Genomic DNA, 212,500 nt, shown 5'->3' with positions numbered 1-212,500 from the left:
CCTCATCAACTACAATCCTGAGACAGTGTCGACGGACTACGATGAGTGCGACCGCCTGTACTTTGACGAGGTGTCGGAGGAGACGGTGCTCGACATCCTCACGAAGGAGCGCGTGCGCGGCGTCGTCATTTCGCTGGGCGGCCAGATTGTGCAGAACATGGCCCTGAGCCTCAAGAAGAGTGGGCTGCCGATTCTCGGCACTGACCCGGCGAACATCGACATGGCTGAGGACCGCAACAAGTTCTCGAAGATGTGCGACGAACTCGGCGTGCTGCAGCCGGAGTGGATCTCGGCCACGTCAGTCGAGCAGGTGCACGAGTTCTGCGACACCGTCGGCTACCCTGCCCTGGTGCGTCCGAGCTACGTGCTGAGCGGGTCGGCCATGGCCGTCATTGCTAACAGGGAGGACGTGACGCGCTACCTGAAGGAGGCCTCCTTTGTCTCTGGCGAGCACCCGGTAGTGGTAAGCAAGTACTACGAAGCCGCCACGGAGTACGATGTCGACATCGTCGCCCACCACGGTCGTGTGCTGTGCTACGCCATCTGCGAGCACGTTGAAAACGCCGGCGTGCACTCTGGGGATGCGACGATGTTCTTGCCCCCGCAGAACACCGACAAGGACACAATGAAGCGCATATACGACTCCGTCAACCGCATCGCCGAGAAGCTCGACGTGGTGGGGCCGATGAACGTGCAGTTCCTGCTGACGGCGGAGGGCCAGCTGCGCGTGATTGAGGCGAACGTGCGCAGCTCCCGCTCCGTTCCATTCGTGTCGAAGACGCTCGGCATCTCTTTCCCTTCCGTGATGGTGTCCGCCTTCCTGGCGCGCAAGGACCAGAACCTCGTGCCCATCAAGCGTGCCAAGATGACGCACATTGGGTGCAAGGCCTCCATGTTTAGCTTTAACCGCCTGGCCGGTGCGGACCCGATCCTCGGCGTTGAGATGGCCTCCACTGGTGAGATCGGCGTCTTTGGCCGCGACAAGCACGAGGTGTTCCTCAAGGCAATGCTGTGCCAGAACTTCAAGATCCCGGAGAAGGGCGTCTTCTTTAGCAGTGACGTGGACAGCCAGACGGAGGCACTCTGCCCGTACATTCAGCACCTTGTGCGGCGTGGGCTGAAGATGTACGGCACGGCCAACACGGCGGCGGTGCTACACGAGTACGGCATCCAGTGCGAGGTGCTCCTCCAGCGCAGCGAGCTGCCGCCCGGCGACGTGTCCGAGAGCAACCGTCTCGCGGTGTACGACGAGGAAGTGGCAAAGAAGGGGAAGTTTGATCTTGTGATTCAGCTTCGCGACAAGAGGCGGGACTTTGTGCTGCGCCGTTGCACCCGCGAGACTGCCCCGCCGGACTACTGGGTGCGCCGCCTCGCCGTCGACTACAACATTCCTCTGCTGACGGAGCCCAGCATTGTTAAAATGTTCTGCGAGTGCATGGACCTGCCCGCGTCGTCCATCGAGATTGAGCCGTTCCGCCACTACGTGCCGAAGATCTACCACAAGGTCGAGAACAACAACTGCGCCATGCTGCGCTGCCACAAGGTCGGGCTGATGATTACGAACAACAACGATAGCAAGGTGCTGGCGCTGCGTCTGAGCCAGGAGGGGCTCAACATCACGTGCTTTCACGCCTATCTCGGTGGGTCCGACATCGATCACTTCGAGCAGGCGTTTCAGAGTCTGAACGTGCCGATCGAGGTGGTCGACCTGCGCTCGGAGATCGCGAGCTCGGCGTTCGACCTCATCATGTGCCAGTCCGCCGACGAGCGCCACAACTGGCATCTCTCGAAACTTAGCTGGTACATCTTCGGCAAGTACCTCATCCCGGTGATGCGCCAGCGTCGCATGTCCGTGGTGGCGCAGACGTCGAAGCAGAACAAGAAGGAGGCGGGCTTTGAGAAATACGTGCACAGCAACTGCCCTGAGATGGGCGTCTACAACGCGTGGCGCGACGCGCGGCTGATGGAGGATTTTGAGACGGTGGCCGATCAGATCAGCTTCCTGCGCAAGCACGGCATCAAGGCGACGGTGAAGAACAACGTTCAGGTGCACAGTTCCGTGTGCGGTAGCACGTACTACGGCGACGACATGCGTAGCCTGCCGGCCCCATCGCTAGTGAAGCCGGTGCGTGAGTGCAGCGCGACGCCAGAGTTCGTGTCCCTCACCTTCCGCGGTGCGCGCTGCGTGAACATCAACGGCATCGACGTAACGCCGCTGCTGGCGCTGCAGATGGCAAACGAAATCGCCGGCCGCAACGGCGTCGGCATCACCCGCACGCGCGAGGGCGCCATGTACGAGACACCGGGCATGAATCTGCTCTCCGTCGGCCTGCAGTTCCTTTACGACGTTTCTTTCGACCGCTGTGCCGCGGACCTGTTCCGCATATACTCGCGCCACGTGTCACAAAACATCGGCGCTGGCCAGCTGTCAGAGAAGCACACGCAGTCCGCCATCGAGGCGGTGCGCTTCCTGACGAGCGACGTGAGCGGCGTGGTGGAGCTGGAGCTGCACCAGGGCGAGATCATCTTCCTGAAGTTGTCGCACGTGCAGAACCCGGTTGACCGTCGTGTCGCGCCGCAGCTGGTAACCGAGGAGGAGCTCGAGGAGGTCTTCCAGCCTGGAAACGGCTCCTTCAGCGACGTACAGTGGTAGACACATATACACGCCAACACGCGCGCAAGCACATGTAAACGAGCAGTGGCAATTCAAAGTGTGCGCGTGCCTCTCTAGGCTGCTGTCGCTGCCGCGGTCTCTCCGTTGCAGTTATGGATGCCGCTGCTCGCACGTCTTTCCGCTTGTGTCCGTGCAGCTTGTGTATGTGTATGTGTTTGTGGTGGGAGTCGTGTCTCGAGAGGTCTGCGATGCTGTTGTTGGCCGTGTTTTTCTAAGATCTCTTCGCCTGTATTCCTTGTTTCGTCTTCGACTCCTGCATGTCCCCCCCCCCCTCCCCAACCCCACCCCGCCGCCGTGTGATGCCTCCACCTCTTAGCGTCTGCTGGGTGCACCGCTGCCTTGTGTGTGGGTGTGGGGGCATAGGTGGGATACGTCGAAACTATTCAGCGAAGCAACCGCACGAGGCGGAGGACAAGACGCCGGTGGTGTGTCCGTGTTGTTGTGCGCTTGTCGAGGGGCGCACATGGCAGCCCGCATCCAGACGTGTGCCAGTAGGACTGGGAGAGCAAGACATGCGGGGATGGGGGGAGAATGAGGGGAGGGAGGCCGACGTCTGTCCGCCCCCTTCCCTCTCTCCTCCTGCGGATATATGATGCGCACCGCTTCCGCCATGTGTGTGTGCGCGCTCTTTCTCTCTCTCTCTCTCTCTTTCTTTCGTCGCCACGCTCTCCACCTGTATTGATGTGCGATGATTCGTTTCTACTGGAGCGCTTCGTGCCATTGTTGCTCTTCGCTCCCTCCCCAGCCGCGAGTCGGCGGGGTCGTTCCCTCCCTCCCTCCCTCCCTCCCTCATCTTCCGTGCGTGTGAGCTCACGTCTTTCTCTCGTAGTTCTTGTGGGACTTGTGAGGCAGGTGGGGGGATGGGGGTAGTGGTGGAGTGTGCGTGCGAGGGGCCCGATGCCTACCGTCGTGGGTGTCGAGCGCCCGTTGGGGCGGCCGCAACGGCCACCACCCATCCGTCGGCTCTCCTCCTCTCCTCTGCCCTACCGACGGGGATGGCGAGGAAGGCGAGGGAGGGAGAGAGATACCGGGCGTGGCGAGATGGCAGAGGCTTCGTGTTTGGATGTGCGTATGTGCGTGTCACTGAATTAAGTACATTGAGACCGTAAGAAGTGTATAAGGAAAGCAACACAAGCGGGGGTGGGCCGAAAGAGTGGGGTGGCGTCGCAGGGATGGGTGGTGGCGCCGCTCAAGAGTCTGTGAGGGCAACGAGATGGAGAGAGGACGCAACTTTTTCGTGCTCCTCCGCAGTGTCTCGGGTGCTGCGGTGTTGACGCTGAGCTGACCGGCCGTCGGTATGGCAGCGCGTGCGCGCGCACATACACAGCTCTCACGCAGCTGTGCTCTGGCGTACGCGAGGTACTCTGCGTCCGTGCATGTGTATGACGGAGCTCTCGATGAGTTGTGGGCCTCATCTTGCTGCTGCTCTCACTGTGCCACAGTGCCTTTCACTTTTAGGCGGACACTAATGCGTCACCTCGACGGAACCACGGCACTCCATCCCTTTTCCTCCCCTTTCTCTTTCTCTCTGACTCGCGTGCACGCACTCCGCCGCCGCATGGCACGCTGCGCACATGGCGCACACCCTGCTATTTTCATTGTGGTGTGCCTCTCCCAGCAGCCCACCGAGGTCTTTATACGCCACACTCGCCTTCTTCTCTCCTTAGTTGCTCCCCTTCCTTCTGCTCTCGTTTTCATTCCTGACGAACGAACAGAGAGTGGGAGATGCCCTCGGCTCCTACGTCGGTGACGGCGGTCGTGCAGCTGCCACCTCTTATCGACTGCCACGTGCACTTCCGCGAGCCTGGCCTCGAGCACAAGGCGGACATCGCCAGTGAGAGCACCGCGGCGTACTACGGCGGCATCACTGTTGCCTGCGACATGCCCAACACGAGCCCGCCAACGCAGAGCGTTGCTGCGTTGGCGGACAAGGTGGCGCGCGCCAAGGCCACCGCCCACGCCCACTGCCAGCTCTTTTTCTTCTTTGGCGCGACGGCCGAGGCGCACCTGCAGGAGCTCGAGGAGCTCTGGACGAACCCGGCGCACGCGGAGCTCAAGACTCATTGCTGCGGACTGAAGCTGTACCTCGACAACTCCACCGGCAACATGAAGTCGAGCCTTTCTGTCGTGGAGAAGAGCTTCGAGATGTGCGGGCGTCTTCAGATCGTGCTCGTCGCCCACTGTGAGCAGTCGGAGATCAACGACGCCGCTGCCGCTCAGCACCCCTATGACGGCCCTGCTTCGCACTCGCTGCGGCGCCCCGCAGATTCGGAGGCGGCTTCCGTGCAGAGCGCCATAGCCCTGGCACGCCAGTGCCGCACGCCGCTTCATCTCGCCCACGTCTCGACGGCGCAGAGCCTCGACTTGATCCGCGAGGCCCGCGCGGCCGACCCGACGCTGCAGCTCACCTGCGAGGTGACCCCACATCACCTGTTTCTCACCACCTCCGACTACTCGTGCTGTGGCGCGCGTGTGAAGGTGAACCCGCCGGTCCGACCGCCGCAGCACCATGAGGCGCTCTGGGCCGGGCTCTTGGACGGCACCGTAGACTGCGTCGGCACTGACCACGCGCCGCACACGATCGCCGAGAAGGACCACTGCGACGCCGCCGCTCAGCCGCCAAGTGGGATGCCGGCCATCGAAGTTGTGGTTCCACTGCTGCTAACCGTGGTGGCGGGCCAGTGGCCACACCCGACGGCGGCGAAGCCGTCTGCGCTCGCTGCGGCGGAGCATCAGGGGCGCACGCTGACGCTGGACGACGTTGTGCGCGTGCTGCACACGAATCCGAATCGCATCTTTAACCTGCGACAGCCCGATGCGCCGCACCGCTCCTTCGACCTTGCGTGCGAGTGGACTGTCCGCGGCGAGGAGCTGCACTCCAAATGCCAATGGACCCCCTACGAGGGGTGGCGCCTGCGCGGACGTGTCCTGGCCAATGAGTGAGACGGTGATGCTGCTTGCAGGAACCTTCGCCCCCTTCCGCCACCGCTCCCATTTTCGGGACTAATACGTTGTCGGACGTGCGAAGGGTAAGAGGAGGTGGGTGATGTGTGTTGAAGTGGCCGGTGCGTGTGTGTATGTGTGGGGTGTAAGACCCTCCCCTCCACAGGTGACACCCGTCAGCACCGCCGGCACAAGGCCTATAACTAAGGCACATGCTGACAGAGGAGGCACACCAGCAGGGGCAGCGTGCGCTTCGCCCAAAGACGGTGGTGAAGGGGTCCCGCCCATCATCGGGCGAAGACATCACACGCCAAGTGGCAACCGCGAAAGGCCCGGCGCGGCGACAGCGCAGAGGCGGCAGCATACGCACACACGAAGAGAACTGTGCTGTGCCGATGGTATTCGACAAGGTGCACGCGTGAGCGTCGCGTGAGAGTTTTGCCTTTCAAGGTGAGCCCGTCTGCCTGCCGTGCACCGGGCGAGGCCAAGCACCACACCCTACACCGCCACCTCTGACGCACACACGATTCCTGCCACAGGCCCCCATCATCTGGTGTGAAGCAGCCGTAGGCGCGCGCCTCGCAGCAGTGCGCCAACTCGCTCATCAGGGAGCACGGCCCCCGCCTCAAGCTCTACCCACCAACAGCCGCCTCGCATGTCGCTCCAACGCCACGCAGGCCAGGAGCTGACCACCGACATCTGTAGCGATTCGTTGCTCTGACCTTGCCATGTCGCAGGTGCATGAGCCTGTCACCGTCGGAGGTGGTTCGGCGTTCGGCAGGGATGGGGAAGATCTCCTGGCGTCTTGGCACACGGAGCGGGGTGGGGGTCGCTGGGCCCTGAGATGCCGCGCGTGGAGGCGACAGCCTCTCGTCAAGGTCGCTGTGGAAGAACAAGTAAATGCGCTCACCCACCCCCGCGCGCACAGCGCGGTATCGAAGGCCTCCTACGGGGTGCGCTGACGTGCAACGGGGGTGAGCAGAGAGGATTCGCAGCGCCCTCAAGCAGGCAAGGCATGCAAAGAACTGGCGCAGAAAACGACTTGTGATGACGGTGGTGCTGCCGAAGTGTCGCGAACACATACGCCAACACACACGCTTTCATCGTGCACGACTGCTGTCTTGGTGATGACCGCCGCCAGACACACGCGCAAACGCGTCGTGGCGCCGAGCCTCCCTTTCACGTGCGCACCATCGACCCTCCCTCCCTCCCTCCCAACACTGCCCCGTCTGCCGCTGCGCTCCTGCGCCTCTTCGTGTTGTGCCTCAACACTCTGCGGTGCCTCTGTGATCGAGATCCGACCTGCCCCTTTCCCGCCTCCTCCTCCTCTTCGCCTCTCCTATCACGCACTCTCACACGCATACACGCCCACTCTTCCCTCTTCGTCGCCTGCGCATCTGCAGCTCTGCATCCTCCCTCACTGCCATCGAACACCCCCCCCCTCCCTCCCCTCCCTCCCTCCCCAGCCACACCGCCCACCCCCACCGCACCACCATGTCCCGCACCAAGGAGACCGCCCGCGCGAAGCGCACCATCACGTCGAAGAAGAGCAAGAAGGCGCCGAGCGCGGTGTCCGGCGTGAAGATGTCGCATCGCCGCTGGCGCCCGGGCACGTGCGCGATCCGCGAGATCCGCAAGTTCCAGAAGAGCACGAGCCTGCTGATCCAGTGCGCGCCGTTCCAGCGCCTGGTGCGCGAGGTGTCGAGCGCGCAGAAGGAGGGCCTGCGCTTCCAGAGCAGCGCTATCATGGCGCTGCAGGAGGCGACGGAGGCGTACATTGTGTCGCTGATGGCGGACACGAACCTCGCCTGCATCCACGCGAAGCGCGTGACGATCCAGCCGAAGGACATCCAGCTGGCGCTGCGCCTGCGCGGTGAGCGGCACTAGGGCGGGCCTGCTCTTCCTCCCCCCTCATAGATACCATGTTTTTGTTTCCTTTGTTTTCGCCTTCCTTAAGTCGTGCACGCTGCCCTGCCGCAGCAGCCGAGAGAGTGAGAGGGTCATTGAACCTCGAGAGCCCGCCAAGCAAAACATGAGCACCACTGACCGAGCTGTCCGCCTGTGCGCCGGGGCGCGCTGCCTGCGTTGTGCGTCGCCGCTTCGCGTGTGACTGTGTGCGCGCCTGCGCCCGTTGCTGATGTGGCACGCCCCTCCCTCCTCCTCCTCCTCCTCCTCCTCCCCCGCACGCGTTGCTGCCTCGTACTTTTTTGTCTCCCCACCCTCCGCTTCCCCTCCTCTGTTCTCACCTGCATCTGGTCCAACCACACGCGCACGTACTCCCGCACCGCCTTCACACTCACCCACAGCTCACCGCGCTCTGCATCCTCCCTCACTGCCATCGAACACCCCCCCCCTCCCTCCCCTCCCTCCCTCCCCAGCCACACCGCCCACCCCCACCGCACCACCATGTCCCGCACCAAGGAGACCGCCCGCGCGAAGCGCACCATCACGTCGAAGAAGAGCAAGAAGGCGCCGAGCGCGGTGTCCGGCGTGAAGATGTCGCATCGCCGCTGGCGCCCGGGCACGTGCGCGATCCGCGAGATCCGCAAGTTCCAGAAGAGCACGAGCCTGCTGATCCAGTGCGCGCCGTTCCAGCGCCTGGTGCGCGAGGTGTCGAGCGCGCAGAAGGAGGGCCTGCGCTTCCAGAGCAGCGCTATCATGGCGCTGCAGGAGGCGACGGAGGCGTACATTGTGTCGCTGATGGCGGACACGAACCTCGCCTGCATCCACGCGAAGCGCGTGACGATCCAGCCGAAGGACATCCAGCTGGCGCTGCGCCTGCGCGGTGAGCGGCACTAGAGACGAGGCCAACGCGTGCGCTGCGGCCCTTTTCTTGGTTGCGCGGACGAGGTGAGAGGCTGCGGTGGGGAGCGGAGGGAGGGCGTTGTGTGTTGGCCGCGTCGGCGCTCTGCACTCGCCCCCCCTCCCCTCTCGCTCACCTGCTGCCCCTCAGCGAGTCAGCGTTGCTTGTGTGCGTGTGTGTGTGTACTTGTGTGAGTGGCGCTCTCACGGACTCGCACGGGCTCACCGACACGCACTCCATAGATGCTCTTTATTTTCGACTGTCTATCTCCGGTGCCTCTGTGTCGTTCTCTGATGATGCGTCTCGACGAGAGTAAAGGTGTTTAGGCGCGTGCATCGCAGCAAGCATGGCAAAGCGATGTTTGCTGCGATGCTGTCTCACTGCCTTTCCTGTTTTTGTGGCAGATGCGCATGCAGAGGCGAAAACGATTCGAGTTTCCCCGGTGGCGGCGCGTGTGCGTGTGTGCGTGGCAGATGTATTAGTGATCATCAGTAGACATCGCACCCCCTCCCCCGAGAAAAAAAATAACAGCAACGGAAAGGGAGCGTGGGTGAGGATCATGGCTCATTCAGGACCCCCAGCAAGCTCAGTCGTAGGAGTTGAAGGTGGATGCTGTGCGCCGGCGTGTGTGCTTGTGCTCACCAAGGGACTCCTGAGATGTGCCTAGGGACGCCATGCACCTGCAGCTGAGCCTTTCTACATGACGGCGCATTGCCCCCCCCTCCCCCCGGTCTCTCAATGGACACTTTCGCCTCCTCTTCCACGATCTCTTCCGTCTCTTGCGTGTGATGTGTCTACAAGTGACTGGATACGTTCTGGTGGTTGGTTGGTTGGAGGTGGCAGGCGAAGGAGCGGCCATGGCCGCCCTCGGCAAGCCGCACGTGCGCGCCGTTCGCAGGCATTGCGCCAGAGCCAGCAACCTCTTCTCTCTCTTTTCCTCCGTCGCTACGCGTGTGCATCGCTGTCTCGCCCCCTCCCTTTTCGCCCCGGTTTCTTCCCCTCCGTTCACTCCCCCGATCTCACTTGCGCTGCATCGGTGCCTGCGTCCGGGACACATCCTCCCTTTCCTCGTCTTCTTGCACACGGACGCGGGGCAGGGCTCATTGCGAGAGTCACCGAAAGGAAAGACGTCACCCACTGCGCCTTCACTCGGTTAGCGGACACCTGAGCTTCTAGACGTGCCAACGCACATCGCGTGGCCTTGGTGTAGACGCATCGCCTGGCACAGTAAAAATGGTGAACCCCGCGGACGCCATCAAAGTCGACGTCACTGTCAAGCTGATTGGCATTATCGGGTGCAGTGCCTCCGGCAAGTCCACCGTCGCCCATCAGCTGGCGAGCAGGCTTGACTCGCCGTTGCACCCAATTTGCACAGACAACTTCTTCTTCGATGACGTCTGTGCGCGACTGGGCACCTACGAGGACTACAGGTGCATCGACTATGGCACCGTGGCACGGTGGATGTCGGTGTTGGTGCACGCTGCACCGACGGTGTCTGTGAGCCTACTGGAGGAGAGGTGCACGCCTGCTGCATCGCCCGAGGCGCGAGCCGCAAGCGCAGACGGCAACACCGCCCTGCACCACTCCCCACACGACTTGGAAGGCCGGGTGCATAACGCATGGTGGGAAGAGGTGCTGCTGCACCTACCAGAGCTGAGCAAGTATCGCCGTGCCGCGCCCGATGCCACGTCTGCCACCACGGCACCCACAACTGTCGTTGTTGCTGCTGCTGATACTGCTACTCCTGCTGCCCAGTCCAGCCGCACAGTTGCTGAGGCAGCACCCGCCGGCGCTCATCGACATGACGGGACTAGTGACAGCGATGGAGACGCATCGCTCGGCGCACACGAGGCTGAGGAAGAAGACCGACGGCGGAGAAGTGTTGCCGCGTTCACACAGCGAAGAGAGGGGGGTGGCGGCACCGTCTGCTCGCCTCTTGAGCTTCGGAGTGGCAGCGAGGAGCAGGCGCCTCACACCGCTGCTCCTTTCTCGCACCACGTCATCATCTACGCTGTGTGGGAGGGTTTCACACTCCTTTGCAATCGCTTGGCCAACTCCTACATTGACTACGCGATCGACGTTCGCTGCGACCTGGAGACGGCGTGCTTGCGGCGGTTCTTCCGCACCCCGCGCCGCCATCTTGCTCGATATCTCGCTCACGACTCGGCAGGAGGCTGCCAGAATGGACAAGATGAGTCGCAGCTGAGGCTGCAGCGCGCGCGAGCCGCTGTTGTGGCGTGTGTCATGCGTCAGGTCTACCGTCCGCGCATCGAGAAACTGTGGCGTGTTCGGTCACGGGAGCAACACCGCGCCGATCTCACGAATGCCCTAGTGCAGGAAATGCGACTGGATGGCTTGCAGGTGCTCGCGCGCGGCGACAGCCCCACTGCCACGTCTCCGCCGACGTGCGTTACGGCGCGCGATGCCTTGGATTTACTTTCCCCTTCCTGCTTTGATCCTCCTCGCCCGCGATGCCGGCGCCAACCGGCCCACTCTGGCGCCGCCAAGGGTATGAGCGACGGCGGCAGTGGCACCCGCCGTCAGGGCGAGAGCTGTGGCGCTGAGGCTGCAGCATCCACCATATCAAGCACCAGCGCTTCGCCGGTGGCGGTCGCGGAGGAGGTTGGGCGTTGCTGTTCTGCGTGTTGGTCCGCTGACGGATTGCCCACTGATGCCTTTCAGCTTTTTTGGGAAAGCGAGTTTGATGAATGGCTGACGCGGTCGTCGTCGTCGTCGGCCACCACTGCTGCTGCTGCTGCTGCCCTCGCCTGGGCCTCACTGAAGCACAGAGACGGTGAGGGCGTAGATGCGCACGCCGCGCACCACGTCGACGAACGGCAGCGCGACGTAAATGGCAGCTTCCGCTCGACGTCGCCGCCACGGGTGACACCGCCTAATGAGGAGCCCGGGGTGGCGTATGTGAATCGCATGCTTGCGCAACGCGGACGTCTTGCACTGCTTCAGAGCTTGTCTTGCGGTGAGCGGGCGGTCGCGTCGTCTTCTCCAGAGGCGTCCAGCATAGGCGGCAAGGGCGCTGCCTCAGCTGAGTTCGGCCTCGAACAGCAGCTGGCGGTGGGCGGAATCCACAGCCCAACAGTTCTGTCTGCGGAGACGCTCTCGTCAGCGCTGGCGCCGTTCTACTACGAGTTCCGTTACTGGTACGTTTTCGAAGTTCTCTACTACGAACGAATATTCCGCCCGCTGCAAGTCCACCGTCTGCGGTGGCGCTCCGTTGTGGCGGAGAGTAGTCCCGCATCCACCGACGGGGAAGGCAGGAGTGGTGAGCATGGCGGTTGTGGGGCCACTACTGCTCCATGCGCTGTACCCCGTCGATGGTGGGTGGTGAAGAACGGTCGTGATGTGTACGGGCAGGACGCAGGCGAGCTCCTGACGCAGGTGGATCACATCTGTGCTGCCGTACGTGCCATTCGCTAAGCTCTTTCCACCGCCTCTCTTTTCCGCTGTGCACACAGCCACACACGTGGTGCACCACGTATGTGGCTGTGTGAAGTGTGTCGAAGGAGATCATGGAGGGGTGCGGCGGGACGAGAGGCGATACCATCAGCTGCGCAGCATGAACCCCAAAACGCAACGAGTAGCATGCGCGAACAAGTGACTGCATGACTGAGCATTGCACAGCAACAATCATCCCTACACGTCCGCGTTGTGTGTGTGTGTGTGTGTGTGTGCTACGCTAGCCCGTAGGAGAGGAGTTTGATAGGGGTGCCCTGCGATCGTCTTGTGCATTCTTCAGAGCACCTGCGTCGTCCCTCGCCGTCGCGCACTTCTCTTGCCTCCCCCTTCCCCACTTTCTCGTACGCGCATAGGGATGCACGCGTCAGTGTCTAGAGCGCTGGCTATCGTGGCGGCTTCCCGGCTCACGCAGACGCGTGTTTTCTGCCTGCCGCGCCTGCTGCGAACTAAAAGGCACCGAAGGTATCCTCCACTCCTCCGCATCGCACCTTATCCTCCTCCTCCTCTGCGCCGTCTCACGCACACAGGAACCTACTGTCTTCCTCTCGCTCCCCCACTCGGACACCACCACATCTTCTTATCGCATGTCCTTCTTTGATCTCCTTAACGCCCGCGCCAAGCGCTCGCTGCTCTGCGTCGGACTCGATCCCCGCGCCAAGACGGCAACGGCGGCGGCGGAGGAGTGCAAGCGCTTGATTGAGCAGACGCACGAGTACGCCGCTGCCTACAAGCCGAATGCGGCCTTCTTCGAGTTCTTCGGCGCCGAGGGCTGGGCTGCGCTGTCGGAAGTGATTCGTGCCGTTCCCGCTGGCATCCCCGTGGTGCTGGATGCGAAGCGCGGTGACATCGCTGACACCGCCGACGCGTACGCCACCTCCGCCTTCAAGCACCTGAACGCGCACGCTATCACTGCCTCGCCTTACATGGGTTCTGACAGCCTTCAGCCGTTCATGGGCTACCCCGACAAGGCCGTGTTTGTGCTGTGCAAGACGTCGAACAAGGGCAGCGACGACTTGCAGTGCCTGCGCGTAGGTGACAAGTACCTGTACGAGGCCGTTGCCGAGCGCGCCGAGGGCCCGTGGAACGTGAACGGCAACGTTGGCCTGGTCGTTGGGGCGACGGACCCGGTCGCGCTGGCTCGCGTGCGCGCGCGTGCGCCGACGCTGTGGTTTCTGGTGCCAGGCATTGGTGCCCAGGGCGGCAGCCTCAAGGCAAGCCTCGATGCGGGTCTCCGCGCCGATGGCAGCGGCATGCTCATCAACGTGTCGCGCGGCCTCGCCCGCGCGGCTGACCCACGCGCCGCCGCGAAGGAGCTGTGCGAGGAGATCAACGCGATCCGCTTCGCCAAGGGCGCCTCCGTCGAGCTGGCGAAGGCACTCGTGGACTCACATTGCGTGCGCTTCGGCAATTTCACGCTCAAGTCAGGCAAGTCCTCGCCGATCTACATCGACCTGCGCCGCCTCGTCACTTACCCAGCCATCATGCGGCTCGTGGCTCGCGAATACGCGAAGGTGCTGCGTCATTACAAGTTCGACCGTATCGCCGGCCTGCCGTACGCCGCGCTGCCCATTGCTAGCGCCATCTCCAACGAGATGAACGTTCCGCTCATCTACCCACGCCGGGAGGCGAAGATCTACGGCACCAAGGCGGCCATCGAGGGCGAGTACAAGAAGGGCGACCGCGTTGTCATCATCGACGACCTCGTGTCCACCGGTGAGACCAAGGTCGAGGCGATTGAGAAGCTTAGGTCTGCTGGGCTCGAGGTGGTGTCGATAGTGGTGCTGGTGGACCGCGATATGGGTGCCAAAGCCTTCTTGAGCAAGCTCGGCTACGACTTTGAGGCCGTGGTGGGGCTTCACCAGCTGCTGCCGCTCTGGCGCAAGAGCAACGCTATCACTTCCCAGCAGGAGGCGGACGTACGCGCCTTCCTCGGTCAGTGGAAGCAGAGCAAGCTATAAACACACCTATAAGTAACGCACTACCCCCCCCCCCCCCTCCCCCCTTCCCCTGCACACGCACACACACACACGAACACGCGAGGAGCTGCGAAGGGGAAAGTGGATGCGAGCGTGCCAGTGGTATGTATGCGACCGGCGCAAAGAACGCGTACGGCGAAACGAGACGGCGTGTGTGTGTGTATGTGTGTGTGTGTGTGTGCATGTGTGTGTGTGTGTGTGCGCCTGAAAATGGACGCGGGCGAAGCGCGAGCTCGCGCACCCATGATGATGGGCGGGTCGTATATGTCCCCGTCTGTGCATAGATGCGCGCATAGTCAATGATGTAATGGAAGTCATCTCGCAACCGCACGGTACACACGCCTAGCTGTGTATATCCACGAAAACAACTGCACCTCACACGCCCACACTCGCTCTTGTCTTATTAGTGTTCTCTGTTCTCCTCCGTATCTCTCTCCCGCTCTCTCTCTCTCTCTGTGCACTTGAAGCGTGCGCGTGCGCATGCGTAGCACAACGGGGGCTAGTGCGGAAGAGGGCGCACCCGTTTTTTTGTTAGTTATCTCATAAAAAGGACGACGTAAAGCAACTATTGAAGTGCACGTGTAGTGTGCGTGTGTGCCATGCACGCAAGCATGCTCGTGTACACGAGATGTTCTCGGGAGTGAGAGAAATTAAGGCGACACAGGTAGGACAGCGGTGGCGGTGAATCTTTTCAGCGAAAAGGCGATGGGAGTGAAGGGTCTCCGTTACAGTGCGACAACACTGGCTATGAAGGAGGAGGGGTAGTTGGGTGGTGAAAGAGGGAAGACTGACGGCCGGTGCTGCAGCTGTCAGTCCCTATGCATGTGTCTGCGTGCTTGTGCGGCTGTGCCTGCACTCGCCTACTCCCGAATCCCCCCCCCAAACACACACGGAAGCTTTTTCTCGCCTCTCCGCTCTCACGCTATCGACGTGACGCACTGCTCAGACGCCCCTCTTTTGGTTGAGCTCACCACTTTGGCCTGCATTGCTGCTTTCTCTCTCTCTCTCTATACATATATATGTATATATATCGCACACCCTCCTCTCACGCGCACACCGGCACACACACACACACACACACAGAGGGCGTGGGTTTATGTCTCCCCCCTCTCTCTCTGCTATTCCCCCAAACACCAGTCGTTCGTGTAGCGCGTTTTTCGGTAAGCTCTCCCTCGCCTGTCCTGCTATGGCTCCTCATGCTCTCGTTCTCAGGTCTCTCGATGCGACAATGCCCCCCCCCCTCGCCCGGGGGAGTGCTTGCGTCCTGCACAGCGACGCACGCCCACGCCCTGCGCACACACCTGCGTACGCAATGTTCACCTTCTATCTTGCGTAGGCTAGGATCACATTAGCTCATCGTTCACTTGCTCGCTGCCACTGCTGCCTCTCCGTCGCCCTCCATCCCCTTTCCTTCTCTTCCTTTCCGCATGCTCCGTCGTCGCGTGCCTGTCACAGGCCTCCCCCGTGGTGCGGCAGCGACGGGCACCGGCTCGACCGACCTTCACCTCGAAGGTCTATGAGGCAACGCTGCACGGATATCAGGATGAGCCGTGCATAGGGCGCCTGGAAGCGCCCCCCAGAATTGCGGCCTGCTCAGAACAGCGGCTGTGCCTCCCCCGCTCTCCACAGCGGGCAGCACTACGCGGCAACACCCAGTCGGCCTCTATCTTGTGCATCACTGCCCCACGTGTGGCGTGAAAGCAGCTGATGCCACGCGCTACCGGCACCCCCGCCTCTGCGGCGTAATGACGGCCTGCAGAGTTACCCCGAGTGCAAGCCCGACAGCCATGTGTGCTGCCGCAGCGACGGCGCTTCGGGGCCTGCAGCAGCAGGTAACGCTTCTACGCGCGGACAAGCTCTTGCTGAACACGCAGGTGTCTGTGCCGATCTCGTCCAAGCCGTCACAGGCATCTCTACTGGCGCTCGCTAATCGCGAGAGTCGCGAGGTGAACGTGGTGCCGATGATCGGGTGGCGTCCCTCCAGTCAGGGCACCACTGCGACACGGCTCTACTCGCAGTTGTACACTACTCCGGGGCCAAACTGTGGGGCGTACACGGCGCGGACGGCGTGCGAGGCAGTGCCGCTTGCTGGATGCGCGGCACTCGTGACCTTGCGGCGCCGCGGCGTGCCAGAACCCGTACGGCCATTCCACCTCGCCGCTGGGCATCTTCGCTGGCTCGATGATCGTGGACAACATGGTCGGCGCGCTGTCATGACGACCCGATCGTGGCCGGAGGTTGTGACGCGACTGACTTTCCTCCTGTGCGGGGATCTCCTGCACTGTGCTGCGTACATCATGGGCCACGCGGCCACATGTGTGGGACGACTTCTGGATGCTGATATCGAGTCGTTTTTGCGCTTGGACTGCTTGTTGGTCGTGTGGCAGTGGCGTGCCCGCTGCACGTGCGCGAGAAAGCGAACCCGTCGCACAGGGGAAAGATGATCCCCGTGCTCCGGGTGGCAAACACGCTGGGAGGGGTGGGGGGCGGGGAGGCGCTTCATGGCTGCACTCGTGGTACTCTGTGCTGGTGAGATGCACCAGTGCAACTAAAGGCGTGATCGGCACATCTCTGGCCGCGTGCGGGGACTGGCGGTCATGGAAGCACTCCTGCCCTTGCTGCTGGTCTTCCTGGGCGTGTTGAGCGCGGGGATGAGGGTGAGGTGCAAGAAGGGCGTAGTCGGTGCGCTGAGCCGGAGCGAGTGCAGCTTCCACCGCTGGCGGCACCGCCTGCTAGTGGCTGTGTGATGCGGACACCCACGTTCCGGTTCACCGGCTTCAGCGCCGTGTCCATCGTTGCATCGAAGCTGGTGTCGAACGTCAATGTTGCACCGCTTCTCGGCGCGTACATCATCATTGCAGTGAAGTTCGGAGGTGCGTTCGTGTCGCTGCTGTGCAGGCTGTTCGTGACGCCGCGCAACCTGTTTTTGCTCGGCTGGCGCTTCATCGGCTCCCCTCATCTCCTCTCTGATGACTCATGCACGAACTTGCCACTGCGCATGCACACGGAGCGTCTCCATGCCTCTTCCCTCCCTCTCTGTTCTCTGGCCCGTGAGTCTCCTCTGCTTCAGCGCGAACCGCAACCGCAGTCGAGCGAGAGTACACACCGTGTATGCACACATCTATACACATACGCACTCATCATCCGGCGACCGTTGAGCGAGCACCCTTCGACCGTGTAGCGAGACAGACGCAGAACGCCGTCTTGTTTCTTCTCTCACGTAGGCACGATCATGCCCACCTTCAACCCGGTCGCCTCCCTCAAGGGCCAGAGTGTGGCCTCCGCTGCGCAGTTCTCGCGCGCTGACATCGACGCCCTCATCCAGCTCGCACTCGATATGAAGACACACATCGAGGCAGGGAAAACGATCGACACCCTGCGCGGCCGCGTCATGACGCCGCTGTTCTTCGAGGACAGCTCTCGCACGCTGTCGAGTTTTTGCGCGGCCATGATGCGGCTGGGCGGCAGCGTCGTGAACTTCAAGGTGGAGACGTCGTCTGTGAACAAGGGTGAAACGCTGCAGGACACCATTCGCACGCTGGACTCGTACAGTGACGTGCTCGTGCTCCGCCACGCTAAGGAGGAAGCGCTGGAGCAGGCGATGAGTGTGGCAACGCACCCGATCATGAACGCCGGCAACGGCGCTGGTGAGCACCCGACTCAGGCGTTGCTCGACATCCTCACGATTCACGCCGAGCTCGGCGCCGTGGACGGCATTGCGATCGCGTTGATCGGGGACCTCAAGAAGGGCCGCACGGTGCATTCGCTGCTGAAGCTGCTGGCGCACAACTTCGCGCTGAGGAAGGTGTACCTCATCGCCCCCGCGGGGCTGGAGATGCCGGCGGAGGTGCTGGAGCATGTCGCGACGGACGTGGTGAAGCGCGGGATCGCGATTCAGCAGGCGTCCGGCCTCACTCCTGAGATTGTGGCCGACTGCGACGTGCTCTACGCGACGCGCCTGCAGAAGGAGCGCTTTGTTGCCTCCGCTGCCGGTGACGCCGACGCCCTGACCGCCTTTGAGGCTTCTAAAGCGAGCCTGCTGATCGACAAGGCTCGCCTGGCACACGCGAAGGCGAAGATGGTTGTCATGCACCCGCTGCCTCGCGTGGATGAGCTCAGCACCGACATTGACGACGACCCGCGTGCGGCGTATTTCCGACAGATGCGCTACGGCCTCTTCATGCGCATGGCTATCCTCTTCAGCGTGCTTTCTTGAGTTGCCGGAGGGGAGGGGCGGTGTTCCTACCATCTCTCTCGGAGGGGGGAGGGGCAGCTGCTATTCGAAGCGCTGGAGTTCATGCAGATGGACTGTTACCCAACATGGACTTCATACACCGATTAGCAGCGACCCCCCTCCCCCACGCACTCACGCGTGCAAGCCGCAGGGAACCACGGTGCCACCCTCCGAAAGAGGAGGATAGATAGACGGACTTCACAGGCTGGGGCAGAAGCCAAGTTGATGGCGTCTGTCAACACCGCGGTTTTGTCTTTGGGGCTCGTCCTCTTGGCATCGAAGCTGCCCCCTCCTCCTGAACGGGTGATGATGGTGACAGTGATGCCGGTGCGTGCCCCCCCCCCCCCCCCCACACACACACACACGCACACACACACACAGACACTCCCACAAACATGGTGGCATAGGAGAGAGACAGAGAAATTTCCCCTATGGACGTGCGCAACACAGCGCTGCTGTGTGTCTCGGTGTTCCCGTACGTGTTCGGTGATGCGACAGACATCGTTGCACGCGAGAAGGGTTGCACCCCTCCACAGGACATTGGCAGGCGCACGCACACACGCATCTATTCTCTCTCACGCAAAGTAAATCGCAGCTCACACAGCGACCATAACATCATAAAAACGGAACAAGCGAAAGAGCGAGCGAGCGCAACGGAGCGATAGCAATGCCTGCGCGCATGCCGGCTTGCAACTTCATCTCTCTCTCTCTCTCTCTCGCTCTCGCTCTCTCTTGTGGCGCCGATCACCGACGCAGCGGGCTTGTCTTGTCGCTACGTTACCGTTGTGATGGCCCAGTTGGCACTGTCGAAACGCGAAGACTCACACATGTGGGCACGCGTAGTCGCGCACGATCTGCTGAGCTGGCGCGCGTCCGTCGCGCTCTCCTGGTGTTGTTGTTGCCGCAGCGTATGAAAGGGCTTGGGCAGCGGCTCGGCGATATCAGGCCTAGAGAGCGTGAGGGCCCCGGGTGTCGAGCGCAGCCCTGGCGCGCGTCCGTCGTTCCTCGACCAGCCCGGGCGTCTCTCCCCCCCCCAAAGGCGTCGGGGTGCTTCTACGCTGTCCATCATCACGACAAGTCGAGCAGACTATCGGTGACGGCCACGACGGCGCATGATTCTTCAATGCGCGCTCCGCCCTCTTCCGTTCTCCGCTGGACTTTCACGTGTGTCTCTTCTCCTCGCTCCACCACTGCTGCCGCCCAAACCTACCACCGACCACTCCATCACCCTTCGCAAGGCTTTACCACACCAAGAGGTCGAGGTCGATCAGCCATCCACACACACACACACACACACACACACACACACACACACACACACACACACACACACACACACACACGCCTTTCCTTCAACGTGCGCGGCCCGTGCGAAGAGCATCCACACGCACCTGCCGCGTGTTGCATCCCACTCTTCCTTTGTTGCGACGCTCCTGCCGTGTCCGCTGCTGCAGCCATGAGCCTTCAGGTGAATCTTCTCAACAACACGTTTGCCAACCCGTTCATGAACGCGGCTGGCGTGATGTGCACCACGACGGAAGAGCTGGTGGCCATGACCGAGTCGGCGAGTGGCTCTCTGGTCTCGAAGAGTTGCACCCCCGCTCTCCGCGAGGGCAATCCGACTCCGCGCTACCAGGCCCTGCCACTTGGCAGCATCAACTCGATGGGCCTGCCAAACAACGGGTTCGACTTCTATCTGGCCTACGCCGCGGAGCAGCACGACTACGGCAAGAAGCCGCTCTTTCTCTCCATGTCCGGCTTGTCAATGAGGGAGAATGTTGAGATGTGCAAGCGCCTTGCCGCCGTGGCGACAGAGAAGGGCGTCATCCTGGAGCTGAATCTCTCCTGCCCCAACGTTCCTGGCAAGCCGCAGGTGGCCTACGACTTCGACGCGATGCGGCAGTGCTTGACGGCGGTCTCTGAGGTTTACCCGCACTCGTTTGGTGTGAAGATGCCGCCGTACTTCGACTTTGCCCACTTTGATGCCGCCGCCGAGATCCTCAACGAGTTCCCGAAGGTGCAGTTCATTACCTGCATCAACAGCATCGGTAACGGCCTCGTGATCGACGCGGAGACGGAGTCCGTGGTGATCAAGCCGAAGCAGGGCTTTGGCGGCCTCGGTGGTCGCTACGTCCTCCCCACGGCGCTGGCGAACATCAACGCGTTCTACCGCCGTTGCCCGGGCAAGCTCATCTTTGGCTGCGGTGGCGTGTACACCGGTGAAGACGCCTTCCTGCACGTGCTCGCTGGCGCCTCCATGGTGCAGGTCGGCACGGCTCTGCAGGAGGAGGGACCCTCCATCTTCGAGCGGCTCACGTCGGAGCTGCTGGGCGTGATGGCGAAGAAGCGCTACCAGACGCTGGACGAGTTCCGCGGCAAGGTCAGGACACTGGATGGAACGGCCGAGAGCACGCGCTAAGGGAGAGCAACAGGAAGCACTGAAAAACAGCAGTGTAACCCTTTCACATGCGCACACGCGAGCGGCGGCGGGGGGGGGGCGGAGGTAGACACCACAAGCTCCGGTGGCGTGCACATGTGCGACGCGGGCACTCCATCTGTCGTGGTGTCTTCTTCTCCTCTTCCTCCTCTCCCGCCCCTTCTCCCTGTGTACCGCCTTTGCTGCCTGCTTGCACAGCCCACTTCAGCTTCCAGCTCATGCGCTCGATACAGACGCGCGTGAACGGGATATGTGGAGCGAGGTAGGGCATCTCGCAGCATCGACAACCGCATCGACGAACAACGATACCGAAGCAGCGGCACTGCTTCGGCTGTGGGAGAGGGCGAGAGAAGTGGGGATCGGTCTTGCGCTCGAATGTTTTGAGCTTCGCCGCATATCCTGCTCTTGCTCTGACTACTAAGACCCGGCATCTCATTTGGCGCGCGCCTACGGCTGCTTCGCACCAGATGATGGGGGCCTGTGGCAGGAATGGCCGGAGGTGCGTGCGTGTGCGTCAGAGGTGGCGGTGTAGGGTGTGGTGTTTGGCCTCGCCCGGTGCACGACACACCGTGACGGGCTCGCCCTGAGTAACAAACGCGAGTAAAAGTCGATCAGCGCCAAAGAGGCGGTAAACATAAGCGAAAAGGCGGGATGCGGTGCAGGCGAGCGTGCGATCCACGTACGCTGCGGAGCGGGGTGCGACTCGCGTGTGTGCGCATGCGTGCGAGCGTCGTCTGCCTCCCTCCCCCATGTATGTTGTCTCCCTCTCTTGCATGGACGAAACAGAAGGCATCATCCGCGCTCAAAACACGAACCCCTCCTGCACAGGCGACACACACACACACACGTGGTACCCGCATCCGTAACCGCGTGCCACTCTCTTTCGTTTTCGGCTTGGCGTGGCGTGCACGTGTGCACACCTGCCCATGCGTGTGTGCACACGTGACGTTAACCCTTCACCCCCCCTTTCTCTCAGCCCTTCTCAGCTACGCACGTCCTTCTCTCTCCATTTTGTCTCTCAGCACACCAGTAAGCCCCTTTCATTGGCGCTGTGCCCCGCACCACCGCTTCACAACTCTTCCCATCTCCGGCGATCACCACCAACTCTGACGGCGCTTGCACATCTTCTGCGCATCTCTTACCGTGTCGGTCTCTTCGGTCGCTTTTTCTTTCGTCCTGTCACTGCGGCACATCACGGAGCGCTACGCGCTGCTGGAGTGGGAGTTCGACGTTCAAAGCCTTCGCGCACGCACGCACACAGAGTAAGCATACATTGCAGAGAGGGGGAGGGGTACAGACGCGCGCGGCCATTACTTGCAGCCCCTCATCTTCATTTCTGCGAGAGACCTTGTGGTGGTGGTGCTGTTTCACGATTTGAGCCGCTGCCGTGCTTCCAGCCTCTTCTTACACGCACGCTCCCCACTCACAGCAATCATGCTGCGACGTCATGCCTGCAGCACCGCCGCGTGCGTGACGGCTATCCAGACCACACGCACCGCGCACAGCATTGCCGTGCTGCAGAACTCGGCGCCGACTACCACGGCCAAGAAGCTGGGCAGCGCTGTGTCCAAGGAGGAGGTGGCGGCGGTGAACAAGGTGCCTGCCGCTATTCTGGAGAAGGTGTGCAACCCGCGGCTGGTGGCCTTCACGGAGATGGACCTTGCCCGCACCCGGTTTGCCCCCCTCATTGCCACGATCACGGACGAGGTGGACTACACCAGTATCGAGCAGCGGGTGGCGAGCAGGTTCTTGGAGGACCCGAGCAAGCTGCAGCCCATCCCTGGCGCCCTCAAGAAGTTCCGCGAGACAAACTGGAAGGATGTGAAGTCGCTCATCACTTTCTACGAGGAGACGATGTACCCCATCCGAATGAAGCACAAGGAGTACAAGCATCACGAGCTCACGAGTTTCCACATCAAGGACGTGCTGAAGCGCGGCTTATCGGCCTTCAAGCAGAGCTATCTCGACCAACAACAGGAGGAGCAGGCAATGGTGAAGGCTTACATGCAGAAGTGCGATGACCTCGTGAGCACCGCCGTCAAGGATGCCTTCGACACGGCCATCTGCAACGACCTCGCGAATATCCTCCGCATCGGCGGCGAGCAGCATGCACATGCGCACCGCATGGCGCTGAAGATCTTAGATGACATGAATATGATGAAGGTGCCGTACAACGCGGCCACGATGGAAATCCTGAAGGCCGTCACCTTCAACGATGGCCCGTTCGACAACTCACCGCTTCTCTTTGAAATGATCGAGTGCCCAGAGCGCGGTGAAGTCCACGTCGGTACCGACTCGCTGGAGAAAATCAGCGACGAAATCCTCAAGCTTATTAGCCATCGACACCAGACCCCGTTGGACGACGGCATGCTGATCCGCTCCCCGGACACGCACCCGAACTTGCAGCGTTCCCCTGAGTAAGGGAGGAGACGGCCCTGTGGTAGGGCGCGGCAGACATGCGCCGACTCCGCTGGACTGCTGCGTTTCTTCCGCCCATGTCCTTGAGGAGAGCCAGCTGGTGATGAAGGTGGTGCTGATGGCGCATAGGGAAAAAATAGTCTTCGTTTCGTGTTTGGCGGAGTCGCTGCCCCTTCTCCTCCTCCCTCGAACACTCCCACGCGGGCGTATGCCCGGCACAAGTGTGCGGTTTTGGACCGTTGGTTCCCTTTTCTCCAGTTTCTGTGTGCATCTCTGCTGTGCACTCGTCTGTCTGTCCGTGTCCTCGTTCTCTCGGCACGCTGCCCCCCCTCCCCCGCGCCCCTTCCTGCCCTCCGCTAAACACGGCGAGAGCGGCAGGGGGGGGGGCAACGACCGCCGGATGTGTTTCGGTACTTCTCGGTCTCTCGGTATCCTCACCACCTCGCAGACTGACGAGTTTGTCGACGCTGCTCCGTTCACCTCTCTCTCTTCTCGTTGTGTAGGCGCGTGCACACGCGGATGCGACGGCGAAGCGCAAGAGAGAGAGAGAGAGGGAGAGGAGCCGCGACTGGTGCTGCGTGTAGTGTTCACCGAGGGAGGCCGAGAGAGGATCCGGCCGGCGGGCGCACCAGCGCGATGGACTGGGAGAGACTGCGGGTAGCGGAGTCCTCGAGTCGCAGCAGACAGCAGAATGCCCCATCGTAATGATGGCGCAAGCCCATTGGGCGTAGGAAGGCGGCTTTCACGGCGCGTTGTTAGATTCTCGAGTGTGGTGCGGACAGAGAGAGAGAGAGAGAGAGCAAGCGGCGGTGCAGGGCTAGAGAGGGAAGTCGAAGAAGTCGGAGCGGTCGGCGAAGAGGTCGGGGGATGGGGACGGCGGGTGAGGGTGAGAGTCGGGGTCTGGTAGCATGAAGCTGCCTGCATGCGCGAGCGTGTGCGCATGTGTACAGCCGAGGCGCGGAGCAAGCCCTCCCCCTTCTCCAGCTTCTCTTCTCTCTGCCTCTTTTTCTGGTGCTCCCGTCCACCACGCCTCGTTTCGAGCTGTTGTTCTTGCGTACTCGCAGCGCCTCCCCCCCCCCCCCAGCCATCGCCACACGGGACGTGTCTACCCTTTCTTCCCTCCCCGCCCATCCTTCGTCTTCGCAGGTAATTCGTCGTTCTCCACCAACGGGCACACCTCTGTCGCCCTCGCACATGTCAGTGCGCAATGTCACCGGCTATGATCTTTTCTCTTCCGTTGTGCGATGTTGCTTTCTTCTCCCACTGTCCATCTGTCTGGGCGCTGTTAGTGTATGTTAGTGTGTGTGTGTGTGTGTGTGTGTGTGTGTGTGTGTGTGTGTGGTTGTGTGTGCAACCTTCTCTTCCTGCTTTCTTCTCTCACGCCATTTCGCACGCATGTGATGCACGCGTCGGTCGCCTCTCCATGGGTGTCTTTTCAGCGCTCCCGTACACGCTTGCCCTTCCGGCATCGCAGATGCCCCATGCCACTGTTGTTGTTCTTTCCAGCACGCTGTGGGTGTAGCCTGCTGACCTACCGACGCGCACATGCACCGCATCAGCATTCCATGTAGAATCGGGGCGCAAAACAAGGCAGGGGGTGGAGGCGGGAGAGGGGTTGGCAGTGTGAGAAGACGGCGGCGGCACCGATGTGCCGCAGAGCGAACGACAGGCGCATCCGCCGCAGAAAGCCACCGCAACTCCGAGGGAAAAACGAAACAAATAAGCAACGGCATAACAAAATTTCCGAGAAACGCACATGCGCCCGCTCTGCGCGGTCTGACAGACGTGAGTCGCCACCGAGGAACGGTAGCGACAGTGAAAAGGTCACCTGCGCTTGCAGCCGCGGACGCCCAAAGAACCGATGTGAAGCCTCGGTAGGACGTCGTTGGGCCAACTGGGCAGCCCCCTCTCTCTATTCTTCGCTTCTCTCTGTTAACTGTCATACAGCTCCCCATTTGCCGGCGGCCGCACTGTCGTGCGGTGTTTTGAGAACCGTCCACCGCGCGCGCTGTTCTTGTGTGGCGATGCGCCACCTCCTCTGTTTTCTTCTTGCCCTCGCCATGCTTCGTGTCCATCTCTCCCTCGCTCGCTCCCTCTCTCTGTCCTTCGTTGCGTGCACGCGCGTACACGTCTATGTATGCATGTGTGTCTGTGTGTGTGTGTATTTCGCTGCTCTGCGTCATTACGCGCTTCAGCAGCAGCAGCACGCCGCCTCGCTACCACCTGGATTTGTGCGGCGACCCCGCGACATAGTTGCCCGGCACACGCGCCCCCCTTCCTCCCTCACTGCCGTCACTTTTATTGTTGTTTCACTCTCCTTTCTTCATTTCGTGTTGAAGCTCGCTTGTTTTGCTCGCGCGCGCTCCCTCCCTCCCTCTCCCTCCGTTTTCCCCCGCTCCCCTCGCTCTTTTGCGTGTGTGCGTGTGTGCGTGTGTGTGCGTGTGGGGGGGGGCGCTCTGGCGACGACACACCCACTTCCAGTGAGTACTGGTTTGAGGCACACATCCGTCGACACGGGCTGGAGGGCGACGGCATCTCGCGCGCGCGCGCGCTCGCGGATTTCGATCTCTCCTCTCTTCGATCTGTTTCACGCGTTTCAGATGAACTTTTCCTTTCCGCACTTTACGCGTGCCAGCACGGACAATGTGTACACACAGCCACCGCAGAAGTCCCTGCTCGAGTTGGTCATCGAGGCCAAGGGCCGACTGGGCCTAGTGCCCCAGCGTCATGCGCTGAAGCAGTACCCATCTTCGTCCCCGTTCAGCCACTTCTCCGACAGCGACGAGGAAGGTGAAGGCGTCGATGGCAACGCAAACGAGGCGGAGGCGCGGCAGGATGCTGTGCTCACTACCCGCACATCCTGGGTGCCGCCGGCGTATCTGCTCGACTACTTTTTTTCTGGCGAGTTCCTCTCCGTGTTCTTGACGTTGCACAGCATCAACGCTTCACGTCCGGTGTCGATGCTGGTGCCACCGCTGTTGACGGTGCGTGATGCGCAGCTGCACCCCCTCGTCGAGGCCGGTCTCTGCGCCGTTTTCCAAGATGCGGCGCACAGCAGCTCTCGTCAGCAGCGTGGCGGCGGCGGTGGTGGATGGCGGGACGGTGTACGGGGAGGACGAGGGGGTCGCGATGGTGGTGAGAGGAGCTACATGGAGAGCAACGCCGCTGCCGCCAGCGCCGACGGTCCTTTCATGCCCTACGTGGGAGGCGCACAGCAGCGCCAGCTGCAAGGCGGCGTGCTGGGTGCTGGCGAGGGCAACGACAACGGTGCGGCAGAGCCAAGCGCACCGATTGCGGCGCACACATCTTGCGTCGATGCGCAGCGCAGGGTGTACGAGCCCGCGACGACTCCGCTGGCACAGCGCCTTCTTTTTCGGGGACTGCAGCAAGTCGCACTCCCGGCGCTACTCCTTGGCGACCATGTGCTGCTGAGTGGCCCGCGTGGTATCGGCAAGCGCACGGCGGCGCTGCTCTCTGCTGGCGCCAACGTTTTGGCATTCACTAGCAGCGCTGACCCCGGCGCCTCCGAGGAGGCGGACGCCCCTCCAGCGCCCGTGGAGGGTGAAGGGGAGGCAGCTGCTGATAAACCACCAGCTGCGGCTGAGGGCCCCGCGTCCACCTCTCCCACCGAGGCAGAGGTCAAGCCAGAGGAGGCAATGGAGGACACCAGGGATGCGGCAGACACTCGCCCAGATCCAGCAGAGCCCCCTGCCGCCTCCGATCCTGCATCGCCACCGGCTCCTCGCGCGCTCATTGTCGTCTCGTCCTACCCAGAGGTGCTCTCCGCGGCGCACTGGCTGGGGTCTGTCTTCGGCCCCTCAGCATTCGCCCCATACACGTTTCAGAAGGATGGCGTCGCGCTCCGCCCACTGCTGGAGGCGCAGACGGCTGAGCAGCAACCGGCGGTGCTGGACGGCGGCAGTGGGCCCTACTCGAGCCACGCTCTCGGCCACGGTGGTGTGATGCTCACTTTCCCCACGACCACTAACGGTCGGCGCTTTATCGGGCCGCCGTTGTCGCTCCCCTTCATCACTGACACGACTGGTGCCGCCGGTGCTCCGGCGCTCCCACCAGCGGATCCCACGCAGGTCGAGTCTGCTCCGCGGCATGCACAGGCGACGGTGCCGGCTCTTTCGGAGCTGGCGGCCCTCGTGATGAATGCGTCGCTGCCTGCAGAGGCCGCCGGGACAGCGCAAGGCTCGGTTGGGGAGCGCACAAACGGCGGAGATACAAAACTGAAACGGAGGCGGCACAGGGACGATGAGGAGGTCAGCGATGACGATGTCGACAAGGAGCGTGCCGAGAAGCGGTCCTCCCGCACGCACCGCCGCCACCATCGCCACCGCGGCGAGCGCGACGAGGTCGAGAGCGAAGACGACGAGATCAGGCGAGTGCGTCATCGCGAGGAACGCTCGCCGCGCTCCAGCGGCCGCCATCGCCATCGCAGCCGGCACGGCGACCGCAGCGATCGGGGAGGGGAGACGGAGAGTCGAGGAGAGAGGGCCGCAAGCAGCCATCGCAGCCACCGACGCCACCGCCGTCGCAGTGATGAGGGTTACGGTGGTGAAGGTGGCAAGGACAGGCGGCCTGTGAACCGCGAGGAGCGGCACTCGCAGCCGCACAGCAGCCACCGAAGAAGCAGCCGCCGTCACCACCACCGCAGCCGCAGCGATGAGCGTCCGTCCCGTCACCGGAGTCGCCGTCACCACCACCGTAGCCGTCACCGCGGAGACCGTCACGGCGAGGACCGGCGCGGTGTTTCATCGTCGTCTTCCTCGTCTTCCACAGCCGCCTCGTCCACTTCCTCTGCTGGCTGTCGAAGTGCAGGGCTGCCTCCTTCGATGCCCACTAACGCGGAGGCAGTGCTGCCGATGATTCTGGATAACAGTGTAGCACCGCCGGCAGCTGACGAGCTGCGCTCCCTTGCGCTGGACTCTGTGGTGCCGCCTGCTGTGCCGATGGAGGCAGCGGTAACCCCCTTCTCTGCCGCTGCTGTTGTCGAGGAGCCGTTGGCGGCCTCAGAAACGCAGCAAGAAGCAGCTAACGAGGATAGCACAGCCGAGCTGTCTGAGGTTCTGCGCCAGCGCGTGCCGCTGTTGATCACCACGTATCACGCCCTTGGGATGGCGCTCGGAATGGTGCAGGGGGAGGCGTCCGCCCTGCCACCGTTGGAACACGTGCGTGTGGCGTTGTTCGTCAATTTCGAGAGGGTGCTCATGCCACCGCTGAAGGAGTCTTTCGTCCACTCGTGGTGGCTGTCGTTGGTGAACGCCCTGGATGTGGAGTGCCAGTTCGTGGTGACGGCCGATCGCATGGGCAGTGAGGTGCGCGGCTTCCTCGATAGCACCATCATACCCGATGCGGGGGAGCGGCTGGTGCACTTTGATCAGCGCGATGCGTCGATATGGGCTATGATGAGCGTGCAGGTGTGCGCCGTACCAGTGGAAGTACCGGTGACGGCTTCGCCGCCGAACGGCGGCAGCGAAGGACGCCCTCGCATAACCGGCAGCGACATCGACGCTGCCAAGGTGGCGCATCTCTTCTCCACCATTGTTGAACACATGTTGTCGACCGGCTGCCACGCGACACACCAGAGAGGCGATGCTGCGTTCGAGGCCCACCGTGGTGGACAGGGCGCGCGTGTAGTGGTCGTCTGCTCTGCTCGTCGCGAGCAGTCGCTGGTGGTGACGCAGCTGCAGCGTCTTTTCCATGATCAGGAGCACGACACCCACGCTGCGATGGTGCGGGTGACGGAGAGAGTGGAGCTGTTCCGCGCATTAGAGGCGGAGGTGCTGGTCCTGACGGACGCGCAGCTGACCGATCCTCGCGTGCTTCGTGATGTGCACCAATGTGCCGAAGTGGACCTAATCCTGCACTTCTCCTTGCCACGCACGGTGATGACGCAGCTGGAGAAGAAGGAGATCATCGACTTGCTTGCGCAGCGCGGCCGCGCCATCCTTGGGAGCTCGAGGCACTTCTGTGCGCGCCGCTGGTGGCGCAGTGCGGCCGTAGCGTCTGCTGCCGCGGGGGCGCCGAGCAGTGCCGTCGACTTTGTGCCAGCCAAGGTAAAATGTCAGCTGCTGCTGACGGAGCACAACGTGCACGGACGTGCTGGCTCGTGTGTGATGGAGGCGCTGCGCGAGGTCAGCGACAGCTGAGGACCACAAAAAGAAAATGTTGCACGGCGCAAGCGGGCGGGGGTGGGTGGGTGTTGTGAGGAGAGGCCGGCCGCGCGCATGTGGCCGCCATCCCCCGCAACAGGTGAATGGATAGTAATGACGAAGGTTAGCTTCTCTTGCACGACGCGTTGCGCGGGGTGCGTTTTGCGGGCGCGCGTCTCCGATGAGGTGACATGGGCGGCAGCGTTCGGGCAGCGGGAGATCGCTCGGCACCCACCCCACCCCGTCCGCTGCCTCTGCACTGGACTGTTTGCGAAGGGGCGAGCTGAAAGCTGAGCACGGTAAATACTAAAACGCCCCCAAAAGGCATGCACACTGGCAGACGCGCGCCAGGGAGAATGAAGGCGGTACGAACGCGTAGGGTCGCCGTCGATTGCAGTGCCGTCGTTGATGACCGGGGATGGACGCAGGCACCATCACCGCGGGCTGATCGGACACTCGTGAAGCACGGCACTGCTTGCCGTGCTACGAGGACGAAGGCACGGGCACACACTAACACTGTGCTGCATGAGCGAACAAAGTGTAAACCAGAAGTGGACGAGGCCCTGCGCACGCGGCAGCAGCCTTCGGATAGTTGCGACCCCGCCTCTTTTATCGCTAGGCTTCGCGCTTGGGTACTCTCCCCGTACACTCATGTGACGCGCCACGCTCCTCCCCCCTTAATAGCACACGCGTGGCAGAGAGCCCCGTGCTTCACGCCCCGCATTTTAGCGTCGGTGACATTAGTGCGGCTCTGGGAATGGGGCAACCGTTGTTTGCGCTGGAGTGCGTGTGCATGTGTGTGCGTGTGTGTATGATGACACAACTTGCGTCTTGGGTGACCCGATGTGGGCTGCTGCTTCGCACCGGCTGACTCACGTGAGCACAACGCTGTGCGCGTTCCTCTGGCCGTTTTGTGTGTTTTTTTTTTGTTCGACCACGGCACTCGGATCACCGGGTGGTGCTGCAGCGGCCCTTTCCTCGTCTCGCCACCGCCGCTTCTCACACGCGGCGTTCCTACTTTCTGTTTTCTCTCTGAAGGTGACCTCCCTCCCCCATGTGATGACGCGTGGGGAAGGCAAGGAGGGGGGGGGGGAGTCACCTTCGCACACCTCAGTTGCACATGGGCGCACCCCGCACGAGTCCTTCGCTACCGCTTCGCACGTGGGCGGGTGTGAGCGTGCCCGCTATCCTCCGCTCTGTTTTGCTTTCCGGCTTTGAGGCGGCGGATGGTGGAAAGAGCGAAACACATAAAGCGGGGGAAGCAGGCGCGCCGAGTCATCGGCGTAGTGACAGGGCGACAGAGAAACCCCCCATGGCGGGAGGGAGCACGAGTCCTGACATGCATGATATTGGGCAGCGGAGAGCCACGGGGCGGGAGGCAAGCCTACGGCGCTTTAACACACACACACACACACGTGTGTCGGCTGCTGCTGCTGTTTTCGCACGTGCGCTGTTGCCCTTCTCCACCTGCGACTCCACCACCCTATCGCTCCCCCTCTCTCTCTCTCACACACACACACACACACACACACACACACACCACACACACACCACACACACCACACACACACCACACACACCACACACACACACACACACGCACACGGAGCAAGTTGCGCGTGCATGCGTGTCACCGCCCGCCATCTCCAACCCTCCCTCGCCGCCTTCTCCTCTTTTCCGTTTCAAAGCTTCTGTGTATTTGACATATTTCGAATCGGCCCATTGATCAGCGCCGCGGTCTTTCTCCTGCCCGCCTTCCCCCCTCCCCCCAAGTCGCGCCGTAACTTTGGACGAAATTTCGTTTTCTTTTCTTCGCTCTTTCACTCATCATCTCGCGAGCTCTTCACTCTATCAGCCCCGCGCAGGTTTTTGTGTGGGCTTGTGCTTTACGGGCCCCTCTCCCCCTGTACATCTCTCCTTTTCCATTTACCATTCGGCGCGCGCTCTCTCTCTCTCTCTCTCTCCACGTCTTTGATCGCACACCGCCATGCGCTGCTGTCGCTTTCTCTTGCTAATCCTCATGGTGTTGTTCACCGGATGCATCATTGCCTCGATACTTCTCCCAATATTCCGTAAAGAATCGAATGACACCGCCCAGGCGAAGGTCAACGTATTCTTCTGGCACAACGATTCGGTTGTGACCACCGGCACCCCTCCCGAGTTGTTGATTACGCGCATCTACACACGAAATTTGTTGTGCATGAAGGCGAGAGTGCTCTTCCTTTTGATGTCGGGCTTGTCCGTTATGGCCGCCGCGGTCGCCGTTGTTGCATGCCTCATGCTCGCCTGCTGGACGACGGCCGGATACAGCATCTGCATCAGCGCCACCTCCCTCGTGCTGTCCATTTTCGCCATGTTGTTCTCAATTGCGGTGTTGGCCGCGTCAACGGTCGTCTTCAAACAAGACTTCTGCGTCAACAACACCGGGACCCACCTGCTTGCCCCGCAGAAGAATGGCTACCGTCTTGTGGAGGGCTTCTTCCTCCTGTGCATCGCCGTCGGCGGCTTCTTGTTCATGTTCGTAACGCTGGTGGTGTGTCTCTGCTGCGAATGCCGATCGCAGCCGGGGTCCCGTGGGCAGCATAGCAGCAGAAAACACGACAACAGCAACCTCCCGGATAGCAATCTTACCTAAGCACCACTCGCAGATCGTAGGAGAACATGGTGAAGCGTAACTTGTTCTGCCGTTTCTGAGGGAGGGAGCGTGGAGGCGGTGCCGCGCCTGCTCCCACGCAAGACAGGTATCGACACACGCACACAAGTGACGCAGGCACACACACACACACACACACATTACCACACAGCCGTCGTACAGGCTGGAAGTGCCGCTCCCCCCTCCCCGCTCCCCCTCGTTTCTCTGCAGGTGTTGTTCATTGTAGCAGCCGCATCTCCATTCACCTCTTTCTCTGATTCTCTGCTGTTGGAACGCGTTGCTTTGTTTTTGTTGCCTCCTCTTTGTTCGCCGATGCGTCACGGCTCACACGTTCTCCTGCGCTTCTTCCTTCGGTTCTTGGTGGTGGTTGGGGTTCGGTAGGGGTCGGTGGCATCACTGCACACATGCCCCGCGCCCTCTCCGTCATCTGTTTTTCTCTCTCTCCCTCTCTCTGCCTCTTGCTCCGCCCCGCACCCCACCCCACTCCACACCTCCTTTACAACCGACGGCTCCGATGCGCATGCGCCCAACCACCACTGTCGAACCGGTGACGGCATCTCGCTTCTTTTTGTTGCTACTCGGATGCTTTCCCTCTCCCTCTCCCGCTCACCTGCTTCCTCTTTCCATGTGGAGCGACGGGACGCCTTGCTTGCTCGCTCCGGACAGACCGACAGAGGGATACCCCCTCTCTGACCCCTCTCTCCCCCTTCTTCTCTTCCTCGTGCGCATCCAGAGGCACAGCGATCACACATCGCGCGCGTCGGGCGAACGAGGGAGGCGAAGAGGATGCGTATAAAGACGCACGCGACAAGGCTAAGGCACCATACGCGTTGTAGATGCCATGCGCATCTGCGCGTGTGTGTATACCCCGTGTTGCTCGTTTCTGTTAACAATCGTTCTTTGCTCTAAACATAAAGGCTGATCCTCACCCTCCCCCTTTTCAACGTTTCGCCAGCGGTGCTGCGGGTGTCGTCGCGCTGCTGTTTCCATGCACAGGGAGAGTTGCATATTGCTATCCACGAAAGCGACGCGGGGATGTACACAGCTCTGGGTTGATCTCGCATGCTTGTGCCCAATGGGCGACTGCCTGTCTTTGCCTCGCCCTGCATTTCATTGCGGTGGTATGATGGTGATGGCTGCTTTCTTCTTGCTTGCTGTATCCAGGTAGCTATGTGTGTTTCTATGGCTGGGCGTGGATTCTTTCACACCTTCCCCTCCTCCTCGTCCTCATCGCCCGCCTTCATGCTGCTTCTTCCTTCTCTCTTCTCTCTTCCGTCGATGTCATCATCGTCGTATATGTCGCCGTGGCCATCATCTGCGTCTCTGTTACGGTCAACTATTTCTGTCTGCTTGCGTACATTTCGAGAGGTGCGCGCGTGTGTGTGTGGTGGTAGTGGTGGTGGGTAGGTTGTGGGTGTGTGTGCATCGTCCTGGGCACTCGACCACTCACCATCTGTGCCCCTCTCGTTCTTTCTTTCTCTTGCTTGTTGCCTTGCTGCGCTTGAGCTGTGCAGTGATTCGGCTCATTTTACCGTGTGTGTATGTGCGCGCGCGCATGTGTGTGTAGGTTGTTTTTATTTTCCCTCCCGCTTTCGGAAAAGGAACCCAACGAAGGGATATCGCCATGAAGTATGAGAGCCCCCATGCCTGTACGTGCGCCGCCAGCCCGCAGCTCACCATACCTCCTGCAGCTGGCTAGCTAGCGAGCCATACACGTGTATCTGTACGGGTATTAGCATGTGCACACGCGCACTCAGCGAACGGCGAACGAAGAGAGGAAGGGAACCATACCTACACGCACGCACACACACACACACACACACACATACACACACACACACACATACACACACACACACAGCGTGACATTCTCGGAGGTGTATCCGTCCATCAGCCGTGGCGTGATGGTGTCGCTTGGCGTGTGTGGGCACACCATCACATGCGTGGTACAGTGGTCGAGACAAGCAAAGGTAAGCGCCGAGGTCTGGGAGGGGAGGAGGGGCTGCTCGCCCTTTTCCTCTTGCGAGACGCTTCGTCGACTTTGACGGACGCGAGCCACCGGGGCATGCAGGTACTGCTGTCCAGTATCGCTGCTGCTGCTCTGACGCAGGATTCCTGCACTCTAAGTGATGGCCAGGTACGTGCCTTCACGGCGACGTGCACATGCGCGTAGCTGATTGTGCTCTTCTATTCTGAGCAGCTTCTCCTCTTGTTCTTTCATGACTCTTCTTCCTCTCACGCAAAACTTCAACGGCAGTGACACCCTTACACACCGAAGCACCGACACACACACACACACACACACACACACACACACACACACACACACACACACACACACACACACACACACACACACACACACGCACAATCGCAGAGCATGACCGCTTTCTGGCGTTCGCCAGGGGGACTACTTATCTGCCACTCCCCTCCCCCCTTCCCCCGTCTTCTCTCCCTTCTTTGCTCTTCAGCATAGCGCCTCCTCACCGTTTCTTTGTGTTGTTGCTGCAGCGGCCGACGTCATCGCACTCACGCCCGATACGCCCTCTCCTCAAAAGGCAGGAACACACTCGCACGACGAGCAGCGGCGCACTTGCGCGTCCTTCTGCGGATCGCCTCAATGGGATTCACTGCTTGGGCGGCGTGCTCGGTATTGTTTCCACAGCTCCGCTGCGGGACCGCACATGTGCACTTTGGCAAGACCCGCTTCACGCTGCACCGCTGATACAGCGAGACGGTGACGCCGATGAACGGGGAGGCATGTTGATCATCCACCACGGCGCGAGCGCCAAGTCGTTCATCTTCTACACTGTCGAGGCGACTCCGTCCATCGACGAGGCTTGTCTGGACGCCATCGTAGCGCTGCTCATCGCGTGCTGAGCCCCACACGGGGCACCGCCACTGCCTCGGCACCATCACGCTTTTTGTTGACCTTCGGGGCCTCCGCTTGCTGCGCCGTTACCCTTGCTCTGCCTGTGCACGTGTCCATGACGGACATCGGCTGTGCTGAATTCATCACTGAAGTCCACATGCCGGCTGTTGGATGGCTTTGGCCTGATCTATGCCGCCGCGGGTGGTTGCCTGATGACGCTCCTTCTGGAAAGGATTGGGTACTGTTACCGCAGCTACATCGCTGCCGCCCCCAACAGTAACGACGACGCGAACTCCTGCACAATCAGCACTGCGTCTCTGCACGTCACCAAAACCCGCTCCTCTCACTGTTGTGCTGCATGTCGTCCTTGCTCTTCCTCTCGCTCTCTACTGCCTACTTCGCGCAGCTGGCCCTTTTCTTTGTGCGAGTGCGTAGCTCCCTGAGGATGCGGGCCACCTCAGCGTGGTGTCAGGGTCCCCGCACGCGCTCGGTGTGAGGGAAACCACGCAGCCAGCAGCCTACCGTCGGGTACGACTGGCGGACTCTGGGTGTGTCGGCGGGTTGGGCTGGGACGGCGGTGTGCGGAAGAGGCGTGCGGCCATGGCGGCGTTTGTGCCCGCGCCTACGACGAATCGTGCCGGCGATGGAACGAGGAGAGGCATCCGCCGGCTGCTTTTGGGCCTTGGCCGCGTTGCGGTGCTGCTGAGCGCGATCGTGGGCCTGACCTGCGCTGCATGCAGTGACATGGCAGTGGGCTGGCGGCGCCAGACGGTGCTGACTGGCCCGGCTTCCTTGGCGCAGCCGACGTGCAGCAGACCTAGGTGGGCCGTGGCTGCACGCGTGTAGCGTGGTTGACCTGCTCGTGGGCGAACGGACACACGCCGAAGCGGAAAAAGAAAGAAAGTGTCTCGTGCCCGTCATGCTGTTGCGTCGCTCCCACCGGGTTCGCTCTCGTTGGTGCGGTCGCTCTATGTGCGCATGGCGCAACGCCTTCAGCCACCGCTTCGATCTGCGCCTGCCCACTCTCTTTCCTTCGTTTTTCGTGCTTTCCTCGCCCCCTCGTCCTCCTCTTACCCCCTCCCCCTCCCCCCACATACATGTATATATGTGCATACAAGGATGCCTCCGCTCCATCCAACGCTATCCCTCGACAGCCTCCCATTTCTTTTATCTCTAAGTGGCACGCCCATCTCCTCACTGCACGCGCGACCTGCCCCCCATTACACTCCCAACGAACCAAACAACTGAAGCTCATCTGAATCTGTATTCCAGTGCAACCTACCCGAACATCAGCGACAATGAAGTGCTGCCGCGTATTCGTCTTCGTGCTGCTCATGCTCTTCACAGCTTGTGCGACGTGCTCTATTTTGTTCCCGGTGTTCCGTAAGGTGGTTGCCGGCACCGACACAACGAACACCGTGTATTTCTGGTACCGCCAGTCATCCACGCCGGCCAAGGAGACGCCGGACGTGGAGATTGTTCGGACGTACTCGTATCACCTGCAGTGCCTCCAGGGGCAGGTCTACTACACGGTGACGGCCGCGCTGTCTGTGGCCGCGACCGCCTTTATCGCGTCTTCTGCCTTGCTTACCGCGTGCTGGATCAACGCACGCTACAATGACAGCCTCGCCGTCACGAGCACCTTCACGTCGTTCATATCGCTGGCTTGCTGTGGCGCAACCTTGGGCTTGATTGTGTGCACCTACATGACGACGCTCTGCCCTGGCGAGAAGACGCAGATGCTGGCGGCTAAGGAGGACGGGTATCAGCTGGCGGAAGGCTTCTACCTGCTGTGTGTCGCAACCGGTGGCACGCTCCTCTGTTTTGTCGTTGGCTTTGCGCTCTGCTGCTCCACCCTGTGCTGCAGTGAGGAGGGCAAGGACGACGACTACGAGTGAGCGAAACAGTGAGGCGTGCATGCGTGCATCCCGCCCCTCCTCCTCTCTCCGTACGCGTGCAGGCTCACTCGACTATACATCTATGCTCTTGGTTTCTTTTTCTTTTTATATTTGCTTGTGGCCTCCTCGCCGCCTCCATTCGCCCGTCCACCGTTGTTGCGTTCCGTTTTCGTCTACTCGCTTCTGTCTCTCTCTCTCTCTCTTCCTCTCGCGCAGTTCTTGCTTCTCTTCACCTTAGAGGGGGAGGGAAGGGGGGAGGGGATACTCGGTGCCTCTCTCAGCACTTCGTTCGATGCTGTGAGGCGCACTCGGTCATTATCTTGTTTTTGTATGTGTTGGAGGAGGGGGGAGGAGGAAGAGGAGGGGGGGGGCTCTCATCATATCGTCGTTGTGGATGGAGACGCACGCGTGTGTGAGTATGTGGGTGAGTGGGTGTGGTCACTGCATCTCTTGTCTCTTCCTCCCCCTCCACTTCCTCCCTCGCCATTCCTCAATCCCTTCTTCGGCTCGATTTGTTTCCTGTTTCAATTTGTTTTCACCTCCTTTCTTAACTGTCGTCTTTCTTTCTCCTCCCCATCCATTTTGTTTTTGTGACGACACGGAGCGGCGCGCGCGGGCACCTTTCTGTGGCTCTCAGCGTGTATGCGCGCCGTGTACGTACTTTCCGCACCGCACGCACCCCCTGCCCCTGTGCACATGCGCAGGTACATCGAGACCCGCTTGCAAGGCAGGCATGCGGCCGCCTCTTCACGTGGAGCGCTTGCGCTTCGTGCCCCTTTCCTCATGCACAGCTGCCATAACGGCAGCTGTGGCGTAGGCGTGTGCCCGCGTATGTGGGTGCGTCTCCGCCCCCTCTCTTCCCTCTCTCTCTCTCTCTGAAGCCACGCTCATGACAGCAAGCGGTAGTGTCTCAAATCTCTGCGCGTGAACCCTCACCTTTACCCGCTGCGCAAGCAGCTCGCTTCATTCCTGCCGCGCTGCGCCCATCCGCATCCTCGTTTGCATTTTTATCATTTTCGTCTCCTTTCCTTCGCATTGTGTGAGAAAGAGGGAGGCGGAGGCGGGCACTTCGTGTGGTGGCGAGGCAGAGCTTCAGGGTGGCCCTCCTAGGTGGGCCGTGCGTGTGTGAAGCGCTTGCAAGTGGGGGCTGGGGGAGGAATACGAAACGCCCACTTCGATATTGTGAGCGGAGTAGCAGCGTACAGGTAATGCACTTACACCCGCCTGCACACGCCTCAGCCCACACAAAATACAGACAGGCACGTGAGCGCACACAGCGGAGTCACGGTGTGTGGCGTGCGCCTCTCTCCTCCCCTCGTTTTCGGGTTTGCTTGCCTGTGCTGCTGCACCGGCGCGCACACCGCAACGCGCCGGTGCAGCAGAAGTCCTCCTGTTTCCTCCGCTCTCCCCCTCCTCTCTTCCCCCCTCTCCCCCCTCTTCCTCTGTTTCGGTTTCGCTTGCGCCAGCTCTTCCTTTTCCGAACGTCTTACATCCTTTCTTGGTAGCGTTGGCGACGCGAATGACAGGCGCACTGATCGTTGAACAGGAATAGAAAAACGATGCGGGGCCGGGACGTGTGCGTCCCGGCCCCGCCCCCCGCCGCTCGAACGAACCCGCCGCAATGAACCATGTCTCCTCCGTACGCCGTTTTCTTTGTCGGTTCCTTTCCGATCTCGAGGCACCGAGTCACTGTCACCCCTCCCCCTTCCTCCCTCCCTCCCCCTCTCTTGGATATCGCGACAAGACGTCCTTCCGCAGGGTGGCGGAAAACGTAAAAAACAAACAAAAAAAAACAAAACAAAACAACAACGAAAGGGTGTGCGGGGATGCGTGTACGCCCGCCTACTCATGCGAGTTGGTTGTATCGAGGGTGCGGGCGGAAGGGGCACCAGAGGCTCATATACGCTTTCACGGAAAATAGACAACTCGGCAGGGAGGACGCGTTGGGTGCATGGTTTTGTATTCGTTATGCATATCTTTGGGACATAGTTTTCTCTTCTTCGCGCCCCCTCACCTTCTCCCTCCATCCATCCCCAACCGCTCTGGTTTCGATGTTGAAGGTCCTTGTCGCGGAGCCCCCCTCCCCCACCCTCTCTTTTCATTGTTCAGGCTTCAAGCGACCCTATGCGCCTGGAGATTCCTCACCACCCACCATCTCTCTTGTTCTCTGTTACGTGTTCCTTGTTTTTTTTTTCCTTATTTGCCCTGTCTTCTTCCCCACCTCTAACCAGCTTCCCACCCCTCTCCACTGAGAGCAGCGTTGCACTTTCCACTTCCACTTGTGCCGTGGGGCTGCTGTGTGGTTCGCCCGTATTCCTTGTCCTTTCATGGTACCTTCTTCGCTCATGATGAGCCTCCCCTCACCTTTCTCTTCCGAGTTCCTCACCGCATTCTCATCCTGTGCGTTTCTCTGTGGTTGCCCGTGAAGGAGAGGGGAGGGGGAGGTGTGTGTGTGTATGTGTGTGTGTGTGTGTGTGTGCAATCCGTCCTCCACGTTGCCGTGATTGCGACGGTGTCCTGAGCCGCTGTCGCCCTCCCTCCCATTCCTCTCCGTACCCCCCTCCCCCTCTCTCCCCCTCTTTGCATGCGTGTTGCGTAGATTTGGTTGCTTCTTCTGTTGCCTTCGGGCACGCGTGTCCACCCCCTCCTACGGGACTGCGGGTGAGGAGACGGCGGTAGTGTAACGCGTCCATGTGTGTCAGTGTCTCAGCGTCTCTTCACGCGCGCATGAACCCGTTCATGCGCAGGAACTTGAATTTCGGCGAACATCACCCTCAAATGCCCATGTGTCCGAGGGCGTATACGTGGGTAGAAGCCACCTCCGCTGGTGGCGCTTCGCCGAGGCCGTTTTCGCGACCACTTTCCAACTCCCCCACCACGACCCCTGCGATGGCATGGGGAGCTGATGCGATGCTCTCCCCCTTCCTCCCCTTTCCCCTGCTCGCCAGCCGCCGCAGGGCATTGAACAATGGACAACCGGACACAACTGACACACCGTGGCATCAGTGCGTCGTCCCTCACCCTTCATCGTCTTTCTCCTCTCCCCTGACTTTTGGGTCTTTACTTGTTCTTCCACAGCGACCTTGACGAGAGGCTGTTGCCTCCACGCGCGGCATCTCAGGGCCCAGCGACCCCCACCCCGCTCCGTGTGCCAAGACGCCAGGAGATCTTCCCCATCCCTGCCGAACGCCGAACCACCTCCGACGGTGACAGGCTCATGCACCTGCGACATGGCAAGGTCAGAGCAACGAATCGCTACAGATGTCGGTGGTCAGCTCCTGGCCTGCGTGGCGTTGGAGCGACATGCGAGGCGGCTGTTGGTGGGTAGAGCTTGAGGCGGGGGCCGTGCTCCCTGATGAGCGAGTTGGCGCACTGCTGCGAGGCGCGCGCCTACGGCTGCTTCACACCAGATGATGGGGGCCTGTGGCAGGAATCGTGTGTGCGTCAGAGGTGGCGGTGTAGGGTGTGGTGCTTGGCCTCGCCTGCCGCATGGCAGGCAGTGAAACACAGAAGACATAAACAAACGAACAATACCTTTCGACGTGCGTCACCTTCCCGTGGCTGACCGCGACGTGGTCGGGTGCGCCCCTGCTGTGCTTGTGGTTCGGTGTTTCCCCCCTCCCCCCTTGGGCACCTTTTGAGGACACCGCACAGCGCCGCGCTCACACTTCGCCCCTTCTCGCGTTGTTGGTGCTGCTCGGCTTGCTTCGTTGCCGCCTTTGCCGTCTTCCGCTCTCCCTTTCGGCCTCTCGACTTCCCCCCCCCTCCCCCTGCGTCTCGCTTGCATCCTTATCGCAGCGTTCTCCATCCTCGCCGGCACCCCTCCCCCGCCTTGTGCCTTGCCGCCCGCTGACTCGTCGACAGCACCGTAGCGGTGGTGAGAAAGTGTGCCTGTGTTCCGCGTCTGCCCTCTCCTCCGTGTCTCCTGGTCGCGGCCACGCCACTGGCTCTGCACCACGTTGGTCTTTCAGTGCCTCCGCGGGTTTCCGTCTTCTTTTCTGAGCTCCGAGCTCGCCCTCGCCTCTCCCTAGCAGACACGGACACACACAGCCACAGAGCCGTGTGCCACGATGAACGTGAGCTTTCTCTTCAGCCTCCCCTGCAACCTGGCGGAGTTCAAGGGAGCGGCGAAGCTGCTGGCGGACGCGGCTGCGCTCCCTTTGAGGGAGTGCGGTGCGAAGGGCGGCGTGGCGGTGCCTGGGCTGTTCTGTGGGTGTGACCCGGAGGGCAGGCCGCTGGGCTCCGGCGGTGGCACGGTGCACCTGCTGCACGCATGCTACGTGGACGAGCAGCGCCACGCACCTGCGTCCGCGAAGAGGTCGTTCCTGTCGTGGCTGCGGCTGGCGGACAACGATGGCCGCGTGATTGTGCACGCTGGCGGCCTGAGCCGCCGCCTGCCGGCGTACGCGGCGATGGGCAAGGCGCTGCTGCCGCTGCCGCCGCGCCGGTGGCACCGTGGCAGCCAGCTGTCTCGCACGCTGCTCTCGACGCAGGTGCCGATGTACCGGGAGATAGTGGCGATGGCGCCTGCGCGCCTGCGCACGCTGATTGCGTGCGGCGACGTGTGCGTGGATGCGAGGGGTGCGCTGCCGTCGCTGGCGCACTTCGCGGACAGTGACGTGCTGTGCTTTGGCATTAACGCAGACGCGAGCCTCTTTCAGAACCACGGCGTGCTCTTCACTGCACGCGAGAGGCCACTCGACCTGGACTACATGTTGCAGAAGCCGTCGCTGGATGAGGTCCGCCGGCGCGTGGCGGAGGGCAGGCACTCGGTTCTTCTGGATGTGGGCATGTGGATGCTGAGCGACCGCGCGGTGGAGGTGCTGACTCGCAAGTGTCTGGGCGGAGCGCTGGACGCGGAGGACGCGACCGACGGCGGGTACGACGGGCACCGCTGCACGGCGGTGCGCACCGCGTACGACCTGTACTCGGAGTTCGCTTCTGCGCTGGGCAACAACGCGCCGATCGCGGACCCGGAGATCGCGGGGCTGAAGGCGAGCGTTGTGGAGCTGCGCGACGCTGAGTTCCTGCACTACGGGACGAACCGGCAGCTGATCTCGGCGGTGGCGACGCTGCAGGGGCGCGAGTCGCCGACGCCGCCGTGGTCGTGGGGCACGCCGCTCGACGGCGTGCTTGCGCCTGAGCGCGGCGGCGGGGGGGAGGAGCTGGACTTTGCTGCTGGCGACGCGATGCCGCTGCTTGCGACGCCGTCGTCTGTGATTGTGCAGAACTCCGTGGTGCTTGCGCCGCTGGACGGGTCCGCTGCCGCCGCTGCTGCGGATGCGCCGGCTGGTGCGCCGCTGTCGCCTGTGCGGCATCTGTGGGTGGAGAGCAGCTGGGTGGGCGCGCGGTGGGCGCTGCGGGACCAGCACATTCTGACGGGGGTCCCGCGCAACGACTGGGCGCTTGCGCTGCCGCCCGGCGCGTGTGTGAGCGTCGTGCCTGTGCTGCCCGCTGCGCTTGGCGGCTGCGGTGACGGTGCTGTGCCGCACGCTGCGCGGCCGTACCACATGGACGACGCGTTCTGCGGCGACGTGCGCAGCGGCTCGACGATGTACATGGGTGTGCGCCTGCACGACTGGCTGTCGAGCCGCGGGTTCAGCGTAGCGGAGCTGTACCCCGCTGCGCGTGCTGCGGACGGCGGTGCTGCGCAGCCGCTGGACATGTACGAGGCTGCGCTGTTCCCGGTGTGCGCGACGGAGCAGCAGCTTGGCGACTTCCTGTACGTTGCGACGCTGCCGCTGGAGGCTGCGACCGGCGGCTGCGCTGGCGTGGACGCTGCGCGGCTTGCCGCTGGGCAGGCTGTGTGGCGGACGCAGCCGCGCGTGTCTGCGATGGACCTGCTGCGGCTGACGGACGTGCCTGCGATGCTGCGCAACAGCGAGTACTACGAGCGGCGCATGCTGACGCTGATGCTTGCGCTTGTGGCGGGTGACCCCGCGGCGCCGCGTGCGCGGTCGCCGGTGCTGCCGGGCCCGATGGTTGCGCTGCTGCAGCAGCAGTTCTTCCTGCTGGACCTGAACCGCGTGGCCCAGCGCGTCGTGGAGCTGGGCGTGCCGCTGCCGCGGCACAGCGGGCCGACGGAGTGGTGGGGCGGGGTGGACGCAGCTGGGAACGCGGTGGCGCTGTCGCGCCAGGTGGCCCCGGCGGCGCCGTTTGCGAAGGGCGCGGCTGCGAGTGCGGGGAGCTGGGCGCAGGTGTTCTCGGACGAGGGCAGCCCGAGCGGTGGCGGCAGGGGTGCGCCGCTGTGCACCGCGCCTGGCCGCATCGTGGCGGCGCACTACCACGCGTTTGCGAGCCGCCTGATGGAGCTTGCGCTGGAGGCGATGGATGCCGCGGAGCCGCCGGTGTCTGCGGCGGAGAAGGCGCGGCGCCTCGCGCTGCTGCGTGCGTCGAGCGCGGAGGAGGCCCGCTCGCTGGTGGCTCTGCACGATGCCGCCGCGCTCGCGGAGCTACGCGCGGCCATCATGGACTCCTTTCCCGATGAGCGCCACGACCCGGAGATGAGCGTGCACCTTGACCAAATCATCTGGGGCCGCTGCCCCATCCGCATCGACGTGGCGGGGGCATGGACGGATACGCCGCCATACGCGATCCTGAGCGGCGGCAGCGTGATCAACGTTGCCGTGGAGCTGAACGGGCAGCCGCCGGTGCAGGTGTACGTGCGTGTGCGCGAAGACCCGATCATCATGATGCATTCGATCGACTCCGGCGAGCAGCTGAGCGTCTCGAGCTTCGACGAGATCCGCACGTACGCGACGATGCAGAACCCGTTCTCGATCCCGAAGGCTGCGCTTGCGCTGTGCGGGTTCTTGCCCGAGTTCTGCGCGACGGAGTACGCGACGCTGCGGGAGCAGTTGGCTGCACGGTTTGGCGGCCACGGGCTGGAGATCTCGCTGTTTGTGGCGATCCCGACGGGGTCCGGGCTGGGCACGAGCTCCATTGTTGCCGGCACCGTGCTGCGGTCGCTGGCGGAGTTCTGCAAGCTGCCGTGGGACAACCACGATGTGTGCCGCCGCGTGCTGCTGATTGAGCAGATGCTGACTGCTGGTGGCGGGTGGCAGGATCAGTACGGCGGCCTGTTCGAGGGCCTGAAGCTTGTGCAGTGCGTGCCTGGGCTGCCGTGCCTGCCGACGGTGCGCTGGATGCCGGACAGCGTGTACACGGACCCAAGGTTCGCCGCGTGCCACCTGCTGTACTACACGGGCATCACTCGCATGGCAAAGGGCATTCTCGGCGAGATTGTGCGCGATGTCTTGCTGAACAATGGCGCGACGCTGCAGCTGCTGCGTGAGATGGGTGGGCCCACCACTGCCGCGATGTACGACGCGATCACGACGGGCAACTACAAGGGCTACGCGCGGCTTGTGCACCGGACGTGGGAGCAGAAGAAGCGGCTGGACGACGGCGTGTGCAACCCTACCGTGCAGTCGATCGTGGACATTGTGGAGCCGTACGTGTGGGGTTTGACGCTGCCCGGCGCTGGCGGTGGCGGCTACATGTACATGTGCGCGAAGGACGAGGCGTGCGCTCGCCGGATCCGCGAGCTGCTGACGGCGAACCCGCCGAACGGCAATGCCCGCTTCGTGGAGATGAGCGTGTCGGCGTCCGGCCTCCAGATCAGCCGGTCTTAGAGGCGTGCGGCGGTGTGAGGCGCTGCTGTGGGGCACCGGCGCAACGGTCCCAGAGACGCGCGCACGCGCACGTAGGCAAATCCGGGAGGACGGCGGCTCACGGAAGAGCGTCTCTTCCCTCCCCGTTGGTCTCTCCGGACTGTTTGAGTGATGCAAGGGCACAGCACTGACAACACCCGCGACGCGAACGACGACTGCTGCTTGTCTGTCTGTGTTGGCTGTGCCGGGAGGGAGTCGGGCGTCTGCTTGGTGAGTGCCCGTCTACACGTGTGCCTCCGAGGCCGTTGTGGCCAGCCAGCGAGTCAGCTCTCTGCGTGCAGTCCCGCCGCTTCTCCTGCTGCACTCGTTTTTCCTAAATTCCCGACTCGTTTTTTTGTTTGTTTTCGCCGTCGTGCGCTTGCGGCGGAGGTTATTATCTTTTTTTTTGATGTTCAGCCGCTCTATACACAGTGACGGCGGCGTGCTTCCACCTCTTATGTATGCGTAGTTGCTGTCGTGCGGCCTCGTGTCTCTATCGAGGTCGTTTATGCGTGCCGTATAGTGGCGTCGCCGCCGACGCCGCGGTGCCACCGCGGCCCTCCTGTTTTTTTACTGTAGGCTTCTGGGGCGTCCCCGGTTCCTCCCAACGAGCAAGAGAAGGAGGGAAGTGGGGCAGGGTGTGAGGGGGGCGGAAGGCCTGCCGATGAAGGGTTGTTTTCTATGCGTGTGCCATCATATCCGGCACTGACGCGCGGCTTGTTCTTGTTGGAGGACCAGTGAAAGAAGCAGAACCGAACCGAACAGAACACACACACGCGGGAAAACGGTGCCGGGCCGTTTCAGGCGCGACGCTCATTCACCTCTCATTCGCTCCGCCACACCACTGGCGTTTCTGGTCTATCCTCTCTCTCTCTCTCTCTGGCTGTCTCTGAGGTGAGGGCGCTGATGGTGGCGATCACGCCATGTGCCTTAACCCCGAACACCGCATCGCACCTCTCTCTCGTCCTCCTCCCCGCCCCCACCCCCCACGCACCCTCTCTAGGTTCCTCATCTGCCACAGCTGCTCCGTCACTCCGTGCAACCTCTTCTCGCTCGCTCCCTTCCACTGCCGCCGCACCGCACACGTTTCTCTCTCTCTCTCTCTTAAGCCTTTTTTTTTGTGTGTGCGGCCGCCGTCTCGCTCCCCTTCTCTTCCATATCGTTGTGTATCCTCTACCCACACGGTAGACGTACGTTTGCGGCGTCGCTGCGCACAGCGACCAGCGCAAGGATACCCGACCGACAAGCGGTGAAGGATAACAAGAAGGAACGAAACGTAGCGACACCCACCTCCTCCTTCGCGTCGGTGGATAATCACCAGGGGAAACACGAGAAGCATATTCCAGATACATCGACGCAGTCCATCAGACGCATAAACGGCCTCCCGCCCTCTAGCCATGCTGCTCACGCGTGTTGTCGTGCTGATCTTCGCGATCTTGCTTGTGGCGTGCGGCGTGTGCGCGGCGCTGTTCCCGCTTATGCGAAAAGAGGGGCTCATGATCAAAGGCCACGCCGCGGAGAAGAAGGTGTACTTATGGTACGAAGAGACCCACTACAAGGTCGGGCTGGCCGACCACTACTACCGTACCTACCACCGCAACAGCAAGTGCGATGGCTTCAAAACCGCTGCGGTGACCGGCGCCGCTATCCACGTAGCTGCGTGCGGCTTGGGCGGTATCATCTGCCTCCTGGCCGCGGCACACATCCACGCACGCAAGAAGTTCAACATCTGCTGCTCCATTATGATTTTCTGCCTTTTTACGTTTGCCTGCTTCGCTGTGTCAGTCGCGACAGTGGTCTTCGTCTTCAGCGCGGATACCTGCGTGAACGACGACGCGACGCGAGTGGTGGCCCTGCGCCACCAGGGCTACATCTTAGTGGAGGGGTTCATGTTGCTCTGTGTAGCGGCGTTCGGCTTCTTGATTGCTATGTTTCTGGAGGTCTGCAGCTAGAGCCACGCACGTACGTATCTCTGTGTGTATGTGTGTGGAGGGAGGATGCACGCCTTCTTTGCATTCACGTTCTCCTTTGGCTGACGCTTGTGTAGTCTTTTCGTCATTGTCCGTGTATGCGCCTCGCACACGGTGCACTCGCGTGTATGTGTTCCCTGCTTTTCTTCACTCGGCCCTGTATCCGATGTGGTTGATTGCTTGGTTAACGTACTCGTATCTATTTTAAGTGTATCGAAAAAAAAATATATGTAAATGCATGTATGTGTATGCGTATATATATATATGTATATATAAACCTATAAATGTGTGTAAGCATACACATCTGACCGTGCCGAGAACTATAATACCTGCGTATAGGCAGACATACATACATAAGCTGTTGTATCGATCTATATCTATCTATATATATATATCTATATATGTGTGTGTGTACACTTATAGAGGCTTATATGTATGCTTTTATATGTATTTTTCGGCTTTTTTTTCTCTGTTGGCTGGCCTCCCCTCTTTCTCCCCCTCTCTTATCCCTTTGTGTATATAGGTATATATATGTATATATAGGTATGCGTATATATGCGTATATATATGTATATATGTATATATGTATATGTATATATAGGTATGCGTATATATATGTATATATGTATATATGTATATATGTATATGTATATATAGGTATGCGTATATATATGTATATATGTATATATGTATATGTATATATAGGTATGCGTATATATATGTATATATGTATATATGTATATGTATATATAGGTATGCGTATATATATGTATATATGTATATATGTATATGTATATATAGGTATGCGTATATATATGTATATATGTATATATGTATATATGTATATGTATATATAGGTATGCGTATATATATGTATATATGTATATATGTATATGTATATATAGGTATGCGTATATATATGTATATATGTATATATGTATATATGTATATGTATATATAGGTATGCGTATATATATGTATATATGTATATATGTATATGTATATATAGGTATGCGTATATATATGTATATATGTATATATGTATATGTATATATAGGTATGCGTATATATATGTATATATGTATATATGTATATGTATATATAGGTATGCGTATATATATGTATATATGTATATATGTATATATGTATATGTATATATAGGTATGCGTATATATGCGTATATATATGTATATATGTATATATGTATATGTATATATAGGTATGCGTATATATATGTATATATGTATATATGTATATATGTATATGTATATATAGGTATGCGTATATATATGTATATATGTATATATGTATATGTATATATAGGTATGCGTATATATATGTATATATGTATATATGTATATGTATATATAGGTATGCGTATATATATGTATATATGTATATATGTATATGTATATATAGGTATGCGTATATATATGTATATATGTATATATGTATATATGTATATGTATATATAGGTATGCGTATATATATGTATATATGTATATATGTATATGTATATATAGGTATGCGTATATATATGTATATATGTATATATGTATATATGTATATGTATATATAGGTATGCGTATATATATGTATATATGTATATATGTATATGTATATATAGGTATGCGTATATATATGTATATATGTATATATGTATATGTATATATAGGTATGCGTATATATATGTATATATGTATATATGTATATATGTATATGTATATATAGGTATGCGTATATATATGTATATATGTATATATGTATATATGTATATGTATATATAGGTATGCGTATATATATGTATATATGTATATATGTATATGTATATATAGGTATGCGTATATATATGTATATGGGTATATACCTATATATACCTATATATACCTATACCTATGCGTGTGCCCTCTCTGCGCTTTTTGTTTGCTGCCGCCTTCACGGCGAGCCCGTTCTCGCGTTTCGCTCTTTTCGCTTTCAGCTCATGACGTGTCTCTCGCATGACAGAGAGGGGGATACGCACGGGCTCGTCTTTCCCTGATGCTCTTCGTTTCGCTGCTCCCAACGTGGCCACCCCCACTCCTCGCCCTCCTCTCTGGCTCTCGTCATGAGAACGCTCTTCACAGGTCCAATAAGTTCTGTGGACGGGGGAGGACAGATGCGTGAGGGCAATGGCGCGGGTTGGTTGGCTGATGGGAAGAAGTGCACCATGGCGTTAAAGGGTAAATCCGTGCGCGGTGTTGTCTCCCTGTGCGTGAAGTTCTGTAGCGTCGGAGGCGTGCGCAAGCCGAAGAAGCAGCTCATCAAGTGGATAAACACCCACACCCACAAGGAAAGCGACTGATCCGCGATAAGGGAAAGGCGAGAGACTGCGTAGATTAACTTGTTACTGATTTGCTTGGCCTCTGATTTTTGGTGCTGCGCGTGAGCGTGCCTGCACGTGTGTGTGTGTGTGTGTGTACTCTTGTACTATGTTCTCGTGCTTACGTTTTCGGGGCTTCGTTTTTTTGCTTCGGTTCCTCTTGTGCTCTTCTATTTCCTAACTGTTTTGTCTCGTTGCCGGTTGCTCCTCTCGTCGTCTTCCGCTACAGACATGTCAGCCACCCTCGTCTTGTACATGGCTGCCCCCTTTTTAATGGTCATGTCCGTGTGGGAGGCAACACACCACAATCTCTCGAACGCGCTTTGGGTTTCCATTCTTTTTATTGTTTGCTCGATCCTTGCTTCTCGTCCCTCCCCCCTCTTGCGCGTGCGTGTGTGTTTAGGTGTGTGAAGTGTCGGTGAGCGTCGTGGCCCCCCTCTCTCTCTCGCTCTCCCGAGACTCGGCTTCTTTCATTCGTTTCTTCCTTGTATTTTTTCTCCATCTTGCCTTCCTTCTCCGCTGCTGCTGCAGATGCGTCCGTGCCATGTCGTTCAGTGCTGAATCTGCTTGGCATACACGCAGACGCGTGCGGAGAAGGAGAGCACACACGCACCACCACCACCTAAGAAAACAGAGCAGCAGACTGCAGCACCTATTCGACAGCACAGGCGAGAGCAGCCTGTCCAGGGACGGAACGGAGAAAAGGAAATCTGAGAAGCTACTGCTCTCACTTGCACTCGTCTGGTTTCGCTCTGCTATACTGTAGACACTCACACGCACGTACGTCTTATGCTGTGCCTGTGCCCCTCTCTCTCTGTGTTTCTCATTCGGCTTATGTTTTTGTGATTTGTTCGCGTCGTTGTTTACCGTCCGTGATTCTCATTCTTAGGGGCATCTGGACTTGTATGTGCGCTCGTGCGTATCTGTGGCGGTGAAGTAGGTGTGGTGGCCTCTTGTTGCGCCCGGTCCGTCCGTCCGTCCGTCTGCGCGATTTTCGTTCGTTGTTGCAGGCCCTCTCCTCTTTCCCTACTTTGCTCCCCTTTCCCTCTTTCTCGCTTTATTTCTGTTCACTCGCAGATATCTAGACACATAGTCGCCGATGAAGTGTGTGCGTGTGTGTATGTGCCGTCTCCTCCGTCTTTGTCTTGTTCCCTCCCTGCGTGTGCTTCTCCTTCTTCCCCCCGCCCCTCCGGAGGCTCCTCGTGCTCTCTCCCCCGTTTATTGGTTCCTTCTCGACTCTCGACTCGGCCAGGCTGCGCTCTGCATGTGCGCTGGATTCGCTGCGCAGTCCCACGCGCACGTAAACGCATGAGAAGGTGCGAGGCACGAACGGCACACAGGCGTAAAGAAAACCCAAAACAGACAACAACAAAAAAGGAAAGACATGCAAACACGTGTTGGGCGGCGGCCGAGAATCGCCGCGGATGGGATGGACGGGGGACACGCAGCGCTGGAGTACCGCCGGGCTTTCGTATGATCAGCATAGGCGTGTGGAAGAGGGAATCGCAATGCCATGGATGCGCCCAGTGAAGTCGAGCGTGTCAGGCATCAGAAGCAAGCTTCAAGAAGAAACAAGGCGCCTCGTGCTCGGAGGAAGTGCTTGTGTGTGTGTGGCGCTGTCCGTCAGCCGCCTTGCGCCCCCAACCACCCTCCCTCTCGCTCGCATTGCTGTTCTTCGCGCGCGCGGCGAGCTCAACCGTCTCCACAGTCCCCGCTGTCCTTTCTAGAAGTCGCTGCTGCCTTCCGGCCCCTGCCTGCCCAGCGTCTTTCATGCGGCAGCAGGGGACGCTGACGCCCCGCGTGCAGGATGGCCCGCGGCACTGTTTCCTTTCCTTGCCTGTTGCGGCTCTCTTACCTTTCTCTTGTGTGCCTCTGCCATCTCACGCGCTCCTGCACCCACTGCTAACATAATCCACTCTCGTATCTGTCACCCCCCGTCCGACGCCCACAACGCCTACAGTTAAGGGACGCGCAGTGAACACCACTCCTCCTTCGTAATCGACAGTCAAGATGGTCCACTCGTACGGCTACAAGTCTGGCACCCGCCACCTCTTCGCCAAGAAGTTCCGCAAGCACGGCGTCCCGTCCGTGTCGACGATCCTGACGAACATCAAGGTCGGCGACTACGTCGATGTCGTCGCGGACTCCGCGGTGCGTGAGGGCATGCCGCACAAGTACTACCATGGCCGCACCGGTATTGTGTGGAACGTGACCCCCCGCGGCGTTGGTGTCATCATCAACAAGCCGGTCCGCACGCGCACCCTGCGCAAGCGCATCTGCGTCCGCTTCGAGCACGTCCGCAAGTCTCGCTGCCAGGAGGCATTCAAGGCGAAGGAGCACCAGTTCCAGGCCTACCTCGCCGCCAAGAAGGCCGGCAAGGCGCTGCCCCCGCTGCAGAAGAGCTCCCGCTTGGGCGGCATTGTACGCCCCAAGAACGTTGAGGTGCTCGCCCGCCGCGTGGCCGACTACGAGGCGATGGTGCCGTACTAAACACTTCGACGGAAGCGAGATCGTATGACTGCGTGTGCTTGTGGGCTTGTGTGCTGAGAGGCGTGTGGTGGCCCCCTGAACAGTCGCCTCTCTCGCTTGCCCTTCCTCATTCTGGTCTTGCGCTCCTGGCATATGGCGGCAAGCAGCGAGGCGGCGGTGGAAGAAGGACGGTTTCTATGCGGGGGAGGGGGGAAGGGGCAGCGGCGCTCTGGGTTTGCCCCCTCCCCCTGCACACACCCCAACATGGCGTTTACGAGCACACCTTCAGCCAGACTTACTGTGTCGCTGCGCCCCCCCTTTGAGCACGACTGATTTCTTCTTTTCTGTTTTTCTTTTGTTTTGAAATGCATTCGTCTCCTGATGCGCAAGCAGCGCGTGAGCACGTCGGTGCGTCTTGCGATGCGTATCCCTCGCCTTGAGAGAGAGGGGTGGGATGGGGGCGAAGGAACTGGCTCCGCCCTTTCAATGACAGAACGAACGGTGCAAACACCTACCAAGCAAGCACGTGCGGCAAGGGCGAGAAGTGCCTATTGGAAATGGTGGCGAAGAGGCGGCGCCTCGAACCCCTTTCAAACCTTGCAGGTGAACGAGTGACCACCAGAGGAAAAGGACAGCGAGAGACAGAGAGGGAGAGTGAGTTTGTACGTTGTGTGCGCTCATGGCTTGCTCTGGCTGCATAGGCGCCATCCCACGCACGTGCCAGCTCTCTCTCTCTCTCCCGCACCTCTAGTCTGCGCTCTTATCCTTCTCATGATGCCCTGTTGGCGGGTGGAGCGTGAACTGCACGTGTGCGCTTGAGCGTGTTTGTGTGCGTCTCCATGTATGTGTTCTGAGTACACGTCTGCTTGTGCTCACTTGTCTCAACGCCCTCCCTGCTTCAATCACACCTTATCTGCCCAATACCACTGCTGTCTCTCTCTCTCTCTCTCTCTGATCCTCCCCTCCGTGCTGGCGTCTTTATCCGCCACGCTCTTGGGGTGCCACACACGAGCCCGCAAGGACTGGACAGTCAACGATCCGCATAGCGAGAGAGACACAATCGCTCCCCACCTTTGCCGTCGCCTCGCAACACACACACGTCTTCAGCGTTGCCGTTGTTACTGCTCGATCAGCAAAACGCTATCATGTGGCGGCGCAGCGCACCCCAGCTGGCGCTGGCCCTGCGGCGCAGTGGGGCCGCAATGGCCCCTCGGCCGTTCTTCACTTCCGGCAGAGGTAGCAGCAGCGATAGCGGCAGTGGGTGGGCGCTTCCCAAGCAGATCGCCAGCTGGTATCCTCGCAAGGGCGGCGAATTCCTTGGCAACACGATAGCTGGCCACAACGCCTTCATCCAGGACATTCCCACTCGCTTCGATGAGGTGCACGCCCGGCACTTTTCTCTTGTCGAAGGACTCGCAATCACCCCGCTCTACACGCTGGCCATGGTACACTACTTCTCCATCTTCTGTCAGTACCCAGCCCGAATCGCGGTGCTGAAGCCGATTTTAGAAGAGTTGCAGCAGAAGAGTGAGCTGCAGCACCACTGGCTGCTCATCATGCAGGCGAAGAGGGCGCCAGGGGAGATCATCGCGTGGCGGTGCGGGCTCCTCACCTTGCAGGTCGTCCTCTTTCCGATTTGGCTCTTTCTCTCATCCGTGGCGCCACAGCTGGTGCACGCCACGGTCGCCTTCTCCAACCACATCCTCCACACAAAGTACAGCTGCCTGAAGGCCAGCGGCAGCAGCGCCGCTAGTGGCCGGGCGGCGGGGGTGCCCGAGTTTGTGTCGAAGGCGGCAGACATGTACGCAGCAACAGAGACTTTCCACGAGGCGCAGAGCGTCACCTTACCAACGGACTTTGGGGTGGCTATCGTGGTGCTGCTGCTGATTCTCTTCTTCGCGGCGTGAGGTGGAGCACTGTGGGCGAGGGAGGACGCAGAGCCTGGCATTGTGTAGTTTCCTTTCGTTCCTTGTTCTCGGCAGAGGCGTGTCTGCGATCTTGGAAGGTAATAGGGGGCGTGGTGGGGCGCAGGCAATGACTCTATGGCACGGACTGCGCCCGTGTATGCAAGCATTCCTATGTGTGCGCAACGGTGAGCCGAGTTGTTGATTGCCAAACCTTGCCCCTCCGTCGCTGCTCCGTTTTACGTCACGTTCCCAGCCGCGCAGTATTGGAGCGCCGAGAGCGAGAGAGGTGAAAGGGGCTTTGATGGAGCACCAGCGCCGCACGTGAAGTTGCTCTTCGGTGCACGAAGATAGGTGCTCATGCGCGCGCACTTACCTGCCAGCTCTGCGTCGCACATCAACTTCGCAATCGACGCACCCACGCACAAGGACTGAGCCGCGAAGAGGCGGCACCGCATGAACCCTAACGAAATAGCTGCCTTGCCACGTTCAAGTTTACGGGCTGTACGTTGCGCTGCACTGCTTCGCCCTGCCGTCACTAATCACCGCAATGTAACGGAGAGGGGGGAGGGATAGGGGGGAGGGAGAGGGGGAGGGGGTGGGAGCCCCAGTGTGCTTGACGGAGGGCCGTATCGCTTCTAAAAGCGTTGCAGAGATGTTTCATTGCCCTGCGAGCTAGCGATGGCTGATCATCGACGGCAGTTGCCTCTCCTTTCCTTTGCCGTCTTTAGACCTCGCCTCTTCATTCTCACCACACTGGTGCGTCTTGGCGCGTGCTTTGTGCGGCCGTCTTTACCGTTGCTTCGACTGCAGCGTGGTATGCTTACGTCTCTGCACCGCATCCCATCTCACCGCATGCCTCTCCTCTTTTCCTCACCTGCCCTCTTTCTTTCCTTTCACTCACACGTGCACGCGCTCTTCTCTTTAACGGCCAGCAATCCTCCTTCCTCCTCCTCTTTCCTTCTACTCATTTTCCATTCAAGCTAAGGTGCGCGCACAGACATACTCGCACGTTGGTGTGTCTGCTGCGTACGACACCTCACTTCCATCCACGAATCCGGCGCTCTCTTGGAACTTCTTTTCCCGTCTCTCTCTCTCTCTTTACTTGTCGGTACTTTTTCATTCCATCGCCTTGGGTCTGTGCTGCGCTCTCTCCGCCGGCCCCACACCTGCGCACGTAACAACAAAATCTGTTTCCTGTCGACGCTGGCAGCAGACAGAGAGAGATAGCTCCGGAGCACAAAAGCAAGCGAACAAGAAGAAAATAGTTCAGGAACGTAGCAACCTTTACAACCAGCCGGACCACATCACACAAGTGGAAAGACGCATAGACATCCTCGTACGCAGTCTGAGTGGATCGCAGCCCTCTCTTCTTCATCTTTCTTTCCTCGCATCTCTCTTCCCACTTTCTCGACCACCCCTCTACACACACACACACACACGCGTGCACTTCTCAGAAGTTTTCGTGTTTCCTACTCGCCCTCACGATCTCCTGCACATGCTGCGTCTGGTGCCCGGACGATCGCTGGTATCTTACGCGTGTTTGCGCTCTTTTAATCGAAGAAAAATCGTTCTCTCTCTTTTCGCACGGTAGGCGGCTCCGTTCTTACTTCACGTAGCCTTCCTCTCACCCGCCCTCCCGCCTTTCTCACGGGTGCACCGCGTTGCAGTTCCTGAATTGTTTGCCGGTCGTCGCTCTCTCTGTCTCTTGGAGGCGTCGCCTATTCTTTCTTGCCTCAGTTCCTATATATTTCATAGCCGCTTCCATTCCCCTCCACCCAACAGCGTCTCTCAACGATTGCCCCACAACTTTTGCTCTGACTTCTTAGCTGACGCCTGTTCTCTGTGCGTTGTCCTACTGGACACGGCTCGCTGTCCGCATTATTATTTCTTTCCTCTGCCCCCACCACCCCTCTGTTTGTCGCCTCCCTTTTCATCTTTCCCTGAGGCTCACTCTTCCTCTCTCTCTCTCTCTCTCTCCGCGTGCGCTCGCTTGTGTGTGTGTGTGTGTGTCGGTGTGTATGTGTGTGCGGGCACTCCTCCTCCTCTCGTTCTCTTTTTCTTTTGTTTTGCCCTTTTTGTTCACGTAGTCACGTTCAGAGAGCCCCCCTCCCCTCCCCTCCTTTTCCCTCCCCCCACTTTGACTTGCACCTCGATCTCGATCTCGACCTTCTCCCGCGTTCAGTGGACTGCCAGATACTTCGTCCCTTTAAACACCACAGTCTTACATTCTTCCGTGTAAAAGCAGCCATAGCAGCTGAGCAGCAGCGATTAGACACCTCTTGGGATCAAAGTCAGCCGGCGAAACAGCGACCACACAGCTCGTTTCTCTCGTCTTCTTCTCACACCTCGTCATCCACCGCGTGTGGGCGTGAGTGCTGCGCCGCATTCGTGGGTCTGCGCTCACTTTGCCTCGGCGCGCTCCTTCTCCTCCCTCTCCCCTGACTTTTCCCGTCTTGTGCGACCCGCGCGTGAGGCGGCGAACACGTTTCTCCTTTCACGAACACACCCACCCCTCGTTGTGTCCGCAGCGCGACAAGAGTACGAGAGAAGCAGCAGAAAGAACGGAGGGAAGGACGGTTGCCCGCTCCCTTTTTATTCCTTGCTGGCTTGCCTTTTCCTCTTCCCCTGTCAATACCTTTCGACGTGCGTCACCTTCCCGTGGCTGACCGCGACGTGGTCGGGTGCGCCCCTGCTGTGCTTGTGGTTCGGTGTTTCCCCCCTCCCCCCTTGGGCACCTTTTGAGGACACCGCACAGCGCCGCGCTCACACTTCGCCCCTTCTCGCGTTGTTGGTGCTGCTCGGCTTGCTTCGTTGCCGCCTTTGCCGTCTTCCGCTCTCCCTTTCGGCCTCTCGACTTCCCCCCCCCTCCCCCTGCGTCTCGCTTGCATCCTTATCGCAGCGTTCTCCATCCTCGCCGGCACCCCTCCCCCGCCTTGTGCCTTGCCGCCCGCTGACTCGTCGACAGCACCGTAGCGGTGGTGAGAAAGTGTGCCTGTGTTCCGCGTCTGCCCTCTCCTCCGTGTCTCCTGGTCGCGGCCACGCCACTGGCTCTGCACCACGTTGGTCTTTCAGTGCCTCCGCGGGTTTCCGTCTTCTTTTCTGAGCTCCGAGCTCGCCCTCGCCTCTCCCTAGCAGACACGGACACACACAGCCACAGAGCCGTGTGCCACGATGAACGTGAGCTTTCTCTTCAGCCTCCCCTGCAACCTGGCGGAGTTCAAGGGAGCGGCGAAGCTGCTGGCGGACGCGGCTGCGCTCCCTTTGAGGGAGTGCGGTGCGAAGGGCGGCGTGGCGGTGCCTGGGCTGTTCTGTGGGTGTGACCCGGAGGGCAGGCCGCTGGGCTCCGGCGGTGGCACGGTGCACCTGCTGCACGCATGCTACGTGGACGAGCAGCGCCACGCACCTGCGTCCGCGAAGAGGTCGTTCCTGTCGTGGCTGCGGCTGGCGGACAACGATGGCCGCGTGATTGTGCACGCTGGCGGCCTGAGCCGCCGCCTGCCGGCGTACGCGGCGATGGGCAAGGCGCTGCTGCCGCTGCCGCCGCGCCGGTGGCACCGTGGCAGCCAGCTGTCTCGCACGCTGCTCTCGACGCAGGTGCCGATGTACCGGGAGATAGTGGCGATGGCGCCTGCGCGCCTGCGCACGCTGATTGCGTGCGGCGACGTGTGCGTGGATGCGAGGGGTGCGCTGCCGTCGCTGGCGCACTTCGCGGACAGTGACGTGCTGTGCTTTGGCATTAACGCAGACGCGAGCCTCTTGCAGGACTACGGCGTGCTCTTCACTGCACGCGAGAGGCCACTCGACCTGGACTACATGTTGCAGAAGCCGTCGCTGGATGAGGTCCGCCGGCGCGTGGCGGAGGGCAGGCACTCGGTTCTTCTGGATGTGGGCATGTGGATGCTGAGCGACCGCGCGGTGGAGGTGCTGACTCGCAAGTGTCTGGGCGGAGCGCTGGACGCGGAGGACGCGACCGACGGCGGGTACGACGGGCACCGCTGCACGGCGGTGCGCACCGCGTACGACCTGTACTCGGAGTTCGCTTCTGCGCTGGGCAACAACGCGCCGATCGCGGACCCGGAGATCGCGGGGCTGAAGGCGAGCGTTGTGGAGCTGCGCGACGCTGAGTTCCTGCACTACGGGACGAACCGGCAGCTGATCTCGGCGGTGGCGACGCTGCAGGGGCGCGAGTCGCCGACGCCGCCGTGGTCGTGGGGCACGCCGCTCGACGGCGTGCTTGCGCCTGAGCGCGGCGGCGGGGGGGAGGAGCTGGACTTTGCTGCTGGCGACGCGATGCCGCTGCTTGCGACGCCGTCGTCTGTGATTGTGCAGAACTCCGTGGTGCTTGCGCCGCTGGACGGGTCCGCTGCCGCCGCTGCTGCGGATGCGCCGGCTGGTGCGCCGCTGTCGCCTGTGCGGCATCTGTGGGTGGAGAGCAGCTGGGTGGGCGCGCGGTGGGCGCTGCGGGACCAGCACATTCTGACGGGGGTCCCGCGCAACGACTGGGCGCTTGCGCTGCCGCCCGGCGCGTGTGTGAGCGTCGTGCCTGTGCTGCCCGCTGCGCTTGGCGGCTGCGGTGACGGTGCTGTGCCGCACGCTGCGCGGCCGTACCACATGGACGACGCGTTCTGCGGCGACGTGCGCAGCGGCTCGACGATGTACATGGGTGTGCGCCTGCACGACTGGCTGTCGAGCCGCGGGTTCAGCGTAGCGGAGCTGTACCCCGCTGCGCGTGCTGCGGACGGCGGTGCTGCGCAGCCGCTGGACATGTACGAGGCTGCGCTGTTCCCGGTGTGCGCGACGGAGCAGCAGCTTGGCGACTTCCTGTACGTTGCGACGCTGCCGCTGGAGGCTGCGACCGGCGGCTGCGCTGGCGTGGACGCTGCGCGGCTTGCCGCTGGGCAGGCTGTGTGGCGGACGCAGCCGCGCGTGTCTGCGATGGACCTGCTGCGGCTGACGGACGTGCCTGCGATGCTGCGCAACAGCGAGTACTACGAGCGGCGCATGCTGACGCTGATGCTTGCGCTTGTGGCGGGTGACCCCGCGGCGCCGCGTGCGCGGTCGCCGGTGCTGCCGGGCCCGATGGTTGCGCTGCTGCAGCAGCAGTTCTTCCTGCTGGACCTGAACCGCGTGGCCCAGCGCGTCGTGGAGCTGGGCGTGCCGCTGCCGCGGCACAGCGGGCCGACGGAGTGGTGGGGCGGGGTGGACGCAGCTGGGAACGCGGTGGCGCTGTCGCGCCAGGTGGCCCCGGCGGCGCCGTTTGCGAAGGGCGCGGCTGCGAGTGCGGGGAGCTGGGCGCAGGTGTTCTCGGACGAGGGCAGCCCGAGCGGTGGCGGCAGGGGTGCGCCGCTGTGCACCGCGCCTGGCCGCATCGTGGCGGCGCACTACCACGCGTTTGCGAGCCGCCTGATGGAGCTTGCGCTGGAGGCGATGGATGCCGCGGAGCCGCCGGTGTCTGCGGCGGAGAAGGCGCGGCGCCTCGCGCTGCTGCGTGCGTCGAGCGCGGAGGAGGCCCGCTCGCTGGTGGCTCTGCACGATGCCGCCGCGCTCGCGGAGCTACGCGCGGCCATCATGGACTCCTTTCCCGATGAGCGCCACGACCCGGAGATGAGCGTGCACCTTGACCAAATCATCTGGGGCCGCTGCCCCATCCGCATCGACGTGGCGGGGGCATGGACGGATACGCCGCCATACGCGATCCTGAGCGGCGGCAGCGTGATCAACGTTGCCGTGGAGCTGAACGGGCAGCCGCCGGTGCAGGTGTACGTGCGTGTGCGCGAAGACCCGATCATCATGATGCATTCGATCGACTCCGGCGAGCAGCTGAGCGTCTCGAGCTTCGACGAGATCCGCACGTACGCGACGATGCAGAACCCGTTCTCGATCCCGAAGGCTGCGCTTGCGCTGTGCGGGTTCTTGCCCGAGTTCTGCGCGACGGAGTACGCGACGCTGCGGGAGCAGTTGGCTGCACGGTTTGGCGGCCACGGGCTGGAGATCTCGCTGTTTGTGGCGATCCCGACGGGGTCCGGGCTGGGCACGAGCTCCATTGTTGCCGGCACCGTGCTGCGGTCGCTGGCGGAGTTCTGCAAGCTGCCGTGGGACAACCACGATGTGTGCCGCCGCGTGCTGCTGATTGAGCAGATGCTGACTGCTGGTGGCGGGTGGCAGGATCAGTACGGCGGCCTGTTCGAGGGCCTGAAGCTTGTGCAGTGCGTGCCTGGGCTGCCGTGCCTGCCGACGGTGCGCTGGATGCCGGACAGCGTGTACACGGACCCAAGGTTCGCCGCGTGCCACCTGCTGTACTACACGGGCATCACTCGCATGGCAAAGGGCATTCTCGGCGAGATTGTGCGCGATGTCTTGCTGAACAATGGCGCGACGCTGCAGCTGCTGCGTGAGATGGGTGGGCCCACCACTGCCGCGATGTACGACGCGATCACGACGGGCAACTACAAGGGCTACGCGCGGCTTGTGCACCGGACGTGGGAGCAGAAGAAGCGGCTGGACGACGGCGTGTGCAACCCTACCGTGCAGTCGATCGTGGACATTGTGGAGCCGTACGTGTGGGGTTTGACGCTGCCCGGCGCTGGCGGTGGCGGCTACATGTACATGTGCGCGAAGGACGAGGCGTGCGCTCGCCGGATCCGCGAGCTGCTGACGGCGAACCCGCCGAACGGCAATGCCCGCTTCGTGGAGATGAGCGTGTCGGCGTCCGGCCTCCAGATCAGCCGGTCTTAGAGGCGTGCGGCGGTGTGAGGCGCTGCTGTGGGGCACCGGCGCAACGGTCCCAGAGACGCGCGCACGCGCACGTAGGCAAATCCGGGAGGACGGCGGCTCACGGAAGAGCGTGTCGCCTCTTATACGGCATCCTCTCTCTGAAGAGACGGCGGCATTTACGCTGCTGCTGTTGATCGTGGATCGATGTCACGCATTACTACCAGGATGCACACTGGCACGCAGCGCTGCCGTGTTGTTTTTGGTCAGTGAGCTTTTTTCCTCTTGACGGTTGCAGTAGCAGCAGATTTTGAGGAACGCCGCGAGGCGGACTTCATGTCCTCGGGGAAATGTGAGCAGATGAGGATGAGGAGAAACCACACCGGAGGACGCGGAAGCATGATGATCCGGAAGGTCGAAAGACGAGCGAAGAGTGCTGAGCGAGTTTGGAAATGGGTGGAGGGCAGGTGTCGGTGCAGGGGTCCTCGTCGGTTGTTTTGAGGAACCCGTGCATGTGGTTCCGGAAAATCAAGAGTGACGCGAGGAGGCGAATGGTGAGAGCCAAACGAATAGATCTCTACCGCGCAAGGAACGAAGAGGATGCGGGAATGCGTTTTATTGGGTGTCCGTGAGGGGAGTAGGGGTGCGGGGGCATGTACACCCACACCCGTATGCACATGCGCTGTTTTCGGGAGCTCCCCGGGTGACTGGAGAGATACCGCACGGCGTGTTGTCCAGTGTCAAGTACCCCGCTCCGTATGGGGAGGGCCAGCAGCATCCCCCACCCTCATCCCTGCCGAACGCCGAACCACCTCTGACGGTGACAGGCTCATGCACCTGCGACATGGCGAAGTCAGAGCAACGGATCGCTACAGATGTCGGTGGTCAGCACCTGGCCTGCGTGGCGTTGGAGCGACATGCGAGGCGGCTGTTGGTGGGTAGAGCTTGAGGCGCGCGCCTACGGCTGCGTCGCACCAGACGATGGGGGCCTGTGGCAGGAGGGGCCGGGGGTGCGCGTGTGTGTGTGTATCTGCGGACGTGTTCGTCTCTCTCCTCCGCCTGCCTCTCCATTTTCTCTTTTGCGATGGTCGTGGTGTCGATACCGCGGCACGGACACGTGGCAAATCCCAACATGAAAAGGTCATCTCGCTAACTTATTCGCGAAGCGGAGGCTAGGCCAGGGTTGACATGTCTATTTCAGATGGCAGCACAAGATGCCCGTCGAATCGCTTGTGGACTGCTGAAAGAAGACAGGTACTCCAGTCGTGCGTAGTCGCTCGAACGCCTCTGCCGTTGCTGTGCTATTGTCGCGGTGTGTACGAGCAGGAGCTGAATTTGAAGGCGAGTGCACGTCACTCTTGTCTCTCCGTTTTGCATGGACGGAAGGAAAAAGTATGCGATGGCGAGCGCTCCTGCGCCCCACTACGCACCACACATGCATGCCGGCTACCTGCACATGTCCGTGGCGTTCCACGAATGCATTTTGATACGTGAGATTGTCCGCGGATGCCCAACTCTGCTCTATTGCCCACTGCTGCCGATGCCATCTGCACCGCCTGCTTCATCCTAACCCTCCCCTCTCGATGTGCATGGGCTTGCTTGTATCGGTGTCTGCGCGCGCACACACACACACACACACATGCGCCCCCACCCTTTTGTAGCTCAACGCTTAGAAGGTGTCACGGGCGAAGCACGCCCCTTCCACGTGAGCGCCTCCCGCTTCAGTCAACCGAGGAGACAACCACAGCTCTGAGTCACTGGCAGTACATACCGACGCACGTCCACAGTGCAGCCATACAAAATGGCACCGAAGCACGCACAAGAGCAGCGGAAGGATGGAAAGAAGAGGAAGCCGCAGCGAGTGCGCGTCACCAACAAGGCGCTCGAGTCGCGGCAGTTCTCCACTGTTCGTCTTCCACGCACAAGCGAGGTGCCGGCGCAGAAGATGGATGTGCACTCCATGTACCAGGAGGTGGCGTGTGGATCTAGTGGTGACACCGCCGCCGCATCAGCGAGCAAGTCGGCCAGCGCTGCCTCTCCCACCGCTTCGTCACCCTCTTCCTCCGGCTTCGACCCTATCGCGAATGATGCGATGTTCACGATTGTGACCAAGTCCAAGTACTGGCCACCGCCCTCTTTGGAGGAGCTGCACGCCAAGACCGGCCATGACCACGGCGATGGCTTTGACTCGTATGATCGACGCGAGGACGACAAGGAGGCGCGAAAAGAGCGGGTGAAAGTGGTCAAGGGCGAAGTCAATCACCCGCGTGGCAAGCCGCGGCAGAATACCGTAATCCAGCTTTCGGACAGCAGCAGCAGCAGCGATGGCGATGATGGCGAGCACCGCGGCTGCGACGCTGAGTAGGCGAATGCAGATTCGGGTTGAAGGCGCAGTAAGGAGAGATAAGTGGTGCAGGCAGGAGAAGAGAGCGATCGCATGCCGAGACGCATACTGACGAGGAACGCCGACGGTGGCCGTTTGAGGTAGCACAAGGGCGATGCACGCTCAGGCACCCTTGCAGCATAAGGGTGCGGAGGAGGGGGTGATGATGGAAGTGGGGAAAGAGCGCATGCACATCCGCGGAGGAGTCTGGTGACGTGGCCGCGCTATGGACGACTCCCCCGTATCCTGTCTCTTTCTCGTCTCTGGCGGGCTGCCTGCCTTCCTTTGATCCCTTTCTCTCGCTGCGTCGCGGGGCGCGGCTGCGTGGGCTTGCGTGTGTGTGTTTGGGCGCAAGAAGCTTGCTTTCTCCTCTCCACCACCCCACTTTCCTTACATTCTTGTCTCGGCTGTGCTCTCGCGTCTGTCTCTAGGCAGCGGCAGTGCCGAGGCGACGCCGGTTATGGTGTCCTGCGGCCTTCTGCGGGCGTGCACGCCGGTGTGTTGAGCACTGTACCCGTTTTTCTGTAATGGACTACGATTAAGGTAACTCACGGCTCTCTCTCGCCACCCTCCAGTGAGTGCGAAGGTATGATCGCAAGGAAATCGACAGCAGCAACGGCAATGTGCAACCGAGCCTCAACCTTGGGGCAGGATTGCCGTGACGGTAGCTTAGCAACAGCGGTAGCGGAAGCATGAGCGGAGCGAGGTGAGTATGTGTGTGCGCGCAAGGAGAGACCTGCACGGTGAGCATTTCGTTTTCTGTCTCTCCCTGCTCGAGCGAGCAGCTTGCTGACGCGGCTCAAGCGAGTGAGCGCGAGCGTAAAACGAGGAGGAAGCGAGACGCAGTGCGCACGCGCCTTCTGGGGTCGGACGCAAACCGCATCAGCGGTCCTTGAGCAGCGCCACGCGTGTGCTGCGTGTGCTGCATGTCATTTTTTCATTTTACTACCCCCTTCTTCTTCGTTTCTGCGACCCGATTCGCAACGAGGGCGTTTCGCATTATCTGTGCATGTCTTCGCCTTGTCGGTGTGGTGCGTAGCCACCCTCCACGCCGCTCGCGGTGATGCATCTCGTCTGTGTCTGTCACTCCTTCCTCCCAACGTCTCTCTCTCTTTACACGCCTCGCCCGCCTCACGGACGGATGCCATGCGCGCATGCATGGCGGGTGTGAGCCGATGCGCGAACACCGCAGAGCTAGTGTGCGTCCACCAGACACACCACACACATTTTTCAAACCCGCTTAGGCATGGGACGTGTTCCGGTCGCGAATGCGCGACTGTACCGCCGCTTGGCCGGCGAAGCGCGTCAGCTGGCTCTGCTGCTGGAGGCTTCCGCCACGGCGTTGGAAAACGCGGCAGACTCGTCAGCTCCTCGCTCGACGATAAGCCCTGCAAGCACGTGTGAGTCGGCCGCACCATCGCCACAGAGTCACGCTGCTAGCGTGGCAGCCGTATGGAGAGAGCCCACCGCTATCAGCGATCATCCGCAACGCGGCTTCGAGCGCACAGACGCGCACACAAAATGCCGCCCGATGACGGCCGCCGCAAGCTCATCCTCTGCGAGCATGGAAGCTGACACCGCCTTTGCTACGGTGCCCGACTCCGACTCAGCCACGCATATTACTTCGTCCGCGGCCGTCTGCTCGGCAGCCGCAGAATCGGCCGTGCGCCAGTTCTGTGAGTGGGCGGAGGGAGCGGATCGCTCATCGGACATAGACGGCTGCGCCAGCTTCTCGGCAGTGAATACTACCGCACCGCTGCTGACAAGCGTCTCTCTGAACTGGCTGCATGTGTGGCTAGTAAGCATGGCGGCTGCCGCTGCCGTGACTGGCCGTGGTGCCGCTGCAGTACTAGCGCCTGTAGTTCAACCCGTGCAGGCGCATCACTCTCTCACCGGCGGTGCGGCGATGAAACGTGAGAGGACAACACTGCCCACTTCCACATCGGGCAGGCTGAGTGAAGTCGACAGGACTTTAGCCAACACGGTTGCCTCTTGCATCGGCCTCCCAAGTCGCTTCCACTGGCCCTCAGCAACACGGAGGACCTCCTTGCTCACTGGTGACACCCCTCGTGGCGACTCAGCAGACTACGGCGGCAGCAACCGCCCAGCGCACGCAGCGCTGATGCTTTGGCCCACCGCCATGCGCACGAACAGCGGCCGTATCGCGCCACGTCCACCGACATCGTCGAATCCATGTGGTGCAGCTGCCGCAGCTGCTCTGACGGCGCTGCCCGCCGTTGCAACTGCAAAGGAGGTGTTCGCCGAGGCCTCGACACGGGCGCCAACGCCGTCCAACACAGCCACCGACGGCGGCGGAGCGCTTTACTCGACTACGCTGGAGGCCTACACCGTCTTGCTACACACAGCTCGAACGCAGGCGGTGACGCGTTGTGCTGGCCAGCACAACGCTTTTGCCGGCAGCGAGTCTGCCAGACAATACAGCAGCCGGCTCGTGCTGTACTGCGGTGATCAGTGCGACGCGCTGCTTGTGCGGGCAGCGCAGCTGCTCGGCATCGCACATGTGCGTGTCACTCAAACAGTTGCAATGAAGCGTGATTTGCCGCTGCCCGCAGCTCACTCGACAGGCACCGCCGCTGCTGGTGATGTGCCGTGCTGCATCTACAATTATGCGGTGGACGTGCGCGAGCTGCAGTCGCGCCTCGTGGAGGACGTTGCAGCGGGCTTGTACCCTCTCATGGTCGTCGGCACATTTGGTTCTGGCCTCAGTGGCTCCGTGGATCCGCTGCTCGTCATGGGGGAGTTCTGCCAGCGACTCGGCGTGTGGTTCCACATTGATGCGAGCCACGGCGGTGCCGCTCTGCTCGCGGGCCCCGCTGAGAGCGTCGTGCCGCCGGTGCTGCTGCAGCGTGACGCCATTCTCACACAATTCTATGCCGCCGCTTCGCTGGCCGACTCCGTCCTGGTGCCGACTGGCTTGTCGACTGCCGTGCCGTACGCGGCGCTTCCCGTCTCTCCGGCGAGTCGCTTCGCCACCGCTGGCTCCGTGGCACTTTTCTTTGCGCACATTCGCAAGGCTGCCTGGTCCGTCCAGGCCCTCGGGGAGGCGCGGCAGCGCACCTTCAACCAGTGGATCACCCCTGGTGTGGTGGAGAGCGACGTCCTGCGTGTGTCGCCGCCGTCGCACATGGAGGCGTGGCTGTTCGAGCAGCACGTGGCGGGTGCGCTGACGACGATGAGGTTGTGGCGCGCAAAACCACGCGCAAACCTTCAGCCTGTGCCAGCGGCGCCGTTGGCGCTTGCGGAGCGTGTGAGCGCACACCAGCAGTTTGTGCGTGCGGTGCTGCAGGCCGTTCGCGGCGACGGCCGCTTCGACGCCTCGTTGGACGCCGCCGTCTTTGGTATTGTGTGCCTGCGGTGGCTTACGGCGGCGGACGAGGCCACTGTGCGGCTCGCGCGCGCCTGGGCCGAGGTTCTCGCGGAGGCCCACGACACGCCGACCACGTTGCAGGGCAAACATGCGGCATCAGCGCCCGCGCATCAGTCAGGTTCCCACCGCACGCCCAACGCCGGCGGACCATCTGCAATCGATGTGGAGGGGGGCGGACGCGCCGTACCACCGGTGCAGGTGTTCGTGGGGCTGGTGCAGCTGCAACAGCGCGTTTGGATCCATGTCTCGTTCGGACCTCTCCTCGACGTGCCTGAGGACGCACCGGCGAGCTTGGCAGCGGCCGGAAAGGGTGCTGCCAGTGGCACTGTAGAGGGTGACCCGGTGACTGCCACGAGTGCGAGTGCGCTAACCTACGTGCAGCACACCTTAAACAGAGCTGCCTCGCTCGCGCGCACCGGCGGCGCTGCAGACCGCATGGCAGAGGAGTAGTTGAGCCACCATGTCTCTCTCTGTGACGCTACTCAGCGCGGCGGGCACGCTGGGCTGCGCTAGCGCACATCTTCACACATCCCAAGCATAGTTGGGGGGGGTGGAGGGGGTGGCACGAGTAACGCGAAGCGAAGAAAAAGTTAACTAAAGCAACAACCAAGCGCGTGTGCCGCTTGGACGCACAGACATGGCATCTGGAGATCGCCCCCCTCCCTCCTCCACCCTTCCACCCGACCATCGCCGTCACACACACACACACACACACACACACACACACACACACACACACACACACACACACACGTGCCACAGGGTCAGAAAAGCAGAGGGGGAGAGAGAGAACTGCTTCCTCGCATGCACTACGTGCCGCACTGCCGCCCCTCACAGTGTTGCCTCGCTGAGGTACGCAACTAACACACACACACACACACCTACTCTTGCTGTCGGCTTGGGAGCTCCCCGGGTGACTGGAGAGATACCGCACGGCGTGTTGTCCAGTGTCAAGTACCCCGCTCCGTATGGGGAGGGCCAGCAGCATCCCCCACCCTCATCCCTGCCGAACGCCGAACCACCTCTGACGGTGACAGGCTCATGCACCTGCGACATGGCGAAGTCAGAGCAACGGATCGCTACAGATGTCGGTGGTCAGCACCTGGCCTGCGTGGCGTTGGAGCGACATGCGAGGCGGCTGTTGGTGGGTAGAGCTTGAGGCGCGCGCCTACGGCTGCGTCGCACCAGACGATGGGGGCCTGTGGCAGGAGGGGCCGGGGGTGCGCATGTGTGATGGGTGGCGGTGTAGGGTGTGGTGTTTGACCTCACCTGGTGCACGGCGGGGAGGCAGACTCACGCTGGCGACAGGAAAAAGTGCGGCGTGGACGTTAGGTGGTTGTGATGGCGGGTCGCACGACGGCGGATGTGAGGGCAACGGTGGGAGGAATGCACGTTTTCGTTGCTGCACCACGTCGGTGTCGTCTCTTTACTTCTGTCCACTGCTCTCTCCGCCTCTCTGCTTATGATGACGCTTTACGGTCACCGTGCACACCCTGTGCACCTCCCTTCTCCGTACTCGGCCCCCTTCGTGTGCGTGGGGCACACACACACACACAGCGCACGCCAGCAGCGTTGAGCGCTGTCCTTTCAGTTTGTCTTTTAAGGTGCACACCGTGGTCCGTCGGCAGGGTCGTCGGGCAGTCCGTTCGCCCTCTCGGCTATCATTAGACCGCTGGTGGCGACTTTACGGGCTTTCCCTCGAGCAGCTGCGTCGCGACCACAGCCATGTCGCGGGCGGCGGCACTCCGGCGAGTGACTGCCACAACACCTGTGTGTGCAGTGCACGGCGGGGGTATGATGCCTCTCGTGGCCCGGGCTTCTCTGCTAGTGTCATCCAGAGAGCTTTTTGCATGTTCGCGGTTGCGTGACACAGCTGGCGAAACGGTGGGCGCTGCCAGGGACCAGCGACGTGGCCTCGTCAACTGCACGCGGGTGCTGTTCTTTGGAAGGAAGCGGATGTTCTCCAAGATCGAAGCCATCACCCTGGACGCGGAGTTTCGAGCGCGTATGAGCGATCCTCTCGGCACGACAACGCTGGAGCTGAATTTGCTGGAGGATCCGACGGCCGGCCTCGCCACGGGCCCGGCGGAGGAGTTGACCCCGACCGAGCTGGAGACGCGAGTGCGGGTTCTCGTCTCTGGGTACACACCCTCCCTCTACCGACTCCTGTACACGCCTTTCGTGGATGTGGTGGCACTGTTGGTGAAAGAGGGGCTGACTCCGACGGCAGACGCAGAGATTCTGCAGAGCAGCAGCCCAAGCGGCAGCAACAGCGGCAGTGTAGCCACCACCGGTGGAGGTGTGGGCACTGGAACCGTGTCTATCAACGTCCGACCGGTGCGACCGGAGGAGATCATGGCGCGCTGGTTTACGGACGGACCTGCCACGCTCAAGCTGCCTCACGCCACCGCGGAGGCGATGGGCAAGCGACGATGGAACGCATTTTGCCGCGCACTGGAGGCACACTGGTCCGCTTTTGAGGACGTGATGCCGCTCACGCGCGTTGTACAGCGCCACAATCTGCGCGAAGAGCTCTACATCCCGCTGTTTCGGCAGCTCGCGATGGAGCTCGTTGACCCGACGAAGCGCGCCTCTGCTGTGGCAACGCTGCCCGGGATTATCTTGAGCCTTGCCAACGGTCGCGCGCCGCGGTCGGTGGGGCTGCCCGAGAGTGACACAGAGCGCGTGAGGCTTGTGTCGAACCTGTTTCTCGGGGTGGCGCAGGAGACGGGAAACACGGATCTCGCCTACCTCTCTGTGCAGCTGCTGCGCGCCAACGATCTGCCCACACCTTTCTCAGCTCAGAAGCAGATCACCAACGTGTTTGCGGCCGCCTCCCGCATTCAAACGGATTGGCAGATGCGAGCGACAAGTCTGTTGATCGAGTCGTACCCCAAGTGGCTCGAGTACTATAAGCGTGTGCAGCTTGACAACAAGATGGCGCTGGAGGCCCTGTCGTGTGGAGCGGTGCCAACTACCAGCAACGAGAGCGCCGGGGCGGGAGAGGGCGACGTGACGACTGCCGCGTCACGTGCGCCGAGGAAAGCGTCCTGCGCCCTCGACAAACACCACGGCAAGCGATCCAAGGGCCGCACTGCGGACTCTGGCATGAATGGCGAGGCAGCCGATAGCTCCCTGGAAGGCACGGAAGAGCGGTCGACAGAGCAGTACCGGTATTTTACCAGTCGCCAGCAGGACGACGTCACCCGCGTCACGGCACTCGAGGAGAACATTGAAGCCGCGCTGCGCAGTCGAGCCTCGGAGCTGCGCGAAGTTCCCGTAAATCGCCGTCGCAAGAAGAGCAAGGAGGAGGCTGCGTCGGCAGCAGCCAGCAGCTTGGTCTCCGAGGACTCATCGGCGATGCCTGCTTCACCATCTGAGCCTTCTCTTAGTCCTTCAAGGTCCTCTCAAGACGCCGATCGTGCCGATCGCAGCAGCGAAGGCGTCGGCGGCGACGCAGGGGTGCAGAGTCTGAGCATGGAGGGCGGAGCTCATCCTAAGGACGAGGCTGCATCATCAAACCCAAAGGGCGTTTCTTCTAGTAAAACGGAGCTGCCCACCGACTCCGCTGATTCCCTCGCGCCCCGACGTCGCGGCAAACTTGCGGCATTCAAGTCCGAAGGGGCCTCCCACGACGGCGGCCGTGGTGCCGCGGTCAAGGTGGACGAGATTTTCGACCTGTAGGGTATTCGCACAGGTGTGTCGGCGTTACAGGGAGGGGGTTTAGGCCGGGCGACGGCGCTGCTGGGATGATTGTGTCGTGGTGCTGTTGCCGACGCAGTCGATATCGGCAAGGGTGGCCGGGGTGGAAGAGGGTGGGGGAAGGTGCGGGCGCCATGAAGGCGCGGTGACGGCGCTGCCATCACCGCTACCCACTCGGTTCTTTTGGGCGATTCAGTTCTCCACGACATGATGCGCAGATGTGCCAGCATGTTTGCCTCGCCTTGCTTTCCTGATTAACTGTTGTCAGCTCCTTTCGGGGATGCTCTCTCTCTCTCTCACACACACACGCGCACGCTCCTTTACAACTACGCCCGCACACTGGCACGGTGACACGGCAGCCACGGCGTTGCTGCCACTTCCGTTCCTTTTCTGGACGCTGGCGCTGCTTCTCCTTTCCTTGGCTGTCTGCGACGCCGGAATATTGCTTTTCGGTGTTCCATGCAGCGATGCGGTAAGCGCGCGACGAAGTGCCCACCGACATTCTCCCAATTTAGGTAATCCTTCTGCTTGCGCATCGGGCGAGCACAACCTTACATGCAGCCTGTGTATGCACACTCCGCTAAATATCCCTCCTCCCCAACTCCAACCGCCGTTGCGCCCATCCTGACTCCTCTCCCTTCAAATCACCTCCATCGTTTCTAACACGGATCTGTCTCTGCCCATCTTGGGATGTGCGCGCGCGCGCGTGTTCGTCTGCTCTCCTACTCGCCGACTCCTCGCACGCTGCCCACCATGGCGAGCTCCATGGCAACATGGGGCACGGCAACAAAGTGTGCCGGCTGCATCACCCACGTCGTTCTCTCTGCCCCTCGGCTTGGGCACGGGTGCGTTGGCGTCCTGCGGATATTGGGCGCTGACGACATATATAAAAGACCAGAAGCACCATCGTGGTCGCTCACGCATATTTTGCATCCGTACCGTCCTCCAGAGCTGCACCTACCTGCACAACGTATGTGGGAGGAAGCTGGGTAAAGCAGAGATCACTGCCGCGTATCTTCTCTCCCCCTCCCTCTCCCTCTTCCTCTTCCTGTGGCTGCTGCAGCTCCTTCTCCCCTGTGCTGTTTCTCGGAGCGTGCCGAGCCGAATCTAGACCACTCTCGCTATCCGCCTGCCGGCCGCTGTGCTGCGACTTTTTGTTTGTTTTCCCTCTTGTTTGATCGGTGTTACGCGGCGGGTTTTCATCCCCCCTCCCTCCCCCCCCATCCGCCTCCTCCTCTTCTCTTGCCCGTGACACACACACCCGTGCACGAATGGCACCGGAGAGGTGCTTTCCTCACGGCTTCCTGCGCCGCCTCCAGCGCGCCACGTTTCTGTTTTTTTCTATGCTCGCAGCACTCTACGCCACCACTTCCTTGTACTACGTGGTGCGCATCAGCGTGGTCGAGGAGCCTGACCTTTACCATCAGATTGGCAGCAATGTCAAGGGCTTTGCTCAACGGTGGGTGCCTTGGGCTGTGCCCATGAGCGAACACCTCGCTGGTAGCCCCAGCGCTGCCGAGGCTGATGCGGCATCGCTTCTCGTCACCTTGCGCGCCAGCTCCCACGAACCCTACACGCAGATGTACAAGGCTCTGCGGATCGGCGAGCCTCTGACAAGGCAGCGCGTGCGCAACCCTGCCCTTCCGGCCGACGTACCGCTCTCGGACGACGACAGGGAGCGTCCATCCGCGGAGCACGGTGGCAGCCTTCGCAACGCCGTGCCGTTGCGTCAGCGCTACGTCCTGGACAAGCTGCAGGCGGGCAGGCGCTACATGATACGGCTCAGCTTCTTGGGCTCGCCAAGTGTAGGCTTTGACCTGGTGCTCTACCAAGTGCGCCGCTCTAGTGTGCAGAGGTTCCTCAAGGACAGCATCGACGCCGCGGGAGCAGCGTCTCCGACGGCACGCGGTTGGTCAGAGGAGCCGCAGGACACAGAGCTGTTCGTCTTCTCCACCAGTCGTGACAACGCGCTCGAGTTCCGCGCCGAGAAGGACGTGTGGGTGGACAGAGAGGACATCGATGGTGTAGCGAGTGGCAGTGATGGCACCGGCGCCACACTGCGGGGCGTCATCCGCGCAGCGTCTGGCACCGATGATCCATTTGTGCCGGTTGTCGAGGTGCGCCCGCGTGCGCTTTCGATCCCGGTGGACGCCTACCGCGTGCCCATCGTCCTCTTCAACATAGAACTGGAGTGGCTGAGCTGGCCCTTTCTGCCCAAGATTGTTGTTCTCTTCTTGATCTACTTCGTGTGGGTACTCGTCTTCGTGGGGTACCTCGGTGTCTACACGCTGGTGAGCAGCGGTATCGCTGGCGGCGAGGAGGTCAAGCAGAACCTTGACTAAGTCGACCGGACAGACAGCGACGCACAGTTGGAGGGGGGAGGGTGAGAGTCCTGCGGAGTACTTATTGGCTGCCTCTCCTTTGCATCTTCCTCTCGCAGCGGCGTGTAGCCGCCGTGGACACGCCCCACCTCTCGCTCTGTGCGCCGGCGCGCACATACAGCTGCCGTCTTCACGAACTGTCACAAAGGGGCGTTGGCGAGTCCGATACTCGCCGCCTATAAGGCAGAGGAAGCTGGGAGTGATGCATAAGGGAGGGAGGGAGAAAGAGGGGGGAGGCACGGAGAGGTGCGGGTGGGCAGGGGCTCGTCTTCGTCGCCACGACTGCGTTGTGGCGGGTCTGGGCAACGACCGCTTCAGCAGGACACAAGCGCGCACACACGCATTCACATTGGTCGGTGCTCTGTTGCTGTAACCCACAAAGCAGAAGAACGGAAGGGGAAAGAGGCGTCTTCTCACGTGCACCTCGCGTGTGCCGATAACCGGATGTGTACGTGGAGAGGTGGGTGGGCAGACCCCTTCTCCTTTGTCGTGCGAGGGGCGCGTCTCCTCTTTCGTTCCCCCTCTCTTCGTAACTCAGCATGCGCGGAGCTGAGCGCTGCCAGCGGCTCTGACTCTACTCACATGCACGCACAACCTTGCTGCCGTTGTCCTCGTCGTCTCGCTGCAAACTACCCGACTTACTTTCTCCATGACGTATGTCTCAACCTCGACATGTGAGCGCGCCTTTCGCCGCTGCTCGCCCACACACTCGCCTCTCACCCCCGTGCGCAGCGATTTGTAGGCCCGCCCTACCGAAGAGTGGTGGTGCGCGGAGCGTACACGCACTCACACTTCCCTGTAGACTGGACGCCCGCGTAGGCGCGCAGACACACGCACACACACACACACACACACACACACACACACACACCTATCACTAAGTAATACATGGGGCTTTTAGGGCTTCGCAAGTTCATCGACTCGTGTGGGTGCACGCGGTTGCTCCCGCTGCCTCTGAGCGATGCGGAGGCCGCGGAGGAGGTGAAGCGGCGCTTGCGAGTGGAGGGCTACTACGAGATCACCGGCGAGGACGCTGATGCGGACTCGGGCGCGCTGTACACCAACAGCGGCGAGAAGAATGAGGCAGGTGACGTTGGCAGCAGAGGGGCGCGCCGGCGCCCTTTAACGTCTTCTTCGCACATGAGCCGTCCGGAGGGCGCAGGGGTTGTCGCACCCGGCAGCTACACGCCGATGGTCGATCACGTGCTGGTTGACATGAACTGCGTTGTGCACTCCTGCTTCCGTCATCAAAGTAGCGAGAACAAGACAAAGAAGCAGCTCATTCAGGAGGTGCTGGAGCGGCTGCGTGTGCTCGTGACGGAGGTGGTGGTGCCGCGCCAGTCGCTCAGCATCTGCTTCGACGGCCCGGCCCCCATCGCTAAGCTGCAGACACAGCGGCTTCGACGGCGCAAGGTTTCCCTTCTCGACACCGGCAGTGTACAGCAGCTCAACACGCTGTCGATCACCGCCGGGTCGCTCTTCATGATTGAGCTCGAGAACGCCATCGCGTCGCAGTTTAAGCTGAACCGCGGCCGCGGCTTCCTTCGCCGTGCGTGCCCGGTGTACCTCTACGGCACCACCGTCATGGGCGAGGGCGAGGCGAAGATATCGCGCGCGCTGGCCTTTCTCGCATACGGCTCAGGCGGCACGGCAGACAGCACCGCGCGGACGCCGCAGGACGAGAAGGCACTGCGATCTCGCAGGGAGCTCGGCAACGCTGGCCGCCGGGGCAGCAGCGGTGGCGGCCGCGCCGAGCGCAATGGCCGTGACGATGCCGCGACCGCGCCGTATCTGCGGTGCCGTCCAGACGACACGGTTGTGGTGATGGGCGACGACATCGACCTTGTCATGACATGCCTCGGCGCCACCGCCTTCCACAACTTCAGCATCATCGGCCCATCCTCTCTACAGCTTATTCGTGTGTCAGACATCTTGTACCGCTGGCTGAAGGCGACCTCTGCCACCCGCGGCGACGCGCCCTTCTCGCCATCGCAGCTACCATCCGTCCGCATCGACTTTATTTTCCTTTTCCTGCTCAACGGCGGCGATCACTACACCGGCGCTGGCGAGGTGGCCATGGCCTTGTGGCGGCGCTACCGCTGTGTGCGCGCCACATATCCACACAGCTCGCTCGTCTCGCCTAACCTCGACGCTATCGACATCGACTTTCTTGCAGACGTCGTGCAGTCGTCCGAATACACGGGCTCGTCAAGCATCGAGGTGGGCATGGATCTTCTCCAGTCGGCTCTTTGGTCGCTCCAGACGGTCGTCACGGGTGTGTGCTCAGACTACCACTACGTGCCAGCGCCAGCGGCGCCGCAGCTGTGCCACCTACGCGCTGCGGCGGCGCACTGCCAGCGAACCAACGCGCGCGTTTGCATCCCGAATGCCAAGACGGGCTCGCAGCCTCTGACGCCGCTGGAGGCGTACGTGGCTCTCATGCCAACGGAGGCGACTCTGCCGAAGAGCATTGCCGCGGGGTTGCACAGCAAGGCGGCGCATCAGTCTATCCTGAAGACACTGGAGACAAGCAACGACACGGCTGCGATCGCGCGCGCTGCGAAAGACGCAGTCGAAGTGTCGGCGCCGTGGCTCACGAAGAGCGAGCAGTACCTCCGCCACTTCACGTCGCCGGTTCAGCTGAACGTCAATCCGCCGCGGCGACGGCTGAGCCGCCACGAGCAGCATCGCATGCTGGCGACACACGGCTACGTCCAGGTCGAGGACCCCGTGCCAGAGGTGAGGCCAATCACAATGCCGGAGAATGTGCCCTACTTGAACGTCCCCTACCTCCCCTACACAAGGTACCTCGACTTTTACTGCCCATTCGACGTGGCGACCACGCAGCCGCAGGAAGCCGATAAAGGCGACGATGCCACCTCGGCGCGCCACGCTAGCAGCGCCCCCTCTGCGAATGGCGGCCGTCTCACGCACCTACACGGACGAGCCGTATCCACCCGCCCCTTTCTCTTCTCCGCAGCCGTCACTCCCCAGGACAGAATGCATGCTAGCTGTAGCGGCGACAGCACCACAGAAGATGGCTCAGATGGGGCTGCTGGCGCCGCAGGCCGGTTGGCAGAGCACAAGCGAGTGTACCTCAACCAGGAGGAGGTTGCCGAGGAGCTGCGGCAACGCGACCGCAAGTCCGCTGCAGCGAAGCTGCAACGCGCCCTTGACATCACCTCTGGCATATTGGAGCGAGGCCAGCACTTCACGACACCACAGCAGCGGCGCATGCAGCGTCGGCTGCACCGGCTGCAGCAGGCCGAATCAGCGGAACTGCGTGCCATGCTGGCGAGGGAGGACCGAAAATACGTGTCGCGTACGGGGAAGACAGACATGCGTGACCTCGAAAGTGAATTACGGCATTTCTTGGGCGCTGATGCGTCGCCAGAGAAGGTCGCGGCATTGATGAGCAACGCGGCGGACGAGCATGCTGACGTTGGGGTTGATCTGCGCGGGGCTGGTGTGGTGGCAAGCAGCGGCAAGACGACCACGAAGAAAACTATGAAGACCAAGGAAGGTGTCGCTTCCGCGGTGGAGGCGCTGCGTCCGCGAGGTGCAATGGTGAACCAGCGGAAGGAATTAAAGGCAGGCACCCACCATGACGGCAGCCGCACGAATGCGGAGCGCTACGAGGACGATATGACGGCCTCTAGAGTCCCTGTTAAGCAGCGTAAAAGCCGTGCCACGGTGCCCGCGGATGCCGACAGTCACGCGGATGTGGAAGAGGCATCGGCTTGTCTGAAGCGGCGCCGGCGCGAGCGTATTGAGAGTTTTGAGGAGGAGAGCACCCGCCAACGCACACCGTCAGAGACTAAGAAGCGGAGGAGGGTGCGTTACTGAGTGCGCAGCTACACACGCTCAGTTCGTGTCGTGCGTGTGCCGCTGCGGCGTAGAGCCGTGCATTATGGAGCCCTTCCGTTTGAACACGAGAGACTCCACCACCACCAGCATCGCCACAGCGGCAGCAGCCACACCACGTCTGCCGACTCCTTGCGTTGCATGTGTGTCTGGATATCATAAAGTATGCACGCGAAAGTCGCACGATGGGCTCAGTGGGTGCGGGTTCGGGTGGAGCAGCGACGGTAAGGACACACACAGATGCGGATGCTAACGGATGCCTGGGCGCCTTGTTGGGTGAGGGTGGTCACATACATACACACACACACACACATACACACATACTGACAGGATGAGTCGAGAGAGGAGGGTTGAGGGCATTAAAACGGTAAGACCAACATAAAACGTCCTTTCTCTCGCCGCTCCGCTCCGCGTCAACTCGTCCCCGACACCCACGCTCTCTCGGATGGTCCATCTGTGCCTGTTTCGGGGCCCGCCGCGCTGCGTTCCCTGTACGTCCCTCTGTGTGTAGGTGCCCCGGTGCAGATGATGCACCCTAACCCCCCCCCCCTTCCCCATCTCCTCACCCGTACCTGTCGTGTTGGCACGTCTTCGACGATGACCGAATTTAATGCGAATACCAAACAGAGGAGCACTACGGAGCTGTCCAAGCACCCCAACACGTGCGCCACTCGTGCATAGGAAGCCAGGCGCCGTGCCGGCTTCGGACGGACGGAGGAGGGAACAGGGGAGAGCGACAGACGTCCATCCGCCAGTCGCAACGCCTCTCTCCCCCTTTCCTTCTCCATTTTTGTGCTTTCTGTGAAGCGAGCGAGCGATTGCAGGGGCGTGAGAGGCGGCAAGGAAAGGAGAGAAGCGGGGGTCGGGTGCGACTTGCGAGTCCTAGATGCCTCTTCGTGTGAGCTCGTTGCGGAGTGGGGCACATTGTGGTGTCCCGCCGCTGTAACCGTCGTGTGCGCTTGCGAAGAAGTAGCACCTCCCAACTGTCTCTCTCTCTTTCAGAGAGACGCACGTCTGAACGCTTCGCGGACGGTATTCGCCGTGCGCCTCTGGGGTAGGCGATTTTGTGTGATATGCACCCTTGACGAGCATGGCGTTGCCTTCTCCCGGTCTCGCTCTGCTGCTGCTCTGTCCCTTTCTCGCCCTCTTGTATCCGCGCAGTGGTGGTCTTGCTCTCCTTTTCATTCGCTTGTGTCTCTGCGGAAGGGTGCGCGCACACACCAGTGCAACACCCTCGATCCACGCCTTTCGTTCACGTGTGTGTGCGCGCTGGCCCTCTCCACCTCACCTCACTCCTCTTGCCTCGAACAGCGAAGATCTTTCGCGAAATTATCACTCTCTGGCCGCCCCGCCCCGCCCCCTCTTCCCCACCGACTTCCTCACGTACGCGACTTATCACAGATAGAGTCGTCCATATCTACGCACCACACGCACGCACGCAGCGACACGCTGATACACCATTACGCGCTCAGCCATCGGGCAAGCAGACAGACGACGGAAACAACGAGTCTTAACGAAGGCACGTTTTGGGTGCGCACGCGTGTCGCAAATACGCCGCTGGGTGACCACCGCCTTCTTCCGCGTCCGCACCTGCTCTCGCGAGAACCCACTCGTGCTCCGCATCTAGCTCCTCCGCGTACGAAACACCCCCCCCCCCCTCACCCCCCGCGCGCGCGACACTCGCCCCGCTCATTTTTTTTTTGGGTGTTTCTGTGTCTGCAACGCAGAAAGAACGCACGCAGGTAAGCGCGCCCGCTGGTATAAAAGGAGGGCGTCTCACTTTTGCGTCGGGTACATCGCGCGTGCGTCCTTCTCTGCTTGACGCCTACGCGATCGTCATGGAGCCCGCCACAGGCTGCACGAGCGGCGGCAAGGACAAGGGCGTCAAGTCCTCGGCGCACAACAAAACACCTGCCGCGGCGCCACTTAACGCCTTGGTCAATGCCGTTGCTGGCGCTGCTGCGGCGTCTGAGACGTCACCCCACACGACCGCCGCGGCGCTGCGCAAGAAGAAATTGACTGTGAGGAAGGTGCCGGCGGCCGCACTGACACGAAAGACGAAGGAGAGGTCCAGGGAAAGGTCGTTAAGCACCCCCGCTCCCACGCCCCCGCTGCCACGCTCACCGCGCTCCGCCAAACGGAAGAACGGGAAGTCTGCTGAAAGACCCGTGGGCGGCGAGGCGCAGCTGCTGCCATCGGCGGCGGCCCAGGCACCCAAACCGGAGGTCGATGCGGATTCGGTAGAGAAACCACCGCAGCAAGAACCGGAGAAGCGGACGAATGTAGTGGGCACGGGTGAGAATGATCTGCAGCAGCAGCGTGCGCTGCCACCAGAGGACAGCGACGACGGCAGCTGTGATGCGGACGGTTTCGACAACGGCGCCTCGGCGCGTGTGGTGGTGCCGGTGACGTCGCTGGCTGGAAAGCGACATACAAAGCTGATCATCGTGCCAGGGCCCGCGAACGGCTCTGGTGCCGCGGCACCTGCTAGCAGCGGGCTTGGCAACGGCCACCGCACCCGCGCGGCGGCCAGCATCTCCATGGGCAGCAGCGGCGGCAGTCACCATCACGGAGACTGCACCTTGCGCTACCGCACAGACCTCGACAAGCAGGTGATTCACTTCATGTTCGAGCGCTACCAGCATGAGCAGACGCATCCGACGACCTCTGCAGCAGCGTCGTCACCGCTGTCGACCACCAACGCCGGCGCCGCCGAAGGGACGAGCGCGCGGGTGGATGAGGCACCTCACACGAGCAGGGGCACCGGCGCTGCTGCGGCCACCTCCGCCTCCCAGGTGCGCGCGCGACGCATCAACGTTGAGGAGATCTGCGTTACTGCTAATAACGAGGGCGAGGACAAGAACATTGGCCTCGGGGATTGGCATTTCTTCTGGATGCACGTAAGGCGCGTCCGCCACACGGTCTGCTCCAGCTCCTTCAGGTGGCAGGAGCAGCAGATCATCAACCACTTCCCCGATCATGCGGAGCTGACCCGAAAAGACCTCATGTACAAGAACATCAGGCGCTACTTGCGAGAGCACCAAGCGGACAACTACGCCCGGCTGACACTGCACACCGCCACCGATTGGGTCTCCGCTTCGGCCCACGCCGCCGATGCCGAGGGCGCAGCAGGCCCGTCCGCGTTCGCGTTCGCTGGCGGTGAGCGCAGGCCGCCGCTCTCTGTCAAGTCGTTCTGCTTTGCCGACAGCGTTCCGCTGACGTACAACATTCCAAACGACATGAGCATGTTCAAGGAGAAGTTCCAGCGGCGCCGCGGCACGCAGTGGATTGTGAAGCCGACGTCGCGGTCACAGGGCAAGGGTATCTTCATCATCGACGACGTCCGCTCCCTGCAGCGGTGGATGTCTGAGAAAAAAGAGTCGGAAAACATGGCCTCCTTCCTGGCCACTAGCCCCTCTAACCGAGCTAGCTGGGTCGCGCCGTCGGTCCTGCAGCAACAGCGCGCCGCAGTTCCGAGCAGCATAGAGTCAGCACCGGGTGCAGCGAGCGGCGGCAACGGATGCTCGCTGGCGAGCCCAACCTCCCCTCACTTCAACGCCACCAGTGCAGTGACGTCTCAAACCGCAGTCGGCGCCGGTGGCAGCGGCGGTGGGTCGCTTGGCTCGTACATTATCAGCCGCTACATCTCCAACCCGCTGCTGATCGGTGGCAAGAAGTTTGACCTGCGCCTGTACGTTCTTGTCACATCCTACAAGCCTCTCGTGGCGTACCTGCACGAAGACGGCTTTGCCCGATTCTGCGCGACGCGATACGCTGGCAGCAGCCTATCCCAGGAGGACCTCGGCTCCCACCTAACGAACGTCGCCTTGCAGAAGGGCGACGAGCATTACAACACCTTGCACGGTGGCAAGTGGTCTTTCCAGAACCTGTTCCTGTACGTGCAGAAGAGCTACGGCCCGTACACGGCGGAGGGCATGGTGAAGAACATTCAGTTTCTCATCTACCACTCGCTCAAGGCGGTGGAGCCGGTAATGTTCAACGACAAGCACTCGTACGAGCTCTACGGCTACGACATCCTCATCGACGACCACATCAACCCCCACTTGATCGAAGTAAACGCGTCGCCGTCCATGTCGACGACGACGTTGTCGGACCGGCTGCTCAAGGAACAGGTGCTGACAGATACCATGAAGATAGTCTTTCCTCCTGGATACCCGGCGAGCAATAAGGGGATGCCGTACTGGGAGTACCGTCTTCGCACCGACCTGACGACGCGGCAGAAGACGGGCTTCAAGCTGTTGCAGTTCTAGGCTACACAGCTGGCATTCTTACCTTGTGTGTGATGCGTGCGCGTCGGAGGATGCGGGGTGGCTGCGACGCAGCAGCCGATTCCACTGGCCGACCTCGGAGCACGACTATCGGTGAATCTGGGACTTTCTCTCTCTCTCTATACATGTGTGTGCGTGTGCGTGTGTGCATGGTTGTGGGAGTAATGAGGCACACGTTGTTGCTGCACGCATTTTTGGTTATCAAGGATCGTTCCTGTGCTTCTCGTGTCTTGCTTTGTTCTGCACGACCATGCGTTGGTCGCGCGTCAGTACCGCACAGCTGATTGACGCTCTCCTTTCCTGCACAGGAAGGCAAGGGAAGCTGTAGAGCAGCGCAGGCAGCGAGTGTTCCAGTGTCTCCGCGCGTGCGTCCGCCTGCCTCTCGTGCTACGCGATGACCGCCCACATGGGTGATTGCGCGCACAAGCGGAAAGTGGGGCGGGAGAAGACAACGAACAAGCGTAGGGAGAGAGTGCCCGCCATCTACGCGGATCCGCCGTCACCGCCGTGTCGCAGTGCTTCGTCCGTTGTGTGGCCGCACCCACACCCGCACGCCCACTGCCGTTCTTCCGTCTTGTCTCGCCATCCCTTTCCCCCGCTTTCTTCTCTCCCTGCACGTCTGCCACGAAGGTCGTCCTCTGGTCCAGGCCTGACAAAGACACCGCAGCTGCGCTCCCCCCCCCGCTACGCTGCACCTATCACAGAGTCGCACTGACGCACGCACACATTTTTCACTTCCATCACTGGCGCCGTGCTAGCAACGAAAGGCGGCGCGCTGCGTTTTCGCTGAGGCGTCTTCGTCGTTGCCCTTCCACGTGCTCCCGACGCGCGTGCCGTTGTCTCCGTGTGTCTGACCAGCCGCAGCATTACTACGAGGAGGCGTGGAGGCAGGCAACGCCGTGTAAGCGGGACATCCTTTTCCTTTTCTTTCTCGCCTCCCTCGCGCGTTCAGTTCCACGCGCGATCGCCGTTACCTCTTTTTTGGGTGCTCTCTGCCGATTGATCGCTGGAAATTTCTGAAGAGCCAGTGGAATAGCCGCCACTTCGCTTGAAGAGGGGCAACACGCACGCTCACTGGTACCTGCGCACGCACACGTGCACAGCTGGTCCACCGTATAGCTGCAATCCGCTTCTGCAGCATAGGCCAGCGCGGGGTTGTCGTTGTTTTGCTCTCCTTTTTTATGTGCTGGTGCCGTGTCACGCCACGCACGGTGGCCCGATCGCGATTTCAGGCCCTCCCTCTCCTGCTCTCATGTGCTGCAGTCGTTGCATGCCGACCGCCTCTGCGTCTGCGTCTGTCATCACCACCAGCCCCGCCATCACGCCATCACGCATACGCACACACACACATACAGCTCTCCTTCTTGCTGTTCTTTTACTGTCTTTCATACTTGCTTGCTGGCCGCGGACTTTGTGTGTCCTCATCATCTTCAAACTACATCACCCTCTTCTGCCGTGGACTTCTCCGTACTCTTGTGTGTGTGCGCGTGTCGCCAAGTGCTCGCAGCGCCTCTGGGGTCGCACTGGCTCAGCATCCGCAAGCGGCAACACCGCACGAAAAGAACACAAGAACTCGCCTCTACCTCCCTCCTTTTAGCTCTCTCCGCCACCCCCCCTTCTGACGTTGGCTCGCACTCCTTCCTCCGGGGATCGTCGGCCTTGGTGTTTCGTGCCAGCGAACCTCTATTGATCGGTCGCGCTCTATGTCTTGTCTCTCCACCGCCCTGCTCCTCGCTGAGCTCCCCCCTCCCTTCCTCCCTCCCTCCCCTCTTTTTCTCTCTTCTCTCGTAGTTGCCGTCGTGTAGGAGCGGTTTCTTCACGTGCACTGTGTCTTGCCTCGAGCATCAGCCGCACTTGTGCGCTAGTCGGTGCGCATCGCAAATAGTGAGTATTGTAAGTAGCAGTGGACTCTTGTCCCGTTAGTAGTAGACTGTATTGGCCTCACGTAGTGGTGCTCGGGGCGACGCCGGATACGTGCGCCACCTCTTTACCTGTTTCTGTGTGTGTGTGTCTGCCCTTCAGCGGCAGCAGTCCTTGTGCCCTCATTCTTTCGTGGTTTCTGTGTTGTACCCCGCACGCATTCTTCTTCCTCCGCTTCCGCTTGGTCTCTCCTGCGCGATTACTTGCTCAGCTTCTCATTTTCTTGTGTGCCGTATTCTGTGTGTACCAGTCGGACCGACTCCCCGCCTCCGCTCAGCTGCCTCTCCCTGCGATATACTCATCGAATTCTTCGTCTCTGGTATGCTCTTCGACTCGCGCCTCCGCTCCCGCTTCTCGCCCAGCGACGCTCTTCCAGATACGCTAGCGGTCGATGCGATCGACAGCTGTTTCTCCCATGCTGTCGCACTTCCCATGGAAGCGCAGCGTGCTTGTGCGTTCTGGCCTTGGCGTCGTCTCTGCTCGCGTGAGGCACACCGACGCGGCGGGAGTGCGTCGGCGCCGCTTGCTTTATCCGTGCATCTCGCTTGCCAGTAGCATATCATGCCATCTAACCTCGACGCGTCAGCTGTTCAGCAGCTGGTGGATTTCAAAATCAGGGCCGACAACTACGGACGGCCAGAACTCAACAGCAGCAGCGTGCGAGGACTCCAGTGCAACGGAATCGGACACTTCTTTGATCGCTGTACAGGCATCTGCGTTGGCAAGCGAAGTTCAGCAACTCCACCAGCAGGTGAGCGATCTCAAGGAGGCCCTTGAGGATAGTCAAGAAGCTCTCAAGCAGCTCTTGATCTTGTCCGCGTCGCAGACGCCGCATCCAGCGTGGGGAACCGCCGCAGCGGCAGATGCGTCGACACCCGCGGCTACCACCGCTTCTGCTTCAGTCCCATCTCTGGACGGTTGTCGGCACCGACAAGGCGCCTGCTGTGTTGTGCGCACGAGCGAGGAGCTCATGAGCGCCCTGCGCGGACACGGCAGCGAGCGCGCCTCGCGCACGGTACTACTGGACGGGAAGCTGTTCATCCTCGACCCCTACGCTCCCATTGTAGTCAACCGAACACGCGTGTCCATTGTAGGAAATAACGCTATCATCATTGGGCGAATCGCCGTGAAAGGCTGCGGCGCGCTGCTGTCCGCCTCGGATGTCTTCTTCCTGGAACCAGGCGACATGTTGCACCGGAGCACGACCCATAGCGGTGACGACGAGGCCTCCGCTACTGCTGCTGCTGAGGTGACGGCGCCGCTCTGGATCAACCCAACGGGCCGAAAGGAGAAGGGTGCTGCCGAGTTCCTCATGCCGGTCATCAGTGCCACCGTCGGCGCCGGTGTGCACCTGAACCGCTGCACGCTGAGCAGCGGCCGAGATGGCGTCTATCTGGGCACGGGCAGCTACTGCACCCTCAACCGCGTTCGTATCGTGAACTGCATCCGCGGGCTGTATGAGGGGGTTGGCTGCCGTACCTCAATGCTGTCGGCGTGCACGTTCCAGTCCAATCGGTATCACATGGTGCTGCTGGGGCCCAACAACGCTGAGCGAGCCGCGCGGATGTTCCGCGGAGCGTCGGGCGCTCGCACTGCGGCGGTGGCGAGCCCGAGCGGTGCAGCGGACGCGGAGGGGACAGCTTACTCGGTGGTGTTCACGAGCGCTGCCTCGGCTGCAGACATCCTCGCGCTCGGCTTCACCAGCGACGGTGCCATTGCGACGCAGCAGACGAAGGCGCAGGTAGTGCTGCAGCATTGCCCTATCACAGACGTTTACAGCGACTGCTGGTGCGATGGGGCCAAAGTGGAGCTGTCTGCGCAAGACGCGACGGCCGGGCTCAGTGACCCTCTCTTCTAGGCTGTGCCTGCGGACGCACACTCGAACCAGCATGAGCATGTGGGCGAGGGACGCTTCTGCATGCCTGCACAGATGTGTAGGGGAGCTGCCACGACACGCGCGGGTGTCTTTGGTGGCTTGCGTCGATGGTTTGTCTGTTGGTGCTGCTACTGCTGGTGCTGGCTGTCCATGACGAACGCCGCCCCGGTCTGAAGAAACGAAGGCAGAGCAGCCACGAAGAACTTAGCACATCCTTCGCAGGGAGCCTCTTCCCTCTTCCCTCTTTCCGTCTTCGCAGGCGTGGTGCAGCTACTGGCCTGTGGATTCCCGTCCTGCGCACGCACCCTCCCTCCCCTGCCGCCATCTCTCTCGTGCGCCCTTGGACTTGCAGCGCGACATGCGGAGGCAGGAAGGCTGACGGCATCGCAGGCGCCGACTCCGCCGTCTCTGCCTTCCACCATTCCCTCCCGCTCCCCTCGTCATGTCATGGGGGTGCTGGCACCGCCTTTGCGCGTCCAAGCGTATTTCTCCCGGCGGCTCCTCAGCGTCGCCCTTCACACTCTGCGCCATTCTGAGGGCCCTCCCACCCTCCTTCGCCCCCTCTCTCACCCATTCCTCGCGTGCGGCTGGCAGACATTCACACCCGCGCGCACACGCACACGCACACACACACACACACACACACATACACACACCACACACACATACACAAGCACACAACACGAAAACGCATCGATCGGGGGGCTTGATGCGTGTCTCTGCCTTACGGACTCGCTCCTCCCTCTGCGCATCCCCCTCCCCCTCCTCTGTTTCTTTCTGCCGCTGGCTCGACTGGCCTCAATGGAGGACATCGGTGCCGATCGTTTTCTAGTGCTCTCCGGCGAGTTTCCGGGCGAGGGCGTGTGGTGCTGGGCCAGAACGTACACGGAGCTTGTCAAGTGCGTGCGGACTGCCTGGGGCTCCGATTTCAGGCCTGTCTTCAAGTACAAGTTACCGTGCATCCTAACAGACGCGAACGCTCACACTCGCTGCGAGGTAGCTGAAGAGAAGCCACCGCCGCAAGAGGAGATACTCATCGAGGAGGCAGTGGGCGCCGGTCTTTCGGCGTCCACCCCACACAAGACTCGCCCTTCTACGTGCCTCGTCGTGCTCAACGATGCGGACGACTTCCACTTGTGGAGACGCGGCGGGGCGTATGTATCGGCGGCAGACGCGGCAGCTTCTCCCGCTGCAACGACCAGGGATGTGCGAGGCGACTTCGTCCACCATCATGGGCCACCCGCGGGCTCGGCTGAGGAGATAATGCACACGGTAGCGCACCATATGGACTACCATCGGCTCGCCTCGGAGGCATGCACCGCAGATGCGAGTGCCACCGCCACCGCGACCACGACGACTGCCGCCGCGCGCGAGGAGGGCCACAAAGAGCGCGTGTGGAAGCCGCGTCCGCTCACGTCCACGCTCTACGCATTTCGCTCTGGTGTGCCGTCCACGGGCCTCCTCCACGCACCCCAGCGGCAGTACAACGGCAGCAGTGCATCCAGCGAGAGAGTCCGCACGCGAGCCAGTCCGCCGGTGCGGCGCGCCGACGCCGACGTCATTCAAGTTCCGCTGCAGTGCATCCTGGACCCGGCCCTCATCCTTCGGCTCAATGTGACGGTGGTGTTGCGGCACAGCGCCGCGCCGGCGGAGGTGGTTCTCTTTTCCAGCCACACACCATCCGGTCAAGGCAATCTTCCCTGGGGTGCTCTGTGTGTCAAGGCTCGCAACGCGTGGGGGGTGCACGCGCCCCAGTTCCGCTACGTCGACCTCACCAACGGCGTCACGCAACTGCTCATCAACCACGTCAACGACTACCGCGCATGGTGGCAGCAGATGCGGCTGACGAACTGTGAGCTCTTGGTCGTGGAGCAGGCACCGTCGGCGACGAGCGGCTCCGCATTTGCATCTGCGGAGGCGCAGACGGCGATCGGTCGTTACTACGAGGAAGAGTGGCCGGTGGAGCGGTACTCCTCTTCGAAGAACGTGGTGGAGCTCGTGCGTGAGTTGAAGGCGCTTGAGCGGGAGGAGAGAATGGCGGCTGTGCAGAGGCTTGGAAGAGCAGTAACGGCGCCGGCCAACGGCGATCTCACCGCCTCCGCAAGGGCTGCGACGCCGCGACGACCCACCCATACGTCATGTGAGTCCCCAAAGATCGACGCAGCGCCGGCACCCTCTAGCGAGACGGCAGCCGTGGCATCGATGGCAACGCTAGCGGAATCGCGGACCCTCGACCCGTATCGCCCACTGCTGCTTCAGAAGCCGCAGAAACCCTTATCGATGACATCCACCCCGAGCCACGGCCGGTGTTGCTCCACGCCTTCCACGGTATCATCCACCGCCACCACACCCTCGCGCGTACCATTGACGATAGAAGAGAAGATCGACGAGGAGATGTGGTGCAGTTTGCTGGACGCCGAGCGCTACGCGCGGCTGATGAAGCTCGTCTCACCGGAGCACCCTGACACTGTTGCCGTCTTCAGTGGTAGTGACCCGGAGCTCGAGGCGACCAGTGAGCGCGTGAGGAGAAGGTCTCCTGGCGATGCAGAAGCGCCGCTGCGACGATCCCGGCAGTGGATTTTTGCAAGACTGACTTCGCCGGAGTCCAAGACAGTGACTGCGAAGGCCACGGCGGGCCACGCCGATGGGCAGGTGCGCACGCCTTTCACTGCCGCTCGTAAGGATGCCGCCGGGGCGGCTGCCACTGCAAACGGGGTCTCTCGCTTGAGCGTGGCGGCCATGCCCGAGCCTATGCTCGATGCACATGTGCGGGCGCGGTCGCACAACGCGTTGCTCTCCCATCACTTTCGCACGCACTCGGCCTACCCGCTCAGCGCACGGGGGATCGGGGCGACGCCGATATGGTAGCAGGCAGGCATCTGCTGTCTTCTTTGCCGCCGAGGTGGTCGTTCTCTCTATTCCCCCCTCGTTTTATCTCTCTCTCTCTCTCGATCTGAAGCTTCAAACGTTTTCCTTTTCGGAAACGACAGCAGCTCGGATTGTGCCGCGTTCCCTTTCCATGTATAGTGCATCATCACTCTCCCTTGCCTCCTCGCTGTCCTCGCCGTCGCCCACCGACTCCATTATCTCGGCATACAGACGTGCAGGCACAGACCCTCCCCCCTCCCCCCGCACACGCGCCCTTTCGCGTGTTGACGTACGTGGGGTTCTCGATGTTTCCTTTCGTTGTTGTGGTTTCCCCTTCTTTGCTTCGAGTGTGTTGCTTGGTGCGTGGACGTCAAGGGCTCCCACATGCATGCGCCAGCGGACAGTGCCGATGTGCACACAGACAAGACAAAACCGTCTCGTGTCTTTCCGTTGCATCTCTACCGGATCTCTCGTTGCTGTCACGACATCATCGGCTTTAGATGATGGGAGCAGTGCACGAGCGCGCCCACTTCGCATATGCGCCTCTCTTCAGTTCCCTTCTCAACTTCCCGTTTTTTTCTTCTGTGGATGCGCGGTGTCGCAGTTGTGGGCCTCGGTCTGTCCGTCTGCGCGACTGCATTGCACCGCCTGCGGTGGAGAGCCTCCGTCAGTGAGGTGGTGGGGCGGGGGCTGCGACGGCATTTCGCTTCTCTTGCTTACTGTTTAGTAGTGTCTCGCCTTGCATGGTTTACCGACTTGGCCACCGCTCCCGGGAGCCAGGATGACATCCCCTGCAACCGCGCGACGCGATGCGGCACTCGACGACGAGGGCTCCTCCGCGGCGGCTGTCTAAAACCAAAGGAACTCCGATGTGGCGCTTACGAGGCGACGGGAGACCATCCTCGCCTGGCTGCGCAAGCGCTCTCAAGCACGGACGGCATGGTGGGTCACACTGCAGGCAACGCGCGCAGACGGTAGCAGAGCACGGGTGATGAATGAAAGAGGCGTGACGAGACCCAAGACGAATCAGCCCTACCATGCATGCGTGCGAAGAGCATGCGGTGTCTCCTACGTTCGACCGGGCCTGTACGAATATGAAGCACAGATGCCGGAGGCATGGCGAGAGCCCCCCCCCCCTCAGCTGCACCACGGAGTCCTCCAGACCCCCGTGTGGAGAGTCTCCACACCACTTTGTGGAATGCCGCGGCTGGAGGCGAGTGAGGGCAGAAGCATGACATCGAGGCAGTGTGGACGGGATATCAGAGGGCCCTGGCCGGAGGCTGGCCAGCGTACTCCTCGAACCCATGCGGCATGCGCCTGGACCACCCCCTGTTGCCTGCACCACGCCCGCCCACCGCCTCCAGCCCTCAAGTAGGGCCTTGGATGCTGCGTGCTCGGGTTAAGGCATGTCGTCCGCGCGAGTCTCTCCGTCTGGCGCCGATCGGGCAGCACGCATGGGAGAAAGAGATGGGAAAGGACAGAGAGCCCGCAAGACGTGTGACCCGATTCAACGGCAGGGCGGCTCACCCATGACGACGCAGGATGTAGCCAGGGGTGCCACAGCGGTAGGTGGGTTGCGGTTGTATGTGCATGCGTATGCTAGCTTGTTGGCGATGAAAGGGTGCGCTGAGGGAAAACCGTTTGCGCCGTGTCGGCGGAGCGGGACGACAGCGAACGCCGCAGCCTCACGTGCTTCTCCTCCTCGTGTGGATGGTGCTCCCGGGCGACTGAGCTCAGGGCGGCGGCACGAGCATTACGATGTCGGCTCTGGTGGCCGGATCGAGGCGCACCTTTGATTTGTGCCCGCGTCTCTCTTAGCGCACCGCCACGTGCTGGCGCGCACCCAAGCGCGGTCGCCAGCGCAAGCACAGCCGGGCAGAGCCGCGTCTTTCTTCACCACTATCACCCTCTTCTTCTCGTCCACGCCTCTCTCGACCCTCTCTCCCGACCAGAAGCTCGTGGACACCACCTTCGTGCCAGACCTCGGCGTAACCTCCCTCCTCCTCCTCCCCCTTACACACTGACGCTTCCAAGCATCATGTCGGACCCGGCTGCGCGCGAGGGGGCGCTGCCGTCACCGCCAAGGAGCCCGCCTGGCTTATTGTCGAGGACGACTGCGGATCCTGCGGCTGCCGCTTCGCCTTCCGACCTCTCCGGTTGTGCGAGTCCAGCACTAGCCACCACGATTGAGGCGGGCTGTGCGAAGCGTTGCCGCGACGGTGCCAAGAGTCTCCTCTCCTTCACACCGTTCCGAATGGCGGAGAAGCGGTACAAGCTGTACGAGTTCTCGCGGCGCGAGACGCGTCGTCGACCACCGCCTCCGGAGACGGACCTGACGGATGTGGTGCAGCTTCACGACCTCGATCGCAACACGGATGAGAACAAGCGACTCATCCACCGGGTCGTTCTGCCACGAAAACCACAGCACAACGACGGCGCGTCGCTCTCGGCGGCGGACGAGGCGCAGCCAGGGAAGGAGGTGTTGTGCTACACTTTTGCTGGCGTCCCTGGCCTTCTGCTGTTCCCGGGCGTGCTGAGCGAGGCGGAGCAGCAGCGCTGGTGTAGAGAGGCGGTGCTCGACTACGCCGATTCGGCGAAGCACCCGAACATTCTCAGCACCCACGCCAAGGCACCGCAGAGCACGTCCTGCTATCAGCCCCCCATGCGGTGGGCCACGCTCGGGTACAGCTATGAATGGACGCAGAAGGTGTACTGCCGCGATCGCTACTCGACGTTTCCGTCTGCACTGCGTACGCGGATGTGCGATCTCGTCTCGCTCGTGGCAGGGGTGCGACAGGACGGGTTCTGCTGCGCCTACCCTGACGTCTATGAGCCCCAGACGGCGATCGTGAACTACTACCCTGTCGGGTCGATGATGATGTGCCACCAGGATATTAGCGAGGAGACGCTGGAGCAGCCGCTGATGAGTTTGTCACTGGGCTGCTCCGCCATTTTCTTGATGGGCACGCAGTCTCGCGAGGATGCCCCGTACGCGTTTCTTCTGAGAAGTGGCGATGTTGCAGCCTTCACGGGGCCCTCGCGGTCGGCGTTCCACTCGATACCACGCATCCTCGACGATTGCCCTGCGTACCTGACGTTGCCGGAGGATGAGCTGACGGAGGCGGAGCGGCACCGGTACCAGCAGCACGCCTACTGCGCGCACCCCACCCCCGACGGAAGCTTCTCGCGAGTGGAAAAGGCGATGATGACGGCGGAGGGGCAGGAACGGTACTGGCGCCTCTGCATGCGGCACATGCGTGTCAACATCAATGCACGGCAGGTGTACAATGAGCGGTGCCCCGCTCTCTTCGGCGCGCCACGCGACCTGGCGCAGGGGAGGGGCGCCACAGGCGCCGGCTGAGAGAGAGAGAGAAGGGAAGGGGGGGGGGAGGCGCATGCGTCGAGTGCGAATGCAGCGGCGTTTGTTGTCTCGCGTGACAGCGCGAGCACATCTTGATGTTGCTTTCTCTTTGCCCTCTTGCCCTCGTCCCCTGGAGGGCCTCATCGACGGCGTCGCTGTCACTGCTGTCATGTGTGTTCGCAGCACAGACTGTTTCCCCCCCCCCCCCCCCTCCAACCCTTCCCCCCCTTCCCCCCCCCTCCACCCACACACACACACACGCAAGGACGACAGAACAGCGCAACGCCGTGGGTGCCAAACACGCACATGCCGGAACTCACGCACAAGTGCGCGCGCGGGGGGTTTGTGTGTGTGTGCCGCGCCAACGTTGCCTGCGGTTCTCATGCTCTGTAAAGACGGAAAAGGTTAGAGGAGAGATGACCCTCCCTCAACCCTGTGTGCGCCACCCCGCCTCTTCGAAAGCACCCGCCGGCAGCAGGTATCCTCCTCGTCGTCTCCCTCGTCTGTGCGTATGCACGCCGCTCTTACTCCCCCCCCCTCGTCTCGCCCTTCTCCGTCTCGCGCTGTACCCTGGTAAACTCGTCCTTCATCCCATCTTCATTTTTCCGCGTCAAGTCGAAGTACGGACTCGTCACCGTTTCCTTCGCGCGCGCGCACCCCTACACGCCGCCAACTTGACAGGTGGCGTTGGCGACACACCTGCGCTTTACGTTTTCTTTTTATGGCGTGAATGTGTCCTCTGGTCGGAAGCCTGTGGACCCCCCTCCCCGCTCGCTGACGGGGAGCGGCCAGCCGACCTCACCATCACAAAGACGTCTCTGCGTGCGCTCGTCGACCATCGCTTCTTGTTCGCCTCTCCACCTTCCCCCGCCCACCCACCCACGGGCACGCACCACGACACTTAAAGGGTCGGACGCAGAACTGAAAGATGCTCTTGGAGGTGTTCGTTGACCCGTTCGTGCTGTTCTGCACGTTGTGCATCCTGTCGCTGTTGTTTGTCGCCCGTGACGCGCTGACTACCGAGATGGTGCAGGCGTGTTTTAGGGAGCCAAGCACGACCTGCGCCCTGGCCGCCGTCCCCGCTGCGTGGCTGATCGGCGTCGGGTGGCGCTGGCGCGTTCATCGCTCCCTCCGCCAGCGAAAGGCATACCAGGAGGCGCACAAGTCTGAGATGGATTCTCATGAACTGATCAACGACGATGGCATGATGGCGCTCCCCTCACTTACGGGGAGCGCACCCGCGCGCAGTGGTACCTACTGAACGGCATAATCGTACGTACATATGCTCATGGACGGCTGCGTCGGCGTCTTCAAGACAAACCCGCTGCTGACGGAGAACTACACAAAGGTCGACGCGCGCTACGCGAGCGAGCTTGGCAGCTTCAACGGCTCGGCCATGCACGTGGTGTCGCTCATGGAGTTATTCGTCAAGGGCCCTCTGTGCGTGCTCTTGTATTGGGCATTCCAGGTGCGTTACCCCATGCGCGACGCCCTCGAGTTTTTCGCGTGCGTCACGCAGGCGTACGGCACCATTGTGTACCTCGGCCAAGAGGCTATCAGCGGAGCACCGAACCTCGACGTCGACCACGACCTCACCTTCAGCCCACACCACCTCTTCTACTTCTGGTTCGCAGTCGTCTTCGGCTGTGTGCTGTATCTGCTGGTACCCGCCGTGCTGGGCTGGCGCAGCTACGTGCAGCTGCGCAACCATTGCACTTTCCCCATGCAGCACCACTACAGTCGCCGCAGCGATGGGCGCCGCAGTGGCATCCACCTGGCCCAGCACATGTGAGCACGGTGGTAATGTGAGGTGGACGAGGGCGGGGTTGATGGAAGGCGACACTCAGGAGTGTCTCCAGGGAATAGCAGTACCGTGTCGGAGGACTAGCTCGCATCTGTCGGCCGGCAAGTCGACCACCAGATTACGAAGACTCCACGTTCTGGGACCAGCCCACGCGCGCTTCTGCTCGTGCTCTTCCTCAGCGTCGGGGGCGCGCGCGGACATGATAGAGGCATGCCTTGCACTATCCTGTATTGTGTTTCTTTTGCGTGTGTGTCTGTCGAGGCCTGGCCTCACGCCACTTGCCACGACTGCGACTACCACAGAGTGCCCCTTGCACAGCAGACGGCACCATCCATTTCCGCCACCGCCACCGCCGACGCGCGTCGGGTCTGACGAGGTGACGGGGGTAATGCTGTGCAGCTGCGTGTTCGCGGCCTCTCCGCTCCTTGTCTGTCCTTCGTCTCTCGTCCTTGTAACTCCACCGTTCTTCCCATCCGCTCTTTCCTCGCTATCAGCCTCGCGGGGGTCGCACCGTGATTTGGGCCACGTGTGCTGACGTCTGCTTTGTTCGAGGGCGTATTCGTGCACCCTTTGCATCGCGCGGGATGCGAGCAGACTCGGGTACTCGCGCATCTCCCAAGGCCACTGCCCCCGTTCCCCCCAACTCCGACTCCCACTCCTACTCTTCCCTTTCGCGTACACGTCCCAGCACGGGCAGACGTGACGCACGCAATGCACGCCACGCTTCTGCGCAGTGGGATACGCACGGTGGTGCCGCCCCCAAAGGCCTCGCCGCTGTACCGATTTCTTCGCGAAAGTACGGCGCAGAGCGTACTCGATGCGGACAACTCTACGAAGATGGCGAGTGAGCCCCTGGCCAGCGTGCTGCCGAAAGGGTCCTCGACGGAGAGCCACGCCTTGCTCTCATCGCTGCCGGTGGGTGTGTTTGAGGGCCTGAATCGACATGTCTGGGTGGATAGTAAGCGCAGCTTCTGCTACCTCTGCCAGGAGACAGTGGGTAACGTTACAATCCACAGCAGCGACCGCGATCACACCAGCATGCTGTTTTTCCTTCTGCTCTACACGGCATACCCGAGACACGACTTGTTGACCGAGGCGGCGCGAGCCCCGACGGCAGGAGAGAGGGCAGCCGTTGTGGTGAAAGATGGGAGCTGCGCCTCACAAGCGTCTCTGTCGGCCGAGCACAGCAGAGCCGCGGGTTTGCCTCGGCCGATGTCCGCCTCGAGAAGCAAGGCCGTCCCGCTGTTCACCCCTAAGCATGTCCTCAGCGGGGCGAAACGGGACTTTCCATCTCTCTTCCGCTACGCCACGGACTGCCGCACCACGGACCGCCTACACGTCGTCGACGATGCCGTGCGCCGTGCCGAGCTAGAGGCGCTCTTGCTGTACCTGGCGCACCCACCGCACCAGGCGCTCTCGCACGTTCTGCAAGGCCAAAGCCCGAATGGATACTGGTACAACGGGGAGCGCATGTGGAAGGCGCACATCAGCCGCATCGTCGCACAACTGTACCCACCCATGTCGGCTGGCATGATGACCAACTTCACCCAGAAGTGCTGGGGCCGCACTAACGGGGAGCGGCTGTACGACGCACTCTGCCTGCACCGCATCAAGGCCTACCACGGCTGGGGCCCCTTCGAGAGCAAGGAGCGCAAGGCCTTCTTTCTAAGGCATCTAATCTGGGAGCTGCTCTGTGTCGAGGTCCGCGACGAGGTATCAGAGGAGGCAAAACTGTTGACGTCGCTGGCTCTTCGGCGGCTTGCGTTCGAGATGGTGTTCCTGCAGTCAATGGACTACATGGATCGAGTGCAGCGTGTGCACGAGCTGCTGGGCAGCCCCTCGCTGGAGGAGCTCAAAAACCTTAACGCGCTCTGACGGACACATCCCGCACGCACGCACCCGTCACCAGAAAGCCTTGTGCTTCCTTGTGGTGGGGAATGCTGCACACGGCTCTGTCGTAGTCTTGGCTGTGGCGCGGGATGAAGGATGAGAGGGTGAGAGAGCGAGCGACGCCGGCGCAGGTGCGGTCAGTGTATGGCTGTTTTGCACACTGCAGTGAGTGTAGGCACAGCCCCGCCCGCAACTCCTTCCTAACACCATCCTGTGGCCCCCCCTCCCCTCCCACTTGCCGTCATCTGTACTTTGTTGCCGCGTCGTCGCTCGTGTTTGGTGCACCGTTATCCCTCTGTGTGCACTTCGTTACAGACTTACGCCCCTCCTCCTCCTCCTCCCCCCCTTGCGATGCCGATGTGCCTGCGCCGTAGTGCGACGCAAGCGTATCGTTGAAGCGTAAAGGGGATTCGGTCGGGCCTATGGTGGTGGCCGCTGGCGAGGGTGGGGGCGCCTTGTGGCACCGAGCCACCGACTGCCCCAGAAAAAGAGAAAACGAAGGGGTGAAGGATCGCGGTGGAAGAGTTGATGACACGTTTCCCTGTAGTGACGCACGAGGAGCGCCCACACAGCGGCGTCCTTCGTCGCTCGCTTCCTCTGCTCGACGCAGCTGTCGTCTTGCCTCTCTCTGATGCACCCTCACCAACGCGCAGGTCACACGAATCGCGAATGCAGTTCACCTGCCTGGCACTGACAGACGCGCACTGCAAACGTGTGCGAAACATGTCTCCTTTCATCCTCTCCTTCACCCACATCCACCGATCCGTCTCGCTCTCTTCGTCGTCCGCTTCGCACTGGACTTCTCCCCTCCGACTCATCGCCCTACGCCCTCACGCATGCACATCTATGCATACATGCACATCAACTGTGCACACAGTACACAGGGCGTGTGCGGCGCACGTGTGTTCCCCTCCCCTCTCGCCCCCTCCAACTCCCCTCCATTGCACACACGCAAGCGGATCTGCTCGCCTTTCTTCTTCGTAATCATCACTATTGCCTTGCGTGCGTGTGCGTGTTCTCTTTTCTAGACTCGGTTGTTGTGCAGCCCGTGGTGTGAGCGCGGCGTGCGTCGGTGCGCTCTTGAGGGCTGCCCCACTCTCTTGCTTTGGCCTTTCCTTGCTGCAGCGCGTATCGTCGCGTTGAAACGAAGGCACCGCCGCCATCACGTAGGTACAGACGACAGGGGGTGTGATGGGGGGCACCGCAAGAGTGCATCACGCCTTGCTGCCGTCTTTCTCGTCCCCTGTCCTCCTTGTGGGCGCCCGCTGCTGACAACGTCTGTCCATCGAGGGCGGCGCACATTCTACGCCATGTACATCCTGGAGCTCAACTACGGGGATGGCGAGATCCACCGGCATTTTCTGCTGCCGGACCAGACATATACGCTGGGCAGGAAGACGTGCCGAATCCTGCTTCCAGCGGCTGAACCGTCCATCTCGCGCCACCACGCCACGATCTTTGTAGCAGCGATGCCCCGCTATAGCGTCCTGGACCCCTCAGCGCAGCTGGAGATCCGCATCGAAGATGTATCGAAGCACGGCACTTTTGTCGACCGCGAGCGCATCGGCAAGGGCAACTCGCGATTCTTGTACCCGGAGGACCGTATTCGACTCGGCCTTCGCGTCACGGCGCGAATCATTCCGGTGATGCTCGTGCTCGCCATCTCGCCAGACTTAACAGACGCAAGTTTAGACTTAGTGCTGGACGCGTGCGTGCACGTTGGCGCCCTCGTCGTCGAGGACTCCATCCCGGCACCACTTTCGTACTACGAGCAGCACATCAACTGCATCGGCTTTCTGTACGTTGCAGAGGACAGCTTCAGGATGGAGGAGACGATGATGACCGCACTCGGGCACGGTTACACGCTCGTGACGCCACACTACATTGCTAATTTGGTTCGCAGCCTTGAGAAGAAGAGCACGCTGATGCCGGGAGAGTTTCCGTCGCCCTCCTCGCCACTGCCGGCGTCTCACACGCTGCGCGGTGTGCATTACCGCCGCCCCGCCCATACCTTTTTCTCCGTCACGGAGTTCCTGTCTATTGGCCGCCCGATGATGGCCGAAATCTTCCGCGACTGCACGGTTGTGCTGCTAGAGAGCGCCCTGGAGGAGATCTACAGTGGGGTGCTGCGCCTGTTTGGTGGCACCGTAGAGGCGGTGGCGCTGGATGCCATCGATGCGTGGCGCTCGCGGCAGTCGTCCTCACCACCGTTCCCGCTGACCACCGTCGTGCTCGTTGGTGAGGCGGACTTCCGCAGTGTGTCGAACGAGGTCATCGAGCGCGGCGGTGGTCGGGGGGTGTTCTCGACGGAGCACGCGCACCCCGTCATCTGCGGCTATCTCACCATGTACAAGTACGGCGTCTGCCTCATACCAGAGGAGAACGTGCACCTCGCGCTTTACCGTAATGACCTCACGGAGCTGAATGCGAAGCCGACATCGCGCTACCTCCAGCGCACCGCCGATGACTTGCTGGCCGATGCGGCGCCGTCGTCTGCGGACGCTGCCCCGCTGCTCAGGCGAAGCGGAACGTTCACCGGCTCGAGCTCAGCCAGCCGCCGGGGCAGCACCACCCGCGTGTCGGAGTCGCCGGCTAACGCGTCAACATCACCAGCGGCTACGATCGACCCGGCACCGGTCCTTGCCAGACGTTCGCGCGAGCCCTCCTTCCATGCCGGCTACTCGCCTAGTCGGGCAGACAAAGATGGCAACGCGCCGGCAGCGGCGCGGCCGGCAACCACTGCCCCGACGGCGGCTACGGCAAGCTCGACTGGGGACGTGCGGAGCTGCGACAGCTCTCGCAGCGCCAGTCCTCATCCCGCCAGCTCTCTCCACTTTGCTCATAGCGCTGGTAGTGAGTCGGCAGCTCAGGAGAAACGCTCGAATAGCGCCTCTGCAGGTTCGTCTCCCTACACTGCGGCCCCAGCCACCACGTCCGTTGCTACGGTGCTGCCATCAGCAAACTTGAACGGGACTAGCCACGCGCCGGATACAGCTACCTCATCCACCCACTCTCTGCTGACGTCGGTGGCGACAACCGCGTCGTTGTCAGCCGGTGCTGGCGGCGGCGGCGGTGCCACCACCGCCTTTCGATGCGGAGACAGGTCTGTCTCCGCAACGTCTGCAAGTACGGCGACGCTTGCCCCGAGCGCGGCGCCGGCGCCGCAGCGCCTGCGCGTCAATACTGCCCGGCGCAACTCGCACCCGTTCTCACTCTCAGCCCGGCAGCGCAACGGTGGCGAGGAGAGCGACGACGAGGAGTGCACCAACAACGGCACCGGCGGCGTGCTGGAGCCTGAGGAGGCGGAGGGTTCTCAGTGGCACCGCCGCGGCGCAGCCTCGTTGACCCGCCGCGCGAGCGGCAGTCTGCGTCGCTCCAGTATAGACAACACCACTAAGATGCTCCCGCTGAGGAGCGAGGGGATTGTGCGCTTGCTCTCCGGTACTGGCTCGGCGTTGCAGCCACCTGGCGCTGCCGCGGCTGGAAGCGCTCGCGGCCACCAGGCATCCACAACACTTGACGAGCGGCCCCAGCGGCGTCCGCATGTAAGCTCCGAGGAACGGTGGTGCAACTCTGCGCGTGGGGTATGGCTCCGCTGCAGCAACACCGAGGATACCGAGAGCTCAGCAGCTAAGGGCGCTGTGCCCCCGCTGACGTCATCGTCTTCCACCTCTCCAGCCACAGCCGGCCCCACGGGCGGCACGACTGCCGCCGTGATGGTACTTCACCGCGCAGGACAGCCGAAGAGCGTCCCTGCGCTAACCACACCCGCAGTCGCCGCACCGGCGGGCGAGCCTGCACCATCAAAACCGAAGCACTCAGAACGCATGAACGGAAACCCGATCGGCAAAGGCAGTGAGACGGCCCATCCGCCTCTCCCCATCCGCCGCGGAGAGCAGCGCTTAGTCAGCACATCAGCTTCAGCACCCTGCTGTGGCCTTGTGCGTCTGAACCCATCTCTCGACCTCGTCCGCAGTGGGAGGTATCACGACAGCGAGCGGTGCACGACGCCGGAGCACGATGTTGTTGTACACACCGCATCGAAGGTAGGTGTGTCGCCTCCGCGGCAGCGCGTCGAAGCGGTGCGCATCGGATCCGCGTCAGGGCGGCGTATGCTGCTCTCCCGCGACTTGGAGCCTTCTCTGCCTTCTCACATCGAACCCGCAGAGGGTAGCGCTGACGATATAGGTAACCCACGCAGCGTCGTGCGGTGCGAATATCTTTGCAATGGCAACCGACAACTGCCCGGTACCGCCGCCCGCCCTGTCTCCGCACGGCGGGCGTCTTCTTCCTTTCAACGCTGTGACAGCTCGCAGATGCGGGAGATGGCCACGCCGTGTCGTCTCATGACCCCGCGCTTGTCCAGCAGCGTACCACGCAGTCGCTCTACCCAGGCACAGGGCAGCGTGCAGCGCAGTTGGTCGCAACTCGCCACAGACGATGGCACAGCGCACAAGACGAGCATCGGTTATTTGAGGGAAGGCCGCAGCGGTGGCGCCTCGGCGCGGCACGGCAGCATTCAGCGACGCCACGGAAGCCCCACCCAAGGCAACGAAGCGTCATGTGCCGCGACGACGTCGTCGAACCTTTCCGTGGCGGCACCGATTCCGGGCCTGCGCAACGGCAGTGTCAACTCAGGCAGGTCTACCACGAATAATGTGACGGTAGAGTCGTACTTGCAGATGAACAAGGAGTTGCACTTGCACTGCCAGAACTTTATGAGCAGCTTCCTCGACAACTTCGTAAGCGACGCGGAGCGGACTGCGCGGTGCGTGGTGCGACAGGCCTACATGGATCCCCCGAGCAAGCAGATGCTGAAGGACGGGGTGGGGCGCGTGTTGGAGTTCTTGTACTACGTCAATGGCACCTACCCTGACATACCAGCCATGTACAGCACCACCAGCACCCGCGCTGCGTGTCATCAAGTGTGGCAGAAATCCCACTACGCCCTCAGCAAGGTCAAGTCCTGCTATAAGGCAGTGAACTGCAAGGTGCCATCGGTGCTAACCCGTGCCTGCGCCGCCCTCAGCACACGTGCTGTGCCACCCCCGCATCACAGGCGACTCACCTCCATCACCGCCAGGGCCGAGGCCGGACCATCGCAGCGCATGAGTGCCTTCTAGGGGAGGAGAACGATGCGCACACCCGCAGACGCAAGAGGGGACGTGACGAAACGCAGCGCGGAGGCGAACCACCAACTGGCGCGTGCACACCAAGTGTGTCTGTCCGTGTTTGCGCATGTCTCTGTTCTCCGTGTCTTTTTCTCGTGTCTGCCGGGGGGAGGGGAGGTGCGCGTGCCTTCTTGTCCGACAAGGTTGTTGATGGTGGTCTCTGCACACCCCTCAGTGGCACTTTTTGCTCGCGTTTCGACTTACTTCGCGCCTTCACCCCTCGGCGTGACGGGCGTGCTCGGGACGAATCCCCGTCAACGGCGAGCGGGCTCCGCCTCTTTGTTTTGCTTCGCGCGCGCGCTCTCTCCTTGTTTGCCTTTGTTTTCTTTCGTTTTTTTTTTGTGTTTTCGTTTGCCGTGTGTGTTTCTGTCTAACGTCTTCATGTCCGCCCGCCGCCGCCGCCACATTTCCCTGAACCTTCATGCCTCCGGGGTGCGTCTGCGTGTGTGCCTACTCGAACAGCACGAGCTGTTTTCAAGGGGCCCCTCCCCCCACCCATCACCTTCGCGCCCTCGCTGTGCGTGCGCGTTGGCGATCGCTCAGGTTGCATCTAGCTTGCGTTAGTAGAACCCGTCGCCTCCGGCCCACTCCTGTAACGCAAATCACATTTTTTTTGCTTACAGCTCCTCCCCCCAATCGCCCGAGCCGCGCGGCTCCGCATCCGCCATGATTGTTGTCGCCGAGCTCGTAGACTGCCGCAGACTCCGTTCTTTTCGGCTCAACTTGGCTGCTGCTCTCACGTCTTCCCCGGCTCTTGCTCTTCGCGTGAGTACTCTGGCATGCACTGTCGAACGCCCTCCTACGGTACAGCAGCGGTGCTGTCGTGGCCGCGCGTGATGCGTGCCACTGGTGGACGGTGTGGCTTGGCGAGAGAGAGAGAGAGAGAGAGTGGACCAGGGCCGTGTTGCGGCAGTGGCTTATGAAGCGATGATGACGCCAAACGCGATACAGCGCACACGCCCCATACTCCCTCCCTTCACTCGCTGCCGTCGTCTCTTGCGGGCGAGCTGGGATGCGCCGCACCCTTTGCAGGTGGTAGTGGCGGGCGTTGCTACGCCGTGCCACGCCGCGGCGCGTCCTTGCTCCATCTCTTCCTCTTAGTTTCGTAGAGCACTTTCTATGTTGATCGCCGCATCCCTTTAGCACTGTGCGCCTGTGCGTGCGTGTGCGTGTGCATGTGTGTGCGTGCGTGTGTGTGTGTGTGTGTGTGTGCCTCTGGCGCACTTCGTCTTGGCTGGTGAATAGAATCCCCGAAGTAAGGCCCCCCCCCCCTCCCTCCCTCCCTCCCGCCCCTTTCCCTATTTTCTGCACTGATGATCGCAGTGCAGGAGGAGGAGAGGGAATCATGAAAGCCAACAAACAATGTCGCGACAGTTGCGCAGAGAAGGTCGTGAAGCGCGACAAGGCAATGCGCACGCACCGCGGAGGAGAGGGGGAACGCAAGAAAAAGGTGGGTGGTGTGGGGGTGGTGAGAGATGTGGTAAACGGTCCCATTCCGCGTTGTGGAGGATGACGCCGGCTACACTTGCTCAGAGTCCTTCTCTCCCTCTGTTTGTGGTGCTGACCTCTGTAGGCTCTCGCCATGCTTGCGCAGACGCCGTTGTCTGCTCTGCTTGTTCTGCCGATAATTGTGTCCATGCTCAGTTCGGCACGTCTCTGCTTTCTCGCTTGACTCTGCGTTGCTCCTTTCCTCGTCGTTCTACTCGTTGGATGCGGTGCCACATCTCCGCACCGCCGCCCCTTTCATCCGGACACGCACACGCACACGCACACGCGCGTCAAGCGCGAGAACTCATACGTGCTCAGGGACGCTTTGAGTTTGCTCCTGCCACGCATGTCGGCGAAGCAAGATGGTTCAACAGCGGAGTCGAGGAAGGCACCGCACAGCTACCGTGAAAGGGTCAACTCAACGGTCGAGCTTGCGGCGCTCGTGTACAGGCCCCTCACAGCGTCGGGTGCTCTGCTTAGTATTCTGCGCGGCAAGCTCTACCGTCGGCGCAGCGTGCGCAACGTGCTAGATGTGGTGGCAGTGCGCTCTATCTCAGGCGGTCAAGGGCACTCCGCCGAATCGAAGGTTCGCGTGGAGTACCTCACACCTGCAGAGGGCAACGCCAACGGGAACAGTATCAGCAACATCAGCGCTGCCCCCTGCGCCGACATCCGAGGCAGCTCAGACACCGCTGCCACGAGCAGCTCGCCGTCGACTCCTGCTCAGCCGACCCTCCTCGAGGGGCGCTGCAAGATGTGCCTCCTAGACCCAACAGTCCTCAAGGCTACGGAGCTGTGCCCCGACCCTGCCTCGGCGGCCCAACACTGCACGCCTGTTTTTTTACTTGGTGCCGCCGTTGTCGGCTCCCACGTCACCCGGCAACTAGAGGCCGCCGTGCAAGCAGGTCAGCTGTCTCGCAAAGCCGCTGATCTGCTTCAGCAGCTCCATGAACGCCTCGCCGGGGGCCCCTCCTCGGTAAGCCTCACGGAGGACACGGACGGCAGCGAGCAGCCGCAGGGATTGCCTCGTGCGGCTGCAGCGCCGCCACCGCCTTCCAACAAGAGGCGAGCGTCTTACACGGGTGCGGTGGAAGTGACCTTCACCCCTCGTGCGGTGGAGCTTAACTACCAGGCGTACACAATGTCGGAGCTGCTCTCGATGGTGTTGCCCCTCCGCGAGCACGCCGACCTCGTGGCGCTCAGCGGCTTTGAGCAAGTCGGGCACATCGCCCACGTCAACCTCTCCGCTGCGCATCTGCCGTACGCTGATATTATTGGCCAGGTCATCCTCGACTGCAACGAGACGGTGAGCGTGGTGGTGAATAAGGTGGACGCGATCAGCAGCGTGTTTCGCGAATTCAAAATGGACATCATTGGGCTGCGCCGCCGCACGGATAGCGTTGATGGGAATGTTGTAGCGGGTGCCGACCTCGATGACGCTGGTGAGGCTGGGGGCTCGCTGACGGCGGCAGAGAGACAGGCGATTGCGCTGGAGGCGTTGTCGCCCACCTACTCCCTTGCCGAGGCACGAGTCCATCGCCTGCTGACGGCAACGGTTCGCCAGCATGGCTGCAGCTTTCGCGTGCCGTACAATCGCGTCTACTGGAACTCGCGCTTGAGCTTCGAGCACACGCGGCTGGTGGATCGGATGAGACCGGGGGACGTGCTGTTCGACGTCATGGCCGGCGTGGGCCCGTTCGCTGTGCCTGCAGCGAAGAAGGGCGTGCAGGTCTTCGCCAACGACCTCAACCCGGTGGCAGCGCAGTACATGAAAGTGAACGCGGAGCTTAACCATCTGCCCGCCAACGCCCTCCATGTATTCAACATGGACGGGCGCGACTTTCTGAACTCGGTGCTCTTCACCAGCGTCACCAGGGCTGCGGATGCGTCGCTCCCAGGACACCTCTGCACCGGCCGCCGCCACGTGACCATGAACCTGCCAGCCATTGCAGTCGAGTTCCTCGACGTGTTTCAGCCACTCTCCAGTACCTGTGCTCCCGCTAGCGAGCAGCGGTGCAACGCGTCCGCTGCAGCGGTCGTGAACGAACGGTGGAATCACTTGCCAGCCCACGTGGATCCCAACGCCATCGACCGCCGCACCCTCTTCCACGTGTACTGCTTCTCGGCCGCCGAAGACCTCATCACCGACGCCGTGCGGCAAGTGGAGGTGAACCTCGGCTACACTCTCCCACCGGAGAATATCGAGGAGACGCTCATGGTGCGGGACGTTGCGCCGACGAAGCGGATGATGTGCGTCAGCTTTACACTGCCGCCAGCCTTCTGGAAAAACCTGCTCGCCTCGCGGCCCGGCCAAGGAGGCGAACCAGGAGGAGCTCACGCAGAGACGGCCAGCACGCTCGTGGAGGTGGAGCAAGCCGCAAAGAAGGCCAGGCCAGATAAGATGTAAGAGGGAGACGCAAGTGCAGGCGTGCCTGCATGAACGTGTTGCTCCGTTAAAACACTCTCGACTAACGCAACACGCAGCAGAGAGGGCAGCAAGCAGAGTGGCCCCCCCCCCCCCCAGCGGAACAGGAGGAGGACAAGGAGGCGGCGCTGCGCCGTGAGGCGCACTTGCGGAACGCGCACGTTCCGCGGCATTCGATGTCCACGCGCCCGTGTGCATCCGTGCGTGTGTGTGCGTGCCCTCCTGTGCTGATGGGGTGTGGCTGCCAGTTTGACTAACCCAAGGCGCACTGAAGGGCTTGGCCGCTGAATGTGATGCGTGAATTCGATGGGCGGGAGGAGGTGTGATGGGGAGCAGTAGATTGGACCGGATAGGAGGAAGAGGTGGCCATCCTGCACAGCGGAGGTGGGCGCATCCGTTCTATGCGGTGCCCCGCCATGAAGAACAGAGCAGCTGGCGCCGAGCTGTGCCTGACCTCCCTTTTGTTATCCCTATTCACTTCCCTTGTGCATCTTCCCCGTGCTTCTCCCCTCTCGCAACGTTTTTGTTCTTTGCTGCTGTCCCCACCTTTTATCTCAATCTCTCAGCCGCTGCGCCAGACGCCGGTAATGACGTGCCCACCCCTGCGTCGCCCTCGTCCTCGCCCACCCGTCCACAGATGGCGGTGACGCCGCATCTCTGCGCAGCACGGACAAGTATGGGAGGCGAATTTGGTTGACGGCCTGTCGGCTTCCTTTCCTCCTGCACTTTCTCACGAACCCATAGCGACCATGCGGCCTCTTCCACTGGTGCGGATCGAAAGCCTCGGAGACGCCGAGCGCGAGCGCAAGGACCACCCGCAGCCGTGACAGCAGATGGGAAGCCGTTCGACAGAGCAAGAGCAATATCGAGGGCTGGGGAAGGGGGCCAACCATTGACACGCATGCGACAGCTAAAACAGCCCCCCTCCACCCTCCCTCCCTCCCGCCCTACACACACACACACACTCGTGTCGCTCTGAGCGGCGCCACTGGTGGCGGGGTCGCTCGTTGTCGTTTCTCTCTCGGTACGGTGGTGCTCCCTTTACTGGTTTTGGTTGGCGTTGTGTTCGTTGCCGGGAAGTCCTTTACCGCAGGGCTCGACCTCCCTCCATCGCACACAGGTGAGGCGCGTTGGTGAGCCTGTCAAGCCATCTCTATCGGCCCCTGCCCCCCTCCACTTACTGATGCCAATCGATGCTGGAGGACGAGCCGGTCAGCGACGGAGACACATGTGGAGCGGCGTCCCCGCACGAGGCGGCGTGGAAGGAGGGGCATAGATGTCAGGCCCTTCGTCATACCACCGTGTGCCTATTCGGCGCCCTTCCGCTTCTGCCACCGCTGACGAGGGGTGGTGCGGGGGTTCGGGGCGCTCTTACGGATATTGCTGCCGCATGGTTCCCTCGGTGTAGCCTGCGGTATCACATCCGCCATCTGCAGCGCTCTCTCCATATTACGTTCGCCATGTTGGTTCGTCTTCGAGCCGTCCTGACGCGTTGATAGGCCATCAAACACCGATGCACCCACACAACTGCACGCGCCGAGTGGTCACCACCACCACCATCACCATCATCACCACCCACGAAGAGAGACTAAACGCCCGAGGCCCGCGTCAGTGGAAGCGAAGACCATTTCTCGTCACAGGGAGAAGGCTAGGGCCGACCAGTGACGGACTACGTTACACACGCACACATCCGTATGCATGCACATGTGTGTGTGTGTGTATACACGGCGTTGTACCTCCTGAAAGGAGACAGAGGCGCTATCACGCCCCCTCCCGTACATCTCTGCACTGCTTCTCTCTCGCCCTCTCGACTGTGGCGGCGGCTTTCGCTGCGAAACGTGCGCGGTGCAGCACCTCTTTTTCTCTCTTGGACCTTCGTCTACTTTTGCTTCTCGACCTCCTCGCCTTCTTCGCCACTATCCACGATCCATTCCACCACTGCCTCTCTGCGCAGTGCTGCCTCAGAGGCAGTGAGCCGACGGACGTACCACACATCCACATCTTCCCGGTGCAAGAGGGTGTGTGGAGGTCGTACAGAGAGGGGGGGGGGAGGGAGACGCCTGTTGTGTGCCTCTGTGTGTGTGTTAGAGGTGCCGTTGATCACAGGGCCGGGGGTAAGACAAGGTTTGCCTGCACCCCTCACTCTCCACGCCCTTCCCCACACGTGAGCTTGCGGACTCTCTCGCTGTGTGCACGTACATGAAGCCGCTGGGCGCTTCTCACTCGCTGTTTTTTCTCTGTTCCCTCCCCGCGCCTACCACGACTGACCACACACTTACACACACACACACATACACACATAGGCACAGACACGCACACGCCAGCCATCGAGCGCTACAATGATGAAGCCATCGGCACTCGATCGCATCCACGTGCGCGAGGATGATCCCAAGGAACTGTTTGAGATTATTGAAAGCGTCGGCATCGGCAACTTTGGTGTCGTTCTCAAGGCCCGCAACCGCGCCACTGAGGATATCGTTGCTATCAAGCAGGTCCCGCTCAGCGACACGGACAAGGAGGACCTGGACACCATTGTGAAGGAGGTGGAGATCCTGCAGGAGTGTGACCACCCGAACATCGTGCGCTTCTATGGCACGTACTACTCGATGGGGGTCTTGTGGATCGTCATGGAATACTGCGAGGGCGGCTCTGTGGACACGGCATACGACCTGCTGCGCCGTCCGCTCTCGGAGCCGCTCATCGCGTACGTGTGCCGCCAGACTCTGCTCGGCCTGCGCTACCTGCACGAGCGCCACGTCATTCATCGCGATATTAAGGGCAGCAACTTGCTGCTCACCAAAAACGGCCAGGTGAAGCTGGCGGACTTTGGCGTTAGCACGGAGCTCAAGCACACGTTGTCTCGGCGCAACTCCTTCATCGGCACGGCGCTGTGGATGGCGCCGGAGGCCCTCACGGAGAAGGACTACGACAGCCGCGCCGACATGTGGTCTTTGGGGATTACCACGATCGAGCTGGCAGAGGGGCAGCCGCCGCACCTCGGCATGCACATTGCCCGCGCTGTCTTCTTCATCCCTCTCAACGACCCGCCAACGCTGCAGGCCAAGGAGCGCTGGTCGCCGCAGATGAACATGTTCATCCGCCGCCTGCTAACCAAGAACAAGGAGCTGCGCCCCTCTGCGGCCACGATGCTGATGGACCCCTTTGTGGATCCTGCCGCCGTCGCCTCGCAAGAGGAGATGGCCGCAGTTGTGGAGCAGCTCCTCACGCGGCGCCGATCCATGGATGAGCGGCGAGATGGCAACGACAAGAGCAGCAACGCGTCGGCCATGACGATAGTCACGCGGACGTCGTCCGTGGTGGGGGCCATCGAAGGCGCGGGCGAAGAGGAGGGCGAGGGGGTCGCCGCCATCCCGACCGACGAGGCGGCTGCTCAGTGGATCGACGAGCACGTGGCGCCACAGCGGAGAGCTTCGCCAGCTGCTGGTCGGGTAGTTGCGAGAGCTGGTGGGGGGGCCGTGGCTGCAGGGGCTGCCGCGGGCGACCGCGGTGCCCCGCTTGGTGGGCGGCTGATGTTGCTGCCGCTGCTGCACTTGGAGGACATGTCCTTTGACGCACTGAGCGGGGGTGGCCGTACGCTGTTCTGCAGCAGCACCGCCGGTACCGCTGGCGTCAGTGGAGGCGGCACCGACGCTGTCGGCGGCGCAACCACATCTAGCTCCGGCCTGTTTGGCGCCGCTACTGCAGGAGGGGCGACGTTGTCGTCCGGTGGCGCGGCAAACGGTGTCGTGGGGGGCGGGTCACGTGTAGGTGGGTCTGGGGTCGCACAGACGGCGCTAGACGGCGTCTACACGGGAGAGGGCAACGGCAGCACAACCACGATGGCCAGCGCGAACCGTTACTGTCACCCGTCGCTCCTGTTGCCCACATCGGGCAGCGGTGGCGTCGCCCCGATAGTGTCTGCGTTCCCTCCGGTGTACGGGCCGCCTTCTCACGAGGCCAGAATGGTGGCCGCGGCTGCCCATGGCGACGCGCTAGCCGAAGCGCTCCATTTGCTGGGCTACAGTGTCGAGGGTGTCTCCCCGCTGTATCTCCGCTGCTTCGAGACGACCACGCTGAATACGGTGCGGGAAGTATTTCTGTACAACCAATACCTTCCGTATACCCGCGCGGTTTCAGAGGCGGAGGCTAAGCACGCGCAGCGGATGAAGCTGCTCTGTGGCACGGTGCTGAAAAACGTGTACGCGGCCACGTGTGAGGGCACGCGGAATGCGTAGAACAAAGAAGACAAGCAGAAACCGGGCGGGGTTGGCGGGGGAGACGCGAGTTGCTGATGGCGGATTGGGAGGAAGTCGAAAAGAGGCACTGCGGAAACGCAGCAGCGAGGGTGCCGAAGGACGAGAGTGAGCAGCGCCCCCGTTCGCGTCTGTGCCTCGTGTTAGCCAGGTCGCCACGCGGGAGGGGGGAGGGTGACGCCCGTCGTGCTCAGTTGTGGTGCAATGCGCACTCGTCGCGCTTGTGTGTGCACGTCATGTTGCCCTTTTCGCCCCTTTCCTCTTCTTTTGCGGCACCAGCCGCGGCGCTGTGCACTTCCTCCGCTTGGGCATATTCGACTCGCATGCTTGCGTGCCCTGTCTCTGACGCACTACCTGCGAAAACACACACACACACACACACACACACACACGCACAGACGTCTGCATTGGCAGGCCAGGCGCCGTTGCTTTTTGTGCTGCGGCTTTGGCTTCCCTCCCACGCGAGGCAGTTGAGGTCGCTTCCCCTTATCCCGTAACGCGGAAAAAAACGTTAGCAATGAACGGGCGCAGCATCGAGGACATTGTCGAGATCGAGGACTACCGCGCCCCCGCGGTTGACTCCACCATAGGCGATATGGATAAGGAAGCCCTTCGTGAAGAGCTGCGTCGCCTGGACGCACAGAAGGCGGCCCTCGAGACGAAGCTGACGGACGCACTTCAGTATCTCGCATCGACCCCTGTTGGGCTTCGCGGCCGCTTGCTTGACGATGAGGGGTTCCCGCGAAACGACTGCGACCTGTACGCGGTTCGAACAGCCCGGAACACGGCCGACTCCACACGCAACGACCTGCGCGCGCTGAACGAAAAAGTATACAGCCTTCTCAATGAGCTGCACCGCCAGACGCAAGAGGAGGCGCAGCTACAGATGGTACAGGACGCCGCTGCCCGCCGCCAACGACAGGCAGCGGCGGAGAAGCGGGCGCAGCGCATGGCAGAGGTGCAGCGTGTCTCGCGGCTGAAGCCGTGCCTGGTGGTGGCGAAAGTGGACGCCAATAGCCCGGCGGAGGAGGCCGGCCTCTCCGTCGGCATGCAGATCCTGCAATACGGCACGGTGACGCAGACGGAGCTGATCGCGGAGGGTCTGCAGGCGCTGGCGAGGGAAACATCCACCCACGAAGGGGCGCCGATTGTGGTGTGGGTGCGGAAGCCAGGAGAGCTGCAAGATGATCCGTCCGAGCTTGTACTAGTGCCGCAGCGCTGGCAAGGGCCCGGGCTGCTCGGCTGCGCCTTGGACAGAGTCGGGGACGAAGCTGTGTGAGGGTCGCTGATGGGAGAACACGTTTCTTTTTCCACCTTTTTGGTGTCTTCATGATCTGTTTGGGAGTGCTCTTCTCATTCCATGCATACGTGCTTGTGTGTGTGTGTGTTTATGCGTGTTGTGGTCTCGAGGGCGCAGCCGCGCTTCGCCATGCCGCCGTTCTCGCATGACGCAGGCCCGCATGATCACATTCAGCCGTGCTGTGACTCGCCATCTGGTGTTGCACGCATGTGTGCGGATTTCCGCGTGCCCTTTTCACGAAAAAGAAACGCTTCTTTCGTGCGCGCTACTTGCGCTGGCACGAGCCGCGAGAGATGTGCGGCGGGGCGGGCCTATCTGCGTATAGGCTGGTGCGCATCGTCTGTTGCTGTACGTTCGGGTGCGCGCCTCCCGGGCGTAGACCATACTCGCACTCCTGCTCAACGCCGACAGCTCCACCCTTGTTCCGTCATGAGGCGGAGGATCACGCATCGATACCGAAGTGCACGTTCGCACACTGGAACGGCGTCGCATCCTTTTTCCCGTCCACGAGTCGGCCTTCGGCTGTACGCGCTACAACTTGACTGACACCTCCTCGTTCGCATACCTCACTTGTGCTTTACATACCGCAGTATGCGTGATCTGCACACAGACAGCACACGCACCCCCCCCCCCCCCCACACACACACACACGCACATACCGCCCCAGAACTCGGATCGACGGAGGCGAATATGCTGACCAACTCGATGGCCGCGGTGTGCCCCACTTTCCCCTCCTTTTCTACCCTCTTAAAAGCCGACATTGGCGACGAGACGGAAGCCGCCTCCCTCCCCCCACCTGCTCACACGCGCGTGTGCAGCCGCTCAGCGGATCGCACAAAGTGAACGCTAGTGTTCTCTCTCATTTTCTTGATGTGCATTTTTTCTTTGTGTTGGTGTTTTCCCGCGTTCTATCCCTCGCATCGCTGCATAACACTGTAAGCCGTGACAGCGCGCGCTGTACAGACAGAGAGCCAGGGCCAGCATGAGAGAGAGAGAGCAAGTGCCGGACCAGCTAGAGCTCAACTACTATTCCTTGCGAATTTTTTGTTTTGCGTGTGTGTAGAGCCCCATACTCGTGTTGTATAGTCCTGCCTGAGTAGTGGGCCCCTCCCATTCTCACCCATCCTCGTGGCTTTAACACATCCCTTGTGTCGCCTCGACCTTCACTGTCGGCCTTCCGCCCCCAGCCCTCTCTGGCCGTCTTTTCGACTCCGAAATTTGTGTCTTGTCCAAAGTCGTTTCTTCGCGGACGCGTACTTGGCTTTCGTTTCGTTTGTTTGACGAAGTCATTCTCTACAGAACCCTCACAACTGCTGCCACGGTGTCAGCCTGTCGCCTCCCCCCTCCCCCCGCTCGATACAGCTGCCGTCTTTTAGGGCCGGGACGCAGAAGCAAGCACCACACCCGCTTCGGGCTTCTTCTCACGTGCCTTTCTGCCGGCATGGCGACCAAGGAGAATGCTGGTCAAAATATGCTAGTGCAGCCGCTGCGCTACGGCTCTCTGATCAGCCTCTATAAGCAGTCACTGGACGGCTATGTCGTGGCCACCTCATCATCGGAGGCGCCGGTTGGGCTGCAGCGTGACACCCCCGAGACGCCGCTGCGCCACGAGCACACGGTTTTGCTTTTGCAGCGCGGTGATCCTGCCGAGGCAAATGTCAACCGGCAGCCGGACAGCGACGTGGTGAAATACGGACAGACGATCCGCCTCCTCCACTATGCACACCAGAAGTACCTCAGTTACCATGCCGAGCGCTACGCGGCGGGCATGAAGGGCAACCACCACGTGCTGCTCGAGACGCGCCGGCGGGACGCCAATGTGCGCGAGCGCTGGCGCATCATGCCGCGGTATCGCCTGCGCGTGGAGGGCGAGCCCGTCGCTGCGGGCGACGCCATCATTCTTCAGGCGGTTGAAACGGAGCGCTACCTGAACGTGGCCCCCAACGTGGACGAGGAGGCGGCCGATAACTGGTTCCTTGAGGTGAGCGTCGGGGAGAGCATCCAGGGCTTTCTGATACATCTGTACGACGGCGACTGCGCTGCTTCGAGGCGCGGGCCACCGCTGCGCTGCGGCGACTGCGTGACACTGCTGCACACGGAGGAGCACAAGTACGTCCTTGCGGACCCGGTAAAGCAGCAGTGCGTACTGCAGACGCCGGACTCAAACCTGGCGGAAGGCAGCGAGCACACGGTCGCGTGGTACGCTGCGTCGAAGGAGGAAGTGAGCTACCTCTCGTTGTTTGTGATCGAGGGTGCGAATGCGAGCAAGGGCGGCGCGCTGCGGATGCGCGGTGCGGGCGATGCCTACCGGTTCAAATCCCTTGCGTCGGGGCTGTACCTGCAGTGCGGCGAGGTTGCCGCGGTAGAGCCGACGGAGGGTGGCGGTGCTGGCTTGGGGCGGGGTGCGCGGCAGGCGTCGTACGCGCTGTCGCTGACGCCGCATGCGCGTTCTGCGGGGACGCTGTTCCAGTTGCACTGCACATCGTCCAACGCTGAGGAGTTCCTGGGCAACGGCGGGCGCGTGTTTCTGAGTTGCGTGAACAGCGCAAACCAGAAGGTTTGGGTCGTCGCTGGCGGGCCCGTGGCGGCTGAGGGGGAGGACGTGCGTCACTCGGAGGTGACGATCGCGTCGCTTACGCACGGTGTGAGGACGTACGGGGTCGTGACGCTGCTTGGGAGCGGGTTCAAGTCGATGCGCGACGGGCTGGAGATTCGGCGGCTGCAGCCGATCGCACTGGAGGAGCTGCACATGATCCGCAGACTGCTACCGCCACTGCAGCGGTACGTGCGTGAAATGGCGTGCGGCGTGGGTAGCCCGCATCACGTGCGGCAGGCGCGGGAGAAGGTGCAGCAGCTGCAGCAACTGTGCCACCGCCCTGCGGACCCCGACGCGGAGAACGTTTCCGAGGAGTTGATGAATTCGGGCAGCGCTGGCGGCGGCCGCGGCGGCGTGCTGAACCCGGAGTGGCAGAGCAAGGTTTTCCAACAGGGCGTTGGCGAGCTTGTGCTGCTTGTTGTGCGCGCGTCGCTGCAGTGCCCGTACGTGCATGCGGAGAAGCTTGGGTCGCTGGGCATGGTGTACCCGCAGGCTGGCTGCAATAATGGTGCCGACAGTGTTGCGGCAGCGAGTAGTTTTGGCGCTGCGGCTGGCGGTGCTGACGTGGCAAGTGCTCCGTCTGCTGCGTCGGCATCGGGGGGCTTGTCGTTGTTTGTGCCGATGCGGTACAGCGAACTGGGCGACCTCGTGGACGCGTGCTTCGAGCTTGTGGGGGTGCTGTTTTACAACCGGCCTCGGTACGCGGCGGCGCTGCAGAGTTACGCGGACTTCGTGATGGAGTGCACGCGCTACGTGCCGTCTGCGCTGCGGTGCCTTGCTGCGTTCTACAAGGACAACCCTGCGCTGGTGGAGCTGCCGATGGCGCGGCACCGGCTGGAATTCTTCTTGGAGATGCTGGCGAGCCGCGGCTACAACCCGGATGTCTTGCACATCCTGCGGCGATTCGCATGCTGCGGTGGCGAGGGCATGGTGGAAGCGCAGCGCGTGATTCTCGACTACTTCACGCAGAACCGCGAGATGACGCAGCGGGTACTTTGCCCGATGAAGTGGATGCCGCTGCCTGAAGAGCTTGAGACAACACGTATCGCGCAGATGCCACGGGCGCAGGCAACATCGAGCGCACTGGCCACGGCAGTGAAGGAACAGAAGGGACTGGTGGCGGAGGGTGGGCCGACTTGCGTGGAGTTGGCGGATACGTTGTGCCAGCTCAGCGCTGCGCTCTTCACTGACACGCGAGAGGCGTCCGTAGCGGGGACCGTGCCTGAGGGCGAGTGCAACGCGTCCATCGGAGCCGCGTCGAGGCAGGCGCCACTGTCGACAGCGTCGATTCTCCCCCCTTGCAGCCCAGCGGCGGCGGCGCCGGAGCTGAGCACCTCTGTGAGGGCAGTGCGAGAGATGCCCATGGTGGGTATCCCGAACTTGCTCTTCGAGGAGCCCGAGTTCAGCGATTCAGCTTCGTTGGCCACGTCGACGCAATACCGCGCGAAAGGCAACCCGCTTAGCCAGCTTCTGCAGAAGGCCGTCGATGCCCAGGACGTGAACGGGACCACGTACTTCCCGCTGGAGGGGCTGCTGGCTGTGATGCCGGACTGGCCGGAGGTGCGGGACACACTGGTGCCGTACCTTGCGGCGCAGATCCACCTGCTTGCTGCGCTCGCATACGGGGAGGGCCACGCGCGGAGCCGGCCGTTCATCCTTGAGTGGGTGCCGCGCGCCGTGCTTGTTGAGTTGCTGCAGAGCGAGGTGCTGCCGAGGCGCCTGCACGGCGCGCTGGTAGAGCTATTTGCGAAGGTGATGGTGGACGCGGACGGTGCGCTGAATATCCGGGAGCAAATACAGAATATCTGGTGCGTTGTATCGCTGCCGGGCGGCGGCTGCAGTGCTACTGGTGCTACCAGTGCTGCTGTGGCATCGTCTTGCCAGATGGCCATGCACAAGGTGCCGCGGGAGCTTGAGGTGGCGAAGGGGTTTGTTGTGCGGTACATGACGGCAACGCGGATGAGCGGCGACGACAGCGTTGCTGCGGAGTACCTTGCGGCGCTGAACCTTCTGGACGAGCTTGTGAACGCTGGCGCGTTCCAATTGAGCGAGTACGAGACGCTGATGCGGCTGTTGGTGCGATGCGTGGACCCGTCGTGCGATGCCCAGCACACAGTCCTGGAGATGCAGCCCGTCCAAGACTGCAAGTCCCGTGTGCTGCAGCTGATGAACCTGCTGATCGATGTGCTCCTCGTGCGGGAGGCGCTGTGGCTGGTGGACTGCTTCCGGATGTGGAGGCGGCCGACGCGCTTCAGCCAGCTGACGCACATCAACTTTGCCGCTGCGTTGCCGCAGCGGAGCACTGAGAAATGGAGAGCCACGGACGGGGGCGGCGACGAGGCTGATGAGGAGCAGGACCGTCGCGCGGATGTTGCGTGTGACTGCGACCTTGATGGCGTGTACAATGAGGAGGAGCGCGAGCCGCGCGAGGAGCTGATACCCATCGCCGAGGCGTTCACTGCACTGATGGAACTGGCAAACTGCAGTCGCAGCTCGATGCTTCAGCGCCAGGTCATCTGCATCTTCTTCCGCGCCACCAACTTCCTTGAAGAGCTCTACGCCACGGCGAGCCGTGTGCAGCTGCTTACGTCAGAGGACAGCATCGGCTTCTACGCGGCCATCAATCGCACTTCGATCGTGGTAAAGCAGCTGGCTAAGGCGTCGTTCCGCCGCACCAACACGATCGCGCTGGCCAACAGCGCGCTCGATGCGCTGGACGATCTTCTCTTAAAGCCGAAGTCCGGGACCGTGGCCGAGAAGCTCTCGATGATGCAGCAAGTCGGTGTGCCCCTGCAGTTGATTCGCATGCTGGAGCGCGTGTCGGTGCCTGTCAGCGCGGCGAGCCGCCAGCTCGTCGTTAAGACAGTCGCTATTCTGCAGACGATGGCGCAGAGCCCCCGCGTCTGCGATGAGCTGCGAGAGGCCGTCGTGGGCGCGGCGCCGCTGGCGTATCAGAACACTAACTACATTTCGCTGCTGCGGACGCTTTTTGTGGCCGAGGATGATGGTCGCACCGAAATGCCGACGCAGATCCTCGCTGACGTCGTCAGGTGCCTGTACAGGGAGCATGCCGCGTTGACCGCCATCGAGTTTCTGAGTGATTGGATGGCGGCGAAGCGCTCATCCGTGCACGTGATGGCGCAGCGGCAGCAGCAGGTGTGGCGTGCGATTGTGTCAGACCAGCAGGCGGAGCGGTGCATCCAGCTGCGGCGCAGCTGGTGCAGCAACCAGGGCCACAAGCTGAGGGAGCGGCTCCTGACGTCGGACGACTGCTACGCGGTGACGGGGCGCACGCGCACACACCTGGATCTGTGCCGACTACTGTACCTTGTAGCGAACAAGAGCGAGTTTGTGAAGGCGGAGGCGGTACGGCAAGAGGTGTTTGGGCAGAACAGCCTGGACGCGCTGCTGCAGGTGACGACGGACGTGCTCGTGCCGGTGTACTTCCGCTACCCGTACGTGCAACTGCTGCAGGCGCTTGTGCTTGACGACGCGTGTGCTGTGCCGTCGCTGCTCGCGCACCGCGACTTCCCTGACTTTGTGCGACTGTGCATGATGGACGCTGCGCGGTACCTGCAGCTGCTTGGCGGGCGGTGCGCGCTCGATGAGGTGAGCGAGGAGCTGGAGCAGCGCGAGGGCGCCACGCTGCGGTGCGCGCCGAAGAACGAGGCTGAGGAGGAAATGGAGGAGGCGCTGTTTGGCGCTGGCATGTACGAAGACTTCTTCTTCGGCCCCCTGTGCGCGTGCACGGAGCGTGTATGCGCGCGGTATCGCAGCTGCACCTCGCAACTCTCGAACCGCGTCCGCTCCCAGCTTAGCGTGGTGGTGAACGAGCTCGTGGATGCCATGTGCGATGTGCTGCAGCTCTTCTTCAACATGGAAGATGGCATCCTCAGGGGCGCGCCCCACAGCGCGGCGGGGCTACCCAGCCCAACAACTGCCCCGTTTCCGGAGGTGCCGTGGTCGCTCGCTCACTTCACTGCATTGCGTCAGTGCCTGCGAGTGGCGAAGGACAGCGGCTTCAGCGGCACTGCCCGGTGGCGTGGCGGCCCTTTCAGCAGGCTGTGCGCACGCCTGGCCGCATATGTGGAAGCGGCGGCAAAGCCGCCCAATCCTGCAACAGCTGCCGTGAGCGGCGAGAGCGCTGCCGTAGTGACGCCGGGGGTTGTCTTGAAGGGTGGTGACAGCTGTGCGTGGAACAGCCACATCGAGGCAGGTGGGGGCGCTCACGTGCTGGCGAGCAAGTGGATGGATTACCTTCGATCCGTTCTGGCGGACGACGCGCGCATGGCGGAGAAAAATCGGCTGATATCTGGTGCCGGCATCCTGTTGCGCTGTGGCGCGCGCGGTGCTACATTCATGCGCATTCTCTTCACTGTGATGCCGTCGCTGCAGCACCCCAACATCGTGCACGTCCTGACGCTGACTCGGCAGCTGGTGGTGCTGATGCCGAACAACCCGTACGACGACAGCGTGCTGCTGCCGCTTGTGGCGCAGGAGTCTGACGTGCCGCACATCACCGTGACAACTCCCGTGCAGTCGCGGCAGACGTTTCTGGCGCGGTGGGCTGGCGACGCGTCGCTGGAGATGCCGCTGCCGCTGGTGGCGCTTGTGGGCGAGTTTCTCGGGTGCGACAAGGCGGACGTGCAGCGCGCGGCGCTGCTGGCGGGGTGCACACTGCTGCTGCAGGGTCACCGCGGGATGCAGGAGTGCTACCGGGCCTTCTGCCGGCGCAGCGCGAACAACCGCCTGTTGTGCATGCTGCGCCACCACTTCCTCGACTTCAAGGACAGGCTGCAGACGTACCACTACGCACTGTCGAGCGGGAGCAGCCCGTCCGAGGCGAGGCACTACCTGACGCAGATGTCGAACTGCCGCCTGGAGTTGAAGCTGCTGCAGCTGCTGTGCTCTGGGCAGCATGCACCGCTGCAGACGTACCTCATCTCACAGCCAGTGAGCAACATCTCCGTGAACATTGTGGAGGCGCTGGTGGAGCTGCTGTCGATGGCACCGAAGACGGCGAACGAGGTGACGTCGGACTTCATGGTGCAGCTGCTTTCGACGATTGCGGAGGCGCTACAGGGCCCGTGCGCCGCGAATCAGGACATGTTCGTGGCGTACAACGCCGCGGACTACTTGACCTTGCTGCTGTCAGAGTTCGACGCCTCTCCGTACGGGGATGCGGCGTTCACGGCGGTGGAGGTGGTGCTGCCGGCGGTTTCGTGGAATGAGGCCGCGCTTGGTGGAGAGCGCGAAGGGACTTCCCCGGCTGCCACCTTGGAGGAGAGGCGGCGTCGCTGCCACAGCTTACTGCAGACAATGGCCTTGTCGACGCTGCTGGCGATGATTGAGGGTCGTGACGACTCGCGGTTAGCCTCGAAGCTGGTGTCTACTATGGATCTGTCCTTACTCGCCAAGGTTATGGATCGCAGTGCCGCTAGCTACGAAGCGAGACACGGCCCCATAGAGCGGAAGCAGTACAGTGGCTTCTCACGAGGCGACATTGTGGGGTCCGTTGCAGCCTTGCGCCGCTACTTCCGCGACTACCTGCAGAATGATAACCCAACGAGCCGCGAGGAGCTACAAGACGAGCTGGCGGTGGCAGTGAGCATCTACGCGTTCTTTAGAGCGTGCCACGACATGCACTTCTTGACGGCAACACGGCCGCGATGCGGCAGCGGCGGCGGTGTCGGCGCGGAAGACTTCGCCGGGGCGTTGGATGACTTAGTGGACAAGAAGGGCCAGGGCATCCGACAGGTGCTGCGCAGAAGTAAGTACTACCGTCAGGTGTCGACGAAGCTGGCGAAGATCGAGATTGTGCGGGACGGTCGTCTGGAGCGCGTGTACTTCCGCGCGCTCAACTCGGCGGTGGACAATCTCTTTGAGTTCCGCCGCACGGCCCTGATCCAGACGGCGGTGCGCACAAGCGATAACGAGCGCATTCAGCACTTCTTCAACGAGACGTCAGACGTGATTATGGAGATGAGCTGGTACAACAGCATGCGCCGCTTCTGTGCTGTGTACCTGCTGAAATTCTTCCTCCGTGAGATCAACGCGTTGGGTTTGTTGATTGTCTTCAGCATCAACCTTGTCATGGTGATCGGCATTCGTGCGCCGACCTCGCCGTACAGCTCCGGGACGCCGGAAGGCATCGACCGCGCCTTGGTCGGCCTTGGCATTGTCGATATGTGCGTGCAAGGCGTTCTTCTGACCCACGCCCTCTTGGGCCCAGCCGTGGTAAACTACAAGATCGGCTGGCGGACGTGGTATTCGCGGCGACAAGAGGAACTGACGAGGATGAGCGACGCCGACATCGCCGTGGATCGGGCTGATGCTCTGCTGCGTGGCAAGCAGTGCCTGGTGCCGACGTGGTACGAGTGGGTGTTGTTGAGTGTGTACTACGCCTTCTGGCACGCTGACTTCCTTCCACACTTCTTTTTCTGCTTCGTGAGTGTCATGGGCTTCGCGCAGCATCGAATTTGGTATGCGCTGCAGATGATGCAGATCACCATCCACAGCCCCGTTTTGGCCAGCCTGTTCGAGGCACTGCGGGCCAATCTCAAGCTGCTCGTGCTGACGTACGCCCTTCTGCTGACGCTTGTGTTGGTGGGCGCCAACATCAGCTACTACCACCTCTCTCAGTTGTTCGATCCGCTGGGCGCGCGCTTGAACGGCTTCAACTGCTACACCCTGTCGCAGTGCTTTCTCGTGCACGTCGACACGCTGCGTAGCGGTGGAGGTATTGGCGATGTCGTTAACTGGCCTGTGTTCTACTCCAAGGACGGCTACGCGTACTGGGTGATGTTCTACCGTATCGCGTACTACCTCGTCATCGGCCTGGTCGGCGCGAACCTGTTCCTCGGTGTCATCATCGACAGCCTCACGCAGCACCGCACCCATCAGCAGCTCATCCAGGCGGATCAGGAGAAGAAGTGCTTTATTTGCGGCATCGAGCGCAACGAGTTCGACATAGTGCGCCCGGGCGCGTACAGCACACATGTCACGGAGGAGCACAACATGTGGCAGTACATCTTCTTTCTGCACTACCTCTCCACGAAGGACGCAAACTCGCACACGGGGCAGGAGGCGTACGTGCAGCAGCTGATCGCGCAACAGGACTTGTCCTTCTATCCGATCGGACATTCTCTGACGCTGCGCTTCAGGGACCGCGGCGCAGCGGATGCGCCGATGACCGAGGGCGGCATTCCCGTCGGCGGCGAGGAGGACGCTGAAGGCGGTGTTCCGCGGGTGGTCGCAATGGCTGCAGAGGCTGGCGGTGGCGATGGTGTCGATCGAAAGGGGGCGGGCGGTGATGGCAAGAACGGCGGCGGTGCCTTCGACGAAGCGACGGCTCACCTTATCTCCAGCCTGGTTGAGGCAGCGCTGAAAGAGGGCCTCGAGCCACTGCGGCGCAACATAGAGAAAACGAACGAGCGCATCGAAGAGGTGCGCGTGAACCTGCAGCACTGACCCCAAGAAAGCTTCGCCCTGCCGCGCAGACGCTGGCTGCTGTAGCGACGGCGTCTGCCACCAAACGCACCGCCTTCCTTCTATCGGCGAAGGTGATGCGGCAGAGGATGGCGTGAGCAGCGCCTCGGAAGCTGGCAGCTCCGCAGATTTCTTGTCGTCTTCCTAAGCGCCCCCTCCCCCCCCCCCGCGGGATGAAGAGGACATGCTAAGCCGCCTTGTGTGGAGGCGGCCGGAGCACTTCCTTGCGTAAACCTGCGGCGCCAGCCTCCCTTCCGCGCCCTTTCTACTCCCGCCTTGAGCCACGAGTGCACACTTGCGTCTGCGTGTGCGTTAGAAAGCGCGCGCTCTCGATATGCGGTGCTCGTGGCTCGTGGCTCCTCCGCTGCTGCTGCTGCTGCTGCGGCTGCCTCGCCCTGTGTGGTGTGTGCGCTGACGGGCAGCGCTGTGCATCTCTCCGGTTGCTTCCCTTTCGAAAGCGGCCCTCTTCGCTGTGCGCCACAACACACACACACACACACACACACACACACACACACACACACAAACCTACGGAAAGCGGAAGGACCGATACAGCGCAAGCGGGCCCCATCTGCGCTTGTGGCGGCGTGAGTCGCAGCTTCGGCTAGCGGCTCTCCCAGACCCCCCTGCCGTCTCATCGCTCCGGGACTCCACCTCTTTTCCGGCTTGGTTTTCTCCTTTCCACGCGTGCGTGCATGCGTGCATAGAGGAGGCCTGCTGCCGAGGCGCGCGGATTGATCCCATGGGCGATGGGTGGATATGCTGGTGCCTGCGGTGATCAGGTGCGCTCTCTGCTTCAGAAAGGTGTTACTCCCTACCCCATGCTCGTCATCACCGCTTGTCCTTGGCGTTTCGTATTGGTTCGCTGCCGGCACACCTCACAGGGTCTGCCGGCACCGACACTCCTTGCCGTACTCTTTCGGCTGCTCCCACATACACATGCGCAACTGCCGCTGCCTCTCCACTACAACAGATAAGGTAGTACACGTGCTCCTGCCTCTCTGCTGGCCAGGATCAACAACGGACAGTATCCAACGTCGATGCTGGTGCGGTCGTCATCGTCGCGCGCATCGAAGCCGACGCGCCACACGTGGATGGCGCTGATGATGGATGAGTGTGCCACCATGGCACCGCTGCACATCGCCGTCTTTGTGCAGCGCACCTTTGAAGACAGCTGCCGGGTGCCAGCTAAGGGCTCAGCAGGGCAGACGGCAAGCATCGCCAACAGTGACACGCAGTCCTCAGTCGTGGCGCATTGGAGCTCCTCGTGTGCCTCTTCTTCGCCGCGGACGGTGTCTGCATCACCTTCCGGGTCGATTGCCGGTTCGCCGGCGGCGAAGGCGCGCGCGTGGGCTGCAGTGGCACGCCTCCTGTGCGAGAGCGGTGACTGGGTTCGTGCAGCTGCTGTCGTCGATGGGCTTCCGTTGTCTGTGCAGTGGACTACCAGACACAAGGCGGCGCGAGATGAGTGGCCGCTGCCCCCGTCCGTGAGAGAGGCGTGGGGGCGGGCACCGGATGCACTGGCGGTAAATCAAACAGCGGCAAATCAGGCGACGGCAGCGACGCCGCTCTCCTCCACCCCCGCAAAAACCGCTGCGGGACCCGTCCAGAGTTTTGCTTCACAGCCGTGTGAGGCCCTTGCGGCTTGTCGCACCGCCGAACTTGTGCGCGTGGCCTACAGTTTGAGCCGGCCGCGCGCGATAGACGCCGCGTCGACCCTCTTGGCCGATACGCCTGCGGCATCCCTGCCAGGGCTCAAGTCGGAGCAGCAGGCGCTTGTTGCGGAGCTGCGCCGTCGTGGTGCCGTGTTGGAAGTGGTGCAGTGCGTTGTCAACTGGCAGCGGCGGCACCTCGCACTCACCGACGCGGAGGAGGCGACCACCACCACCGCCACGTCGGCCGACACGCGTGCAGGCACGTTTGACGGGCTGAGGGCGGTGAAGGAGGTGCTCTTCCCCTTTGCGCCCACCCGCGGCGGCGGCGCACATCAGCTGAGCGGCGCGGCGCGTGCCGTCGATTCAGCGTTTGAGCGTCGCTCCTCTGAAAGGAGCGGTCGACCGCCGCTGTACGCGCTCGCGCATCTGCAAGTGATCCGCCAAGTGGCTGCCAGCCACCCCATCATACTCGCCCGCTGCCTGTGCGACAGGACTGTCGTGGATCGACTGCTGTGCCACGCAGGCGAAGGGGTTGTTGCTGAGGTGGCCCTGCTGCTCATGAAGCGCATCGCAGGCGTAGGCAGCGACGGGGCGGATCGAGGACCACCGGTGCAGGCGCCTCTCGGCGAAGGTGAAGGAGTTGGAGCCCAGTTCACGAAGGAGTCTGCCGCGTCTACGCGTTGGCCAAGGCCACACGCAGCCAACCCCAATGTGTCTGCCGCTGCCGGCCCCGCATTGCTGCTCTCGCAGGCTGCGTCGAAGCCCGCGCCATGCGAAGACGTCGCAGCCGCGGCGACGTGCTGGCGGGCACTGGCGGCGCTGCTCTTCCCTCTCCACCCATACATCCATGCCCAATCCAAGACCGGCAAGGAAAAGTTTTTGTCGGCCTTGCTTGCGGCACTCGACGAGACAAAGCACATGATCGCTGCGGACCGCGTGCACTCCAGACCCACGTCGAGCGCCGCTGGCTGCGGGGTCTCTGTATCGCTACCGGCACAGGGTGGTACGAGGGTACATCGCGGTTGCAGGATGCCTGTCGTGCTTTCCGACAAGGCGCGTTATGCCATAAAGGCTGCAGTGGAGTCGGTGTGCTCGCCGCTACTGAGCCACGAGCCGCAGGTGCGTTTTATTCGCCTACACATGTTTGGCCAGCTGGCGAAGGCGCTCGGCGATCTGGGTGTACCTGTGCCGAACGCACTGGCTCAATGTCTGTTCCTGTGCATGGCAGACACGGTGGGCCCACCATTATCTTTGGGCGCTTCGGACGCCTCTAGCGATTCTGTGACCACGTACCTCTCTTGCGCCCCATCGGTTCGCTGGCTGCACGCGCTAGCCATGCTGGAGGCCGCCCACAGAGCGTCCGCGTACCGCATCTCCGCCGCTCACGAGCGCGCGATCCTCAGCGGACTGCAGAGCATTTCCATCACGCGCACGTGGACCTCTGCCCTGCGCACCGTTGCCGCCTTCGAGATGAGGTACCAGCTAATGCCTGACGAGCGCACTCTGCCAACGCTCCTCCTCAACTTCAAGCAGCAGTCGTGGCAGGACGCCTTCCGCGTGCTGCGGTACGTTCCTGGTGGTGAGGCTGACCATGCCTCGCCGTCGATCTTACGAGACTTGCAGCTGGTCGCACTCAAGCACGCTTCGTGGGTGGTTCCACTGCGCCTCATGACGCACCTGCAGCACCGCCAGGCGGACGGCTTCATGAACTACCTCTACTGCTTGTGTGCGGCAGCCCGCAGTGGGAGGACAGAGCTGGCTTTGCACTTCTTTCGGTCGCTGAGGCACGGACGGGGCCGGCACTCGGCTTCGCTTTCGCTCTCTCCGTACAATGAGCTGACGGTGGCCGTCGCGGCGGTGGCGATGTTGGACTACGACCAAGCAGAGGCGTTGGTATCCTTCAGTGCGCGTGTGGCGGCCATGCGTGCGGCTGGCGACACAGCAGCTGTAGCAGTCGAAGCGGCGGCAGAGCCAGGCAGTCCTCTGCTCACCGTTGATGGACGACGCATGACTCAGGCGGCGCACGCGTGTGCGCTACTCGCGCTGCATCGCCATTGCGATTTGGCGTCTTTCCTACAGGAATGCACGGCGACGTCGCTGCCGGCGGTGCTGCGGCGGGTGGTAGTGCTTCACTGCCTTCTGGGACTGGGTCACCTGCACGCGCCTGTGCGCCTCGTCTTCGACGTTATCGGCTACCAGGGCAGCATGCTGCCGGCGAACGCGGTGCCACGTCCGCCGGGGGCGGATCAGAGCCCCGAGAAGGTGTTCCTCACTGCCGTGGCGGCCGATCAGCAGCGCGACGGTACTTTCGAGACGCGGCAGCGTGGTACAGCAGAGCGTCGCCAGCGCCTGTACATACCCGTAGCGCACCAGCGACGCCAGAAGAAGGCGCTGGCGACGGCATGGGGGCGGTTCATGAGAGACCAGGAGGCCGCTCTGCCGCCGCATGTCACTCACCTCGTTGCGGAGTCCATGGTGGAGGAGGGGGTGGGGGCCGAGTATCTGACAGCAGCTCTGCTGTAGATGAGGAGAGTGCTGAGGCCCCGGAGACTCACCGATGTGCCCGTGCGCGGCGCTCCCGCCAGCGCCCTTTTCGCGCCGTCCTCCTCCAAGCTACAAGGGCCGCCCCACGCGCCTCTTGGAACAGGGGATGCTGGGGCATGTGCATGTGCGCACCTGTTCACAGGACCATAAAACGAAGAGCTAGCAGCGTGCGCAGCAGTGTCGACGTCAGGGCTTCAAGTGTTTGCTGCTGATGTCTGCGACAGCGGTGGGGCTCCTGTTACCGTGGCGTTAGACGGAGAGAGAAAGGAACATGCAGGAGGGCGTGTGGAAGCACAGCCCGTGTGCCTGCAGCGCGCGGCTACTGCTCACTCGCACTTGTATCTTGCACATGCAAATGTTGAGAGCTCTCTTCTCGCGCGCGCCCTCATCACTGTCTTCACCACACACACACACACACACACACACACACACACACACACACACACACACACAGAACACGCCTTCCTTCACTCTGTGCGCACGTCTCATCACCACCTTCGCCATCATGACGAAAGCAAAGGTTTTCGTAGACACCTGCACCCTCCCCCTCCCTTCCTTACCACAAAACACACGCGCGAAGTTCCAGCGATAGGCCTCCACACTCGCACACCTGTATACAACGATAATCCTCGCACTCGCTTCTCTTCGCGATGAAGCAGGGGAAGTCCACAATGGAGCGACTTCGCGATGCGTCGCACGTGTCGGACCTGCCAACTATTATCAAGCTCATAATGAAGCGAAACATTGACATCAAGAAGCCCGACGCACATGGCCGCACCTCACTGCACTACGCATGCATGAACGACAACAAGGTGTTGATATCGTACCTCCTCTCCCGTGGCGACATCGATGTGGACCTGAAAGACAAGGACGGTAAAACGGCGCTTCAGCTGACACCGGAGACGTCACGGAGTGACATGCGGCTTTTGCTGTCCAAGATGATGGCGAACCGACAAGCGCGCGAGCCCCAGTCGGCGCTGAAGGGCGTGGAGGCAAATGAGCAGATGCTGGACGATGATCTGCGCGAGTCCGACACGGTGAGCCCAGCCACCATGCGTAAAATCGTAGTGTGTCTGGTCCTGCCGCTGCTCTTCCTCATTTTCTACAACGGCATTGTGTTTGCAGTCCAGTTTATTGCGGTGACACTTTGCTTCTACTACCTTGCAGTGGCGTACTTTGTGTCCGAGGTGGCTATTCGGCCGCCGTGGTACCATCACCACCCCGGTGCAAGCGCCCTGACCATGAAGGGGTGCCCCGACTACTGGCAAGGGTGGATCTACGACCCCAAGACGGACTTCGGCCTTGATTACGAGGATGTCGAGTTCTCGTCGACCGACCGCTACAAGCTCCGTGGATGGTACGTCCCGCCGCCGCCGGGGAAGGCGAGAGAGATGGGCATTGTCCTTGTGCACGGCGGTGGCCGCGACCGTCGCTCATGGGAGAGACATGTGCCATTTCTGCACAATGCCGGCTACGGCTGTTTGCTGTTCGACTTCCGCGAGCACGGCCTGAGCAGCGGCAATATGCGCGGTTTTACCTTTGGGATAAAGGAACGCTTCGACGTCGTAGCGGCGTGCGATCTCATGCAGTCCAAGTATGGCTACAAGCGCATCTGTGCCATGGGGACCAGTGTCGGCGGCTCCTCGGTGGTCATGGCCGCCGCCATCGACAAGAGCATCGACGTCGTCATCGCCGAGAACGCGATCACCACGTCGGCGACGCTACTGGATCAGCAGATGGTGATGGTGCTCAGCGGCTACTTTGCCCAGAACCGGTACAGCGTGGAGCTCTTCCGGCTGTTCCGCCGGTGCGCCACCTTCTGGCTGAACTGGCGCATCGGCAACAAGCCGTCGAAGCACTGTCAGGCCCTGCACTGCATCGCCAAGATATCGCCGAGGCCGATACTGATTTTGCACGGCATGAGTGACACTGTGGTGCCGATGCGCCACTCGGAGATTTTGTTTGAGACGGCCCTGGAGCCGAAGCAGCTGTACTTGTGTGAGGGTGCCTTTCACTGCGGCCTCTACAACACAAAGCCGGACGAGTACGAGGCTACGGTGCTCGGTTTTCTAGAGAAGTACGGCGCCGCCTCGCCACCGCCCTTACCGTCGCCCCAGGAGAGCAAGAAGGATCAGTAGGAGTGTGCTTCCCAAAGCCCATCTCGGCTCCTCTCTCTGCATATGTGTGCACAACTCTGCGCATGTCGTGCCGCCACCCAACGCCACGATTCGCGTCACTATACAACATGCGCACGCGCCGTCCGTTAGTATGTTCGCCGTCTCTTCGCGCTGACCCGATCATTGTCTTCCCCTTTCCCGCCGGTGGCCTTCTCTGCCACTGCGCGTGTCGTTTCTCCCAATTTTTTTTCGGTATACGATTTTGGTGTGCGTGCGAAGGGTATCACCGGATGCGCTGGGTCCAGTGCTGTGGATGTGGTGGGCGCTTGTAGGCGCGTGCGCATGTCTGCCGTTGTGTCTGCTGCCTCGAGCACCGCTCACCCGCCCACGCACCAGCGCGTCGTTTTCTTGCCGCGCTCGTTGCCTTCTCCCCCTTGCTTGTGTCGGGCTGCATTGGTTTCGAGAAGACACGCACGCGGATGCACGCATGGGGCGGAGGCGCGTAACGGAAACCTCACGAGAGCAGATGAGGGGCCTGTGGGAGGGACAGGTGAGTGGCTTGGGTGAGGGGCCTCTTGCCCACACTCTTCCGTCCTGTCTCCACGCGCTTCCCTACGCGAAGCTTTCTTCTCCGTCTCTCTCGCTGTGTTTGCATGCGCGCCTGCGGGCCTCGTCTATGGACTGTGTGCGGCAGCGTTGACATTGGGTGTTGCAGCTACCGGATGCCTTTTTCGCCCCCCCCCCCCCCCCCCCCCCCACCCCACCCCTCTTGACCCTTCGTTTCTTCGTTGCAACTGCTGCCTGCTTCACGCCGGTGTGTCTTCCCGGCCGTCTCTGCGACGGTAGCCCTGTCTCTGGAAATGCGTTCGCTCGCTTAGGATGTACACGGTAAGGGGCGTATGCCGGCGGGTGGATGCCATACACGGCGGGCGAGAGAGTGTGTGCGTGTGCCATGACGATGTCGTGGTTGGCGACTTAGTGTGCACACACGTCTCTTTCCTCCCGCAAAACTGCCACACTTTCCTATTCATAAGTCTGTGTGTGTCTTGCGTCGTGTTTCTCTAGCCCCTTCCTCCTCGCTTGTGGGGCTTCGTCTGCCCACCCCGCGCTCTCCAGCCTCCTCGACACTTTCGCTCTCTTTCACATACCATCTTCACGCCTCCCTCCCCCTCCCCCCCCCCCCCCCCCATCAGTTAGCTGGTTGTCTTTATAGGGGAGGAAAGAGGGGGGAGGGGGAGGAGAGGGGCTCATTGGACTTCTCGTGCGTCTGCGTGCAGTCAGCCAGCTAGCCACAAACGGAGAGGCCCCGCTGCCAAACGAGGATACAGGCGCCCATGCAGCGCCCATTCGTGTTGAAACGCGGGAGACCTGCGCGAGGAGAGAGAGAGAGGCAGCAGCCGCGAAAAAGACAGCGCGCTGATTTCGTCACTCCTTCGCTGGGTAGGTGTGTACGCTCGTGTGCTGAGCGTCGCTTTAGAAGCCCACAGCGACATGCCTGTGTCCGGGTGTGTGCTTACCTCTCTCTGTGTTTCCAGACGGACAACCAGCACCTCTTGCGGGGTGCCGCCGCAAGACTGCGGCCTCGGCGTCTTGTAGACCTTCTCACCCTCTCCCTCATGCCGCGTGCTCGAGCCACAGCTCAGCGCCGACTCATCCGGTATGCCTGGCTTCCTCCGCTCTGTGTTTTGCGTTAGTCTCGACGTATCCTAATCTTGCTCTCTGCTTTTTATCATGTTCTTGCGTTGGCATGTGCACACGTGCTCTGCAGTGTGCCCCCTTCACTTCTGTGGCAGTGAGCATCTCCTTGTTTCCTAGCAAGTCGCTCAGACACTGCCGCGGACCACGAGTGCGGCAATACGGAGCGCCTCTCTCTCTACTCTTTCCAGGGTGACCCCCCCCCCTCCGACCCGCACACGCACACGCAAGCTGAGTTGCTCTCGTATTTCTTGTGCAGACCCGCGTGCTTCCATATGCGCACCTGTGATTCCCCACATCGCATTCTCTGTCCCGTGAATCCGTCGGAGGGCCGCAGACACCCTCACAAAACCCTCAGCCTTCCCCTTGTTGCTCATCCGCCCTCAGACGGTTGAGCATCTTGGACGTCTGTAATAGTTTCTCTTCGGTTGCTGTTCCCTCTCTCACTGTCACTGTCTCGCCCTCCTTCACGCCAGAAAGATGGACATCAACGGCACCATTGTGGACTGCAAGCGCAACGGCACTGACGAGGTCATTTTCCGCTTCCTCATCCTTGACGCACCGAGCCCGAGCAGCCTGCCCACCTACGTGAAGCTCCTGCAGCGGCAAAATGTGCACCACCTCGTCCGCGCCTGCGGCCCTACCTACAACGCCGAGCTGGTGGAAAAGAACGGCATCCAGGTGCATGGGTGGACCTTCGACGACGGAGCGCCGCCAACGCGGGTGGTGATTGACAGTTGGCTCGACCTGCTATCTCTGGAGGCCGGCAAGACGCCGCCGGAGACTATCGCGGTCCATTGCGTGGCGGGTCTGGGACGGGCACCGATCTTGGTTGCACTGGCACTGGTGGAGTACGGCAACATGGCTCCGCTGGACGCCGTGGGCTATGTTCGAGAGCGGCGGAAGGGTGCCATCAACCAGGTGCAGCTGAACTGGCTCATGCGATACAGGCCGCGCCATCACCAGGCGAGTGATCGTTCTCTTGTCTGTACCAACTGCGTCATCCTGTGAAAAACGCCAGAGAGACGAGGTGGCGCGTGCCCCTGGTGCGTTTTACACGGGTGCTCGGCGGCACCGTTCATAACTGCTTATGTGGAGGGATGGCGGGAGACACGGGAGGGAGTGATGGAACAGGTGTCCCAGTAAAGTCTGGAAGGCGGCTACGTGGGCGGTGATCGCGACGGGAAGAGAGAGAGAGAGACGGTGGCGGATTGGCAGCATCCCGTGGGCTGTTCCCCCCCCCCCCCCCCCCACCACCACCACTCTCCCTTCGCACACATTGCCCTGCCGCTTCTCTATCCACGTCTCACTCTGTCACTCCCGTCTTTGGTCTCCTCTGCAGCCGCACTAACACTTTTCTTTGCTTGTTTGCTTGCGCGCGACTTCCTTCATGTCTGTGCTGGCGCTCATGTCGGCTTCCGTGGTAGCTCACGATACCGTTGCGTTCATTGTACGTGCTTCCCCGTGCATGTGCCCGTCAGTGCGTGCTGCCCCAAGACGGCGTCCCTGATGATGACGAGGGGGGGGGAGTGTCTAAGGGCGCGATATCACAGTGTTCCGCACACCGGCTCTGTGTGGAGAAGTCGAGCAGCCCCTCCTCCCTCTTCTATCCCTGCCAGTGTCGAGCCACTTCTCTTGGCGACAGGGTGAAGTGTCGACGGCGTACGGGGAGGGAGGGGGGGAGGTGAGTGCGATGCATCGCTGCTGCTGTCCGCGGTCCGGTCGTGGATGGCGTTGTGCGTCGCGGCGACCGGCGACAGTGTGAGCACGTTTGTGTCATATCTATGTGGTGTGCAATGCGACCATGCGCCTCGAGCGTATCCCACCCGGCCCTCACACTGCCTACTGCTGGTGTGTGTGTGTGTGTGGGGCCTGCGCCACGCCGGGGGGGGAATTGCACGAGGTAGCGACCGGCATGATGTGGGAGCGTCTGTGCGGCGACCTGCGGAGCGGGTGGGTGCGCCGACAGAGCTTGGGGCAGAGGCCGTGCTCTCGGATGAGAGGGTCGCTGCGTCGCTGCGTTGCTGTAGCGCGTGTGTCCAGGGCTGCCATTGCACGAGGCGACGGGGGCCTGTGACAGCCCCTGTATGTATGTGTGTGTGTGTGGGGGGAGGTCGAGTGGCGCTGGAGCCATGCCGCCATGACAGCTCGATGGACGCGATGCAGCACGGGCACAACAAACACCTCTCATGCCGTTGGGCTGTTTTAGCGGGAGGGACGCTCTAAACCCGTGCGTGCAGGCGTTTCTTGGTTGATATTTGTGAGCGTGGGCTCGTCCACTCGGAAGCGCGGGTGTCCCCGAAAGAGTTCGCAAGCATGCAGACGCACGCTAGGCGTCACCGAGGGAGCGCGAAAAGGAAAGCTCCCTCGAAGTCCCGCGTGCCGCCTCTGCGGCGGGGTATTCTGACGACAGGATTCGTTGTCTGTGGCACGCGCGAAGGCGTATCACACTTTCTGGTCACCCGCATCAGGCAGGGAGGAGGGGTGCAGCTCGTGAGGTGTCGGCACTTGGCCTCTGTTCTCCCCGCTGCCTTCTCTCATCACGCAGCGCAAACTCTCTGCGCTTCGATGGGCACTTGTGGAGAACCTTTCACCCCCTCGATCGCCCGGCTCACAGGCGCCGACAGGCCAGTCAACGGCAAAAGATGCGGATAGCTGCTGATTGGGCCATCGGCCACGGCGCCTACGCACGTTTCGGCGCTCAGGATTTCGGTGGCGAGCAGTCGGCTTTCTCTCTGGTGAGCGTGGCGCCCCCGCCCCCCTCTCCTCGTCTGCCATCGCTCCCCTGCTGCACTCCCGGTGCGTCGCCACGAGGGCGTGCCGTCGCGTGGCGCACCATCCCTTCATTCACTTCACTCGTTTGGCTCTCTCGCCTTTTTTTTTGGTGCTGTTTTCTCGAGTCTCCCTCCGCTTCATGCGCGTGTGACGGATCAGGCGTGCATCGCGAGCAACGCAGCATCTCTCACCGGAGCTCGTCACATCCGCGGGCTGTGTGCCTTTCGGAGGACAGATTTGTGGACGGATAATCCGTTCTAGATGCAGCGACAAGGATCATCGTTCATCGTTGCTGGCGCACTTGTCATTGGAGAGGCTGCCCCTACCTGCACGTGCTTAGCTGTCCGTCACGTCATCTTTTTCTTGCCCTTGCGGTGTGCCCGTCATGTCCTCTGATAGTGACACGGAGGGTGAGGCGCCGTCGGGGACGCAGTCGCATGCGCACTGGAACCGGATCGAGCACAAGTTGGCTAATCTGCCGACGCTGGAGCGGCTTATGCAGGAGTCGGATCCAAACGACTTCTCCAGCGCGGATGTGGAGGAGGCGTCGCGATTTGTGCGAGATATCGTGGCGACTGCGCCGCAGTGCAGCACAGACATCGAGAAGGCTCAGCGTCAGCTTCAAAGGAAGTACCGTCGCGTGTTCAAGAAGTCACTGCTACTCGCGGGGTACAAGCACCTGCTGCGCGAGTCTATGAAAGCGGCGAATGACGTCAACACACTTGTACAGCCGCACCAGGAGAGCTGTGACTCTTCTGGTGCACTCACTGCTGCTGCTGCTGCTGCTGTTCTCCCGGACATGGAAGACGCCGTATCACCGCCGCCCCCGTCCGCGCCTGGGACTTTGCCGTCCCCCAGTCTGAAGACGTCTGTGGTGTGTCCAGTGCTGGAGCGCTACCTCGTGTTCAAGGCTCCGCGTAGTCAGTCCGGCGTGCTGGTCGTTACTGTGTTCACCTCCGCTTACCCGGACGGGCAGAACTTCAGCTGCCAGTGGAACTGTTATTACTGCCCCAACGAGCCGGGTCAGCCACGCAGCTACTTGCTGAACGAGCCCGGCGTGCGGCGGGCGAATCGCCTCGAGTTCGACCCGTACCGCCAGTTCGAAGAGCGCGTCCGCTCTCTTGTGGCGATCGGGCACCCCGCCGATAAAGTCGAGCTGCTGGTGCTGGGTGGCACCTGGGAGAGCTACCCGCACCCGTATCGCGAGCGCTTCATCCGCGACCTCTTCTACGCGGCCAACACCATGTTTGATCCCCCGCGCGCTCCGCGACGGCCACCGCTGGACCTGCTCCAGGAGCAGCTGCTGAATGAGTCCGCGCAGTGCAAGATCATTGGAGTGACGCTGGAGACGCGGCCAGACACTATCAACCCAGAGATGCTCGTGGAGCTGCGTCGGTTCGGCTGCACTCGCGTGCAGCTTGGCGTGCAGCACACAGACGACGGCATTCTCACCCTTGTGAATCGCCAGTCTACCCGCGAGGACACCGCCAACGCCATCAAGCTGTTGAAAGACAGCTGCTTCAAGGTCGACATCCATCTCATGCCGGACCTGCCCGGGGCAAGCCCCACCGTCGACAAGGCCATGTTCGATGACGTACTCGACTCCCCGTATCTCCAGGCGGACCAGTGGAAAATCTACCCATGCCAAACAACGCCGTTCTCTGTGATTGAGCAGTGGTACAAGGACGGCAAGTACACACCCTACGGCCTGGAGAACTTGATCGACGTGCTGCTCTATGCGAAGGCGCGCGTGCACCCGTGGATCCGCATCAACCGCGTCATCCGCGACATTCCGGTGGACTACGTCCTTGCTGGCGTCGAGGTGGCAAACCTGCGTCAACTGCTCGCCCACAAGTTGCGAGAGCGCGGGGAGCGATGCTGCTGCATTCGGTGCCGTGAAATCAAGGGGGACAGCGCAGTCACGGAGAAGCTGAAGTCGGCCACCCCGCAGGAGCGGCGCTACGAGGCAAGCGAAGGGACGGAGGTGTTTCTATCGGTTGAGATGCCGACGGACGACGCGACCATCTTAGGCTTCCTGCGCCTGCGACTGAACATCCGCAACTGGGAGACACCGTTTGCGGAGCTCCTGCCGTGCGCGCTGATTCGCGAGCTGCACGTGTACGGCAATCTCCTGCCCACCTACGTGGAGGAGGCGGGCCGTTCGCATACACCGGCAGCCCAACACAGCGGCATTGGCCAGCGCCTTCTGCAGCGAGCCGAGGCGATCGCCAGGGAGGAAGGGTACAGCCAAATCGCCGTCATCAGCGGCGTAGGCGTCCGCGGGTATTACAAGCGCCGCGGCTACCGACTCCTGGCTGCCCACCGTGGCTGCTTCCTCGTGAAGAACCTTGACGTGGGCGATGGGTTGACTGGCGCGCCGACAACCGACCCCCAGGATGAACCGCTCGAATTTTCTCTTGAGCGCGATGAGGCGCTGCTGCAGCGGGTGACGGCAAATCGCACGGCGCCAGCCTCACCGATCCCAGGTGGGGTACCGCCCCCCGGCGTAGTCACACTCGCTGCAGTGCGGACGCAGGCGGTTGCATGGTACGGCCAGCTGCGCACCAGCGTTGCGCAGTGGTGGTCAGCGCGAAAGCGATGCCGCGGGGAGGAAACCGAGTGGCAGCAGCGGAGCGACGAGGAGGGACGCGCTGAAGCAGCAGCGCGCACTCTGTAAATCGCACAACTCTTCTGCGGTCCTTCGCCGACAGCTTTTTGTGGAGCGCGGGGCGGGGTGGTGAAGGGCTGCAGCGGCAGGGGAGGGGAGAGGGGGAGGTGCACATGCGCGTGGCAGTGCTTAGATGATAGCACGAAAACGAACCCTAAAGCGTAATCCCATCGAGTAGAGCAACGAAAACATTTTCAGCACATGGGAAGGCAGCAGCGCCACCCAAGCATCCATAACGTACACTGCTGAGGAGGGGTTTCGCTCGTTTCCGTGGTGCTCCTCCCAGTTGATCCTGATGGAGCATGCCGCGTATATGAAACCCACGTTGTTGGAGAGGGTGGAGTCCAAAGCAGAGGTGGTTCGGAAGTCGACTTGCGCGGACGTCCGCGTCGGACTATCTGCTCCCTCCGTCGTTGTTATTATGATTTGCTCTTTTTTCGCACGCAAGTATCGGCGCAACTAGTGTTGCCACGGGCAGCAGCATGGCTCCGCCGGCTCCCAGAACTTCTGCTGCCGTTGCCGCACTACCGCCTCAAACCACCTACCCTCCTCTTTCCCCCTTCTCTCTCTCTCTCTCCGACTCCGGACTGCTCTTGTCTGCATGCGGACGTCTGGACATGGACGCGCGCGCGCACACACACACACACATCTATACACGCGTAATCACTGCGAACATGCGTGCGTATTGACGTCACTGTTGCCACCTGTGGCACCGTCGTCTCGGCGAAATCTGCCATCGTTTCGCCTTGCAGCTTCCACGTCTTCCGTCCCCCCGTCCTCCTGCCTCGATATACGGTGAGCGTTTTTCCGACTCCACCCCCTATCTCTTGCGCTTCGACACCCCACATCACGCACGTAGGTAAGTCTCCGTCATTGTGCACATACCCGCCACCTCACGTCCATACACACGTGCGCGCGTGCATCCATCGACATCCATCTAGAATACATAGCGGAGCCGAACATTTCCTTTTTAGGTTCTTCTGCGGCGCATCACTTCTCGCTTCTCTCCACGTCGTTCCGCACGCGAAGCGTTCTCCTTTCTTTCGTTGGGTGTGAGTGCACCAGACACCGTACGCGCCAAGCTGTGTACACTCGCACGAACGCCAGCAGCCAGTCCCTTGTAGGTGACGCAAGCACGAAGGGCAATAAGAATAACCTAGCGAAAAGAGCCCCGCCGTGAGAGACGAGGAACGTTGCCTGCTTGCCTGCCTGCGGCCGTGAGCATTGAGGAGGTACAGACGCGTAGGGGCAGCGCCTCGAGTACTGTTAATTAGCTGTAAAGCACCGTAAACGCTCGTCGGACATGGTATCATGCATATTCTGTAGGTCTGCATGCTCGATTTCCGGCTGCCCCTCCCTCTGTCTCTGAGCGTGAATCCCGTGAGCTCGCTCTTCTTCTTGGCTGACATCTACCACTCCTGAAAAGGGAAGTGCGCGCGAGGGTGTGCATGCATGTGTCTGTTCGCTAGAACGTATGTGCATGCGTGACCTTGTCGACCGGCTTAGATCGTTGCCGCTGTTGTTGTTTGCTTAGTGATATATGTGATCACCGTGCCATCGGCGACGACAGAAACGGGCACGGCAGCATAACCGCGCTCCCAGCAAAGCGACGCAGACTTGTACGCGCGCACGCAGCGGTCAAGGAGCTGATCACTGAGCGACACACACACACACACACACACACACATATATATATATATATATAGTTGCGAATGCACTGTCCCCCTCCTTCATTTCTTCGCTTTCTGTCTTCGTCGTCCGCGCTCGCGCACCCAGACGCTCTGCATCGTTGATTGTGCCTGCCGGCAGCAGCTCACACCGCACCCCTCCTTCTCCCTCACTTGTTTTTTTCTTCCTGTTGTTTGATCCTCCTTGAGGCGAGCAGAGCCGCACCGGTGTACGTCACCTTTTCCTGGCCTGTGTCGGTGTGTGCTGAACGTCTGTGCTCTTGTGTTGTGCGTGTTGCCATCCGGGCACTTCTCGTTGTCGTTGTCCGCTGCATTCCAGTGCGCTTGCCTGTGCGCACACAGACGTTTCTTTCTGTGTCGCTCCCTTCGTACGCCGCTCGCCCTGTGTGTCTCTTCCCATCACCACTTCTCTCTCTCTCTCCCCGTCTGTGTGGTGTTCGTTAACATCCCCTTAGCGCCCCTCTTTTCTGTTGCTCTCGTGTGCTCGTTGCACCGGTGCGCGTGTGGTGGATAGAGTCGCGTCGAGGCTACAGGTCGTTGGCGTGTGAGTGAGCGTGTTGCACCAGCGAAGGACGCCATCATCGCGCGTGCTTTCGTCGACGAGAGAGCGAGAGAGGGCTAATTCACGTCGAAGAACTAACCACCACCACCACCACCACCACCACCACCACCACAACAAAAAAAACAGAGAAGGGGGACCTTGTGAGGCGCTCCTGCCCCGCGGCGCCTTCTCTCCCACACCGGCGTCGTCCTTTTCCACCTCCGCTTCTCAGGGTCTCATCCCCTTCACTGTCGCGCGCACACGCCCCGGAAGACGTTGCAGCCATGGAGGTGAACGCTACGCTGATCGACTGCTGCGACCCGCAGAAGCCGTCGAGGGTGCTCTTTCACTTTCTCATCCTCGACGCGCCGTCCCCCAGCAACCTCCCGACATACATCAAGGAGCTGCAGCACCGCGGCGTGCGGCACTTGGTGCGGGTATGCGGCCCGACCTACGACGCCACCCTTGTCAAGAGCAGGGGCATTGATGTCCACAGCTGGCCATTCGACGACGGCGCGCCTCCGACGCGTGCGGTGCTTGACAGCTGGCTGAAGCTGCTCGACACGGAGCTTGCGCGTCAGCAGGAGGATCCCTCCGTGCCTCCGCCAACCATCGGCGTGCACTGCGTGGCGGGCCTGGGCCGCGCACCAATCTTGGTGGCGCTGGCGCTGGTGGAGTACGGCAACGTATCTGCACTAGACGCTATCGCACTGATCCGCGAGAAGCGCAAGGGTGCAATTAATCAGACACAGATGCACTGGATCACCAAGTACAAGCGTCGCCACCAGGGTGCGGGCTGCGTGATCATGTAGGCGCAAGCATGAAGGAGGGGGCGTACGAGAGCCATACTACTTCTGCACACGCACACACACACACACACACACACACACACCTACCCACATACTGGCATAGCGAGCCGCATAAGAGGTGTAGGTTGGTGTGCGGTCGTGTCTAATGGTCTCACCGAAAGCCAGAGCTTGTCCGTGTTCCGCGTCTGGCCCCCTCCCTCTTGTCTGTGCGGCATACGTGCTTCACCTTTTGTTGATCTTCGATTTTAATTTTTTTTTTGCTTTTAGAGTGCGCGCGCGTGTTTTCCCCCTCCCTCCTCTTTCTCTCTACCTTGTGTGTGCGTCAACGTGTGAGGGCGCACTGGGTTATGATGCTGATGCTGATGTGTGTGTGTGTGCCGTCCATCATCTGCAAGAGGGCCTCCATCCCCCTCTCACCACTGGTGTGGTGCCCCATCATCGCCGGTGCGCCCCCGCCCCCGCCCTGTCCTGCCCGTCCTTTTCGCCACGTTGGCTCGTTTTAGTTCCGTCTTCGTTTTCTCTTTATTGTTTCGCATATGCATCTATATATATATATGCATAAGTGTATATACATGTATATGTATATATATGCATAAGTGTATATACATGTATATGTATATGTATGTATAAGTGTATATACATGTATATGTATATGTATGTGTAAGTGTATATACATGTATATGTATATGTATGTATAAGTGTATATACATGTATATGTATGTGTAAGTGTATATACATGTATATGTATATGTATGTGTAAGTGTATATACATGTATATGTATATGTATGTATAAGTGTATATACATGTATATGTATATATATGCATAAGTGTATATACATGTATATGTATATGTATGTATAAGTGTATATACATGTATATGTATATATATGCATAAGTGTATATACATGTATATGTATATGTATGTATAAGTGTATATACATGTATATGTATATGTATGTATAAGTGTATATACATGTATATGTATATATATGCATAAGTGTATATACATGTATATGTATATATATGCATAAGTGTATATACATGTATATGTATATGTATGTATAAGTGTATATACATGTATATGTATATGTATGTATAAGTGTATATACATGTATATGTATATGTATGTATAAGTGTATATACATGTATATGTATATGTATGTATAAGTGTATATACATGTATATGTATATGTATGTATAAGTGTATATACATGTATATGTATATATATGCATAAGTGTATATACATGTATATGTATATGTATGTATAAGTGTATATACATGTATATGTATATATATGCATAAGTGTATATACATGTATATGTATATGTATGTATAAGTGTATATACATGTATATGTATATGTATGTATAAGTGTATATACATGTATATGTATATATATGCATAAGTGTATATACATGTATATGTATATATATGCATAAGTGTATATACATGTATATGTATATGTATGTATAAGTGTATATACATGTATATGTATATGTATGTATAAGTGTATATACATGTATATGTATATGTATGTATAAGTGTATATACATGTATATGTATATGTATGTATAAGTGTATATACATGTATATGTATATGTATGTATAAGTGTATATACATGTATATGTATATGTATGTATAAGTGTATATACATGTATATGTATATGTACGTGTAAGTGTATATACATGTATATGTATATATATGCATAAGTGTATATACATGTATATGTATATATATGCATAAGTGTATATACATGTATATGTATATGTATGTATAAGTGTATATACATGTATATGTATATGTATGTATAAGTGTATATACATGTATATGTATATGTATGTATAAGTGTATATACATGTATATGTATATGTATGTATAAGTGTATATACATGTATATGTATATGTATGTATAAGTGTATATACATGTATATGTATATGTATGTATAAGTGTATATACATGTATATGTATATGTATGTATAAGTGTATATACATGTATATGTATATGTACGTGTAAGTGTATATACATGTATATGTATATGTATGTATAAGTGTATATACATGTATATGTATATGTATGTATAAGTGTATATACATGTATATGTATATGTATGTATAAGTGTATATACATGTATATGTATATGTATGTATAAGTGTATATACATGTATATGTATATGTATGTATAAGTGTATATACATGTATATGTATATGTATGTATAAGTGTATATACATGTATATGTATATGTATGTATAAGTGTATATACATGTATATGTATATGTATGTGTAAGTGTATATACATGTATATGTATATGTATGTATAAGTGTATATACATGTATATGTATGTGTAAGTGTATATACATGTATATGTATATGTATAAGTGTATATACATGTATATGTATATGTATGTATAAGTGTATATACATGTATATGTATATGTATGTATAAGTGTATATACATGTATATGTATGTATAAGTGTATATACATGTATATGTATATGTATGTATAAGTGTATATACATGTATATGTATATGTATGTGTAAGTGTATATACATGTATATGTATATGTATAAGTGTATATACATGTATATGTATATGTATGTATAAGTGTATATACATGTATATGTATATGTATAAGTGTATATACATGTATATGTATATGTATGTATAAGTGTATATACATGTATATGTATGTATAAGTGTATATACATGTATATGTATATGTATGTATAAGTGTATATACATGTATATGTATATGTATGTGTAAGTGTATATACATGTATATGTATATGTATAAGTGTATATACATGTATATGTATATGTATGTATAAGTGTATATACATGTATATGTATATGTATAAGTGTATATACATGTATATGTATATGTATGTATAAGTGTATATACATGTATATGTATATGTATGTGTAAGTGTATATACATGTATATGTATATGTATAAGTGTATATACATGTATATGTATATGTATGTATAAGTGTATATACATGTATATGTATATGTATAAGTGTATATACATGTATATGTATATGTATGTATAAGTGTATATACATGTATATGTATGTATAAGTGTATATACATGTATATGTATATGTATGTATAAGTGTATATACATGTATATGTATATGTATGTGTAAGTGTATATACATGTATATGTATATGTATAAGTGTATATACATGTATATGTATGTATAAGTGTATATACATGTATATGTATATGTATGTGTAAGTGTATATACATGTATATGTATATGTATAAGTGTATATACATGTATATGTATATGTATGTATAAGTGTATATACATGTATATGTATATGTATGTGTAAGTGTATATACATGTATATGTATGTATAAGTGTATATACATGTATATGTATATGTATGTGTAAGTGTATATACATGTATATGTATATGTATAAGTGTATATACATGTATATGTATATGTATAAGTGTATATACATGTATATGTATATGTATGTGTAAGTGTATATACATGTATATGTATGTATAAGTGTATATACATGTATATGTATATGTATGTGTAAGTGTATATACATGTATATGTATATGTATAAGTGTATATACATGTATATGTATATATAAGTGCTTTGTTTTTGCTTTGTTCGCTTCTTCCCCTCTTCGCTCCGGTCCACTGGCGGCCGGCACCGTCAAAAAAATGCCGCCGTCGGCGCGCAGACCACGTCCCGTCCTTGAACATAGCGGAAGGCAAGCGGAAAGAAACGAACGAATGCACCAGTATTTCGTTGGTTAAGAGACCTCGAGAGGGAGCGAGAGAGGGGGGTGAGAGGGGTATTGCACAGAGCCGGATACGCAACGGCGTTTTCAGCGACGCACTTGTGCCACATACCGAGAGAACGGGAGGTGGCACAGGAGCGGTGCTCTTGCCGGCAGTTTGTCATTGGCAAGGTGAGAGCAGCGGGTTTCTCGTTCGGTTGCCTTCACCGGCGCTGCGCTCTTCGTCTTTCTTCGTTCTCTCTCGCCGTGCGTAATGTATTTTCTCTCACACACCAGCCAGGCTTGGCGGGCGTTCCCAATACAGGTGCTCGAGCGTGTACGCGTGCGCGCCGTTCTGCCTTTTGCGTGTGCGCGCGTCTGTGAGGACTCGCCACCCACCGTCCCCCTTCCTGCAAGGGAAGCGTGCAGCGCTTCATCTCGTGACGGGGTTTTGCGTTTCTTGCGTTCTGTCACCATCGTGTCCCTCCTCCACAAGCTGCTTCCGTCCGTCCTTATCTCTCGCCGTACACACACACACACACACACACACACAAACCACCACCGACGATCCACGCGCACTTACCTCCGCACACAGGCGCACGCCGACGTGTATTCTTGCAAGTTCTGGATCGCCTGTGCACATTGCCCTTGCCTGCAGCAGCGTGGGCAGCTACCCACGGCAAGCCTTTCGCCCTCTCCTTTCCGCATTCCTTTCTCGATTTCTCAGGGAATTATACGGAGGGGCCCTCCGTCCCTTCCTCCCCTGGCGGCACCGATGGAGCATGCACTGCTGCAGGTGGTGCACCTTTATCCGCCAAAGACACTGCTCCGCTACGACTCCGCCGCGCACACGGAGAAGCTGAGACACCAGCCGCACTTGTACGCTGCGAGCTCCTGCGAAGACTGTGAGATCGTCGCTACGGATGAGCAGGTGGGGGCGTACACCGATCTGCTCGACTTCATCACCGGCGCACAGCAGGAGTGCTATACGCTCTTCGGTGAGGATGATGCGCGGTGGTCCGTCGACGACGGTGGCGAAGAAGAGCGCTCCGCTGGCACACTTGACAGTGCCAGTGTCCGCATCAACTCCAGCGAGTGGAGCGAGGGGGACGGCGACGATGCTCATGGAAACGGTGGTGCGCCGCAAAAGCGTAAGCGGTCGCACGCGTAGTATGGGTGTGCGTGTGTGCGACGGCGGCACATCACATCCGCCGCCGTCGCACACACGCACAGGGAGAGAATTGCGAGCTTTTTGCGACTTAGATGTTGAGCCGTCATGCGTGAGGAGTGCGCATGCGACTCGACTGATCAGTTCCGCTGGAGTTGGTTGGCTTGCTAATTAGTGATCATGCGAAGCGCCTGGCGCGTTGCAGAGCGCACGCGTCCCCCTCCGAAGGACGCGATGAAGATGTGGGAGACGAACTGTTTTGTGCTGGCGAGATCGTGCGAAAAAGTGGGAGGGAAGCGGCGGACGTACACGCACTCGCAAAATCTATGACGGCCCGAAGGGACAAGGTAGGTGAAGTGAAAGGGCGGGTTAGGGCACCGGTACGGGAGCGTACCAGTGCGGTGTCCAGCTCCGTGCCTCTCCTTCCGACCCCTCTTTTTAGTTTGCAGTGTTGCTCGCCGCAAGGGTGCACCAGGCGCCCCCATCACACTATCTCAAGCCTTTTCACAATCCTGCCTACTTCCCTTTTCCATGCTTACCTGTGCATGCCGCACGTGCGCAAACTCGCTGCACCCCCCTCCTTCCGCCTCTCTCCACGCGCGTACGCGCTTGTATGGTCGGTGGTAATTCTGCTCGGCGTTGGTTTCAGTATTCAGCATTCTGCCGACGTGCCCGCTTTCACGGACATCTGCTGCTGCTCACCTCGTACCTGCCCTCGCATGGAAGCCAAGCATTAACGTCTCTCACCCCACCTCTCTTTCCACGCGCCATCCATTACGGGACCCACTGACGGACCACAATCAACGGTTTACGTGCCACTGCCCTCCGCGACCCGGCGTAGGCTCACAATCACATAGAAGACGATTTCTCTGCCGAAGGTGTGCGGTGCGCGTGTGTGTCTTCGTGTTTCTCTGCGCGGCCACAGAACTAACTGCGCTGCTCTCGCCTTCCACACCGATATCGATGCGTAGCTACACAGCGAGCACTGGCCGCACGAGTACATGTGCGCTTGCTAAACGCCACTACATCCTAAGCAAGCGGTGTGCTGCGGAACAACCGTCGCAGCGGTCCGCCAGCGAAGCAGGCGGTGGTGCCGCGTAAGGACCAGCATTACGGAAGGGCATAAAAGAAAGGCGAAGCGAGGCGTAGTGCTGCTCAAGGCTGCATATGACGGACGCTATCATCCACCTCACGGCGGGCACCGTGGCGGGTATGACCGGCGTTCTCCTCGACTACCCGCTCGATACCGTAAAGACGCGCATGCAAGTGAGCAGGTGCGCAAACGTGCCCCGCCGCTACAGTCCCACGGCAGTCATGGCAGCGAGCAGCCTGAGCGCTGCCGCGCCGGCGACGTACTGGCAGTGCGTTTCCCAGCTGTATCAACGCGGCGGTATTCGATCATTTTACTGCGGCCTGAGTGTGCCGCTCGCAGCCCAGGGCGCCGAGGCCGCCGTTGTCTTCTCGGTCTACAACGTATCTCTGCAGCACTTTCTGCGCAAGGAGCAGCTACAGCACCAGGAGCAAGAGCGGCCAAGGTTGTCGGGGTCTCCGGGTGATCACAAGGCACGATCCCATCGGCATCAGCAAATGCACGGCAAACATGAGCAGCCCCAGCAGCAGCCGCACGTGTCTGTGTGGAGCTCGCCGGCGCACTGGAAAGCCTCGGCGTGTGCGGGTCTCGCCGTGTCGCTCATCTTGACGCCGGTAGAAATGCTCAAGTGCAACATGCAGATGGAGAGCGCCAGGCCGTACTGGAGGCGGCGCCATACGACGGTGCGCGGCCTCGCTCGTCACCTGGTGGCGTCGCAAGGTTTGCGTGGTCTCTACACTGGGGTGACCGGCACTATGACGCGTGCTGTGCTGGGCAACATGGCGTACTTTGTGTCCTATGAGCAATGCCGGGAGTGGCTGGCGCAGAGGTTTGCCCCATCGCGCAGCGATGGCGAAGCTGCTCCGATTTGGCACTCCATGCTCGCCGGCGGAATCAGTGGGTGCTGCTACTGGAGCATCGCCTATCCGGCCGACGTGGCCAAGACGAAAATGCAGGTTTGTCCTACAGCGCGACAGCAAGGCTTTACGAGGACGCTTGCTAGCTTGTACCACAGCGGAGGAGTGGAGGCGCTGTTCCGAGGTTGGGGCGTCACGGTGGTGCGAGCGTTCTTGTCGAGCAGCATCGTCTTCACCACCCACGAGCACAGCAGCAGCGCCTTGCGGGAACTCTCTTCCGTGTATCGTGTGCTTGCGCGCGACAGTGCCGCGGCGTCGGCATCGAGCGCGGCCTGTGAGCCGCAAGAGAAGCTGATTTCTCACCGCTACTGAGGGCAAACAGTGCTGGCACTTGTGGCGGTCATGGGACACACACACACACTCAGGGGCATAATGGCACTTCCAAGCTTCTTTCCCTGCCCTGTAGCGGACGAGCACCAACTCGGACCGTCCCCGCTCACTCGTCCTCCAAGCTCGCGTCTTTGACGTCGAGCGAACGGCACCAGCGACTCTCTTCACCGCCCACCGCCGCCCCTTTCGGTGTCCGTACAAACGTTGGTGGTACCTGTGGCGACTCTCTTTTTCTCGTTGTCTCCGTCGCTGCTTGCGTCGGCGGCGCCTCGGGCGCGCGCACTGTCGCGGCCTTGGTGCAGCTGCTTGCGGCCGTGTAACAGATCACCTGGTGCTGCTGCTGCTCCTCCCGTATGGCCCTCCTCCCTTTTGTTCGCCGAGCGCCGCCTGCGCAAGCGGTTGTGCGCGTGCGCGGGCTGCGGCTGCTGCGGCTGCCGTCGTGACCCTGGCCGTGTCTTCAACCTCCGCCCTTCTCCGCGACAGCTCTTCTTGCCGTCTTGTCGTGGTTGTTCAGCTGTTGCTTTTCTGCTCGGAGCTTGTTCTGCATCGGCGCTTCGCAGTACCTCGTATCTCGTTTACATCTCTCAGAGTCTCTCGTTTTCTGCAGTGCAGCAGCCACCACCACCCAGGGCTGCTGTTTTTCTCTGCTATTGGTCTGCGTCGTCTTCCCCGCCACCATCGCCCCCCCCCTCCATCCGACGATCGGGCTGTCGCGCAAGCGGGGGACCCCCACCCCTCCTCCTCTGTGTCTCCCGTTCTCTCTCGCTCCATCTCTCTGTCTTCTTCACAACAATGAACGAGTGCCGTTGACAAGCGCCGGCGAACCAACAGAAACCGAAATCGCGAGAGAGAGAGGGAGGGACAAAACAGTTGGAAAGACGGCTCGATACGCCAGCCTCACTTATCGACGCAGGCGTGTTGGGTGTGGAGAGTGACGTGAAGTGAATTGCCTATTGCGGCCTCGGATAACAGGTGTGCACAACGCAATTTACAGCCGCTCTGCGCGCACGCTCTTTTCCTGAACACTCCCATCTTGCGACCACATGTGCCCAGTGAACCCATCTACCGATACACAGACAGGCCGAGAGGGGGAGCACGGTTTTGGATATCCACACGCACTAACACTAACACTAACACACACACACACATACATGTATATGTATAGGTGTGTGTGTATATCGGCGCACGACACATCCCCCCGCTGCCGCGACATGAGCACCGCTGACGTCTCCGTTATGTTTTTTTCGTGTGTTTGCCTCTCCTCTTTGTTTCCATTTGATCTGAGCGATGTTTTGGGCGGGAAGACTGCGTTGCAGCACCGCTCGCCGCGCGGCTCTCACGATCTTCGCCCGACGTCTGTCTGTTCGCCCCCCCCACCCCCCCTCTTCCGTTTCGGGCTGTTTTGTGTCTTTCATTGCCCCGAACTTCAGGTCATCGGCTGCGTGCAGTGCACCCGTTCACAGAGGGCGAGAAAGGACCCTGACGACGTGCTGTGACGTTGACGTTGTAAGTCTGCCTCCTGTTTACCTTAACGACATTGAGCACCTTCTGTCAGCAGTGCCGCTGCTGCTGCTGCTGCTCCTGCAGGTGGGGGTGCGATAAAGGAATTCATAAGCAGAGCGGCGAGATACGCCGTGCCACGCCTCGCACGTCTCTTCACTAAATCATAGAGACTGTGCGTCAACACCAAACACTTCGGGGAAGAAAGGAGTGGTGGTGGTGGTGGTGGTGGTGGCAGACAAGACGCACAGGCCCTCCTTCCACCTCGTTTTCGCGGGACCGCGTGCATCGTCTTGACCGCCAGCGTATACGAGTGCGACGCATTTTCAGTGAGAAAGGTTTTCGTGTGCGCATCCTCGTCGATGCTGTTCTCTGCGTGCTCGCTCGCTCGCTCTCTCTTGCTACCTGGTCTGTCTCTCCCCTCTCGTTATATATTTGTTTCTGTGAAGGCGCGATGCGTATCCTCTTTTCATTTTGGTCTCTTAACAGTTTTCGTGTTGGCTGCACATGCCGCTGTGGGCGTGTGCTGCTAAACGTCGCTCTCTCTCTCTCTCTCTCTCTCTGTTGTTTGTCCGTCTCCCGGCGGCTGCTTGTTTGCTGTATGACTGAGACACACACACACACACACAGACGCACACACAGACAGGGCTCGTCGAGTCCGCCGTCATGTATCTCAAGCACGCATGCGCTTCGGCCACCGATCCGTCTTGTGCCATGAGAGAGTGTGTGCGTGTGTGTCGGGGAGGGGGGAGGGCGATGGGTATGTGGGTGGGTGGGTGGCAAGGAAAACAAAGGTGCTGCCAAGGATGAGCAATCACCCACCGGACGCACCCCCCTTCCCCCAATGCTGGTGTTGTCGTGCGGCACGTCGCCTTGCCACGAAAGCGGGCAATAGTCAAAGGCAACGCCTGCTGCTGTTGCCACGAAAGACCTCTCACCCTATTGTGACCTACACGCTTCCACAAATCCCACTTGTTTGAGTGTTCTTTCCCTCTATCGATGTATGGGCGCTGCCGCGGTGCCGCGCGCATCTCTTCTCCAACTCCCGTGCGCTCAGACAGGCACAGAGACCACCACATGCAGGAAAAAGTGTGGAAAACGGAGGACCTGCGCGGCTCCTCCGCTCTCAGCACTCTTGTTTTCTCCGCCCACCAGCCCTGGACTGCCTGTGTGTGTGTGTGTGTACGAGCCGATTATTTTTCTTTTGTTTTGGACTGTGTTGTCTCCTAGAGCGTCGCGACACGCAATGCACATGAATACGACCGCTTCGCTTACTCACGCATGCACAGTGCCCATCTCGCTGAGCGCGCACAGCGAGTGCCACCTCGCTCATGCGCGCTCACCTCACGAATTCCCTTTCTCCCGTGTGAGGGGAGGGGTGGAGGTGCACGCATGTCTTACCGTCTTCTTGTTGAACTGGAACACAAAAACAAGAAAAACGAGAGGGACGCGCAGAACACGCGGCCCTGCCCCACGTTCTTTCCCCGACGCGCCGTGATGGGAGGACACCAGCCCGTGGTGTGGGTCTCTGTGCTGAGCGCAACAGCGTGGGGCGCTGCCGGCGTGCTCTATGACAGACGAAGAAGATGATGCATCAAGTAAGTGCTCATGGTAGGCACTTGCGTGCGCGCTGTCTGCGCTGTGAGTGTTCCTCATCTCACAGGGCCAGCTGCCCCCCGGCACTTTTTCTACACCGTCTCTCGCTTCGCGTGCTGTCTATTGTGTAACTTTGGTCTCACTGCAACGCCGCCATTCCTTCCCTCTCCCTCTACGCGCACGCACACGCATGGGCACAGCCACCGACGCTGCAGCATGCCGGCGCAACCTGCGCGCGTGGAACAGTGAGACGCAGACACACACACACACACACACACACACACGCAGGCGCGCGATCCCTGACAGCACCTTTCTCTGTCATCGGCGCGGAAGCCGGTCCGTCTTGCGCTTGTGATTGTGCGACACAGCACAGCTTCGCTGAGACGCTCGTACGCCTCTCCTCTTGCTGTTTTACCAGGCCCCCTTCAGCGTGGCGGATGCCGAGCGCTGCTCTGCCCTTCCCTCTTTTTGTCTTGGCGCCCGCATTGACTTGGCTTGCGTACGGAGAATCACTGCAGAGGGACTTCAGGGGCGCCGCTGTCGTGCTCATCGTGGCAGGCAGCGCGTGTCTCCTTGTTTGTGTGCGTGCTCATTGATTCTTGTCGACGTTGATGTGACTGTTGCAAGCACGGCCGTATACACAGCTCACTGTGGAAACTCTACCCATCCCTTGCGGCACTCCCCAGCGGACTCGCTGGACGTCTGCAATACTGCCTCTGGTGCCGCTTCTCCTGTAGCCGTCTTCGGACCGTGACCGGCTCGGGTTTCTTTGCTCGGGTGTGGGGTGAAGGGTGCTGGGCGATGAGTCTGTGGAACGATCTCGTTGCTGGCACCGCTGGCGGGTGTGCAGGGGTGCTGATCGAGCACCCATTCGACACCATCAAGGTGCTCCTGCAGACGTACGGCGGCACGCGGTACGCTGGCTACGCGGACTGCACCACAAAGCTGTTTCGACAAGATGGTGTCATCGGTTTCTACCGCGGTGTCACGGCACGCCTCGTTGCCTCCGGCTTCGAGCATGCGTGGGTGCTCGCGACGTACAAGTGGACGCTGCGCTTGATCGGTGCAGGTGATCGACCCACTCTACCGCAGATTCTACTGGGCGGGTGCGGCAGCGGCGTGGCAGCGACGGTGTGCTTGACACCGTTCGAATTGGTGAAGTGTCGCATGCAGGCCGATGATTCCAAGGGTCAGCGACGGTACCGCGGCTCGCTGGACTGTGCCCAGCAGGTTCTTCGTGAGCGCGGCTTCAAAGGGCTCTACAAGGGCGGCTTTGCCATGCTCTGCCGCGAGGTGCCCGGCTCGGTGGCATGGTGCGGCACGTACGACACGCTGAAGAGCTGGATGACACCAGAGGGCGTACCGACGCAGAGCCTGCCACTGTGGAAGCTGATGATCGCTGGTGGTTGCAGCGGCGTTGCCTTCTGGACAGCTTTCTACCCCTCTGACGTGGTCAAGACCCGTATCCAAGTAGACCCCGCGTACGAAAAGTTGAGCCTCTGGGAAACGATGACGCGCGTGTATCAGAAGGAAGGCCTGCGCGCCCTCTATCGAGGCTGGACCCTCACAGCCGCCCGTTCCTTCCCCTCTAACGCAGTTATCTTCGGCGTCTTTGATAGCTGCAACCGCGCGCTGTCCCCTGAGCCTCCACTGATGGCAGATGTGCTATCCACGGTGAGTGGGCGTGGCCCAACATTTTCATAGTGCTCGACGCGCAGCTGACGGTGTGTCGGCTCATTGCTTCGGTGTAGATCTGCGCCTGTTGAACCTTTCTCCACCGCCTGATGATGACGAGGGGGGGGGGAGTGTCTAAGGGCGCGATATCACAGTGTTCCGCACACCGGCTCTGTGTGGAGAAGTCGAGCAGCCCCTCCTCCCTCTTCTATCCCTGCCAGTGTCGAGCCACTTCTCTTGGCGACAGGGTGAAGTGTCGACGGCGTACGGGGAGGGAGGGGGGGAGGTGAGTGCGATGCATCGCTGCTGCTGTCCGCGGTCCGGTCGTGGATGGCGTTGTGCGTCGCGGCGACCGGCGACAGTGTGAGCACGTTTGTGTCATATCTATGTGGTGTGCAATGCGACCATGCGCCTCGAGCGTATCCCACCCGGCCCTCACACTGCCTACTGCTGGCGTGTGTGTGTGTGGGGGGGCCTGCGCCACGCCGGGGGGGGAATTGCACGAGGTAGCGACCGGCATGATGTGGGAGCGTCTGTGCGGCGACCTGCGGAGCGGGTGGGTGCGCCGACAGAGCTTGGGGCAGAGGCCGTGCTCTCGGATGAGAGGGTCGCTGCGTCGCTGCGTTGCTGTAGCGCGTGTGTCCAGGGCTGCCATTGCACGAGGCGACGGGGGCCTGTGACAGCCCCTGTATGTATGTGTGTGTGTGTGGGGGGAGGTCGAGTGGCGCTGGAGCCATGCCGCCATGACAGCTCGATGGACGCGATGCAGCACGGGCAGTGCTTCGTTCTCGCTAAGTGATTTGGCGGAGGTGAGCGCGCTTGTGCTTGTGGGTGTCGCGCAGTGTTCCCGGTTGAAGTTGGCGAAGTTTCTTTCCCGTGTTGGTGAACGAGAACCTCTTGCTGTCGCCGAATCGGTGGCCGGTGCCGCCTCCTCGCAGAGCGCCGCTGAGTGTGTTGCTGCCAACACCGTCTACAGGCCGGGGTAGGATGATGGCTCTTTCGCACAGCCGCCTTTACGTATTCTGTTGTTTCGGTTGCGCTCGTTGTGGTTGGCCGACATCCCCTCCTTTCCTTGGTTGGGAGAAGGAAGTGATCGGGACTTGCAGCGGCATCTGGTGGCCTGCATGCTTCGGCCGCTTCTGTGGCGTTCTCCTTCCATGTTATTGTCGCCGTGCTTTTGCGCGGCTTCCGCCTCCGCACAGCTCCCCCGCTGCTTGCTCATCCTGTGTGGATGTAGGTGATGGAGGTGCGCGCGAGTGGCACGTGCGTGTGTGCATCCCGAACGCAGACTTCGGAGGGACCTCATTTTTTGTTTTGCGCAAGAGGAATGCCTTGTCGCGCTGCAGTAGACACCACTCTTGTCTGTCCGTCTCTTCTCTCCGCCCTTCTCTCTCTCCCTCTGTGTCTGTGTGTGCGCACAGTCACACCAAGTAACACGTCCGCGGTGCACCGTGTCGTTGCGTGCCCCGAGGCGTCGGTGACACCAAACAGCTCAAGCGGAGGGAGGGCTCACTGCCATCACCGCACATTCTGCGTACTCTCTCACACTCGCGAGAGCCAAGGAGGGGGAGGGCGTGCTTGCCTGGCTGTGCGTGTGCTCTATCTGTGCCGCACCACTGGCGTTGCTCATTGTGCTCACCTACGCGTGTGTCTGTGCTGCCGCATTACGAGGAGCGCGCGGCACAGCGGCGAAGAAGGATAGCGACCAAGGGCAGCGGAGAAGAGGCGGGACACAGCCGTGTATGGGGGACGTGTTCCAGCAGTTTGCGTCCTTACTTGCCAAACCTGCCGCCTCTCTTTCACAGTCGACCCAGACTCGCCCCACAGCCATCAAGTGGAGCCGCATTCTGCGTCGGCTACTCGGCACACGTGTAGGCTCGGACCCGCCCGCTGGACTTTGTCCTGGCAGTGCACGCGCACACGCCCTGGTTCTCTCACGGACTCTCCTCCCTTGCGTTGCCTGCCTCCACAGTGGTCATGCGTCGATCTCACGTGGGCGAGGCGCAGCGCCGTCAGGCGTTGGCAGAGCGGCGCTTCCGTGGGCACCGCATCCGCCGCGGGCTCGAAGAGCTTGGCGACCTCGATGCTCCCAAGAAGCGCAAAGAGCGCAGTGACGGCGTGGCAGCGCTCACGGAGACCGGCGACGCGTCGCCCGCCGAGCGGGCCACCACCGCAACGGCTCTCGACGACTGCACCACGGACAGCGCCACCGCCGCGGCTCGAACCACTCCTGCCATCTTCTCTACCGTTTTCGGCGCGGACTGGGGTGAGTGGGCGGAGGTGAAGCGCGTGGTGTTTGATATGAACGCCACAGCGGCTGAGAAGCGGAGTGCGTTGGAGACCATCCATGTGTGGCGCCACCGTGCACGCAAGGAGCGCGAGTTGCCGGCCTACGTGGAGTCGACGGAGGTGCTGTTGGATGCGATGCTGCAAGATGAGGAGGACGCGCTGAAAGATGGACCACTGCGCATGTGCTACGGCGCCGCCATTTCGCGCGTCGTGCATGTCATGACCGGCTCCTTTGCGAGCGGCGCCGCCGACACGTATCGCAAGCGCGCGAGCGAGATCGGCTTCCCTGAGGAGGCGGTGGAGGTTCGTCAGCGTGTGGCGCACGGGGCACTGCCGCTGACGTCGGAGTTGCGGTGGGTCTGCGGCTTGGTGCTGCAGTTTTTGTTCACGCAGTACTGGCTAGAGCAGGAGCGGCAGGTGTATCTCATGCAACAGGAACAGGGCACCTCCTTGTCCGAAGCCAGCGCACTCCGTAAACCACGACAGCGGCAGCCGGCGAGAGCGAGCACAGCGACACTAGCGGTGGAGACAAGTGTGTCTGCAGCCTCTCTACCACCGCCATCCGTCACCATAGACGACATGAAGGCACTTCTGCACGACCTCGAAAGCGATGCGGACGGCGACGGCGAAAGCACCGAGGGCGGCGGTGTGGCAGACAAGGGCAACGAGGCTGCACCCGTCACGCTATCCCCTGCCGGTCCTGCCCCGACGGCCGAAGGCGCAGCCAGGCGAGATACGTCCTCTGGTGCTTCCACTGCCACCATCGCAGGCTGGCGTCTGTCGTGACGGCTCGGGGTGGGCGAAGGCCGAAAAGTGTGAGGGCTGCTGGAGGGAAGCAACGCGCTGCGCGGGGTCTCTGTCTGTGCCTGGTAGTGGTGGGAGTGCAAGGAACTCTTTCTGTGGTCTATCGAGCACCTGCCCTCGCACATTCGTCTCCGCACGCGTGAATGCGGCGTGCGTGATCGGAGCGCGTAAGAGAGGGCGACGGGGAGTGACTTACACACACGCACACACACAGCCGCAGTATTAGGCAGACGGAGACAAGCCGCAGGGCACCCGGAAGTCGTTGATGCCATTTCCCTGCTCCCTACTTCGAGTCTACGCGCGTCGTGCTCTACGCCACCCACCTGCCCTTCCATCTGTTCATCGAGTAACACACGCTAAAGCATGAAAGGGCTGCACTATTTTTCTGATGATTTTCCGTAAGCGTCGACCGACGCAGAGAGAAAAAGAGAGCGGGAATGAGTTGAAGCAAGGGTGCGCCTGTGCGTCAGTGAGGATCCCTGTGCTCGATCTCACGCCCCTACGCCTGCCTCTCACCGCTACCACTGCGCAGCACCTGCTTCCCGCTTCGCAGCTGATACGCGCGCGCGTGCATGCCTCGGTAGTCTGCAGGATCGCCGTCGGTACTTCCATGTGTCGAATGGCGAGGCGTGCATCCGTGCTTGTCTGACTCCTCTTGCTGCGGGTCACTGCCGCTCATCTCCATCACACCAGCGCTGGCGCCGTCTCTCCCGCTCCGTTCCACCTTTCTCCACACCTCTCCACCTCCACTTTCCACATGCTTTACATGTACCCTTATCCGAGAGGCAAGCGCATGTGTAGAGACACCAGCACCGCTTGCCGTGGCAGCCAACTCGCATAGCGGCGAACCATTTTTCACGGACGGCGTACGGGGAGGGAGGGGGGGGGAGGTGAGTGCGATGCATCGCTGCTGCTGTCCGCGGTCCGGTCGTGGATGGCGTTGTGCGTCGCGGCGACCGGCGACAGTGTGAGCACGTTTGTGCCATATCTATGTGGTGTGCAATGCGACCATGCGCCTCGAGCGTATCCCACCCGGCCCTCACACTGCCTACTGCTGGTGTGTGTGTGTGTGTGGGGCCTGCGCCACGCCGGGGGGGGAATTGCACGAGGTAGCGACCGGCATGATGTGGGAGCGTCTGTGCGGCGACCTGCGGAGCGGGTGGGTGCGCCGACAGAGCTTGGGGCAGAGGCCGTGCTCTCGGATGAGAGGGTCGCTGCGTCGCTGTAGCGCGTGTGTCCAGGGCTGCCATTGCACGAGGTGACGGGGGCCTGTGACAGCCCCTGTATGTATGTGTGTGTGGGGGGGAGGTCGAGTGGCGCTGGAGCCATGCCGCCATGACAGCTCGGTGGACGCGATGCAGCACGGGCACAACAGAAAATAAATCTTCCACCGTCGTTCTCTTATCTGCATAGGCGCGTGCACACGTGGGTGCGCCCATCCCGCCTGCAACTGTGACAGTCGCTTCGCCGCCGGAGCGATCGTGATGCGGCCACTCCGACATCTTGCTGGTCCACTCCCTCTCCTTTGGCTCGGTTGTTTTCTTATACTTGTTTGAGGTGGGGGCCTCGCACGCACACCGGCATACACGCAGCAGAAGGGGCATCGGAGAAAGAGCGAGCAAATCCACATGTCAGATAAGCGATCCGGTGCGCCGAACTCCTACGGCCATGCGGCCCCCAACGCGCGGACTAGCCCGTACGCGTCGTCTGCGCACAGTCACCAACACCAGCAGCGGCCGCACGGCAACACCAGCTGCAACAGTAGCGCTGCCTCATTCAACGGCTCGTACCCGCACCGAGGTGGGGCAGTGGAGAGGCATGGCCGTGGGCAGATCCCACGCATCCACAGCGAACAAGACGGGCGCGCACCACAACGCATCGGAGGCGGAGAGCGTCGCCCCTTCAATGCTGCTTGGTCGAACAGCGGGTCGACGTCCTTGATGGAGGACGCGCCTCGTACAAAGTTATCCTCGTATGTTACGCCGCACGATGCCGTTCAGGCGCAGCCGGCCCAACACGGCGCCACTGTCGTTCGCTCAGGCAGCTCCGCCACGGAAGGTGGAAGCATTCACTTCTTCAGCAGCGTCCAGAAAAAGGGCGGCGCCTTCACCGCCTCAGAGCGAGAGACGTACGCGCAGCTGCACCGTAGCCGCGCTATCCCCAACGTCAACCGAGGCCGCAATGCAGACAACGTGATGGGCAGCGGCGTGTCGGCCAAGTCCGTGGCGCGGAAATACGCTGACTTGGAGAAGGACCGCGAGGCGCTCGCGATATCGCAGGCAAAGACCACCGTGGCCGGCTCGAAGCGGTCACGTTTCGCGCTGGACGACTCACCGAGCGAGGACAGTGGGGACGACGAGGACGATGTCGCCGACGCGGAGGCCACGGCGAATGAATCAACGGCCCGCTCCACGTGAACTTCAGAGAGGAGGGTGGGCGGTGGAGCACCGCCTGCGACGAGGGCTCACTGCCTCGGGAATGCGGAGTTGGCGACCGTCGCTGCCGTGCTACGCAGGAAGGGAGGGGCGACGGGAGCGCTGTGGCGCGGCGCTTCGCACCGTTGGGAGAACAGCTCAAAGCTGCCGCTGCTGCTGCGCCGCGCGACCATAGAGGAACACGAGGGCCAGATACGTCTCGAAGTCGCTTGGGTCTCTCCCGCCAAGCGGGTCTCGCATCCTGACCCGAAGCACCACCACCCCCTACCCTCATTCACGTGCTGCATCTTGCCCCTCTCATTTCTGCCCGCGTTTCCTTCTCCGCTAACGTCAGGCGTCCTTTCCCTCTTTCTACCTCTCTCACTGTCTCTGCGGGTGCGGGGGTGTGCATGGGGAGGGGGCGCGCACCTCCGCGTTGTCGTGCGCCTTTTCCGTGTGCCGCCTTGGGTAGGACGACAGCAGCACATGCTGACCGCATAACTAATGGCGTGAGCCGCCACGAGCTGGTTCTCGTGCGCTCCTCACTGACGGAGGTCGTCTGTGGGCGCCTCCGCGCATCTCTTTATCGCTTTAGCCCTTGTCCGTGCGCGTGGTGCCTTGGCGAGTGTCTGCCGCCCTTCGCCGCTCGCGTGTCACCCTCTTGGCCGCTCCCTCAGAGACCCATTTCCTTGCGTTTTCGGGTCTCACTGACTTTATATTCCATCATTCGTGGCTCTCCCTACCCTTTCCTGCGTTCGCTGCGGTGGTGGTGAGGGCATCCATGGGGCCCGGAGAACTCCTCCCTTCCTCTGCCTCACCTGCTGCGCCCGGCGACGTTGCAGCACTCAGCAAGCTATTGGTTTTGCCTATCTTGCCGCGGTGGTGGTCGGCGCTCGGCGTGGCGGGCGCTATCCGCACCACCGCAGACGACTGGGCGCCCGCTTCTCCTCAGCACGCCTGTCAGTGTCCCGGTGTGTGTCTCTGGTTCCCTTCTCGCTGCTGTCCTGCTATTCGCTTCGCTTCCTTCTCTCTCTCGCTTACTTTTCTGCCTTTGCTTGGCGCTGCTGCTTCCTTCGACAGTTGCTGTAGGATACGCCTCGCCGAACTTGCCTCTCGTCACCGGGCAACTCTTCGGCCTCTATTACTCATACCCTTCCCCCACAACCCACCCCGGCTCACTTTTCATACACACAAAGGCAGCAAGCGACATGCGCACACCGATATACGCATCCATAGACCGAATCGTGATCATCTCCAACACGTGCTGCCGATAAGCTCACTGAATCACCGCCCGCACCTTCAGCATCGAAGTCCTTTTCTTGTGAAGGAGCTTTGCTGCTGTTGTCGGGCGCAGCTCGTGTTGCGTCCGCCACGCCTCCTTCTTTCCCTTCACAGCGCCTTCTCCAGTTGCATAAACAGTACCCTGCACAGCCCTGCGGTCGTACGCGCCTGCGTTGGAAGGCCCTCCTCTCGCTCTACCTTCCCTCGTTCTCTGCTTGTCGTTGCGCGTCCCCACGTAATCAGGTGACGGCGGCTCACGCGGACAGAGGAGATTTGGTTTTGTATACTGATCGTGCGTCTCTCTCTCTCTCTCTCTCTGCGTATCTATGCGTGTGTACGAAAGCACCAGCGTGCACACGTAACGAGCAGGCCCGGCGCACGAAGGCTAACGCAGCGGAAGCCGACGCAACCGAAAACCAAGGTGATAGGGCCGACAGACGGACCGACGCCTGCACCTGGGGCAAGGACGTTTTCATTTCCTAGGCGCGCCAGCACTGTGCCGGATCGTCCGTTGTGCCGAACACTACGCGTGTGCACGTGTGCGGTGCGTCTTCCTTATCCCATCCGCGTTGTGCTGTTCTGCTTTACCTCCTCCCTGTGCGCTCTTGTCTCGCTCGCACCGCTCTCTCAATGTTCTGCGCCTACACAGCCGCACCAAACTACGCATATCAGCCACTAACCGATAAGCCCGATCGCTGACCCGCTTCCTCCCTCCGATCTACCGTCCCGCGTCGCACTTTTCGACTTTCTTCTGCTGTTGCTGGCGTTGTTGTTCTTTCAACTGTCGGAGCTGCTTGCATCGTGCACCTTTTCGCTCAGGCGCTCGCTGCAACATCTTCTGTTTTCCTTGTCTTTCCCTTGTCCTGCTTTTCGTTGGCTTCATTGTGCCGCTCACTTGCGCAGCCGCACGGGCACCGCAGCTGTGTGTGTGCTGTGGTCGTCTGATTAGCCGGCGGCGGTGTGTGTGTGGGGGGGCACCACGGGCTGAATCTGTGTGGGCGTCCGCGTGCTGCAGCTCGGTTTGTGTGCGGCACGCTCCCGCCTGGTGCCGTACTTCCCCGACTCTCTTCCTTTTGTGCGCGTCTTGTGCACGTCGAGGTGCGTCTCACGCCCTCTTCTCTGCCCCTCTCTGCCGGGTGCAGGGAGCCCAGCACGTCCTGGGCGACTCGCCTTTTCCCTTTACTCTTTTCCGTCTGGCGGGGACGCCGCCACCGGCCCCCTATCATGGCGGGCAAGGACTTCGATACGAGCTTGTTTCTTAAGTTTCTCTTTTCGGTTATCTTTCTTTTCCTCTGCTGCTTTGCGTTGATGCTGTACATTGACAAGGTGGTGGCCCTCTTGCTCGTCTTCATGCTGCGCTTCCTGGTACTGCCGCGCAACGTTCGGCTGAGCTTCTCCGGACTTCATATTGCACCTCTGCAAGCCCGCGTGCTGTTCCGCGGGTTCAGCCTGCAGACGGAGAACGTCTCGCTGCGCATCGTTGACGGCTACTTCACCTTTGCCTTCTGGGGCTTCTGGTTTCGCCATCCGCGGTGGGCTCGGCTACGTGAGTACATGATAGGCGAGGCGCTTATTGGCACTCGCTGCCGCGTGCGGCAGAACCTGCACTACGTCAAGGGCACGATCGTTGCCTTCGACGCGGAGAACAAGAAGGTATCCGTGCAGTTTGACGAGCACAACACGAATGGAAGCAGCGTGGATGAAGACGAGGACGCGGCAGCGGGGGAGGATCGTGGCGCCGCCGAGCCCTCACCGAAGTTGGCCGGGAGTGCGTCAAGTAACCTGCGGCGGAGGTGTGCCGCAGGCGAGTTCTCGTTATCTATGAACTCGATGGAATCTCAGAACGTGCGTGGCCGCGGCACCGCCACCTCCATGCCGTTGGGCCCGCGGGGCTCGCGGTGGAAAGAGTCCAGATTTTCACCGGTGATAGTACCCCTTCTCGGGCAACACAGTGATAAAGAGGCGCGCATGCATCCTGAGGGTCTGGGCGATGAGGTGGTGAAGGCGGTCGATGTCAAAGACGTGTACATCCGCAGCCGGGCCGGCTTGATGCAGCTGCACTTGAATGGCGTCCGACTTTGTGTATATAACGCCACCGGCAAGTACCTTGACTTGGCTAGGGCAGCTACCGCCGGCGAACGTGCCTTCGAGAACCGCACCCGCGAGTCTCGCAAGGCGAGCAACGAGAGCAGCGCCGAGGCGGAACGGAGAGGCAACCTGAGTTCGGCGGGCCCGCGGAATCTGCAGGGCGCGGCAAGAAAAGGGCTGTCGGGTCTGCTGCAGGCGATCGGTAGGTACGTGCTCTCCTACAAGGAAGCCGAGCTTGAGGCGCAAGGGCGAGACGATGCGCAGGAGTCCTTCGAGCTGCGAGCGGCGCGGAAGCTTCAGGAGCACAACATCCTCACGACCAGCTTTGCGCAGAAGTTCTTCAACTTCATTGGGTGCGTCGAGATCGAGATTTGTGCCGCGCAGCTCGACATTGGCAGCGCCGCCTCGTCGCATCCGTACTTTCTGCACTTCACCTTTCAGCAAGGCGAGGGACGTGTCTTCTTGACGAAGGACAGCTGCCCCGCCCTCGATCTGTACCGCTCCGTTGTGGAGCTGACGTTGCGCGAGGTGGACATACGGATGGCGCAGATGGATAGCAAGCTGAGCAAGACGCAGGTGATGCGGAATGCGACGCTGCTGGAGCGGGCGCGTCTGCTGGTGTCAGGTGTCGCGGTGCCGTACGACCACATGCCCCTTGAAACGACCGCCTCCTCCGAGCTGATTGACGACTACGGCATCTTCATGGACGGCAAGAACAAGGGCACGGTGCACCTCGTCTTCTACAAGGATGCCCCGAACGTGTACGCCGGGGAGGCAGTGAGCCGTGGCGCGCTGCCGACCACCGGGGTCGAGGTGTTGATCGATGCCCCGGTGGTGCGCTACGGCCCCTGGCTGGAGTACTGCCGCTCACAGCTGTGGCAGTACTTTCTACCACCCAACTACCTTCCCTTGCAAGAGCTGCAGTTTGAGGTGGGCAAGCCGCGGCCGAACGCCGGGTTCGAGCTGCTCGTCATGTTCCTGCGCGCGACGACTGTTGAAATCCCGTTTAAGCGGCGCAGCATTGTACCATCGCCACCGTTCGGCATTCGTGACTCGAAGCGCAAGGGCATGATAGCGGCGACGATAGGCGAGGGTGCGCAGTACATCCAGCCAGCCTTCTTTCTCCTTCCGAAGGAGGAGAAGCAGATCTTTCAAGGCCTCTTCATCGCCAAGAGCGTCACTGTCTGGACGAACTGCGTGCTGGAGCGGGAGACCGTGTTGTGCAACGCCGAGTCGCTGCAGTTCTTCCTCGACCGCCAGGATGACCGACTCTGGAACGGGCGCAAGCTGTGGAACATCCTGGCGAAGCTGTCGGGGGCGAAGCTGTACTGGTACATGGTGTGCGTTGACTACTTTCTCGACCTAATCAACGACTGGCAGTTCTCGGCGTGCATGTACCACGGCGTGCCTCTCACAACGGAGATGTACAACACTGTGAACCGTGTCGTGCGGGACTGCATTCCCAACGTGAAGCGCTTCGAGGTCTTTCTAGAGTCGCTGGCGACCGTCTACCTTAACGTTAATACGCGCAACGTGGTCTACGCGGACGACCCGAACGACTTCGCCCACAACATCATGGCGATTCTGACAATGCAGTCCGGGTGCTTCAACATCGTGCTCCCGAGCGACCAGTACCAGCTGAGTTTCGAGAACGAGGCGGCACGGCCGATGGAGGCCTCGGCGCGCGAGGTGAAGGCCTACCTGAGCTTGCCAGCCAGTCACCCTCTCTACGATCAGGTGAGTAGCGAAACTCCATGGGCGTACGCGGAGTCGTTCTCCATGCAAGGACTCTTCACGATGCTGGTGCCCAACCAGTCGATTCCACTGCCGCGCAACAACCTCGACACGATCACTGGCCGCACGCACTACCACAGCTTCTTCAACCTCGACCTCGAGCTGATGAACCTGCGCGGCACCCTCATGGGCACCCACATCAAGGCCCTCTTGAACTGCTTCGAGAACACCTTCCTCGACAACACGTTTACAGTCGCGCCGGATGAGCTGTTTTGGCTTCTCGCGAAGCTGCAGTCGCACGCCACGACGGGGAAGAACAAGCGGAAGGCGTTTAAGGAGTTCCTGGAGCGGAGCCAGCCGGCTGGCAACGACGTGGAGGTTTGCGTGACGGTGCGGCTCGTCGACGTCAGCGCCACCGCCACGACGAGCTCGATGGCCTTTGCACCGCAGGTCAACCTCTCCACCGGGCTTGTCACCTTCACGTATGCAAAGCAGTTTGCCGTGACGGACACCGCCGTCTCGCTCACCCCGCTGACGGTGCGCTTCCCCGACCGCCGCGGCAACTTCCCGCGAAACTCCAAGTCGTACATCGTGATCGGTGCCATCACGGTGGGGCTTACGAAGCACTTTGGGCGCATGCCACTGAAGCCGAAGGTGCACGAGGCGATGGAGATCCACGTCGGCGACGTGTCGCTCGAGGTGGCGGCCGAGCAGCTTGTGATGCTGGTGGAGGTAGTGCAGACGGTGGCGCGGCACTTCGCGATAGAGGATGCGATGATGGAGGCCGAGGTTGCCGAGGCACTGACGACAGCGGAGCTGTCGGCCGAAAAGGTGATCCGCTGCAGCCCGCTGCGCAACACCACGGGCGTGTTCCAGAAGGGCATGCGACGCCGACACGTTGGGCAGAGCAGCGTGCCAAGCATCTGCCGATCCGCTGCGGTGGGAGATGAAGTGACTATGAGTACTGGTAGTCTTTTCGGTGGCCCAATGGGCGACTACGAGGGCAAGCACGCGGATGATGACGGAAACGGCGCCGTGGAGATGCGGGAGTGGCGCTCGGCACAGCGCACCGGACGACTTCCGACCTCCCACTCCTTCCCTGCGGCTAGTGAAGGCAGCGGGGACGACGGTGCACGCGACTGGGCTGACGCCGGCAGCGCTGTCGCGGTGGATGTCAGTGGGCAGGCACATGACGAGCCGATTTCGTTACTCACAGCCTCGGCCGTGAGGGGCGCATGCGCCGGCGGCGCGACAGCCACGACCAACAACGGCATCGGCGAGGGAGACTGCAGCCTGCCCATTCTGCATTCCTACGAGTCGGACAGCGGGCGCTCGTCGTCTGGGAAGCACCGGCGCGGTTTTAAACGCCGTCGCCGCCTCTTCAGCGGTTTGAGCCCCGCCTCCTCGTCGGGCTCCGACGACGACCGTGGCGACCAACGTTGGCGCCCGTTTGCGTCGCAGGTGGCGTACGACGTTGCCCTGGAGTTTGCCAAGTTCAGGGAGGAGTGCAACAAGGCGGACGACGACTCGCGCGACTACGGACTGTTCTTCTTCTTGGTGGATGTAGGGACCGTGGCAGGGGTGGTACGCATTGGGGAGGACGGTTACGCATCTGTGGAGTTGCCGCTTGGCGTTACGGTGGCGCACTCGACGGTGAACGACGGCAACTCCAACAAGCGGATGAGCATAGCGATGAAGGACGTAGGGGTGCAGCTGCTGTTGAACCGCACTAGCGAGGTGGCACAGAGTTACTTTCCCTCGCTGCAAGGTGACGCTTCCGCCGGCGAGTATCTCGAAGTGCTGTCGCTGCGCACATCGGTGTGCATGCGGCAGTATGTGGCATATCCCTTCGACAAAAGCCTGGCGAACCATCGACGTCGGCAGCAGCAGTTCGTGGAGGAAAACGACTACGAACATCTCATCAGCTTTCCCTTCAACAAGACCTCGACGCAGTGCCCGGCAACACCAGTGCGGGCGTCGGGTCTGGGGTCGGCCGCGATGGCCCCAGAAACTCCAAGAGGCGGGGAAGAACCGCCGTGGGCAAGCCGAGGACAGAGCTGTCCTGCACCCGTGGCAGAGACAGCTACGCCGCCGTGTTCGCCGCTGCCAAGCGCCACGGCTCCACCGTCCACCACGAATGACCTCAACTCGTTGTTGCAGCAGGCGAGCGCGGCGTCGTCAGCACCACCAACGGCTCGCGACTGGATGCCGCCCAAGTTGCCCTTAACCTTGGCTCGCGGTGACGATGGTGATGCGGCGGCCATGCCGCCCCTCCCGCACACCTTCACCAGCGACACCGATAAGCTGTCACTGCCGTCGTCGCCGAACTCACAGAACACCATGGTCCACACGCACCTGGCCGGTGAGGCAGATGATGCGTCGCGTCTGCAGAGCACGTTCCCGTCCCTCTCCACCACTTTCCAGACGGTCGACAAGGATAACCAGATGAGCAATCGCTTCGCCACGTGCGTGTCGGTGCCCTCGCCGATGTTCTCCTCGGGCGTGAGCAGCCCCGACATCGACTCATTCTTTGACGCGTCTTCGTCTGGCTCGCTGTCTCAGGAACGGGCCATGAACAGAGCCTTCGCCGTCGACGGGGGTGTTTCGAGTACCTCTGAAGCGACACGCGCCGCGTACAGGAAGAACAGCGGTGACGGCGGAATGGGCACTGGCAGCCCCACCGACGCGATCGCACGGCCGGGCAACAACGACCGTGGGGCTCGCGGAAGATGTGAAGCCCGCACAAGCCCCAGCGGTGGCGGGGCTGCCAGCAGCCCGGCGGCGTCGTCGTCTATGACCGCCCCACATTTCTTCTACCGCACGTTTGACAAGGCGAAGAGCGACGACCAAGGCATCTGCGCCGTTGACTACTGGCCACCGCAGCGGCCGAGCAACACCCATAGGGTGCGGGATCGCACTCGATTTCACGCACGGTTGCCCATCGTGGGGTTTTGCCTCAACGCCAACCGTGAAAGCCGCGCGCCGCCCTTCTTCTCCTACTCGAAGCGGCAGATGCTGCAACGAGAGGAGAACCTCTTCGCATGGGCCCGCTGCATTGCCGACAACCGCGAGCGCTCGCAGAACAACTCCACGTCGCGCCATCTGCACATTGCATTCCTCGATCCACTCACCCTACTGGTGACGCCGGAGGCGGCAGTTCTGGCTAGTGCTGCCACGCAACTCGTGCTACGAGCTCACCAGTCTCTGCGCGGGCGTCGCTCCGACCCGTCCACGCTAGAGAGTCCGGGGGCTGCTCCCAGCAGGGCTGCGCAGCCGCTGCTGCTGCGACCACACGCGAAGAAGAGCAAGGCGCGAACGCAGCAGCAGCGCTGGCTGTGGGAAAGCAACATTGTGAGTGTCGCGGTGCCCACAGTTGAGGTGAAGCTGCTCACGCGTCTGTCCGTGCCGGTGGAAAACCTGCCGAGCGAACCGAGTGTGACAGACGGAGTTTACACGTCCACAATAGTGGTGCGCAACCTCCGCGTGCTTATGGCGCAGAACCGACCACCCACCGGGGAGGACACGGAGGCCAAGGCATCGCAGCGGATGTCGGTGTCTGTGAAGGTGGACACGGTTGCTGCCATTACGCAGATCGAGTGGGAGCCGATGGGGCGAGAGGGCAACCTTGCCGTGAAGGTGCCTGGTTTCTGGTACAATGCCGACAAGGATACCTTGGCGGTCGTTTTCCTCACTCAAGTCGCCGGCAAGGTCAAGAGGGACCTGTGGCGCGGCGCTAACGGCGGCGCGTCGAATATCACAGTCTCTGACGTGGCTGCGTACGTGACGCGCGACTTTGCCGACTACGTGCAGGGGCTGATGTGCCTCGTGCAGGACGTAACAGCCGATGTTCGGCGGCGCACGAGGGTCGATGAGCGCTTTATCTTCCCCACGTCGCAGTCGACGACCGCCCTAAACTTGGACCCGTCTACCGTGCCACGAACGGCCTTGGTGTCGGCAGCGCCCGCCGCCTCTGGTGTGTTCAGCTGTGCCGCGGGTTTTCCAATGCGCGAGGCGCCTCACACGCGCAAGGGGCGGGTGGTGCAAGGTAAAGGCTTTGTAGGGCATCTGGCGGTGACGCTCGTGGACACGGTGCGGTCGGGGCAGCACATTCTTGTGAACCAAACGAAGACGAGTCGCCTTGACATTCACAGACCCTTCTGCAACTTTGTTGTCGTGACGCCGAACCTCCCGCGGGACCGTAACGTGCACGTCCAGGGCTTCGGCGAGATCGATGAGGTGAGCGCGAGGGTCTTCCCCTCGCTGCTGCACATTTTGCACCCGCGGACAGCGAGGCGCAGCCTCGGCATCCTGACCGCCGCGGCTGGCTCACCCAAGTCGATCAACTCCCGTACGCCGTCTGTTCAGCCGAGCGTAGTCACCACCGCCGGCACGATGGTGCTTGTGCAGTCCTCCGCGGACGCGAGCGCTACCGTCCACTGTTCGGGTCCTATCGGCGCTGCGGGGCCGGCGAGTCGGCCACTGGCGTTCATCTACGACGGCACGTTCACTGTCCACCAACTCGATCTGCGCGCGCAGCAGTCAGAGACGAACTACGTTCAACTGATGGGGAAGGACCTGACCGGGTGTGCCGAGTCACGCGCCGAGGGCGTGGCGTCGCGCGAGTGTGTCCAGACAGAAGCGCTCACGGAGTCAATATCCGAAACGCTGAAGGAACGTCTGCGCTACAAGGCCAAAAAGGCGCGCGAGCGGGCGAAGCGCAGCCGCTACCCTGCGCCGCCTGAGACAACGGAGCAGCTTCAGCTGCGCTCCACCGCGTCCTTCTTTGCGCAAGAGGTGCAAGTACACTACGTGGCGGACTGCCTCATGGAGTCCATCTCGCACGACTTGAAGAGTCCGCTACACGATGCGGCTGATAGCCAGAGTATGAAGACCAGCAAGGTCTTTACCGCCGCCGTCACGGACGTCACCCTTGTCGCGCAGTTTTCGCAGCAGGTCAATCTCAAGGGCGATCAAGTGAACCTGCACATGATGGTGCACAGTGCCGTGTTCCAGTCACCACACTGCGTGCGCGCAGCCGACACGCTGCACCCGCAGGTGCACGCGCTGATCAGCTCATGGCGGCATGCACTGCATGCGGCGAGCCGGACAGTGCGCCCTGGGTCCACTGTGGACAAGCTTGGAAGCGCCATCATTCTGCGCAGGGGGAGTATGAGCAGCAGTGCAGCAGAGCGGGGATCGGCCAAGCCGCAGCAGAGTAGGGCGGTGACCTTCCAGGTCCAGGCGACGAGGATTACAGGCTTCGTGGGACTGGCTCAAGGCATCGTACAGAAGTTCCTGCTGCCGCAGATCTCCTGCTTCACGAAGACGTCGTCGAACGGCCGCACCGATTTGAAGCTGCACCTTCACCCCTTCACTATCACGTCTCACAACACGCCCCTAGAAGACTACAGCGTCGTGCTTCCCCACGTCTACATCCTCTACGCGTACGACACCATCAAGATGCTATGCAGCGTCACTGTGGGCACCATCGCCATCACCATTACGCCGCTGTTCATCAACCACAGCCTCCTCACGTACGAGAAGCTGATCCATGACGTGGCTGCTGTGATTGCGTCACCGAAGGTGCACGCTGACGACGAGGAGAGACTAGCGACGGAAGCCCGCTCCCCTCTGGGCCCCACCGATGCAACGCTGCGGCGTGACTCGTCTAGGGCCACATGGAGCTCGTCCCCCACAACTCATGTGCCGGGCGGAGGCTGGAGCAGCCGCAGCGGGCTCAGCGCAGGCCTCAGCTCTGTGTCGCCGACAGACGGCAACCCTTCGTTGGAGGGCGCGACGGCGAGGAAGGACGGCCCTCGGGATCGACCCCGTCAAGGCATCCAGTCGCCCATAAACGCCGATGAGGAGGTTCGTGGTGCTGCTACGGAGGCGGCCGCCGCCGCCCCCCGGCCTCCGATGTGCAAGCGCCGGCGGAGCTTTCTTTTCCTGCTGCAAGGGGTGCGTCTCTCCTACTTGACGTCCATGACCACGCTGCGCTTCACAATCCGCAGCTTGAACGCGACGGCCGACACGACGGAGGGCGACACGCGGCACGTGCTACACTGGGTAGTGAACGCCACGAATACACAGGTGGCGCTCGTCGACCGCGACGATCATGACCAGATGGTCGCGACGTACAACAGCTTGTCACAGCACAGCCGGCTGGCGAGCCGTGAAACACACGGCTCCAGCGCCGTGTACGCCACCTCACGCACGTCTTCGAGCGGACGCGCCACTGACGTTGCCAATACCATGAAGGCTGCGCACCCCCTCAGCGGCTTCTTGTGGGGTTCCATCGCTCTTTCTTTCACGCTGTCCAGCGGCAAGGTGGACGACAACCGCGCCAGGGCCGCGCTGCAGGAGAGCACCTCCCTCGGCTCATACAGCGAAGAGCTGCAGAAGGCGCTGCTGGACTCCTTCACCACCTCAACCTCCAAGTGGGAGCTTGCGGTGTTCGAGCCGCTGGTGCTGGTCCGCTTCGGACTCGATTCGCTCATCAAGCAGTGCGTTCGCGAAACGGAGGAGGACATACGTGCCATGAAGGAGGCGACCTACGAGGCAGACCTCACTGCCAGCACGAGGCTGCGCCAGCACAAGCGCTTCCAGCGGCTGCAGGAGGAGAAGCAGCGCATCGACCGCTTCATAAAGCGGGCGGAAAAGGAGCGGTGCCGCAAACTGCGAACCATGACAGAGCGTGTGGTGCACGACGTAACACAGCGACGCGGCATATTCCCGACGGATGCGAGCGAGGGCGATATCTTGCTCGATTTCTTCCGGATTCGACGGTCGCACAAGATGGTCGCGTCGGTGAGCAACTTTATGGTGGTGCTCCCCTTCGGCGATGCTGCCTACCGCAGCGTCCTCGAGGAGATGCCAGGAACGTTCGCGTGTGGAAAGACCGATCGGCATATCCACACGGCATCGTGCCTAAGCCGGCGCCGGTTCATCCCGTCCTTTGCGCTGAAGATGAAGATGAACGACGTCTCGTTTATCTGCAACTTCGAGGTGGTGAAGAACATCGTCCCAGTGCTGGTCCCCGACCAGCACCATCGTGTGCGTAACGACGCCATGTTCGTCCACGCCGGCAGAGCGGATCAGGACTACACAACTTCGCTCCTTTTCCACGGCCGCTTGCTTGCCTTGAACAGCCATCTCTACTTCTCGGACGGCTCGCCACTGGGCAAGTCCGCCAAGCTGCTGGACCTGCTGCGCGACACGCCGATTCTCGGTGGACAGGGTGTGCTTACGAGCTACGCCGCCGAGGAACACCGGCGCTCGCTGAACAGCATCTCCGTCGTCTCCGTTGAGGCGCCGCTGTGCATTGAGAAGAAGAACAACACGTTACACGTGGGCGCTGTGGTGGACGTGTCGGAGCCGAAGGTGCGCATGTCGTCGCGTATACTCAGCATTGTGCGTGAGCTGTCGCAGGAGCAGACTGCGTTGCCGTTGCAGGTTCACAGGCGCGTACGCCGTCGTGGCGAGACGCCGTCGCCGCCACCGCACCTTTCTCGGAACACCAGCGGAGGTGCCAGCTCGGTCGCTCGAGGAATCAGTGGCGACTCTCCCTCCGCCAGGATTGGGGCGGAGGTAGCGGCCGCGCAGCCAGAGCTGAAGAGGCCGCTATCCCTGCACCTGGACGTCACCGGTCGGCTGGAGGCGAGCGAGTTGGCCGTCTTTTGTTACTCGAATCCAGAAAAGTGGTGTGCGCAGAGCTGCACCGCAGCTGCCGGTGCCGCGGGGGGCGGCGGTGCTCGGGCCTACTCAAGTCCGCGCTCGCTGCGTACTACCTCGTCGCCGGTGGCGCGTCGGTGCGTCAGCTTCGACACCCCGTCTTCGCAGAACAACCGCATGCGGGCGGCGCGGGATGCGCGGGCGGTCGCCAATGCGACCGCCAAGGGTGCCAGCGTGAACAGAAGCAACCACAACCCTCCCCGGAGCGAGAGCGGCGACGGAATCGACTTCTACTCGGACGAGCGGTTCCTCATCATGTCTGTTCCGCTGCCCGGCGTAACCTTGCGAGCTATTATGCGGCGTGGCAGACGCGACGCGTCTGAGGACGTGGATGTGGTGCGAGTCGAGGTGCGCGCCGGGACCATCGAGCTGAGCCCGTCCATCACAGCGCTGGCGCAGGAGGTGGAGATGTGCGCCCGCACCGATGAACAGAACCGCGTGGAGCGCAACCAGAAGATCATCGCGTTTGTACAGAGCATGGAGGCTGAGGTACCGCAGCTGCGCGTGCCACTGCACTGCCCTCTGGTGGAGGTGCTCGTTCCAATGCCGCGAGCGTACGAGTCGGTGCTGTCGCAGGTGCGTTTGGACAGCGTTGCGTGGCTGCGGCGCACCGACCCGTCCGCGCGCACGCAGACGCCGCACGGCGAGAGCGGCGGTAGCACCGGAGCAAAGAATTTCCTCAACAGCGCTGTGGTCGCGGTGGGGCGCAACAAGTCGCACGGTATCGTTGCCGTGCACGTGAGCATCACCGACCTCCGCCTGATCTTCAACTCGGAGCCAGTGGCCTCCACGCACTTCATGCTGTACCTTGACCAGGGCGGCACAATCAACTTTGTCCTCGAGTGCTTCGAGCGTCCTGACCCGAACGAGCGCTTCGTCAACAAGTTTCCTGACGCGTCACTTGTCGTGACGATGCGCAGTGTGCGGGCGGAGTGCCAGACAAAACTGGAAGTGAAGTCGCTGGAAGTGACGCTGCCAGAGGCGGAGCTCGCCATCAGCCGCCGCAGCGGCCACATCGGCGTTGTGGACTCCGTCAGTGTATACCTTCCTTTCAATGTCGAGGGCAGCGAGCCGAATCTGACGGCTCGGCTGCAGCACATGTCGCAGCTCTTCTTGGTCGTCAAGCTGTGGTCTATCACAACATCAGAGACGCTGAAGACGGCGCGGCGTCTCTTTGAGCGGCGCGCAATCCCCAACAAGTTCTCAGCGCAGGCTGCACGTGCGCGACGTGTTCGTCAGGTGGTCAAGACGACGACGGCGTTCCAGGACAAGCTGAGGATGGCCACAGACCACCGCACCCTCGTCTACCTCGGACTCTCCCGCGCGGTGTGCTTCTTTGATCTCGGCGCTGGCAGCACGCACAGCTTCACGATCGGTTCGGCCAACGTGGTGGCGGAGTATGCCAAGCGCGCGAACGGGTGCACTGTGAGCCTGCTGCTCGGGCGCATCTCGAACACATCCATCCGCTCCGAGGGTGTCTTGTCGGGTGGAATGATGATCGGTGACGTCATGGCCAAGGCCTTTGTGATTCAGAACTCGGACGACACGGAAGGGTTTGTGCGCTCGCCTGAGCAGCGGACCTTCCGGGAGGCACTGCTCATGCAGCAGGTGCACGTGAATTTCAAGGAGCGGCAGCTGAAGGACATCTTTGAGTGCAAGGTGGGCTCCTTCCACGGCAACTCGATGGACGGCATTGGCGAGGAGGAGTACACCACCACTGACATGGATATCATGCTGCAGCGCGGCACCCTTGGGGTGACGCCGAGCACTGTGCCCGCCTTTTTGAGCTTTGTGCGGAACATCAGTGCTGTCGTCGCGGAGCAGCGGTGCATCGCGGAGACCCGGATGAAGGAGACGACGCTGCCATTCCCGGCCTTTCAAGGTGTCGCCGGCGGCGTCAGTTCTGCTCTGACGGGGCTGCAGAAGCCTATGCCGATCATATGCGAGCACAGCACTGATAGCCGCAGCAGGTCCGGAAGCGAGTTGAGCGTGGCCACGCAAAGGATGCGCGTCCGCATTCCTTTTATGGGTAACACTATACTGCGGGTACCTTGCGGTCAGCTGCGTGTCGGACTGGAGAAAACAACGGTGCTGCTCGGTGCCATCGCCTCGGGCGAGGCGGCTGTCGGGTGCGTGGTGCTGAGCTTTCCCAAGGCTCGCTTGTCGTTTGCCGAGTGCCCGTGCGACGACTACACAGCGGCGAAGAAGGTGCTCGTGATCGAGTCGCACAACGTGGAGGCGTACCGGCCCGGCACGCCACGCGTCGTTGTTATGGGCTTTCAAGGCGTCAACTACTTTGAGTTCTACACGCGGCAGGCGCTCGGCTCGGCGGAGGTGGGCTTCGCGCTTACTCTACGGCAGACGCACCCGTGGACGGGCAACCCGCGGTTTCGCGATTTTGAGGAGATGATAAGCCTCATCAAGTCCTTCACGGACAAGAAGAACGCGGCGGTCTTTCAGCACTTCGGGCGGCTGGACACTGCCACACTGAGCTCCAATACGTCAAGCCGCACACCGCGGTGCGACTCCGGCAACAACCCGGCCACCGCCGCTGCAGGCGCAGGCGTCGACTGCTCCAGGGACTCAAGCCTGAAGGTTGTCGGTTCCTCCTCTACGATCGGGCCGACCGCGGCAGCGGCGGCCGGCGACATGCGGACCCTCAAGGCGCTTCGTAGCTCTACATTCTCTCCACAGCTGCGCTTCGGAGGGGACGTGTCTGTAAACACAGAGGTGATTCTCAACTGGCTGGGGGTAACCGAGAAGATGCTGCCGCACGTTGTGCACACGGCACTGTGCGACAAGCTAGAGAAAGTGCTGTACTCCCTCTCTGACCTGGCGAGCGAGCGCGTGACGCACAGGGAGGAAGACAAGAGCGTGGTGGTGGTACCCACCGCTTCCGGCGGTGCTGTTCCACGAGGTTTTACGGACTCATCATCAATCTTACCCAGCGCCTCCGGACCAAGACGTCTCGACCTGTAGAAGGCGGCCCTATTCTTGCTGCGCGCCTCTGTCTGCCCGCATCTTCCCGCGCGTCTGTTCACGTGCGTGCGTGTGTCGTGCAGCCCCCTCCCCTCCCCTCCCCCCTCCCGCTGGCCAGGCGTTGTCTGTGTCTCTTTCGATTATACGCCCCTGCTGGTGCGGAAAAAAAGTCGCCCAATGAGCCGCAACCGTTTCGCATTTTCGTTTGTTGGTTCTGTTCATCGTTGAGGGGCGCACTCACCCATCACGACGCGCAGGAAAAAAAAGCTATCGCACCCTTCCTCGCGCCCCGTCACGGAGCATCGATAGTGCCAGTCGTGAAAAGAAAGGATGCGCATCATCGCGCGGCACCCGTGGGGGTGCAATGCTGCGCTGTGCCGTCCTTCCTGCTGTGCCGACACGTCTGCGTCGGTGTCTCTCTGACTCTCGCCTTCACATCCCTCTCGATCCTCGTCTCTTTACCGCGACTCACCCACACGCACCAACGCACCTTTTTAGCTTAAGATGCTCCGCTGGTCTCGCCTACTGCGCGGGCGACCCCCGCCGGTGATGGGGCACGCTAAGCGGATGCGCTTCGCCGGCGTCGACGACAATCCCTCCGTCACACACAAGCCGTGGGACACCAGCGAGCCGCTGATGGCGGACTACGGCTGGGAACGCGGTAAGCTGCCGAAGTTTCGCGCTCGTAGCCCGTTCCACCGCCAGCAGATCGCGCGCCGCATGGTGACGGAGCTGATCCGCAAAGACTACGTCATCGTAGGGGGCGCGCGCGCACCGGCATTGCGTATCCTGGCCGACCACGTCGTCGAGCTCGCCAAGGCTGGTGACACGGACTCGCGTCAGCAGCTGGCCTACTTTCTGCACGACCCCCTCATGGTCGACAAGGCCTTTGACGAGTATCCGCGGCGGTTCCGCGACATGAACGCCAAATACGCGATGATGACGCGCCTGAAGGGGCGCCGACGCAGCGACAACGTTGCCATGTATTTTGTGGAGTACAAGAATCGCGACATGAGCGACAATCACAAGGGCGAGGACTACACCGCTGGGCCGGAGCGCTTCTTCCTGCCGCCTCGCATTATCGAGACCGAAAAGGGTATTCAGCGCCCGCCGCACATGCAGATGGCGTTTGACCGGTGGGCGAGCAAGTTTAAGACGGAGGAGTTTCACCACTGGTGGCGGCTGCGGCACGCCAAGCTGCGCTACTGGGGTGTTCGCAACGTCCCGCATCCAAGTGATGTGGACCCACTCTGGACAGAGAAGGAGGAGGAGGAGTGGCACAACGAGATGCTGGCCAACACCAGCGACTTCGAGGACTTCGACCTCGACGACGACTCCTACGAGGCCGCCGGCGAGGGAGGTAGCCAGGGTGGCAGCTCGTCTCTGTCAGGAATCGGACCGGAGCCGCAGAAGAAGTACTGAGCACGTGCCAGGACGGCCGCTTCCTTTTGCTTCGCTCTGTTCTCGCGTCAGAGGATGAGCGTCCGTGTGCGTGCATCCGCCTCACTGACAGTGTTGCATATCCGGTCGTCTTCTTGCCGCGTCTCGTGGCGCAGGTGCATGTCTGCATGCGTGTGTGGCGTCGCGGATCGTTGTACATGTCGGATAGGCTTACCGTATGCAGTCCTCCAAGCCTTGGCAGGGGTACGCGCACCGTCGCCGCCTCGCTCGACTAATAACCCAACGCAAACAGAGGAAGCGCCATCACATCTGCGCAGCTAACGCGGGGGAGGCTGTCAGAGTGCGTGGAGGCGCGCACACCTCCCCACCCTTGCCGGCGACAACTGCACGCTTCTCGCAGAGCCTGCCACCCTAGTCGCGCGCAGGCCTATGAGTATGCGCACACAACGGATGAAGGGGAGTCACGTCTGATGCTGTGTGCAGTGCAAGAGTGGTACCCCCTTTTTTCCTTTTCTCTCTGTTGCTGGCGCACACGTAGGCGCGCACGTCGGCTTCCTTCCACCATCAGGGGAACTCGCGCACCGTGTGCGTGCGCATCGGTGTGGCGTGCAATCGTGGATGTGCCGTCGAAGTCTCCTCTGCTCTTCTCTCTCCTTCAGTGCCACTCTCCCCGGACTTCACACACACACACACACACACACACACACACACACACACACACGTATTCGGTGTGTGTCACTTGACTACTCTCAACCTTCCAGCGGCTGTTATTGCGGTGGCAGCGCACAGCTGGGAAGAGACAGCAGCAGCGTGTCAGAGAGAGGGAGAGAGGTCTGCAGGCTGACCAAACACCTGCGCGTGCTGTTCTGCATCTGGAGTCCCGCACGAGTGCACTCAGCTCCCCACATCTCCGTCCCTCACGAACACAGTTATGCATGCACTCACGCACAGCACGCAGCCACCCGCTCTCAACTCTCGGGGCCTTTGCCTCTCACCCTTTCCTTCGAGCCCTGCTGCACGGGGCAATGCCGCTAAAGAAGGAGGAGGTGTGCGGGAAGCCAAACCAGTACAACTTAAACACCCTCGAGTATGACTGGAGGGAGCTGCCCGACACCCACGTCCAGGTGCCGCCGCCGCAGCCCCGCGTGCGAGACTACACCGCCCTTGTTGGCTATGGCGCAGCCGGCCACAGAGTAAATCCCATCACACATCAGCCGCTGCCGTCCCCCGGCGCCGGGTTTGGCGTTGTCGGCGCGGTTTCGCCAACACCGTTGCCATCGCCGTCGAGGCCAGCTCAAGAAGCGATGCGGCGCGCGCCGTCGCCGCAGGTTCATCATGGCAACCGAGATCACGTGGCGGATCTGCTCGGTGGCGGTGACGGTGGTGCTGGGCAAAGGCCTGCGCGCGAGTCGCAGCCAAGAGCGCTGCCGCCGCCACTCGTAGCGGAGGAGTCGCCGCAAGCCCTGCCGTATCCCTCTTCCGGCGTAAACGGTCGAGGCGGTACCGTACACGGCAACGCCGCTGCATCACCACCGGGGCCGTACAGCGCCGATACTTTTAACGTCGCGTGGTCGCATGAGGACATCAAGCGGGCTGTGCACACAAACAGCTTAGAGGCTCACCGCTCCTACCTGCGATAGCACCCCGCTGCTCAGCTGCACCCTCACCCGATGCAGGTGCACCTGCGCATGTGAACATTGGCTGCTGCACAGCGGAAGTCCATCTGATGGACCCCACTCAACGCGGAATACCAACTACAAACAACGGCAGCGACTGAACGCGCTTCCGGCGCTGCCGTCTTCCCTCCTGCGTTCTCTCCTTGGGCAGCCGATAAGCAGCTACCCCAAATCACGACAGGAAGGGACAGTGGCTGCGCACCGCCGCGGCTGCTTGTAGACGGAGGCTGCTGCCTTCAAACAAAAAAGAGAGCGGCGAGAGGTCCACGAACGGCGTCGCAAGCTCATGTGTGCTTGCACATGAGGGCAAGAGGCATCGCAATGCCGCACCGCTTATGTTTCGGTCCTTTCCCTCCACGTACGCATCTCTGAACGAGAATTTACTTACCTGATGCTCCACTGGCCCTATCCCTGCCAGTGTCGAGCCACTTCTCTTGGCGACAGGGTGAAAGTGTCGACGGCGTACGGGGAGGTGAGTGCGATGCATCGCTGCTGCTGTCCGCGGTCCGGTCGTGGATGGCGTTGTGCGTCGCGGCGACCGGCGACAGTGTGAGCACGTTTGTGCCATATCTATGTGGTGTGCAATGCGACCATGCGCCTCGAGCGTATCCCACCCGGCCCTCAGACTGCCTACTGCTGGCGTGTGTGTGTGTGGGGGGGGGGCCTGCGCCACGCCGGGGGGGGGGAATTGCACGAGGTAGCGACCGGCATGATGTGGGAGCGTCTGTGCGGCGACCTGCGGAGCGGGTGGGTGCGCCGACAGAGCTTGGGGCAGAGGCCGTGCTCTCGGATGAGAGGGTCGCTGCGTTGCTGTAGCGCGTGTGTCCAGGGCTGCCATTGCACGAGGCGACGGGGGCCTGTGACAGGCCCTGTATGTATGTGTGTGTGTGTGGGGGGAGGTCGAGTGGCGCTGGAGCCATGCCGCCATGACAGCTAGATGGAAGGGATGGAAAGGGACCCAAGATGCTCTCCTGCTGTCTTCGGACTGCGTCGCTGCTGTGACCAACGCTCCGCGCATCGCTTCACTTTCTCTGCCGCTGCATTTGTCGCATCTTCCTCTTTCTCTTGCACACACACACACACACACACACGGTGGGTGGCACGGGTGAAATCATTGCCCCCCCCCTCCCCTCCCTCTCACATCCATCATCATCCTAACTGTCGTCATTTTTCTTGCCCTACGCATTGTTCTGTGTCTGCGAGCTCCGCAGCTGATCTCTATCACCGCTAACAAACGCCGTCACCCGCCAACCGCTCTTGTCCCTCTCCATTTTCCGTCGTTCACCCTCGTACGTGCATCCCCCCTTCCCATCTCCACAATAAGAGGCGGCCGTCCCGTGGCTGAGCTTCTTCCTGCCCTTATCTGATATCCCCCTCCCCCCGCCAACATTCTCTCGCGAAAATGCCGAAGAACATGGGTAAGGGCGGTAAGTCCTTCAAGGCTGGTAACTCGAAGGGCAACATGCAGAACCAGAAGCGTGACCTCACCTACGCCAACCCCGACGAGGGCGAGGAGTACGCGCAGGTAAAGAAGGCACTCGGCAACCTCCGTCTCGAGCTCCAGCTCGCCGGCGGCTCCACCGTCATCGGCGCCATCCGCGGCGCGATGGTGCGCAAGGTGTGGATCGGCCAGGGCGACGTAGTGCTCGTGGCGAAGCGCGAATTTAATGAGAACGACGTAGTCGACATTATTCACCGCTTCACCCCGGCCGAGGTCCGCTTGCTGGTGAAGGAGAACGCCATCCCGCGTGACTTCCGGTCTGCCGAGGAGCGCGACAACAACGGCAACACCGATTATATCTTTGTGAACGACGAGGATGACGCGCAGAACGACGACGATGACCAGAATGCGATCGACCGTAACGAGGTCATCATGGACGACCCCCTCGCTGCTCTTGACAACCTCTAAAATCGTTGCGGCCTCAAAGGGAGGCTGAAGAGATGAGTCGAACAATGCCAGAGACGAAGAAGCGGCCCCTCTCTCTCCTAACCCTCCACACACACCCACACACAGAGACATGCTTGCGTGGGCTTATGCTTGTATGGATGTATGAGCGTGTGGGTGTGTGTGGAGGGTTAGGGTGGAGGGAGGGCCTTTCTTCTTTGCACGGAGCCCTTTTATCACATCTCCCTCTCGTCATGTTCGTGTATGTCTGTGGTTCGATGACGCGCCGGCGTTCCTTCTTTGCCTCTCTCTCTCTCCCTCTTCCGTTGTGGCTCTTGTCACGGTGTCCCCTTCCTTCGTTTCTGAAAACTAACTTGTTCCTTTTTTGTGTGTGTGTTTCTCTCTCTCGGTGTATGCGTCTGTGCTGGGAGGGCTGCGTTCCTCACTCTCACTTCCTATCTCCCTCACTCACACACACACACACACACACACACACACACACACATACGCACACGCAGAGAGTTGGTGTATGTGTGTATGTCCGTGTGTGTCTTTCTCTCGTCGTATCTCCTCTTTGGCCCGACTCTGTATGTCGCTCCTCCCTCTTAACGCATCTGTAAAGGAGCACGGTGACGGGCTTTCCATCTCAGGAAGTATGGCTTCCGCTGACATCAACCGAGCGGCACAGGGTCTGCAAGGCAGGCGCAGATATGTGTAGTGTGCCGAATTGGGCTGCACATGCGTATGCGCGTGGTTATGGCCCCTCGTGCAACTGTTGGGCCGTCGCACCGGTGCCTTCTGTTGCAGGTGCTCGCATAGCGTCTGCGCACCGCAGCGCCCTCTCCGCTCTTCGAGAGAGCGGTGTTGCATGGTAGAGGGGGGGGTTCGAGGAAGAGACAAGAGGTCGTGGAATACACGCAGAGGCACACCGTGCCTCTTGGCCTTCTTCTGTTCTCTCACCATCTCCACATCTCGCGGTATCGGTGCCCATGCTGCGAGTGCATGCCGGCATGATACCGTCCCCATCTTTTCTTTTGCTGACTCACTCACTCCCTCTCTCGCTCAGCCCACTGCGCGCCTAACCCCTTCACCTGTCGTCGTGCGACTCCTCGCATGAAGAGCCCAACTTCTGCTGGCCCCTTCGCGGCCCTCTGATTAGATATGCGGTTGTGATGGTTATTCGTTCATCTCTGCCCCCCTCTCCCCCCGACGGCCTACAGACACGGCAGCTGTCGGACGGCCTCCATGCACCGCATTCTTCCACTCTGCATCGCATGAGCGCCGCAGCATTCACATCCGTGGCAGTGAAGAGATCGCTGGTTTGCGTGCCTTCTCTCTCAACGCCGCACTCTGCGGTAATGGCTCACTGAAGCAGCAGATTGCTTGGAACCTCTTCTTCTCAGCCCACTCCCCTCTTGTGCAAGGTGTATCATTGCCCCGGGTGATGAGGTGTTGCGGTGGTGGTGGTGGGACGACTACGCACGGCCACCCTCGGCACTGTTCCTGGTCGGCCTGCTCTACCGGTCGGGGCACCCATAATCTGAGCTGGAGTGTTGTCCGTCGACGCTGCGAGCGGTACATACACAAGGCGGCACGGTCTCCCAGCGTACAGCCGGAGTGATGACGCATCGCCAGTGTACACGGGTTTGGAGCCAGGAGAGTGCAACATCGAGGGAGTCACGTACGGCGAGCTGACCTCCAAAGTCTTCTTTCGCGTTTATGAGGAACGTTGTCCGGTGCTCATCTAACGGCCTGCTGAGACGGACGACCATCACAACCGCCGCTCAGAGGAGGCGGTGCCGAAGCACGTGCTCCTCGATCCACACGGCTAAGACGAGATCACATCGCCGGCTGGCAGTCGCGGCTCGTACGCGACTACCAAAGACAACGATGCCACACCACATTCACAACTACGTTCGCCCATCAGCCGGGTGGGAAGGGTGCACGGCAACCTGTGCTGGTATCGCTTTAGCGATCCGCATCACCGCACCTGGGCAGAGATGTTCTCTGTGTGCGTGAACCCTCTACGCAGGTCGCGCGCACGCATCGAAAACCAGCGTTCAGCTTCGGTTTTGCAGGCAGCAGCGCCGGTGTACCCCTTCACACGCGCGGTGCGGCCGTCACTGAGGTGCTGCACAACCGTCGGCGCTGGTGGCTTAGTGAGCTGCGCTATGACCCAGAAGACAGGACGCTGAGCGCGGTTTCGCTGCGCCCTGCCAACCTCCACACCTGCACGGTCGGCAGAAGTGCATGCGTGCGCTTGCAGGTGTGACAACTTCGTCTACATCCCCTTTCGCTGGCATCAGTGCACCTTCAACATCGGCGAGGCTGCCTACATGCCGGTATTCATCTGAACTCACGGAGCGACTGGTGACGGAGGGGGGGGAGAGCGAGGAAGCGGGTGAGGCTGGCGGGCGGCACGCCTTGTGTCTCTGTGGAACACATGTTTGCTGGTGCTGCTCACAGTCTTTCTTTTATGTCGCCGCGCGCACCTTCTCCAGCTGAATTCACCCGGTGGGGACGCTTGAAGCGACAACTTCAGGTAAAGACCAGTCATTTCTTGAGGGGTGGGAAAGGGGTGCCGTGCGGATGATGGTGGGAAGAGTAGTGGGGGGGGGGAGGAGGCTCGAGCGCAGCGGTGCGTGTTGAGGAGGCCTGCATCTAAAGCGGTGGCGGCGTCGATGCAACACCATAGACTATCCAAACCCCATCTCGGAAGCAATCTCATGCCCCGCATTGCGCCTGCGAGACGCCATCTCTTTACTTCTCCACGCCACTACTCACCTCAGCGCGCCTTGCTGTCCGCCCCTTTCTTGCCTTCTCTCTTTGGACTTGAGTCTCACGAGCGATGTGCTTGTGATCGACGGCTCTGCGTGCGTACAACAGGTGGGTGACGGCCAGCGACAACACAGGCGTGTTAACACGCGAGGAAGCGAAAAAGCAAACACACATGTTCACAGGAGGGCGGTGTGTGTGTGTGTGTGTGTGTGGGTGGGTGGGTGGGTGGTTATCGGAACGCATCGGCACACGTGGGCTGCCGTGGAGAGAGAGAGAAGCGCTGTCCCTCACTGCCAAGCGCAGACGCTCCCATCAGGCGGCGCTGCTTCAACTGCCGCTCGCCTTCTCTGGCACTGAAGGACCTCCTTTGCCGACGAGTGTTTCACGAGGCTGAGATGGGCAGCACCAAACCGGACTTCTCCTATGCACTGCAGCAGCTCCCACAGCCGGTGGGGGAGGGGGCAGGGGAGCGGCTCTTTTTCTACGCGCATGTTCAACGACGGAACTGCAAAGCCGCTGTGAAGGCTCAGTGCTCCGATGACACCGCGGATCTCTACCGTCCCGCGATGGGGCTGCTCGCCAAGCGCATGTCGACGCGACGTGCACTCTTGGATGCTGTGGCAGCAACGCCGCGCGTGCCGTCGGTGCAGCGAGATGAGCCCGCAGCGATCCAATCGTCAACTTCGGCACTGCCGCGTTGCTGGCAGAAATTTCTCTCCCGCACCGCCGAGCGTGAACGACAGCGACTCGCACGACTGCGAAATCTGAAGCTGCAGGTAGTCGAGAGTGCAGTGGAGGAGTGTACTTTCCGTCCGCGCCTCTCGCCTCAAACGAGTCGATGCCCTGCGCGTGACTGTGATAGCTCGGGCGCAGCACCGCACGCGACCTCCTCCACTACCGTTATCAATGGCGAGGAGCGAAGCTCCCATGCCCGCACGGAGGAATGGGCGGCTACACTTGCCATGTTCGAGGTCGAGATGCAAGCGCTGCAGAACACACTGGTGCGCTTTCGCCCAACGTGAACGCCATCGACGTATACCCGTCGCAGTCAGGTCTCGCTGACGAGCGTCTGTTCTTTGAGCTGCCCACCGCGTCGGCTGCACTTGGCGAGGGGAGGGGGTCTCACGCCTTGTTGGCACGCGTGCGCGTGTTTGTATCTCTCACCGTTTGCACGCGAGCTACACAAGCACCCACACCCAGACGCACAGACGGATGCGCGCCTGTCCGTGCGTAGCGCCAACGCTCACGTGTCCGCTCAGCGGCACGCATCGTGTTTCTCGTCATGTGCACCATGGCACACAATGGACAAAGAAGAAGCGTATAATCAGCAGGTGGCACCGAATCGGGATGGGGACCTGTCGCCCTGCGAGGAACACCCTCCTCGCCCTGACGCCTGACATGCCGCCTGAAAGTGCGCGGCAGGCGAGCACGCACCCGTACAGACTCGTTCTGAGGTGAGGCCTTTGCAAAACCGCTGGCGTTTTGATGACAGGCGTAGCGCGGAGAAAAGAAGACGGGTGGAGCGTACCGTTGGTGGTATCGTGTTCTCCCGCCGAGGGATCGCACGCGCCACCACGCACGGCGAGCCCACTTTCCTCAGCGAATGGCAGACTCCTTCCTCTGTCCTCCGCACATCACCGCCACCTCTTCCTTCTTATTGTACCATCTCTTTGTTACTCTGTCAGTCTCCCCGCTACTGTCGGTCGACAGTCCCTCATCTCGACCTGCATAGGCACCCGACGGCTTGTGGCGGTTTCCGCCTCTGTCTTCCTTTCTGAGGGCACTCTTTGCGAAGACACAACGGTGCTCGAGAGGCTGCCGTGCGCGTCGCACACGTGTCCGCGCCATGCGGGTTGCTCGTACCCATCCACCGCGGGTCTGCGGCATTGGCACCCTACCGAGCACTTCCGCGGCCCTCCGTTGCGGGGCACGGTGTATTCACCGCCACCACAGTCCTGACAGAAGTTACTCGCAGGAGATTCAAGACCGCCAAAACGCCTTTCGGTGGTCGGCACATCATGTGTTTCGCCCGCACCAGCACTTCACGTACGATCCTACTAGCTGGAGCCGCCCGTTGGAGGAAAAGGTGAAGAAGTCGCGCACCTTATCGCTGGTGGAGCGGGTAAAGACGACGGCAGAGCACGTGGCGGAGCGTGCTGGCTACATAGCGACTCTCGACGACGTCACTGACTGTCGCATATCAAAAGCACAAAAACTTGCGGAGCCCGCATCCGAGATCGACGTGCCAGACTACTTCTTCGCCGCGAGGGACGCCTCGACCCGGCTGCAGCCGGCCACCGTTTCAGTGAATTCATCCACGTCGTCGAGCGGGTGGACTGCGGTGAGTCTGCAGGAACTCATAGAGGAGGTGCAGCGCCTCCAGAGCCTTCTACACAGTCCACGTTACACAGGAAACGCTTCCCTCCAGCGGCGCGCCCGTCAAGACGCTGACTTTCACACGACACTATGGCAGCTCTACGAGCGCCTGCGCGATGCCCGAGTGGGCGAGACGGTGACGCTAGATGCTTGTGTCTTTGGTTGGTTTCTGCTGACACGGAACCTTGAGCCCCTCATCGAGGCTGTGGCGCGTGCGCATCCGCAAGAGGCAAACAAAGACTCGAGCGAGAGCAGCGACGAGGCAGCGGCAATACGCGATGTCTTCGCTGCCCTCCGCACGGTGGTGCTGCAGCCCATGGCAGAGGGTAGATGTCTCTTCAAGGCTGCCACGTCGGGGGAGTTGTCGTTGGAGGCACTCATTGAAATCCTGAGCATCGCGACGCTGCCATTTGTGCGACGGTGCGCCGAGGACGATGTCCTTGAGAGCCAGACTCTTGTGCGCTACGCTGAGTGCATCTCCGCTGCTGCCAGGCAGCGCGCACTCGACGTCGCTGCGGACCCCGACGCGGCTGAGCACGCAGCCGCGCAGGAGTGGCTTGACCCACCGCATCTGGCTGCGTGGGCAACCTCGCTGAAGCGCCTGCAGGCGCATGAGGTGCCGATTCTCGGCACGGTCTCCGGCCTGGAGGTACAGGTGGAGCACGCAGCCGATTACGTGACGCAGCTGCTCGAGACCATCACGGGCGTGACGCCCGGCGGCCATGTGATTGCGAGCCTCTCTCGCCCCCAGCCCAGGACGCAGAAGGCGGCATCTCAAATGCGACAGGATGCCGCACCGAAGCCTGTTTGCCTGGATGCAACGGCGGCACCGCACGGCGTGCAGAACCCGCCGACGGAGAGCGGTGATGCCGTCAACATTCTTGTGGCGGCTACGGCTGTGCTGCACCTTTCTCATCGCACTCCAGGCACGAGCGTGGCGCGGGAGGAGGGCGCGCGGCGCATCGTTCGTGCATGTTTGCGCATGCTGACCCACACGCCGAATTACGACCTCTGTCCCGACGATGTGGTTGCGTGGGCGTCCGAGGTCCTTGATGCAGAGCACCTGATGCACATGGATGACCTCTACTGCGCCGCGCATGGAGGTGGCGGGACGGCCGGAGGGAGCGGGACGGCGGCGCTGCGATTTCTTCTGCTGCTCTCGCGACTGTCCTACGGCTCTGTTGTGCACCGTGGGGCGCTGGGGCGGATGGTACTTTGCCTGTGCCGATGGCCGGAGCCCGCGCACACGAGTTCCAAGGAGTCGAGCGAGTGGCGCCGCCTGCGCGGCGTAGTCATGCGAGGAGCGCTGTGCGTCCTGCAAGTGCCTGACCTAGAGGCAGGGGCCGCGCAGCAGGCCAGCGAGGAGACAACAACGTGGCTTGAGGCGCTAGCGTTCGGCGAGTACGGCGGTGTCGTTCCCATGACACTGTGGCGAGATGCCGCTCTCTCGCTCTTTCCACACCTTTGCTACCACGCCGAGGGCAGCACATCAGCTTCTTCCCCTTCCCCGCCGCGCGTGGGCTCTTCCGCGTCGCGTTGCCGTCCAGAGGAGGCGCAGGCTCTTTGCGTCTTATGCTCTCGCTACGTGGCACGGGAGAAGACTGGTGTCTCGGCCCCCGCCAACCTTCGTAGTATCTTCACGGCGCGGTGCATTGCGGAGTGTCTAGCCGTCCTGCTCGGCAACCCGGCGTTGCCAGACGCGCTTCTGAGGTCGGCGGATGCGTGGGATGGCCTGTGTGCGTCGCTGCCCGAGTCGGTGAAGGTGGTGGCAACGTGCATGCAGGAGGTGGTGCGCCTTGACGCGCCCCCACCCAAGGTGCTTTCTTTCTGACCCCTTTGCCCCGTCCGTATGTTGCCTCTCCTGCATCACCCCGGATCCCTACTCGTCTTTGTGAGCTCCTTTGGCGCTGGCTGTTCTCCCTCCCTCTGCCGCACACGCAAGCGCGCACCTACTGTGCAGACGAAGAAGACAGAAGTGTAGAGGGCAGTCATCACAGATACCCCCCCCCCCATACACGCATGCACTTGCATTTTAGGCTTCAGTACTGTAACCGTGGTAACCAACGCAGCGAGGTGATTTTTCTCTTAACGTACGTGACAGGTTTGTCCGCGTGCCTGCCTCGCTCTCGCTGTGTGCGTTCTCACTGAGGGCTCACAAGGGACAGAGGATCAACATGAAACAGACGTTGCTGTGTCTGTTCTCGCGAGGCACACACGGCAATGTGCATAAACACAAGCAAAATCGAGGACAAGTGGCGTCTAGACCCTGCGGCAGATGAGAAGGAAGTGCTGTCCAGGACTGCAGAGTTGCTGTGCACGCTTCACTGCTACCACACGGCTTGAATGACCGCAAGGGAGGTCTCTCCCGCCAGTTCCAGTGTGCCCCTGCGCCTCTATGCTTGTCTACATTAGTGAAACATTCATGTATACCCGGCCACTACCCTCCCCCTTCCGCTCTCCTCCCACGCGCACTCTTTAGTAGCTTCTTACCTCAGTCCGTCCCCCGCCATCGTCGATAGCCCCAGCTCTTTCTCTCTCTGAGAAAGTTGGGCGAACACCACCGTGCAGTCACGCACCCCCCCCCCCACACACACACACGACAACCAGCGAACGCGAAGACGAGGGAAGGTCGAAATGCCAGAAGAAGTCGTGCTCATGATGGACCTGAAGGGTGTCCTGACATCATCTCCGTTCCCCGCTGCACGGCGCCTCGCAGAGAACATGATGCGGTGCGTCTTCGAGCGCGCTAGCTCGCACATTATAGTGAAGCGCATCCAGGAGCGGCCGGTACCATTTCTGGCGAAGAAGTACAGCAACTTTTTCTTCACCGTGGCGAAGTTCACAGAGCGCACGCGTGGGTTGAAAGGTGCCTTCGAGCGACTGGAGCTGGGCGAACTGAATCGGCTGGAGTTCATCACAGCGTTCAGGGAGGAGATCCATTTTATGCTGCTCGCCCTCTCCAAGCAAAACCCGGAAGAGCTGGAGGCTATGAACATTGCCTTTCCCAAGAAGGTGGATGCTCTCAAGAAGCGCTTCCCGCTCCTCTGCGACCCTGTCGTGCAGGTGCACATCCGCGAGCTGCTGGATGTCGAGGCCTTCCTGTGCACCATCGAGAAGGTTTCGCCGCGCAAGAACGTGCTGAACCTGCTGCACTACCTGCGCACCAAGAGCCAGCAGGAGATTCGCCTCTTCGCCATCGGCAACGCGTGGGAGTTCGAGGGGCAGTACCGACGTATGGTGACGGCCATGAAGTACTCGGTGGCCGACTCCGTCCCCTTTGCCTACCCGGTCATCTGCCCCGTCGAGTACGGCGAGAGCGCCGGCTCTTACCAGAACAGCTTCCAAGTGACGGGCCTCTTCGATGGATATGTGCAGAGCTACATCTCCCACAAGCGCAAGCCCTATCCTGACATCTTCATGCAGGCGCTGGAGGAGGTGCGCACAAGCCGCGTCCCCACCGGCGAGGCACTGCGCTACGATATGAAGCCGAACATCTTCTACTTTGACGACGTAGAGGCGCACTGCGAGGTGGCCCGCGGACTGCCAGGCAACCCGTTCACAGAGGTCTTGCTGATTGAGGATGGCGCGTGTGACGTGTACAAGGACGTTGTGCGTGCTTTGAAAATGGTCGCGGAGAAAGACCCTTTCTGGGCTGAGGTGGTGGCCGGCGTAGAGAAGGACATCGCCCCGATGTTCAGGCCATCGAGGACCCCAGACGGCAGGCCCACCTCGTGGGTGACGGAGGAGCTGCACAACTACAGCAACAATTTGCTCTTTGTCGGACCGCCACCGAACGATCTGTGCTCGCCGGTGAGCACTCTCGAAAAAGACCGCTACCGCATGGACGACGAGGACCAAGAGCGTATTCTTTTCTACTGCGCGCAGCACCTTCCTCACCTCTTTCCCCTGAAGATCCCGCCGCGGCCAGGGGCAAGCATGAATCTGCGCACACAGCCAGGCCTGGCCACTTCGGCCGGCCCCGTCCTCTTCGAGTACGTCGAAGGCAGTCGCTTCTTTGAGTCGTACCGGCTGACGCTGCGCACCGGCAGCTACATCTTGCGAATTCAGCCGCGCGGCCCGTCTCCGTACGGCTCCGCGGACATCCGCCGCGAGTACGAGACAATGGCGCACCTCTACGAAACGTCACCGGGGCTGCAGATCCCAACGCCCCTGTTGTACTGCGACTCCTACGCTGTGTGTGGACGCCGCTTCTTCCTCCGCCGATACCGCGACGGTGAGAACATCAACGCCATTTCGCAGCTGATTCAGCCGCGCATTCGCCGGCCTTACTCCCTGCGACGTGTGTCGATCAATGTGGAGCTCCGGCCCAAGCTGTTCTACAAGCAGGCGATTGCAGTGCTCTCGATGCTGCATAATTCGCCGCTGCCGCCCTTCATGAAGCAGGCGGAGGAAGAGATGCGGCGCACAAAGCGGCACAAGCACCCGCTGCTGGCCATGGTGCAGGAAAGCATCGAGATGTACAAGTTGGCGCTGTCCAAGAGCGGCACCGCTGGCCGCTTCGGTGTGCAGCTGCGCTCCGCCACCGTGGAGGAGCTGTCGCGTGGCGTTTTGGCCTGCTTTGACCAGACGCAGCTGTCGCACCAGATGATCCCAATGCCGGACCGCCTCGTCGCCCTGCACGGCAACTTCAACCTATCCTCGGTACTCTTCACACACCGCTCACTGGAGGGTCGTGCAAAGTACCCGCCGCATCTGATTGGCGTGGTGCAATTCAAGTTCACTCGACTCGGCGACCCGCTCGTCGACGTCGCATCGGCGTCAATGTTCTGCTTCCTCAGGCAGCCCGAGGGCATCTACGACGCATCACACGATATCCAGATGATCTTTCCGTCTCCGAGCGACCTCCTGGAGATGTACTGCAGTGCGCGCGGCTACATGCTGCACCTCGACCGTCGCCGCCGCGACGATATCTTCAAGGTGTACCTGGCCAGCCTCTGCCTTCAGCAGGCCACGATGCTCATTACCGACATCGTGTCTAGCACCATTTCGCCGCATGCGAAGCGCTACTCCGATTCTCGCAGCATTGCGCAGGCAGATCAGCTGGCGAAGCGTGGAATCGACGTCCTCCATAGCCGCACGGCAGCGAAGCTGTGAGCAGGCCCTATGCGAATTCACCGCATGGTTGCCACTTTGGCAGGAGCTCGATGGGAGGGAGCCAGCGCTGCGAAGCGCTAAGGGGGAAGCAATTTCACCGTTTCTCCCCCTGTCACGTGTTGCAGCCTCCTCCTCCTCCCCTCGCCACCCACCGCCCACCGACCCTTTCCTCCTTTCTGGATACGCCCTGCAGCAGCTTTGCAGCGGCCCCTGGCCGAAGCGCATTGCAGACAGAGCGGTGCCGGCCACCTATTCTCTCGCTCTCTCTCTCTCTCTATGTGTGTGTGGGTGGGGGGTAGGAGGGGGGAGGAGGCAATGGCAAAGTGGCAGTGGAAGGCGGGTGGATAGCAGAGAGGGTGGACGCAGTGAACTCAAAGGCCGACACAGCCACTTTCTACCCCCGATCGACGAGGAACGCCGCTCCACACGGCAGACCACCTTCTCCAGACGAACCCCCCCTCCCCCACACACAACAAAACGAAGACGACAGGAGACCATCGGCTTGCGCACGCTCTCCCTGTGAACTAAAAGGCCATAGACGAATGAACGGGCGGAGCGCCGCCTGTGGGCAGCATTCATATGGCATTAACTCGTGAGAGGGGTGGGGTGGGGGACTCTTAAGGGAGCGGCAACCAAAAGGTGAGCCGGAAAAGGCTGAATTCCGCCGCCCCTCACGCTACCTCTCCCGTCGTTGATCAACTTCTGCCGGTCTGTGCCCCGGTATCTATGTGCATGTGACGGCCTAGGCGCGGGAGAGCGCGAAGGCGATGTGTGCGCGCAAGTGTAACCGAATATCGACAGCACAAACCAAACCGAAAGTCTCCGTTAAACACGCGAAGTACACGCACACACACACACGGAGCAGCTCCGAAAACGATTTTTTCTACTTTTTTTTGCTTTCCTTAATGATGTTTTCCACGTGCATGCTTTGCTTTGCTGACGGAATCAAGCAGCGCAACCGATCAGCGTGCGTGACTGTCATGGTGCCTCTTTCGTCGGTGCACTCTTCTGCACTCGTCTTCGCCTGGCCTATCGCGTCGTCATGCATGTTGCATGCGTGCGTCTTGCACGAACGCTTGTGCGGTGCGTGTGTGTCTCTCTGTGTGTTTCCGTTCTGGTGGGCGTTGGCTGCGTGTGCTTGGAAGCCTTCTATGCGTTCTCGCGCTTGCGGCGCGTGTGGGTTCTTGTGCGAACGCAGAGCGTACCTGGATGTAACTGGAGGACAAAGAACGAAGGAAAGTGGAATAAGTGCGGCTGAGTCGTTGGAAAGTGCGAGTGCAGTGATCCTGGCACTGTTTTTTCACGAGAAGCGACGCAGCGGTCGATTCGACAGGTGCTTTCTGACGCCTAGGCGGAATTTCCGAAGGTGCAGGACGTCTGCGTTTGCCTGGCTCTGGGCGCATGCCTATTTTGCTGAGGCTGCGCCGCCACAGCAACAGTCTGCCGAGATGGATTGTCTCGGCTATCCTGCAATGCTCGCCTGCCGGCCATTTCACTCCATCGAGACGGCGGCCTCTCCTTCCCCCATCTCACCCCCGCGCTCACTTGCCCGTCGCCTCGTGGTGGCCGCATATGGAGAACTTGTAGGGCTTTCCGAATCGCCGTTCTCGGCTGAGTGGAGTTGTTCGACGACACAGACACACCGACACCTGCACAGGCGCAGGTAAGGGTACTAACGTTGTTATGTGCAACTGTGACTTGCTGGCGCTTACCAAGTGCGCGCGTGAACGTCTGCGCGCTCGTGTCCTGCACAGATCAAACAAAAGTAACAAAACACAGAAAAGAAAACAAAACCAAGTAGGGGGAGGGGAGGGATACGTGACGTAACCCTGCACTGGAGTGCGTGCCACAAGTACAACTCGCTGTCACGTGCGCTGCTGAATCACATGGTTGCCGCTGCTTATACATTGGCGGCTTTTTGTTTCCTCTCTCGCTGTCTCGGCTTGCCTGCCAGCGAGTTGCGCACCACGTCCCTGCTTCCACGACTGCCTCTTTTCCTTCGGCTGCTCATTCTTTCGATCCTGCGTGTTGTTCCTTTGTGGCGGTACTCAGACCCTGCGTTGTGCACTCTGTGCTGTCATTTTCATCTCTTTATCTCTGCCTGGCGTCCTCTTCGGGAACTTGTTGCGGTGCCGGTGAATCTGCCCGCAGCGCCATGTCGACGGAGTCGGCGATGAGTGAAGTGCACACGGACTTCAGGGGTTGCAGCCTGCTGCCTGACTTTGCGGCGGTGGCAGACGTCTCGGAGCGCACCGGGGTAGGGTACTTGCAGTACAGCAACGGCGCTATCTACGAAGGCGAATGGCTAAATGGCGAACGCCACGGCCTTGGGGTGTGCTACTACCCTTCCGGCAACATCTTCGTTGGCCAGTTCCGCTCAGGGCTGATGGAGGGGCCGGGCACGATGTTCTTCGCGACGGGCGAGTGTTTCAGCGGCGAGTTCAGGGACTCGACCATCTACAAGGGTGTGTACAGCCGTCAAGGGCGCGAGATCTGTGGGGTCTGGAAAGACGGCAATCGGGTGAGTGAGACGCACACCAAAGCACCCGAGGTACTCCAGCGTGCCCGCGCAGCCCTCTTCGCGACCATTGTAAAGCAAGTCAACGAGTACCTCTGGGGAGCTGCAAGCAATCCAACAAAACTCGTGCTCTCTGCGTCGCCCGAAGGCGCAGCACTGCAGGCACCTCTTGATATCCTCAGCTCTAGCACGGGCCCGAACGGCACACCCACAGCGCCCCCACAGCACCTCACTGTGATGCCTAGCTTCGATGCAGGAAATCAGAGTTTCACGAGCGTCCGATACCGCCCTAACGCGTCCCTTGCGGACGGCGAGGCGAAGAGCAGCGCGCATGGCATCGTCACACAGTACGGCTCCCCTGCCACAGTTTTCGCCTGCGCGGCGCCCGCCCCAAACGAGATCTTTTCTGTCTGCCGCTTCACGCTGCGCTGCTTCATCTTTCTCTTTCCTTTTTTGTCACTGCCGTGGGTGCCGGTGGCCCCGCTGCGCATTACCTCGATGCATGAGGAGAGAGAGTTCGTCGTGAGTGGGGCTGCGCTGCGCAGCGACTTCGACGCACCGTCCTTCTCCATGTACATCATTGCTCTTGGAATGTTGTGCCACATCGTCGCCATCATTCTTGTGGCTTCCCGGGTTCCGCTGGGGCAAGTGCAAGATGGCAAGCTGACACTGCCGGAGATGGTCGTGCCCTGTGTGCTGTGGCTCCTTGTCGCGCTGGTGAAAGCGTCCTACATAAGCTTCTTCCGATTTCCACACGGGCTGGAGAGGGTTGACCGGCGGCTTACACCCAAGCTGTCGGCCCTGGCGGCGAGTCTGGTCGATGCAAAGTCGAGCGTCTGCATCTTTACCTACGACGACGATGGCAAAGGCAAGGTGATGAACCGACACTACAAGTACCGCTGGCTGCTCTTCGGCGTCGTGTTGGGCTTGATAATGAGCTTCTCCGCACCGGCGACGCGCTGCGGGTATGGGCATAACATGTTCGGCTCTAACGGCTTCCAAAAGACAGCCGCCCTTCTCGCCTTCTTCGCGACGTTTTTATTTGCGGCGACGCTGACGTTTTCGGTGCTCAAGATCACGGACATGCAGCGCGAAATCCGGGCGAAGCTGCATGTGCTGACGAACCTCGCCTTCTTAGAGTGCCGATGCCTCATGAGCCCCAGCAAACATGCGAGCATGGCCTTCGACCTCGACGAGAGCTTCAATGCCGAGAACGTGTTCAGCGGCTTTCCAGGCTGGTACAGCCTACGCTCCCTCATCCTCTACGCCTCTGCGTGCGCCAATCATCGCGCGCGCACCGCCGCGATGCGCGTTTTCTGGTTCGCGCTCGTGTGCGTCTTCATTGTGGGCATCGCCGACACACTTCTGATGATCCAAAACAACAGGCCCCGCGATCGATACTACTCCACCGCCCACTCCTACGCGTTCTTCACCTTTCTCTTCTGGGGCGCGTTGCTGCATCGCTACCTGTACGTGTGCGTTTCCACTCGCCGCGAGCTGCAGCACCATCTGTACATCATGGACATCGCCGGGCTGTATCACCGTGTGAAGCTGAGTGACTCGGAGGCTGGCAACATCATTCAGCAGTGCCGATGCATCTCCGAGAGCAACGACACGGAGCCTGAGATATTCCCTGTGATGATCTACAGCTTTGTGGTCTTATTGACGGTCATTCTGAACTTAGCGGCCATGACAGCCATCTGCTACCAGCTAGGTCGGGCCATCTACCGCTGAGCGTCGGACTGCGCGTGGACGGGTGGTGGGAGGGGCTCGGAGAAAGACGCATGAAGAATGCTGCCGCTTGGACGAGGACGCAGCCGCAGCGGCTGTTGTACATATGCGTCAGTTTGCGGGTGACGGGTAAGGCACGCGCTCTTGTGCGCACATGTGTTTTGGGCCTTTCCGAAGATCTCGGTTGATGCTGCGCGCATCCTCCGACAGGCCTCCCCACTCCTCGCCTGCCTCGCAAGTGCCACCGCACACCGTATCCCCGCTCCCCCGTTGTTTTTCTCCTTTGCTGCGCCTTTGGCTCTGTGCCCCCCCCCCCCACCTCTCACTCGTTGCTGCGTCCTACCATTTAATGCACCATAGAGCCCCGGGATGTCTGTCAGCGGCTTCGCACAATGTCCCTAACGACGCTGGACCTCCTGCAATGCAGGCATTGCTGATGGGTAGTGAGGGAGGAAGCACAAGAGAAGAGTGCGCCCCAAGGCACAAAATTCGAGAGGTACCCACACCGCACATTAATCGATGCATGCAGTGCCAAAGAAAACGTTAACGGGACGAGAACGCACAAGGAGAGAGCAGCGAGCGACATCAGAGACGGTCACTCGCTCTCAGCTGCACCGCCATGCCTGCACCGCACGGGAGCCATCTGCTTCCCGTTGTCTTCTGTCGTTTGACGGCCTCATGGAGGCTACAGCGAGCCGTATGCACCGCGGCGCCCGCGTCAGGCACGAAGCACCCGTTCTTCTCTCCCCCTCCCCCGGCAACAACGGATGGGCACATGTGTAATCGCAAAAAGGCCACTCACGAGCAGCTCCCTGTCTTCTTTCCTCTCCCCACGTGGCGGCCACTCGCAGCGCCTGTCGTACGCAGACCAGACTCACTGCAGCGGGGCAGCCTCATGAGCTCTTTGCACGCCATCGAACTCGGTGTCTCGTAATCCAAAGCAGAAACAGGACAAAGCCCGAAAGGCGAGGAGGCTCCGCCGGCCCTTCCCCGTGCTATTGTCAGCGTGCGGCCCGGATTCTATGGCGCACCCTTGTCTACAACAAGGCGGCCGCACAGCGGCAGCGAAGGCGTCACAAACGCTGTGCGGTCACACATTTTCGGCGGAACATCATCACTTTCTGTGCGCGATAGCACAGACAAGAGGTTGGGCTGGCCGCGTCTGGGTCCCCGTTCCTGTCGTGGAGCGCCTCTCTCTCCCACTGGCCGACAGCCCATTTACACCGGTGCGACTGGAGAGCTCTAACGGGAGCGTATGTGTGTACCACAGCTCCCAGTTTGTGGAGCCGCTAGACGTCCTGCGAGAGCGGTGGAAGGCCCACGTGCGCGGCCTTGAAAACGCGGAGAAGGACCGCAACGCGGCGCTACTGGCATCGCGGGCGGCGCCAGACGCACTTCCGCTGAGCACCAATGGCGAGCGATTTGACAGTGCTACGGAGGAGTGCATGCTCCGTATAATGGGCAGCCGCGCGAACGCGAGTCGGTACTGGGCAACGGAGGCTGAGGCGAAGTGGCTGTATCGCGCACCGTTCACAGACGCTCACCTCTCGAATCCAGGAAACCGCGTCGTTTCTCACGCGAACGAGCTTTGCCGTCCCATGGCGCTCTACAACGTGGAGGGCACTGTCGACCCTAGCCGCTTTACCCCGCTCACGTGCCGCCGTTACGACCCGGTGAATTATGCCGGTCGTTTCTACAGACCTGCGGTGGCGGTGCGCATGAAGTCGTTCGCGCTTCAGTACAACTGTCTCCACGAGCAGCAGTGGATCACACAGCACCGCGCGATGCGCCTCGGACTTTCCATACTGCCACATATTCCACCTCTTACTTTTTCGCTTGATATGCCACTTTTTCTTATCAACATTGGAGCCACGCACAGAACGAGCGCACCGGCGTCAAGGGTTTCACCCGCGATAGCCGCGGACTGCATTGTCACATCAGAAGACGTCCTCGAGACACCTGAGCGTCAGTGCGAGAGATGCTTGCTGCTACCATCGCTTTCATGACGGTAGCCCTCACCCGCTCCTCGCCGCCGATTCAGTCCACTGTGTTCCACGCTTTGCTGATGCCCGGGCAACGTTCTGAAAACTGCACACGGCTTGGCGAGTGTGTGTGTGTGTGTGTGTGGTCCACCTCTGCCCATACTTCCCCCCTGTTGGTTTCTGCTGCGTTACGACTGCTTCCTCATGCTTTGTTTGTTTGTTGGTTCCGCCAAGCGCATCCTGATTTTTTTTTTGTCCTTGTGGAAAACTTGTTCTACTTTCACGGAAAACAATTTGTGCATCTGTGCGTGGGGGGGGGGGGCGGGAAGGGGAGACGAAAGCGTGAGAGAACCCCACTCACCTTCTCCTCCTGCAGCTTCGGAGCCGCTCTACCCCCACGCTCCACCCACACGGCAACGGTGCGCGAGCCCGTCCCCCCTCCCTGTCCGCCTCCCTCCCCATGCTGTGTTGCTGCTACTTCCCTCCACATCGCATTCCCTTCTACTCTTTTTTCTCCCCATAAACCTACCTCGCTCCTCTGCGGCACTTTCCACATGGAGTGATTGGGTTCCACGCTGTTGTCTGCACGGCGCGCGTGGTGATCACGAATGCCCTCCTCTCTGCTCTGACGGTCTTGCAGGCACGGACATTCTCCATTGACCTTCCGTGTAAAGTGTCGGTGCTTGTGTCGTTGGCACGTGAGCAGCACGCGTGCCTTTCTGGTGTCAACGCGTTTCAGCGAACACAAATTGCAGTGTTTGTGTGCGTCTCCACACCTCTTCGATTCTCTCGGCTATATACTCTCCCCCCTCCTATAGAATCGCTGCCTGCCCTGCCCCCTTCCCTCTCGCTCTCTCTCCCGCCCGCCGTACTCAGTCCCGATGTTGCAACAGAGCGCGCGGTGGCTTGCCTTCATGTCCCCTGGCGACCTGTATGCGCTCAGCCAGCGCAGCAGGTTCTCCTCCTACACGCAGTACAGCGACGCATCTGCGTTAACCCGGTCGTACCAGAGGTGTTCACCGGCTGAGAAGCTGAAGTGCGAGGAGCGTGCCGAGGCAATCAATGACGAATTTGAACGTGCCTACCAAACGGAAGCTCAGCTGCTGATGCAAGAAGACAGCGATTTGTGTTCGAACACATGTGGTGCAGCAGCTCACAACGAATGACAAGGGGTTTTGTATGCGCCATATCGGATGGGAGGAGAGGCGCGCTGGGGGGGGATGATCAGCCGTGCATGCATTACAACGATCCGTGCATGTTTCACAGGCCACCTTCACATTGACAGCCTTGCCCCCTCCTCTTTCCCGCTTATCTTCATCTTCGCGCGTCTGCACCTGAATTCTTTTCGCTCACCGCTTTAGTGTTGCTTGCGCTTCGATTTCCTCCTCTTCCAATCTTTTTCCTATTTGCTGTCCCCTGATGCCATGCGCTGAGGGTCCAGTGCACCCCCTCCCTTCCCCAATCTCTCTACCTGTGTAGAGAAGTCGAGCAGCCCCTCCTCCCTCTTCTATCCCTGCCAGTGTCGAGCCACTTCTCTTGGCGACAGGGTGAAGGTGTCGACGGCGTACGGGGAGGGAGGGGGGGAGGTGAGTGCGATGCATCGCTGCTGCTGTCCGCGGTCCGGTCGTGGATGGCGTTGTGCGTCGCGGCGACCGCGACAGTGTGAGCACGTTTGTGCCATATCTATGTGGTGTGCAATGCGACCATGCGCCTCGAGCGTATCCCACCCGGCCCTCACACTGCCTACTGCTGGCGTGTGTGTGTGTGTGTGGGGGGGGCCTGCGCCACGCCGGGGGGGGGAATTGCACGAGGTAGCGACCGGCATGATGTGGGAGCGTCTGTGCGGCGACCTGCGGAGCGGGTGGGTGCGCCGACAGAGCTTGGGGCAGAGGCCGTGCTCTCGGATGAGAGGGTCGCTGCGTTGCTGTAGCGCGTGTGTCCAGGGCTGCCATTGCACGAGGCGACGGGGGCCTGTGACAGGCCCTGTATGTATGTGTGTGTGTGGGGGGGGGAGGTCGAGTGGCGCTGGAGCCATGCCGCCATGACAGCTCGATGGACGCGATGCAGCACAAGCGTCTTCGTTATGCTCTGTGGGTACTCGTCGCGTCTGTTTGCATGTCGTCCTGTTGCCGTGCATGAGTACTCGCAAGAGCGATCTGCGTGTTGACGAGCCTGCATTTGGTGTGCCTCCACTCTTGCGTGTGTCGGGTGCTTATCTTTTCTTGTTTGTATCTCTGTTCTGTGACTCGTCGAACGAGTTGCTCACACGGCCCTGCTTTTCAGCACAGAGCTGGGGCGCAGGGTTCCTCCACCCCACGTCATCACGGATCTGTGCCCTCGTCACCTTTTCCTTCCTTCCGTCTGACAACAGACGGGGACCGCCGCGGCTATCGCTCTGTATAGGAGACCCAGTAGAAGGCGCGCCACAGAGTAGTACGCAACAACTTCCGTGGTGCCAACGCGAGCCCCTTGGTTTTCTGCGTCGACTGGAGTCTGCGGTGCAGCACCGACACGTGATATGAGAGCCGAGGACAAGCTGTTGTCACGAGCTGGGATGCGTAGCTGTGCCGGTACAGCACTTCGACGCATCCACGAGCTTCCTGTGCCGCGTCTCGGTGCTTCATCACTGCTGGCACACCCGCAAATAATGACACGACAGTGTGTGGGCCTGCTACCTCGTTCTTGTCGCTAGCTGGTTTCCGTTGCCGTGCATGCAGCGCACTCATCCGACCTGCTACTCTTGCTCAACTTCGCCAGGCACGTCTGATCCGACTCTCGTGCTCCCCGCTCTGTTTTCCTCTTCGCAGTGTGCACGACGCTCGCATTCGACCCTCCGGTTTTTTTATTGTCGCCGTGAGCGACACTCAACAACGTCCAGAAACCCGTCCCCACAAACCACCCGTCCACATCCACGACAGCAGAACTCCTGCTGCACATTTTTATTGGACCGCGTTCCGCACTCTTTCTTTTTTGTTCTAAAGATCGTCCTCCTCCCTCCCTGTCGCGCCCCGCTCCGCTTGACGCTGCATTTACCTTCACGCCTGTCGTCTTTCGCCTTCGCGTCCATTGTCGGAGCCTGCCCACGCGCACGCCTGACGAGCGGAAACGAGGATGGGCAAGGGCCGCGACAAGCGCAAGAAGAATGAGGACCCTGCGAAGGCCACAAAGCGGGCCGCTCGGCAGGCGCTGAAGCTCCAGAAGAGCATGAGGAAGGAAAATGGCGAGGAAGCGGCGGAGGGCTTCAACAACGAAGAGGCCATCGAGGTGACGCTCAAGCGTATCCAGAAGCAGGAAGGAAAGGTGAAAACCGTGGAAGAGGTCGCCAATGTTGCCCCACCTACGCCGCGCGTCAACGTCGTCTTGGTGCCGCACCCGGAACGCGACAGCGAGCTCATCCTCTTCGGCGGTGAATTCTGGAATGGGGAGACAACAGAGGCGTACAACGACACGTACTTCTTCAATGTCAAGCGCAACGCCTGGGCACGCCTGTCTTCTGCTCTGAACCCCGCACCACGGAGCAGCAGCCAAGCCGTGGTCTACAAGCAGTATCTCATCCTGTTCGGTGGCGAGTTCGTCTCGCAGTCGCAGTCGCAGTACCTGCACTTCAAGGATGTGTGGCGCTTCAACTGCCGCAGCAGTGAGTGGGAGGAGTTGAGGAATCTCAAGGGCGGCCCCTCCTCCCGCAGCGGGCACCGAATGGTCTTGTGGAAGCGCAACGCCGTCATGTTCGGCGGCTTCTACGACAATGCACAGGAGTGCCGTTACTTCGACGATCTGTGGCTTCTGTCCAACCTTGACGGGGCAGGGCACTGGTCTCCGGTGAAGACGGCTCCAATGACGGACCTACCGCACGCGCGCAGCGGGCACAGCATGAGTGTCTACCAGGACGAGCTCTTTGTCTACGGCGGCTACTCGACGCAGAAGTTCAACCGCTTCAAGAAGTCGGAGGCCACGGTGCACCATGATCTGTGGATGATAACCCTGCGGCAGGAGAAGGCCCTCGCGTGCAGCGAGGGACCGCTGCCAGTGTGGACGAAGATTAAACTGGGTGGCATTCCGCCGCCCATCCGCTGCGGCGTCTCTTGCGCCTTCAAGGACAAGCGCCTCTACCTCTTTGGTGGCGTGGTCGACATCGAGTCACCGGGGGGCAAGATGGTCTCCACCTTCTATAACGACCTCTATGTGTTTCACATGGACACGAAGCGCTTCTACCCTGTCGTGCTGCGGCGAGTAGCGAAGCGCGCTGTGGCGGCTGGGAAGCGCGATCACCTCGATGATCTAGCCGCCCAGCTCAGCGCCCTGGATCTCCGCCGCGGCGAGGCGAGCAGTGAGGAGGAGAGTAGCTCGACCTCCGACGAAGAAGACGATGACCGCACCGGCCAGCCAGGGACGGCGGCTGCCAGCCAGGAGATGAAGGAGAGCTACGAAACAAACCGACACGGGCAAATTCTGCCGCACCGGCGCATGGACTCTGCGATGGTGGTGGTGGGCAACACATTGTATCTCTACGGCGGCCAGTTTGAGAGCAGCAAGAAGGAGATCACGATGTCGGACCTTTTCACGCTGAATCTGAACAAGTTGGACACGTATCAGCCGCTGCTGTCGCAGGATTTGTCCGCCGCAGTGTGGCTAGGCAAGGAGTCCGAGAGCGACGCCGCTTCATGGGAAAGCGGTAGCACGGTTGTCAGCGCCGTCTACGATCTCGACCACGACGAGGACGATGACGACGGCGACGACGAGGAGGATGGCGCTGATGGTATGGGGCGCCGTGGCGTGAACTTTGGTAACATGCCGCGGGAGCCGGTGCTTGACCCTGAGGACGAGGGCAACGAGGCGCCGGAGGCGATTCCCGCGGAGCTGGCGATGGAGGTGACTCCGAGTGTCGCGGGGGTGGCGGACGCCGTCGCTGGCATTACGCGGACGGGAAAAAAGGGCCTTAAGGTGCACAAGGAGCAGCTCTTGGCGCAGCTCGGTGCCTCATCGGCGGTGCCGACGCCGGAGAGGGAGGAGACGTTCACCGCCTTTTTTGCCAGGACATCCTCCTTCTGGATGAGCACGGCGCGCGAGTCCGTGGAGGGAAGATGCACCGACCGCCGCGTGACGAAGGAGGCGACGGAGTTTGCGAAGCAGCGCTTTTATGAGGCGCGGGAGTTGCTGGCGCAGCTCCAGCTCGTCGAGGACCGCGAGAGGGAGGAGGTAAAGTTCTTTCGAGAGCGCCGGCTGCGGAAGGAGAGGGAGTGGGAGGAGTACGAAGAGGCCCAGCGGCGCCTCGAAGAGAACTCCGACCACGAAGAAGACGATGCTCATGACGAGGATGACTGACACGTAAACGGACCAGCGCTGTTACCGCGACAGCAGTCAGCACGGGAAGAAATGCTACGGAGCAGAGTGCACAGAACCACAGGAAACGCCCGATCGGTTATGCTGCCGGTGTACGCGTGCCGTCACATGTAGTTGAGGGGGGGGGGCTTCGATCATGCACATGCTGGTTGGTCGCTGATGTTCTTTCTCTTCTGCGCGAACGATTTCTTCTCTTTTCCCACCGCCGGAGACTCCTCCTTCTCTACACCGATATGATGAGGGGGAGGGGAGCACTGCTGAGTGCGAGGCATCTGAAGGGCCAGTGCACCCCCTCCCTTCCCCAATCTCTCTACCTGTGTAGAGAAGTCGAGCAGCCCCTCCTCCCTCTTCTATTCCTGCCAGTGTCGAGCCACTTCTCTTGGCGACAGGGTGAAAGTGTCGACGGCGTACGGGGAGGGAGGGGGGGGGAGGTGAGTGCGATGCATCGCTGCTGCTGTCCGCGGTCCGGTCGTGGATGGCGTTGTGCGTCGCGGCGACCGCGACAGTGTGAGCACGTTTGTGCCATATCTATGTGGTGTGCAATGCGACCATGCGCCTCGAGCGTATCCCACCCGGCCCTCACACTGCCTACTGCTGGCGTGTGTGTGTGTGGGGGGGGGCCTGCGCCACGCCGGGGGGGGGAATTGCACGAGGTAGCGACCGGCATGATGTGGGAGCGTCTGTGCGGCGACCTGCGGAGCGGGTGGGTGCGCCGACAGAGCTTGGGGCAGAGGCCGTGCTCTCGGATGAGAGGGTCGCTGCGTTGCTGTAGCGCGTGTGTCCAGGGCTGCCATTGCACGAGGCGACGGGGGCCTGTGACAGCCCCTGTATGTATGTGTGTGTGTGGGGGGGAGGTCGAGTGGCGCTGGAGCCATGCCAGCGTGTGAGAACAAGCATTTTGAAGCACAAGTCAAACAATCCACAGTCACACAGAATCATAAGCGCGATGATGCGTCCGTGTACTGTAGCCGCGAGAGGACTTCTGCGACGACTTGCGCTCTGCAAGCGCTCTAGTGCGGCCATGTTGGTGCGAGTGCATCGCCTTTCTCATAGTGGATGTCGTTACATCGTTGGTCACTCAGGGCATGTGCGGCTGAGAAGGGTGAAGCCTGTGTGCGACAGCGCCGTTCCGGTCAACGTGCAGCGTGAGGGGAGTCAGACACGTGCCGCCCGCAGCTCTGTTGGTGGTCCGTGTCGGCCTGCCTCCTCTCGCGAGGGCATTTCAACCCACGCCGCCGGGTCTTTCTGCTCCACTGCCATTTTTCTTGTCGCCGTATCTCTGTTTTACGACGGTTCACGCTCTCTGCCGACCACACGCCTACTACTCCACCTCGTTGGGTGCGTTCTTACACTAGCATTTCTGGTGCTGCGACATTAGGTGGCAGGCTCATGGACGCGTCAGATATGGCCCAGGAAACTGCATCCTCCTCGCCCACCGAGGTGCATCACACGACATCTCTACATCATACAGAGCGGGGCGCTCTCTTGCGCCAGCTGGCAGAGGTGCAAAGGCGAATGGAGCAACGCTTGGGGGCTGTCAATGTCGAACTAGAGTACCTGGAGGCCTTTCGCAGCGGCATTGTATCGGAGATGCGCAGTGAATCGTCCCCTCGTCGCCGCTCTGTCACTGTTCTTGCCCCCAGAGATGGCGGAAAGAGGAGCCGCGAAGAGGTCGCGTTTGTCGGCTACGCGATGGCGTCTCCGAGGCACCGGGGCGAGGTCAGAGCACTAGGCTTTGACCCGTTTCGCGAAGCGGGCCTCTACGTGAGCTCCAACAATCCCGTAGTGCGTGTCGCACCGCTGTCTCTCAGCAAAGACGAAAAGGTGCGTCAGGAGGTGGAGTATATATTGCCAAGCTACATCTCCGTTGGGGTGGCAAGGGCAAGGGGCTTGCCTTTTGCCGGAGCCGCGCGACTTTTCGAGTCGCTCGCCGCGGCAGGGCTGGACAAGTCCGACTTTGCTCTCTCGAGCACCTCAGCGGGACGCTGTCTCAGCGTCCACAAGCATCCCGACCCAAGCGATGTCGAGGCGCTTTGTGCCGCGGTCCCAGAGGAGCGGGTGCGCGCACTATGCCGCGACAGCATGGGGGATGCCGGGGCCATTGCAAGCTGCCTTTACACGGAGTTGGCACAGCAGGCAACACAACGGGCGCTCATCCTGCCCGCAATGCGTCTGCGCAACGTGATGCTGCTGCGGCTGCCGCCCTACCGGCAGCAGCTCCTACTGGAGGCAACCACCTGGACGCTGCGGAGGTGTTGCGACTGCCGCGATCGTGACCTGACCGAGAACTCGCATGTGCAATGGTGCAAGGTCCTACACAGTGCGGCACCTGAGACACAGGCGTGCGCGTATCTGAAGCGGAACGCATACGCCACCGCCTACTCTCAGCTGCTGCAAGGACTCAGCACAGTCTCCAGCGTCCGACAGGGGTATCTTGTCGCTGTACTCACCGTCTGCGGCAATTTCTTCGACCTCCTCGACGCGGGAAAGCTGCCACTCCAACGGCGAACCAGCCCATTTCTCTTCCACGGCGCGTATGCAGCACCAAATGAGGGCCAAACCTCGCTGAGTCCGGCGGTGTGCAGCTGAACAAGGGAGGGACGATGCGGCACAGACGTTGTGTGCCCGTTCATGCGGCGCACCGCCAACTGCCACGGTCGACGGCAGCACTGAGAATCAAAAGCAAAAATGAGAAGAGAGTACCCCCCCCCCCCCCACACACACACACACACACACAACACCTGACAGCCGCGATGGTTTCAAACACCGCGGTGATCCAGTAATGTGGGACTGCACCGCCTGGCGAGACGCTCTACAGCATTGTCGCATTTCTCTGCCCTGCTGCTGCTAGATCTCTCATCTCTCTCTCTCTCTCTATCCATCGCACGCGCTCCACCCTCCAGAAGGTCACAGCTGTCGGCCTCCACACACCTTCTTTATTCCTTCCGACTCCGACCTCCCTCTCCTCTTCTCGTCTTCTGAGCCGCTGCTCTTCTCATTTTTCGGGCTGCCTTCAGCGATCTGCTTTTCTTTGGCGCTGGTGGCGCGACGGACTCCGCCATTCTCCACCACGTGTTCTGACGGCGTTCCTTGCCGTGTTGCTGCTCTCCATCGCTATCACACGCGATAGCACACACAATGACCCCGAGTACCGCCTACTTGCCCATGACGCGCTGCATCTTTCGCGCACTGACAGACGAGGGGTACAAGGCGGTGATGGGTAAGCCGCCAGGGACGTACTCGCTGCAGTCGGAGATTGCGCAGAACCACACGAGTCTGCACCTGCATCAGATTGTCACCGGCACAGACGCCTACCCTTCCCTGCATGTCGTGGACCTGCTCCCGTCCACCCACTGCAGCCTAAGCGCTGACACGGCAGTCACAATGGTGGTTCTCCCTCCCGCTCCCATTGTTGGTGAGACAGCGGACAGGGACGTCGCGGGAGAAGCCTACCACGATGACGCCCCGGCCGCGTGTGTAGCTGTGCGTCTGGACAACAGCCTCCGTGGCTCGACGGCGCTCGCCACACCACGCACGCTCGAGAACTTGCTCCTCGACGACGAGGCCATCGTGAAGGTGAGCGGCGGCTGCCACAACTGCGTGTTTGTGGTGAATGAGTTGAGGTCCACGCCCACGGACTCGTCCTCCGGCACGATGATGACGGTGGGCCCCGAGCTCTTCCGCAACGTGCGCGCCGCCTTCTACAGCCATCCGTCACAGGTGTTGATGTCGTCCGCACAGGCGGTCGACTACTCGAACACGGTGTTGTACCTTCCTGTGGATGCCTTTCAGCCTGTAGAAGATGATTCCGGAGAGCTTCTTCACACATCGGCCGCCGCACAGACGCACGCTCTCACGAAGATCGTTTTGTGTCCTGCTGTGAACGACGCGGCTCTGACAGAGCTGTACGGACTCCACTACCCTGACTTGTGCGCACTCTTCGGCGCCGCCTCAGCTGCCGCCTGGGAGGGACGCCTCGTCAGCACCGGCGACGTACTCTACCTTGAAAAGGACACGCTCCACGCAGTGGCGCAGCGACTGGAGGGCGTTGATGTGTTAGAGAGTGTGGCGCGTGTGCTGTCCCACAAGGTCCGCAAATGGAGTGGAACGTGGGTGGATGAAAACGCCTCCTGCCGCCACCTTCTCGCCGTGCGCGTGGCGCGTCTGGAGAGGAGTGGCACTGCAGTGCCATTTGGTGTTCTCCGCAACTGCGGCGGCGAGGCAGACGCCGTCGAGGTGGCGCTCGTGCACCAGCGAAACAGCCACGTTTGGGAACCCACACCGGTCTGGGCTCCATCGCCAGCACACGGGCTTGCCGATGTCCAGGTGTACGCTCGCCTCTGTCGTGAGCTGCGCCGTGTTGTGACGCCATCGCTGGAGGGCGACGTGCACACTTTTGTTGTCCGAGGAGTAAAGGAGAACCTGCCGCGCGAGTTTGTCGAGTGCGCTGTCGCGGCGTTTGGCCTTCCCTGTCTCCTTGCCTCCACGGAGGCGATGGAGGAGGCGGAGCTGGAGACGTTAACCCGGACATTTCTCGGCGAGCGATGTGGTGCGGCGACGGTACTGATTCTCCACAACGCGCACACAATCGCGGACCTGTGTCCGCACTTCTTATCGGTGCTTGATGAGTTGAGCAGCGGCGCCCGAGCGACGGTTGCCGGAGGTCCACCTCCCGGACCTCGCCTCCTCTTTCTTCTGTGCGAGTCGATTGACGCTGTGCCACCCATGATCGCAGCTCGTGCCACCAACGCAGACGGTGTGCTGGAGTGCGGCAACCCATCCGAGGAGGACCGAGCAGCGTTCATTGCGCCGCTGCTGCAGTGGAGCTGCGCGCACCATCGTGTGCATGCGAGCGTTCTTCTGTCACCCAAGACGCTCGCGGGCTGGACGGTAGGTCTGACGTATGCCGACATATTGTCGCTTGTGGAGGCGTGCGTCCGCGATGCAGCGCAGTGCGCGCGGTGCACCGGAGAGGCATTGGCGGTCGTCAGCGACGTCTCGTGCGAGTCCGTGGTGCAGTCCTACCTCAAGTCGCACGGGTACAGCATGGTCTCCACCAAGCTGCAGCCCGTTCGCTGGGGCGACGTGGGCGGCCTGGAGGAAGCCAAGCGGGAGTTGCGGGAGATGATTCAGCTCCCCATCCTACACCCTGAGGTGTTCGAGAAGGGCATGAAGAAGCGCACCGGGGTTCTCTTTTACGGCCCCCCCGGCTGCGGGAAGACGCTTCTGGCGAAGGCTGTCGCCACAGAGATGGGCATGAACTTTATATCTGTAAAGGGTCCGGAGCTGATTAACCAGTATGTTGGTGAGAGTGAGAGGAACATTCGCCTTCTCTTTCAGCGGGCGCGCGACAACTCGCCGTGCATTGTTTTCTTCGACGAGATCGATGCCCTGGCGCCCGCGCGTGGCGCGAAGGGCGACGCCGGCGGCGTCATGGACCGCATTGTATCGCAGCTCCTGGTGGAGGTGGACGGCGTTGGCCAGAAGCGCTCGGACGGCACGGCAAGTGGAGACGTGTTCATCATTGGAGCGACGAATCGACCAGACCTGCTCGATCCCGCACTCCTGCGCCCGGGCCGCTTTGATCGATTGTGCTACCTCGGTATCCCGTCTACGCGCGAGGAGCAGCTCTTTGCGCTCAAGGCTCTGACCCGCAAGTTCGACATGAGCGCCGACGTGGATCTCTCGGCAGTGCTGGAACCACTGGACTTTGTGTACACCGGTGCCGACTTCTTCGCTCTCTGCTCGGACGCCATGATGTTTGCCGTTGAGGACGCCCTAGAGGAAGTGCAACAGCAGATCACGACTCATGCGTTAGCGGAGACCGCGGCTGCTAGCACTCCTGATGCTGCACCCCCACCTGCGACAGCAGCGGCCGAGGAGGAGCGGAAGCCGATAACGGTCTGCATGCAACACTTCCTCCGTGCTCGAGCGCAGCTGAAGCCCTCTGTGACGAAGGCAGACCTACACAAGTACGAAGCCCTCAAGCGGACGTTTGACAAGTCCACGAAGGGGTAGGATGGCATTGACATGGCCATCCTTTTCTATGCCGGCCTCGCGCCGGTGCGCGGCGCACCCGCATGCTGGTGGGCAGGATTGGTGTCAAAAGAGGAACGCACAGACAGTACTGGGGTCAGACGTGACGGATGACATTGTTCCGTCACCTAACATCTCCTCACCTCTGCCCAGCCAAGCACAACCGCTGTTGGTGCGCATCCGTTGCAAGAAGGAGGTGTACCATGCACGCGGGCATGTGCCAGGACAAGGAAGTCCACTACAGCGAAGGGGAGTGAAGGCGGCGGACGTAGGGGTGATGCAGTGTATGCCCCTTTCCACCCATGTCCATCTCATTTTCCTCGTACAGAGGCTGGCTGTGTACGTCTTTGTGCTCATCCTTTTCTGCTTGTCGTTGCGCTTACGTTTCTCCTACACCTGACGCATGGTGTGCCAAGTCCGACACGAATGGAACAGGGGGGAGAGATAGAGCCGTTAGACGCATCCTCGGCATGGCTGGAAGCGTTGTCGACACAAGAGACGGGTAGGCGGTATCCCTGCGCATGCGGCAGGGACCAGAGCTGTCACAGCGCCACCGTCGCGTCTGACTTTCTCACCCTCTCCGTGGGCTGCGCCTCCAGAGCGCAGTGCCGGTTGCCGATGTACCTTACCTGCTCGTGCGACTGTCACGTAAGTTTATCCGTTTCACTTGCTACCCAGGTACATGAACTTGTCAGTGCGCGTGCGTGGATTCTCTCTCTCTCCACACTTTCACTCTTTTTCTGTGATCACGTGTCCTCGTCTCGTCTTTTCTCTGCTTTGTCGGGTTTGTCTTTGGCCCTCGCGCCTGGGCGGCTTGCCCACACTCCTTTCGATCGCTCACACGGTGACATTTGCCGTCTTGTTCCTTGTTGCCCCCCCCCCCCCTCCCCTCCCCGGGCTCCCCTTAAGGCACAACGTCCATCTGCGCGCCACTCGACGCTCAGTGCTGTTGTTATGTCACTCACTGCCCTCACTGCCAAGCGTGTTCGGCGCACATGGGAGCCGGAGGAGAAGGCCTGGCACGATGATGCGTTGGAGCTGCCGTGGGAGGATGTTCGACCGGAGCTGCACAAGGCATCCATCTTCGCCTTGAAGAATGTCTTCTTCTTTTCTCACGCCACCCCCGTGCAGGCGCTCGCGCTACGCGTCCTCACGCAAGCAGGTACAAGCGCTGTCGTCGAGGCGCCAACAGGAAGTGGTAAGACCCTCGCGTTTCTTCTTCCCATCATGGAGCGGTGTGTACGATCTTGCGAAACGTATGTAGCGTTGCATCAGCGACCACCCCTGTTTCGTTACGTGCTCGGCGTCATCTTCTCGCCGTCGCGCACGCTGGCTGAGCAGACATTCGTGGTCGGCCGCAGCCTGGCGGCTCGCTACCCCTTCAACATCCAGTTCGTCCTCTGCGACGGCGTTGTCCAGAAGCCTGCGGCAGTACTGCAGCACCTCCAGCGCGGCGCCCGTGGTGCGGGCACGATTCTCGTCACGACCCCCAAAGACTTTGACCAGCTGCTTCCGATGCTGGAAGAGGCTCAAAGGACGCCACTCAACCCGTCCAGTGACGACAGCGCGGATTTCCCGGCGCCGCAAGATGAGGCGATGCAGCAACGTTACGTTTCTCGCAGAGCGCAAGCAAACACGGATGCGGAGAAGGGCAGTATCTCTCGTGATAGTGTACGCTTCTACTCCACATCCGAGGCGCGGTTCGTTGTCGTCCTTGACGAGGCAGACCTTCTCTACAACTCCCCCGACATGCGCAACACGGTGCAGCAGTTTGTGGCTGCCTATGGGCGTACCCGTGACCCTGTGAGCCCGTCGCCGCGCCGCCGCAAGTCAGCCGCAAAGAAGCGGCCTGTGCCCGAGAAGGAGACCGGGCCGGCCGGCGCGCGGCTGTGGATGGACTTTGCGTTTGTCGGGGCCACTGTCGCCACCTCGCCTTCGCTGAAGGTGTATGCCGAGAAGGTCTGCGCGGAGTGTGCTAGCACCTTGCACACGCTTGCGCTGCGGTCCAACGACGACTTTGTCTCACAGCTGAGCAACCGTTTCGTCGTGTGCGATGCCGCCAACTTTCTGCCGTATTTCGTCCAGCTCATGAACCTGCACGCATCGAAGAAGCACTTTGTCTTCTTCAACAACTTTCGTGTTCTTCTGTTCGTGCAGAGGCTTTTCTATGTCCTGTGCCAGGGCACACGCCCACTGCTGTACATACCGAAGGTGTTTGTGATGTACGAGGGCATGACGGAAAGTGCCCGCATCGATCAGTACAACCAGTTCCTCACCCACGTGAGTCGCAGCAACGAGGCCCGCAAGCCGAAGAAAGCCATCTCAGACGCAGAGAAAAAGAACCAGGTGTTTACGAGCGGCTGGAAGCGCGACGGCACCGTGAGCATGGGCACGGGCGCCGTTCTCCTCTGCACCGATGTCGCCGCCTTCGGCCTCGATGTGCGGGATGTCGACTATGTGTACCACTTTGAGCCACCGGCCACGGTGCAGTCGTACATCCACCGCGTCGGGCGCGTGGGCCGCATGGGCATGAAGGGAAGCAGCATTCTGCTCCTTCCCTGCAACGCCGACTCGACGCCGATGGAGTCCGCCCGCGAGCGCAAGATGGACAGCACACGCTTCCACACCGTCACCAACACCAAAAAACCTACAGCACAGCTCCACGCGCCTTGCATCAGCGCTGACTCGCTCCCAGAAGAACGTCGTGCCTACGTGGCGGAGCTTGGCAAGCACAGCGCGCTGGAAGAGTACACCCTCCCGCCCTTTGCCCCTATTACCTCCACCCTCCGGAATTACATCACGCAGGACGAGAAGCTTCTAAAGCTCGCCAAGCGCGCCGCAATATCCATGTGTGAGGCACCGCAGGGCGAGGAGGAGAAGGCGTGGTTCCACCCACGTCTTGCGGTGCGTGCACTTCTTTTGGATTAGCTCCCAAAGACCAGCACTTCGGGTGTCTCCGACCCCTCGGTGCGAGCACACCAGTTTTAACGGCGGCCGTCCTGATCTCTCTTTTCGTATAACGCCGCTATGAAGGGGTCAAACACCGTCCACACACGCGAGGCAAACGCTAACGAAGTGCATGCGAGTCGCCAAGACATGAGAGCGGCTCTTCTTCCTTCCGACACTCGTATCCTCGTGTCAAGGATTCCCGCATCTGCCGTGAGTGTCGTCTCGGACGAAACGCGGGCAAAAGGAAGAAGGCGATGCCTTGTTACGCGGACCTTGAGGCGCTGCCCTGAGATGATGAGCCACAGACGTGGAGGCCACGCCGCACTCGTGTCTCTTCTCCTTCCGCTAACTTCACACCGCTTCTGCGTTTCCCCTTCTCACGTTCTCTCGATTGCGTCCTGTGCTTTCCCTTGCACCCACTCCTGTTGTGTGCAGCAGGGCGTGCACCCTTCCCACCTGCCTGCCTGCCTGCCTGCCTGCCGGCGCCCACGTGCGTGCTTCGTCTCTGCATTGTGTAGGGCACATGAGCATGCAGTGATGTTCAGCTACAACAACATCATAGAGAAGGGGGAGCCCCTCAACAAGGAGATCATCGACCATGTATTGGACCATGTGACCGAGTTCCCGACGCCCACGATGGTGTCCGTAGGCGACGGTAAGGCCGACTGCATAGTGCTCGAGAACTTTTTGACGCACGAGGAGTGCGACCAACTCGTCGCGGCCTGCGAGAAGGTGGGCTACACTTTCTGGCTCCAGAAGAACCACCACGACGCCGACGGAGAAGCTACGTGCGACAGCGGCTCTAAAGCGGTGCGCGTCGTGGACACCATCGAGGCGAACTTTCCGCACCTCTCGGCGAAGCTGTACGAGCGCATTGCCCGTGTCGTCTCTCTCAAGCCGAAGTGTTTTTCAGAAGATATGCCGAACGCCGAAGAGCTCTTTGAGCGTGAGCTCGCCGGCACGTGGGTGCCCCACGCCCTCTCCGAAAATCTTCTCTTCGGCCGCTACCACCCTGGTGGCCACTTTATGCCCCACGTGGACGGTGCCACCATTTTGGACCTCAATACCCGCTCCTTCTACACGCTGCTCATCTACCTCAATGACTGCTTGCATGGCGGAGAGACCTTTATCTTTGCGGGTGAGCAGTGCAACGTCATGTACCTGGACGAGAAGGAGAACCAGTACCGCGGCAACGCGACGCAACGGGTGGGAGCCGTGTACCCCAAGAAGGGCTCAGCCGCATTTTTCTACTACAACCTGCTACACGAAGGGGCGCCGGTGCTGGAAGGGCACAAGTACATCTGTCGCGCAGACCTGCTCTACCACCGTACGCCCACCATTTTCACTTCGGAGGCAGATGAGAAGGCGTTCAAGGCGTACCAGGAGGCGCGCCTGGCCGAAAGCCACGGAGATGCGGAGCGGGCGTGTCAGCTCTTCCAGCGCGTTCGCAAGCTCTCCAAGGGCGTCGCATCCATCTTCCAGATCGAGTAAGCACGCACAACAACAAAGAAGAAGGAGAAAGCGGCAACATGACTTTGCGCCCCCCCCCCACCCAGCATTTGTAAGCTCCGCGTACTTGTGTATCTGGCCCAAGTGGCGGGCTGCTGCTTTCTCCCCCTTCTGAACCCGACGGCAGCCATAATCCACCTTGTTCTGTTGGTGCGTGTGCTCTCGCCGTTCTGGGCACACTGCGCAGCGTAGCGCCCTCCCCTCCCCCTTCTGACGGAAGCTGCACAGGAGGTAAGGCTGGCTGGGTGCCGTATCCACGCAAGCCATGAGGAGAGGCGCCACCGCATCCTAAACGAGTTTTCTGTTTCCACCGTCGCGAGTAAAGAATACGGCCGCTACCGTGTGATTCGGGTCCTTGTCTGTTGTCTGCCTTGCCCTCGAAAGCAGCACCAAACCGTCGTCAGAACCAGGAGTGGTCAGTGAAGCCCAGCAGTCCCCCCTCTTCTTCCGCCAGTGTTGCCAGGCGCACATGCTTGTTCTTTTCCGCCGGTGTGGAGCGGATGGTACTACGGGAATGCCATACTCTTTCTGTATCTCTCCCTCGCCTTCTTCATCCTTCTTTTCTACGTGTTTCTCGCCGTTGCTGTGCTACGCCGTTCCTCTCCGCCCTTCCCTCCTACCGCGGGGGCCTGTGCCCTTCCTTTTCCACCTCAGCCGCCGCCTTTTCTTCGCGGGCCGCATGCAGCATCAAGAGGACTACGCCTCCAGCGCCTCCAAGGATGATCAATACTTTGAGAGCTACGCGGACCTCAGCGTCCACAAGGTGATGCTTCGCGATCGTCCGCGCATGGACTTCTACAAGGCCCTCCTCACTGACAGGTCTGTTGTTGAGGGCAAGGTGGTGGTGGATGTGGGCTCCGGCTCAGGCATCTTGTCCTGCTGGGCAGCCCAATCAGGTGCCGCGCACGTACTCTCTCTTGAGGCATCGTCCCTGGCAAAGCTGCAACAACGCATTTTTGCTGACAACGGTCTGTCTGACCGCGTCACCGTCATCGCATCCACGGTCGAGGAACTTGTCGCTGCCGGCGTCGAGGCATTTCTGAACGAACACCCGTGCGTCCGCCTCCACGGCGGCGTGGCGCTTGTAGTGTCAGAGTGGATGGGCTTCTACCTCTTCCACGAATGCATGCTGCCCTCAGTGCTACGAGCCCGTGACTTTTTCCACGACGTGAACGCAGCCCTTCAGTCTTCGCTTGCCGTCTCCATGCTTCCTTCCCACGGGCGGCTCCTGGTGGCGCCCATCACACTGAAGCCCTACTACGCAGAAACCTTCGCTGCCTTTTGGGACTCCGTGGACGGTGTCTCCCTGCATGCCCTCGGCAAACTCGACTTCGAGGAGCACGTTGAGGCGACGTCGCCGTTGGTGGACGTCATGCCGCCTCGTTCTTTACTGCACGACGGTGTGGTCTTTTGGGAAGGCAGCTTTGACACGCTCGCGGTTGACAAGCTCGCTAGCATCGTGGCGGCGCGCACCTTTGACTTCTCGACCTCCGTCACCACCGCTTCCGCGAGGACTAGTCTCCACGAGACAGGGCGGTTCACCGTGGAGGGTTTTACTCTGTGGTTTCAGGTCAGCTACGGCGACGCCATCCTTGACACCTCTCCACTCGCCCCACCGACGCACTGGAAGCAGACCACGGTTCTCCTGCCCCGTGAGTTCCGCGATGAGAAGACCGTTTCGTTTCACTGCCTCGATGAGCACTTGGAGCTGACCCTCCGACTGACGGCGGAGGACCTTGCGCAGCGGTGCTACAAGATCGAGTTCGAGCTCAACTAGCCAACGCAGCGATCTCTTCTTTGTGCGCGCCACTGCTTAATGAGTGTCACCTGCCGCGATTAATTTCCGGATCTTTGCCCTACCGCTATCTTGCTCTCTTGGTTGCGCACGTTCGCTGCCTGCGGTTTCGGGGTGCTTCTCCACGTTGAGTCCGTGCAACGAAGAGAGGTGCCTGAGTGAACGGGAGTGGTTTCGTTGTGGTGTCTCGATGTCCTCGTTCCACGAGGGGCGTCCCTGCTTCCCGCTCCTCTGTTGTGCACCACTCCATAGAAGGGAGTCGGGCTCATCGCGGCTTTGCTCTATGCACGCTGCTGCCTCTACACTGCGTCCCCTTGTGTCACGGCGTCTTTCACGTCTCCCCCCTCCCTCTTCCTCTGCTGGTACTCTTCGACCCTCAGCTTACGTAAGAGAGCGCTGGCCGGCACCGCACGTGTCGACGTTCTCCCGCCGCACTGTCTCCCTCTGTCTTTCTCTGTCTACTGTGCACGCCGACACCATGTCCACCGGGACCATCTCCGCTGCCGCGCTGCAGTACTTTGAGTCGAAGGGCATTCAGTCAATTCTAGATGAAGCGATGCACGACTTGGTGCTGGAGATGCCGGCAGACCCACTCGTTTTCCTCGAGGAGGCCTTCCGCAGGCCGACCCCCCTTCACGTCATTATCACCGGTCCACCCGGCAGCGGCAAAACCACGCTGGCAGCCAAGTTGGCTGCCCATTATGGCATCACGCACGTTGCTGCTACTCCCGCGGCTGTCGGGGACATGGCGATGCCAGCTGATGTGCTCGGCGAGCTGAAAACTCTGCAGAAGGATGGTAAGGGCTGGGTCCTGGACGGTTTTCCACAAACGCGCGCAGACGCGATTCAGCTGCAGACGTCAGCGATGTCTCCTCAGCAAGTCTTTGAGCTGCAGGTCCCACTAGCAGTGGCGCTGGAGCGTGCCATTATCACCGCGGCTCATGCATCCAAAAACATCGAAGAGGCGACGGCGATTGCGAAAAACTACGAGCACTACGATGTGCGCAGACTAGAGGTCACCACTTCCTACCAGCATTGCTACCGTGGCATCGATGCCACTATCTCCGCCGAGGAGGTGGCTGCAGAAGCCCTGAAGGCCATTGACGCCTTGCAGCTCTTGTGAAGCCGAAACCTTACCGACGGCGCCTATGAAGGGCAAACACCAATGGGCTAGTCTCATGTCGCTACACCGGAGTAGAGTGAAGAGCTCCCGTACACGTTTTTTTTTTTGCTGATGAGTTGCGGCTCCAGTGGTTCGCTCCTGTACGATGTAATATAGAGCACCCGTGGCTGCCTCTTTGCTCCAGGAGGGGGAACGTGCTTGACTCTTTCGCCCGTGTGTATCAGCCGTGCAGTAGACGGTCGCAGAGTACGTCAAGAAGAAAGATACATTGTCCCGATCGTTTCTCTCTCTCTCTCTCTCTTTGCCCACTGTTTCAGCGACTCGACGCCAGCACAGCTGGAGCTGCAGGCCTCTTGCGCAGTTCTCCACGTGGACGGCTCTGCAAGGCGATACGGACATATGCAGGCAGTATTTCTTTGCTCTTTTACCTCTCTCGCTTTCTTCGACCAGCGTGCACCTGCTCTTCACCTCCCCCGCCTCCCCCCATCTTGCTCTCCCCCGCCCATTCCATGTCGCCTAACGTCCCTGCCTCTCCGTCGCAGGGCGATCATGCTCTCTATCTCCGCCGTGCAGCGGCGGTACCGCCTGTTTCACCCTGTTCATCAAACTGTGCCTTTTCACTTTAACCCCGTGCAGTCCATCTTCCCGCTCATCTACGAGAACAACCTCCTCGCCAAGCCGCGCCTCAGCTGGAAGGACTATGAGGGCAGGAAAGAGTTCGATGCCGATCACCCGCTCCCCGTTGTTGGGACGCGGCTCAATGAGCGCACCACTACGCACAAATGGTCCCACTGGGATCAGTACATCAACCCCCAGATAACACAGAGCTGGATGTATCTGACGCAGACGCCAGAGTACGTTGGGCCTCGCAGCGGCCACAACGTCATCAAGATGGGATGGATGAAGATTGGCGGGAGCTGGAAGTACTCTCGTAGCTACAACGATGCACGGCGTGGCTTTGCCAAGGGGCAGTGGCAGGAGCGGAAGATGACACCTCGCTTCATGCTGGCACCGCGCGTGTCCGCCGGAGGCCCGCGCAACCGGTACGAAGGCAAGGCGTCCTTCTCGCGACTGAGCCTTAGCAAACTGCTGTGGGCTGTGGATACGGGTCGACTAAACCCGAATGAAACCATCACTCTGTATCACCTTCGCAATGCGAAGGTGATCGCCGATCGCGAAGTCGTGTGGCCGGGGATGGTGCTGCTTGCCGGTAACGTGGAGCGTGTACCTTACCCGCTGCACATCGAGCTGCAGAACGCGTCGGCAAAAGCAATCCAGCTGCTCGAGGAGGCCGGTGGCTCCTTTACAAATGTGTACATGTCTCACGAGGGCCTCTACCAGGAGTTACACCCGGAGGAGTTCCCCACCTTTATGGAGCAGGAGCTGCCGGAGAGGAAAGGGCTAGAGAACTTTGCAACGAATTCGCGCAAGCGGGGCTGGCTGGCGCAGTGGTACGAGGACGAGAGCCGCTATGCCCACCCCGGTGCTGGGCGACGCACTGCACACTACATCCGCCCGCCGACCGATCGCGATTTCCCCGCCACGATCGAGGAATACGAGCTCGCGAAGCACCACCAGAAATGGCACCTGAACCAGCCTGGAAGCGCTACCGTGCTGCCCTGGCATTCTCTCAACACCGCTGACATGGCACGGCGGTCAGCCGGGCGACTGTAGCGACACACTCGTCCACGTCGACGTGCACGAAGAGGCACGATCGTTCGCGAGCTCGTTGTTGCGCGCGCGTGTGCCGTTGTTGGCTTTTGTTAAGCACTGCACACGACAAGTTAAGGTGCTGCCTATGGCAGCGGGTGGCCAAACACACAGCAAGGAAAAACACACGTACAAGCGCGCGCATCTGCGCCCCTGCGCGACACCCACGCCAACCGCTCAAACCCCCCGCCTTTCCAACGCGGCCTGCGCATGTCAACGCGTGAAACTTGTTCTGGTGCGAGCAGGAGCACTGAAGCGACCAGAGCTTCACCCCTCCGCGTGTCTCCTTCATTTCCCTTCGATGATTTTCATAGCCTCGCTGCTCTTTCACCCCTCCCTCCGTTTCCTTGCCCGGAAGCTGCACCGAAGACTCCCAGCTTTTCTCTTAGCGGCGTTCACACCCCGTCTGCGAGGCAAGGCACCAATGACAACGCGGGTGGAGCTGCGCAAAGTGCAGGTGGTGGATCCGAACCCCAGCAAGTTCGACGCCCCGATTCGCTTGCACCTAGTGCTCGACGTGTTTGAAAAGCCACCAAAGGATGCCATCGACGTGACCTTCACCTGGTCGCCGGTGTGGGACTTCCCTGTAGACCAGGAGCTAGACGAGATGGAGGTCGGCCCCTTCACAACGCTCGGCAGGCACGAGTTCACTATCGAGAGTGATCCCCCCAACGTGGCCGACATCCCAGATCCAACCGGTCCCACTGCCTTGATCGTCTCACTCAAGTACCAGGGACACGAATTCCTCCACATTGGATACAACGTCACAGTCACCTGCGAGGGCGATCTTCCAGATGTCTTCACCTCAGCCGACATGCTCACCCGCCACATTGGTAAGTGCTACCCTAAACTGCGGGATATTTCATGGGACGCACCAAGCCCGGCAACAGCCTCGCCCTCGGACTCGGACGCCGATAGCACTTGCGATAGCGCCGACGGCCCCTGCAAACGCGCAAAAAGAGAGACTGAAGCGCAATCATAGGCCTCCTACACCGCATTGATTCCTGTGAAGCACTCGTATATGGGTGCCGTTGCCGTGCACCACTGTTAAAAGCAGCCGCAAACGCGGCTGTGGGGAAGTAAGCGGCCAGACTCTTGAGCTGCGTGACGCCGTGGTCATGATAACTCAGAAGACTTTTTGCAACCTTGCAATCGGATGTTTCGAAAGGCTGTCACGACGTTTTCTGAGTTTCTCGCAGTACATGCAGCCACACAGCTATCTGCAGAGGAAGACCCGTTCATCGCAGCACTGGTGCCCTCCGAGGTTGCTGCTGAGACACTGAAGATGTCGACTCAAATCAGTGTCTGTTCGCCAAAATATCCACCACGCGCGGGCAGGAGGGACGGAAGGCAGCCATATCTGGGTCTCATCTCGCCTGCCACTCTTTGCTCCACAGTGGCTCTCTCTCTCGAAGAAGCAGCACGACAATATGCATCCGTACCTGACAGCGGCTCTCCATGTCCGTTTGTTTGTTGGTGCGGTAGCTCGCTCGTTTGCAAAGGTCCCCTGTGCCACAACGCCTCTACCACGCACATCATGTCAGTCGCGTTGGCAACCACGGGGCACACCGGAGGTACTACAACCGCGGTGTATTCTTTTGCCACCTCCAGCAGCGGTGTGGGCTCGTGCAATGCGCAGAGTGACTTTGTAACACATCTGTTCTCAAGAGAAAGAAGTCTCCATTGCCACCTAGGCTACGGTGCACTAAGGCGGCGATCCTGCTAATTCGATGACAGCCCGGTACTCTCACAGCTCTGCCACCCTACCTTTGCAGTCCAGCCGCAACACGCGCTCAATGCACATCAGAAATGTGCATCAGGTATATTTCCCGCTCTGACGCAGCATGATGGCACTGTCGGCCCTTTGCCCGGGATTCCGGACTACCCTGCGATTCAACGCGAGAGTCGGTGATGATACCACGCTTCACGCCCAGCTGGTGCAGTTGGCGCATATTCATCGAGGAAACTCTTCCTTCTCTCCGGAACTAGTTGCTTTCTGTCCCTCTTCTTTCTCATTAACAGGACTACCAACGCACTTTTCAGTAGCGTCTAGTCAAGATTCCGCTGTTCTGGGCTCCCTTCGCCATGTACGTTCCTTGAGTGTCCCCGTCGAACGGACACGCCATTATGCGCTTTGCTTCAACACAGAGAGCTCCCGACAAGCAGACAGAGCGGTCTCAACCAACACAGTAAATGTCCCCGCTCCACGATTGAGGAAGACGACACCCGTTTCCCTGAGGGCCACAACTAGGAAGCCACCTGGAATAGTATAGTTCTGCTCTCCTCTCAACGGGCTGTGACACCTTCACAGATTTTACGTCTCACGCTCCACGCCGCCAGCCTGACCCTATAGGCGGTGTACCCAGCCCTTCTCTTACCAGCGCACGTGAAACCACCAGTGCGCCGAGGTCAAAGAAAGCGAAACGGCTAAGTGATAGACACACAGCGCCAGACAGACCCCAATGTAACCGGCGCGCACGGCTACATTTACGTGTACGTGTACGTATACGGGGTTAGGGTTAGGGTTAGGGTTAGGGTTAGGGTTAGGGTTAGGGTTAGGGTTAGGGTTAGGGTTAGGGTTAGGGTTAGGGTTAGGGTTAGGGTTAGGGTTAGGGTTAGGGTTAGGGTTAGGGTTAGGGTTAGGGTTAGGGTTAGGGTTAGGGTTAGGGTTAGGGTT

General features: G+C 60.5%; 61 protein-coding genes across 61 annotated transcripts in view; all 61 read left to right on the top strand.

Annotated features, from left to right (window-relative positions):
- LMJF_16_0590 (putative carbamoyl-phosphate synthase) overlaps window positions 1-2,653 on the top strand; it is a gene marked incomplete at both ends in the record, with an annotated part of 5,529 nt that extends 2,876 nt beyond the window's left edge. Inside the window, one exon of the mRNA XM_001682086.1 lies at window positions 1-2,653. This exon is cut by the window's left edge and continues 2,876 nt beyond it. Within this exon, the coding sequence (XP_001682138.1) occupies window positions 1-2,653 (2,653 nt within the window).
- Window positions 2,654-4,399: 1,746 nt separating this feature from the next.
- Window positions 4,400-5,617, top strand: LMJF_16_0580 (putative dihydroorotase; the record flags this gene model as incomplete). The annotated part of the gene is made up of 1 exon (XM_001682085.1): window positions 4,400-5,617. The coding sequence occupies one exon, from the start codon at window positions 4,400-4,402 to the stop codon at window positions 5,615-5,617; it is 1,218 nt and encodes a 405-aa protein (XP_001682137.1).
- A 1,494-nt stretch (window positions 5,618-7,111) lies between these two features.
- LMJF_16_0575 (histone H3) lies at window positions 7,112-7,504 on the top strand (the record flags this gene model as incomplete). The annotated part of the gene is made up of 1 exon (XM_001682084.1): window positions 7,112-7,504. One exon carries the CDS (start codon window positions 7,112-7,114, stop codon window positions 7,502-7,504), a length of 393 nt encoding a protein of 130 aa, XP_001682136.1.
- A 519-nt stretch (window positions 7,505-8,023) lies between these two features.
- LMJF_16_0570 (histone H3) lies at window positions 8,024-8,416 on the top strand (the record flags this gene model as incomplete). The annotated part of the gene is made up of 1 exon (XM_001682083.1): window positions 8,024-8,416. The coding sequence occupies one exon, from the start codon at window positions 8,024-8,026 to the stop codon at window positions 8,414-8,416; it is 393 nt and encodes a 130-aa protein (XP_001682135.1).
- A 1,237-nt stretch (window positions 8,417-9,653) lies between these two features.
- LMJF_16_0560 (conserved hypothetical protein) lies at window positions 9,654-11,855 on the top strand (the record flags this gene model as incomplete). The annotated part of the gene is made up of 1 exon (XM_001682082.1): window positions 9,654-11,855. One exon carries the CDS (start codon window positions 9,654-9,656, stop codon window positions 11,853-11,855), a length of 2,202 nt encoding a protein of 733 aa, XP_001682134.1.
- Window positions 11,856-12,478: 623 nt separating this feature from the next.
- Window positions 12,479-13,852, top strand: LMJF_16_0550 (putative OMPDCase-OPRTase; the record flags this gene model as incomplete). The annotated part of the gene is made up of 1 exon (XM_001682081.1): window positions 12,479-13,852. The coding sequence occupies one exon, from the start codon at window positions 12,479-12,481 to the stop codon at window positions 13,850-13,852; it is 1,374 nt and encodes a 457-aa protein (XP_001682133.1).
- A 3,250-nt stretch (window positions 13,853-17,102) lies between these two features.
- LMJF_16_0540 (putative aspartate carbamoyltransferase) lies at window positions 17,103-18,086 on the top strand (the record flags this gene model as incomplete). Its single annotated transcript, XM_001682080.1, has 1 exon — window positions 17,103-18,086. The coding sequence occupies one exon, from the start codon at window positions 17,103-17,105 to the stop codon at window positions 18,084-18,086; it is 984 nt and encodes a 327-aa protein (XP_001682132.1).
- Window positions 18,087-19,560: 1,474 nt separating this feature from the next.
- Window positions 19,561-20,523, top strand: DHODH (dihydroorotate dehydrogenase; the record flags this gene model as incomplete). Its single annotated transcript, XM_001682079.1, has 1 exon — window positions 19,561-20,523. One exon carries the CDS (start codon window positions 19,561-19,563, stop codon window positions 20,521-20,523), a length of 963 nt encoding a protein of 320 aa, XP_001682131.1.
- Window positions 20,524-21,975: 1,452 nt separating this feature from the next.
- Window positions 21,976-22,962, top strand: LMJF_16_0520 (conserved hypothetical protein; the record flags this gene model as incomplete). The annotated part of the gene is made up of 1 exon (XM_001682078.1): window positions 21,976-22,962. The coding sequence occupies one exon, from the start codon at window positions 21,976-21,978 to the stop codon at window positions 22,960-22,962; it is 987 nt and encodes a 328-aa protein (XP_001682130.1).
- Window positions 22,963-25,559: 2,597 nt separating this feature from the next.
- LMJF_16_0510 (conserved hypothetical protein) lies at window positions 25,560-29,117 on the top strand (the record flags this gene model as incomplete). Its single annotated transcript, XM_001682077.1, has 1 exon — window positions 25,560-29,117. One exon carries the CDS (start codon window positions 25,560-25,562, stop codon window positions 29,115-29,117), a length of 3,558 nt encoding a protein of 1,185 aa, XP_001682129.1.
- Window positions 29,118-31,107: 1,990 nt separating this feature from the next.
- On the top strand, window positions 31,108-31,755 carry LMJF_16_0500 (hypothetical protein; the record flags this gene model as incomplete). The annotated part of the gene is made up of 1 exon (XM_001682076.1): window positions 31,108-31,755. The coding sequence occupies one exon, from the start codon at window positions 31,108-31,110 to the stop codon at window positions 31,753-31,755; it is 648 nt and encodes a 215-aa protein (XP_001682128.1).
- A 4,188-nt stretch (window positions 31,756-35,943) lies between these two features.
- Window positions 35,944-36,543, top strand: LMJF_16_0490 (conserved hypothetical protein; the record flags this gene model as incomplete). The annotated part of the gene is made up of 1 exon (XM_001682075.1): window positions 35,944-36,543. The coding sequence occupies one exon, from the start codon at window positions 35,944-35,946 to the stop codon at window positions 36,541-36,543; it is 600 nt and encodes a 199-aa protein (XP_001682127.1).
- Window positions 36,544-40,613: 4,070 nt separating this feature from the next.
- Window positions 40,614-44,177, top strand: LMJF_16_0480 (putative fucose kinase; the record flags this gene model as incomplete). The annotated part of the gene is made up of 1 exon (XM_001682074.1): window positions 40,614-44,177. The coding sequence occupies one exon, from the start codon at window positions 40,614-40,616 to the stop codon at window positions 44,175-44,177; it is 3,564 nt and encodes a 1,187-aa protein (XP_001682126.1).
- A 1,415-nt stretch (window positions 44,178-45,592) lies between these two features.
- On the top strand, window positions 45,593-46,147 carry LMJF_16_0470 (conserved hypothetical protein; the record flags this gene model as incomplete). Its single annotated transcript, XM_001682073.1, has 1 exon — window positions 45,593-46,147. One exon carries the CDS (start codon window positions 45,593-45,595, stop codon window positions 46,145-46,147), a length of 555 nt encoding a protein of 184 aa, XP_001682125.1.
- Window positions 46,148-50,534: 4,387 nt separating this feature from the next.
- On the top strand, window positions 50,535-51,014 carry LMJF_16_0460 (putative 60S ribosomal protein L21; the record flags this gene model as incomplete). Its single annotated transcript, XM_001682072.1, has 1 exon — window positions 50,535-51,014. The coding sequence occupies one exon, from the start codon at window positions 50,535-50,537 to the stop codon at window positions 51,012-51,014; it is 480 nt and encodes a 159-aa protein (XP_001682124.1).
- Window positions 51,015-52,195: 1,181 nt separating this feature from the next.
- LMJF_16_0450 (conserved hypothetical protein) lies at window positions 52,196-52,900 on the top strand (the record flags this gene model as incomplete). The annotated part of the gene is made up of 1 exon (XM_001682071.1): window positions 52,196-52,900. The coding sequence occupies one exon, from the start codon at window positions 52,196-52,198 to the stop codon at window positions 52,898-52,900; it is 705 nt and encodes a 234-aa protein (XP_001682123.1).
- Window positions 52,901-56,071: 3,171 nt separating this feature from the next.
- Window positions 56,072-59,635, top strand: LMJF_16_0440 (putative fucose kinase; the record flags this gene model as incomplete). The annotated part of the gene is made up of 1 exon (XM_001682070.1): window positions 56,072-59,635. The coding sequence occupies one exon, from the start codon at window positions 56,072-56,074 to the stop codon at window positions 59,633-59,635; it is 3,564 nt and encodes a 1,187-aa protein (XP_001682122.1).
- Window positions 59,636-61,412: 1,777 nt separating this feature from the next.
- On the top strand, window positions 61,413-61,976 carry LMJF_16_0430 (conserved hypothetical protein; the record flags this gene model as incomplete). The annotated part of the gene is made up of 1 exon (XM_001682069.1): window positions 61,413-61,976. One exon carries the CDS (start codon window positions 61,413-61,415, stop codon window positions 61,974-61,976), a length of 564 nt encoding a protein of 187 aa, XP_001682121.1.
- Window positions 61,977-64,116: 2,140 nt separating this feature from the next.
- Window positions 64,117-65,832, top strand: LMJF_16_0420 (conserved hypothetical protein; the record flags this gene model as incomplete). The annotated part of the gene is made up of 1 exon (XM_001682068.1): window positions 64,117-65,832. The coding sequence occupies one exon, from the start codon at window positions 64,117-64,119 to the stop codon at window positions 65,830-65,832; it is 1,716 nt and encodes a 571-aa protein (XP_001682120.1).
- Window positions 65,833-67,338: 1,506 nt separating this feature from the next.
- LMJF_16_0410 (conserved hypothetical protein) lies at window positions 67,339-69,066 on the top strand (the record flags this gene model as incomplete). Its single annotated transcript, XM_001682067.1, has 1 exon — window positions 67,339-69,066. One exon carries the CDS (start codon window positions 67,339-67,341, stop codon window positions 69,064-69,066), a length of 1,728 nt encoding a protein of 575 aa, XP_001682119.1.
- A 1,289-nt stretch (window positions 69,067-70,355) lies between these two features.
- Window positions 70,356-71,426, top strand: LMJF_16_0400 (conserved hypothetical protein; the record flags this gene model as incomplete). The annotated part of the gene is made up of 1 exon (XM_001682066.1): window positions 70,356-71,426. The coding sequence occupies one exon, from the start codon at window positions 70,356-70,358 to the stop codon at window positions 71,424-71,426; it is 1,071 nt and encodes a 356-aa protein (XP_001682118.1).
- A 927-nt stretch (window positions 71,427-72,353) lies between these two features.
- LMJF_16_0390 (conserved hypothetical protein) lies at window positions 72,354-75,311 on the top strand (the record flags this gene model as incomplete). Its single annotated transcript, XM_001682065.1, has 1 exon — window positions 72,354-75,311. One exon carries the CDS (start codon window positions 72,354-72,356, stop codon window positions 75,309-75,311), a length of 2,958 nt encoding a protein of 985 aa, XP_001682117.1.
- Window positions 75,312-77,167: 1,856 nt separating this feature from the next.
- LMJF_16_0380 (putative tubulin tyrosine ligase) lies at window positions 77,168-79,600 on the top strand (the record flags this gene model as incomplete). The annotated part of the gene is made up of 1 exon (XM_001682064.1): window positions 77,168-79,600. The coding sequence occupies one exon, from the start codon at window positions 77,168-77,170 to the stop codon at window positions 79,598-79,600; it is 2,433 nt and encodes an 810-aa protein (XP_001682116.1).
- A 2,353-nt stretch (window positions 79,601-81,953) lies between these two features.
- Window positions 81,954-83,396, top strand: LMJF_16_0370 (conserved hypothetical protein; the record flags this gene model as incomplete). The annotated part of the gene is made up of 1 exon (XM_001682063.1): window positions 81,954-83,396. One exon carries the CDS (start codon window positions 81,954-81,956, stop codon window positions 83,394-83,396), a length of 1,443 nt encoding a protein of 480 aa, XP_001682115.1.
- Window positions 83,397-84,215: 819 nt separating this feature from the next.
- Window positions 84,216-86,282, top strand: LMJF_16_0360 (conserved hypothetical protein; the record flags this gene model as incomplete). Its single annotated transcript, XM_001682062.1, has 1 exon — window positions 84,216-86,282. One exon carries the CDS (start codon window positions 84,216-84,218, stop codon window positions 86,280-86,282), a length of 2,067 nt encoding a protein of 688 aa, XP_001682114.1.
- A 2,254-nt stretch (window positions 86,283-88,536) lies between these two features.
- Window positions 88,537-89,643, top strand: LMJF_16_0350 (conserved hypothetical protein; the record flags this gene model as incomplete). Its single annotated transcript, XM_001682061.1, has 1 exon — window positions 88,537-89,643. The coding sequence occupies one exon, from the start codon at window positions 88,537-88,539 to the stop codon at window positions 89,641-89,643; it is 1,107 nt and encodes a 368-aa protein (XP_001682113.1).
- Window positions 89,644-90,925: 1,282 nt separating this feature from the next.
- On the top strand, window positions 90,926-91,435 carry LMJF_16_0340 (putative 3-Beta-hydroxysteroid-delta(8),delta(7)-isomerase; the record flags this gene model as incomplete). The annotated part of the gene is made up of 1 exon (XM_001682060.1): window positions 90,926-91,435. The coding sequence occupies one exon, from the start codon at window positions 90,926-90,928 to the stop codon at window positions 91,433-91,435; it is 510 nt and encodes a 169-aa protein (XP_001682112.1).
- A 723-nt stretch (window positions 91,436-92,158) lies between these two features.
- On the top strand, window positions 92,159-93,322 carry LMJF_16_0330 (conserved hypothetical protein; the record flags this gene model as incomplete). Its single annotated transcript, XM_001682059.1, has 1 exon — window positions 92,159-93,322. One exon carries the CDS (start codon window positions 92,159-92,161, stop codon window positions 93,320-93,322), a length of 1,164 nt encoding a protein of 387 aa, XP_001682111.1.
- A 1,325-nt stretch (window positions 93,323-94,647) lies between these two features.
- Window positions 94,648-98,460, top strand: LMJF_16_0320 (conserved hypothetical protein; the record flags this gene model as incomplete). The annotated part of the gene is made up of 1 exon (XM_001682058.1): window positions 94,648-98,460. One exon carries the CDS (start codon window positions 94,648-94,650, stop codon window positions 98,458-98,460), a length of 3,813 nt encoding a protein of 1,270 aa, XP_001682110.1.
- A 1,882-nt stretch (window positions 98,461-100,342) lies between these two features.
- LMJF_16_0310 (conserved hypothetical protein) lies at window positions 100,343-102,403 on the top strand (the record flags this gene model as incomplete). Its single annotated transcript, XM_001682057.1, has 1 exon — window positions 100,343-102,403. The coding sequence occupies one exon, from the start codon at window positions 100,343-100,345 to the stop codon at window positions 102,401-102,403; it is 2,061 nt and encodes a 686-aa protein (XP_001682109.1).
- A 2,357-nt stretch (window positions 102,404-104,760) lies between these two features.
- Window positions 104,761-106,656, top strand: LMJF_16_0300 (putative protein kinase; the record flags this gene model as incomplete). The annotated part of the gene is made up of 1 exon (XM_001682056.1): window positions 104,761-106,656. The coding sequence occupies one exon, from the start codon at window positions 104,761-104,763 to the stop codon at window positions 106,654-106,656; it is 1,896 nt and encodes a 631-aa protein (XP_001682108.1).
- Window positions 106,657-107,191: 535 nt separating this feature from the next.
- LMJF_16_0290 (putative proteasome 26S non-ATPase subunit 9) lies at window positions 107,192-107,953 on the top strand (the record flags this gene model as incomplete). The annotated part of the gene is made up of 1 exon (XM_001682055.1): window positions 107,192-107,953. One exon carries the CDS (start codon window positions 107,192-107,194, stop codon window positions 107,951-107,953), a length of 762 nt encoding a protein of 253 aa, XP_001682107.1.
- A 1,462-nt stretch (window positions 107,954-109,415) lies between these two features.
- Window positions 109,416-118,040, top strand: LMJF_16_0280 (conserved hypothetical protein; the record flags this gene model as incomplete). The annotated part of the gene is made up of 1 exon (XM_001682054.1): window positions 109,416-118,040. One exon carries the CDS (start codon window positions 109,416-109,418, stop codon window positions 118,038-118,040), a length of 8,625 nt encoding a protein of 2,874 aa, XP_001682106.1.
- A 1,058-nt stretch (window positions 118,041-119,098) lies between these two features.
- On the top strand, window positions 119,099-122,236 carry LMJF_16_0270 (conserved hypothetical protein; the record flags this gene model as incomplete). Its single annotated transcript, XM_001682053.1, has 1 exon — window positions 119,099-122,236. One exon carries the CDS (start codon window positions 119,099-119,101, stop codon window positions 122,234-122,236), a length of 3,138 nt encoding a protein of 1,045 aa, XP_001682105.1.
- Window positions 122,237-122,907: 671 nt separating this feature from the next.
- On the top strand, window positions 122,908-124,395 carry LMJF_16_0260 (conserved hypothetical protein; the record flags this gene model as incomplete). Its single annotated transcript, XM_001682052.1, has 1 exon — window positions 122,908-124,395. The coding sequence occupies one exon, from the start codon at window positions 122,908-122,910 to the stop codon at window positions 124,393-124,395; it is 1,488 nt and encodes a 495-aa protein (XP_001682104.1).
- A 2,154-nt stretch (window positions 124,396-126,549) lies between these two features.
- LMJF_16_0250 (protein tyrosine phosphatase-likie protein) lies at window positions 126,550-127,080 on the top strand (the record flags this gene model as incomplete). The annotated part of the gene is made up of 1 exon (XM_001682051.1): window positions 126,550-127,080. The coding sequence occupies one exon, from the start codon at window positions 126,550-126,552 to the stop codon at window positions 127,078-127,080; it is 531 nt and encodes a 176-aa protein (XP_001682103.1).
- A 2,149-nt stretch (window positions 127,081-129,229) lies between these two features.
- LMJF_16_0240 (histone acetyltransferase-like protein) lies at window positions 129,230-131,521 on the top strand (the record flags this gene model as incomplete). Its single annotated transcript, XM_001682050.1, has 1 exon — window positions 129,230-131,521. One exon carries the CDS (start codon window positions 129,230-129,232, stop codon window positions 131,519-131,521), a length of 2,292 nt encoding a protein of 763 aa, XP_001682102.1.
- A 2,504-nt stretch (window positions 131,522-134,025) lies between these two features.
- LMJF_16_0230 (protein tyrosine phosphatase-like protein) lies at window positions 134,026-134,553 on the top strand (the record flags this gene model as incomplete). Its single annotated transcript, XM_001682049.1, has 1 exon — window positions 134,026-134,553. The coding sequence occupies one exon, from the start codon at window positions 134,026-134,028 to the stop codon at window positions 134,551-134,553; it is 528 nt and encodes a 175-aa protein (XP_001682101.1).
- A 4,526-nt stretch (window positions 134,554-139,079) lies between these two features.
- Window positions 139,080-139,475, top strand: LMJF_16_0220 (hypothetical protein; the record flags this gene model as incomplete). Its single annotated transcript, XM_001682048.1, has 1 exon — window positions 139,080-139,475. The coding sequence occupies one exon, from the start codon at window positions 139,080-139,082 to the stop codon at window positions 139,473-139,475; it is 396 nt and encodes a 131-aa protein (XP_001682100.1).
- A 1,164-nt stretch (window positions 139,476-140,639) lies between these two features.
- On the top strand, window positions 140,640-141,791 carry LMJF_16_0210 (mitochondrial ornithine transporter 1-like protein; the record flags this gene model as incomplete). Its single annotated transcript, XM_001682047.1, has 1 exon — window positions 140,640-141,791. The coding sequence occupies one exon, from the start codon at window positions 140,640-140,642 to the stop codon at window positions 141,789-141,791; it is 1,152 nt and encodes a 383-aa protein (XP_001682099.1).
- A 3,915-nt stretch (window positions 141,792-145,706) lies between these two features.
- On the top strand, window positions 145,707-146,609 carry LMJF_16_0200 (mitochondrial ornithine carrier protein-like protein; the record flags this gene model as incomplete). The annotated part of the gene is made up of 1 exon (XM_001682046.1): window positions 145,707-146,609. The coding sequence occupies one exon, from the start codon at window positions 145,707-145,709 to the stop codon at window positions 146,607-146,609; it is 903 nt and encodes a 300-aa protein (XP_001682098.1).
- Window positions 146,610-148,556: 1,947 nt separating this feature from the next.
- LMJF_16_0190 (conserved hypothetical protein) lies at window positions 148,557-149,654 on the top strand (the record flags this gene model as incomplete). Its single annotated transcript, XM_001682045.1, has 1 exon — window positions 148,557-149,654. One exon carries the CDS (start codon window positions 148,557-148,559, stop codon window positions 149,652-149,654), a length of 1,098 nt encoding a protein of 365 aa, XP_001682097.1.
- A 1,958-nt stretch (window positions 149,655-151,612) lies between these two features.
- On the top strand, window positions 151,613-152,089 carry LMJF_16_0180 (conserved hypothetical protein; the record flags this gene model as incomplete). The annotated part of the gene is made up of 1 exon (XM_001682044.1): window positions 151,613-152,089. One exon carries the CDS (start codon window positions 151,613-151,615, stop codon window positions 152,087-152,089), a length of 477 nt encoding a protein of 158 aa, XP_001682096.1.
- Window positions 152,090-154,591: 2,502 nt separating this feature from the next.
- Window positions 154,592-167,899, top strand: LMJF_16_0170 (conserved hypothetical protein; the record flags this gene model as incomplete). Its single annotated transcript, XM_001682043.1, has 1 exon — window positions 154,592-167,899. The coding sequence occupies one exon, from the start codon at window positions 154,592-154,594 to the stop codon at window positions 167,897-167,899; it is 13,308 nt and encodes a 4,435-aa protein (XP_001682095.1).
- A 504-nt stretch (window positions 167,900-168,403) lies between these two features.
- On the top strand, window positions 168,404-169,321 carry LMJF_16_0160 (putative 50S ribosomal protein L17; the record flags this gene model as incomplete). Its single annotated transcript, XM_001682042.1, has 1 exon — window positions 168,404-169,321. The coding sequence occupies one exon, from the start codon at window positions 168,404-168,406 to the stop codon at window positions 169,319-169,321; it is 918 nt and encodes a 305-aa protein (XP_001682094.1).
- Window positions 169,322-170,235: 914 nt separating this feature from the next.
- LMJF_16_0150 (conserved hypothetical protein) lies at window positions 170,236-170,940 on the top strand (the record flags this gene model as incomplete). The annotated part of the gene is made up of 1 exon (XM_001682041.1): window positions 170,236-170,940. One exon carries the CDS (start codon window positions 170,236-170,238, stop codon window positions 170,938-170,940), a length of 705 nt encoding a protein of 234 aa, XP_001682093.1.
- A 1,438-nt stretch (window positions 170,941-172,378) lies between these two features.
- Window positions 172,379-172,885, top strand: LMJF_16_0140 (putative eukaryotic translation initiation factor 1A; the record flags this gene model as incomplete). Its single annotated transcript, XM_001682040.1, has 1 exon — window positions 172,379-172,885. One exon carries the CDS (start codon window positions 172,379-172,381, stop codon window positions 172,883-172,885), a length of 507 nt encoding a protein of 168 aa, XP_001682092.1.
- Window positions 172,886-176,034: 3,149 nt separating this feature from the next.
- Window positions 176,035-176,661, top strand: LMJF_16_0130 (hypothetical protein; the record flags this gene model as incomplete). Its single annotated transcript, XM_001682039.1, has 1 exon — window positions 176,035-176,661. One exon carries the CDS (start codon window positions 176,035-176,037, stop codon window positions 176,659-176,661), a length of 627 nt encoding a protein of 208 aa, XP_001682091.1.
- An 824-nt stretch (window positions 176,662-177,485) lies between these two features.
- Window positions 177,486-179,846, top strand: LMJF_16_0120 (conserved hypothetical protein; the record flags this gene model as incomplete). Its single annotated transcript, XM_001682038.1, has 1 exon — window positions 177,486-179,846. One exon carries the CDS (start codon window positions 177,486-177,488, stop codon window positions 179,844-179,846), a length of 2,361 nt encoding a protein of 786 aa, XP_001682090.1.
- Window positions 179,847-180,649: 803 nt separating this feature from the next.
- On the top strand, window positions 180,650-183,130 carry LMJF_16_0110 (conserved hypothetical protein; the record flags this gene model as incomplete). Its single annotated transcript, XM_001682037.1, has 1 exon — window positions 180,650-183,130. One exon carries the CDS (start codon window positions 180,650-180,652, stop codon window positions 183,128-183,130), a length of 2,481 nt encoding a protein of 826 aa, XP_001682089.1.
- A 2,155-nt stretch (window positions 183,131-185,285) lies between these two features.
- On the top strand, window positions 185,286-187,382 carry LMJF_16_0100 (conserved hypothetical protein; the record flags this gene model as incomplete). Its single annotated transcript, XM_001682036.1, has 1 exon — window positions 185,286-187,382. The coding sequence occupies one exon, from the start codon at window positions 185,286-185,288 to the stop codon at window positions 187,380-187,382; it is 2,097 nt and encodes a 698-aa protein (XP_001682088.1).
- A 1,019-nt stretch (window positions 187,383-188,401) lies between these two features.
- On the top strand, window positions 188,402-189,385 carry LMJF_16_0090 (conserved hypothetical protein; the record flags this gene model as incomplete). The annotated part of the gene is made up of 1 exon (XM_001682035.1): window positions 188,402-189,385. The coding sequence occupies one exon, from the start codon at window positions 188,402-188,404 to the stop codon at window positions 189,383-189,385; it is 984 nt and encodes a 327-aa protein (XP_001682087.1).
- A 3,087-nt stretch (window positions 189,386-192,472) lies between these two features.
- On the top strand, window positions 192,473-194,683 carry LMJF_16_0080 (conserved hypothetical protein; the record flags this gene model as incomplete). The annotated part of the gene is made up of 1 exon (XM_001682034.1): window positions 192,473-194,683. The coding sequence occupies one exon, from the start codon at window positions 192,473-192,475 to the stop codon at window positions 194,681-194,683; it is 2,211 nt and encodes a 736-aa protein (XP_001682086.1).
- A 1,407-nt stretch (window positions 194,684-196,090) lies between these two features.
- Window positions 196,091-197,290, top strand: LMJF_16_0070 (conserved hypothetical protein; the record flags this gene model as incomplete). Its single annotated transcript, XM_001682033.1, has 1 exon — window positions 196,091-197,290. The coding sequence occupies one exon, from the start codon at window positions 196,091-196,093 to the stop codon at window positions 197,288-197,290; it is 1,200 nt and encodes a 399-aa protein (XP_001682085.1).
- Window positions 197,291-197,839: 549 nt separating this feature from the next.
- LMJF_16_0060 (putative peroxisome assembly protein) lies at window positions 197,840-200,719 on the top strand (the record flags this gene model as incomplete). The annotated part of the gene is made up of 1 exon (XM_001682032.1): window positions 197,840-200,719. One exon carries the CDS (start codon window positions 197,840-197,842, stop codon window positions 200,717-200,719), a length of 2,880 nt encoding a protein of 959 aa, XP_001682084.1.
- A 972-nt stretch (window positions 200,720-201,691) lies between these two features.
- LMJF_16_0050 (conserved hypothetical protein) lies at window positions 201,692-203,665 on the top strand (the record flags this gene model as incomplete). The annotated part of the gene is made up of 1 exon (XM_001682031.1): window positions 201,692-203,665. One exon carries the CDS (start codon window positions 201,692-201,694, stop codon window positions 203,663-203,665), a length of 1,974 nt encoding a protein of 657 aa, XP_001682083.1.
- A 312-nt stretch (window positions 203,666-203,977) lies between these two features.
- Window positions 203,978-205,177, top strand: LMJF_16_0040 (conserved hypothetical protein; the record flags this gene model as incomplete). The annotated part of the gene is made up of 1 exon (XM_001682030.1): window positions 203,978-205,177. The coding sequence occupies one exon, from the start codon at window positions 203,978-203,980 to the stop codon at window positions 205,175-205,177; it is 1,200 nt and encodes a 399-aa protein (XP_001682082.1).
- Window positions 205,178-205,874: 697 nt separating this feature from the next.
- Window positions 205,875-206,972, top strand: PRMT6 (arginine N-methyltransferase, type I; the record flags this gene model as incomplete). The annotated part of the gene is made up of 1 exon (XM_001682029.1): window positions 205,875-206,972. The coding sequence occupies one exon, from the start codon at window positions 205,875-205,877 to the stop codon at window positions 206,970-206,972; it is 1,098 nt and encodes a 365-aa protein (XP_001682081.1).
- A 496-nt stretch (window positions 206,973-207,468) lies between these two features.
- On the top strand, window positions 207,469-208,113 carry LMJF_16_0020 (conserved hypothetical protein; the record flags this gene model as incomplete). Its single annotated transcript, XM_001682028.1, has 1 exon — window positions 207,469-208,113. The coding sequence occupies one exon, from the start codon at window positions 207,469-207,471 to the stop codon at window positions 208,111-208,113; it is 645 nt and encodes a 214-aa protein (XP_001682080.1).
- A 549-nt stretch (window positions 208,114-208,662) lies between these two features.
- LMJF_16_0010 (conserved hypothetical protein) lies at window positions 208,663-209,787 on the top strand (the record flags this gene model as incomplete). The annotated part of the gene is made up of 1 exon (XM_001682027.1): window positions 208,663-209,787. The coding sequence occupies one exon, from the start codon at window positions 208,663-208,665 to the stop codon at window positions 209,785-209,787; it is 1,125 nt and encodes a 374-aa protein (XP_001682079.1).
- A 337-nt stretch (window positions 209,788-210,124) lies between these two features.
- Window positions 210,125-210,805, top strand: LMJF_16_0005 (anti-silencing protein a-like protein; the record flags this gene model as incomplete). Its single annotated transcript, XM_001682026.1, has 1 exon — window positions 210,125-210,805. The coding sequence occupies one exon, from the start codon at window positions 210,125-210,127 to the stop codon at window positions 210,803-210,805; it is 681 nt and encodes a 226-aa protein (XP_001682078.1).
- Window positions 210,806-212,500: the final 1,695 nt, after the last annotated feature.

Source organism: Leishmania major, chromosome 16 (genome assembly GCF_000002725.2).
Source record: "Leishmania major strain Friedlin complete genome, chromosome 16".
NCBI lineage: Eukaryota > Euglenozoa > Kinetoplastea > Trypanosomatida > Trypanosomatidae > Leishmania > Leishmania major.
Note: the sequence above shows the minus strand (reverse complement) of the source record. Positions and strands in the feature narration are given on the sequence as shown.